This window comes from Rhinoraja longicauda, chromosome 1 (assembly GCF_053455715.1).
Source record: "Rhinoraja longicauda isolate Sanriku21f chromosome 1, sRhiLon1.1, whole genome shotgun sequence".
Classification (NCBI taxonomy): Eukaryota; Metazoa; Chordata; class Chondrichthyes; order Rajiformes; family Arhynchobatidae; genus Rhinoraja; species Rhinoraja longicauda.
The window spans coordinates 40935172-41223529 of NC_135953.1; the positions used below are offsets into that span (position 1 = coordinate 40935172).

At 42.7% G+C, this 288358-nt stretch overlaps 1 protein-coding gene across 1 annotated transcript; it reads right to left on the minus strand.

Moving 5' to 3' along the window:
- Nucleotides 1-26379: 26379 nt before the first annotated feature.
- Nucleotides 26380-239557, minus strand: rit1 (Ras-like without CAAX 1). Its single transcript, XM_078409941.1, is given in 5 exon segments — nucleotides 26380-29173; nucleotides 131391-131582; nucleotides 171032-171105; nucleotides 180931-180987; nucleotides 239346-239557. Coding segments are annotated over 5 exon segments (672 nt in total). The 5' UTR covers nucleotides 239470-239557; the 3' UTR covers nucleotides 26380-28948.
- Between the last annotated feature and the right edge of the window lie 48801 nt (nucleotides 239558-288358).

Below are 288358 nucleotides of genomic sequence, written 5' to 3' on the forward strand. Positions count from 1 at the left end.
GGAAAGAGCTGGGAAGAAGTTAATGGCCTTGAGCTATGCAACAGGAGTGCTTCTCCTTCTGCCCCAGAGGTTACGGCAATTGCACTCTAATCCAAGCATTCCATGCTCACAAGGTGTTGTATGATTAAATGTGCATGAGGATAGTGATTGGTTTCACTAGTGGCATCTAGTGGAGACTGCCAGTCATATTAGAACATCACACAGCAACAGGTCCTTCGGCCCACAATGTCCGTGTCTAACTTTAAACTGATCTTCTCTGTCCACTGTGATTCATATCCCTTCATTCCCTACATATCCATGAGCCTATTTAAAAGCCTCAAATGCCGCCATCTTATCTGCCTCCACCACCATCCCGGGCAGCGTGATCCGGGCATTCACCACTCTCTGTGTAAAGAAACTTGCCCTCCACATCTCCTTTAAACTTGGCCCCTCTCACCTTAAAATATGCTCTCTAGTGGATGTTTCAACACTGGGAAAATAGTTCTGACTATCTACCCCATCTATGCCTCTCATCATTTTCAGTTGCGAAAACCCTCAATGAAGAGACCTCACTGGATCAACAGTGCACTGTAGTGCTATAAAGATATCTGCTGTTAACATTCACTGCAATGAATTGCACAGGAAATAACAAAACTCGACTTTCAGAAAGCCTTCGACAAGGTCCCACATAGGAGATTAGTGGGCAAAATTAGGGCACATGGTATTGGGGGTAGGGTACTGACATGGATAGAAAATTGGTTGACAGACAGAAAGCAAAGAGTGGGGATAAATGGGTCTCTTTCGGAATGGCAGGCAGTGACCAGTGGGGTACCGCAAGGTTCGGTGCTGGGACCCCAGCTATTTACGATATACATTAATGACTTAGACGAAGGGATTAAAAGTACCATTAGCAAATTTGCAGATGATACTAAGTTGGGGGGTAGTGTGAATTGTGAGGAAGATGCAATAAGGCTGCAGGGTGACTTGGACAGGTTGTGTGAGTGGGCGGATACATGGCAGATGCAGTTTAATGTAGATAAGTGTGAGGTTATTCACTTTGGAAGCAAGAATAGAAAGGCAGATTATTATCTGAATGGTGTCAAGTTAGGAGGAGGGGGAGTTCAACGAGATCTGGGTGTCCTAGTGCATCAGTCAATGAAAGGAAGCATGCAGGTACAGCAGGCAGTGAAGAAAGCCAATGGAATGTTGGCCTTCGTAACAAGAGGAGTTGAGTATAGGAGCAAAGAGGTCCTTCTACAGTTGTACCGGGCCCTGGTGAGACCGCACCTGGAGTACTGTGTGCAGTTTTGGTCTCCAAATTTGAGGAAGGATATTCTTGCTATGGAGGGCGTGCAGCGTAGGTTCACTAGGTTAATTCCCGGAATGGCGGGACTGTCGTATGTTGAAAGGCTGGAGCGATTGGGCTTGTATACACTGGAATTTAGAAGGATGAGGGGGGATCTTATTGAAACATATAAGATAATTAGGGGATTGGACACATTAGAGGCAGATAACATGTTCCCAATGTTGGGGGAGTCCAGAACAAGGGGCCACAGTTTAAGAATAAGGGGTAGGCCATTTAGAACGGAGATGAGGAAGAACTTTTTCAGTCAGAGGGTGGTGAAGGTGTGGAATTCTCTGCCTCAGAAGGCAGTGGAGGCCAGTTCGTTGGATGCTTTCAAGAGAGAGCTGGATAGTGCTCTTAAGGATAGCGGAGTTAGGGGGTATGGGGAGAAGGCAGGAACGGGGTACTGATTGAGAGTGATCAGCCATGATCGCATTGAATGGCGGTGCTGGCTCGAAGGGCTGAATGGCCTACTCCTGCACCTATTGTCTATTGTCTATTGTCTATAAAACCTGAATACTGCCTTATTTTGCTTTAATTTTTATCTATATTTTCTTAATCCCGCTGCCCTCTGTCACTGACAGAGCCATTCAATTGTTTGAAGCGTCTATTTAAAGCCATTAAATGGCTTATTCAGTCTTTCAAAGGTTTTCATGTGTTATTTGTTCCCTATAATGACACCTATGATTCATTATTCCCAATCCTTTTAAATTTTGCTCTGATTCAAATTTTCTTTAAATCATTTGATTCCATTTCAGCATTATTCTGAGCCATTTTTTCCATTATTTTTGTGAATCTAATTAACACATCAACATTTTTTTTCCTTAGGGTCTGTCTGACCTCTCTGTGATTTATTTTTTAACAAACTATAATCTTGCTTCAGGAATGTTAATTTCAAATTTTTGTCTTTTTATTTTGAACTCACGGTACACCTCAAATAGCTTCATTTCAACTATGCTATCAGCATTTTCAAGACCTGGATTGTGTCTTCTTACATCATTGTTATTTCACTGAGAAATTCAGCCTTGAGTTTCTTTCACTTAATAAAATAAAAACCACATCTAAAAATTCTTGCAATGTATCAAATTATCAAAGTTGGTTTCTTCCTATAAGTATTTTGGTAAAAGTCTACTGGTAATCCAGATGTGACCTTATCAGTGAGCAAGACTTGTTTTTTTTTGGTCTGAGGCATTTTAAAACTTCACAGTATTCTCTCTTTAAGGGATGACATCAAAATTCCAAACATGTATTCACTGTGTTAGGCATAACATTACATTCAGTCACTACAAGAGGAAAACTACACAGGCTGGGCTCAGGCCTTGCACCAAGAAATCTGCTTGTGGATTATCCCAACCCCAAAACTTTACATGCAAGAATAAATGAACGGGAAAATGTCCTCTATCCCCTCAAGCCAGCCCTGATACTCAATATGATCGTGGCTGATCTGCCTTAGATCTCATTTCTTCTTCTGCATTTGTTCTGAACAGCCCTTAATTTTCTGATTTTTCAATAATCAGTCTGCTTTTCCTGTAAATACCTCCAGTGATCTAACCTCCACTACTCTCCGAGGTAGAGAATATCAGAGATTTACTTATCTTGGCAAGACACAAAGTGTTGGAGTAACTCAGTGGGTCAGGCGGCATCTCTGGAGGAGATGGATAGGTGATGTTTCGGCTCGGGACCCTTCTTCAGACTGATTACAGGGGTGTGGGGAAATAAATCTGGAAAGGAAAAAAAAGTGCTAAGCGCGCAAAAAGAGATTTATTAATCTTTGTGAGAAGATATTCCTACTTGCCTTGGGGTTTAACGACTGCCTCCTTATCTTTTAAAATGTACCTTTGTTTGAAGCTTGAAAATCAAAATACACCACATCTGGAGGTTTCCTTCTGTAGGCTTTGCTTATTATATCCTTGAAGAGCTCTCAATAAATTTGCCAAACTTGATTTTCTTTTCATCAAATCATGTTTTATGACATGAATATATTACATTCATCGAATTAATGTGCAAATTCTTCCTTGATTATGGTCCCCAGCATCTTCCCTGTCATAGATATTTTGTCTTTCTTTCATGTCCATCATTCAAATGTTAAATCACTGTCATCGTCAGTCCTGAAAAGGGCGCAAGCTTCCGGCGACAATCGGTGGGAGCCTCACTTGTACAGTAGACCTTGGTGGTAGCAGAATTTGCTCAGGACACTTCAAGTTTCCAGCCCTGCGGCGTGGACGCCTGCTGTGGGGCCAGATATTTAGTTAACTGGCATATCGTTTCGCACTTTTGTCCCCCTCCCATCTTGATGAGGAGCTGTAAATCTCCTTTAGACTTTCCTTTTATCAGTTGCCTGCAGAGGACTCTTTATTCTGCACTCTACATCTTCCTATTCTGTACTTTGTTTCTTCCCCTTTGCTTTATCCAATGTAGTTGAGTTTAACTCGACTGTATGTGTGTTATATCTAATCTGTTGGGAAGCATGCAAAACAAAGATTTTTCTTGTACCTCATTTAACAGCTTTCATTTAAGTTGAAGACAATGGGTTTAGACATGAAGTATATGCCCTCAATCTCTATCTAGAATTCCACTCCATCTATATACTAAAACTCTTATTTGTTTGTTTGTTCCTGAACTACAGCCAAAATGGTACATGATAGAGCGATCATTTTAGGCCCACCTTGAGGCCCTGTCCCAGTTAGGCGTTTTTTAAGGCGACTGCCGGTGACTGTCATAGTGGTAGCAGGTCGCCGAAAAACCGGCGGCTGGACCCCCCTACGACGATGTCTACGGCAAGCTACAACATCCTACCTAGTCAACGTCAAGCTACGGCAAGCTACCGACAACCGGCGACCCAATCGTCGCAAGTGGAACGTCCACCTACGACCGCACTTACGACAACCTACGACGACACCTACGACAACCTACCATCACAGAGGCGACCACCTACGACAACCGATGTCAACCTACGTCCACCCGCGACAAGCTACGACAAGCTACGACCCTGAAGACTGAAGACAACTGAAGACAATTCACGTTTCACCCAGTTTCCCTATTAAAGGGGGTGTGTGGTCGGGTTTCCAATCATTCTGCATCATGACTATTTGAAAGTGATGCCATGAAAACCTACTCTGAAATACAATAACTTCATACTTCAATCATCCGTCAAAATGTCAAGAATGTCCTTTATTGATATTCAAACATTTTTTTTTAAAGGTTGATAAGAACATACAACAGTGCATACAAAAATATTGTAATAAACTTCAATAAATTTCAATAAACTTCAAACTTCAAACTTTAAAATTCAAACTTTAAACAGAATACAAGTGCAAAAACATACAAAACCTAACCATTTATGGACATATTACACTGATGGATGATCAGATCAAGTCCACACTTGGAATTCGCCAAAGTCAGCATCGGCGACAACCCACGTCACCTGGCGACAACCTACGACAGCCCCTACGTCAGGAGATGTCAAGCTATGCTCATTGGTGTCAAAATAACAGTCACCGATTTTTAAAAAACATTTTCAAAATTCAGCGGCGACCAGAAAAACGCTATGACTCTTTGGAGACTACTCACGACCATACACGCGACACCCTGGCAACTGTGTGGCGACAGCCTAGTCGCCTGTAGGGGAACGGGAGGAGGATGGGGGGGAGGAAGGGAGGGGGAGGGGGAGGGGGGAGTAGAGGGTGCTGTACCAATGCAGGAGAGGTTTGGGGCCAATGGGTCCACTTGGTCTAGTTGTGATTATTACTTCCTCTGTTATTCTTAATTGCAGAATAACCTTTGCTCGCCAAATTAACATGCAAATGAAGATCAACCATTATTTATCTGGCTTAACATGAGGCAATGCTTTTAGGGCTTTCTGTTTCCTTCTATTTTTTATTTCGACCCAAAATGATTCTACTTTACAGTCCCTTGCACCAATATCAGTCATGAACATTCACCCCATTCCTGCACCTTTTTGCCTGATCTTCTGACACTGAATAATCAGAAACATTGAGCTCACAGTTTTGGTCATCATGCAACCTTATCTCCTTGATAGCTATAAAACCAAACACTTATTTCTAATTGCGCCTCTATCTTGGTACAACTGCTGCATAAATTTTGGTAATGAGGCTTAAATTTTTACTTTAATAATTGTTACTTACTCCCGATTCAACCATCAGGTTACTAAACACTACAACCTCCAAATAGGCTCTGAACTACATAGACTTGGGGGCATTATTTTTGACTTTGCACTATTATTGTTTGTTTATTATTGTTTGAGATATATCTATGCTGTACATTGAACATTTGTTTTATTTATTATGGGTTTTACAAAGTAATATGTTTACATATCAGTGGTGCTGCTACAAGTAAGAATTTCATTGTTCCATTTCGAGACAATGAAACCCTCTTGACTCTTGATTTTATCTCATATCATATTTTTTTCCAGATTTTCATTCATTCTTTCACTATGCAGTGGCTCTGCTCACTTGTGTATTATTGAATTATTAAACTTCCTACCACTTGAAATCTGTCCCCTTCCCCAAATTAACTTAATGTCCTATCTACATGTGATTCATCAGGGCACTGGTCAAATGAAGCCTATCTCAACAGAAGTTGTTCCTGAAACAGTGTCCAGAAACTCTGCCCTGCCTTCATGTGTCACATGGAGCTCGGAGCCCAGATCCAACTGTGAGACGGAATGCCTTGAACAGCCAGTGCCTTCTCAGATGTAGTCGCCATGACCTCCAATGGCCTTCAAAGGTCCCCGTGTTCTTCAACTGCAACAAAGAGCCCACCCAGCCATCTCTGTTCCATTTAATTACTAAGTTTGAATTAGATTAAGGCAACATGGTGGCACAGTGATAGAGTTGCTGCCTCAAGAGAGAGCTAGAGCAAGATAAACTGGACCAACTTGCTAAGGCTACTTCAATTAGTTGTCTGAAATGCGCCACCCAAACCACCTCCCTTCCCACCCAAACCACCTCCTCCCCAGATACCTTCTCCTGCTACCGCAGAAGATGCAACACCTGTTCCCATACCTCCTCCCTCGACTGTCCAGGGACCCCGACGGTCCTTTCAGGTAGGCAGAGGTTCACTTGCACCTCCTCCAACTTCATCTTCTGTATCCGTTGTTCAAGATGTGGAGTCTTCTACGTAGGCGAGACCAAAGGTAGACTGGGCGATTGTTCTGCTGAACACCTTCGCTCAGCCCGTCTGAACCAACCTGATCTCCCAGTTGCTGAACACTTTCATTGTCCTTCCCATTCCCACACAGACCTTTCTGTCCTAGGTCTCCTCCACTGTCAGAGTGAGACTAAACACAAATTGGAGGAACAGCATCTCAGATTTCTCTTGGGCAGCTTACAGCCCAGTGGTATGAATATTGAGTTCAGGCCGCCCCAGCATTCCCACTCTCTCTATCCCTCCCCCACCCAAGTCACACTAGCCAACAAACAGCTAACAGTGGCCTGTTTCCTTTATCATCGTTACTTGTTTTGCATATCTTTCATTCATTGTTCTTTATCTTTCTACATCATCGTTTATATCCCTCACTTCCCTTATCCTTAACCAGTCTGAAGAAGGGTCTTGACTCGAAACATCACCCCTTCCTTCTCTCCAGAGATGCTGCCTGTCCCGCTGAGTTACTCCAGCTTTATGTGTCTATCTTCAGTTTAAACCAGCATCTGCAGTTCCTTCCCACACATTCTAACATGATAACATTCTTTCAGTGATGCTGGTCAGATTGCCGAAAGCTCCAACTTAATGTAACTTATTGGGAAGGACAGTAGTGTTTCCAGACGACAGCTCACCTTCTCAAGGGCAACCTGGAATCAGCAACAAATGTTGGGTGAATATATATTAAAAAAACTATGCATTTGCATAATTGGTTCAACTGGTAATAAGTGACTGACTGCATTGTAAACAGAACAAGTCGACCTTGGAATAAGATAAATATCCACAGTCATAACCCATATTCAGTACTTGTAATGGGCCAGATGTGCAGCTGTGTCATATTCTCTTTATGGAATGATCATTCTGGTGTTTATAATTTCTAAAGCAGATTAGAAAAGACGTTGATTCAGCATAAAATGTTCCTCAATTATCTATTTTCAATATCTCATTAATAAATACGCTGTCAAATTGCACTTGGAGCCAACAACTCATGGAAATTGCTTTTGCTAAGGGTTTCTTTTTTCCAGACTGATTTATTAAATGCATCTTTAAGTATCCTGTCATGAAACAGTTTGCTGTCTGACTAATTTACTTGGTTTTCCAATCATTGCATGAACATTTGCTTAACATAAGTTTTGTTTGCTAGCATTTTAACTTTGTATTGAAAACATAGATGGAATAAACATAAAACAAAATAAATACACTATGAAGGATGCAAATTGTTTTTAACCCTTTGTGAATGAAGAATGTTGATCCAGTTGATGGGGCCAAAATGAGATGCCAAGCATAAATATACAGGGTCTGACCCATCTGGATCCAGCACCAAAGAAGTGTGGCCCATAGTTGGAAGAGAGAAGGACTTGGCCAGAGGGCCCTCAATCTTCAATTCTGCAGAGAAAACAATCCAAGTTTGTCCAAATTCCCCTCATAAGAGGGCAGAACAGTGGTGCAGTGATGCAGCTGATGGACCTGACTTTGGGTCCTGTCTGTGTGGAGTTTGCATGTTTTCCCTGTGTCCGTGTGAGTTTCATAAGATCATAAGATCATAATTGACAGGAGCAGAACTAGGCCATTTGGCCTATCAAATATCGCCATTCCATCTTGGCTGATCTATCTCCCTCCTAACCCATTCTCCTGCCTTCTCCCCATAGCCTCTGACACCTTTACTAATCAAGAATCTATCTATCTCTGCCTTAAATATATCCACTAACATGGCCTCCACAGTCTTCTGTGGCAAAGAACACCACAGATTTACCACTTTAGATCTGACTAAAGAAATTCCTCCTCATCTCCTTCCTAAATGAACATCCTTTAATTCTGAGGCTATGACCTTTAGTCCTAGACTCTCCCACTAGTGGAATCATCCGCTCCACATCCACATTGAAGAAGGGTCTCGACCCGAAACGTCACCCATTCCTTCTCTCCCGAGATGCTGCCTGACCTGCTGAGTTACTCCAGCATTTTGTGAATAAATCGCTCCACATCCACTCTACCCACGCCTTTCACTATTCTGTACATTTCAATGAGGTCCCCGCTCATTCTTCTAAACTCCAGAGAGTACAGGCCCAGTGCCGTCAAACACTCATCATATGTTAACCTACTCATTCCTGGGATCATTCTTGTAAACCTTTTCTGGACCCTCTCTAGAGCTAGCATATCCTTCCTCAGATATGATGCCCAAAATTGCTCACAATATTCCAAATGCAGCCTGACCAGTGCCTTATAGAGCCTTAGCATTTTTTCTGTTTTCGCATACAAACCCTCTCAAAATAAATGCTAACCCTGAAACCCTTAACAAGGTTTATTTTGGGTGCTCCGATTTCCTCCCACATCTCAAAGACACAAGAGTTGCCATTCGTGTCTCAGCGAGCACAGCCCCAGTGCTGTCAAAGGCTCATCATAGGTTAACGTACTCATTCCTGAGATCATTCTTGTAAACCTCCTCTGGACCCTCTCCAGAGCCAGCACATTCTTCCTCTGATATGGTGCCCAAAATTGCTCACAATATTCCAAATGCGACCTGACCAGTGCCTTATAGAGCCTCCTCTGAACTCTGATCAACATGCCAGTTCTGAACTCTGATCAACTAGACTTCTAATGACTCCCACATGTCAGATATAAACATATCGAGTAACAGCTGCTTGACCCTCTCAAGTTTCTGCCTGATAATGTTATAATCTGCCTTACCCCAATTTAGTACTTTCCTCGAAGGTCAAAACTTATCCTTATTCATAACTAACTTGAAACCTAAGGAATTGTCATCACTGTTTTCCAAAATGCTCTCCCACTGAAATGATAGTTATCTGGTTAGGCTTAGACACTAGACAATAGACAATAGGTGCAGGAGGAGGCCATTCGGCCCTTCGAGCCAGCACCGCCATTCAATGTGATCATGGCTGATCATTCTCAATCAGAACCCCGTTCCTGCCTTCTCCCCATACCCCCTGACTCCGCCATCCTTAAGAGCTCTATCCAGCTCTCTCTTGAATGCATTCAGAGAATTGGCCTCCACGTCCTTCTGAGGCAGAGAATTCTACAGATTCACAACTCTCTGATGAAAAAGTTTTTCCTCATCTCAGTTCTAAATGGCCTACCCCTTATTCTTAAACTGTGGCCCCTTGTTCTGGACTCCCCCAACATTGGGAACATGTTTCCTGCCTCTAACGTGTCCAACCCCTTAATAATCTTATACATTTCGATAAGATCTCCTCTCATCCTTCTAAATTCCAGTGTATACAAGCCTAGTCGCTCCAATCTTTCAACATATGATAGTCCCGCCATTCCGGGATTTAACCTAGTAAACTTTCGCTGCACGCCCTCAATAGCAAGAATATCTTTCCTCAAATTTGGAGACCAAAACTGCACACAGTACTCCAGGTGCGGTCTCACTAGGGCCCTGTACAACTGCAGAAGGACCTCTTTGCTCCTATACTCAACTCCTCTTGTTATGAAGGCCAACATTCCATTGGCTTTCCTCACTGCCTGCTGTACCTGCATGCTTCCTTTCAGTGACTGATGCACTAGGACACCCAGATCTCGTTGTACGTCCCCTGTTCCTAACTTGACACCATTCAGATAATACTCTGCCTTCCTATTCTTACCACCAAAGTGGATAACCTCACACTTATCCACATTAAACTGCATCTGCCATGCATCCGCCCACTCACACAACCTGTCCAAGTCACCCTGCAACCTCATAGCATCTTCCTCACAGTTCACACTACAACCCAGCTTTGTATCATCTGCAAATTTGCTAATGGTACTTTTAATCCCTTCATCCAAGTCATTAATGTATATTGTAAATAGCTGCGGTCCCAGCACCGAGCCTTGCGGTACCCCACTAGTTACTGCCTGCCATTCTGAAAGGGACCCATTTATCCCCACTCTTTGCTTTCTGTCTGTCAACCAATTTTCTATCCATGTCAGTACCCTACCTCCAATACCATGTGCTCTAATTTTGCCCACTAATCACCTATGTGGAACCTTGTCAAATGTTTTCTGAAAGTCAAGGTACACCACATCCACCTGGCTCTCCCCTGTCAATTTTCCTGGTTACATCCTCAAAGAATTCCAGAAGATTAGTCAAGCATGATTTCCCCTTCGTAAATCCATGCTGACTCGGAACAATCCTGTTACTACTATCCAAATGCTCCGCAATTTCGTCTTTTATAATTGACTCCAGCATCTTCCTCACCACTGATGTCAGACTAACTGGTCTATAATTTCCCGTTTTCTCTCTCCCTCCTTTCTTAAAAAGTGGGACAACATTAGCTACCCTCCAATCCACAGGAACTGATCCTGAATCTATAGAACATTGGAAAATGATCACCAATGCGTCCACAATTTCTAGCGCCACCTCCTTAAGTACTCTGGGATGCAGACCATCAGGCCCTGGGGATTTATCAGCCTTCAGTCCCATCAGTCTACCCAACACCATTTCCTGCCTAATGTGGATTTCCTTCAGTTCCTCCGTCACCCTAGGATCTCTGGCCACTAGAACATCTGGGAGATTGCTTGTATCTTCCTTAGTGAAGACAGATCCAAAGTACCGGTTCAACTCGTCTGCCATTTCCTTGTTTCCCATAATAAATTCCCCCGCTTCTGTCTTCAAGGGACCCAAATTTGCCTTGACTATTTTTTTCCTCTTTACATACCTAAAAAAGCTTTTACTATCCTCCTTTATATTATTGGCTATTTTACCCTCGTACCTCATCTTTTCTCCCCGTATTGCCTTCTTAGTCATCTTCTGTTGCTCTTTAAAAGAGTCCCAGTCCTCTGGCTTCCCACTCTTCTTTGCGTTGTTGTACTTCTGCTCTTTTATTTTTATGCTGTCCTTGACTTCCCTTGTCAGCCACGGGTGTCTCTTACTCCCCTTGGAATCTTTCCTCCTCTTTGGGATAAATTGATCCTGCAACTTCTGCATTATTCCTGGGGTCCATTACCAACCTGATTTTCCCAGTCTACCTGCATGTTGAAATCTCCCATAACCACCGTAGCATCACCGTAGCTTGTTCCCAATTCCAAGTCCAGGATGGTCCCTCTTCTCCTTGGAATCTCTGCGTACTGTTTAACAAAACTCAGATACACCTGTCAAATTCTGCCCCGTCTAAGCTTTCTACACTAAAGACATCCCAATCAATATTGGGAAAGTTGAGATCACCCACTACAACAACCCTGCTTCTTTTATATCTTTCCTTAATCTGTCTACATATCTGTTCCATGGGAAATTGGAAGGCCTATAATATAATCCCTTCAGAGTAATTTCATCTTTCTTAATTTTGACCTCCACCCATATAGTCTCATTGGGTGAACCCTCTATATTGTCTTCTCTGAGAGCAGTTGTGACATTCCCTCTGATTAATAGAGCAACTCGAACTCTTTTATCTCCCTCTCTAACACATCTGAAATATCTAAACCTTGGAATGTTAAGTTGCCACTTCTGTCCTTCTTGCAACCAAGCCTCAGTCATGGCCACAAGTCCATGTACTGATACAGACAGGCTCCACATTCATCTGCTTTATCCAGAATACTCCTTGGATTGACATAAGCACACTTCAGCCCATCAATCTCACCATGTTCATTAACCTGTCCCTATGAATTTCATTGTTCCGTTTTGGTACATATAACAATAAAATACTCCATCAGCCACAGTACAGCACACAATCCTACGACATTTTTGCCACCCCCAACGGGATCCCACCACTAGTGACACATTCCCATTACAACCCCTTTCCGCCTTCTGCAGGGACCTCTCCCTCCGCAACTACTGGTTAACTCATCCCTTCCCAACCAAACTACCCCCTCCCCAGATTTCTTCCCCTGCAACTGCAGGGGATGCAACACCTGTCCCCATACCTCCTCCCTCGACTCTGTCCAGGGACCCCGACAGTCCTTTCAGGTGAGGCAGAGGTTCACTTGCACCTCCTCCAACCTCCTTTACTGTATCTGTTGTTCTAGGTGTGGATTCCTATATATTGGCGAGACCAAGCACAGACTCGACGATCGTTTCGCTGAACACCTTTGCTCAGTCCTTCTCGGCCAACATGATCTCCCAGTTGCCGAACACTTTAACACCCCTTCCCATTCACTCACTGACCTTTCTGTCCTAGGCCTCCATTGTCAGAGTGAGGCCAAATTTAAATAGGAAGAACTGCATCCCATATTTCGCTTGGGCAGCTTACAAACCTGCGTGGGTTTTCACCAGGGGCTTAGCTTTCCTCCCACACTCCAAAGACGCACAGGTTTGTAGGTTGCGTAGGAAAAAAACTGCAGATGCTGGTTTTAAATCGAAGTTAGACGCGGGGTGTTGGAGTGGCTCAGCGGGTCAGGCAGCATCTCAGGAGAGAGGTAATGGTGACTTTTCAGGTCGAGATTTTTCTTCGACCTGAGACGTCACCCATTCCTTCTCTCCCAAGAGCGGCACGGTGGCGCAGCGGTAGAGTTGCTGCTTTACAGCGAATGCAGCGTCGGAGACTCAGGTTCGATCCTGACTACGGGTGCTGCACTGTAAGGAGTTTGTACGTTCTCCCCGTGACCTGCGTGGGTTTTCTCCGAGATCTTCGGTTTCCTCCCACACTCCAAAGACGTACAGGTATTTGGCTGGGTAAATGTAAAAATTGTCCCTAGTGGGTGTAGGATAGTGTTAATGTACGGGGATCGCTGGGCGGCACGGACTTGGTGGGCCGAAAAGGCCTGTTTCCGGCTGTATATATATGATATGATAACCCAGTGGTATGAATATTGATCTCTCCAACTTCAAGTAACCCTCTGCATTCCCTCTCTCTCCGTCCCTCCCCAACTCTAGTCGGCCTACTATTTTTTATTGTCATCCTGTTGAGTTCCTTTGTCTGTGCACCCGTTATCACCTATCCCACAGCCAACTATGGCCTATTGTGTACCCCACATTTCCTTGATTATCATCGTTGCTTTTTGCATATAATCTATTCATTTCTCCTAACTACCATCTATATCTCTCATTCCCCTGACTCCCAGTTTGAAGAAGGGTTGCGACCCCAAACATCACCTACTCCCTTTTTCCTGAGACGCTGCCTGGTCCACTGAGTTACTCCAGGCTTTTGTGTCTGTCTTCGGTTTAAACCAGCATCTATACTTCCTCCCTACACAACAAAATACTCTTGACTTCTTGACTCTTGACTTCTCTCTCAATCTCTGGAGAACATGGATAGCTGACATTTCGAGTCAGGACCATTCCTCTGACTGAATCAGGCTCACGTTTTAGCCCCGTGGCCATCAGCGCTTTCTTGAGGCCGCCATTACTGACAGGACTGTGGGGCTCCCTCCCCTCTCACCAGCTGCCGCTTCTTCCTGTTGGCCTTTGCTTTGACCGCTGCCCCCTCTACCACCAGCTGCCACTTCTTCCTGTTGGCCTTTGCTTTGACCGCTCCCCCCTCCACCACCTCCTCCTCCTCCTTCTTCCGTCGCTTTGTGCTTTCTCCCGTTCCCCTCTCCCGTGCCACCTCCTCCTCCTTCTCCCCTTCGTTGCCGACATCTTCCACCATGTGGCAGCAGCCGGTGAGAGGGCAGGGAGCCCCAGGGTGACCAGGCGCATCCTGTCTGTGGTAGCGGCCTGAAGAAAATAATGTTGGCCAGGGCCTTTAGAGATACAGCACGGAAACAGGCCCTTTGGCCCGCCGGGTCCGCGCCAACCGGCAATCCCCGCACAATAACACTATCCTACACCCACTAGGGACAAATCTACATTTACCAAGCCAATTAACCTACAAACCTGTACGTCTTTGGAATGTGGGAGGAAACCGAAGATCTCGGAGAAAACCCACGCAGGTCACTGGGAGAACATATAAACTCTGTACAGACAGCACTCGTAGTTGGGATCAAACCCGGGTCTCCGTCGCTGCATTCGCTGTAAGGCAGCAACTCTACTGCTGCGCCACCGTGACCTCCCAGGCCTACAACGTGAGCCACAACAACAGCCATGCCAACTGGCTGGTGCGGCAGCTGGTGAAGAAGGGATCATTGCTGCACCTTGTGGAAGATGTCGATGACTCGGCCAGGGATTGCTCTCCATTGTTTCCCTCATCCTCGCTCGCCTTCCCAGCGTTGCACCTAAAGTGATGGATTCTGGAAGAGCACCGAGCCCGGACGACACTTTTATATCTATGAAACGGATGGGAAGCCCTCATCATCCTCCCGCTGCAATAACACGGGTCATTCAGGAAACAGGCCCACCTGTTGTGGGAGCTGGGATTGCCTGCACTCCCAGTGAGCAGCGGGCCGGGGCACTCGAGGTCGGGTTGGGCTGAGAATGGTCGGGCCAAAGTCTCGAGGTCGGGCGGTGGACGGAGCCTTGAGGAAGGGGTTGGGCCGAGGTGGACGTGCTCCGATGCCGAGAACAAAGGGGGATTTGGCATGGTGGGGGCTGCCAAAATCTAAGGGGGACCCAATGTGGGAGCAACACAGAGAAGTATGGGGGACCCAGTGGGGATACGAAGAAGGGTTGAGTACTTATGTAACTTTGTTGGCGTCTTTGTAGTGACTCTTTTCTGTACTTTGTATGCAAAAACAAAAAAAATTGACTGCTCCTAGCTAGGTACGTGACAATAATGTATCAGTATCATCATCATCATCATCATCATCATACTATCAAGTTAAACTCAATTACAATAGATAAAGAGAAAGATACAGAGTGCAGAATATAGTTCTCAGCATTGGATCGCATCAGTTCCATAGACCACGTGCAATATCCGCAATGGGGTAGGGATGAATCGGACAGTACCTAGCTGATCCCAGGAATAAGTGGGTTAACATATGATGAGGGTTCGAGGGCACTGGGCCTGTACTCACTGGAGTTTATTAGTAAAAGGGCGGACCTCATTGAAACTTACTGAATAGTGAAAGGCCTGGATAGAGTGAATGTGGAGAGGATGTTTCCACTGTCCTCAGAATAAAAGGACATACCTTTAGAAAGGAGATGAGAAGGAATCTCTTTAGTCAGAGGGTGGTGAAACTGTGGAATTCATTGCCACAGACGGCTGTGGAGGCCAAGGCTATGGATATTTTTAAGATTGACAGATTCTTGACTCGTAAGGGTGTCAGGGGTTATGGGGCAAAGGCAGGAGAATGGGGTTGAGAGGTAAAGATAGATCAGCCATGATTGAATGGTGGAGTAGACTTGATGGGCTGAATGGCCTTATTCTCCTCTTAAAACTTATCAACTTAAGGAAGGACCATTCAGAAGCCTGATAACAGTTGGGAGGAGCTGTCCATGAGTCTTTGGTGCACACTTTCAACCTTCTATGGCAATGGCGCTGTTAACTCACCATGTGAGTTAAGGTGGTAAATAAGTAGCCTCATTATTCACTTATTTTTTGTTTCCATTCTGAAACAATAATACAACTGATAAAAAGGAGGAAAGATCTAATAAAAATGAGAACAATGGTGCATTGAGTTAAAGTAGAAATAAATTAGATTTTATGCAGAATAAAAATGTCTGCACTTCAGGAAATAATATTTGTTAATCATTCTGTTCTGCAGCTTGAAGGCGGAGAAATGATGTTCCGTAAAATCTTCAGGTCCACCAGCTGACTTCACAGATTCCACTGGCAGCAGGCTGCCACTCTTGGCTCACATAATTTGGATTCACTTACTGTGTAATTTCTCCAATTTTCAGGAGGATGTATTAATTATTCACCAAAACACCCATAATTCTTCAATAAATCGGGAAAGATGGGAGGCAATTTAATGTCCCGTCACCATTTAGGCATAAACCATGTCCCGGTGTTGAATAATTGATTATTCCAAGGCCACATTTAAGACAACTTTTACTATCTGCTGATGATCAAGTGCACCGATGTATGAAGTCTGTGTAATTTTTGCAGCTTTACCTTGTACACTCACAGTTTAAAAAAAATCCCAACAAAATAATCCAAGTCTGTTGAGGTCATTGATAGCGTTGAGCTTGCTGGCTTATGAGGCAGACTGCACATGTCTAACCATGCCAACATGTTACCATGGTAATAGGTCCTTTGTACATTCACAATGTCTTTTATTTTCTTGTCTCCAGCTATCTTTCATTATGAGAGAATGACGAGGTCAAAGGCAAGAGGAAAGGGTGAGCAGTAAACAGATGGGAAGAGAGGAAACAACCATGTACACAGATTAGGCTTCTGTGACTGAGAAAATCTTTATAAACTCTGCCCCTAGCTCTACTCTCACCCCGCAGCCCAAGTGCGTTCTTTGCTACCATTACCATTCTCCCCCCCCCTCCCCCTCCCACAATCCCCCTCATCCCCCCCTCCCCCTCCCACAATCCCCCCCATCCCCCCCTCCCCCTCCCACAATCCCCCCCCATCCTCCCCTCCCCTCAACCCAACCATCTCCAATATGCCCCAGGCAGACCGATTGCTCATCTGGCAGGTCTTCTTAGAACACAGAACAGTACAGCACATGACCAGGCCCTTTGGGCCACAATTTATGTGCCAAACCTGATGCCTCGGCCATACCTTACCTGCCTGTGCATAATCCATTCCCTCCCTATCCATATGCCTATCCAAAAGCATCATAAAAACCACTATCGTATTTGCCTCAACCACCAACCTGGGCAGCACGTTCCAGACACTCACCGCCCTCAGTGTTAAAAATTTGTCATGCACATCTCCTTTAAATATTGCCCCTCTCACCTTAATGCTATGCCTTCTGGTATGTGATTTTTCCATCTTTGAGAAAAGATTCTCATTGTCTAACCTGTCTATGTTTCTTGTAATTTTATGTACTGCTATCTGGTCTCACCACAACCTCTGGCGTTCCACAGAAAATAATCCAAGTCTGTCCCTCTCCCCGGAGTATATACCCCCCTAATCCAGGCACCATTCTGATAAACCTCCTCTGCACTCTTTTAAAAGCCTCCACATCCTTCCTATAATGGGGTAAGCAGAATTGCATGCAATATCCCAAATGTGGCTGAAACAAAGTGCTATAAAGCTACATCATGACATCCTGACTCGTATACTCAATGCCCTGAGGTTATCGAATGCCTCACCACTATTTGTGTTGCCACTTTCAGGGAGCTATGGATTTGGACTCCAACATCCTTCTATTCTTCAATGCAGTTGAGATTATCTGAATAATTGAATAATTTCCCCTTACATTTGTCCTCCCAATAAGCAACACTTTGTACTTGCTCGGATTAAACTCCATCTGCCATTTCTCCACTCATTTCTAGACCTGATTTGTATCTTGCTGTACACCTTGACAGCCTACCTCATAGTCCACGACACCAGCAATCTTGGTGTCATTTGCAAACTTACTAACCAACCCGCCTATGTTTACGACTAAGTATATATAAAAATTTTGTGGAGACATATAGCCTTTTACTTTGCATTGGAGAACCTTGGACTATCTTTAATCGGACTTTACTGGACTTCCCTTTATCCTATTTCTGTACACTGTGGATGGCTCGATTGTAATCAAGCAAAGTCTTTCCACTGACTGGATAGCACACAACTAAATAGCTTTCCACTGAACCTCGATACCCGTGGCAAGAAACTAAACTAAACATTTCCACTTCAGTCCATCCTGTTGCCTCTGTGATCGAGCTGCAACTGATATTGATATTGACTCCACAGTCACAAGCAGACATATGAACTTCTAGATGGGGTGATACCTTACCTGTCAAATCTTATCAGGCGGAAGATGCTGCTAGATTGGTTTGAGCAGTTTGAAAAGTTGAAGTTTTTGGATAGGGAAATATCTTCCTTAGAAGGGGCATTCAGAACAAGAGGACACAGTTTTACAATTCAGGAATGAAAGTAGGAATGAAAAAATAAGGTGAAATCTGATGCTCTCCAAAACGTTGGGTTAATGGGAATGTTTAGGACTAGGACAGTTGGACATTTGTCAGTTCAAGGTACGAAATCATGGATCAAAGATGGAGAAATGGAGCTGAAATACATTTAGCAATGATCGAACTGAATTGTGATGCAGATCAAGACAATGAATGGCTTACTCCAATTATTGTGCATTAGCTTTTATTTATTTGGATGCAATATTTCAGATATCTCTTTAATGAGCTGTTTCTAATCATTGAAAAATATTTTGATTTGTCTTTCTCGCCTGAAGCTGTCTCAAACCTCTGTAGGAAAAAATCTGCAGATGTTGGTTTAAATCGAAGGTAGACACAAAATGCTGGAGTAACTCAGCAGGTCAGGCAGCATCTCGGGAGAGAAGGAATGGGTGACGTTTCGGGTTGAGACCCTTCTTCAGGCTGACTACCTCACTCAACTTGAAACTGAAATGCTTTTGCTACTTTCATTTAGACTTTGAATTTGTGTTACCTTTGACCTTATTCACACAGTTTACTGTGCACACCAACTTACTTTCATCTGTAAAATTGGGTACAACAAATTAGTCTCTGTCTTTATTTAGAACATTTAAAATGTTAAAGGCACTTTATATTCAATCGAGTACATTTGAAGTGTAGTCACAGTTCTAATTTAAGAATCATAGAACTGGTGTACTTGCTCGTTGAAGTGTTTGGAAAGTCACACAGTTTTATAACAGAGAAAGTGATACTGTTAATGAAATTATATATAAAAGTTACTGCAATAAGGCATGAAACCCAGAAATCAATATAGAAATAGCCAAACCCTACAAGTTCAATGCATTTTTAATGATAATAGTTAATCCTCCCAATCCTCCCTTTTAAAGAATAAGTGTTAATCAAGAGAAAATTCTTCATGTTTGTCGATATAATGTCATGAGACCTTTAGCATCCATCGAAGAGCTTTGACCTAGCACTTCTCACAGGGCACCACTTCTTCAGCATTAATCTGCAAAACTGACCAACTCTTGGCACTTTAGTTTTTGAAGAGTGACATCATCAAACAGGGCGAAGGTATTTATTCACAAAATGCTGGTTACTCAGCAGGTCAGGCAGCATCTCAGGAGAGAAGGAATGGGTGACGTTTCGGGTCGAGACCCTTCTTCAGACATCAGTGGCACAGTGGCAGATTTGCTGCCTTCCAGCACCAGAGACTCGGATTTGATCCTGACTACGGGTGCTGTCTGCATGGAGTTTGTACGTTCTACCCGTAACCGCGTGGATTTTCCCAGGATGCTCGGGTTTCCTCCTACACTCCAAAGACGTACAGGTTTGTAGGCTAATTGAGGCTAATGTAGGCTAATCAAAGGTTGTGTGGGTGGGCGGATGCATGGCAGATGCAGTTTAACATGGATAAGTGTGAGGTTATCCACTTTGGTGGTAAGAATAGGAAGGCAGAGTATTATCTGAATGGTGTCAAGTTAGGAACAGGGGACGTACAACGAGATCTGGGTGTCCGTCCTAGTGCATCAGTCACTGAAAGGAAGCATGCAGGTACAGCAGGCAGTGAAGAAAGCCAATGGAATGTTGGCCTTCATAACAAGAGGAGTTGAGTATAGGAGCAAAGAGGTCCTTCTGCAGTTGTACAGAGCCCTAGTGAGACCGCACCTGGAGTACTGTGTGCAGTTTTGGTCTCCAAATTTGAGGAAGGATATTCTTGCTATTGAGGGTATGCAGCGTAGGTTTACTAGGTTAATTCCCGGAATGGCGGGACTATCATATGTTGAAAGACTGGAGCGACTAGGCTTGTATACACTGGAATTTAGAAGGATGAGAGGAGATCTTATCGAAACGTGTAAGATTATTAAGGGGTTGGACACGTTAGAGGCAGGAAACATGTTCCCAATGTTGGGGGAGTCCAGAACAAGGGGCCACAGTTTACGAATAAGGGGTAGGCCATTTAGAACTGAGATGAGGAAAAACATTTTCAGTCAGAGAGTTGTGAATCTGTGGAATTCTCTGCCTCAGAAGGCAGTGGAGGCCAATTCTCTGAATGCATTCAAGAGAGAGCTGGATAGAGCTCTTAAGGAAAGCGGAGTCAGGGGGTATGGGGAGAAGGCAGGAACGGGGTACTGATTGAGAATGATCAGCCATGATCACATTGAATGGCGGTGCTGGCTCAAAGGGGCGAATGGCCTCCTCCTGCACCTATTGTCTATTGTCTATTGTCTATTGACCCAAGTGTATAGGACAGTACTAGTGTACGGGGATTACTGGTCGGCGTGAACTTGGTAGGCAAGACGGCCTTTATCCATGCTGTATCTCTATACTAAACTAAAGAACGAGGCTTCAGATTCCGAAGTGAGTGTATTACCACTGAGCCGCAGTTGGCCTGTTCTGGCAATTCTATTTTTCTCCATCCATGTCTTTGAGATTGTACCTGGAGTATTGTGTGCAATTCTGGTTTCCTAATTTGAGGAAAGACATTCTTCCTATTGAGGGAGTGCAGCGCACATTCACCAGGTTAATTCCCAGGATGGCGGGATTGACATGTGATGAAAGAATGGGTCGACTGGGCTTGTATTCACTCAAATTTAGAAGGATGAGAGGGGATCTTATAGAAACATATACAATTCTTAAAGGATTGGACAGGCTAAATGCAGGAAAAATGTTTCCGATGTTGGGGGAGTCCAGAACCAGGGGTCACAGTTTAAAAATAAGGGACAGGCCATTTAGGACTGAGATGAGGAAAAACGTTTTCGCCCAGAGTGTTGTGAATCTGTGGAATTCTCTGCCACAGAAGGCAGTGGAGGCTAATTTACTGGATGATTTCAAGAGAGAGTTAGATTTAGCTCTTAGGGCTAAAGGATTCAAGGGATATGGGGAAAAAGCAAGAACGGGGTATTGATTTTAGATGATCAGACATGATCATATTGAATGGCGGTGTTGGCTCGAAGGCCCGAATGGCTGACTCCTGCACCTATTTTTCTAGGTTTCTACATGTATCAAGAGAAGCAAGTGTTAATTGTCATATGTACTGACCACGTTACAATGCAATTATTATTTGCTGCAGCATAACTGGCCTGAAAACATAATACACATTGAGAATATGTAATAAAAAATCAATAAATTAATAACCCCGATACTAGTGCAAAAGAACCCAAAGTCCTCAGTGCAACCATAGTTCATAGTGGAGGTTAGTGTTGTGTAGTGTTCAAAAGCCTAATGGTTGCTGGAAAGCTATTTTTGAACCTGGTGAGCATGGCAGAAAGCTCTGGAACTAGAACAGATGATTAAGTCCAACCAAGGGTAAGTTTCTCTTATCGTCACTTTCTGTCTTCTTACTTTGAACCAATTCACAGCACTACGTTCTTTCACAAACATAGTCTCTTGCACAAAATCTATGGAATATAGTTCACATTGAGTAATAAACGTGGAACCATTCACTGGGGAATGCAGAACATTGATGGAAGAGATACATTCTGAAACAGTGTGTTGGACATGGTGAGACGTGCGAGTTGAGGTCCAGCGACATTAATTAAAACTAAGAATTTAAAAAAAAAAATTGAATTAGATTATGAAAGATAAAATTAAGATTTATTTGTCTTGAATATGGATGGATATGACCAGCTGAGCCATGAGGTGCGGTGAGAGAGAAGGGAGGGAGGGTTTCATGGCTCAGAGGTAGGGGTGATGGAGCCATGCTTACATTTCTGAATGATTAGCCATAAATCTTAATGAAACAACCTAGAGTTCAAATCCGACCATAGACTCTATGGAATTAAAATTCAGATTCAAAAAGTCAAATTAGATAGATAAATCTTTTATGAAGGATGACGATGAGTGTTGTTAAATCTCATTTGGTACATTAAGCTTTTTCAGGGCAGTGAATTTGCCAATTTCTTTGGTCATCCAAGACTCCTTTACTTTGCCATCCCCATAGCTCCTCCTCACTGGAACATGCTGGTTCTGAACTTCAATCAATTGACCTTTAAATTACCTTCTTGCCTACCGTATCGGGCACAGTGGTGCAGTGGTAGAGTTGCTGCCTTACAGTGCCAGAGACCCAGGTTCGATCCCGACTACGGGAGCTATCTGCTCTCCCTGTGACCGCTTGGGTTTTCTCCAGGTGCTCTGGTTTCCTCCCACATTCCAAGGACGTGCAGGTTTGTAGGTTAATTGGCTTCTGTAAATTATCATTAGTGTTCAGGATAGAACTAGTGCACGGGTGATCGCTGGACAGCATGGACTCGGTGGGCCGAAGAGCTTGTTTCTTTGCTGTGCCTCTAAACTAAACTAAAAAGATATTCCCTTTTTTATTAACAAACTCTCACCCATCCTCCCTTCAGCTCAGTACCAACTTGTTTTCCCTCCTTCCTGGCCTGCTGAGCATTTCCTGTATTTTACATTTTTATTTCAGGTTTTATCAGGTTTTTAAGAATTTCAAGTGTATGATTTAGATAAAGTAGAACTAAGGAATGCTGATAGTACAACTAGAGGACAGCAATTTAGGATTGTCGCGGAAGGGCTTTGAATTTTTTTTAAAGTGCGGCAGGGTGGTGCATCTTGTAGAGCTGCTGCCTTACGGTGCCAAAGACCCAGATTCGATCCTGACTTCAGGTATAGTTTGTGTGGAGTTGCATGTAATTCCTGTGACCACATGGATTTCTTCCGGGTGCTCTGGTTTCCTCCCATAATTCAAAGATGTGCGGGCTTGTAGTTTATTTGGCCACTGCAAGTTGCCCATAATTTGGAGGGAATGGGATAACATAGAGCTAGTATGACTGGGTGATCAATGGTCAACATTGACTCGGTCGGCTGAAGGGCCTGTTTCCATGCTGTATTTTCCAATTTAAAAAAAAAAAAGAGATATGGGGAGAGAGGGTGTTAAAGAAAAGTGAAAGGTATTGATTTACATAATCAATGATTTCAAAAGAAAATTGGATAGACATTTGAAGAAAATAAACTTGGAGGGCAGTGGAGCATGGGAATAGGAATGACTGCATTGCTCCACGGGTAGTATAAGAAAATAACTGCAGATGCTGGTACAAATCGAAGGTATTTATTCACAAAATGCTGGAGTAACTCAGCAGGTCCGGCAGCATCTCAGGAGAGAAGGAATGGGTGACGTTTCGGGTCGAGACCCTTCTTCAGACTGATGTCAGGGGGGCGGGACAAAGGAAGGATATAGGTGGAGACAGGAAGATAGAGGGAGATCTGGGAAGGAGGAGGGGAAGAGAGGGACAGAGGAACTATCTAAAGTTGGAGAAGTCGATGTTCATACCACTGGGCTGCATTGCTCCACGGGTGGAGCATTGCTCTTGGGTGGACTTGAAAGACAGAATGGTTTGCTCAGCCATATTGACAATATGGTGTTTACCAAACATTTCCAAAAATCCATATATAACTAACATTCAGATGCATTCCCCAATCTCTTGGTACTTTAAAAACAATCGGCTAGAATAATGAGATATTCCTTGCTTTCACAAATCAATACTAGTTCTAACACTTTGCCAAAAGCTCAATTGCTTTATTTAACGGTGAAAATCTCCAGTAACATCCAGAACTCATACTACATTAACAACTGATGCTAAATCTGGATCTCATCCCTTCTTTATAAAAGTAATATTTGATATTTTCCACCCTGATTGCAGTGTTCAGTGTTACGGCAGTTCAGGTAAAGATACAAAATAAAAATTTGCGAATACCAAATTTATGTGTAATGACCCACAAAATGCATTGTATACAGCGCACTGAACTACTTTACCAAGTTTAATGACCACAGGCTGCCAGTTCACAATGGGAGGTAAAATATGAGGTTTGCTTTGGAAACTGACAAGGCAATTTTTTATTTTCATACCTGTACCATAATGCTTTACCAAGCAATATAACATAATTTTTTAGTTAATTAAAGTAACAATTCTTTTTCTTCTACCTGCAATACCATCAGAATTCCCTTGCCTATACACCATGCAGAAATGGGGTTATTACTGCTGAGAGAGAAAAAAAATCCCTTGGAAACACATTTCCACTTGGCATTCAATGGGGAGAAATGTACACACATAATGGAAAATCGCAATGCAGACTGTTTAAAAAAAAAATTAATCCCTCTGTATTGTGGGAATACAATATCTCCATAGAATTTGGGACATAATTCAAATATCTGTAATTTCCTGCCCTATTTCTTTTATGACCAAGGTTTGGAAACCATCCAGTTTTACAGATTTGTCTCATTATTAAGTCTCATCATTTCATCCATTAGCAATTTAAAAATTCATATTAAATCCACTGATGTTCTCGCCTGATAGATTATTAGGTGGATTCTGGTCCTCGTTCCCTACTGTGAAAACTGATGTTGCATGTGTGCCATTTTATTATTGATCGCTATAATTTTGTGATGATCTGGCTTAAATAGGCTCAAAGTTCCCCCTATTACTCTGCCCTTCTTAATATAAATAAATAATATAATTTATTGTGAGTTTTGATATCCCTTATATTTTATATCCTTGTTCCCCTAAAAAGATTTATTAAAACTCTGAATCTAGTGTATCCGCTAGATTCCGAGCCAATTTCAGAGCAATACTGAGACCTATCCAATTTAATTAATGTTAAACTCCCAAAGGCAGCAAAAGAGTCAGAAGAGAAAATATAAAGGCAGTAATTCTTGCAACATATAAAGTGATTCTCTCACTGTAAAACTGATTGCGGAGTTGTTGATTAACAACAATAAATGTTACGCAGTGCAGTAGGATATCCAGATTGCTGAGAGTACAATTTTATTCTGAAAATAAGAGGGCTATTAAAATTGGTATTTTCAATAGTAACAAATAGCTCACTGCATTTGCAAAAAGCAATGCAGAGAAATATTCTAATCATCAGTCCTGTAATTAAATTAGTTTGACGGTACCAATGTATGGACACTTATTTTTGGACAATATAACTAAAATATTCAATTAACTGACTCTGGCCTTGGATAGTCATGGCATGTACGCTCCTGTTGATGTGATAACCATTTATGAAAGGAGAAATGGATCTTTTATATGTTTTCAATGAATATGCAATTATGGTGATAAATGTGGTTTTATAGAAATACCAGAAAATGAGGATATCACTCAAAATATTCAACCGAGTGCAGTACTACATATAATGCCTGACTGCCTTAGAAAGTAATTGAAATTAACAAAGGCAAAAGAGCTTTATTTTACTGATCAATACTGTACTTACTAATACAAACATTATTTCCATGTCTGACGTTTTTAAAGAATCCTCCCGAGGGACATTTGTACAATATACTCTAATGTAGGAAATTAATACATCATCTAAAAGCAGGAAATGATGATAGGTAAAATGTTACAGGAAATAATCAAATAATCCACGTACTGTACTCAGTAGACAAATTGATTCACATGACATCAGTTACTGCAATATTCAGTGTTGATCCTTCACCTGCAGGATCTGAATGGAAATCCAGTAGATTTCAAGATTTGAAAACTAAATCCAGAATCGGATAATTTATTGACCTGGCCAGCTGGTAAAGTTGGTACCCCACAGCGCCAGAGACCCAGGTTTATCCTGACCTCAGCTGGTTTCTGTGTGGAGTTTGCACGTTTACCCTGTGATTGCATGGTGAGGGTGCTCTGATTTCCTCACACATTTCAAAAATGGGTGAGTTTGTAGGTTAATTGGCCTCCCTGGATTGCCCCTGGCATGTGGGGAGTGAAGGCAAAAGTGGGAGAACATAGAACTAATGTGAAGGCACTTTATCGGTGCAGTGGACTTGGTGACTCGAAGGGCCTGTTTCCTTGCCATATCATTCAATCAATCAAAACTAATTTTTCACTAGTTAATGAATATGAAATTTGGGACCTGTATGAAATATAAGCTGTGAAATATAACTAAGATATCGGGAAAAGCGACAAGCACAGGAGCATTGCTTGTGATGACTGGAGAATATTTTAGATACATGGATACATAGATACATAGACAATAGGTGCAGGAGTAGGCCATTTGGCCCTTCGAGCCTGCACCACCATTCAATATGATCACGGCTCATCATCCAAAATCAGTACCCCATTCCTGCCTTCTGCCCATAACCCTTGATTCCACTAGCCCTAAGAGTTCTATCTAACTCTCTTTTGAATGCATCTAGTGAATCAGCCTCCACTGCCTTCTGAGGCAGAGAATTCCATAAATTCACAGCTCGCTGTGTGAAAATGCTTTTCCTCATCTCAGTTCCAAATGGCCGACCCCAGCACTGAGCCTTGCGGCACCCCACTAGTCCCTGCCTGCCATTCTGAAAGGGACCCGTTAAACCCTACTCTTTGTTTCCTGGCTGCCAACCAATTTTCTATCCATGTCAATATCCTATCCCCAATACCATCTGCTCTAATTTTGCCCGCTAATCTCCTGTGTGGGACCTTATCAAAGGCTTTCTGAAAGTTCAGGTACACTACATCCACTGGCTCTCCCTTGTCCATTTTCCTAGTTACATCCTCAAAAAACTCCAGAAGATTTGTCAAGCATGATTTCCCTTTTGTAAATCCATGCTGACTTGGACCGATCCTGTTACTGCTATCCAAATGCGCCGCTATTACATCTTTGATAATCAACTCCAGCATCTTCCCCACCACTGATGTCAGGCTAACTGGTCTATAATTCCCTGCTTTCTCTCTCCCTCCTTTCTTGAAAAGTGGGTTAACATTAGCTACCCTCCAATCCACAGGAACTGATCCAGAATCTATAGAACATTGGAAAATGATCACAAATGCGTCCACGATTTCTAGAGCCACCACCCCGAGTACCCTGGGATGCAGACCATCAGGCCCTGGGAATTTAGCAGCCTTCAGTCCCATCAGTCTACCCAACACTCATTCCTGAAAAAAAAAAGTGAATTTCCTTCAGTTCCTCCGTTACCCTAGGTCCTCTGTCCCCTAGTACATTTGCGAGATTGTTTGTGCCTTCCTCAGTGAAGACAGAACCAAAGAACCTGTTCAACTCTTCTGCCATTTCCTTGTTGCCCATAATAAATTCATCTGTTTCTGTCTTCAAGGGACCCGCACCGGGAGTATTGTGTGCAATTTGGTCTCCTCATTGTTATTTTATTTTTTACCAAAATGAAGCAACAATTAATTTATAAGGAAATTGTGACAGTTAAGATGTAATAAAATATAAATCTGACACCTTCTGAAATGTGCAGTATGTGCAATGCTGCAAAAAAAGAAGATTTTCTGGATGTATTATAATATTTAGACCTTATTTTGCAAAACTCTTAGCTCCCAACTGATATATATTGAGAGTTTGATTTTGTTTCAGTAAAAGTGAGATATTTCCAGAAAGTAAATATAAAACTCAGTATTAAAATTGGTTGACAGATATTAGTATATCATTCAATTGTCATTAACATGAACGTGACAGGAAGAACGCAGAGGAAGAAGAGAGTGGCTAAGCTGGGGTTTCTTTTCTATTGAGCAGTGTGTGAAGTTGTCAGATCTGCAGGTAGGGTGAAATAGAGCTCCCTTATTAGTATGGACAAATGCAAAGGATTATTGATTTAAGATAGAAACAAGGAACTGCAGATGTTGGTTTACAAAAAAAGGTGCTGGGCTACATTTACAGATTTAAGGTAGTTGGCAGAAGGACGGGAGTTATAGAAAACTATCTTTCAGCCAGTGAATAGTAGGGTCTAGAGTTTACTGTCAAAAATAATTCGGAAATGCAGCCCTTCAGAATCAGAATCAGAATCAGAACAGCCTTTATTGTCATCCAAAAAAACATGTCTTTTGGACGAAAGTCCATTACCCACAGTCCAACAATAAGAGCAATAAAAATAAAGCAATAACACACACAATCACAAAACCAACACAAAACAAAAAATAACATCCATCACAGTGAGTCTCCTCCAGTCACCTCCTCACTGTGATGGAAGGCCAGAATGTCTTTCTCTTCCCTGCCGTCTTCATGTGATCATGATTTAAAAAGTACCATGATGAATAAATCAAGATCTGTAATGTACAAGCCAATGGATTGAGAAATGGGAATTGGTATTAATCTAAATATTAATTAGCATTAATCAAAATTGGTATTAATTTAAATGATCTTAATCTTTTTTTGGCTAGTATGGACACAATGAACCAAACGATTGCTTTGTGTGGCAAAGAAAACATTCTGGTTCCCTGACTAACTTATCAGGTTAAACCAATGCAGAAGGTCTGGGTCTCATATCTATAATTCACAAACCACCAGTTTATAATGAGTTTACTAAGCAGAATATTAGACTTGAACTTATCATGCTTACATTGCAGAACAATATTGGTTCCCTAATTACCTGTTCATGGTGATATACGTAAGAAAGAGCATCTTCAAATGAAACAACATTTATAAAACTGTGCTTTACGTTCAAAGCCTATAACAGTCATTTGTATTTTGATAAGAATCACCACAAGATCAACATTCTAGCTGGTCCATTTAATCGAATAAAACCTCATTCTTATCTTAACTTATTTTTGACATAATTTGGATGAGTAAAACACAAAATACTTTCAGAAGCCTGGCAACATCTTCAGGTAACAAAACACCTGTCTTCTAAAAATTTCCTTTTCTATTCCAAATACATCAATTTAGGATTACAACTGGCCTTGCCTACTCCATTTATTGGAAAGTATAAATGTATATTATGTTATATTTGCCTTTTTCTTTTTGAATGAGCCTTTTAAGTTCCTCCAGATGTTGCCCTTCCACTTCATCTTCTTCTCAGTAGATGGCAAAGTTTCTTTCCTTCGGATTTCTCGTACCATGCCATGAAATACATCATCTATGAAGAGGCGCAAAGCTGCTGAAGTCTCGAAAAATGGGCAATTATATTCTCTTGCCAAGGCCATGCCTTCCTCGTGGGAAACCTTGGGAAAAAATCATGGATAACATAAAATTAATTGATTATCAACAAAATCTTCGTGCTCTACTACATCTCGATCTGACTGTATGTTTGTTGTTTGGCATTGAAAGTCCAAACAATAAATTACGAAGAAGTGATACATTGTTCAGATTTAGATTTAGATTTAGAGACACAGCGCAGAAACAGGCCCCTCGGGCCACCGGGTCCGCGCCGCCCAGCGATCCCCGCACACCAACATCATCCCACACACACTAGGGACAATTTTTACATTTGCCCAGCCAATTAACCTACATACCTGTACGTTTTTCGAGTGTGGGAGGAAACCGAAGATCTCAGAGAAAACCCACGCAGGTCACGGGGAGAACGTACAAACTCCGTACAGACGGCGCCCGTAGTCAGGATCGAACCTGAGTCTCCGGCGCTGCATTCGCTGTAAGGCAGCAACACTACCGCTGCGCCACCGTGCCGCTCAGATAATTGCATTTAGAGCAATTCCCAGGCAACATTTGTGATGATCAGTTGGATGGATATCAGGTCAGGCATGAATATCACAGATATTTCACAGATAACGGATAAAATAGCTTCAATTCTTTAATATTTATGGCTAAAGTAATAACTTTAGAGATGTGAAGTCAAAGGCAATATCTTACTCTTAGTTTCTGTGCTAAATTAAAATATTTTTGTTTGATGTTCTTTTGTATTCCTTCTTTTCAAAACCAGATTTTCTCAAACAAGAACATCAGATTTATTTGGGTGATTAGCTTTCAGGTTTCAAGTCAAGACCTTTGTTCTTAATGAATTGAAAAATCTAGAAGGCGATGACTAACATAGGCCACATTTGACAAATGTGGCCTATGTTAGTCATTTAACAAATGTTGAACCAACATAAACGTTCTCCCCGTGACCTGCGTGGGTTTTCTCCGAGATCTTCGGTTTCCTCCCACACTCCAAAGATGTACAGGTATGTAGGTTAATTGGCTGGGTAAATGTAAAAATTGTCCCTAGTGGGTGTAGGATAGTGTTAATGTACGGGGATCACTGGGCGGCACGGACTTGGAGGGCCGAAAAGGCCTGTTTCCGGCTGTAGATATATGATATGATAAAGAGCTTTTGACTTCAAACCCTCCTATCCTTTCCCACCTGGATCTCCAATGGACAAATACCCACTGCAAAGGTATTTCTTTGAGTTTGCTGATGACATCACTGCTGTTGGATGAATTACTAATGATGATGAGTCATCATGAGTATAATGATGAATATAGGAGGGAGATCGATCGCCTGACCGAATAGTGCCAGAACAACAACCTTGCTCTCAATGTCAGTAAAAACATCAATAGAGGAACTGAAGAGGCAGGATGAGGATCCACAAACCTGCCCTCATCAACAGGACCATTGTGAAGAAAGTCAAAAGTTTCAAATTCCTGGGCGTGCATCTCTCTGAAGATCAGTCCTGGACCCACCACGTTGATGCAATCATAAAGAAAGCCCATCAGTGCCCTTAATGATGAGATCTGGTATGTCAAGGAATGGACTTTTGAATGTCAAGGAATGGTCAAGGAATGACGAAGATTCTTGTTGTTTATTATGGGTTTTGCCTTTTATCTTTACATATCTGTTGTGTTGCCACAAGTAAGAATTTCATTATTCTGTGTTGGACATTTGGCAATAAAACACTCTTGACTTTTCTCTTGACTCTTGTGAAGTCAATGGTACAAAGTAATCATCCAATATACATTTGTCTTCTCCGGTATAGAGGTTTTGTACTGTGTACAACATAATAAATTGGCACAAGTACAAGTGAGATGCTGATTTACCTGGAGGGAGTATTTAGCATTTCTTAGGCTGAAAGAGAAGATGTAAAATATAGGTGTTACATCTCATTTGGCTGCTTGTGAAGGGGATAGGAATTGGTGGAGATGGGAAAGTGTACCAGGGGATTGAGTTTGAGTTTCAGATGCAAATTGTTTTTTTGTTGTCATATACACCAGGGAGCAATGGAATTCCTTGTTCATATGAAGCTCACACATTAAAGAGTATACATACAGTAATGAAAAATGCAACAATAAAAATAATGACGTGCGAAATAGTGGAACAATGGTAGATTGTACTGCAGTTCAAAGTAGTGAAAAAAGTACAAGAACAGAATAACTGAATGAGGTAGATTTGAGAGCGAGAGTATGCGGCAGAAACTCCTAGAAGAAACGGTGAAAGAAGTAATTGCTTCAGGACTCTGATGGCAGGGGGGAACAGAACTGTTGTTCAGGATGTCTAAGCTTTCAAACTCCCGCATCTTCTCCCAGAAGGTGTAAGAGAGTAAAGGGAATGGCCAAGGTGGCAGGCATCCTTGACGATATGATCAGACTTCCTGATGCAATGCACCATGAAGATAGACTGGATAGAAGGAATTGACGGGCTTGGGATGAACTGGGCTGTGTTCACCACTCTTTGAGGTTCAGGCGATCAAGATCAGAGCAGCTGTCATACTAGGCTGAGATACATCCTGTCAAAATACTTTCTATGGGACATCTGTGAAAGTTAGAGAGAATTCTCATGGATATGCTGAGTCTTCTCAAATGCCCAAGAAAGTAAATCTGCTGGTGTGCTTTTTTGATCATAGCATCAGTGTGAAGGGACCAGGTTAGATGGCTGGCGATATAGATGCCTGGATATTTTAAGCTGTTGGCTTTATCTACAGCAGCTTGGTTGCTGAAGACAGTGTTATGTTCATTCCCTCACATCCTTAGTAAAAAACAAACCCTTAGAATACTGGGAGGGGAGGGATTAATGTTTGTATGAAGATGTGAAAATTACAGAAGATAATCCATTGAAATACAGGATGAAAGGCAAGGACTCTTGCTCTGTGTAGGAGGAGGTCAGTGGAGGTATGTGCCACAGGAGTAAAAGTGCAGGGGTTGAGGTGTTGAGATCTGGGTGTCCTAGTGCATCAGTCACTGAAAGGAAGCATGCAGGTACAGCAGGCAGTGAAGAAAGCCAATGGAATGTTGGCCTTCATAATAAGAGGAGTTGAGTATAGGAGCAAAGAGGTCCTTCTACAGTTGTACCGGGCCCTGGTGAGACCGCACCTAGAGTACTGTGTGCAGTTTTGGTCTCCAAATTTGAGGAAGGATATTCTTGCTATGGAGGGCGTGCAGCGTAGGTTTACTAGGTTAATTCCTGGAATGGCGGGACTGTCGTATGTTGAAAGGCTGGAGCAATTAGGCTTGTATACACTGGAATTTAGAAGGGTGAGGGGGGATCTTATTGAAACATATAAGATAATTAGGGGATTGGACACATTCGAGGCAGGAAACATGTTCCCAATGTTGGGGGAATCCAGAACAAAGGGCCACAGTTTAAGAATAAGGGGTAGGCCATTTAGAACGGAGATGAGGAAGAACTTTTTCAGTCAGAGAGTGGTGAAGGTGTGGAATTCTCTGCCTCAGAAAGTAGTGGAGGCCAGTTCATTCGATGCTTTCAAGAGAGAGCTGGATAGAGCTCTTAAGGATAGCGGAGTGAGGGGGTATGGGGAGAAGGCAGGAACAGGGTACTGATTGAGAGTGATCAGCCATGATCGCATTGAATGGCGGTGCTGGCTCGAAGGTCTGAATGGCCTACTCCTGCACCTATTGTCTATTGTCTATTGTCTATTGACATGGTGTTGAAAACTTTGTCAACCAGGGCAGAGGGGAAGTTGCTGTTAAGGAAAAAGGAAGACATCTTGGAAGTGGCGGTATAGAAAGTCTCACCATCAGAATAGATGTAATGTAGAAACTGAGATAAGGAAGTAGTAGGGTGGGAGAGATATAAAGTTAACTTTGGGAGTTTGTACGCTTGTAATAGATGTTGAAGACTCACTTATCTTCTGTGCTGGAAATAGCAAAATTGAGACATGGAAGCAAAGAGTCAGAAATGGGCCATGTTAAAGTGAGAGTGGCTGGAAGTCAACAGCAGAACTAATAACCCTTCAAGTTTTGTAAGTGTGCAGAAACAGCCAGTAGATAGGAAAAAATGTGAGAGTGAGGACATGTGTAAGATTGGGACAAGGAATATTCCACATATCCCCCGCTTGAACATAGCTTCCCATACGTACATCTTTCATTGGAAAAAAGTGGAACATGATAAATATTGTTCAAAGCGAGAAAGAGTTCAGACAATAGATGTTGGTTAAGGAGTATTGGTTGGGACTCTATTCAAGAAATAAGCAAAGGGCCCTTGTCTGCAGTAGTGTTGGAAGGACATTTAAAGTGATAAGACACCATTGTGAAAATTATACCAGTTGGAACCGGGACACTGGAAACTATCAAAGTGGTGGATGCCTTAGAGGCCCTATACTGTAAGTAGGAAGATAATAGGATGTGGGAGAAAGAACAGGATCAAGGTAAAAGTGTTAAGTTTTAAGGCAAGAACAAGCTGAAAAAATGGTCCACCATGAAAGTCCTGCTATTGTGTCTAACTCTTTCTCAAGGACCATCTTCTCATGTGGTCTTTTCAGATATTCTTCTCCATCTTGTTATAGGCCAGGGATTCCCACAAATTGGTGAAAAAGTCACATTTTTTCAGGAGATCTTTGAAAACATTAGTGGCACTAAGAGACTTGGGTAGGCAGGAAATGGAAGATAATGGATTATGTGCAGGCAGATAATAGTTGATCTTGTATTATGTATGGCTCAAGGGACATTCCTGTGCTGTACCGTTCTAAGTTCTATGTAGCATTTTCAAAGCATTTTATCTGCTCTCCTGGAAACCATTTTCATTGATGGAGCTTGCATAGGGCGCTTCCATCAAGGTTGCAATGTCAGTCATGGGGAGTAATTTGGCCCACATTCTGGAGCTGTTGACTGTGATCATAACCTTGATGTTGTGCAAGCTGACCTAGCAGAGGACTATGGTGTTAATTCACCTGTCCTGCCAATGGATTTGATTATTTTACCAGACAATGTTGATGGTACACCTCTAATGCTTTAAGGTGACTATTGTAGAATGTTCATATTCCCAGTACATACAGGAGATTGCAGTCACTACTGCTTAGTCGATCAATGGGCTGACATTACAGTTAAAACGTTGGTTTTTGAGGGTTTTTTGCCCAGTTAGTCAGAAGCTGTCTTGGTGCAGTGGAGGTGGTGGTGAATTTTCCAAATAATAACTGCCGTCACTGTGAGTACACTTCAGTGAAGGAGTCAATTATCACCAGGAGTTTAGCCACTAAAGCTGCAGATCGGATCGTTAGCGTAGTTAAGTAGCTAGTAGAGCCACTGTCACACCCCACCAGAGACCCAGGTCCTATCAGTGTGGAGTTTGCATGTTCTTCCCATGACTGCCGAAGTTTCCTTCGGATATTCTGCTTTTCACCCTACAGATGCAAAGGCTGATAGGTTTTACAATTGGCCACTGTAAAATGTTTGTACCAAGGATAGACACAAAGTGCTTGAGCTAACCAACAGGTAGCATCTCTGGAGAAAAGGGATGGGTAGCGTTTCAGGTCAGAACCCTTCTTGAGTTTGTATCTGTAGGTGTGATATAATCTGGGGGAGTTGCAGAGACTAAAAATGGGGTTAATGTATGATTAGTGTGATTAGTGTAATTGGCTGGTTGATGGTCAATGTGGATTAGGTGGTACAAGAATCCTGTTGTTTTTGCTGCATCTCTCTCATTCGTTACCATCGGCATTCACTCGTAGTTGAATATGATTGTTGTCCTTATGGGTTCTTTCAGTGGGTCTTGAGATGACTGAAGCCCAAAACTGATGATGATCCCTCTGCTTGAAAAACTATGCATGGCATCTTGTAACAGGGGCGACTGATGCATGGACAGTCACCATGTGCCCCATGACAGAGACAGACCTGGCAAAGACTCCACGATGGTTGGGAGTCTCTCCCAGCTGCAGCCTTCTTCCATCTTCACAACCGTCGTGTTGTTCCATCCGCTGTCCAGCCACCACTGGCAGGAGGATCCCGGTAAGGCACGTGGCAGGAAGATGCCGGCAAGCCACACCCGACAGTAGGCCTGGTTTGCTCACCACGGACTGGGAACCTGGCCGGAAGACCCGACTCACCTGCCGCCAACCGGGAACACACCTGGTAGACCTAGTTCACCTGCCGCAGACCGGGAATCTGCTTGCAAGATCCAGCTTATCTGCCACGGACGGGGAAGCCACCAGGAAGACCCGGTAGGCCACGCGGCATGACACATAAAGGCAAGGCAGGCCGCGCGCTGTAGAGGGGAAGCCATGGACCCCGGCTCCTGCTTGTCCATCCGAAGCCTGGAGTACAGAATAGGAGGGAGCCCGCGATGATGGCTGCAAGGAGCAAGGCCGGTAGGATAGTGAACGGGGGTCTTACCTCACACGCCCTTAAGGTCAGCTGCGAGAGGTGACCCCGCAGCACAAAGGTGACTGGGCAAGAAGAGGAACAATGGTACGCTGAACGATCCAGGGGCTCGCCTGGATCAGGAGCCATTCCATAAGACCTAACCTGGGGCTCGGACTTTGGAAAATGGCACCAAATCCGGCGACTCAAAAGGAATTTCACAGTGTTTTGCACGTGTGATAATAAAGCACTATTGAAATATTGAACAATTACTTCACCAGGTTTATCAATAAGATCGTTTTGGGCTGAGGTTTGTCAGTAACCTTTCCCTCAACCTGCCAACATCGGTGACCATGCCAGGAGTACAGCTCCAGATGCTTTAGCTTTCAGGATCTCAGGCACATGCAGGCCTCTCTACCACAACAAGGTGCGTTGCTGAAAAAAGGTGATTGTAAACACTCTATAGTCTGCACTCAATGTATAGTTCCAAAAAACAGTCAGATTTTTAAGAGATGCATTACCTTTGCTTAAGCCGCAGGGTAAGAAGTTAGTTCCAGAAGTACTATTGATATTTGATGTATTGAGCTGTAAAATGATCTATATATTTCACTGACAGCATGTGCATTTATATTATAAAAAACAAATTGCAAAGATGTCATCAAATGTGTCATGTGAAACAGTTCTGTTTATTCATAAGCTCCATACAGACTATCTGTGACCAACTGGCATATAAAAAGGGTGCTACAAGATGATAAATGTGCACATATCTTGCAAGGTAGTGTGACAGGTATCATTTTCAGTAAGCTCCCAATGCTGTACTTTGCATATTATAACGATAATCATCATTTACATCGGAAAATAAATTATCGTGGTAAATTTATAGTTTATCAACTAAGTATTAATTGATCATCTTTTACTGCCAAGCTACCGTCTAAGAGGCACAGCTGAGCAAACAGCAGTTGAATGAAAATAAAACACAAAGAGCTGGGGTAACATGACGGGTCAGGCAGAATCTCTGGAGGATATGGATAGGCAAGGTTTTGCAGAAGCGTCTCGACTGAAGCATCACCTGTCCTCCAGAGATACTGAGTTTCTCCAAAACTTAGTGTGTTTTATGTTGTAAACCAGCATCTGCAGCTCCTTGTGTCAACAGTGTAATTTGCCAACTATTTCACTAGAAGTCCACACTAATTGCCCTCACCTGTTTCGAATGGTTGATTTAAAGGGGATGAAAAGAGGAAATTAGAAATTTGTCAGTGAAAATCATCACATTATTCAATGAACAAATAATATAAGCATCATCTATAATTCTAGGGATATCTCAGAGTGACAACTATGCCAGTTGTGATAACAGTATACTGGTCAATAAATTGCTTCTGTCATTTCTACAATAGAATTCTTACCTCAGCATTGCCGTATAAAAATTGGTGGTGATTGCGAGTGGCAGCAAAATGAGTGAGCGTGAGGATTGTTTATCTTGCAAGCTTGGTAATATGAGGAAGCAGAAATTGCCTTTATTCCTTGTATGACCTATTAAACTTGTTTCTGAGAAATATGCATATAAATTCTGGTATGCTCTAATGTGGTATGCTTAATGCAGGAAAAAGAGAGCCCTCAGCACCTATTCTTTTCTCCAGTCTTTCCATCATATTTGGAAACTTTTATTGCTGTTTATCAACATGAGGACCAAAGTTGTGCCAAGGAAAGTCAAAGAAGCCATTATGGACTGAGAAACAAGAATAAAACTGTTAGAGACAACAGCCAAACCTTAGGCTTACTAAAATCAACTGTTTGGGACATCATTAAGAAGAAAGAGAGCACTGGTGAGCTTACTAATCACAAAGTGACTGGCAGGCCAGGGAAGGCCTCCACAGCTGATGACAGAAGAATTCTCTCTATAATAAAGAAAAATCCCCAAACACCTGTCTGACAGATCAAAAATAGGTGTGGATTTGTCAATGACCACTGTCCGCAGAAGACGTTATGAACAGAAATATAGAGGCTACACTGCAAGATGCAAGCCACTGGTTCGCCGCAAAAATAGGATGGCCAGGTTACAGTTTGCCAAGAAGTACTTAAAAGAGCAACCACAGTTCTGGAAAAAGGTCTTGTGGACAGATGAGACAAAGATTAACTTATATCAGAGTGATGGTAAGAGCAAAGTATGGAGGAGAGAAGGAACTGCCCAAAATACAAAGCATACCACCTCATCTGTGACACTGTGGTGGGGGTGTTATGGCCTGGGCATGTATGGCTGCTGAAGGTACTGGCTCACTTATCTTCATTGATGATACAACTGCTGATGGTAGTAGCATAATGAATTCTGAAGTGTATAGACACCTCCTATCTGCTCAAGTTCAAACAAATGCCTCAAAACTCATTGTCTTGCTGTAGCATAACTGCTGGCCAATGATCCCAAACATACTGCTAAAGCAACAAAGGAGTTTTTCAAAGCTAAAAAATGGTAAATTCTTGAGTGGCCAAGTCAATCACCTGATCTGAACCCAATTGAGCATGTCTTTTATATGCTGAAGGGAAAACTGAAGGGGACTTGCCCCCAAAGCAAGCATAAGCTAAAGGTGGCTGCAATACAGGCCTGGCAGAGCATCACCAGAGAAGACACCCAGCAACTGGTGATGTCCATGAATCACAGACTTCAAACAGTCATTGCATGCAAAGGATATGCAAGAAAATACTAAACATGACTATAGACAATAGACAATTGGTGCAGGAGTAGGCCATTCGGCTCTTCGAGCCAGTACCACCATTCACCGTGATCATGGCTGATCATCCACAATCACTACCCCGTTCCTCCCCATATCCATTGACTCTGCTATCATTAAGAGCTCTATCTAACTCTCTCTTGAAGGCATCCAGAGAATTGGCCTCCACTGCCCTCTGAGGCAGAGAATTCCACAGATTCACAACTCTCTGACTGAAAAAGGTTTTCCTCATCTCCTTTCTAAATGGCCTACCTCTCATTCTTAAACTGTGGCCCCTGGTTCGAGACTCCCCCAACATCGGGAACATGTTTCCTGCCTCTAGCGTGTCCAATCCCTTAAAAATCTTATATGTTTCAATAAGATCCCCTCTCATCCTTCTAAATTCAAGAGTATACAAGCCCAGTCATTCCAGTCTTTCAATGTACGACAATCCCGCCATTCCGGAAATTAACCTCTTGAACCCACGCTGCATTCCCTCAATAGCAAGAATGTCTTTCTCAAATTTGGAGAACAAAATTGCACACAATACTCCAGGTGTGGTCTCCCTAGGGCCCTGTACAACTGCAGAAGGACCTCTTTGCTCCTATATTCAACTCCTCTTGCCATGAAGGCCAACATTCCATTGACTTTCTTTTCTGCCTGCTGTACCTGCATGCTCCCTTTCAGTGACTGATGCACTAGGACACCCAGATCTCGTTGTATTTCCCCTTTTTCTAATTTGCCACCATTCAGATAATAATCTGCCTTCCTGTTCTTACCACCAAAGTGGATAACCTCACACTTATCCACATTAAACTGCATCTGCCATGCATCCGCCCACTCACACAACCTTTCCAAGTTACCCTGCAACCTCATACCATCCTCCTCACATTTCACACTGCCACCCAGCTTTGTGTCATCTGCAAATTTGCCAACGTTAGTTTTAATCCCTTTATCCAAGTCATTAATGTATATTGTAAATAGCTGCGGTCCCAGCTCCGAGCCTTGCGGTACCCCACTAGTCACTACCTGCTATTCTGAAAGGGACCCATTTATCCCAACTCTTTGTTTCCTGTCTGCCAACCAATTTTCTATCCATGTCAGTACCCTACCCCCAATACCATGTGCTCTAATTTTGCCCATTAATCTCCTCCGTGGGACCTTGTCGAAGGTCCCACTACTTTCATTTACATGACATTGCTATGTCCCAAACATTATGGTGCCCTGAAATGGGGGTGGGGGGGGGGGTGGGGGGAGGGGCTATGCATAAACACATCTGTAATTTCTACATGGTGAAACCAAAATGTGTAAAAATGGTCTTTATTAAATTCTGACAATGTGCACTTTAACCACGTGTGATTTTTTTTCTATTACAAATCTCAAATTGTGGAGTACAGAGGCAAATAAATAAATGATGGGTTTTGGTCCCAAACATTGTGGAGGGCACTGTATTAGGTATGCCAGTCACACTGGTATGCAGAGACTGCATTGGCACTGTTCAAAGGTGTGATTACTTTACTTGATTGCTGCAATTGATTTTCAATGGAGCTGGCCACTCCCTCCAGGGATAGATTTCCACTCTGCAGTCTGCTTGGAAGACTAGCCTGGACCTCACATTTGTTCCACTGTCTTAAGATAATGATCCATTTTACTGATGGCACCCTCGGTGCAGAATGCATGCCTGGTTCGGTAGTAAAGGTTCTGATTTCTCAGGTAGGCTTTGCACAGCTGCCTCCAACACCTCTGTTTGTTCTTCCACACTAATGTCATGTGGGCGACCAAGGAAACTTTGGTTTAGTTGATCCCAAGTCAGGGCGTGAGTGCAACTAGATAAATCATACTATAACTCACATTTTAAATGAAATCAAGTTTTAAAATGAAACTAGCACATATTTAATGTATAACTGTCACTTAAAGACTTGCTGAGATTTAATTTTGTTTATCTGCACCATACCCACATTTGAGCTGCTTGCCATATCAGTTACAATGAATGTTAGCCATGCCAAATGCACCATCTTTGCAGAATAGTTTTGAAAACTTCTTTAAATCTCACACCTACCATTAATAACCATACTGGGACTCTAAATATTATTACATTTAAGGATCAAGTGATGCTTCACAGTCTATTTCAACCTTCTCAGAACAAATGGATGCCACAAACAGAAATTATGTATCCTTCGGAAGTGTATAAGTGAAATTTAAGAAGGAAAATGTCAGGTTGGTTATTAGCAGCTACTACCCAGGAAGCAATCAGGTAGTCATCCTTATTTTGGTGATCACTAATTGCAAAAGAGAAACAAAATAACTGTCCTTTGTGAAGATATAAAGAGAACGTATCTTGAGAGAATCTTGAGCCATTTTAATACACATGCTTGAAAGCAAAAGGAGGGTTATTGGCTGAAATATTGAACATCTATTTGCAGGTCCGAATACGCCTATTCAATCTCCATGGATAAATCCAATATGTGTAGAACTAAGCATAGTGTACCAAAGGTCAAAAACCACACACAATTCGTGATATTATTCTTTGTAGAGGAAGCTATGGCTAGAAATTCAAATACACTGTAGAGTTATATCAATGTTTTGTCAACAAGGCAACATTATTGCCCAACACACATTTTTCCTCAGTCATTCTCGCTGTAATGCTTCACCTCATCTTCAATAGCTTCCCATGGGAAGGGAGCTAATCTTCAGAATTAATGGGATAGATTTCCACCTAAAGCAATCACACTCCAGAAACGAGGTCACCCAACCTCAGGCAGTTGAGCTTCAGTGTACAGACAGTAATTCTGTTTGTGCATGCTTGGAGACTGAGCTTCAATGCATCATCAATTTGTTCACTGAAGCAGATGAGAATGGACCTTACACTCAAATTCTGCACCTTCTGCAAGGTGCTCTACTAATCTACCTTGTTGTTCATGAATGCTTGCCAACAGTGATGGTTCATCTTCCCATATGGGTCTCTTCCCATATGTCAGGAGCCAGTTTGCGTTGAAGGCCGATATTGGTGACAAAAATCACCATCAACTTCAGCGCGCCAGTGTAGACTTTGGTCAGTTACAAAAATGTGTATTTGAAGATCAAAGCTTTAAACCAGGCTCAAAACTCATGGTCTACTCAACAGCAGTAATCTCTGCCCCTCCGAGGCTTGGATTACCCATAGCAGACAGCGCACTGCACAGGATAGATACTATCTACATTGAATCAGTAAACTTCTCCACATCCACCTGAAGCATTAGCAAGCTAACATCAGCGTCCTCTCCCAGGCCGATTTTTACAGCATTGAGGCCGTAAATATACTTAAATACAAGGAACTGCAAATGCTGGTTTACAAATAAAGACACACAAAATGCCGGAGTAACTCAGCAGATCAGACAGCATCTCTGGAGAACATGGAAAAGTGATGTTTCAGATCACTTATCATGTTCTCCAGAGATCTGCCTGACGCGCTGAGTTACTCCAGCATTTTGTAACCGTAATTGCACTTGTTCGACAGATTAAAGTTTTTCTATGCCTGACAGCAGTCTCCTGATGTGGAGAAGTGTAAAAGGGAACTGCTAGTTTATACCAAAGATAGACACAAAGTGCTCGAGCAACTCAGTTGGTGACCTGCTGAGTTACTCCATCACTTTGCATCCATCCTTAAATGAAGACTCTCATATCAAGATTTCTCAGTGGAAGAAATTACAGGCCAGACAGAGGAAAAAGATGCAACAAAATCCACTGACTCTTCGAAATCCCTAAACCATTGCACTCAGAGTAGAAAAGGCACATTCAGGATGGTCATAGACATAGGGCAAGGAAACCATCGCTTCTACCTACTACTTTAATTATTAAGCCCCATTGACTTTGATCCTACGCTAATTCCAATTTATTTACTGCGTATTCTAATCACCTCCAGAAACATTCTACCACTCACCTACATGATAAGGGCAATTCAGTGACCAATTAACTTACCAACCCCGACATCTTTGTGATGTGGAAGACAGAGCAAAAGAAGCTTACGTGGTTGCAGGGAGAATGTACAAACCGCACACACACTCGCACCCACACACACACAAACGCACACACTCACATACACCCACACGCTCTCACACACTCTCTCTCACACACACGTTGCAAGGAGTTAGGATTGAACCTGCTTTGCTGAGGCCATGAGGCAGCAGTTCTACTGGCTGCAGCACTGTGCCATCGAACCTGGAGGCCATGTATCAGGAAGTCCAATACAAACAGTGATAAAAGCGGAACTCCTCACAAATGCTTACCTTTATCTTGCAGAAGTTCAGGGTAAGGTCCATTCTCATCTGCTTCAGTGAACAATTTGACTATGTATTGAAGCTCAGTCTCTAAGCATGCACAAACATGATTACCATCTGTACACTGAAGCTCAACTATGGAAGTAACCATGGTTCGAGAGTGTGATTGCTCTTAGTGGAAAAGTTACCTATTAATTCTTTTCGATCACCTCGGAACTCAGAAAATTGGTTTGAATGCAACTCAACCTCAATCCACCAACAGATCCTAAGACGGGGACTCTGTCTCTGAGACTCATTCCATTTATATAATACAATGCGCTAACACCATTATAAAGCATATTTAGATCTACTGACTGGGTTCTCGGCAGTGATGTTCCTGATTTAGCTATGGCTGTGAAAAATAATTAGGAAATCAATCAAGTTAACAATACAGAACAACCATGATGCAAAATCTGAACAATGCTTATTATTTATCAGAGACATTTATTGCTTGTGTTTGCACAATAGTTTTGTATGCCTTTTTGCTTCAAATATTTTTCTTAAAGGATGTTACAGTCTCTGTGTGAACCAATCCCTGCCACACAGCAGTCTGTGCTTCAACCACCTACACCAATAACTTCTGACATCTCTCCCATAATAACCATTTCACATCCATGACTTCTCATCACAGACCCCAATCAAATAGCCTTGTTCTGTTAATCCTATCCTATTTTTTGAGCCTCAGATAGCTCTCCTCTTTGCCTTCTCTGCTCTTATGAATGTCATGGTCATACAAGCATAGAGTGATACAGTATGGAAACAGGCTCTTCGGCCCAACTTGCCCACACCGGCCAACATGTCCCAGCTGCACTAGTCCCACCTGCCAGTATTTGGTCTATATCCCTCCAAACCTGTTCTATCCAAGTACCTGTCTGACTGCTTCTTAAATGTTGGGATAGTCCCTGCCTCAACTATTTCCTCTGGAAGCTTGTTCCGTACATCCACCACCCTTTGTGTGAAAAATGTCCTCAACATCTGAAATCTGCTCTAACCTTCTCTGCCCGTAGCTGGGCTAAATTTATGCTGTACATCACTGATCTAATCTCATGTCTAAAACAGAGCTGCATTGCGATACAGCTATTTCCGATTTCCACGTGAAAGGATTTTCTTTTAATTGGAAAGTCAACCAGTGTTACAGTGGGGAAGAACTATGCAAATGAGTTTATTCAGATATTTGATCTTTTTGAGTAGAATTCATGCAGACGAGTTTGTAATAATGTTCACCTTTTATCTCACTGCTTCAAGAGCTCCATTGTTTGCACTGATTTATGGCTCTTTAGCAATTAGGCTATTTTCAAATCATGCCAACATGTAGTAGATAGTTGCGGTCAGGTGGCATCACTTGAGATAAAGAAAAGGTGAAGTTTCAGCTTGGGGCCCTTCTTCAGAGTGAGCGTTAGGTGAGAGGGAAACAAGAACAATGAAAAGGTACAAAGAACAAATGAATGAAAGACATGCAAGAGGACAAATCAAAGCCAGCAACAAGGATCAAGGAAAGCTGGAGCCCACCATGGTCCATTGTTGGCTGTGGGGAAGGTGATAGTGAGTGATACAAACAGTGAAGCTAGTTTGATTTCAAAGGACTGAACTTCATCCTTACACCAATAGCCACTAGTTAATAATGGGAACAAAATATAATATTTATGAGGTCTAGCCGATGCAAACTACAGCTGAGTCAACAAGAGGAGTCACTTTGCTGATGCCTAACCTCCAGCTCTGGCACAAAACGACAATTTGTCAAAGAGACTGGATGGGGAGCCTCTCAGTCTGATTAGTAATATCTTTCCAAAAATATACTTCAAGACAGGACAAATGAGTTTCGGAAAGCAGAGTTAGTCAATGGTCCATTTGAGTAGGACGTAATTTTCTTGTAATGACATTTCAAGGGTAGAGTATAAATTGATTCCAAGGAGAAACACACTTTATTCCCCAACAACTGGTGTCTCTCAGATTTTTATAAGCACAGACTATCAGGATTTCACTGATGTCTCTTTCAAGATTTTAATTAAAAAAAGACAACCCATCAGTTAATGATATATATTTATAGTCCCAGCAGCATTTATTAATAGAGTGCCGTGGTTATGAGTAACTTTCAGGAGCTGATGGGTGTTGTTTTTTTTAACTAATGTCTTAGAAAAAACATTCCATAAAATGCAGATCGTGTAACATAAACACTAAAAGCAAAAGATTAATACTAAATAGTCAGAGTCATCCTTCACAAGAAACAGACTCTTCAGCCCCATCATCCATGCTGACTAAGATGCCCCATCTAAGCTATTCCTATTTGTGTACATTTAGCCCATATCCATGTCCCTGTCGAATTGTCTTTTAAATGTTGTTATTATACTAGCCTCAACTACTTTGTCTTTCAGCTTGTTCTACATACATACCACACTTTGTGAAAAATGTTCTTCCTCAGGTACCTATTAATTTTTTTCCCTCTCCCCTAATGCTTATTCCCTCTCGTTCTTGATTCCCCTATTCTTTGAAAAAGACTGAGTGCATTCACCCAGTCTATTCATCTCATTATTTTACATACCTCTATAAGATTGCCCCTCCATTTACCTGTCTAAACACATTGTCCAAAGACAATCCAATAAAAATGTAAAGACATTTGCCTGTCCAAATGTAATTTAAATGTAGTTATACCAGCTTCTGCCAGCTCATTCCACATAACCCACCATCGTCCATCTGAAAAACCCATCTCTCAGGTCACCTTAAAATCTCTCACCTTAAACATAGGCCGTCTAGTTTTATTCTCCCCTACTCTGGGGAAAAAGACTATAGCTATCTATCTTATCTGTGTTTCTCATAATTGTATCAACCTCGTAGGCTCGGACTCAAATGAAAAGATATGCCTTCACCATCTCTCAGCTGGGAGCTATGGCCAGGCCTGAGGCCTCTGTGTCACTTCTGGCTGCATAAAAAGCAGCACTGGATGATGAATTGAATGCACAATAGTGAACTGGTGCAGTCTGCCTGCTAATTTGGGTATCCACAAGGTGAGTGTATATCATGTGGTGGTCTGGGGTGTGATTTTGACAAGGCTTTCAATTTGACAAGCCGTCTTCAAGCTCAGATTTTGAGATATGTTTATGCATTACATGTACCAACAAAAATCTGTACAATTGGGTGAGGGTGCAATTTGGACAAGCAACAGATATAAAGTCAATAGGCAACAATTTGCGATCTCGTCCTAGGGCATTTATTGAATACATCACATTATAGTCACAGGACTGTTCTCAGTCCTTGATGTCATAGTCCTCCTACTAATACATTTTACGAGCATTGCGAGCAGTGAAAACTTAGTACATTATAGCGCAAGGTTAACAAGGGAAAACCCCAGGCACGGGTAACTGCTAAAGATCAATGGCCCCACAGATATGAGGAAGCAATATTTGAGAAAAACAATTAATACATATCTTCAAGTATTTAGAATGATGGAGTCATACAGCATGAAAACAGCCATTTGGCCTAACTTGTCCAAGCCGACCAAGATGCCCAATCTAATCTAGTCTGTAAATTTCCCCGGTGTGGGACGAATAAAGGAATATATTATTATTATTATTATTATAGACCCATTTGCCAGCGTTTGGCCCATAAATCTTTCTTGTCCATGTTCCAGTCCAAATATCTTTAAAATGTTGTTATTGTACCTGCCTTAATTACTCCCTCTGGCAGCTGGTCCCATACACCCACTATGTGAAAAAAATTGCTCTTCTCGATCCTATTAAATCTTTCCCCTCTCACCTGGGACAAATATCCTCCGGTTCTTGATTCTCCTATTCTGGGTAAAATATTTTGTGTATTCATTATCAATTCCATTCATGATTTTATACACATACTAACCCGAGTGCCTTCAGCACCGCAACAGAGGGGATCTACCTGCGTACTAGATCAGACGACAGGCTCTTCAACCTCACCTGCCTCAGAGCCAAGACAAAAGTATGTGAAGCTCTCATCAGAGACATGTTGTTCGCCAATGACACAGCAGTTGTGTCCCACACCCAGCAGGAACTACAGTCACTGATGGACCGCTTCTATCGGGCTTGCAAGGACCATCAGCCTGAAGAAGACGAGTGTTCTGGGACAGGATTCAGAGACCATCGACGTCTACGAGCTCGATGCCATCCATCGGTTCATGTACTTCGGCTCCACCATCACCAACAGCCTCTCTTTGGACACAGAGATTGACAAGAGGATGGAGAAGGCAACTACAACTCTCGGTCGCCTCACAACTTGAGTGTGGACCAATCCAAAGCTGACAGTGAAGACAAAGATAGCAGTTTACACTGCCTGTATCAACAGCATGCTGCTGTAAGGCAGTGAGACATGGACTACATATACCAGACTGGAGAGAAGACTCAACACCTTCCACCTTAGATGCATGAAGCATCCGCCATATCCTGGGTATATCCTGGCAAGACAGAGTGTCCAACGCCGAGATTCTGTCTCGCGCTGGCCTTCCGAGTATGTACACTCTACTCAGGCAGCGTAGGCTGCGGTGGCAAGGCCATGTTCACCGCATGGAGGATGGCCGTATTCCAAAAGACATCCTCTATGGAGAGCTAACATCTGGGAGGAGAACAATCGGCCGCCCCCAGCTATGTTACAAGGATGTCTGCAAGAGACATTTGAAGGCGCTCGACATGGATGTGGAGTCCTGGGAGAGCCTTGCAGCTGACCGTACGAGGTGGAGAGGTACCCTGAACCAACATCTCAAAATGGGGGAAGAGAAACTGATGAACACAGCGGCAGACAAGCAGGCACGCAGAAAGGAGCGCAGCAACTTCAGACCAGAGACCACACACAAATGTGACCTTTGAGACAGAGACTGCTACTCCCGCATTGGTCTCTTCAGCCCCAAGCGAAGCTGCTCAAGCCGAGGTGGAGCAAGCAGCCAACTTGGATGCATCACCCATGGTCAGCCATGACTGAGGGGGCATAAGAAGACTAGCCCGAGTGGACCCGTTGGGTCCAAACTGTTGTACTTCATGTATCTGTTATACCTTTGTTATGATCCTGGACGTACCACAAGTACACGTGTTTAAAAGGTTATAATGCTGGAGCTTAAATCCAGGCTGTTTATTCCATGGCCAACTGGAACCAGAGTCCCCACCTAATCCACTCATTCTCTTATATACATGTTACTACACAGGCAAACAAAGTAGTCCTTGTGATACAACAAAGTAATCCCTGCAATATCACAACATCCCCCTTGTCTTATATAAAATCTTTGTTTTGTCTACTTTTTTTTGTTTGGTTTTTTTTCTTTACCTTTCTAGGGCTAAAATATATTTAACAAACAAAATTAAAACACAATTGCTTTTTTGCGCCTTCATGGTGGTCACTCATCTCCAGGTGGTCACTCATCTGCTGGTGGTCGCTCAGCGGGTGGTCACTCACTCTCCGGGTGGTCACTCATCTCCTCGGGCGTGAACCGGGATGATCCGCCCTCCCTCCGGCCGGCCGGCCGAGCCTTCTCCTACTGAAGCGGCGGCCGCATCCAGACTGGCGGCGGTTATCGACTGCCTCAGGCCTAGGGCTATCCCGACTCTCCGGTCGCCGCGTCGCACCTTGGTGAGTGCTCAGTCTCTCGTTCGGTCTCTCCGGTCGCCGCGCCTCTGTGTGTGGCCGGTCTCTCCGGTCGCCGCGCCTCTGTGTGTGGCCGGTCTCTCCGGTCGCCGCGCCTCCGTGGGTGCCGGGTCTCTCCGAGAAGCTGTCTCAGGTTTCCGAACTTGGGCCTGCACAGGTGCTGGAGCGCGATGTGGGCCTTCACACACCTCCCTCAGCAGCTTGCAGCGTCCCGTCGGCAACTCGGCGCTGACTTCTCATCAGGTAATTATACATACATATATTGGCCCTGTCGAGTTGCAATCCTAGCATCCCTTACCGAGCTGGAAACTTTTTTTTCTTTTTTTTTTCCTTTGTTAACCTTTTTGCTTGGGTTTTTTCTTTATCTTTCTAGGCTAATCACCAAACCGCTGCCACCATGTTGTGCTTTGTGGTCCGGTATCTGTTATACCTTTGTTATGACCCAGGACGGACCACAAGTACACGTGTTTAAAAGGTTATATTGCTTGAGCTTAAACAGGCTGTTTATTCCATGGCCACCTGGAACCAGAGTGCCCACCTAATCCACTCATTCTCTTATATACATGTTACTACACAGGCAAACAAAGTAGTCCTTGTGATTCAACAGAGTAGTCCCTGCAATATCACAACACAAACCTCTCCTGATTGCCATCCCGCCTCCTTCCGGTCCCGCCTCCTTCCGGCCCAGCCTCCTCCCGGTCCACTCGCCCGCCCCTCATTGGCTGCCGCTCCCGTCACTCATGCGGGTCCGGTCCCCTCCCCCTTCTTCCGGGTCCACCCTCTTCTGTTCTTCTCACCCCCCCCCCCCCCAATTGGCCGTCACTCCCGGTGGTTTCTTGGGCACCCCGTCCCCATCTCATTGGCCACCACTCCCATCACTTGGGCAGGTCCCATTGTGACTTCGAAGGGGCAGGCAGGGCAGGTGGAAAAGTGATTGTTTAAAGTTTAAAAAGGTGATTTTTAAAGTGCAAAAAGTGAAAACTTTTATCCAGCGCGCCGGCTAAAGCCCGCCCACCCTCTCCCTATAGCTCTGGCCCTCGAGTCCATGCAACATACTCACAATTCTTCTCTGCGCTCTTTCCAGCTTAATGAAATCTTTTGTAGAGCTGGATGACCAAAACTGAGCACAGTCCTCCATGTGAGGCCTCAGATCTAGTTTAACTGTAACATAATGACCCAATTTCTTTACTCAATTCCCTGACTGATGATGTGGCAAAAGCTTTCTTCACCAATCTATCAACTTGCGACACCACTTTCAGGGAACTATGTACTTATATTCTAAGATGCCTGTGCTCCACAGCACTCCCATGGCTCCACCATTGACTTCCAAAAATGAAACACCTCATTCTTATATGCTGGCTGTGGAAAGAGTCAACAATTTAAAGTTCCTAGGTGTGCACATCTGTGAAGATCTGTACTGACCCCCCACATTGATGAAATCATAAAGAAAGCCCATCAACGTCTCTACTACCTTTGAAGATTGAGGCGATTCAGTATGTCAGCAGATACTCTCCTTAAGTTCCACAGGTATATCTGTTTCAGTTTCTATTTAGTTTATTGTCACGTGTATCGAGGTATAGTGAAAGCCTTATGTTACATGTCAATCAGCCAATGGAAAGACAATACATGATTACAATCGAGCCAGTCACAGCGTACAGATACATGAGAAGGGAAGAACGTTTAGTGCAAGGCAAAACCAGTAAAGTCCGATCTGGTAGAGAGCATACTGATTGGCTGCATCACGGCAACTCAAACGCCCAGGACTAAAAGAGTGGTAGACACTGCCTGATTCATGACAGGTACTCACCTCCCCATCAGTGAAGGGAACTATAAGAGGCAATAATTTTTAAAACTGCCAATATTATCAAAGAGCCACATCAACCTGGTCACACTCTCGTTTCACTGCTACCATCGGGAAGAAGGAATAGAAATCTGAAAACTGTGACCACCAGGCCCAAGAATAGCTTCTTCCCAACAAACCACAAAGTTCTTGAACACTCCACAACTATGAATTTCAATGGATTGTCTGGTTGCACTGAGGACGATGGGTTGTTTTACACTAACATATAACATATAACATATAACTACAGCATGGAAACAGGCCTGTCTGGCCCTACCAGTCCACGCCGACCATTCTCCCTGACCTAGTCTCATCTACCTGCACTCAGACCATAACCCTCCAATCCCCTCCTATCCATATACCTATCCAATTTACTCTTAAATAATAAAATCGAGCCAGCCTCCACCACTTCCACCGGAAGTCCATTCCATACAGCCACAACCCTCTGAGTAAAGAAGTTCCCCCTCATGTTACCCCTAAACCTTTGTTCCTCAATTCTGAAGCTATGTCCCCTTGTTGGAATCTTCCCCACTCTCAAAGGGAAAAGCCTACCCACGTCAACTCTGTCCGTCCCTCTCAAAATTTTAAAAACCTCTATCAAGTCCCCCCTCAACCTTCTACGCTCCAAAGAATAAAGACCCAACCTGTTCAACCTCTCTCTGTAGCCTAAGTGCTGAAACCCAGGCAACATTCTAGTAAATCTCCTCTGTACCCTCTCCATTTTGTCGACATCCTTCCTATAATTTGGCGACCAGAACTGCACACCATACTCCAGATTCGGCCTCACCAATGCCCTGTACAATTTCAACATTACATCCCAACTTCTATACTCGATGCTCTGATTTATAAAGGCAAGCATACCAAACGCCTTCTTCACCACCCTATCCACATGAGATTCCACCTTCAGGGAACAATGCACAGTTATTCCCAGATCCCTCTGTTCCACTGCATTCCTCAATTCCCTACCATTTACCCTGTACGTCCTATTTTGATTTGTCCTACCAAAATGCAGCACCTCACACTTATCAGCATTAAACTCCATCTGCCATCTTTCAGCCCACCCTTCCAAAAGGCCCAAGTCTCTCTGTAGACTTTGAAAATCTACCTCACTATCAACTACTCCACCTATCTTAGTATCATCTGCATATTTACTAATCCAATTTGCCACACCATCATCCAGATCATTAATGTAAATGACAAACAACAGTGGACCCAACACTAGTATTGTGGTTATTAATTTTTTTTTTGTGCTTATTTTCTATGTGTATTATTGCTTTAATGGGTCTGTTATGCTGCTTCCAGTAAGAATGTCATCATTCCATTGTCAGTACAATACTGCAATTAAGTCCCTACGGTGTTTGACTTTTGACCATCTTCTCCACATTCCATCCTGAACTGGAAATAAATTGCAAAGCCTTGCTCAGTTCTGAATCCAAATCGTGAACAAAGGGGACTATGAAGGCATGAGAGAGGTGCTGGCCAAGGTCGACTGGAAAGGGATCCTAGCAGGAATGACGGTGGAATAGCAATGGCAGGAATTTCTGGGCATAATCCGGAAGACGCAGGATCATTTCATTCCAAAGAGGAAGAAAGATTCTAAGGGGAGTAGGAGGCAACTGTGGCTGACAAGGGAAGTTAGGGATGGAATAAAATGAAAAGAAAAGATGTATAACACAGCAAAGAGTAGCGGGAAGCCAGAGGATTGGGAAACTTTCATAGGACAACAGAAGGTAACAAAACGGGCAATACAGGCTGAAAAGATGAAGTACGAGGGGAAGCTGGCCAAGAATATAAAGAAGGATAGAAAAAGCTTCTTTAGATATGTTGAGAGAAATAGAATAGCAAAGTCAAATGTGGGTCCCTTGAAGGCAGACACGGGTGAAATTATTATGGGTAACAAGGAAATGGCAGAGGAGTTGAACAGGTACTTCGGATCTATCTTTACTAAGGAAGATACAAACAATCTCCCAGAGGTACTAGAGGACAGAGGATCTAGTGGGGTAGAGGAACTGATTTTTTTTTGCATTGGGCGAGAAATAGTATTGGGTAGACTAATGGGACTGAAGGATGATAAATTCCCTGGGCCTGATGGTCTGCATCCCAGGGTCCTCAGGGAGGTGGCTCTAGAAATAGTGGACGCATTGGTAATCATTTTCCAATGTTCAATAGATTCAGGATCAGTTCCTGTGGATTGGAGGATAGCTAATGTTATCCCATTTTTCAAGAAAGGAGCGAGAGAGAAAACAGGGAATTACAGACCAGTTAGCCTGACATCGGTGGTGGGGAAGATGCTGGAGTCAATTATTAAAGAGGTAATAATGGTGCATTTGGATAACAGTAAAAGGATAAGTCCAAGTCAGCATAGATTTATGAAAGGGAATTCATGCTTGACTAACCTTCTGGAGTTTTTTGAGGACGTGACAAGTAAAATGGATGAAGGGGAGCCAATGGATGTAGTGTATCTAGACTTTCAGAAAGCCTTTGATAAGGTCCCACATGGGAGATTGGTGAGCAAAATTAGAACACATGGTATTGGGGGTAGGGTGTTGACATGGATAGAAAATTGGTTGGCAGACAGGAAGCAAAGAGTAGGAGTAAACAGGTCCTTTTCCGAATGGCAGGTGGAGTGCCGCAACTTTCAATGGCGAGTGGAGTGCCGCAAGGCTTGGTGTTGGTGCCGCAACTGTTTACCATATATATTAATGATTTGGAAGAGGGAATTCGAAGCAACACTAGCAAGTTTGCAGATGACACAAAGCTGGGTGGCAGTGTGAACTGTGAAGAGGATGTTAGGAGGTTGCAGGGTCACCTGGACAAGTTGAGTGAGTGGGCAGATGCGTGGCAGATGCAATATAATATAGATAAATGTGAGGTTATCCACTTTGGCGGCAAAAACAAGGAGGTAGATTATTATCTGAATGGTGTCAGGTTAGGTAAGGGGGAGGTGCAGCGAGACCTGGGTGTCCTTGTACACCAGTCACTGAAAATTGGCGTGCAGGTACAGCAGGCAGTGAAGAAAGCTAATGGCATGTTGGCCTTCATAACAAGAGGATTTCAGTATAGGAGTAAAGAGGTTCCTCTGCAGCTGTACAGGGCCCTGGTAAGACCACATCTGGAGTATTGTGTACAGTTTTGGTCACCTAATTTGAGGAAGGACATCCTTGTAATTGAGGCAGTGCAGCGTAGGTTCACGAGATTGATCCCTGGGATGACGGGACTGTCATATGAGGAAAGATTGAAAAGACTAGGTTTGTATTCACCGGAGTTTAGAAGAATGAGAGGGGATCTTATAGAAACATATAAAATTATAAAAGGACTGGACAAGCTAGATTCAGGAAAAATGTTCCCAGTGTTGGGCGAGTCCAGAACCAAGGGCCACAGTCTTAGAATAAAGGGGAGGCCATTTAAAACTGAGGTGAGAAGGAACTTTTTCACCCAGAGAGTTGTGAATTTGTGGAATTCTCTGCCACAGAGGGCAGTGGAGGCCAAATAACTGGATGGGTTTAAGAGAGAGTTAGATAGAGCACTAGGGGCTAGTAGAATCAAGGGATATGGGGAGAAGGCAGGCATGGGTTATTGATTGTGGACGATCAGCCATGATCACAATGAATGGCATTCGAAGGGCCGAAGGGCCTCCTCCTGCACCTATTTTCTATGTTTCTATGTTTCTATGAAACACTCCCCAACCTAAGCCCCAGAGGCATTGCAGTGCTTAATTTGCTGAAGGGCCAGCTAATACACACTAGCTTTGCAAATGACACCCAAATAAGCACAGACTTGGGAGGTTATGTTGCAGTTACATAAGATGTTGGTGAGGCTGCATTTAGAGTATTGTGTTCAGTTCAGGGCACCATGTTATAGGAAAGATGTTGTCAAGTTGGCAAGGCACAGAGAAGATTTATGAGGATGTTGTCAGGACTCGAGGGCCTGAGCTATAGGGAGAGGCTGAGCAGGCTGGGTCTCTATTTCTTGGTGCAGGAGGATGAGGGGTGATCTTATAGAGGTGTATAAAATCATGAGAGGAATAAATCGGGTAGACGCACACTGTCTCTTGCTCAGAGTAGGGGAATCAAAAGTCAGAGGGCATATCTTTAAAGTGAAGTGGAAAATATTTAATAGGAATTTGAGGGGGTAACGTTTTCACATAAAGGGTGGTGGGTGTATGGAACGAACTGCCAAAGGAGGTAGTTAAGGTAGGGATAATTAGACAGGTATATGGATAGGACAGGTTTAGAGGGATACGGGTCAAATGCAGGCAGGTGGGACTAATGTAGATGGCACGTTGGTTAGTGTGGGCAAGTTAGGTCAAAAGGCCTGTTTCCACGCTGTATTACTCTACGACTATAAAAACTGAAAAATTGATTAAAAAAGAAAGGTCTTAAAAACCTTTTCTTGCTGTTTTTTTTAATATACAACAAGCAAAGGAAATTGTATTTAATAACACTTTCCAGGTGGTTGAGGCAACAGGAGGCTTATCTAATAAATGTCAATCTTAAACTTTGAACTTTTCATGAAAGAACTGCAAAGATGAAAAGATTGACATTTATTAGATAAGCCTGCTGTTGCCAGAACTACCTCGTAAGCTTTCAGTTACACTTGAGCACACCACAAACTAAGCCATGGATATTTCTGAAGCATCATTGCTTTGTTACTGGAGTACTGTGAGAACTCTAATTTATACTGTGAAGTTATCTGCACCACCAATTATTTAATTCTGCCTTTTTGTGGATTTAAAAATCACCTCTACTGAATGCACTAATTGACTATATTAAGAATATAAATAAACTTCCAGGCACATTAACTATAAGGGTTTGGTCTCAAGATGGTGTTGTACTACTCTCAACCAGTGCAAACAGCAACAATGTCGCAAGCTGACATCAAAATTCTCCCATTTATTTTTTTATCCAGTATTCCAACATCTGAATTGATGTTCTGAATAAAATAATAATTTTCTTTTTACTTATGCATCTGCATCATTGACAACTGGACAGGTATCACCTGTTTCCTTTAGAAACAAAGAACTGCAGATGCCGGTTCACAAAAAAAGACACCGAGTGCTGGAGTAACTCCGTGGGTCAGGTAGCATGGATGGGCGATGTTTCGAGTTGGGGCCCTCGGGATCCTGTTTCCTTTACTATTTTGGGAAAGTTACGTGTTCAATGTGAACTATTGTCAGTTCTCCATAACAACATTGCTAGGAATGGTAATCTGCCAAGTGGGAGACTGTTAGCGCGATCCTGTTTTATGAATGAATGAATGAATGTTTATTGGGCAAGTATGTGCATATACAAGGAATGTACCTTGGTGCTCCGCTCACAAATGACAACACAAACATACAATTAACAATTAAGAATAAAGCATAACCACATCAAAACAATAAGGATTCAACATTACAGTCTAAACATGTGGGTGAAAATAAACCAGAGCAAAAAAGAAACTACAGACTTTGGTTATTGAGTAGAACTACTACTTGTGGAAAAAAGCTGTTTTTATGTCTGGCTGTGGCTGCTTTGACAATCCGGAGTCGCCTTCCAGAGGGAAGTGCTTCAAAGATTTTGTGGCCAGGGTGAGAGGGGTCAGAGATGATCTTGCCCCCTCGCTTCCTGGCCCTTGCAGTGTACAGTTCGTCAATGGGGGAGAAGGTTGCAGCCAACAACCTTCTCAGCTGATCAAACGGTATTACTTACTTATACAATGAAGCGAATTCTTGATCACGATGCTAATCTTCGATGCAGTCTGCCTTACAACATTAACTACATCGTAATTCATTTAAATGACCACAACAATTTTTAATAGGAGCGGCAAAAGAAGGGTCTCGACCCGAAATGTCACCCATTCCCTCTCTCTTAGATGCTGCCATGACCTGCTGAGTTACTCCAGCATTTTGTGATAACAACAATTTTTAAGACTTTGTCAACACATAAAAGGAAATAATAGATCTTCTTTTAGACAGGAAATAAATGTATTACTGTCACAGTACTTTATGGATAAATAAAGCAATTTTGTGAATTATGGTTCATAAAAAAACAGAAAAATCCTAATACTCCACAACCTTGCAGACCCCTGCAGTTTTTTTAATATATCCCTTGGGGTTTTTCATACCATTGTTCTATCTGGACATTCATTCAGTAGGTTGATAAGTCTTCACCTTGCAGTTTCTCCCCAAGGCAGACTTAAAGTTGTCCATTGTTGTTTGAAACTTACTTTTGCTTCTGGTATTCCTACTAATACATCACGTTTTCTGCAGCTACAATTCTCAGATATCAGGTTCGGGTTAATGCTGAATTCTTGTCTCTGGGACACGAGATCGTGGGTTAAACCAAAGGCCAGGAAAGGTAAATTAAAGCAACTCTTCAATTACTATTGGGGGTGAAAGCACAAAATACTGGAAATATTCAGCAAGTGCGGCAACATCTGTGGAAAGAAAACGAGTTAACATTTCAGATCTGATGATAAATTCATCAGAATTTATATTTCTGTTACTTAGCATCTCAGTCTTTGTGATAGAAACATAGAAACATAGAAAATAGGTGCAGGAGTAGGCCATTCGGCCCTTCGAGCCTGCACCGCCATTCAATATGATCATGGCTGATCATCCAGCTCAGTAACCTGTACCTGCCTTCTCTCCATACCCCCTGATCCCTTTAGCCAAAAGGGCCACATCTAACTCCCTCTTAAATATAGCCAATGAACTGGCCTCAACTACCTTCTGCGGCAGAGAATTCCACAGACTCACCACTCTCTGTGTGAAGAAATGTTTTCTCATCTCGGTCCTAAATGACTTCCCCCTTATCCTTAAGCTGTGACCCCTGCTTCTGGACTTCCCCAACATCCGGAACAATCTTCCCCCATCTAGCCTCTCCAACCCCTTAAGAATTTTATATGTTTCAATAAGATCCCCCCTCAATCTTCTAAATTCCAGCGAGTATAAGCACAGTCTATCCAGTCTTTCTTCATATGAAAGTCCTGCCATCCCAGGGATTAATCTGGTGAACCTTCTCTGTACTCCCTCTAAAGCTAGAATGTCTTTCCTCAGATTAGGAGACCAAAACTGTACACAATACTCCAGGTGCGGTCTCACCAAGGCCCTGTACAACTGCAGCAGAACCTCCCTGCTCCTATACGCAAATCCTCTTGCTATGAATGCTAACATACCATTCGCTTTCTTCACTGCCTGCTGCACCTGCACGCTTGCTTTCAATGACTGGTGCACCATGACACCCAGGTCACGTTGCATCTCCCCTTTTCCTAATTGGCCACCATTCAGGTAATACTCTGCTTTCCTGTTCTTGCCGCCAAAGTGGATAACCTCACATTTATCCACATTATATTGCATCTGCAATGCATTTGCCCACTCTCCTAATCTATCCAAGTCACTCTGCAGCCTCCTAGCATCCTCCTCGCAGCTAACACTGCCACCCAGCTTCGTGTCATCCGCAAACTTAGAGATGTTGCATTCAATTCCCTCGTCCAAATCATTAATATATATTGTAAATAACTGGGGTCCCAGCACTGAGCCTTGCGGTACCCCACTAGTCACTGCCTGCCATTCCGAAAAGGACCCGTTTATTCCTACTCTTTGCTTCCTGTCCGCCAACCAATTCTCTATCCACCTCAACACTGAACCCCCAATACCGTGTGCTTTAAGTTTGTACCCCAATCTCCTATGTGGGACCTTGTCGAAGGCCTTTTGAAAGTCCAGATATAACACATCGACTGGTTCTCCCTTATCCACTCTACTAGTTACATCCTCGAAAAATTCTATAAGATTCGTCAGGCATGATTTGCCTTTCATAAATCCATGCTGACTTTGTCCGATGATTTCACCACTTTCCAAATGTGATGCTATCACATCTTTAATAACTGACTCTAGCATTTTCCCCACTACCGATGTTAGGCTAACTGGTCTATAATTCCCCGTTTTCTCTCTCCCTCCCTTTTTAAAAAGTGGGGTTACATTAGCTACCCTCCAGTCCTCAGGAACTACTCCAGAATCTAAAGAGTTTTGAAAAATTATCACTAATGTATCCACTATTTCTGAGGCTACTTCCTTAAGCACTCTGAGATGCAGCCTATCTGGCTCTGGGGATTTATCGGCCTTTAATCCATTTAATTTACCTAACACCACTTCCCGACTAACCTGGATTACCCTCAGTTCCTCCATCTTGTTAAACCCCTGGTCCCCTGCTATTTCCGGCAGATTGTTTGTGTCTTCCCTAGTGAAGACAGAACCAAAGTAGTTGTTCAATTGGTCTGCCATCTCCTTGTTCCCTATGATCAATTCACCTGTTTCCGACTGCAAGCGACCTACATTTGTCTTAACTAGTCTTTTTCTCTTCACATATCTATAAAAGCTTTTGCAGTCAGTTTTTATGTTCCCTGCCAGTTTTCTCTCATAATCTATTTTCCCTTTCCTAATTAAGCCCTTTGTCCTCCTCTGCTGGACTCTGAATTTCTCCCAGTCCTCTGGTATGATACTTTTTCTGGCTAATTTATATGCTTCATCTTTTGTTTTAATACTATCCTTGATTTCCCTTGTTAGCCACGGATGCACTACCTTTCCTGGTTTGTTCTTTTGCCAAACTGGGATGAACAATTGTGGTAGTTCATCCATGCAATCTTTAAATGCCTTCCATTGCATGTCCACCGTCAACCCTTTAAGTATAAATTGCCAGTCTATCTTGGACCATACACGTCTCATACCCTCAAAGTTACCTTTCTTTAAGTCAGAACACTTGTTTCTGAATTGACTCTGTCTTCCAGCTGTAAGATTATAACACAGTTCCTATCTAACCTCAGATGAATGTAAAATAATCCTGAACAATATTTGAAGTTGAGCTGATGAATCCATGAACAGATCTGATAAGTTCGTAACAGGTTTAGGCAGAGGAAATAGAGAGAATCTGTTCCAGTGAGCAAATGAAGGACAGATTTGGCATGAATAGTAAAGGATAGAGTGGGGATGTGAGGAGAAATTGGTAATGATTTAAAACCTGTAATCTTTGCTGTAAACTTGCTGAAAGCAGAGTCAATCAAAGCTGCGAAAAGTGAGATGTAATTGCTCTTGAGCAAAACATAGTTATTGCTGAGGTGTCAGGAAAGTTCAGTGGTGGAACTGAATCAATTGGCATTGGGGAGCCACCAGCCTGGACTCAGAAGCAAATAACAACTCTTGGACTCCATGCCCTCCTGATATTCTAACAATCTTCCAATGCCAACATGATGAGATCATTTGGCAATTCAATGCTCAAGGCAGGATCTAGAATTGAGAATTGCTCTGATTGGGAAATTCATGCTTTACTGCTTTCCAGGCAGAGCTGGAATGAGTAATTCTTAATTAAAGCAGAATATGAGGAAATAAACATTTCTATTCACTTCACTCCTAAAAATGGCAAAATTATTTTGGGAAATAAAAAAATGAACATGCTACAAAATAATGATATTGTTTAAAAACCGCGGGAGAATGCTCGAAAGCAAAGATGATAGTGTTGCACTGACCTAGTTGATGCTTATACTACTTTTCAGTTGCATGTTCTCTTGGGCTTTGCTGAATTATTGTGTATGTTTTTTAACGTCAGTTCACAGCAGAGAGTATAGCTTGCTGGCTGACATCTGGTTGCTTTGTTTCTTGTCTCTGTAGCTGCAAAGAAGAGCATGCACTCTCATGGGCCCTCTTCAGTTGAGCTGCTGTGCATGCAGCAGGCCTGAATATAATTAAACCAAGTCAACATAGTTTTATGAAACGTAAATCAAATTTGACAAATTTGCGCAAATTCTTTGAGGATATAACTTGGAGAGTTGATAGAGAGGAAACTGAGGAAGTATTTCAATTTCCAAAAATCATTTATCACATCGGAAGCTTGCACATAAATTTAATGCCAGTGGTATCAGAGGAAATGTCATAGTATCACACAATACAGAAACTGGCCCTTGAAATGGGATTAGCTTGGTCCTCCATGCTAACCAAGATGCCCTCAACTACGCATTTGGCCACATTTGGCCAAAATCCCTCTAAACCTTTCATATCCATCTATCTATCCAAGTGTCGTTTAAATGCTGTTATAGTATCTGCCTCAACTACCTGCTCTGGCAGCTCATTCTACATACCTTCCACCCTTTGAGTGAAAAAGTTGCCCCTCAGGCTCTAATTAAATCTTTTTGCTCTCACCCATAGCCTATATCCTCTAGTTCTTGGTTCACCTACACGGGATAAAAAAACTCACCCTATCTATTCCTCTCATGATTTTACACACCTCCATAAGAGCATCTTTCAGCCTCTGTACTTCAAGTCCTAGCCGACTTAACCTTTCCCTATAGCTCAGCCCTATAGCAAGTCCCAGCAACATCCTCGTAAATCCTTTCTGCACTCTTTCCAGCTGAATGGCATCCTTCTTTGTAGCAGGGTGACCAAAACATTCCAAATGTGGCCTCACCAATATCTTGTACAACTGTAATGCAAAATCCTAACTTCTATACTCACAACCCTGACTGATGACGGCCAAAGTACTAAAAACATTTTTTACCACCCCAGCTACCTGTGACATCATTTTCAGGGATCCATGCAATCATGCTTCAAAATCTCTCTGGGTTACAACACCTCCCAGGGCCCTACCATTCACTGAGGAGGTCTTGCCCTGGCTTGACTTCGCAAAGTGCAGCACACATATCTCCATTAAACTCTTTTTTCGCCATTCCTCTTCCCACTTGCCCAGCTGATTAATATCCTGCTGTAATTTTTTAATATCTTTACTGTCTGCAATAGTGTCATCTGCAAATTTACTAATCATGCCCTGTAAATAATAATAATAATAATAATAATAATAATAATAATAATAATAATAATAATAATAATAATAATAATAATAATAATAATAATAATAATAATAATAATAATAATAATAATAATAATAATAATAATAATAATAATATTTGTCATATGTAGGTTGGCACAGGGTCAACAGTACAATGAAATGTATTTGACAAGACAACGGGTCACCTCAGCAGTAATATTCCAAGGATAAATAAGATTTTTTTTAAAAGACATTAGTAAGGTAAAAAGACAATATTAAAAATTGGTTAAAAGACAATATTAAAAATAATCAACATATATGATTTGAAATGTGTTTATGAGTTCAGAAGCCTGTTGGCCTGATGGTAGAAACTGTTCTTAAGTCTGGTGGTACGCGCAGCCATACTCCTGTATCGTCTGCCTGACGGTAACAAGGAGAACAGCCTGTGTGCTGGGTGGCCGTGGTCCTTGATGATGCTGCGTGCCTTCCGCAGGCACTGCCGGTAGAAAATGTCCTGAATGGCCGGGAGACAGTTGCCAGTGATGTGCTGTGCCATCTTCACCACTCTCTGTAGTGATTTGTGGCTGTGGGCCGAACAGTTCCCGTACCAGACTGTAATGTAGCCCGTCAGCAGGCTCTCGATGCTGCATCTGTAGAAGTTTGTGAGGAAGCTGGTGTTCATGCCAAACTTCTTCACTCTTCTCAGGAAAAAGAGCCGCTGGCTCTTTGTTATTGTGTCCATGTGCAGTGTCCAGGAAAGGTCCTCAGTGATGTGCACACCGAGGAACTTAATGCTGCTGACCCTTTCAACCTCATCGTCACCGATGTGGATGGGGAGGTGTCCACTCCCCCACTCTCTCCTGTAGTCCACGATCATCTCTTTAGTTTTGCTGATATTGAGAGAGAGGTTATTTTCCTGGCACCAGCTGTTTAATGCCTTTACCTCCTCTCTGGAGGCCGTCTCATTGTTGTCTGTGATGAGGCCCAAGATGGTCGTGTCGTCAGCAAACTTTAGGATGCTGTTTGAGCTGTGCTTAGCAGTACAGTCGTGCGTGAACAGGGAGTACAGGAGAGGACTGAGCACACAGCCCTGTGGTGTGCCTGTGTTGAGGATCAGTGAGGAAGAGGTGTAGCTGCCAATTCTCACCACCTGGGGCCTGCCCGTCAGGAAATCGAATATCCATCCGCAGATGGAGGTCTTCAGTCCAAGATCAAGAAGCTTGGGGACGAGTTTTGAGGGAATAATAGTGTTGAATGCCGAGCTGTAGTCAATAAAGAGCATTCTCACATATGTATTTCCTTTGTCCAGGTGGGTGAGCGCAGTATGTATTGCCATGGCGATGGCATCGTCCGTGGCCCTGTTTGGTCTATATGCAAACTGAAGAGGGTCCAAGGTGTATGTCTTCTTCTTCCTCTTTGGCAGTCCGACGAGGCCAAGGATAACCTGCCTTGATTCTGCTTTGCATGTTCTGATCCTATGTGGGAACCACAGATTTTCCTGCGGGAGATGGCTGACAGATTGAACAGGTGTTTATTTGTGGGTCAAGGATCAGAGAGTTCTTTCCCAGCAGAAAGTTAAGGGCCTGTCCCACTTTAGGCGATTTTAAGGCGACTGCCGGCGACCAGGCTGTCGCCGACAGTTCACCGGGTGTCGTGGGCATGATCGTGAGGAGTCTTCCAAGAAGCGCCTCGCTGAGAAATCAGCCGGAGTGAAATTTCTCGGCGACAGCTGGCTTGTCGCCAGGTATCGTTGCTTATTGCGGGCGCTGTCGCCTGCTGTCCCCAGGTTTGCTAGGTGCTCTTAGATGCATTTAGAAGCACATAATATTAAAATAAGTAAAGTCATTTCAAAATACCATAAAATGCTTGTGTTTAACCAATTTATTTACCGTCAGGACATTTGACAGGTAGATTGGAGGCGACAGTTTGACGGTCAGGTAAGCGTGGGAATTTTGCGATGTTTATGGCCATCAAGGGAGGGAGGAGGGGGGAAGGAGCGGGGAGGGGGGGGAGAAGGGGGGGGAGGAGGGGGGGGAGGAGGGGGGGTAGGAGGGGGGGGAGGAGGGGGGGGTAGGAGGGGGGAGGATGGGGGAGAGGAGGGGGGAGGAGGGGGGGAGGAAGGGGGAGGAGGGGGGAGGAGAGGGGGAGGAGAGGGGGAGGAGAGTGGGAGGAGAGTGGGAGGAGAGGGGGCTACACCAATGCAGGAGGTTTGGACCCAATGGGTCCACTTGGTCTAGTTCTTATTAAAACAAAGCAGATATAATTATGAACAGAAAGTTTAGAAATCTGCTCTGAATTCGCTGATGTTTTATAATGTATGAATCTCACTTTACATTGCAATCAATTCATTTCAAAGCCATCAGTAGATATACTGTACTGCCTTGAGAGAAGGATTCAGTGGCCAATTGTAATGATCTGCACAAGCATTTCTGAGAACATAAAACACAGTGGTGAAACTTTTGTGTTTTACTTGAATCAGCAGCAATGCTGGAAAAATAAGACAAAACCTAGTTTAATGATGCTTTTAAAATGGTGTGTTAACCTCTTATTTCCCTCATCGTAAGTTGCATCTGTATTAAACTAATAATCATAAATTTCCAAAGTCTGCTTTTAGTTTACAGTGAAGAACTTGTTTATGTTCATTTCTCTTCCCGCCTCAGATTATGCCTAATATTTACGATGAGATTTTTACACTGACTTCAAAAGGAAGAACATTGATGTATCTTTTTGGTCCCCATAGCCCCCAGTGACACCATAACCATAGTCTCCCATCAGATCCGGCATGAGAGAGAATCATTGGAAATCATCAGGCACCTGGCTAGGTTTTAAAACCTGCACAGCCCAGCTATCTGGATCTTGAGTACATTTTCAACCTCACATTACTAGATCCCTACCTACTTTAAAAGTATATCAATAACACCACTGCCCAAGAATAGTACAATGACATGAGTCAATGACGACTAAGCAGTGGCACTGGTGTCCCTAGTGAAGAAGTACCTTGAGGGATTGGTGAAGGCACACATCAACTCCTGGCTTATTGAGGACTACAATTTGCCTACTGCCGTAATAGATCAATGGGTGATCCAAACTCAATGGCTCGCCACTCTGCACTGGACCATAAGAACACATAGGTCAGGCTCTTATTCAACAACTACAGCTCGGCATTCAACACCATCATCCTCTCTGCTCATCCTCGACTTCTTCATTGGCAGACCACAATCTGTACGATTAGCAACAATGCTTCTTCCTTGATAACCATCAGCAATTGAGTATCCCAAGGATGTAGCTCCATCCACTGCTCTATTATCTCTATATTTATAACTGTGTAGCAAGTCGTAGCTCCGATACCATCTTTAAATTTGCCAACAATACCACCATTGCCTGAAGCCCTGGTCATTGTAGCCAGAGACTTCAATCAAGCCAACCTCAGGGGCGTACCACCAAAGTACTACCAGCATGCCTCTTGTCCCTTCAGGGTCCAGAACATCCTCGACCACTGCTACACATCAATAACAAATGTCTACTGCTCTGTCCCTCGGCCACATTTCGGGAAATCTGATCACTTAGCTGTGCTTGTGCTCACTGGCCACAAACAAACATTGAAGCAGGAGGATCCAGTACAGAGTTGTTAAATGCTGGTCAACAAACACGGCAGACATCTTTTGCGACTGCTTTGAGTCAGTGGACTGGTCCTTAGTCAGGGATTCCGCAGCTAACCTGAATGAGTACTGCCGTGACTGGTTTCATCAGCAAATGCATGGAACGCTGTGTGCCGACAAAGCCAATCCGAGTGTTGCCCAACCATGGATGAACCATGAGGTACATTCACAGGTTAAGGCCAGGTCCGCTACACACAAGTCAAATAATCCTGAGTGGTAAAAGAAGGCCCGCTATGATCTCCACAAAGACATCAAGGATGCCAAGAGACAACACTGGGCCACACAGAGAATGTGGCAAGGTCTGAATTAGATAACTGGCTGCAAAGCAAGGTCAGGCAACATCAATGGTGATAATGGTCATGTTCTTTAATTTCTGCAGTGCATTCAACACCATCCAGCTGGGGCTTCTGTGGGGCAAGCTGGAATGCACAGGAGTGGATCACCACCTCACATCCTGGATTCTGGACTACCTCACCAACCGACCACAGTATGTGAGGACAAAGGACCTGGTCTCGGACAGGGTGGTCTGCAGCACGGGGGTTCCGCAGGGAACAGTGCTAGCTCCATTCTTGTTCACCCTGTACATTGCGGACTTCAGGCACAGCTCTGCAGACTCCTATCTACAGAGGTTCTCTGACGACTCTGCCATCATCGGCCTCATCACGGGCGATGAGGACAGGGCATACAGAGAACTGATCAAGGAGTTTGTGGTGCCAGCGGAACTGCCTCCAGATCAACGCGGGGAAAACAAGGGAGATGGTGGTAGATTTCCGCAGGCGCAGCCAGGTCCCCCTGACACCAGTGAACATCCAGGGAATGGACATCGAGAGGGTGGATTCTTATGTACCTGGGTGTCTACCTCAACAATAAACTGGACTGGACAGAAAACACCGATGCGCTATAAAGGGCCAGAGCAGACTTTATCTGCTAAGGAGACTCAAGTCCTTTGGAGTGCAGGGGGCACTCCTAAGGACCTTCTACAACACGGTGGTTGCATCAGCCATTTTCTATGGAGTGGTCTGCTGGAGCAGCAGCATCTCAGTGGCGGAAGGGAAGAGATTCGATAAGCTGGTCAGGAAGGCCAGCTCTGTCCTGGGTTGCCCCCTCGACTCAGTGCAGGTGGTGGGAGAGAGGAGGAGGATGGCAAAGCTAACATCGCTGCTGGATAACGACTCCCCCCCCATGCAGGACACTGTCACTGCACTGAGTAGCTCCTTCAGTGACAGACTCCTTCACCCCAAGTGCGTGAAGGAGAGATATAGGAGGTACTTCCTTCCCGCTGCTGTGAGACTGCACAACCAGCACTGCTCCCAGCAGACGAGTCAACAATAAGAGCTAAGAACACACAGAAAACCGATGACAATTTATTTATCTTTTATTTTGTAATGAATGATCTCTTGCTCTTTTGCTATCCACTTTGCTGCTGTAACACTGTATATTTCCCCGGTGTGGGACGAATAAAGGAATATATTATATTATATTAGTGTGACCCTACCCAATGAACTGAATGCTTTCTGTGCTTTCCAACAGAAGGCCAACAGGGTGGTGACACCTGGCCCTTCAGACTCCAGTGTGCCTCTCCGCAGGGTGACAGTCAGATCGGCCTTCCTGAGAGTAAACCCACGAAAAGTAACTGGCCCAGAAGGAGTTCCTGGCCGTGTCAATAGACAATAGACAATAGACAATAGGTGCAGGAGTAGGCCATTCAGCCCTTCGAGCCAGCACCACCATTCAATGTGATCATGGCTCATTCTCAATCAGTACCCCGTTCCTGCCTTCTCCCCTTACCCCCTGACTCCTCTATCCTTAAGCGCTCTATCTGGCTCTCTCTTGAATGCATTCAGAGACGTGTCCTTAGTAGCTGCGCGGACCAGCTAGCGGGAGTATTCGCGGACATCTTTAACGTCTCCCTACTCCGTTCTAAGGTTCCCACCTGCTTCAAGAAGACCACCATCATCCTGGTGCTGAAGAAAAGCAGGACCTCATGCCTAAATGACTGCAGTCCATGGCCTTGACATTCACCACCATGAAATGTTTTGAGAGGCTAGTTATGGAATGCATTAAATCCCGTCTACCCAGCGGCCTTGACCCACTGCAGTTCGCCTACTGTCACAACAGATCCATGGACGAGCCATCGCCCTAGCCCTGCACTCATCCCTAGAACACATGGAGAAGAGGGACACCTTCGTCAGACTCCTATTCACAGACTACAGCTCTGCCTTCAATACGGCACGGTAGCGCAGCGGTAGAGTTGCTGCTTTACAGCGAATGCAGCGCCGGAGACACAGGTTCGATCCTGACTACGGGTGCTGCACTGTAAGGAGTTTGTACGTTCTCCCCGTGACCTGCGTGGGTTTTCTCCGAGATCTTCGGTTTCCTCCCACACTCCAAAGACGTACAGGTATGTAGGTTAATTGGCTGGGTAAATGTAAAAATAGTCCCTAGTGGGTGTAGGATAGTGTTAATGTACGGGGATCACTGGGCGGCACGGACTTGGAGGGCCGAAAAGGCCTGTTTCCGGCTGTAGATATATGATATGATATGATAATACCATTATAACATCCTAGCTTATCACCAAACTTGTGGGACTTGGAGTCAGCACTCATCTCTGCAACTGGATCCTCGACTTCCTGACCAACAGACCCCAGTGAGGATAGGGGACAAATCATCCACTACGATAATCATCAACACGGGTGCTCCGCAAGGATGTGTTCTCAGTCCCCTTCTTTACTCCTTGTACACCCACGACTGCGCAGCCATGTACAAATCTAATTCAATTTTCAAATTCACAGAGGACACCACCCTGGTGGGCCGAATATCAAATAATGATGAGACGGAAGATAGACACAAAATGCTGGAGTACCTCAACATGACAGGCAGCATCTCTGGATAGAAGGTATGGGTAACGTTTTGGATCAAGACCCTTCTTCTGAAACGTCACCCATTCCTTCTATCCAGAGATGCTGCCTGTCATGCTGAGGTACTCCAGCATTTTGTGTCTATCTTCAGTGGAAACCAGCAAATGCATTTCCTTCCTACACAATGATGAGACGGAGTACAGGAAGGAGATTGAGAACCTTGTGTCCTGGTGTCGAGACAACAACCTTTCTCTCAATGTCAGCAAGCCAAAGGAGATAGTGATCAACTTCAGGAAGCAAAATGGTACACATACCCCAGTCTGCATTGATGGTGCTGAAGTATAGATGGTTGAAAAGTTCACATTCCGAGGAGCCAATATCACTAATGGCTTCTCCTGGACTACCCATATTGAAATAATGACCAAGAAAGCACACCAATGCCTCAACTTCCTTCGACGGCTTAGGAAGTTTGGCATGTTCCCAACAACTCTGACCAACTTCTACAGATGCGCCATAGAAAGCATTTAATCGGGAGGCATTACAGCTTGGTTTGGGAAAAGCCCCATCCAAGGCCGCAAGAAATTGCAACAAATTGTGGATGCAGCCCGGACCATCACACAAACTAACCTTGGTTCTTGGTCCTCCAAAATATTCCAAATGGAATTTAAACTGGAGGTGTTCCTTCCATTGACTCCATTTATACCTCGTGCAGCCTCTGCAAGGCCAGCAGCTTAATCAAGGATGTCGGACCCTGGCCACTCCTTCTGCTCCCCTCTCCCATTGGGCAAAAAGTATAAATAGTATGAAAATGCACACCTCCAGATTCAGGGACAGTGACTTCCCAGCTGTTATCAGGCAACTGAATCATCTGACCACAAGCAGAGAGTTTATTGGTGACCTCATTGGAGACCCTCGTACTATCTTTGATCGGACTTTACTGGCTTTACCTTGCACTAAACGTTATTCCTTTATCATGTTTCAATACACTGAAAATGGATCAATTATAATCATGTATTGTCTTTCCGCTGATTAGTAGCACGTAACAAAAGCTTTTCACTGTACCTCGGTACACGTGACAATAAACTAAACTGGACTGAACAGAACTGAATATTGTTGAACAAATAACGAGTAACAGGAGGGAGAGTGAAAGTAAAATAAATATAATAAATTATTAGTCTAGGTAACCCAGACCATAAGAGGGCAAGCGTTCAACAAAATGACACCTCGTCTATGTTGAATATATTTGGAGTCGTACAGCATGGAAACAGGCCCTCCTGCCCAACTTGCCCGTGCCGACCAAAATTTCTCAGAGACATGATTGGAATGAGCAATTATTGTACACTCTCAACCATCAGGTTTCGTTACAACTGAAGATGTGACTTGCTGTCCCTGTCCTTGAAAACAGCCAGTTGTGCTTGATGTGCAGGAGTGAAAGATAGTGTCATCCCAATGACAGCTTCTAATGAATGACATTTAAACTAGTATATCCGATGGACAACTGATATTAACTTTGCTGCTTTTACTTTTCCACCAGCATTTCATTAAAATGCCTTAAAATAAATCACAGATTTTTTTTCTTTTAACTCAATAGTTTGTCAGTGCATTTGAATTATTGCCTTAGGCACGGTGTCATTTTGTGCACTAATGGTCTCCTGATTGCCCTCCCATTCCACACTCTCCATCAACATGAGTTCATTCAGATCTCTGCTGTCTATATTCTAAACCACAACCAGTGGTTCTCCACCTTGGAAAGCACCCAAGGCCAAATCAGTAAAAGCAATCATATTGAATGGCTGAGCATGCTTGAAGGGCTGACTGGCCCTGCTTCTAATTTCAATACCTACACTTTTTTACCTCTCACACTTATCTTCACTAAACTACAATGGCCCCTGCTCTGCCAATTTTCAGAGCTTGGTGAGGCCTAGCTCCCAGCACACTGACCCCCTTTCAGCTCCTCCACCTTGCCCAATGATACATCTCCAAAATCTCCTCTGGTCCTGCAAGTTTTTGCAATGTCTTAGATCCATGGCATCAATCCCGTTCATGGTTTCACCTTTCTCAGGCCCATCCTGAACTTATTTTCCTAGAATCTTCTTCTATTTGCCTCTTTCTCTCTCAACTCTTCAGAATCTACATAGCATCCATTCATCCGTTTGCTATCAAACATTGATAATGCACACATTGGGTACTTTGTGATGCTTAACAATGTTTCAGTTATTATGTATGCAAGTTATTTTGATCTTGTTCGATAACTTGCTTCTATTCCCAAGCATCTCTACTTCCTGTACATCAATTATTTCCTTTTCAAATAATTCCATGGGATATTTTGGATCCATGTGAATTGACTCTCTGGGCTTGAAAGAAGTCCACCCTGATGTCTGCTTCCACTCACATGGGACTTGTTCAATTCACTATAACTTCCACAACGTGATCTGCTCAAAATGCTATGCTATCAATGTGACTACCATTACCAATGTACACTTTCCACTTTCAATTCCTTTGAACATAACAGGTTATTCAATATCTTTCTCCTCATGTTTAAAATGATCAAACTCTGCCATATATTCATATAGATTTTCACGAAGGCAATCTCATTGCATTCCTCCCTCATCCTTTGCTCAAGTGATTTCACATCATTGATGATTTGAATCTCCACTCCATTCATTACTATCTCTTTCTCTCTTTCTCTCTCTCTCTATCTCCATTGAGATCATTAAGTAACAGATCCTTCTTGATTATGTCTCCCGTATAACCTCTCCATCACACCTTCACAACAGTCTTTCAATCTGCCAGCTCAAGTAATCTTGCTACTTCCACTGTCTTGATACCAAATCAAACCAGCTCTTACCATTTCCTGGGAATAGTCTCAAGCCATTTCCTGACTTATACGTCCGAAGTTCACTTACAGCACATCAAAACAAAAATCTATTTACAGACTTACAACACCCCTTTCAAAATACTGATGGCCCATCAATCACAACACATCCAGAGCTACCAATTGCTCAACTATTGCCTTGCTTCCATATTTAAGCATCAGTGGAGGTGGCCCTTATTTATTCTGCTCAGTTAGGAAGCAATTATAGATGGAATATAAATGCCGGCATTTCTATCTATTCTCACATCCCATGAACAAATTAAAAATAATACTTGTGGTTTGTCCAGAAGTGCACTGCTGGAGGCCTCTTGTTTCGATCTGCATGCCTCCCTTTCATGACAGTATCACAAGCCTCATGTACAACAGTAGGTAGAATGAATTAACATGCTGCCTGAAATGCAATGACAATGTGCGGATAAGGAGAAGCAATTAAGAAAAAAACATAATCTTCCTGGCAAAACTCTTTATGTTGCACCTGTAAGAGGTGAATGAAAGAATCCATTAACCACTGCTAAGGTACAGTGCAATTTAATTACCCGAGCAGACAGAACTAACACATCCATTTTCACCACAATGAAGCTGTACTTGTATCGGAACAAAATTACACAGTTGGTCTCAAATTAGCAGCTAACATTTATTTTGTGCGCTTTCGATTTCCCCAACAAGACTTACCCTAAACACAGTTTGAGACTTTGATTGTAGGAGCTTGTTCTCACATATGTGCTGTCTTGTTACTTGCATTGTAAGCATGACTACATTTTAATAAGCAAACACGTGCTTAAACAATATGAAACAGTTGTGATGAATTGATCATGGTGAATTAATCAAAATACTTTCTCCATTATAGTTGAGTTTGAACAATATATTAAATCAATTTAAATCAAATAGTAATGGACAAAAACAGATGAACTAGTCAACTAGTTAAAATTTTGAATTTGGGCAAGTGGAATTTTGATAGTATTGGACAGGAAAGTCAATTGGAATAGCTTGGTTGCAGGAAAAAGGACATCTTGAAAGGGGAATGCTTTTTAAAGTGGGATGACAAGAGTTCAAGGCATGCATGTTTCTGTTCGAGTGAAGTGCAAAGCTGGTGGGAATAAGGAAGCCTGGATGATGAATGAAATTGGAGAAATTGAGGAACTGGTCAGAAAAAGAAACATGCAAGGGGCAGATATAGTTAGCTGGGATCAACTGTACCCCTGGTGGGGTTTAGGGGACTGAGAAGCATAATTAAGAAGGAAATAAGGAGAGTAAAATCGGGCAGGAGATAGCTCTTGCCGATAAATTAAGGACATTTCAGACATTTTATGTACACTAAGGGAAAGAGAATAACTAGAGAGAGAATGCCCCCCCCCTCAGAAACCAAAACGGTCATCTCTGTGTGGATGCACACATAAACAGTCATTTATGTGTGGAGCTGCAAAAGATGGGCAATGTCAATCCTCAATGAGTATTTTTACTCTGTATTGTCTGCTGAGAAAAACATGAAGACTGGGAGCTTGGGATAATTAAGGGAGACGTCTGGAGGACTATCCATTTTACGGTCGAGAAGTCACTGGACAACCTCAGGTGTATGAAGGTAGATAAATCTACTAGGCCTGATCAGATATACCTGAAGATTTTGTGAGAAGAAATTATAGAAGCTCTGGATGAAGTGCTGGAAGATTTCAGGGTGGCTACAGTTGTGCCTCTCTTCAAGAAGAGTTTTAAGGCAAAGCTTGGGAAATGCACAGAATCTCTTGCCCAGAGTAGGGGAATCGAGGACCAGAGAACAAAGGTTCAAGGTGAATGGGAAAAAATTTAACAGGAATCTGAGGGGTAACTTTTTCATGGAAAGGGTGATGGGTGTATGGAACAAGCTGCCAGATGATGTAGTTGAGGCTGGGACTATCCCAATGTTTAAGAAACAGTTAGACAGGTACATGGATAGAACAAGTTTGGATAGATATGGACCAAATGCAGGCAGGTGGGACAAGCATAGCTGGGACATGTTGAACAATGTGGGCAAGTTGGGCCGAAGGGGCCTGTTTCAACACTGTATCACTCTATGACTATGACTCGATGGACCTGTGAGCCTAACATCTATGATAGCCATGTTACTGGAGAGTATTCTGAAGGCTAAAATATTCACCAAACAGCCAAAATATTATGACCACTGACAGGTGAAGTGAATAACATTGATTATCTTGTTACAATTGCACCTGTCAAGGGGTGGGATAAATTAGGCAGCAAGTGAACCGTCAGTTCTTGAAGTTGATGTGTTGGATGCAGGAGAAATGGGCAGGAGTAAAGACCTGAGCGACTTTGACAAGGGCCAAATTGTTATGGCCAGATGACTGGGTCAGAGCATCTCTGAAACAGCAAGGCTTGTGGGGTGCTCCCGATCAGCAGTGGTGAGTACCTACTGACAGTGGTCCGAGGAGGGACAAACCACAAACTGGCAATAGACAATAGACAATAGGTGCAGGAGTAGGCCATTCGGCCCTTCGAGCCAGCACTGCCATTCAATGTGATCATGGCTGATCATTCTCAAACAGTACCCTGTTCCTGCCTTCTCCCCATACCCCCTGACTCCACTATCCTTGAGCTCTATCTAGCTGTCTTTTGAATGCATTCAGAGAATTGGCCTCCACTGCCTTCTGAGGCAGAGAATTCCACAGATTCACAACTCTCTGACTGAAAACGTTTTTCCTCATCGCCGTTCTAAATGGCCTACCCCTTATTCTTAAAATGTGGCCCCTGGTTCTGGACTCCCCAACATTGGGAACTGGCATTCATTGTTCTTTATCTCTCCACGTCACTGTCTATATCTCTCGTTTCCCTTATCCCTAACCAATCTGAAGAAGGGTTTTGACCCGAAACGTCACCCATTCCTTCCCTCCAGAGAGGCTGCCTGTCCCGCTGAGTTACTCCAGCTTTTTGTATCTATCTTCGGTTTAAACCAGCATCTGCAGTTCCTTCTTACACATAGAAGTTGGAATGTCATGTTACAGTTCTACAACACATTGGTGAAGCCACATTTGGAGTATTGTGTTCAGTTTTGACCACCCTGCTATTGGAGTTATGCCATTAAGCCAGAAAGAGTGCAGGGAAGATTTTCAGGGCTGTTGCTAAAACTAGAGGCCTGAGCCATAGGGAGAGGTTAACAGGCTTGGAGGCTGAGGAGGAAGTGGTGGGTATACGGAACAAGCTGCCAGAGGAGGTAATAGAGAAGGTAATTGGAAAGGTACATGGATAGGAAAAGGTTAGAGGGATATGGGCCAAACATGGGCAGGTGGGACTAACATAGATGGAGCATCTTGGTCAGATAGGACAAGTTGGGCTGAAGGGCCTAATTCCGTGCCGTGTGATTCTATGATTCTATGACTCTAAATAACTAATAACTTACTTGAAAAGGATAATGAAAAATTAAGTTAACAAAAGAGATTTTTAAACAATTTCATCTTTGAACACTCAGTCATATCACATGTCCACATTGGACCTCTGAAGGTCCAGCTCTACTGGAGTCAATTAAATGTAACGTGTTGAAGTAAGTACAATGACCATTTATTGGTAAGAAATGACCTATATGTACATGATGAAGGACTTGAATCTTGCTGAAAGCTCAAAAAAATAGTTAATACCAGCTTTCATTATAGAGGAAAAGGAAGCCAAGTAATAATAGACACGGTCAAAATGACACAACTGCCTCCTTATTTATTAGGAATTTTCAATATTTCAGACCATTCCTTTAATCCTTTGAACCAAGGTGAACTTTTACCCTTCTAGATGATGTATATAATAGGTCAGAGATGTTCTTTATCACTCAATTTCTGTGATCAGTCACATAATTCTTGACTTTGGATTGGAATGGATACTCCATTAGTTAGTTTAAGCTATAAAATGCAAATTGATTTAATAATGTTAAAATAATACTTTTCACAATTAGAGTAGCTACAGACTTGGCTATTCCTCTGATGAAAGTGAGTGAAAGAATGTGGACTGCTGCACTAAAATCAAGCCTGAACTGCTTTGGTAAGAGGATCTTATATAACTGTTCACTGTTGACAGTCCATGGAGACTCTGCAGCCTATCTATAGCTCGAGAGCTTCAGTTGGATGGCTGAAACAAGACAGAATGAATTAAACCTTCAACATGCATTTGAGATAAAGGACATTTTAATTTACAGTTCCCAAGCTTGATTCTTGATCAAATAGATTATTTGCAGGAATGAATTGAATCCAAGAATTTCCCTTTAGGCACTTCAAGACATCCTTTACAAAATACATTATTTGCAAAACACATCCCTACCAATAGGAGGTAAGCGCTCAGCTTGTGGATAATGACTGCAGTTGGCACAACCTGAACAGAAGGTAGCATAATTTTAAGACTCCAACAGTGGTTCTCAAATTAATTATTAGAATCAGCCTGTTTCGTATGGTTGGTTCGGAGGTGAATTTGAGATTAATTAACCAGTCCAAAATGCTTGAGGAGAGGGGATTTATCATAATGATGTTTTTACAAAAAATGTACATAAGACAGAATATTATTATTTTGCAAATAGTTTGATCAGAATTTCTACAATTACTTCCCATGAAATTCCTTGCACATCATTAGTACTCCGTGGCCTCAGAGGCCAACTCCTACTCTGATCCAATTAAGAAAATTTTGTTTCCAGTGGCAGTCAAACCACGTCACATAACTAATGAGTCAGAAATTAATCATTTATTTCATACTGTGGTCTCTTGTCACCTTCAGGCTGCTGTCGTCTCATGTCCTGCAAGGGTGTAAATGGTCACACAAAAAACTTTTAGGAGACCAAGTAGTATGTGAAAAATTCATTGCTGTACCATTCTCCAGGTGGATGGCAATTACTGTAAGATTATATATAAGATTATTAAGGGGTTGGACACGTTAGAGGCAGGAAACATGTTCCCAATGTTGGTGGAGTCCAGAACCAGGGGCCACAGTTTAAGAATAAGGGGTAGGCCATTTAGAACAGAGATGAGGAAAAACTTTTTCAGTCAGAGAGTTGGTATGGGGAGAAGGCAGGAATGGGGTACTGTAGAAGAATGATCAGCCATGATCACATTGAATGGCAGTGCTGGCTCGAAGGGCCGAATGGCCTACTCCTGCACCTATTGTCTATTGTCTAAATGCCATCTTGTAGATTTTTCACTGGATCTCTTGCATACCTATATGTGTTAGATGCAGTCCAGATGCAATAATTAATCATCATATTCATATTGTAGGCCACTGTATTGCCAGTGAAGTTACAAGGTGACATTGGGTTGTCCATCAGGCTTGGTCAAAAGCATGGCTAGCCACCCAAATATCAAGCTAACTGTTGAGAATCAATTTGAAGAGGAGAGTAATGTGAATGTGCATCCTGGATTAAGTCCAGCCAGGAGAGTACGAAGCATCAGAAGTCATTAATGTTTCCATGAGCACTTTAGCAAGGCATTTGAATGAATGAATGAATAGGTTTATAGGCCAAGTATGTGCATATACAATGAATGTGCCTTGGTGCTCCGCTCACAAATGACAACACAAACATACAGTTAACGATTAAGAATAAAGCATAACCACATCAAAACAATAAGGATACAACATTACAGTCTAAGCATGTGGGTGAAAATAAACCAGAGCAAAAAAAGAAACTACAGACTTTGGTTATTGAGTAGAACTACCACTCGTGGAAAAAAGCTGTTTTTATGTCTGGCTGTGGCTGCTTTGAAAGTCCGGAGTCCTCTTCCAGAGGGAAGTGCTTCAAAGAGTTTGTGGCCAGGGTGAGAGGGGTCAGAGATGATCTTGCCCGCTCGCTTCCTGGCCCTTGCAGTGTACAGTTCGTCAATGGGGGTATGGTTGCAGCCAACAACCTTCCCAGCTGATCGAACAATCCGTTGCAGCCTCCGGATGTCGTGCTTGGCGGCTGAGCCAAACCAGACCATGATGGAGAAGGTGAGGATGGACTCAATGATAGCAGTATAGAATTGGACCATCATTGACTGCGGCAGATTGTGTTTCCTCAGCTGCCGCAGGAAGTACATCCTCTGTTGGGCCTTTTTGACTGTGGAGTCGATGGTGGCCCCCTATTTAAGGTCCCTGGAGATGATGGTTCCAAGGAACTTAAATGACTCCACAGATGTGACTATGGTATTGTTGATGGTGAGTGGGGGGAGGGGAGGGGGATCTCTTCAAAAGTCTACATTTAGTTCCACTGTCTTAAGAGCATTGAGCTCCAGGTTGTTGCCATGGCACCAGGAAGCCAGCTGTGTCGCTTCCCGTCTGTAGGCAGATTCCTCCCCATCCTGGATCAGTCCAATCAGGGTAGTGTCATCCACAAACTTGAGGAGCTCGACAGAGGAGTCTGTGGAGGTGCAGTCGTTGGTGTAGAGAGAGTAAAGGAGAGGGGAGAGTACGCAGACTTGCGGAGATCCTATGCTGAGGGTCTGTGGGTCCGAGATGTGCTTTCCCAGCCTCACATGCTGCTTCCTGTCCGTCAGGAAGTTGATGATCCACTGACAGAGGGGATCAGGCACAGTCAACTGGGAGAGTTTGTAGTATAGCAGCTCTGGCACAATGGTGTTAAATGCAGAGCTAAAGTCCACAAACAGAATCCTGGCACAGGTCCCCTTGCGGTCTAGGTGCTGGAGGATGAAGTGCAGGCCTAGGTTGACTGCTCTATTGGCCCTGTATGCAAACTGCAGGGGGGTCCAGCAGGGGGTTTGTGATGTTTTTCAGCTGGGCCAGCACGTCTCTCAAAGGTCTATGACTACAGAGGTCAGTGCGACAGGCCTGTAGTCTTTAAGACCAGTGATCCTTGTCTCTTTGGGTACAGGGACAATAGTGGAGATCTTGAAGCAGGCAGGGACAGTGCAGGTTGAAAATGTCTGTGTAGATCGGTGCAAGTTGTTCGCCACAGAGCTTGAGGGTTGAGGGGGAAACATTGGCCGGTCCTGGAGATTTCCGGCTTTTCTGTTTCCTGAATCGCCTCTCCACCTCTGCAATTTCTATTGTTAAACTGGAGTCAGTCTGTGAGGCTGTGCAAATTGGTGATTGCAGAGGGATGGGAAAGTCTTTGAAAAATTTCAGGTCTCGACCCGAAACATCACCCATTCCTTCTCTCCCGAGATGCTGCCTGACCTGCTGAGTTACTCCAGCATTTTGTGAATAAATCGCTTTGAAAACTTGAGTCAGTCTGTGAGTAGGTGTGAATTGCTGTTTGGGGAGGAATGGGTGGGGAAGGGTCCAGTCTTTGAAAACTTGAGTTAGTCTGTGAGTACGTGTGAAGTGATGATGGGGGGGGGAGGGGTGGGGAGGGGATCCCAGGATTATGTTTCAGTTCCACAGGAGCCACATGGTAGGTTAAATCGCATCGGATCCAGCGAGAGCTAGCCCACTGGATAGGGAATTGCCTTCATGGAATAAAGAAGAGTGTGATGGTGGAAGGTTGCAGAGAAGATTTACAAGGATTACAAGGATTTGCAAGTCCAGGTGCAATAGTGAATCAAAGGTTTTCATATCGTAGGCCACCTTATTGCTAGCCATCCAAATAGTAAGTTAACTGTTGAGAATCGATTTTCGGAGGAGAGTACAAGAGTGGCATCCTGGATTGGGACTTGCTGGGAGAGTTCCAAACATGCAGCTCAAAGGTATAAATGTTGTCTGTATGGACTTTAGCAAGTCCATTAAAAAGGTTCTGCATGGTAGGCTGCTTGGGAAGGTTTGATCACATGGGATCCAGGAAGAGCTAGCTGACTGGATAGAGTATATGTTTCATGGAAGGAAGCAGAGTGTGATGGTGTTGATGTGATGTGATCAGTGCTGGGCCCATTGCTGTTTGTAGTTTATAGCAAGGATTTGAATGATATTGTACAAGGCATGATTAGTAGGTTTGCAGATAACACTAAGGTGTGTAGTATTGTAGATAGTGAAGATAATTATCAAATAATTACAGCAGGATCTTGATCAGCTAGGGAAATGGGCTGAGGAATGACTAAAATGCAGTAGATAAGTGAAGTGTTGTATTTTAGGGTCAAACCAGGGCACCCCTATCAAAGTGAATGCTTGGGCACTGGGGAGTGCTGTAGGGCAGAGGGATCTAGGAGTGCAGGTTCCCTGAAGGTGGCATCACAGGTAGATAGGGCTTTCAAGAAGGCTTTCGGTACATTGTTCTTCATCAGTCAGGGTACTTGAGTTTAGAAGGGAGTATATATCACTCAGATAAAACATTTAATCTCATTCTTGTGCATTTGACTTCTTCCCAGTTAGTCCTGGCTGATCTTAATTTGACCAGAAAAGTGTATCAATGTGCCAGGTTTGTATCATGTTCTAAATTACAGACAGGACTCAGTGATGGACTCAAATCTGGATGTTTAACGACTCACTTCACCATCAGTGTCCAAACACCTGAAAGAGTATTTTGATCAGAGGATTTAATAATATCTTTCCTGCTCACCTACAGTGGAAAGCTGTTCGAGCAGGGTTAAAAACTGAGCTCATAAGATAAAGTAAATAGTGTAAACATGAGAGCAAAATAGAGAGAGGCAAGCTAAGAGCTGCAATGCCCAAGAGGCATTTCTGCTTTCCATTCCATATGGGTACTTAAGGAAAAAGAGCAAAGCTAGCAGAAATTGTGCCAGGTTTTTACTGAAATATATTTATCTCTAAATGGAGAGGCACACAATAAAAAAAAATGTACCCAAGCATGGGCTTGAAAAGAATTGGTGAACAGACAGAATTACTATGCACCTTTCATGACCCTGGGCTGTCCCAATTGAAGTATCTTGTTATTGAAGTCACTGTTATTCCGCAGTGAAACCGGGCAACAAAATAACTTTTCACAAACAGTAAAGCTGTTGCTTATGGGGAAAACCATGGGAAACTGCATGCTAAATTACTCACTTCAACATCAGTGTCCAAACACCCGAAAAAGTGTTCAGACTACCTTGTTGTCACAAGACCACAACATCACTTACAAAACCTTCCCTATGAAACAAAACTGAACATTAAATGGGTGGCTTGGGAGGCTACAGAGAAACTAGAACAAAGTATATCAACATTACTGCCGGCCATCTAATAGATGGCAAACAACTAGCACTGAATCTGTCAGTGCTTCTGAAGAAAGGTCTCAACCCTATACGTCACGCATTCCGTCTCTCCAGAAATGCTGACTGGCCTGCTGAGTTACTCCAGCGTTTTGTGTCCATCTTCAATGCCTCTTGATTTTCAGCACCACTCCCAACAACCCACTATCCCATGCAAAAAGTTTACAAGGACAAGCCACCTATCAGAAGTGTTCAGTTAATAGCCCCAATCCACTAATCTACTTCTCAACAGCTGGGATCAAGAGCATGTTAAGGCAAGTGCCTTGACTTCTGCTGGCATTGCTAATGCAAATTGCTCAGAGCAATCCTCCTGTGACTGTTGAGGTCACAGAAGAGTGTCAGTATGCTATAAAATTGTTTGGCATTACAAGGTTGCTGAATATATTTGATGACCCCCACAAATAACTCAATTCTCTTTTGATGATTTTTGAAAATAATTCACCCTTGGCCATTCATAGCAATGATGAAAATCAAGTTCCAACATCAAGCGTTATAATAGAATAATAATAGAATACCGATATCTACTTTCCTTCAGCTGGCATGATGGTGTAGCAAGGGAGAAGGGCCTCTCAACAATGTTGTGAGGTTGCATGAGAAAATTAGGTGGCACCTTCCAAATGGTTTCCGAGAGCCATTGTCAGCTGTAATCTACACATTCCTGGCAGCATGACAGAATTCTGTCTTTTACGGGTCAAAAGGACAAATTAAATAGCAGTGGATCTGATTCATTGGTGAAATGATGGGCAAAACAATCTTTCCCCTTAGAGGTGAAATTAAGTTGGTATCGAAAAGCATGGTGCACTGATAAGTGGCCAATGCACTCAGTTTCCAATGAGTTAAATCAGTAATGTTAGCAATTTCACTGTATCTGTGGAAAAGTTGTTGCTTTCACCCCTACTCTCCTGCAGCCATTTTACTGTTTTGGCATCAATTATTACTCCATGACTAAAAGAAAGACGAAGTAAATGATCTCTGAATAAAACAAACTCAAAAGATCACACGTTAATAAACAAAATAAATGAAACAACATTACGGCTGACTTAGCATCATTGTTTCCAAGCTTTCTACTGTAATCTTGTCGCTTCCAGAATTTGTTATGAAAAGGTAAGAGAACAGCAATGAAAATCCCAGGACATAAACTGACAGAGCCAAAGCAGAGAGCCAAAGGCTAGGACATTAACTTTTAAGCCAGAAAATAATGAAATAAATTACTGATTTCATCTTTCCCTGCTGAGGGGAAACTGGATCACTTTAGTGCATTACAACCTAAAATGCAATCTCAAGGTTCAGATGAGGTTATAAGCGGTGAGTGTAAGGTTGTGTTTAGTTGTCAGCTGCATCATGCTTTAAGATCATTGCCTGCCTTACTTCAAATTCTGGGAAATTTGTAAATTCACTCAAAGCAGTCTTTCCAGAGTGGCAGGGTTGATGTCATAGTGATGGCTGCAAGCTGATTCAATTTAGTTTATTTCAGAGATACAGCTTGGAAACTGGCCCATCGGCCCACCGAATCCGCCCCAGCCAACGATCATCTGTACAGTAATTTTATCCAACACACTAGGGTCATTTTACAGAAGCCAATTAACCTACAAACCTGCAGGAAAACATAAAGAAAAATATAAAACAACAGTGATGGAAACCAAAGTCTGTTAAATTGATAACTTAATGAAGAATTAAGAAATTTATAAAAGTATAAAGAATTTGTCTGTGCATTCTGATATCATTACGACTCTAAGAGGGCGGCACAGTGGCACAGAAGTAGTTGCTGCCTTACAGAGCCAGAGTCCCGGATTTGATCCTGACTACAGATGTAGTCTGTACGGAGTTGTATGTTCTCCCTGTGGTTGTGCGTGTGGATTTTCTCCGGGTACTCCGGTTTATTCCCACATTCCAAAGACGTACAGGTTTGTAGATTAATTGCCTTCAGTAAAATTGTAAATTGTTCCTAATGAGTAGGATAGTGCAGGTGCACGGGGTGATCACTAGTCGGGGCAAACTCAATGGGCCGAAGGGCCTGTTTCCACAATGTATCTCAAAGTCTAAAGTAAAGATTCTATTGGGCTAAACGCAGGCAGGTGGGGCATCTTGGTCAGCATCTTGGTTAGATTTACTAAAATGTTTGCTCGTTCTTGGGTGCCATCCATCAGTTCATTTAATAACTCGTATTGAGGTCTTCAAGAGCCAGCTAGTCTTTCAACGAAGTGCCTGTGGTCTTGGTGTTCAGTTTCACATTGATGCCCCGCCACTTCCAACAGAATACTGTGTTACACCAACTGGATGTTTCAGACAGGTAAGGCAAACTAAAAGTTAAGGGCCTGTCCCAGTTACGCGATTTTTAAGGCGACTGTCGGCGACTGTCAAAGTCGTAGCAGATCGCCAACATTTTCTTTTACCCTACGACAATGACCACGACAATGCCGAGTCAGGTCTATACAAGTTACTTTTTTTGTGAAACTAGCACCTGGCTAAGATATTACACCGTCTTCGGAAACATCGCAAAATTCCCACGCTTACCTGACCGTCAAACTGTCGCCTCCAATCTACCTGTCAAATGTTCTGACGGTAAATAAATTGGTTAAACAAAACTATCTTCTGGTATCTTCAAATGCCTTTTCTTAATATAATATTACATGCTTCTAAATGCATCTGCGACAACCTAGCAAACCTGGGGACAGCATGCGACAGCGCCCGCAATAAGTTACGATACCTGGCGACAAGCCTGCTGTTGCCAAAAAATTTCTAACAGGTAATTTTTTCAACGACGCGCCGGGATCCGCTAAGATTCATTGAAGACACCCCAGCGAATGTTCGGCGACAGCCTAATCGCCGGCAGTCGCCTTAAAATCGCCTAACTGGGACAGGCCGTTTTCGAAGTGCAAATATGCGTGAGGCTCCCTTTGGTGTTCAATCAAGTACAGGAGATATTATGCCAAATGAAGCCCTTCTTTTATCCATTTCAGGGCAAAAAAAAAGACACTTTTATGTTTAATTTCTCTTCTATTATTTTCAATTAAAATAAAAAATTCACTGAGATCATCCAAGGTAACTATTTTCACAGAAAGTTTTTAAATAAATCTATCAACATTGGCAGCAGATGAAAGAATATAAAGCCCCAATACTCCTATATAAAAGAGGAAGATATCAGCAGTCCAAATGGTCGAGATCCCAGAAATCACAGTGGTCTGCAGCTGGACTATGAGAAACTGGCCACATTCACTGGGGAGTATCAATCACCTAGAAAGATGATCGAGGCAGTCACTGCCATTGTACAGAGTGAGCAGTGATAGCTGATGTAATATCACATTGCACAATGTCAGGTCCAGCAACATAAAGTCTCATTAGAACAAAGTTACACGTACAATAACAAAACACCCAGGGAATAATTACAAGCAACATCCTGTCCAAAGTAAACCACATCACAATAGTGAAAGCTAAAACAGCACATTATCATGGAGAGTATTGACCGGCTGCATTATATTTTCAAAGCGTCTTTCCCAACTCTATTATTGAATTAATTTTTACTGTGTGAAACAGTAGAGATGTTTCCAAAAGCAGACAATAAATATTGTGCACCAAGCACTGATAACCTACAGCACTGGTTTCAGAGGCTGATCCAGAAATGTTTTAGGTTACTGCATATTCAGTAGGTTAGGCAAAAGTGACATGCACTGAGCTAATGAATTCATTCAGTAATTAGTGACAGTTCAGACTGTGCATCAAAATTGATAGCATTTTGAATGAATAGCATGAACAACCAGAGGTCATGGTACATGTAAGTAATAATGACATAGGTAGGGGAAGGGATGGGTTCTCAGCAACATGAGTTTAGGAAACTAGGTAGCTATTTAAAGCGCAGAAATTCAAAAGTTGTGACCTCTGGATTTTTTCTGGTGCCATAAACTTGAGAGTATAGAGTAGAAGGATAGGCCAGATGAATGTGTGTAATAGGGCATAGAACACACAACAGTACAGCACAAGAACAGGCCCTTCGGCTAACAAATACGTGTGTCGAACATGACAGCAAGACCATCACTTGCCTACCTGCTAATAACCCATATCCCTCCAATCCCTGCATATCCATATGCTTTCCAAAAGTCTTATAAATGCCACCAACATATCTACTTCCACCACCACACTCGGCCGTGCATTCCAGACACCTACCATCCACTGTGTAAAAAGAAATTGTCTCTACAATAGAATCCTTTCCAATAGCTTCCCTTCCATTGCCATGAGACTTACTGGTCTATATATCCCTGGATTCTCTCTATTTCCTTTCTTAAATAAAGCAACAACATTAGCTACTCTTCAGTCCTACGGAACTTTGGCTCTCGCTAGAGAAGATGCAAAGATCTTCATCAAGGCCCAGCGCAAATTGGAGGAACAACACCTTATATTTCGCTTGGGTAGTTTACACCCCAGCGATATGAACATTAACTTCAGATAGTCCCTGCTTTCCCTCTCTATCCCCTCCCCCTTCCCAGTTCTCCCACTAGTCTTCCTGTCGCCGACTACATTCTATCTTTGTCCCACCCTCTCCCCTGATGTCAGTCTGAAGAAGGGTCTCCACCCGAAACATCACCCATTCCTTCTCTCCAGAGACGCTGCCTGACCCACTGAGTTACTCCAGCATTTTGTGTCTACCTGCCATCTCCTCTCTTGCAGTAATGCTCTTCAAAACCTCTCTTCCTTGCACTTGGAGGAATATGTTTGCCTTGAGCTCTTGCTATTCTTTGAATCCTACCTAGTGTGCAGATAGTCATAGAGCACAGATCAAGGCTCTTCGGCCCAACTTCTCTATGCTGACAAAGATACCCCATCTACGCTAGTCCCAACTACCTGCATTTGACCCATATCTCTCTTAACCTTTCCTATCCACGTGTGAAAGTCGACTCAACTTATCTCTGAAATAAGTACGCAAAACACAAGACTCAGTTAAATCTTTTTACTGAAACACCAAGGTGGGAGAAGACACAAAGACCCGAGTGTATTGTTGTTCACTCAAGCACCTGCTTCTGTCCTATCAAAGAATACACAGATTACAGCCAGTATTTATACAGTTGAAAGCAGCACAAAGCACACGCAGTAATTTTCCATGGTTACATAGCATAAAGCAGTCTCAACAGATACATAGTAGAGTTCCCATAATAGAGTTGCTTTAATTGTGTTAGGGAGTCAAACAGGAGTAAAGGGAGTCACATAGCTAAGATGATTAGAGAGGTGCCATTGTGGGGTGATGAGAGAACATCAGAATGCTCAGTCCCTGGGAAGCGCAGGGAAAATAACTGCTTATCTGCAGGTGTCTTGGGACCATGAAGGATAACCTTGCAAAAGCCTGTTTTCGTTACGATAACCTAAACAAGCTTTTGTACAGAACTTTCTCACAAGCTGCTAACGTTTCGAACCCCAGCCCAAAATGTCCTCCAAAGTTGCCACAAAATGGTTTCCCCAAAGTTAACTTCCACACACGTACCTGTCCACATTGCTGCTAACTGTTGTTATAGCACCTGCCTCAAATCCCTCCTCTGGCAGCTCATTCCATATAAACATCAATTCTGTATAAAAATGTGGAATTACCAGCAAGTAAATGCTTCTAATCTACCTTTGCTAGTACCAATCTTATGTTAATGAAATTGGCCTACCCTCTCTTTGTCTAGTTTAGTTTAGTTTAGAGATACAGCACGGAAACAAGCCCTTCGGCCCACCGAGTCTGCACAATGTTGGGGGAGTCCAGAATAAGGGGCCACAGTTTAAGAATAAGGGGTAAGCCATTTAGAACGGAGATGAGGAAGAACTTTTTCAGTCAGAGAGTGGTGAAGGTGTGGAATTCTCTGCCTCAGAAGGCAGTGGAGGCCAGTTCGTTGGATGCTTTCAAGAGAGAGCTGGATAGAGCTCTTAAGGATAGCGGAGTGAGGGGGTATGGGGAGAAGGCAGAAACGGGGTACTGATTGAGAGTGATCAGCCATGATCGCATTGAATGGCGGTGCTGGCTCGAAGGGCTGAATGGCCTACTCCTGCACCTATTGTCTATTGTCTATTGACCAGCGATCCTTGCACATTAACACTATCCTACACATACTAGGGACAATTTACACTTTTACCAAGCCAATTAATCTACAAACCAGTACGTCTTTGGAGTGTGGGAGCAAACCAAAGATCTCGGAGAAAACCCATGCAGTCACGGGGAGAACGTACAAACTTGTACAGTCTGCACCCGTAGTCGGGATCAAACCCGGGTCTCTGGCGCTGCAAGTGCTGTAAGGCAGCAACTCCACCGCTGCGCCAACATGCTGCCCAGGCACATTCCTATCCTTTCAATAACCACATTAAAATATACTAAGCAATGGGCACAATCTTCAAATGATCTCCCACTGACATGCCATCCACTAGACCATCTGCTTTCCCAAAGACAGAAATAAGAGTGATTTTCCTTTCTCTGTTGAACTAATGTGAGTTCCATTCCATTAGACAGTCCACAGCTACACTGGGGTTGTTGATTTAGTCCCGTCACAGCATTGCCAAGACTACTGCAATTTATGTGTAACTGCACCTTTGTACAAATTAACTTTGACTTTTTATTCTGAGCTTGCTTGTTCAGTCTGCAGTACCTGATAAATTTGGTGTAACAATTTGCTGAAACTGGATGTCCATTTCTACCTTTACTTTTCACCCTGTGCCATTGAGTGAAATCCTATCCAGCATATCCATTGCAAAAGGTTAAAACTGTTTGATTTCCCCTCTGTTGTGCTCGCAAAAGCTGTCTTTTGTAATTGCCGCGGTTAGCAGCTCCAGAATCTGCTTACGACAACAGCCATCGGAATTGTACAAAATCGTGAGAGGAATAGATCATGTAAACGAACAGTCTCATGCCCAGAGTAGGGGAATTGAGTACCAGGGGACATAGGTTTAAGGTGACGAGGGAAAAGATTTAATAGAGACCTGATGGGTAACTGTGGTGGGTATATGGAACGAGCTGCCAGAGGAGATAGTTGAGGCAGGTTCTATCACAATGTTTAAGAAACATTTAGACAGTTATATGGATAAGACATTTAGAGGGATATGGGCCAAACGCAGGCAGGTGTGGATGGAACATGTTGTTCAGCGTGGGCAAGTTGGGCCAATGGGCCTGTTTCCACCATATATGATTCTAAATAATGCAAGGTGGTATTCCTTGTGCTCCAGCAGAGCCAAACAGACAGGAAAATCAGAAAAACTACAGATGCTGGTTTTTTGAAAAAAAAGTTGAAAATGTTGGAACCATTTCCAAGTAAAACAAAATTCTTAACGTCCAAGACACTATATCAGAATCTTTCCTCAGAACAGTGGCGGAACTACAAAGGGTTGAGGAACTGAAATATGAACTATTTTTCTTTCCACAAATGCTGATTGATCTGCTGTCCTTCCAGTGTTTTTGGCTTTTATATTTAAACCTGAAGGCCTGTCTGTTGTTTAAATGAAAGTTAAAGATTTTGAAATTTGTATGATCATTATGAGAATATTCTTCTGCTTGCTGACCAAGATTACCATCTCAACCACTGCTACCAACATGAGATTAGTTGAAAACGGAAATTTGAGGAAACATTCAGCAGCGTAGGCACAATCCATGCAGAGATAATCAGGACCTTTCAGCAGAGTTAAGAAAAAGCTGAAAATCAGATATGCCTTAAATTGCAGAAAAGGTAGGATTACAGAGAGGTGTGGATTCTAGAAAGAAATTTCTGTGATAGCAGAGTAGCGGAATCGAAGACCAGAGGACATATGTTCAAGTTGAAGGGGAAAAGATTTAATAGGAATCCGAGGGGTAACTTTTTCACACAAAGGGTGGTGGGTGTATGGAACAAGCTGCCAGAGGAGGTAGTTAAGGCTGGGACTATCCCATCGTTTAAGAAACAGTTAAACAGGTACATGGTGAGGGTGCTGCACCAATACAGGAGAGGCAACCCAAGGGGGGAGTGGGGGAAGGGGGGGAGAGGGGGAGGGGGGTAGGGAGGGGAGAGGAGGAGGGGAGGGGGCGAGGGGGGCAGAAGGGGGGGAGGGGAGAGGGGGGAGGGGGAGGAGGGAGAGGGGAGGGGGGAGTGTGGGGAAAGGGGAGGGGGGAGTGGGAGAGGAGAGGGTGCTGCACCAATGTAGGATTGGTTTGGGCCCAACGGGTCCACTTGGTCTTATTACATAAAAGCAGCAGCCATTAATTCAAAACAAGAACCAGCCTCCACAATATCTGTTTTAATGTATATTGCAAACAGACTGATCGCATATGCATCAGCTAGATGTAAGACGACGGGGGATGTTAATTGACTACGAAAAACAAAAATCTTCTTCTTAAGTTATTTCACACCATTGTGATACAGATGAAGGAAGCTCCCAGATCAGACATATTTTGTCATTTAGCACATGCTCATGGCATTTTTATCTACCTGGAAATAATTAGGGTAAACTAGACCAAGTGGACCCGTTGGGCCCAGACCTCTCCTGCATTGGTGCAGCACCGTCCCCTCCCCCCCTCCCTCCCCCTCCACTCCATCCCCCTCAACCCCCCCCCCCTTCTCTTCCCTCCTCCCCCCTCCCTCCCTAGGAGATAGATTTAAACTTTAAAATGTGAATAGCTTTAAAAATATAACACCGATTTCAATGAAACTTCTTCCATTAGCACCAAAGGGACGACGGTGAGTAAGGTGGGCCTAAAATTATCACGGCATCGTGTACCGTTTTGGCTGTAGTTCAGGAACAAACAAACAAACAAACAAACAAGAGTTTTAGTATATAGGTGTATCCAGAAAGTCAGCCCTCAGAACAATAATTTTGGGTGTAGGAAGGAACTGCAGATGCTGGTTTAACTGAAGATAGACACAAAAAGCTGGAGTAACTCAGCAGGTCAGACATTATCTCTGGGGAAAAGGAATAATCATAATCATAAAAGTAAGAATTAAGCGATGTTTCGGTTTGACTCAGTCTCGATCCGAAACATCACCTATTCCTTTTCTTCAGAGATGCTGTCTGACCCATTGAGTTACTCCAGCTTTTTGTGTCTATCTTCGGTGGAAACTCTACCCCTGGATTCACATTTCGCCCCACTCCTCTCCTTATCTCACAGCCTTTTGTCTTCTTTACCCTGGAACCAGAGGTGAAACATTTTTGTCTCTGAAACTGCTGTGCTATAATGTTAAGAACAATAATCTGCACTCTATCTTTCCCTTCCTATCACTCTACCTAATGTGCTTGAGTTTGGCTTGATTGTGTTTATGTACAGTATTATCATATTTGATAAAATAGCATGCAAAACAACATTTTCACTGTACCTCAGTATACGTGGCAATAACAAACCTAAACCTAAACTATTTGGACAGATAAATTGATAGAGATACAGAGAGGTTTAGGAAATAAATTCCAGTCCTTGGGCAGCTGAAAAAAACTCTACCAAGTGTGGAGCAATTAAAATTGAGAAGGTGTAAGAAACGTAAGATGTTGAAGATTTATAGAGGTGGAGGAAATTATAATAAGAGGGAATAACATCCTTTTCAAAACTGCAGGAAAACAAGTTTGAACTTCCTCTTGACTACCAAGAATAACATTTAATTGCCATTTCATCCTTGAACAGTGGCGCCACAGGTAGATGGGGTGCTCAAGAAGGCTTTCGACACATTGGCCTCATCAGTCAGAGTATTGAGTATTGTGGTTGGGAGGTCGCATTACAGTTGTATAAGACATTCGTGAGGCCCCATTTAGAGTATTATGTTAGGTTTTGGGCATCACATTATAGGAAAGATGTTAAACTGGAAAGGGTGCAGATAAGATTTATGAGATGTTACCAGGACTCGAAGGCCTGAGCTATGGGGAGAGGTTGAGCAAGCAGGACTCAGCAAGCGCAGGAGTATGAGGGGTGATATTATGGAGGTGTACAAGAACATGAGAGGACTAGATCAGTTAAATGCACAGAATCTTTTTGCCTGGTTTAGGGGAATCGAAAACAAGAGGACATAGGTTTAAGGTAGGGGGGGGGAAAGATTTTATCGGAACCTGATGTATACCTTTTTTACACAGAAGATGGTGGGTTTATGGAACAAACTGCAGGAGGAGGTAGTTGAGGCAGGTACTATCATAACCTTTAAGAGACATTTGGACAGGTACATGGATAGAATAGGTTTCGAGGGTTATGGGCCAAGCACGGGCAGGTGGGAACTAGTATTGATGGGGCATGTTGTTGAGCATGAGCACGTTGAGCTGAGGGGCCCGTCTCCATGCTCTATGACTCTGTAACAAGGAACAGGTTTCATCCTTCAGTTAAGTACAACTTATTTTGTCTATTTAAATTTGCTCTTGAGTAGAAGTTGGACTTTGAAAGTATGTTAAACTAAAATATCCACTGTTCAGCAGTGAGGTAGAATGGGTGAAGTAGAAACTCATCACCCAGGGAAGGACAATGTGTATTGAGCATGCAGTTTGATTAAAAGTAAGTGTCTGAATTAATGAAGCATGGTAGTTCAAACGGAGCTACCACTTGTTCACTGGGGGATATGCCATCACTTTCTTTTGCTAATTGCTTAACTATTATTCAGTGATCCTGGACAATTTCAATTTATTACTATAAATTGAAGAAAAACATTGCAGAACTCATTGTAAAATATCAAAGTGATTCATCAACACGGATTTCTTGGCCCTGCACCATGACATCACTGTATCTAAATTACTAATGTACAATAAATGCCACACAATCGGAGAAATGACCCTGAAAGAGAAGGGAAATATATTTCTTTCACAAGGCTGAATCCCTGTGACAACGTTTGTGAACATGATTTTCTAGTTTACAATTCTACAATTCTGCCTTGGATATTTAATTTTCCATTACTTGTCAGTGAATAGAATATTGTTAAAGTATAATTTACTTGGTGGTTGTCAGCATACTATCTATTTTAAAGTTAAATAATCTTGGACTATGTAATGGTAAATTACTACCTGAACACTAAAGTCATTGTTTTTTGAATTTTTGACATGTTATCAGTTGCCAGTTGTACAGCAGAAATGTACAGCAGAAAAAGTCACCAAATGTTGGAGTCACTCGGCGGGTCAGGCAGCATCCTTTCTACACTTTTACTTATCCTTAATGCTGACTAAATTTATGGTTGATTTTTCAACAGCAACTGCTCTTTGTTCATTTGAAGGACATGCACTATAATACATCCATAATTAGCATATAATGAAGCACAATCTCCTGCATTTTGGGTAGAGAGTTATAGGTTTTACTTAACTGAGATTTTAAGTTGATTATATAGTATAAGAAAATAACTGCAGATGCTGGTACAAATCAAAGGTATTTATTCACAAAATGCTGGAGTAACTCAGCAGGTTAGGCAGCATCTCGGGAGAGAAGGAATTAAGTTGATTGCTAAATTATATTATTTAACCAAGAATGTTTGTTCTGAGGTAGTTGTTAAAAGCCTGAGTTGTGAATAGACTAAGAGAATATTAATTTATTTGGGAATAAGAGTGATGGCACGTTTTCTATTTCACACGGTATTGACTATTTTTGTAAATTAACTATGAAAATCAGTGATAGTGTGTCATTTGCTCGTATTTTGCTGGAAACATGGCAAAATTAAATGGCACTTGCCTTATTTAAGCTTTCATCCTGCAGCAACATCAGCAAGAACAAACTTGAAGTTAAATGATAAAAGTTTCTCCATCACATTGACATGCATTGAGACATGTGAAGTTGCGGGCAAGTTCCTGCAGACAAAACAAATCTCACCGCAGGAGGCTCTATCATTGCACTGCAGGATTCACTTCCAGAATTATGATTACTGTTCAATATTTTATTTCAACGACTCTGATAATGAAAATTATTAATTCACAACGTAGAATCTCATTTATTTAGGTAATGATTTTGTTTGAGATTTTAGTAATATTTTTGTAATTATATCATATCATATCATATCATATCATATCATATCATATATATACAGCCGGAAACAGGCCTTTTCGGCCCTCCAAGTCCGTGCCGCCCAGTGATCCCCGTACATTAACACTATCCTACACCCACTAGGGACAATTTTTACATTTTACATTTACCCAGCCAATTAACCTACATACCCGTACGTCTTTGGAGTACCTTAACCTTCTGCTTTCTATTTAGCTTAATATGGACTCTGGAAATTTATAATGATAAACTATAAGCAAGACAGGAACCTTATTTCTCCTCTCACTGATGCTCTTGATCTTCAGTGTTTTCCAGAATTTTATTTTTATTTTCCTTCTGTATTTCATTCATTTGTTCCTTCCCTTACTTCTTTTTAAAAAATAATTTAATATTTAATCTATCCATCACAGGTTCTGACCCACCCACTATCGAAGGATCCATAGGAAACGCTGCCTCACAAAGGCAGAAGGTATCATCAAAGACCTACACCACCCTGGCCATTTGGTTCAAGAATAGCTTCTTCCCACATCTTCTTTGCCCGCTTCGAAACTGGCAAAACCACCTTGAGTGGAAGAACCCCAGCCGAGGCGGAGGGACTGGTCTTGCAACTGAGCACACAGGAGGTACAACGCGCCCTGCAAAGGGTCAACCCACGCAAGACTGCAGGCCCGGATGGAGTTCAAGGAAGGGTACTGAAGGACTGTGCTGAACAGCTGGCTGAGTTATTCACCAGGATCTTTAACCTGTCATTATCTCTGGCTACAGTCCCCAAGTGCCTGAAGTCGGCTATCATAGTGCCGGTGCTGAAAAAAGCAAAGATCTCCAACCTGAACGACTACCGCCCGGTTGCCCTAACGCCGATAGTCATGAAGTGCTTTGAAAGGCTGGTCCTCTCACACATCAAATCCAGAATCCCTGACTCACTGGACCCACATCAATTTGCATACAGGGCAAATAGATCCACAGAGGATGCCATCTCTCTGGCTCTTCACACTGTCCTGACTCACCTAGAGAGACAGGGCACGTACGTGAGGATGCTATTCATAGACTATAGCTCCGCCTTCAACACGGTCATCCCCACCAAGCTCATCACCAAACTCCACCAGCTAGGCCTCAGCTCGTCATTATGTGACTGGATCCTGGACTTCCTGCTGGAGCGACCGCAGGCAGTGAGAATGGGCCCGCACCTGTCCTCCACTATCACCCTGAGTACCGGCACACCACAGGGCTGTGTTCTGAGCCCCATGCTCTACTCCCTCCACACACGACTGTGTTCCTGCATTCGAGACCAACACCATTGTCAAGTTTGCAGATGACACAACGGTGATCGGGCTGATCACCAACGGGGATGAAACAAAATACAGAGCGGAGGTGCAGAATCTGGCGGACTGGTGCTCGGATAACAACCTGTCCCTAAACACCTCCAAGACCAAGGAGCTGATCATCAACTTCCGTAGGTCACATAACGGGGAATATGCCTCGATCTCTATCAACGGGGACAGTGTGGAGAGAGTGTCCAGCTTCAAGTTTCTGGGCACTCACATTTCGGAGGACCTAACATAGTCCAATAACACTGCTGCGCTGGTCAAGAAGGCACAGCAAAGACTGTTCTACCTAAGAACACTGAAAAAGTCTGGTCTACCCCAACAGCTGCTGACGACCTTCTACCGCTGCACCATAGAGAGCATCCTAACGCATGGCATCCCTGTGTGGTACCTCAGCTGCACGGAGGCAGAAAGGAAAGCTCTACAGCGGGTAGTCCATAAGAGCTCAGAGGGCCATCGGAACACAGCTACCAGACTTGGAGGGCATCTACAACACACGATGCCTCAGAAAAGCCACCAGCATCCACAAAGACTCTTCACACCCCTGCAACAGTCTGTTCGAACTCCTTCCATCGGGCAGACGATACAAGGCCTTCTACGCCCGCACCTCCAGACTCAGGAACAGCTTCATCCCCAGGGCCATAGCTGCTATGAACCGGTCCTGCTGAGCCAGATGGTCACAACGCATAGATCAACTTGCACTTTGTCCTGTCTAAAACTGTTACAATTGTTTCATTGGGTTGCTGTTGTCTAAATTAATTAAATTATTGCATCGTATGGGAGGTGCATTCCCAATCTCGTTGTACCCCTGGGTACAATGACAATAAAGATATATTGTATTGTATTGTATTGTATTAGCCTCTTGAACTCGACACGCCACTAACCTCAACTAGAAACTATGGACTGTCTTTGGTTGCACTAAGGACTTTGGAGTTATTTTTGAATGAGTATTGGGGTTATTAATTTATTTGATTTGTGTTGATTATATTTTATCTATGTGTATTGTGTTTGCAGGCCTGTTATGCTGTTGCAAATAAGCATTTCATTGTTCCAACATCAGAACACATGACAAATAAACACTCTTGACTCTTCTAGAATCTCATACAATATATTTCCTCTTTTATTTACTTCTTGGAAGAAATGTGACTGCTTGCCTGGTTAATCCCAGCTCTCATTTCCTTGTTCAACATTTTGCACTTTTGGCAACGTATGTCATAAAACATTGAAACAACTGAACGTCTGTGACAAGTTGAACCATTACTCTTAATACTCTCTCATAGAAAGATTGTCACCTGATTTTCCTTGCAATTTCTGCCTGAGTAAGAATTCTTGTATGGCATGAAACGTTAAAGTAATTATACAGTAGCAATTGACAAGGAACACCACATGGCTCAAATGGCACACCTGCAGTGCAGAATAATGTGAAGGGATGTTCTATGTCTAATCTGAATACAAATGTTTAATGCTCTGGTCACCTCCTGATGTGCTCTTTGGTCTCTAGCAAGGTTCCATGAAGAAACCATACCACCTGAATAGAAGAACAACTTGAGTTGAACAGAAATGCTGCCTTACAGTGCCAGAGGCCTGGGTTCCATCCTGTCTGCGGGTAGTGGTCTGTACAGAGTTTGCACATTTTCCCCTGTGACCGCGTGGGTTTCCTCCGGGTGCTCCGGTTTCTTCCCACATGCTAAAGATGAGCAGGTTTGTAGGTTATTTGTCTTCTTTAAATTGTCCCTAGTGTGTAGGATTGAACTAGTATATGGATGATCGCTGGTCATCACGGACTCAGTGGGCTGAAGGGCCTGTTTCCATGCTCCATCCCTAAAATAACAAGCTAAAAAATAAAGTGACATTTTGGGATGGGACACTTTCTTCAGATTGATTGTGGGGGAGTGGGTGAGAAAGCTGGAGAAAAAGGGCAGGACGAAGCCTGGCAGGTAATAGGTGAATGCAGGTGAGAGAGGTTTTTGACAGGCAGATGGTTGGACAAAGAGATGATTGGACAAAGGCCGGAGATGAAAAAGGAGAAGATGTGAGACAAAAGGAATGAAGAGCTCCAAATTGTGAAGCAATTGATTACGTTGAGAGCAAGATTGTTTTTCCCATACTGACCATTCTGTTGTGGGCCTCCTCTAGATTGCCAGAATGAGGTCACAGACAATCTAGAGGAACAGCAGCTCAAATTCCGGTTGGGTAGCTTACAAGTCAATGGTATGAACCACAACTCCCTCCTCCCCTTCTTCCCCCACCCCCTTCTCTCTTTCTAGCCCCTCCCCCCCTATTTATGCTGTGCCCCACCTGGATCAACAATTTCTCCCCTCCACTCTTCTACCTACATTCCTTCTTCTCAGTTTAGTTCAGTTTAGTTTATTGCCGCGTGTACCGGGGTCTTTTGTTATGTGCTAACCAGTTAGCAGAAAGACAATACATGATTAAGTCACAACTCTTCAATCCTTTTGCCTCACACCTTCTGTATTTTCATCTCTGGCTGTTCTCCAATCATCTGCCTATCAAAAAACCCTCTCACTGGTATCGAGCTGTTACCTGACAGGATTCATCCTGCCCCTACTCTCTTGCTTATCTCTTCCCCTCCTCCCCCCCACCCCACTCATAATCAGTCCGAAGAAACGTCCTGACCCGAAGCATCACCTATCCATACTATCCAGAGATGCTGACTGGCCCACTGAGTTACTTCAGCACATAAATGTATTTTTTTGTAAACCAGCATCTGCAGTTCCGTATTTCCGCCATGGATACAATTTTTCTTTTTTTTTGCCTTTCTGCCTGAAGGCAAAAACACAGACTGGAACATATGTAATTGGATAATGTACAACCTAGAGTACCTTGCCTACACAGCTCAATAATTTGTGAACCTGGACCGTGAATGTCAATGATGGAACTAATCGAAATGGAAATTTGCAGGCCCCTTGCTAACGTCTGTGTAAGTGAACATTGCAAAAAGAGTTCACTGTGTTAGAGTAATGAATGTGAACAAAAGGCTGCTGAGAACGAGTACTGTGCCTGACCACCTTTTCAGTTCATGCACCGAACTATTTGTACTGAATTATAGCAATGGCCAAAATGATCAGCCTGAGAAATTTAATTAGTTTAATTTCAACGGTGACCTGCGTTAATTACTTCTTAGTCTTTGCTGTTTGCATGAGGAGTGGGGGGGGGAGGGGGTCACTTTAGTTTTCATTGCCCTTGCAAAGAGTTGTGACCATGGACGTGATCAGCTGAGCCACATCTTTCTGTCACTGGAGGCTTTGACAGTTAAATGTTTAAGCACACGGTGTCTCTGAGTCGCAGTGGTAGAGTTGCTGCCTTACAGCACCAGAGACCCGGGTTCGATCCTGACTAAGGGTGTTGTCTGCATGGAGTTTGTACGTTCTCCTCGTGACCACGTGGGTTTTCTCCGGGAGCTCCGGTTTCCTCCCACACTCCAAAGATGTACAGGTTTGTACGTTAATTGGCTTTGGTAAAATTGTAAATTGTCCCTAGTATGTAGGATAGTGTCAGTGTATGGGGATCACTGGTCGGCGCGGATTAGGTGGGCCAAAAGCCTGTTTCCACGCTGTATCTCTAAACTAAACTAAACAAGTGCAGTCGAAATCAGCCAATTTTTATCATTGACAACCTTGCAAAGAGCTAAAATGTGTGTTACATTTTATTATTGTATCAATGACCTTACTTAGCGCATAATATGAGGGACAGAATTGAAACTATAAAACTTCAAGTATTCTTCTTCCTGCCATTTTAAGTGGGCTGCTTTTAATGAGACAAGTAAGCATTGGTCGATCATTGGGTTTCATCACTTTTGAAAAGTGTTTTATTGAAGCCATGCACAAAATAATTGACTCACACTAAATACTTTCACACCGACTGATCACAAAATTGTAGAAATCAATATTAAATTGTGTGGTATGACACTCACACCATGCACGTCATGGGGACAATGCCATTTCCCCTTGTTTGCACCTCGTTTGGAGCTGAAATAGTCTGTGAAAAATCAATCGAGACACACTTGAGTTGACTGCATCTAAACAACTCAAAGCATCTTTAATATGGTGGAACCACTGCAGAAACTATGTAGGAAGGCTGGTTTGCTGGTTTACACCGATGATAGCAAATAGTCTGCAAATGCTGGTTTACACCGAAGATAGACACAAAATGCTCGAGTAACTGAGTGGGACAGGCAGCATCTCTGGAGAGAAGGAATGGGTGACGTTTCAGGTTGAGAGCCTTCTTCAGACCTGGCAATATCTCCGGAGAAGGAATGGGTGACGTTTTGGGTCGAGACCCTTCTTCATACTGGCAGCATCTCTGGAGAGGAGGAATGGGTGATGTTTTGAGTTGAGACCCTTCTTCAGTCCTGGCAGCATCTCTGGAGAGAAGGAATGGGTGTTGTTTCGGGTCGAGACTAAAGAAGGGTCTTGACCTGAAATGTCACCCATTCCTTCTCTCCAGAGATGCTTCCTGTCCCGCTGAGTTACTCCAGCATTTTGCGTCTGTCTTCACTGAAGAAACTACATAGAGCCAAGGGAAGGCCAAATCATTGTGGGTTTTCACAGCGTTGTAAATAGATGAATGCCTGTTTCAACAGGATGTTGGCGGAGCTGTATTTGCAGCATGTTATTGAGCTGGAAAGAATGCAGAGAAGATTTTGAAGGATCATACCAGGACTCGAGGGCCTGAGCTATAGGGGGAGGTTGGGCAAGCTAGGACTTTATTTCTTGGAGTGCAGGAGGCTAAGGTGTGATCTTTGAAAAGTGAATAAAATCATGAGGGGAATTGAATTCCCCGAGCCTTTTACCCAGGGTAGGGGAATCAAGAACCAGAGGACATAGTTTTAAGGTGAGAGGAGAAAGATTTAATAGGAACCTGGGGTCAACGTTTCCATTCAGAGGGTGGCGGGTAAATGGAACAACCTGCCAGGAGGGGTAGTTGAGGTAGGTAAACTAACAACATTTAAAATACATTTGAATAGGTATAAAGGTTTAGAGGGGTATCGTCCAAATGTGGGCAAATGGTACTAGGTTAGATGGGGCACATGGGTTGGCATGGACTTTGGGTCAAAGGGACTGACTCCGTGCTGTTTTACTCTGTGACTCTAAGTGTTGCAAGGAGGTGTACAGGTTTCAAGAGGGAATTTTTAAGCTCAAGAACTGTACAACCTCAGGGACAGCTGAAGCAGTTCAAATAAAGAGAAACAGCATTGAATTGGTGGATTTTAGCCAGGGTGAGGATGCCACAATTACTCTTAGTGGATCTGGTGCAAAGAAAGCAGAATGTTTGGCATGCCATCAGCAGCACCCAAACTCTAGGCCGACGGTTTATGTTCCATTGATTTTATGAACTCTCAGGTGGCATGAGTCCAACGTTGGGCGATTGAATCAAGTATTCACCGCTTCCATATTGTGTTTGCTTTCTTTACTACTGATTCGGTAATTTTTTTCTCCCACTACTGTGTATTCAAATAATTTTGACGCTTCAACATAAATGTTTCCAATGCAGAAGGAAGCAACTCACAATACCAAATAACTTTCTTCCTAGATTTATACTCAGTGAAATTGCATTTGCTAAAGCCAAATGTGATTACAATAATCACAAATAAAGGAGAACTTCTAAACATCATTATACTGTAAGTCCTTCCACACAGTAATTTTCAAATTCAATACATTATGATGGGAAAGCATTATCCCCTGGTTTGTGCTCTCAATGGGGAAAGAGGAATGAAAACAAACTAATCTTGCCTAGGAAGGGGGGAAAGATTGGCTGCACACTTCATTTAAATTGGGATAATATTTTTTTAAATGTAGTCCTAGAAATATATAACAGGACCGCCAACATTTGGAATAGTAAAACAGATTAACGTCTCCGATATTATCATAACTTTATAATTTCATGACAAATATTGGTCCTTCATTTGGGAAGTTTGATTGGTAGACGTGATGAGACGAATGGCCTATTTCTGCCCCTATCACATGACATGATCTTATGAATGGGTCATAGACTCCACACATTTAAACAGAACTCCCAGCCTGGAGATTTAAAGGAATCAAGTTGTCTGTGTTTTTTTGATTTATTCTGTTTTTTAAGTTTTCAATTACTTCACATCTCAATATGTTCTAAATTTATTAATTTATTAAATTTGTAAGTAACTATTTTTCATTATTTCCAGCAAGCTTAAGGTGTTTAAATGTCTGTGGAAGCTCTCCCTACAGAACTGTTTCTTGTCAGAAGTGGTAAGGCATCAAAGGTACATCATCTCAGGGCTTCCTCATCACCGAGACTGCACGGTGGCATAGCGGTAGAGTTGCTGCCTTACAGCACCAGGGTCCGGGGTTTGATCCAGACTACGAGTGATGTCTGTACGGAGTTTGTACGTTCACCCCATGACCTGTCTGGGTTTTCTCCGAGATCTTCAGTTTCCTCCCACAGTTTCTGTGCTGTATCTCTAAACTAAACTAAATTAAACTAAATTAAACTAGACATACTCCACCTCACTGGATCCTTCTCATTTGAGTCTCAGTTCATTAGGCCGACTGCAGATAAATGCAGGCTGGACGGGTCATAAAGGTGAGTGTGGAGGGTGCTCTGAAACTAGCCAGCTTCATAATAGTGTCTAGATCTCACAACACTTAAGTGAACACAAGGCTTAAAAATGTTTCTCCAACTCTGAGAGCATTGTTCCCAATGCCAACCAAAAAAATAATGGATCAATACATGCAAAAGAAAAGGAAGTCCAGCATAAAAATATGTAGCTTCAGTTCAAAACATAGAAAAAAGTGTCATGAATTCATAATCTAAATCGTGTAGCTGATAATCTTGGTCATAAGGTCATAAGTAATAGGAGCAGAATTAGGCCATTTGGCCCATCAAGTTTACTCCGCTATTCAATCATGGCTGATCTATCTCTCCCTCCTAACCCCATTCTCCTGCCTTATCCCCATAACCCCTGACATCCGGACTAATTAAGTCCTATTGGTGAGGCAAATGGAAGAGAGTGTCCATATTCTGTAAGACTAATCAAGGCTGCCATTTGCCAGGTTTTCTCCTTGCTACTACTTCATACTTCATAACAAGAGGATTTCAGTATCAGGATTTGAGTAAAGAGGTCCTTCTGCAGTTGTCTTGGGCCCTGGTGAGACCACATCTGGAGTATTGTGTGCAGTTTTGGTCTCCTAATTTGAGGAAGGACATCCTTGCTATTGAGGCAGTGCAGCGTAGGTTCACGAGGTTAATCCCCGGGATGGCGGGACTGTCATATGAGGAAAGATTGGAAAGACTGGAGTTTAGAAGGATGAGAGGGGATCTTATAGAGACATATAAAATTATAAAAGGACTGGACAAGTTAGATGCAGGAAAAATATTCCCAATGTTGGGGGAGTCCAGAACCAGGGGGCACAGTCTAAGAATAATGGGGAGGCCATTTAAAACTGAGATGGGAAGTAACTTTTTCACCCAGAGAGTTGTGAATTTGTGGAATTCTCTGCCACAGAAGGCAGTGGAGGCCAATTCACTGGATGAATTTATAAGAGAGTTAGATAGAGCTCTAGGGGCCAGTGGAATCAAGGGATATGGGGAGAAGGCAGGCACAGGTTACTGATTGTGAATGATCAGCCATGATCACGATGAATTGCGGTGCTGGCTCGAAGGGCCAAATGGCCTCCTCCTGCACCTATTTTCTATCTTTCTATGTTTCTATGTTTACTGCGATCCAGCTTTCCTCATCCCCTATCCCACACCCTTACCCACCCTTATTACCAAGGAACTATCTTGCTGCTAGACTATATGGCTTCACAGACATCTGATGCTGCACGTGACTGAACCTGATGGCTTCCACTGTGATTCTGTTTGGGCTGAGGAGCTCACAAGTTCAATTTAAATGAAAACACAGGTAAAACCTTCTCTTTGGTCTGTACTTCTCGTTTACATTTTTCGCTGTAATATGACCCCACCTCGATTACAATTTCGGAATGTCCACTCAAAATGCCCGCTTTCCCCGAGGGAGAAATAAGGTTTTCTTATGTCTAACCTGGTTTAAGGGTTGGAAATTTTATATATGTGCCCCTAGCTTAATGCTACTTAATCTAGTTTGCAGGCTTCATTACTTTCACCAAATTTATGCCTTTTATGATTTGAAAACTGAATCATATCACCTGAAACTTATATTCCTGTGACAAATTAGTCACTTGAGAATTTCTTTATAACTTTGCCTCAATGTCCTAAATCAATCTGGCCAGTCACCTGTGAACATTTCTAATGGGTCTGGGATTAAAAATCTTCAAACATTACCATGCACTCAGCTGAAATGTTGAAATAGAGAATGGACATGCTGCACTAGGTCTTGGAAGAGAGGCAAATAGGACTGCGGAGAAGATCAAATGGCTTATGAAGAGTCCTAGTGCTTTATCTGCAGGTAAAGTCCGATGGAGATATGTCAGTGGTGTAGTTTATTGAGGTGTTGCCCCGACACATTCTGTCTGGACCCTGATTCTTCTGTGGTAGGTAGATATCCTAAATCCTCTTTCAGGAGACTTAAATTAGTCCGAGATAGGTAACTGACTGACCTTTACATGTAAATATGCAGCTCAGATGTGACCACAGTTGTAGGTAATACTTCACTGATGAACAGTAAGGCTGCTTTAAAGTATATGGTCATTAATAATCCTTACTTGAACGTTGGCCTTTCACACAGTAACTCAGTAGTCATATTGATTGATGCGTGATATGAATTGACACACTAAGCTATATAAGCTATAAATATTGACATGAATGCCTTATGTAATAGGTAACAGTTCTCGGTAAATGCTCAGGCATTGAAAATCAAGCTCTAAATAGATGGCAGAAAATAACTGCAAAGAATGAATTCCAATGTTACAGTAAAAAAAACACAAAATGTTAGAATTAATGATTTGACAATGTTTATATTAAAGCAAATGAAACTTCATTCTGTCCTTACTTTAGGCTTTAGTTAGCTCCTTGTCTCCATGCAGTTATTGGACAATCTAGTACAGGTTAGACAATAGACAATAGGTGCAGGAGGAGGCCATTCAGCCCTTCGAGCCAGCACCGCCATTCAATGTGATCATGGCTGATCATTCTCAATCAGTACCCCGTTCCTGCCTTCTCCCCATATCCCCTGACACACAGAGAGTGGTGAGTCTGCGGAATTCTCTGCCACAGAAGGTAGTTGAGGCCAGTTCATTGGCTATATTTAAGAGGGAGTTAGATGTGGCCCTTGTGGCTAAAGGGATCAGGGGGTATGGAGAGAAGGCAGGTACAGGTTACTGAGCTGGATGATCAGCCATGATCATATTGAATGGCGGTGCAGGCTCGAAGGGTTGAATGGCCTACTCCTGCACCTATTTTCTATGTTTCTATGTTTCTATGACTCCGCTATCCTTAAGAGCTCTATCCAGCTCTCTCTTGAATGCATTCAGAAAATTGGCCTTCACTGCCTTCTGAGGCAGAGAATTCCACAGATTTACAACTCTCTGACTGAAAAAGTTTTTCCTCATCTCAGTTCTAAATGGCCTACCCCTTATTCTTAAACTGTAGCCCCTTGTTCTGGACTCCCCCAACATTGGGAACATGTTTCCTGCCTCTAACGTGTCCAATCCCTTAATAATCTTATACGTTTCGATAAGATCTCCTCTCATCCTTCTAAATTCCAGTGTATACAAGCCTAGTCGCTCCAGTCTTTCAACATATGATAGTCCCGCCATTCCGGGAATTAACCTAGTAAACTTACACTGCACGCCCTCAATAGCAAGACTATCCTTCCTCAAATTTGGAGACCAAAACTGCACACAGTACTCCAGGTGCGGTCTCACTAGGGCCCTGTACAACTGCAGAAGGACCTCTTTGCTCCTATACTCAACTCCTCTTGTTATGAAGGCCAACATTCCATTGGCTTTCTTCACTGCCTGCTGTACCTGCATGCACATTACGAACTCTGCACATTACGAACGGCTGAGCTTTAGATATTCAGCACGTGGGAATGAGCATTATGGAATGCAATGGAATGGAATACTTAATACTTTACTGTCACATGTGACCAGGCACAGTGAAATTATTTGCTTGCATACCCAATCTATACAAATAGCTGCCACCTACGGCGCTGACAATGTTATAAAGCACGCTGGCTCCTCCTTTTGTTCTCCCCCTCCCACCATAGCGGTTCTCCCCACGCCGGGTCCCCATTGTGCTTTGTTCCCCCCCCCCCACCTATTGTCCATTGTTCTCCCCCCCCCCCCCCCCCCACCTCCCTCGTGGCAGTCCACCCATGCTGGGTGAGCAGGATGGCATCTTCTACCGGCTGGTAACTCATAGAAACATAGAAACATAGAAAATAGGTGCAGGAGTAGGCCATTCGACCCTTCGAGCCTGCACCGCCATTCAATATGATCATGGCTGATCATCCAGCTCAGTAGCCTGTACCTGCCTTCTCTCCATACCCCCTGATCCCTTTAGCAAAAAGGGCCACATCTAACTCCCTCTTAAATATAGCCAATGAACTGGCCTCAACTACCTTCTGTGGCAGAGAATTCCACAGACTCGCCACTCTCTGTGTGAAGAAATTTTTTCTCATCTCGGTCCTAAAAGACTTCCCCCTTATCCTTAAGCTGTGACCTCCGGTTCTGGACTCCCCCAACATCGGGAACAATCTTCCCGCATCTAGCCTCTCCAACCCCTTAAGAATTTTATATGTTTCTATAAGATCCCCCCTCAGTCTTCTAAATTCCAGCGAGTACAAGCCCAGTCTATCCAGTCTTTCCTCATATGCAAGTCCCGCCATCCCAGGGATTAATCTGGTGAACCTTCTCTGTACTCCCTCTAAGGCAAGAACGTCTTTCCTCAGGTTAGGAGACCAAAACTGCACACAATACTCCAGGTGCGGTCTCACCAAGGCCCTGTACAACTGCAGCAGAACCTCCCTGCTCCTAAACTCAAATCCTCTTGCTATGAATGCCAACATACCATTCGCTTTCTTCACTGCCTGCTGCACCTGCATGCTTGCTTTCAATGACTGGTGCACCATGACACCCAGGTCACATTGCATTTCCCCTTCTCCCAATCGGTCACCATTCAGGTAATACTCTGCTTTCCTGTTCTTGCCGCCAAAGTGGATAACCTCACATTTATCCACATTATATTGCATCTGCCATGCATTTGCCCACTCGCCTAATCTATCCAAGTCACTCTGCAGCCTCCTAGCATGCTCCTCGCAGCTAACACTGCCACCCAGCTTCGTGTCATCCGCAAACTTAGAGATGTTGCATTCAATTCCCTCGTCCAAATCATTAATACATATTGTAAATAACTGGGGTCCCAGCACTGAGCCTTGCGGTACCCCACTAGTCACTGCCTGCCATTCCGAAAAGGACCCGTTTATTCCTACTCTTTGCTTCCTGTCCGCCAACCAATTTTCTATCCACCTCAAAACTGAACCCTCAATACCGTGTGCTTTAAGTTTGTACACCAATCTCCTATGTGGGACCTTGTCGAAGGCCTTCTGAAAGTCCAGATATAACACATCGACTGGTTCTCCCTTATCCACTCTACTAGTTACATCCTCGAAAAATTCTATAAGATTCGTCAGACATGATTTGCCTTTGGTAAATCCATGCTGACTTTGTCCGATGATTTCACCACTGTCCAAATGTGATGCTATCACATCTTTAATAACTGACTCTAGCATTTTCCCCACTACCGATGTTAGGCTAACTGGTCTATAATTCCCCGTTTTCTCTCTCCCTCCCTTTTTAAAAAGTGGGGTTACATTAGCTACCCTCCAGTCCTCAGGAACTACTCCAGAATCTAAAGAGTTTTGAAAAATTATCACTAATGCATCCACTATTTCTGAGGCTACTTCCTTAAGCACTCTGGGATGCAACCTATCTGGCCCTGGGGATTTATCTGCCTTTAATCCATTTAATTTACCTAACACCACTTCCCGACTAACCTGGATTTCCCTCAGTTCCTCCATCTCATTAGACCACCGGTCCCCCGCTATTTCCGGCAGACGGTTTATGTCTTCCTTAGTGAAGACAGAACCAAAGTATTTGTTCAATTGGTCTGCCATCTCCTTGTTCCCTATGATCAATTCACCTGTTTCCGACTGCAAGGGACCTACATTTGCCTTAACTAATCTTTTTCTCTTGACATATCTATAAAAGCTTTTGCAGTCTGTTTTTATGTTTCTTGCCAGTTTCCCCTCATAATCTATTTTCCCTTTCCTAATTAAGCCCTTTGTTCTCCTCTGCTGGACTCTGAATTTCTCCCAGTCCTCCGGTATGATACTTTTTCTGGCTAATCTGTATGTTTCATCTTTTGTTTTAATACTATCCTTGATTTCCCTTGTTAGCCACGGATGCACTACCTTTCCTGGTTTGTTCTTTTGCCAAACTGTGATGAACACTTGTTGTAGTTCATCCATGCGACCTTTAAATGCCTTCCATTGCATGTCCACCGTCAACCCTTTCAGCATCAATCGCCAGTCTATCTTGGACAATTCACGCCTCATACCCTCAAAGTTACCTTTCTTTAAGTTCAGAACACTTGTTTCTGTATCGACTTTGTCACTCTCCATCCTAATGAAGAACTCTACCATATTATGATCACTCTTGCCCAAGGGGCCTCGCACAACAAGACTGCTAACTAACCCTTCCTCATTACTCAATACCCAGTCTAGAATGGCCTGTTCTCTCGTTGGTTCCTCGACATGTTGGTTTAGAAAACCATCTCTCAAACATTCCAAGAAATCCTCTTCCTCAGCACCCCTGCCAGTTTGGTTCACCCAATCTATATGTAGATTGAAGTCACCCATTATAACTGCTGCACCTTTAGTGCATGCATTTCTAATTTCCTGCTTGATGCCATCCCCAACCTCACTACTGCTGTTAGGTGGCCTGTACACAACTCCCACTAGCGTTTTCTGCCCCTTAGTGTTTCGTAGCTCTACCCATATCGATTCCACTTCCTCCAAGCTAATGTCCTTCCTTTCCACTGCTTTAATCTCCTCTCTAACCAGTAACGCTACCCCACCTCCTTTTCCTTTCTGTCTATCCCGCCTGAATATAGAATATCCCTGGATGTTGAGCTCCCAGCCTTGGTCACCCTGGAGCCATGTCTCCGTAATCCCAACTATATCATAATCATTAATAACTATCTCCACATTTAATTCATCCACCTTATTACGTATACTCCTTGCATTGAGACACAAAGCCTTCAGGCTTGTTTTTACAACTCTCTTACCCCTTGTACGATTATGTTGAAAAGTGGCTCAGTTCACAGCAATATCATTGCACCTTGTCGGGAAATCTGAATGGTTGAGTTAACATCCTGGCTTAACTACATGTTGACCTTGGTTGGCATATAATTTTATTTCAGTGCATTGTCATGTGGCTACATTTCTAACTTGTGAACAGTTTGGATTACAAATAATTCCCATAAATTCACAGACGGCCCTGTGGCGCAGGGGTGAAGTTGATGCCTTACAACGCCAGAGACCCGGATTTAACCCTTAATATGGGTGCTGTCCGTACAGAGATTGTACATTCTCCCTGTGACCTCATGGCTTTTCTCCAGATGCTCCGTTTTCCTCCCACTTTTCAAAGACGCGCAGGTTTGTAGATTAAATAGGTCCGGTAATTGCCCCTCGTGTGTAGAACTAGTGTACAGACGATCGTTGGTTGGCACAGACTCGGTGGACTGAAGGACCTGTTTCCACGCTGTATCTCTAAACTAAACTAAAATAAACTAAAACTAAAATGGAAAACTGTCATTACCGTGGGAGAAACTGTGAGACTTTTTGTTTTACCATTTTCCAAGAAATCTGAACAGCATTACATGCTAGTTATTGTAACATCTGTGACGTGAACATTCATGTTTTCATGTCCTTCAGATTTGACACCTTTGTATTCTTACAACCTTGCTACAAATCATCCTTCTCATCTTGCAGATGAAATTTGCATTTCAAAGAAACCGATGAAAATGTCAGGAAGAAATGTTACGGTTGTACAAAGAACAAAGACTGTTTAAAGTCCTCCACATTCCCCCATATCCTCTAATTTTGAAACTTACATGACAGGAAAAGTATTTTTTAAATCTCTAAGGCAAAAACTTTGGCATTAAGATAGAATCCCTAATTAGAGAGATTATGGATGAAAACCATCCAATGCACATGATCAAATTAAATTAAAAATCTCCCATTATAACAAGAATCTCAGGAAAGAATCAAGGTAATCAGGCAATCATCTACCTTCGATTTAAACCAGCATCTGCAGTTACTTCCTACATACAATATTTTGAGTATTGTGGTAGATGATAATTTAAAATGCAGACAAGCTGAAATGAATTGAGTGTTGAGTTTGCTCCACTCCAAAATCAGCAACAAATCAGTTGGTGGGTAGATTTCAGATTTCAGCTGGAAATTACCTTGGTCTTCGTAAAGGAAACATCATTTGAAAAGAGGCAAAACAAGACAGATATGCTTTGTCGGTCATGTGTGGCTAAAACATTGCAGCCACAGAAACTGGCCCATGGTAAATGATGGAAGGTTTGTCGAAAGTTTTCGACAGAAATGTTAACTCTATTTTCTCCTTCCACAACTGTTGCCCAACCTATTGACTATTTCTAGCACTTGCAATATTTATTATTAGTTTAGTTTAGTTTAGTTTAGTATAGTTTAGAAATACAGTGTGGAAACAGGCCTTTCGACCCTCTGAGTCTGTGCTGACCAACGATCACCCGTACACTAGTCCTATACTACACACTTGGGACAATTTACAGAAGCCAATTAACTTACAAACCTGCACGTCTTTGGAATGTGGGAGGAAACTAGATCACCCAGAGAAAACCCATGCAGTTGCAGGGAGAAAGTGCAGACTCCACACAAAGATCACCCATAGTCAGGATTGAACCTGGGTCTTTGGGACTATAAAGCAGCAACTCTACCACTGTGCCACTGCGCCGTCTATAATCTGTGGTAAATAAGACTAACTCGCCAGAAAAATAAAAGATAAGTATACCTGGAATGCAAAGAGGAAAAGGAAAAACACAGGTCAAATGAGGCAGTAGATTTGTGGATTTAGGCGTAGATGATTTGTGGCATTGTGTTTTGTGGATTCAGGGATAGATTCCCCAATGGACTGCACCGAAGCCCACAAATGTTGCAGTGGGTTTTCCTAACACCGCAGAAGCGGTCATAGAAATTGGAAATATTGGAAACACTCTGTAGTTCAGGTAGCATCTATGGTAAGAGAAACAGAGTTAACATTTCAGGTTAATTTCCACCCTGATTCTTTGCTCACATTTCTTCCTTCCATTCTTCCATCCTATATGTTTAGAGTTAAGAGTTTAGAGATATATGTATATGAAGATGGATATGTATTTATGTATTTATTTATTTATTGTTATATTTCTCAATGCAGAGCCCATTGGAAACATAAATTAACTTTTGAGCAGGCCCCTTGTGCCTTTAAATAGTGATCCTCACTTTCAGCATTGAGTTTTATTCGTAGTTACCTTGCAAACGTCACAAGTTGTTTAAAATCATGTGAATGTATTCAGCAAACTCTAGTTGCAGATGACACAAAGCTGGGTGGCAGTGTGAGCTGCGAGGAGGATGCTATGTGGCTGCAGGGTGACTTGGATAGGTTGGGTGGGTGGGCAGATGCATGGAAGATGCAGTAGAATGGAAATAAATGTGAGGTTATCCACTTTAGTGGCAAGAACAAGAAGACAGATTATTATCTAAATGGTGTCAGAAAAGGGGAGGTGCAACGAGACCTGGATGGCCTTGTACTTCAGTCACTGAAAATAAGCATGCAGCCACAGCAGGCAGTGAAGAAAATGGCAGGTTGGTCTTCATTGAGACAGGATTTGAGTTTAGGAGCAAGGAAATCCTACTGCAGTTGTACAGGGCCCTGGTGAGACCACATCTGCAGTATTGTGTGCTGTTTTGGACTCGTAATTTGAGGAAGGACATTCTTGCTATTGAGGGAATGAAGCGTAGGTTCACCAGGTTCATTCTCAGGATGGCAGGACTGACATATGATGAAAGAACGGGTCAACCGGGGTTATATTCACTGGAAGGATGGAGGGGATCTTATAGAAACATAAAATTCTTAAGGGATTGGACTGGCTTGATGCAAGAAAAATGTTCCTCGATGTTGGGGAAGTCCAGAACCAGGGGTCACAGTTTAAGATAAGGGGTAGGCCATTTAGGACTGAGATGAGGAACAACTTTTTCACCCAGAGAGTTGTGAATCTATGGAATACTCTGTCACAGGAGGCCAATTCACCGGAAGTATTCAAGAGTGAGTTAGATAGAGCTCTTTGGGCTAACGGAATCAAGGGATATGGGGATAAAGCAGGAACGGGGTACTGATTTTGGATGGTCAGCCATGATCATATTGAATGGCAATTCTGGATCGAACAGCCGAATTGCCTACTATTTTCTATGTTTCTATGCCTCTATTATGTACATTTTACAGCAATATGTGAACATTTACATATTTTTGTCCTTAACACAATCAGCTGGATTTTTTTCTGCAAATAAATAACAGTATGTGCCTTTAAAGTGCTTAATTTTTACATGTAATTCCAGTCCCTTGAGCTTTGGACTAAAATCCACGATGGCTATAAAATGAATAGATTAGGATGAAATTAGACCTTTTAAAATATAGACCTGATTTTTATTCATGGTGTCTAAATGAAAGCTGTAAACAGTACAACATATGCTCTAGAGTATATTTTAAAACCGTCCAGCAATGTATGTTTCAAGAAACAGTTATATCATTTATTAATAAAAAGCCAAGAGATATATAGCCAGAAAACATAGCCTTATTGACACCAAAAATTGACAGAAATGCTCTTCCAAAGTTTGAAACATTTATTCAAAGGTTTCAAAGGTTTCAAAGGTTTCAAAGGTTCTTTTATTGTCACGTGTACCAATTAAGGTACAGTGATATGCGAATTAGCCATACAGCCATACCAAAAAAGCAACAAGACACACAACTACATAAAAGTTAACATAAACATCCACCACAGCGGATTCCCCACATTCCTCACTGTGAGGTTGGTGTGATCGAAGCTCCCGCAGCCGGTGACCGAAGCTCCTGCCGCCGGTGGTCAAAGCCACCGCGTCGAGGGGACCGAAGCTCCCACGTCGGGGCAACTGAAGCTCCCGCTTCGGGGGAATCAAAGCTCCCGCGATCAGGGCAGTCGAAGCTCCTGCGGCTTGGAGTTCCCAATGTTGGTCTCTAACCAGAGACCGCGAGCTCTACGATGTTAAAAGCCACAGGCACCCGTGGTAGAGCTCAGAGGTCGATCCCTGGCAAAGGTATCGTGAGCTCCACGATAGTAAGTCCGCAGGCACCCACGGTGGAGGTCTCGAAGTCGGTCTCCAGCAAAGGCTGCCAACTCCACGATGTTAGACCGCAGTGCGGACGGAGATATGATATGGTAAAAAAATTGCATCTCCGTCGAGGTAAGAGATTAGAAAAAGTTTACTCCAACCCCCCTCCCCAACCCCCCACGTAAAACAAGCTAAAGAACTCTAAAAGCATACATTTAACACATACTAAAAGAGCAACAAAAGAAGAAAGGGACAGAGAGACTGTTGGCGAGGCAGCCATTGCTGGCGCCACCCGGTGTTATTAGAAAATATGACTGTTTACCTCTGCCACACAACTTGCAGAGATCATTCATAGCTTGGAAAATCTCAGAAGTTCTTCCACTTTTAATTGCATGCACCAATCAATTCTATTCATAACCAGTATGATTGGAGATATGTATTAAGTACAAAGTAAGCAGAAACCAATGAAACAGAAGACCAAGGAATGCTGTAAAGGTTTATCAGCAACAAAACATCAACAAAGTGGAAGATATAATTCCATGGCAATCGGTGAGAGGTAATAAAAAACAAATAAAAATAAATAAATTAAAAGCAATAATTAAACTCTGAATGGAAATTAGCTTAATCTTCTTGAAGGGCAGACAAATTTAACGTGACATTAAGACTGCCTCAGATGTATAAGGGTAAAATGAACAGGCTGGAATTCGAACAATTTTTCAGGAGATGTTAAAAATAAATTAAAATGTACCAATGATCTATAAATCCTGGATAGATCCAAGTTACACTGCTGCCTGGACAAAATAAGAAAACATAATTGGGAAGATAATTAAAATTATTATTTTCTGGTTTGCCACCTGTGAGAATTCTTCAATTAGATTGAGCACAGTGTACTGCACTGCTGCTGGGGGATGCATTACTGTGATAAATTACCTCACGCCAGAAATCACAAAAGAACCAGGGAGACTTAATATTTGTAATCAGGTTCTTTGAAGTCAGCAGCAAACAGGAAAATCTGAACTAGTGTTTTTTTTTCCACACAGGTGTGTTTATCAATGGACATGGAAGGCTGCTTCTGTTGTTAAACCCAGAAAAAATCTATTGTTTAACATGTGACTTTAGTTTAGTTTGGAGATATAGCATGACCTACCGAGTCCACGCTGATAACCGATCACCTGTTCACACTAGTTCTATGTTATTCCACTTTTGCATCTATTTCCCTACACAATAGGGTCAATTTACTGTTCAATTAACTTACAAACGCACACATCTTTGGGATGTGGGAGGAAACCGGAACACCTGAAGGAAGCCCACACGGTCACAGAGAGAACGTGCAAACTCTACATAGAAAGCACCTGAACTTAGGATCAAAACTGGGCCTCTGGTGCTGTGAGGCAGCGGCTCTACCAGCTGTGCCACTGTGCCGCCACTTTCTAATTTGAGTGTGAGCTGTGTAAAATGTTGATTTATTTCTGTGACTAAAAATCTTGTGATGACAGTTGACATCCCTCTGCTTTTCTGTTGGGTGTAATATTGTATTAAGTTGTCGGAGCAAAATTTGTTAAATTATACACTCTTTAATTTTACTATGGATTGAATAGATTAATAATTTAGTAGGAATTCACCTTTTCTCTTTTCTCCATGTTTTATTTATGTCTCTGTGATGATTTTCCTTAACCATAAAAGATTTAGTTTATGCATGCTTAACTCTTCTTACACTCCTAAATTTAATAGATTAACATTTTACTTTTTCTTGAAGATCATTTAGTAAACCATTATAAAAAAAATTGAAATGAAATACTATAAGCCTTTTGCATGGAAAGGAAGCAAATGCATTTACCCCTTTAATTCTCCAAACCCAAATCATATTCAAGAATACCATTTTTAACCACAATATTGCAATTAGGATGTTTAAAGTAAATCTGGTCCAACGTTCCACAATATAAAGATTTAAACATTTAGAAAATGGAGCCATAGAGTCATAGAGTGATACATCGTGATACACCTGAGGAAAGACGTTCTTGCCTTAGAGGGAGTACAGAGAAGGTTCACCAGATTGATCCCTGGGATGGCGGGACTTTCATATGAGGAAAGACTGGATAGACTGGGCTTGTACTCGCTGGAATTTAGAAGACTGAGGGGGGATCTTATAGAAACATATAAAATTCTTAAGGGGTTGGAGAGGCTAGATGCGGGAAGATTGTTCCCGATGTTGGGGGAGTCCAGAACCAGGGGTCACAGCTTAAGGATAAGGGGGGTCTTTTAGGACCGAGATGAGAAAAAAATTCTTCACACAGAGAGTGGTGAGTCTGTGGAATTCTCTGCCACAGAAGGTAGTTGAGGCCAGTTCATTGGCTATATTTAAGAGGGAGTTAGATGTGGCCCTTTTTGCTAAAGGGATCAGGGGGTATGGAGAGAAGGCAGGTACAGGCTACTGAGCTGGATGATCAGCCATGATCATATTGAATGGCGGTGCAGGCTCGAAGGGCCGAATGGCCTACTCCTGCACCTATTTTCTATGTTTCTATGTTTCTATGTTTCTATCGTGGAAACAAGCCCTTTAGCCCAACTTGCCCACACCGTCCAATATGTCCCAACTATACCAGTCCCACATGCCCGCGTTTGACCTGTATCCCTCTAAACCTGAACTATCCATGTCCCTATCTAACTGTTTCTTAACTATTGGGATAGTCCCTGCCTCAACTACCTCCTCTAGCAGCTTGTTCCATACCCTCACCACCCTTTGCATAAAAAAGGTACCCCTCAGATTCCTATTAAATCTTTTCCCCTTCACCTTAAACCAATGTCCTCATCCTCTGGGCAAGAGACTGTGCATCTACCCGATCTATTCCTCTCATGATTTTATACAAATATGATCTGTTCGCCAATCCAATCACAAGTGAGTGAAGATATAGAGATACTATAGATAGTATAAGAAAATAACTGCAGATGCTGGTACAAATCGATTTATTCACAAAATGCTGGAGTAACTCAGCAGGTCAGGCAGCATCTCGGGAGAGAAGGAATGGGTGATGTTTCGGGTCGAGACCCTTCTTCAGAGAGATGGGCATCATTATATGTGAGCCTCAAGCCACAGAAATGCTTGTCTTACATCTTAACCATTCTTTAGGCTTCATGTCTGTGTCACTACCGCATCTTAATCACTTTGATGCTCAGAAAACCAAGCGTATTCTATTTTCTCAAAATGTTTTGTTGCCCTTTATTGTCAAGACAATCAACATGATAGAGGTAGTTGGTAGTTGAGGCTGGTACTATCGCAAAGTTGAAGAAACCTTTAAATGGGTACATGGATAGAACAGGTTTAGTGGGATACTAGACCAAGTGGACCCATTGGGCCTAAACCTCTCCTGCATTGGTGTAGCACCCTCCCCTCCCCACCATCCCCTCTCCCCCTCCCTCCCCCTCCCGTCCCCCTTCCCCTCCCCCTCCCTCCACCCTCCCTCCCCCTTCCCCTCCCTCTCAACCCCCCTTATCCTACCTCCTCCCCACCATCCCTCCACCCCCTCCCTCCCTAAGAGATAGATTTAAACTTTAAAATGTGAATAACTTAAAAAATACAACACAGATTTCAATGAAGCTTCTTCCATTAGCACCAAAGGGACAATGGTGAGTAAGGTGGGCTGAAAATTATCACGTTATCGTGCACCGTTTTGGCTGTAGTTAAGCAACAAACAAACAAACAAACAAACGAGAGTTTTAGTATATAGATGGGCCAAATGCAGGCAGGTGGGACGAGTGTAGATGGGTCATGTTGGTCGGTGTGGGTAATTTGGGCTGAAGGGCCTGTTTCCACGCAGTTTGACTGCATGACTCTATGATATACTGAAAAAATAAATCCTCACCTCTTATGCACAAAAATATGCAAGTGGTCAGAATGAGTAGAGGAATAGCAGCAATTCTAATTTCCTGCAGAAATGCCAGTAAGTTCAGAATTCCCAAGCATTTGCTTGTGAATGTGGAAGTGTCAAACATCTTAGCTGCCCTTCAGCAGGGAATATAACGATCAATATTCTGTGGAATCCAGTAGCACCTTGCACAGCAGCAACAATTCCAAACTGCATATTATCTTTAAGTAGATTAAACATTTTTTAAAATGAATTGATTCTTATGAATTTTTTATGGTTGCTAGAAATGTTCAGGTTTGAGAAACGCCACCACATGCTCATGGGTATGCTGGAAAGGCTCTGCAGCAGTGCACAAATATATTTTTCAGTTGTTGAAGTCTGCTGCAAATTTCTATTGCTCTCAATATCGAAAACAACTGAGTACTCGTGTGGGCAGCATAGTGGCGCAGCAGCAGAGGTGCTGCCTTATGGTGCCTGAGACCTGGTCGATCCTGACTACGGGTGTTGTCTGTATGGAGTTTGTACATTCTCCCTCTGACCTTCTGGGTTTTCTCCTGGAGCTCTGGTTTTCTTCTACATTCCAAAGACACAAAGGTTTGTGGGTTAATTAGCTTCAGTAAATTGTCCCACGAGCATTGGATTGAAGTGGTGTATTGGGCGATTGTTGTTCAGCGCGGACCCTGTAAGATTTGAGAAGTTTTCCCTCATCCTGCAATTTTTGGACATTTTACACGGGAGACTGGGGCTGATAGCGGAGTAAAGGCTGCGGTCAGTTTAACAAGGGATGTCACAATCCGTGGGTCCTAAAATGGACGCGGGACCTCGTGACCAGCCACAAAAGAAAAACCCCACAGCCCAGTCTCTAGGTTTCTGCAAAGCCACGGCCAGAACAATGGATGGATATTGGCCGTGCAGAAACCTGCGAAACCAGGTCGAAGTCCAGACACTGGGGCGCTGACATCAGCATACTCACAATGCCCCAAGCCGACCTACACAGTTAATCTCGTTAAGGGGGCACAATAGCCCATAGAAAACTACCAGTTAAACCCATCACCTCTCAACGAGAAACAGATTAACAGACCGTCTGGCCATCACCGGTACCCCCAGACATAACGCAGATCAAAGAGAAATCTCAAATACCCATCTTTGAAACAAAGAGATCCCGAGATCTGGCGGGAGATAGGACGAGTCAGAATAGTATAACTGGCCACGATTTTTGGGTTTTAAACACGCAACGCACGCAAGTCAGAAGCAAGAAAAACTCACGGCACGGAGAACGGAGACTCACCAAGAAGAACGGAAGGAAGAAACTCACGGAACAAGCACGACCCTCACGGAAAACAGCGGAGAAGCAGCACGAACAGCCAGTAACCCTAGTAATAGCCCATGGTGAGCATGTACCCCGATCCTGCACATCCTGGACATAGTTTTAGTGTAGAGGGGAGGGTGGCTTAATTAACGTGGGTGTATAAGTAAATATGTGTTGGCCAATTTTGCGATGTGTCGTACGTTCCCCATCTTACAGTTGTGTATATGTCTTGTAGAACTGTACAGGCCGCGGGTGGGCACCAGTTGATTGAGGCTCTGGACTCTTTAAACAAGGAGCGCCGGGTCGTGACCAACCGCCACGAGGCCAGGGTAGAGCTGATGGAGTGCCAGATCACTGAGGCCATGCGCAGTAAGGGCAAGCTCAGGGAGCAGTGCGCTTTCCTGAGCCGCCAGCTGGAGACCCAGGAAGAGAACCTCAAGGGGGTTAGGGCAGCCTATAAAATGGTTTTGGAGGACAGGTCGGAAGGGGCCGACCACGGGGCCTGCCTGCAGGAGATAGAGGGTCTGCGGAGTGCTTTAAATAAAGCACGCGGGCTGGTCTATCTAATGAACCCCCCAGCGGGCCAGTCACTGGCGGTTGCGAAGGTCCCAGTTCCGGTCCCCAGAAAGACCGTGGTGGCTTCGGCCCCCAGACTCCACAATTCCCCTAGCTACGAGGCATCCTGGGAAAGGGGTAGTGTAGGGGAGAGAGAGAGAGAGGAGCTCCCGGTCGAGGACTCGGCACCGGCGCCCATGTGCCCGGTCCTGGAAACCAGACGGGGACCCACCGCGCTGAATGGGGACGCCGGACCCATTCAAAGCGAGATCGTGGTGCCCCACAGCTCCCAGCAGTTAAGAGCCATGATCGGGCATGTAATGAAATTGTCCGAATCAGGGGACCCTTCGCTGCATTTTAGGGAGGTCGAGCAAACCGCCGCAATCAACGGTTGCGACGAGGGAGAACGGGCAAAAATGTTGCTGTTCTCCCTGGACAGCACGATCCTCCAATGCCTCTCAGATGAGAGTAAAAGAGGGACCAGGACCTACGATCTCCTACGGGACGAGGTCCTGGAAGTTTTGGGGATGGGCGATGAGGGTCCATTTGCCCGATTGGGGAAGACCCTCCAGATGGAGGGAGAACCCCCAAAGGTTTTTGCGGCGCGACTGTGGTCAGTATACCAGAGCAGCTGCCCGCACGTCCCCGCGCGGGATGTCCTGGTCGGGAATGGGAGAGCCCAGTGGCTCCGATGTCTGGTATCAAACAGCCTGGCGGCCGTCAGGGAGCAGGCGAAAGCCTGGTTTGATCCCACAAATAGTACAGAGGAGGCGGTTTTGGACCGTCTCATGGTAGGGTATAGGAACACCCGGAGCACGTCTACCCGACTCGTAAAAGGGACGGTGCACGTAGCGGAGGCTCCTGCACCGGCCCAAAAGGAGTGGCGACAGGAGGGTAACCCTACCGCACAGTCCAAGTGTTTCAGGTGCGGTAAGGTGGGGCACTGGCGGAAGGATTGCAGGGCCCACACCAAGGAAGATAGGGTTGGCACCACCCTGCGCGCCAAGGTCCCAGTTAAGCCCGAAATTATTGAAACAATGATCGAGGTGATGCGGTCCCTCATGGCCGCACAGGGGAAGGTGGCAGTCGCTACCGGCTCCCCGGGTGCGGAGGGGGCACTGGACATTCCCCAATGACATCAGCCCGCTCAGCCCGCGCAGCCCGCCTATCTGTGTTCTCTCCGCTACGATGCATGGAAGAGGCCGCTTGTGGAGATGGTAGTGGAGAGGCAAAGGGGCAATTATCTGTTGGACACGGGGGCTTCATGCACCGTGGTCCACACAGAGGAACCCTTTGACTCTCCCTGTCCACAGGGGTCCCTTTCGCACTGGCGGGGTTCACAGGGAAGGAACAGGCTGGCGCGCGTTCCATCCCGCTGTCCATTCATTTGGGAGCACTCTGCACCACATGGGAGTGTATCCGGATGAAATGGACAGCAGGGGGTGGGAAGGGGATTAGGGGAAAAGAGGGGAAAGGGACTCTGTGCACCATGAAGCCGCCCAAGGGTTACGACCTCGAGCGCATGGTGGCGGAGGTCCCGGCCGAACTGCAAGAGTGTGTGGGGAACAACCTGAACGCGTTTGCGACCCACAAACACGATTGTGGTAGGTTAGGTAATTATAAGCCTGGAGCACAGGGGTCAACCACAGGGGCCGGCCCTGTGAGTGGGGACTCACAGCCAAGGATGTGGCTGTGTGTCCTGTGTCTGTGTGCCCTGTGCTTTTTGTTGTCTACTGCCGGACCCTGACGTGAGAGGACGCTGGCGCTGTTTATTCGCCGGAAAACAGCGGAGAAGCAGCACGAACAGCCAGTAACCCTAGTAATAGCCCATGGTGAGCATGTACCCCGATCCTGCACATCCTGGACATAGTTTTAGTGTAGAGGGGAGGGTGGCTTAATTAACGTGGGTGTATAAGTAAATATGTGTTGGCCAATTTTGCGATGTGTCGTACGTTCCCCATCTCACAGTCGTGTATATGTCTTGTAGAACTGTACGTTTTAGAATTCATAGTCAAAAGTATTCATGTATATGTCTTGTAGAACTGTACGTTTTATGATTCATAGTCAAAAGTATTCATGTAATTCGGTATGTGTCTTATAGATATGTCTTATAGAACTGTGAAGAGCATTCATGTACAATAGTCCCAAGTGCTCAATAAAAGCCTTTTCCAATTAAACCCTGGTCTTCAAATCTGGTCTGGTTGAGTTTTTCTGCACTATCAACGCTCCTGCATCTAAGTCCAGTGTCTAGAACCGTAGGGGGTGAGTGGGTCGAACCACTCACGGGGAACCAGTGTGCGCGGCCTGGTCAAGGGATCAGAGCAAGGCACGGGGACCTTTGGTCGGGCGAAAGCTCGGCGCAGAAAACCCCTTACAACCCGGTGGACTGAAGGGCCTGTTTTCACACTGTATTTCTAAACTACTCCATTCAGAGTTATAGAGTAGTGCAGTACAGATACAGACTCTTTGGCCCAACGTGACTATGCCGACTAAGATGTCCCATCAATGCTAATCCTATTTGCTCGCATTTTGATGATATACTTCAAAATATTTCCTATCCATCGACCTGTCCAAATGTCTTTTGAAGTTTGATATTGTACTTGCCCAAACTATGCCTCTGGCACTCATTCCATATACCCAACACCCTCTGTGTGATAAAGTTGCCACAGGTTTCCATTACATTTTTCCCTCTCACCTTAAACCTTTGCCCTCCAGACCTTGATTCTCCTACCCTGGGAAAAAGACTGTGTATTCATCTATCCCCCTCATGATTTTATACACCTCTTTCAGATCATCTCTCAGCCTTCTGTGCTCCAAGGTATAAATTCAAAGCCTGCTCATCCTCTCCCTTGAATCCTGGCAACATCCTCATGAAACGTCTTTCCATCCTTTCTAGTTAAATGGGATTTTTCCTATAGCAGTGCGACAAAAACTGAAGACAATACTCCAAGTACAACCTCACAAAATATCTTGTATAACTGTAACATAATGTTCCAACTTCTATACTCAATTCCCTGATTGATGAAGGCCAAAAACCTTCTTCATCATCCTATTTACCTGTGACTCCACTTTCAGGAAGCTATGTACTTGTACTCCTTTATCCCTTTGCTATACAATGTTCCCCAGTCTCTTACCATTCACTGCGATGGTCCTACCCTGGTTTAACTTATCAAAATTCAACACCTCACCTTTATAGGATATAAATTCCAGCAGCCTTTCCTCAGCCCACTTGTCCAGCTGATCAAGATCCTGCTGCAATTCTTGATAACCATCAACACTATTTTAGGATCATGATCCTTCTTCAGACTGAGAGTCAGGGGGGAAGGATACGAGAGATATGAAAATGTACATAGAACAAATGACTGAAAGTTACAAACAGTGAAACTGTTTTACTCTTTGTATCATTCGTCACCACCTTCGCCACAGCAACAATGTGGGCTCCACCTTTCCCTGATCATGGTTGCTGGCTTTGATTTGTTCATTTGCTTACCTTTCATTCATTTGTTTTCAGTAGCTTTTCATTTCTCTCGTTTCCCTCTTCCCTCTCAGTCTGAAGGTGAGTCTCAACCCGAAATGCTCCCTATTCCTTTGCTCAAGAGATGCTGCCTGACCCGCCTAATTATTCCAGCTTTTTGTGTCTATCTTCAATGTAAACCAGCATCTGCAGTTCCATCCAACACTATTTTAGTGTCACCTGCAAACTTACTAATCATGCTCTGTACATTCCCAACCAAATCATTAACAAGGGTGACATACAGTAAAGAGCCCTGTACTGATGCCTGAGGCACACCACCTGTCAAAGGCCTCCAGTTCAAAAAACAACCTTCCACCACCGCCCTCTACTTCATACCATAAAGGCAATTCTGTATCCAATTAAGTAGCTCTCTCTGGATCCAATACACTCTACCACCAGAGCAGCTTAACATGAGGTACCTTTACAAAGAATGAAATTGGGAGAGCATGGATGACCATGTGCCCCATGGACTCGGCAGTAGCGTTTAACACCAATGGATGCTTGTGAAGACTGTCATGTTGGGTGGGCAGGGTACAGAGTGCAGGAAGGGAATGATATCAGGCAACACTAGTACAGGGGTGATCGCTTGCAAAGATAATGGCAGAGGGATCAATGACTGGAGTTTGGGAAGTGAATGGTGTGGATACTGTCGACATTGAGATGAATAGTCATAGTGGGAAACGGAAGCTACAGAACTAATAACATGATGATGAATGGTTGAGGGGTAAGATGGTTATCCGTACATTGATTACTGGATGGTTGTAGAAAGTTGCTGGCACACAAAAGCATGTTTGGGAACAGGGATTGGGATGTTGACATAGTGATGGATTCTTGGGGGGGAGAAATGGATTAGAGAGTTGAGCTCAGGAATCTCAATGAGTTGCAAAGTTACAGTATAGAAGTTGGCAGAACAGGGAAGATTACGAAATGTTAGTGGTTTGGGGAGGGTATTAGCTGGGTAACAGTCGTAAGGTAAGTAAAAGATTCACCTGGTGGACATCCCAATCTGGGAACGGTGTTGTCCCAAAATGATCCAAGGACAACGTAGATCATGTTCTTCTGCATTTCCCCAGACAGAACATTACATAAGGAATGGTGCAATTCCATCCACGCTGATGTGGAGGTCACAAAAGGACACAAAAATGCTCCAATTCTGAGAGTGACAACAAACAATCTGAAACTGTTCATCATCCTGTATTTTAATTATAAAGGTAATCAATTTTCAATTTCATGATGTTGAAAAAAAATTGCAGTATGCAACTGAATATCCTGGCATCAGCATTCTGGCAGTTTTGGCAGTTGGATATGCTGACACGTGTCTCAGTTCTCAATTTTTCTCACTTTTTCTTTGGGTGAGATTTTATTCTTGTCCTCCCATATGTTTGGATTTACAATTGGAAGGTACTGCAATTCAGGACCCCACACAAAGGATGGACGCACACTCTGGTCCAGCAAGCAAGCTGCCCTCGATAAATCTACACAAGGTGAATACTGTCTTCTGTAGGTATGTAGATTGGCCATAAATGTGGTACCAATCAGATTATCTCCAAATGATTTATTCTAGCCAGTAGGAGGTTTACTGATAAGAACTACATCTCTTTGCAAAGTCATAGAATCATACAGTGAGGAAATAGGCCCTTCGGCCCAACTTGCCCACACTCTACCAACATGCTTCCATCTACACTAGTTACTGATTGCATTTGGCCCATATCCATCTAAATCTAACGCTACCCATGTACCTGTCCAAATGTCTTTTAAACGTTGTGATAATACCTGCCTCAACTACCTTCTCTGGCAGCTCTTTCAACATACCCACCACCCTTTGTGTAAAAAAAAAAATCCCTTCAGGTTCCTATTAAATCTTTCCTCCCTCACCTTAAACATATATCCGCTGGTACTTTTTATGAAATGCTTTTGTAAATAAAGTCAAAAAACAGCAGAGGTCAGAGGATTGTAATAAAAACCTCAAGGCAAATCAATTAATCTTGAGTAATACATGCATCACATTATAAATGGGAATATAGTTGATGTGGCTCTCAGTTACACAATTTTAAAAAAACACTAAATCATTCTCCACCAAGCAGTATCTTGGCCAATACTCACAGATTTTATTAAGAATTACACAAATTATTTGGATGGAAAGATAGAAAAAGCATTTAAGTGTTATGATTATGTATTCAATGAAAAGGGAACGGAGTTATACAAATACAGTAAGATGTTTTTTGCCAAGATTCAGATGGAAGAATTGATCCCAGAAAACTCTGGGCTCCACCCAAGATTTTATTCTCCAAACTCTTCTTCCCTCTTAAACCCATTAAAAAAGGAGAATGTGCTGTTAAGCCACATAATCATAGTGTAATATTATAATCGTAAGACACGTAATCAAGAGTGCAAAGGTCCCTGAAGGGACGCATTGAGGTAGAGTTCATGTGGATATGTAGTTCATGTAGAGTTCATGAAGGTCCGGAAAGCGCTCGCATGGAAAGCTCACAATAACATGGGGAAAATCTGGACGTCTCGGATGTCTAAGGGTCTCAAACTGAGATTTGTCCATGCAACTGTAGAGACAATATTATTGTACGTGTGTGTGGCATGGACTCTCACTCGAGCACTGTCCAAGTCTCTCGATGGTATCTACACCCGAATGCTCAGAAAAGTTCAAAAGGTCAGTTGGAGGGACCATATCACCAACACCCAGCTCTGTGGGGAGATTCCACCTCTGACCGAGAAGATCAGGTCGAGAAGGATGAGGCTCATTGGTCATTGCCACCGCCATCCAGAAATACTAGCAAACAAGGTTGTGCTGTGGGAACCCACCCATGGAAGACGGAACCCGGGACGACCAAACAAGACGCATATAAAGAGACAAAAGAAGGGCTTGCGAGCTGTATGGAGGACAGCGATGTGTGGTGCGTCCGTCACCGTGCCCGTCGGAAACCAGTGGAGACAATACATCTGTTTTCCCTGGAGTGGAGGAGAATAAGAGACATAACTGAGACACATAAAATTATGAGGGGTACAGATAGGGTAGACTCCAGGAACCTTTTTTCCTTTACGGAGCCAAATAAAAGTCGAGGTTGTAGATTTAGTGTGAGAGAGAAGAGATTTAGAGGAGATCTGAAGGAAATACAGTATTTTCACCCAGAGAGTGGTGAGTACCTGGTATGCACTGCCAGAGAGAGTGGTGAAAGCAGAGACACTGACAGCATTTGACAAGTGTTTGAACAAGCACTAGATCTTGAAGATAGGATTAATACAGATGTGTACTCACTGGTGGACTTGAATGTGGTGCATCAATTGTTCTGTTCCTTGATGTATGACTTTAATTTTTAGATTATTTTTCAGTACTCCAACTTATTTATTTTATACTTCCAGAATATTGAACAGCACAGCACAGTAACAGGCCCTTTTGCCCTCGATGTCCCAGCTGAACATGATGCCAAGTTAAATAAATCTTGTCTGCCTGCATGTGATCCATATCCGTCCATTCGCTGTGTATCCATGTTTACTTTAGTTTGCTTTAGACATACAACGCAGAAACAGGCCCTTCACCCCACCAGGTCCTCGCCGACCAGCGGTCACCCCATAACCTAACACGATCCTACACATGAGGAACAATTTACAATTTTACCAAAGCCAATTAACCCACCAATCTGGACGTCTCTGGAATGGGAGGAAACTGGAGCACCTGGAGAAAACCCACGCAATCACAGGGTGAACGTACAAACTCCGTACAGACAGAACCCGTAGTCAGGACGAACCCGCGCACCACTGTGCCACCCTACTGTTGGTAACTATGTACATTGTTTGCTAGAAATCCAAGCCATGAGTCCAGCATTTGCAGTTTCTCGCCTCTCTCCATGAATCCAATTTGTTTATGATCAGCTGGCTCAAAAGACTTAAAATTCTGCAACCACCCTCACAGATCCAGTCCAGTGTGGAAATCCTAATTCATTAGATCATTTGTAACCTCCCTGAACATGGTCTTTTCCTGCTGCTTTGTATTGTAGAAAGGGTATTCCTAATTATCCCTTCTACAATACAAAGGAGCAGGACAAGACCATGTTCAGGGAGGATACAAATGAATTAGGATTTCCACACTGGATTGGTTCAGTGAGGGTGGTTGCACAGTTTTGTGCTGCAAAATTCACTCGGGTGACTTCAGCTCTGGGCTTTAAAGTACAGCGTTTGCATAAGTGCAAGTCTGGGGGGTGGGGGATTAATGTAGATCCTCTCTGTCCCTTAAGGCTGGATGTGAAATCAATATGTAGGGAAAGTTGAAAATAAAGTGGTTTCAACTGTCGAGTGTGAGGAACGCATTTCTAATCTCCCATTTAACAAGTCATTGCACTTCATCATGAAGCGAGTTTTATGGTATCTGAATGGAGTAATCTATTACCTTTCGTTACCTGTTTTTTATCTGTTTTCTTCCTTTTATTTGCAAATTTATCCGGCTATGTCTGTTCTGCCAAACAATTGCATCCAAAACATTATATCTATCTTTCCTTATTAAATACTGAATAATCTTGCTATATAAGATTAATGTATGCAGATTTATTCCTAAATGGTACTTTAATTTATTGAATTTTACCCGTATTCCATTGAGTACATTTTCCTTGAATGTCCACTTTAATCACTATTTCCCAGCTGGTTTAAAAGGAAATTCAAAGAAAAAGCAGACATGTGGGAGCATAAAATCTTATTTTTGGCTGGACTATTTGGGGCAATTAATGGTAGTCAGACTTTAATGAGAATTAAGTACCATGGACAAGGGAGTTCAGCTTCAAAACAAGCACCAAAAAAGCACAAAGAAGTTAGGAATATTCTTTTACCCATTAGGCCGTGATCTTGAATTCATTGACTTAAAAAGACGACAATTGGATATATTGTACAGTTAATTGAGTTCAAACTGTGAAGCCACAAAATGTGCTGTATGATTCTTCTCAGATAATATTGATACCCAAAGCAGAGAAGTGTTAGGTGAACTGCATGCCATCTTTTAACAGACGAAGCGTGGAATGGACAGCCAATCCAATGGAAGATCTGTAAAGCTGCAAAGCTGCCTTCATTGTCATTTTTTTTCAACTAATGTTAATCTATTTTCCTTGGTCTGAAAAAATCAGGAGTCAGAAGATAAGAACAGTCTAAAAGGTTAGTGCCTGTCTAGCATTTCCTGAGTTAGAGGAAGCAGGAATGTTGTACAGGGCCTTGGTGAGACCGCACCTGGAGTATTGTGTACAGTTTTGGTCTCCTAACCTGAGGAAGACGTTCTTGCCTTAGAGGGAGTACAGAGAAGGTTCACCAGATTGATCCCTGGGATGGCGGGACTTTCATATGAGGAAAGACTGGATAGACTGGGCTTGTACTCGCTGGAATTTAGAAGACTGAGGGGGGATCTTATAGAAACATATAAAATTCTTAAGGGGTTGGAGAGGCTAGATGCGGGAAGATTGTTCCCGATGTTGGGGGAGTCCAGAACCAGGGGTCACAGCTTAAGGATAAGGGGGAAGTCTTTTAGGACCGAGATGAGAAAACATTTCTTCACACAGAGAGTGGTGAGTCTGTGGAATTCTCTGCCACAGAAGGTAGTTGAGGCCAGTTCATTGGCTATATTTAAGAGGGATTTAGATGTACCTGTCCAAATGCCTTTTAAATGTTCCAATTGTACCCTACAGCTTCCTCTGACTGTTAATTCCATATACATACATCCTCTAGGTGTGAAAAGGTTGCCCTCAGGTCCCTTTCAATGTTTTCCCCTCTCACCTTCAATACATGTCCTCTATTTTAAGACTATTCTGGGAAAAAGATTGTGAAAATACACTTTATCTGCCTTCCTCATGATATTATTTACCTCTGCAAAGTCACCCCTCAGCCTCCTATGCTCCTGGTAAACAAGTCCCAGCATTGCCAGTCTTGTAAGAAACTCACTCAGACTCACTTCCCAATAGGAGCACGAATGTTGCTCCCTCGCTATCAATGCCATCTGCACACTCTTTCAGAAAACTTTGCTGGAGACAATTCACAAATTCCGAGCCCTTTGCACCATGGCAGTCCCTGCCAATATGCGAGAAGCTGAAATCATCTGCTGTTACAACCTCATTATCTTTATAGCTCTTCAAAGCCAGTTCATCTGCCACTCCTTGAATGAACCAGGCTTTGTGAAAGTGAACTCATTGCTCCGATGAGCCTCCTGTGTTGGCATGACCAGCATTGCCAGCTCGATTTGATTGCATCAAGAATGAATTTCTATCCATCATCCGACCTTTTGCTTTGAGCATGCACTGTCTGAGCAATGTGGAGTCTAAAAAAGTTGAGACTAATTTCTACCTCTCACAATTTGCATTTGTAAAGTTTGAACAGTTCTTTATCAAACAGCTAATTTACAAGAGACAATCAAACCAGAAGACAATATTGAAAAATGAAGGGCCACATTGAAATGTTTTTTGTTGTTGTTTAGGAGTGTTCCCTAAATTAAAATTGAAACTTTAAATATTTTCTCTCCTGACTCTGTAACGCTGAGCAGTGGACAGAGACAACTCACAACTAAAAAGGACATAAAACACTCACAGAGCCAGTTAACAGTTCAGCCCTGGGGAAATCGAATCATGTTTCCTCCTGGCCCCATCAAATGAGAAATAAAATAGTTCCAGACCAAATTTTGAAAGTATGGGCAGCATAAACTCTAGACATTGCACATCAATAATGTAATAGGAGGGAACGAGGGATGTTGTTGAGCTGATTTGAATATCACAAGTTGCCTCCTGTCTGCAGCAGGCAGATGCTCCAGAACCAGGGGTCACAGCTTAAGGATAAGGATAAGATGAGAAAACATTTCTTCACACAGAGAGTGGTGAGTCTGTGGAATTCTCTACCACAGAAGGTAGTTGAGGCCAGTTCATTGGCTATATTTAAGAGGGAGTTAGATGTGGCCCTTTTTGCTAAAGGGATCAGGGGGTATGGAGGGAAGGCAGGTACAGGTTACTGAGCTGGATGATCAGCCATGATCATATTGAATGGCGGTGCAGGCTCGAAGGGCCGAATGGCCTAATCCTGCACCTATTTTCTATGTTTCTATGTTTCTATGTTTTCTCATCTGGCTAAAACATGTTCTTGCCTCCAGCTCACTAGAGGGCAGCACAGTGGCGTAGCTGGGAAAGCTGTGAAGGTAGAGCTGGTCGATCCCAGGTTTGATCCTAACCCCTGGCACTGTCTGTAAGGAGTTTGCACATTGTCCCTGTGACCATATGGGTTTCCACCAAGTGCTCCAGTCTCCTTCTACATCCAAAAGGCACAAGATGGACAACTTCAAATGAACCTGAGTGGCAACTTTTTCACTCAGAGAGTGGTGGTATATGGAGCAAGTTGCCTGGGAGGTAGTCGAGATAGATACTATAACAGCATTTAAAAGACACTTGGACTGGGTCTTGGATAGGAAAGATTCAGTGGGATTATGTGCCAAACACAGGCAAATTGTACTAGCTTAGATAGGACATCTTGGTCGGCATGGATGAGATGAGCTGAAGTTTCAGTGCTCTATGACTCTATGTGCAGGTTTATAGGCTAATTGGCCTCTGTAAATTGCCCCCAATGTTTATGGAATGAATGAGAAAGTGTGAACGAGTGACAGTTGGTGGGTGTGGCCTTCGTGGGCCAAAGGGCTTGGCTCCATGCCTTATTGGAATAATTTGTTTTCATTTAAAGATAAAGTCCTGCACTCTGCAAGTGCATGCACTTGGACCACCTTACCCCAGCCACCATTTTGCCATTCTATCTTCTTCCACCACCTCTCCCAACCAACCAACATATTTTCTCTTGACCATCATTTCACTCTCCAATCATCAAGTTTCTGAGCAACCCATCATCCGTTCCACACCACCATCACGACTTTTTATTTCATCACCATCACACCTCTCCCCACTGACCACCCCCCTATCCTTCCTGCAATTGCTATCTAATCACACTATTATTTCTTCTTTGGGATTTTCAAAAATAAAGTTTTTTTTTAATAGCTGCGTGGTTATTTTTGTTACAGAAAGCTAAAATTACTGAAGGCCGTATTTTCACATTGTCCAAAAGAGTATAATTGCACAAATGGTAATAGAAGTGATTCTCGTCAACTTCAATTGGCGAACTGTGGTGAAATTCTGTTCTAATGAGACAACGGCATCTGACTACTGCATGGTAGTGCGAGGGTATTAGTTGGAAACAGTTTTTTTTCCCCTCAAGGCTGTTTTATTTCCAAGACAGCTTTCTTTTTTGCCTGTCAATTTCCAAATTAACTTTTAAGTGGCTCTCCAAACCCTGAAAGAAGTCATGTTATAATCAATTCAACTTGTGTAAGACAAGAGGTTAAGACTGCAAATCAAAAAAGGCAGCTGGTAATGTAGTTCTCTAGAAAATCACATTTACATTCCAAAGGGCAATGCCAGCATTTTATGCACTATCACAATAAGAGGTAGATTCCAAGGTACTGCATGATGAAAGATACAGTTAGTGTCATGAAAGGTTCACCCGCTGATACCAAAGAATTACACAAGGTGACTTTTTCAAGTAAATAACCTCGGAGCAGCACATTGAACAACAAGACTGCAGGGAATTGAGGGGCAGTTCACCAATTTGAACAGACCACCAGTTTGTGGTCATTGTCTTCATATTCATTGATTTTAATTGATAGAAAACCATCTGGCTGCAATGCAGATGTATGTATCGTCGCGTCTGAATTGCATTATATGTTGCTGCTGCATGAGGCTTTAAATTGGAAATAATACAATGGCACAACTGACTTTTCTTTGTGATTAAGTATAAGCAGAGAAATACAAACAACTTTAAATCAAAATGTTCAAACAAACATTATGACAGAAATGCTACAAAAGGATGCTGAGTGCACGATTTTTCCAGATGGAAAGGAAAAGAGATCTCTAGTTGCAGATTTAATTATTTGAATTTATCTTATTTTGAAAAGGCAATTTAAAATCATATCCACTTCTGCTTAATTAAATAACTTTAAAGAGCGCAGCACATTTGCAGAATGATACATAATTATTTTATGTTCCATAAAATACAAAATTAATATTAACATAATAAAATATGGTAAATTAATACTGATTATTTCCTAATTACAACTTAATTACTCATTCAATCTCAAATATTGACCTTTATTACATTCAGAAGTCTTGAATTTTAGTAAGGAGAGGTGGGGTTGGGGTTAGCAGATGGGGGGATTTGTACATGCTTCTCCTCCCTTATCAGAAAGCTAGCATATGGATAAAAGTGTAGTTTCTGCCAAAGCTGTGGCAGCCAAGTGGAAAAAAGACCAAAGTAAATTTACCCAAGGGATTCAGACCTGCCCTCAGGCACAAACCAAGAAAGAAGACAATGCGCATCACTACCACTGTAGGAGACAGACAGCAAATTAACTGGGGAAATCACATAAAAAAACAATCAATAAAATATGAAAGTGATTCAATGGCATTGGTAATAAAATTTATAAGCAATTAATGTTCTCCAGGACATGCATGAATGTTCAATACAAAGGACAATTTGAGTGTGAATCAATATGAAGAGCAGATAATGTTTCTTTGAAACAAGGATAACAGGCAAAACTATCAGTTACTAGAAACAGTGTAGGAAAATAACTGCAGATGCTGGTACAAATCGAAGGTATTTATTCACAAAATGCTGGAGTAACTCAGCAGGTCAGGCAGCATCTCGGGAGAGAAGGAATGGGTGACGTTTCGGGTTGAAACCCTTCCGACGTCTCGACCCGAAACGTCACCCATTCCTTCTCTCCTGAGATGCTGTCTGACCTGCTGAGTTACTCCAGCATTTTGTGAATAAGTTACTAGAAACATGTAACTGCAGATGCTGGTTTACTAAAAAGAGACACAATGTGCTGGAGTAACTCAACAGGTCCAGCAGCACCTCTGGAGAACATGGATTGGAAACGTTTTGGGTCATGACACTTCTTCAGACATCTATCAGGAACAACATTTTCATTATTTCTCAAATGACCTTTTAAAATAGATCTAAATTCTCAAGAAATCCTGGTGCCCAATCCTGCGTCGATGACTGCCTCGGTGTTGGCTCTTGCATCCACCGTAATAAAGCACATTGAGAGGTCAGTTATGTCACAAATCAACTCCTGCCTCAGAAATTACCTGGATCTGCTTCAATTTGCCTATTACCACAACAGGTGTAATAGCAGACAGCAAGGTGCAATCTCACTGCTCTAATCTGCTCCAGACCATCTGATAACAGAAACACATATGTCAGACAACAGTTTATTGACCACGGATCTACCCTCAATACTAGCAAACTTTCCAAATTCATCACGTAACTGGGCCTCGACCCAAAACGTCACACATTCCTTCTCCCCAGAGATGCAGCATGCCCCGCTGAATTACTCCAGCATTTTGTGTCTATCTGCAAGTCCTTGGTCTCTGTACATCCCTTTGCAAATGGATCCTTGACTTCCTCAGCGGCAGACTGCAATCAGTATAGATTGGTAACACCATGCCATCTATAAATTCGCCAACGACACCACTGTTTCTCATCGAATCATGGGTGGTGGTAGGTCAATGTACAAGAGACACTGAACATCTGGTGGAGATGTGGCGTAACAACAACCTCTTGCCATGATGTGAACAAAAACAAGCAACTAATCATTGACTTCAGAAAGGGGAAGTCAGAACTCTATGTGCCAGTTTTCATTGCTGGGTCAGCTGTAGAGAGAGCTTCAAATTCCTGAATGTTAACATATCAGATGACCTAATCTATGCCCACCACACAGATGTAATTATGAAGAAGGCCTGCAGTGTCTTTACTTTCGTAACAGTTTAAAAAGGTTTGTCATGTCACCGAATACTCTAATGAACTTCTAAAGATGCACTGTAGAAAGTATCTTGACGGGTTGCAGCATGGCCTGATACAGCAATTCCAAAAGACATGAATGCAAGAGGCTGAAAACAGTGGTGGACAACCCAGTCCATCGTCGACACAGCCCTCCCACAACCATTGAAAACATCTACGTGAGTCACCGCCTCAAGAAGGCGTTACGATGGAGGAGGCCCAGGACAGAAAGGTCAGTATGGGAATGGAAAGCAGAGTTAAAAGTGGTTAGGAACCGGGAGATCCAGTAGGCCTTTGAGTACCGAGCGTAAGTGTTCAACAAAATGGTCGCCGATTCAACGTTTTGACTTGCCAATATGCAGGAGTCTACATCAGGAACACTGGATGCAGCAGATGAAGTTAGAGGAGGTGCATGTGAACCTCTGCTCACCTGGAAGAACTGTCAAGGTCCCTGGATGGAGCCGGAGAGGAGGTATAAGCTATATTCAGCAACTGTTTCATTGAACACTTACGTTTGGTTCAACAAGACCTACTGGATCTCTCAGTTGCTAACCTTTTTCACTCCCCTTCCCTTCACATACTGACCTTTCTGTCTGGGCCTCCTCCATTGTCAGAGTGATACCACACGCAAATTGGAGGAGCATCTCATATTTTGTTTGGTTAGCTTACAACCCAGCAGTGTGAATGTTGAATTCTCTAATTTTATGTAACTTCTATAAACACTCCCCCTCTCCCCTCCCCTCGCTCTTACCACCCCCCACCCCCTTGCAATTGTAGCTACATCAATAGGTCACAGACATATTAACCTGTGTGGGTTTATCACCCATGTAATAACCCAAAGTCAACCCACCACCAACAAGGAGTGTGATGGAATTATTTCCATTTGCCTAGGTGAATGTGGATGCAGTAACTCACAAGAAGCTTATCATCATTCAGAACAAACCAGCCCATTGATTGAGATATCATCTACCATCCTAAACATTCATTCCCACCGTTACCATGCACCATAGATACGGTATGCACCATCTATTAAAATGCACTTTAGTTCATTGTTTAGTCTTTCCAATATCACTTTCTATCATCAAGGACATCACCACTTGCAGAGACGTCCAAAAACACCCATTTTCATGCTTGTTAATATATTTATATATTAAATATAGGTATCAAACTATTTTCTACTTAAAAGTATTCAGTTGTTCTTTAATTCATCACTGCATCTAAATCCCAATAGGACTGTAGGAGTACTTTCATCGGCAGCATTGCAGCAGCTAAAGATTACCTCTCATCATCATCTTCTAAAGGACAATTAACCTGCCAGGTTTTTTTTCAACATTGGCCATGACCCGAGTATACTCAGGGGTGGCACTGAACAGATTAAAGATGGGTCTTGCTCACAACGCCCACAGTTCATAATTAAATTAGAAAGAAATGAAACAGGCTAAAACTCTCATATCCATAGTCAACTTCAATTAGTCATTAAGAATCATTGCAAAGAGTATGATTATTAAGCAGAGTTTCCTTACCTGCCTATATTCTTCCAAGTCAGTTTTGTTTCCAACCAAAACCATTGGAATATCATATGTGTGTCGAACATGATAGATGAGCTCCTTGAACTCAGTAGCTTCTTGGAATGATCGGCGATCAGCGATAGAGTAACAAATTATAAAACCCTCTCCACCTCTCATATATTGGTCCCTCATTGCTGTAAATTCTGCCTGGAGATAAGCATGAAAAGCAGAAGTGAAAATTATTGCTATCAATTCAACCCTATAATGTGAGTGTATCACAAGTGCAGGGGGATGAGGGGTGGTCTTATAGAGGTGTATGAGATCATGAGAGGAATAGATCGAGTAGATGCACGGAGTCCCTTGCCCAGAGTAGGTGAAGCTAGGACCAGAGGACATAGGTTTAAGGTGAAGGGGAAATGATTTAATAGGAATCTGAGGGGTAACATTTTCGCACAAAGGGTGGTGGGTGTATGGACCAAGCTGCCAGAGGAGGTAGTTGAGGCAGGGACTATCCCAGCATTTAAGAAACAGTTAGGCAGGTACATGGATAGGACAGGTTTGGAGGGACATGGACCAAATACTAGTGTAGCTGGGACATGTTGGCTGGTGTGGGCAAGTTGGGCTGAAGGGCCTGTTTCCACACTCTATCACTCTATGACTTTTAAAAACAAGCTTTTGATAATCTTGTACAAGGTGAGATAAGTTCTCCTACATTTTTAGAAGTGAAATGATTAGCATGCTTTTCATATCAAAATATTGGAAGAGATTTGATTAATTTAATTAGTTATTATGGAAAAAAGCTAAAAACAGAGGCAAATTTTCAATTTGATCCTGTGGTCTATTCTGGTATACCATACAAATGTGTTCTGATTGTGGGTTAAGTATAAAACTAGTTTCATTTCGCTTCAGTTTCAGCTTCAGTTTTAGTTTATTGTCACGTGTACCGAGGTACAGTGAAAAGCTTTTGTTGCGCGCTAACCAGCCAGCGGAAAGACAATACGTGATTACAATTGAGCCACACACAGTGTGCAGATACATGAGAAGGGAATAATGCTTAGTGCAAATCTTAGGTTAATTAAAGAAAATGAAACAACCATTTGGTCTTGTACACAATTTTGATGAGTGCACCCTCTTTCCTCCCACCCTCTCCCTCCTGTCCCTGCAAATTCCTGAATAGAAATATAGCGATAGACTTAGTTATTCCTGACACTCAAAGCTCAAAATTACGCATTCCATTTCTTGTGCAGAGGTTTGTTTGGTGGGATTACTTATTTATGAAACGTAAATGGATATTGGTGGATTGGATGTAAAATGTTCCTGAATTGCTACCACTAAAATCTAAAGCAGAATACCAGGGTATGTCATCAACATGACAAGCTGATTCTACAACCGTTGTCTAATCTTCATTCATGTTGAACAAGACTGCAGCTGAAATAAAGTTTAAAGATTTTGGTCCTTTTGTGTCCAGATTTGCTAAGCTAAGTAGGAAAGCACCTAGATGCTTTTTCCTAACTAGCCAAACTTAATAATAAACTGAATTTACGTGAATGACCTGAAAAGGCTTCCCTTCCCATGTCGAACCATTGCCTCTGGTCCACTGCAAGAATCTATCACTTGGTTCTGCTCTAACTCAGCTCACTTGCTGCTGAAATTAAAACAAGCTTGTTACATCTGGGCTTGAGTATGTGAACATGCTTCTAGCTGGCCTCCCTAAACCTCCTTTATCCTCCATAATCCTGAGGTTATTTCTGGTTCTGGTCTCTCTGTTCAACTCACCAGACCATGTTCACATAGTGTGCTTTCTGACCCAAATTGTTTAAGTATTACCTTGATTTTTTAAAAATCTGTTACTTCTCAATTCCTCCCTGGGTTTGTTTCTTTCCATCTCTTTAATCTCAATCAACCAAAAATTTGTTAGAGAAATTTGAAGTCTTCGTTGTTTCAAATTTAATTGATCCTTCAACTACTGAGATCTTAAACCTTTGAAGTTGGTCCCAAAACCTTTTTAGCCTCTATTTCTCTTTCCACCATCACGAAATAAAACCTCACTTTAACCAGACCCTCATATCTTCTGATGCTGTTTGGTGTCATTTTAGTTTTGAACAATATTTTGATGATAGGCCTTAGGACATTTTGATATATTAAAGGTGTTTTATAAGTTAAATTCTGGTTGTTTAAACAAATTAAAGAATTGCTTTAAACTGAGGAACCTATGTCTAGGACACACCACTGAGACTTTACTGAATATTTCATTGACTATCTAGTCCATCTGTTACTTCTCAAATCCTCCCTGGGTTTGTTTCTTTCTATCTCTTTAATCTCAATCAACCAAAAATTGGAATGGAAGTTGCATAGTTATTGAAAGTATTTAGCCAAATTGCCCAGGCTGTTGTCCAAGTGACCAAAAGATTGCCCGAGCGAGCTACCTTACTTCTCTCCCTGAAACATCCTTGTTTTCAATAATCCAGTACCTCCTAAAAAATATTCTATATTATTTCTTTATTCCAAATTAACTGTTAGATTACATCTTAATTATTGAAAAGAGCCCCCTTTCTTGCTGTTAATGATGATAACTCTGAATATGATTTGTCATCTCTTCACTCAGATTCATGCACTATTTTCTACAGCTTTCAGAGATTGTGACCAAATCTGTAATAACTTCTTTTCATTCTAATTTGCCAGCGACAGATTACTTGGAATTGTTCTGCAGGCACTAAATCATAGATCAGGCAAGTCCTGAAGTCGTGAAGGGCAGTTTCTATATCCAAGTACATCTATAAATCCAATTTCACTCAGCTGAATGCACGGGCTTTAAAACTACAACTACAATCAATTGAAAAGACTGTAACATTGCCCATGTCAGTGCTTACTTCACTCCCAGTGTCACTGAAGCACAAAGCTATCTTTTATCTCTTCCTGGTTCAATGTTCCATCATCATTTACCAACTCCAGCTCATACAAAATTTTATGTCGCACAAACTGGAATGAGTGTGCTACACCATCCGATTCTAATGAAGAATGAAGCATATTTTACGATTGTGCGAGAACAGAAATATTGAGCAGCAGGGGTAGCATCCCCAGAGCTTGACTGGGATCTTTAAAGGCTTATTTGGGGGTTCACAAACATTTTAGTTTTGTGCCAAATGTTGCTATTGATTTATTATTGCCATGAATGCTGAGATACAAAGAAAAACTATATATTTTTCTGCTATTCAGTCAAATCACACCATACATGAGTACAAACAAACCACGCACAAGTACAACAGAAAGGACAAAAAGAGAAATGGAAAAGAGGGCAGAATATCATGTTACAACTACAGAGAAAATGCGAAGCTGGTTTGTGTAATGATCTCAGCTGCATCCACAATGCTCTGCAATGTCTTTCAGTCTTGTGCAGAGCAGTTGCCAAATCAAGTTGTTTTCATCCCAAAAGGTTGGTTTCTATGGTATTTGTAAGAGTCATTGGAGACATACTGAGGGGGGAAAGGAACAGGGTGGAAGATTATGGTGAACCTTTCCCCTCCTCTGTACGCTCATCTCCAATCCCACCCATCTCCCATCAATAGAGTTCCCCATTTCCCATTTAATCCCACTCTTTCCCCTCTCCCCAGTCCCACATCCCTTCCTCAGGCTTTACATTTCACACCTCCTCTTCTTTCTTTGTCTCTTTTTCACCTAGCCTGGGTCATGATCTCCACTTAATTGCCAATCACCCTCCCACACGTATCCACCTATTTGCCAGGCTTTACCACATGCCCACCTCTATTTTCCAGTTTCCTCTCTCATTCCGTCAGTCTGAAGAAGGGTCCTGACCCAAAACATCATCTGCCCATTCCCTGCACAGATGCTGTCTGACCCACTGAATTCATCAAGCAGTTTGATTTTTAGCTCTAGATACCAGCATGTGCAATCTCTCATGTTTCCATTGTATCTCCAATCTCGTTTCCATTGTAAACGTGAACACACATAAAAATAATAATGGAACATTTTTATTAGAGCTGCACAGAACCATGAGTTTAAGTAGTGCAGAAGCAATGGCAGTGAAACTAACCATACCTTGATGTATTTATTTTCCAAAAATGCTTACAACAGTTTCATGATTTCCACATATGAAAACATATGTGGAAATCATGAAACTGCTGTAAGCATAAAAGTTAGTCAGTGATGCTGTGCTAGCCATTGATTTGAACTCAACATGACCTTCAATGGAATGAGAACCTGAATTAATTGGCTACTGCTTATGGAAAAACTCACAGGAAGACCAATGTGACAGGTTTGAAATGCATAAAGAGTATTTATATCTAATTAAGGAAGGGAATGGCAATAAGACACTTAGGTTGTTAAGTTTAATTCATTCTCCATTTTAAAGGTGTAAAACCTTTCCTATATTTATAGTTTATAATAATTGCCTTTCCAAGCAATCACTTGCTGCAAACTTAACTAAATATGAACTTGCCTTCTCACCATTCAATCAGGTAACAATGACATGATTCAATGATTCAATTCAATGATACTTTATTGTCACATGTACCGAGGAACAGTGAAGTACTTTGTTTTGCATACAACCTGATAAAATCATAGCAGACCTCACCTAGGCAGTACCCAAGTGTCGCCATGTTTCTGGTGCCGTAAATACAATGAGCAAGTAAGTTTGCTTACATTTGAAACAATGGATGTGACTAGACGGCACAAAATCAAAGCAGAATACTTACAGTTAAAATGAATGCCAAAAATCACACTATTAAAATACCTCAATAAAATAATAAGTATTAACAATATCTTACGGAATGCACAAATCAATAGAAAACTATTATGTTGAGCACAAAATAACAGTGAGTGTGTGTGAAACAGATTATCAGGAACTATAGTGAAAGAAGGAACGTTTCAAGAAAGAATTAGTCATACAGTTGTCAACAAAAGTGATTCAGGGTCATTAGAATTGCACAAAAGGGGATATTGCAGACAGGTGGGCTACATGGATCAAAGGTCTTCTGCTGATTGAAATTGTAAATCTTCTCCTATAAAAAAGGATCAGTTTAACAGTGCACAACTCACGTTCATAAGTTCACGTTATAGGAGTAGAATTAGGCCATTCGGCCCATCGAGTCTACTCCGCCATTCAATCATGGCTGATCTATGCCTCCTAATCCCAATTTCCTGCCTTCTCCACATAACCCTTGACATGTTCTAATCAAGAATTTGTCTACCACTGCCTTAAAAATATCCACTGACTAACTACCCTCTGATTAAAGAGGTTCCTCCTCAACTCCTTTCTGAAAGAGCACCCTTTAATTCAGAAGCTATGACCTCCGGTCATAGACTCTCCCACCAGTGGAAACATCCTTTGCTATATGCATTGCATTTATGAATGTTGAAAGTGCTTATCACAGCATCTTCTGTAGATGTAACAAGAATTGCAGGTTGCATTTCTATAATAGAAGAGTGCCCACGAGAAGGTTAATATTTATGGCATTCTCCATGTATTTTCAAAAGCAATTTTAATATCCATTTCTCCTGTGGCACTGTGCATGAGTAGACAATATTAGCAGATTATTCAGCTGAAAGAGTGTTTAAAGACAGCACAAACATTAAAAATTCCAAGGATGTGGGAAAAAGAGTTACTGTAGGTAAAGAGAAAAAAAGGAGAGTGCAAAACCATCTTTAAAGGGCATACCCACAGATTTTGGAGAAAATGAGAGACTTGATTTCTCTAACTTCAAATCGTCAACAGTTTAAAAATGATAAACTTCAATCATATGAAATTGAACATGATTTTTTTTTAAACATAACATAGTAGGTTTTGATTTACATCCATAAAGAAATTCTATTAATTCGTATAAAAACACAAAGTGCTGCAAAAGACCAGCAGGTACAGAGAAGGTTCACCTGATTGATCCCTGGGATGGCAGGACTTTCATATGAAGAAAGACTGGATAGACTAGGCTTATACTCGCTGGAATTTAAAAGACTGAGGGGGGATCTTATTGAAACATATAAAATTCTTAAGGGGTTGGAGAGGCTAGATGCGGGAAGATTGTTCCCGATGTTGGGGAAGTCCAGAACCAGGGGTCACAGCTTAAGGATAAGGATCTTTTAGGACCGAGATGAGAAAACATTTCTTCACACAGAGAGTGGTGAGTCTGTGGAATTCTCTGCCACAGAAGGTAGTTGAGGACAGTTCATTGGCTATATTTAAGAGGGAGTTAGATGTGGCCCTTGTGGCTAAAGGGATCAGGGGGTATGGAGAGAAGGCAGGTACAGGTTACTGAGCTGGATGATCAGCCATTATCATATTGAATGGTGCAGGCTCAAAGGGCCGAATGGCCTACTCCTGCACCTATTTTCTATGTTTCTATGTTTCTATGTCACCTGGGGTGAAAATAACAAGAGTCGACGTTTCTGATTGAAGATCTGTAATAAGAAATGGGAAAGAAAGAAAACACATCAGTTTTAGGTTGCAGAGAAGTTGGGGTGGGATGGATGGAGCAAAGGGAAAATTGGATAGAACGAGGCCTGGTTTTCCAATTTACTGAGGCATCAGGTGATTGTGTTAGTGAGGCCTGTTATAGAAAAGGAAAATGGACAAAGGGACATGTAAAGCTGTGAAATGGCAGTCAGAGTTATTGCTGAACCCTGCAATCAAAACAATATTTCTGATATTTTATGTTTGTAGAAATAGATACATTTCCTAAAAGAACACAGAAACGCTGACATCTTCTAGTGAGACACTTTGAATATGGTGCAGCCCCACCTTCATCAGGTTTCTTAGTGAGAAAGAATTACACTCGAAGGTGTAATGGAGCTTCAATGTTAATGATGTTTTCCCTTTAGACCTGACTGCAATACAGCATTTCTGATGCGGATGTGGAGTGGATGTTTCCACTAGAGGGAGTGTCTAGGACTAGAGGTCATAGGCTCAGAATTAAAGGACATTCCTTTAGGAAGGAGATGAGAAGAAATTTCTTAAGTCAGAGGGTGTTGAATATGTGGTATTCGTTGTCACAGAAGGCTGTGGAGGCAAATTCAATGGATATTTTTAAAGCATAGATAGATAGATTTTTGATTAGTGGGGGGGAGGGGGGAGCAGTTATGGGGAGAAGGCAGGAGAATAGGGTTCAGAGGTCGAGATAGAATAGCCATGATTGAATGGCGGAGTAGACTTGATGGGCCGGATGGCCTAATTCTGCTCCTATCGCATGACCTTATGACCTAACCAGCCTCCCTCACACTATCCTTTGTAAATTAGAGGTCATCCCATTCTTTTTTTGGTTCAGATTTCCACCACCTGCAGTTTTTTGTTTAATTTGATCCCCAAACTTAATTACATTATCATATGTGCTGTATCTTCATCTGATGAGGATCTGGCTTCTGAAATTCTTTCTTTTCTTCTTCAAACTGTCCTCTAAAACATTGGTCGGGATCAGATTTTGTTTGGCGATTATGCATCATTGAAGTATACTGACTGGTTGTATTGTTGCCTGGTACAGCAAATCCAAAGCACAGGAACACAAGAAGCACCAGAGAGTGGTGTACGCAGCCCAGTCCATCATTGGCTCCAACCTCTCCATCATCAAAAGCATCGGCATGGGGTATTGCCTCAAGAAGTCATCATCTATCATCAAGGATCCCCACAATCTGAATCATTGACCTCTTCTCACAGCTACTATTGGGCAGGAGCTACATAACTTTCAGAACAACTACTTTCCTGCAACCATCAGGTGCATGAACTGACCTGGCCAATCCTAAATCTACCTCAGCAATGGAATGCCACTCGCCACCTCTTGCACTATCATGGACCTGTTTTGCAATAATGTCTTGTTTTGCAGTCTTTTTCATTTCACTGAATGTAGAATTGATGTATAATTTATGTTTTTATGCATCGTCCGGCTCTATGTGCCTGTGATGCTGCTGCAAGCAAGAATTTCTTTGTACTTGAACTTCATCATGCTTGTGCACACGATAATCAACTTGACTTCTGTAAATACAAGTTGTTCTTGTTTTTGAAGCTAAACATGAGAAATTCATTCACAGCGACATCTACAGGCAGAACAGGTACTTCAGATAGAATTAAACGTAGCATGCTTAACACATCGTATCATTTCTCAGCATTGACTGTTGACTGTGAAAGTGAAAATTGCGAAGATGTTGCATATCTGCAATAGAAACAAAAGTACTGTGAATACCCAACTAGTCAGTCAGCAACTGTAGAGAGAGAAACAGAGTTGATTTTTCAGGTCCATGACCTTCCATTACGAAAGGAACATTTAGAAAACAGTATAGTCAGTACAGCTGTGGTTACCACTGAATGCAAAATCATGGCTAGTTTGGCTGGCCTGACCCAGATTCAACCCTAGTAAATTGGATCTCCAGATGAGGAAAATGATAAGAGGAATAGGGCATCCCACACAGGGCATGCATGGGAGAGTCAATGTCCCCTTCAAGAATGGGGAAGTCCCATGCAATATGAAATTCAATGGAATGCTCATTAAAAAGTTCTCACCAACAATATAGGCTGCATTTGGAGCTGTTGTGTGCAATCCTGGTCACTGCATTACAGGAAGGGTATGGAGGCTTTGGAGGGGAAGCAGAAGAGGTTCATCAGGATGTTGCTTTGGTTAGAGGGTATCAGCGATAAGGAAAGGTTGGGCCAACTTGCATTGGTTTACCCGGAGCATCTGAGGCTGGGAGGTGACCGGGTAAAAATATATAGAATTATGGGAGGCACAGATAGAATAAAGAGTCAGAGTCTTTTTTCCAAGAGTGGAAATGTGAAAAATTAGGGAACTTCCTTTTTAGGTGAGAGGGAGAAAGTTTAATGGAGATTCTTGAGGCACTTATTTTACACAGAGTTAAGGGTATCTGGAACATATTGCCAGCGGATGTATTGGAAGCAGGTATAATAGCAATGTTTAAAGGCATTCAGACAAGCAGATGAACAGATAGACAATGGAAGAACATAGACTGTGTGCATCAATGGAAGAACACAGATAGTCTGAAGAAGGATCTCGACCCGAAACGTCACCCATTCCTTCTCTCCAGAGATGCTGCCTGGCCTGCTGAGTTACTCCAGCTTTTTGAGTTTATCTTCAGTTTAAACCAGCATCTGCAGTTCGTTCTTACACATAGAGATTAATTTAATTCGACATCAGTGTTGGCACAGACATCGTAGGCTAAAGGGCCTGTTTTTGTGTTCTCTAATTCTCAAGCCCTAACGGCAGTTATTTCTGATACATGCCATGCTGTTTAAATTTCTCCTTAGCATTTACGTTATGCGATCCAATCTTAATATTAATGCAGGCCTAAATGGTAAAATCATCATGCCTCTCCATAAATGATGAGCGGGGTCATCCCCGGAAGATCAAAATTACCCACAATGAATGCCCCTTGGAACTCCTTAGAGGTAACTGTGCAGCACAAAGTTCACAAAGAATTAGTATCTTTAGATTTCTAACACTCTTTCTTCAGTTTTGTCTCCAGGAATTAATTTCCTCTTGGCATGATATATTGGAAATTTGGCCAAAGAAAGCCCTCTGTTTTTCAGCAAGTTACATCTCAATAGCTTCTTTTAATGAAGTTGATTACAATTTTCATGAGTGAACTGCCAACACATCAAAGTCCTCTCAAATTGCACCAAAACAGCATTCTCTTCACATGCATTTAAACTCATCGTTATTGCACCAAGTACATCAGTAAGGTTAGCCTACATTGGAAAATAGCTAATCATTATAAATTTTATAAATTTTAAAGTTTCAAAATTGGCATTGCACCAAGTACAGCTGTAGGCAAAGAAAGCTACAGAGCCAAGGCAGCAGAAGGTTTCTTCCTGCTGGTCTCACCGTCAGTGCCAAATGCAAAATGCATATCTCTTCCGTTGTAGCTAAACTGAATCTTAAATGTGAACTTATCCGCACAATAAATGTACCTCATTAGTTTGCTTCTCACAGTCTGAGCTTGAAAATTGATGTAGTCCTTGCAATACCATGGCAGCTGGGAAGGGGGATGGTAGGTGGTGGGGGGGGGAGGGAAGGAACAGGTCGTGTTCTGAATCCCAGTGACCTGGTTTAAACTGGATGCTCTCCATGCTGCAAGCTTCTAATACTGATCCACGCCCTCCCATCCAGTCAAGACACAGCTTGATAACACATAAACACACAGCTTCCCTGGACATCACATCCATATTAAATAAAGACATTAAATATTTCTATGAATGTAGCAGAACCATCACCATACTGGTAAACAAACATTTCATTGGAAACATCATTAAAGGAGGTAGCCTTTTTGGATATGAACTACAGCTGTCTCGTAAATATTTTTGGTCTGGCAGTTATGCAGTTACTAAGGTGGAAAATGTGTCATTTGAAAGCTGTTAAGAAAATTTAGCATTCAAAAGCCTCTGCTTTGTTCTGCATAAGATGCAGTTTTAATTATTTTATTGCAAACTCAGCTTTGCAGGCATTTCACGTCTAAATTTAGTAGACCATTTGCACTTTAAAAAGAGCATTCTGGTATAAACCTGCTCCCTCATGCTAAGTTGCTATTATAACAATTTGCAAGCATAATTAAGCAGTGTGACTGTGTGTTACTGTGCTAGCTCTTGCATTGGGACCAAATGCATGACAAACCCTGATGATCCATAGTTGCTGCCCATAAGGTTGTTAGAGCAAATGTGATAGTGTCGAGATGACAGCTGGCATGAAGACCAAATGAGGAGATTAAGCTCGTACAGTGGTAACAGGCAACTACATTAAAGGCATCATAATTTTACAATCTGGAAGAAACAAATTTATTATATTTTTAATGACAGGAATGTTGTCAGGGCCAAAAGGGTTAAAATAATAAAAAAGTGCTTCTAAGCAGTCAATTTGTTCCCATTTGGTTTTCAAAGATTAAATAGTTATCTAATCGAGGTAGTTGAGGGGAAACAAAGGATTTTGTGATATCAGCCGTGATTAAATGGCAAAGTGGACTCGATGGGCCGAATGGCCCAATACTGCTCCTATGACTTATGATTTGATAGATATAAAGTTGAAAATGTGCATTATCTTCTGCATGGATAATTCAGAACACTTGGCATTAGAACCAGCAAACTAAAGTTACAGAAGTTCAACTGAAAGCCTAAATGCAGATATTGAGAGAGTTTTGTTGAGCAAAGGATCCTGGGGGTATTGAGCCAAACTGAATTGGACTCCCCCTTGCCTCACGGTGCACTCCTGCACCACCCACTGAGTCACATAGCTCCTGAGGTGCTCCTCGTGCCATTACTACAGTCATTCCATGAAGCAGTAGAAGCTGTAATCGATGAACACATCACACATAGAGGAAACTAAAGCACTGTACATGCATTACCCTGATGGGTATCATAAAACATCCGTTATCATAAAACAGTACAGCACAAGAATAGGTCTTTCAGCCCACAATGTTTAGGCCAAATATGGTGTGAAGACCAACTTTATCTTCCCATCACATAATCCATATCCCTTGATTCCCTGCATATCCATGTGCCCATCAAAAATTCTCTTAAATGCCACAATCAGATCTGCCTCCACCATCCCCAGCAGCACATTCCAGCCACTCACCATCTTTGTGTAATAAACTTGCCCTGCACGTCACCTATAAACTTTGAGCTTCTCACCTTAAAACTAGGCTCACTAGTATTTGATATTTCTATGCTGGGAAAAAGGTTTTGATTGTCTACCCTATTTATTGGTCTCATATTTTTATATACTTATATCTGGTCTCCTGTCAATCTCTGGCATTCCAGAGGAAACACTCCAAATCGGTCCAACTTCCCTTCATTGCTAATGCCTATAATCAATGATTCAATGGTTCTTTATTATCACGTATACACTTCACAGTGAAATGCTCACACCCATATTCCAGTAATCCAGGCACCATTCTGGTAAGCCGCTATTGTATCCTTTCCAAAGCCTCCATATCCTTCGTGTAATGGGCTAACCAAAACTGCTTGCCATACTTCCAATGCGGCCTAAGCAAAGTCCTTTAAAGTTGCGTCATGATTTCCTGACTCTTATACTCAATGCTTCAACCAATGATGGCAGGCATACCGTTTGGTTTTGTTACCACTCGATCTACTTGTGTTGTGCTCAGATAATTATGGACTTGGACCCCAAGATCCCTCAGTACATCCATGCAGTAACAGCAGTTAACAGGAGGTGTAACAGCAGGTATTATTAGTAAACTGTTCTCATTGCTCCTCAATGATTCAGATGTGAGAGAATTTTAAAATAGTTGACATTTTGAAAGTTAAAAACAAAACTATCGACAAAAATTAAAACCAAATAAATTTACTTAAGAATAGAGAACTGACATAAATTAATTAGAACATTAATTCTGACAAAAGATAAGAGAATAGAGAAAACCACTTATTGAAGATCAGCAATCCTATCAGATATGCCTTTGGACTCAACAGGTTACAGAGCAGCCCTTGTCAAGAGTCAAGTGTTTTATTGTTGTATGTACCGAAACTTAACAATGAACTTCTTACTTGCAGCAACACAATAGGTTGACCAGGGTGGAGTGGGTCCTTGATGATGCCTTTTTGAGACAGTGCCTCCTGTATTTACTGGGTAGGTCAGTACCCATAATGGCAGTGTTCACCAATTTTTGTAATCTCCTTGGCCTTGATGTTGCCGAACCAGGCCACAATGCAAATTGTCAATATGTTCTCTACTGTACACAGTATTTGTCCTCATACCGAATCTCCACAATCTTCAACGGAACGAGAGGCATTGATAGGACTTTCAGAGATATGCAGGAACTTCAACTTCTTGACTCACTCACTGTAAGCTAATTTGGAGCAAATGCAAAATGGTGTCAGTGTAAAACAACTCAACTACGAAGGATAGGCTAACTACGGTTCGGGTGTAAAGGCAATGTTGATTAAACAATTTTGATCGCATAAACAGTTTTCCCATTTGCCCTATAGAATAGTTTAACAGGTTGCTTGTTGGAGATTCGGTACAACTGTGCATGAGTAATGTTGGTATCTGGTTAATGATGTAGCACTGCTTGATATCGTCTGCATGGAGATTGGCTCTGGTGTTTGCCTCTTTGGTTAGGCCTGCCTGGTCAAAGCTTTAGCAAAGTGGAAGAAGCCATGTTTTGTGGTTCATTCTCCTCCCTATATTTCTTTCCTTGTGCAGTGAAGATCATGCCCCTTCAGAATGATGGAATTCATATCATATTTCAGAGAGCAGTTCATCATCCATGAGAGGCAGTTGTGAATGACCCTGAGATCATTTACCCTGTAACACATAGCAATACCAGCTCATTGTAGTTACTACAATTAGATTTATTTATATTATTTAAGATGTTCACCATTAGGCATGAGAAACATGATAATTTTTATTTTTATTTCAGATTTCCAGCAGCTAGGCTACTTTTTAAATTTTCCTATCTATACAGTAAGCTATCCAGTAAATTATAACGGACCACAGGGGAGGGGGTTGTGTCCGTTATTGTCAATTGTCTACCATAACCAAGTAAGGTGTTATCATTGTTTAAGTAGTAGAAATAAACAACTGCAGTTGCTGGTTAATACACCAAAGGACACAAATTGCTGATGTAACTCAGCAGGTCAGGTGGCATCTTTGGAGAAAATGGATAGGTGATGTTTCGGGTCGAGACCCTTCTTCAAACTCTTGGTTCAGAACTGGGAATCCAGGTGAGTTGATGGCCTGGGTCAGCTGGTGGCCAGGGGGGAGGCGGGGATCGGTGGAGCCAATAGCCATGGCCCGCAAGTGGTCAGAGTGCTGGTAAGGGTTGGTGGTACCGGTGAAGGCGGCAGCCAGGGCTGTAAGCGGCAGGGGAGGGGGTGCGAGCCAGGGGTGACGTGGGCGGCTGGGGCTGTAAACGACCGGGGAAGTGGTGCGAACCAGGGGTGGCATGGGCAGCTGCGGCTGTAAGTAGAGGGGTGGCAGTGCTAGCGTTGGCAGCCGTCCGTAAGTCCATCCACTAAAACCGACATCTGTTATAGAGAGATCTGTTAAAATGAGGATTTACTGTATTGTGGTTCAATTCTAGAACAGGGAAAGTCTTATAACTTCCTGTGATCCATCACCTATTACAGCTAATTTCTAAGATGTTGTCTGCCAATTTATACCAATGTTGTGGCTTTTTAATGAACAGGCCACTGTAAACTCCTGTCCACTTATCAGCAGAATGTAAATCACATTACATGGCATGTTATTGCCACAATTACACTAGATATTAATTGAATGACCAAGAGCAATATTGTGAATGATTCAGTGATTCACCAGTAGAGACATGTTGAAACAGTTATACTGTGCGTAGTAGCTGCTGACTCAGAACACTCAAGAGTCTGCCAAGTAAAGGGACTGCAAAATATCCTTAAATTTTTAAGCCTGGATTAAGCAGTCAATCGTAAAGCTGATAATTCAAGTTCTTTACCTTCAGTCTGAATAACACACGTATACTGGAATACTGGATGTGCACATCAGATTTATTCCACAGTGGGGTTCTTCCCGTGAGGATCTCCAGACACAATACTAGTGTCTGAAAAGATCTCAACTGAGGAGAGGGGAAGAACAACTTTTCCACGATTGTTTACTTTTTTATACAGAAAGGAAAAAGGGGTGTAACAGATAAAATCAAGGGCCAATTACAATTCTAATACAATTCCCATGGTGACAAAGAAAACAAAACCGTTAATGCAGGGCACATGCTCAGAAACCAAACCATTAATATAGGTCACATGCTTTTGGGGAAACGCATCAATTTACCTAGAGTAGATTCAAAACTTTTCCTACTTTCACACGCACCCTTATAAGGAGTTGTTATTGAGAAATAAACTTTTAATCTACTACATACGCGCAATCTCGCAGCTGCACGACCTTGATCTAACTCTTTTAATACACAAGCTAACACAATCAGACATTTAAGAACAAAGAACCCCTATACTCCTCCGTCTACTCCCTATCACTCCTAGAGGGACATCACATTCCATTCCCAATGATAACATTTCTCCCACAAGCATCCATCTTACTGCTGTCTACTGAAAATAAGCATTCATTTTATATTAACTAAAGCAACAACAAAAGAAACCATCTTCAACCATCCACAACAAAATATCAATATCTCTAATTAATTATATCAACTAATAGCATAGATTCTCAAAGCCACCCTGACTTAAATATGGTGCACACAAGTACATTTATACATTGCTTTCTTTATTCTCTCTTCAGGTTCTGGATAGCGTTGGCATGGTCCGCATTCGTTTTCCATCTCCAGATGTTCTTGGGAAGATGATGGTGAACTGCCGTTCTGAGCTGCGACAATCCTCCTGGTGAAGATACTCCCACAGTGTTGCTGATTAGGAAGTTCTAGGATACAGACTGAGTGATGATGAATGAGTAATGATATATTTCTATGTTAGCATAGCGTGCAACTGGGAGGGGAACCTGCAGGCTGTTGTGTTTCCCAATTCCTGATGCCCTTCCCCTTGTTGACGGGAGAAGTTGGAGATGTTATCGGAGTAGCTTAGTCTGGTAACTACTGTGAATTTTATGGGTGATACTCTGCAGCCACTGTGCACCAGTGCTATAAGGAATGAATATATAGGAAGGCAGATGGGATACCAATTAAACAGGTTGCTTTTTCTGATAGTATTTCTGATAGTACTTCCTGAGAATTGGTGGAGCTGCACTTCCTTCAGCACATTCAGAGTGTTTCATCACACTCATCACACAATTAGGCAGCACGGTCGTGCAGTGGTAGAGTTGCTGCCTTACAGTATCAGAGACCCGAGTTCGATCCTAACTACGGGTGCTGTCTGTATGGAGTTTGTATGTTCTCCCTGTGACCACTGGGGTATTCTACGGGTGCTCCAGTTTCCTCCCACACTCCAAAGACGTACAGGTTTGTAGGTTAATTGGCTTTGGTAAAAATTGTAAATTGTCTCTTGAGTGTAGGATAGTGTTAGTGTACGGGGCGATCGCTGGTTGGTGCAGACCTGGTGGGCCGAAGGGCCTGTTTCCATGCTGTATCTCTAAAGTGTAAAGTCTAAAATCCTCACTTGTGCCTTGCCGCTGGTGTAAAGACTTTGGGGTGTCCGAGGGTGTGTCCATTGCCACAGAGTGCAGAGCCTGCAATCTTTTCTTGTAGCCACACTATAAACCTGACTGGTCTAGTTGAGCTTCCGATCAATGATGGTTCCATGGATGTTGATAGTGGAAGGATCGGAGATGGCAATGCCATTGTAGGTCATCGTTAGATGCACAGCAATCCCACTCCCGCAAATTTCTTGTGCTGATTGTTGTTGGACATTAGTTTGAGAGGATTCCCGATGCCCACCCAAACTGATGTCATCAAGAATTTGGATAGGCAGTAAAGCACGAGATAAAAAGCATACATCTTAACTAACAATTTGAACATTTTATTGAGCGTGAAATAAAGATCGTAGTCGCACATGAGATCTTTCATCACACTAAAGATCGCACATGAGATTAAGAAAAATGTCCAGAACAAACATTTAACAATTAAAAACATTTTTATTGTAGTAACTCAGGTAGGGGATCTGTGCAAAATAAAACATAGGCACCATGGAATAAACACCGTTCAGATCTCAGTGGGAACTTGGGAACCTGAAGAGAATCAATTTAGTTCCTGCTTCAGTAAGTAGAATACTGAGATTTGTTTTCTGGCATTTTGGAAATAACTGATCTAGACTCACACAATTATGTATGCTTCTTCATGTGTGTTCTGAAATTATTGCACACCAGTTGAAGGAGCCATTTATGTTTAGACTAGCTACTGTCAGCATGGAGAGAAGGCAGGTACAGGTTACTGAGCTGGATGATCAGCCATGATCATAATGAATGGCGGTGCAGGCTCGAAGGGCCGAATGGCCTACTCCTGCACCTATTTTCTATGTTTCTATGTTTCTATATTAGGTTATTTTGTTTAGATATATCTTGCCGTTATTTTGGACACTTGGGGGTGGTGGTTTGATGTATAAGGTGGTATATATATGGATACAGGGACTGGGAGGAGTTAGATGCAGGGAGGGGGAGGAGTATACAGTTCTGACCAGACCTGCGACCAGAGCTGTGAGCAGACGGGGGAACAGAGCAGCCCGCTATGACTTGTATGCAAAATAAGTACAGCCTGGTATGTTCATCGCTTTGTTTGTACAACTACTTCAATAAACAACTAATTGAACTGGAAAAATGACTCGAAGATCTGGTCTGTTGGGGTTTGCGTAAAGATCACTCTGGCTCCCTGTAGAGTAATGGCAATTAGAAAAGAGTTTACTGGAAAAGACTGAAAGTTGCCATTACACCAGTTTTAAACTAAGATTGCACAACAAAACGTGCCAGCTGATCTTCAATATCTGAGCTCCAAAAATCCCCATGCCACAATCTAAAACTGTAACTGTATCGAGAAGTATTTCCATCTGATGGCTCCCAAAACTCTATTTGTGTTTCACAAATATCAACCTTGTGGGCAGGCCAGATATCTGTGCTGTTTGAGGTGCAGCTCAGAAGAGGGCATACAGAGCACACACAAGCTGTAGGACAGGAGTTATAGAAAATTAAAGATAATATTTCCCTCCCCCAAATGTGGTTCTTTTCCAGAAAGCTTTGCACAAACAAACTGGGTTTGAAGAACAAGATAGACTACGTCAGCCAAGATACAGTCCTGACAAATATCAAATGCCTCTATGAAGCAATGTTGCACTGAAGACATATATTTCATAACATCAGTAACAAATAGCTCAGCAGTAAGTTCATAAGTTCATAAGGAACAGGAGTAGAATTAGGCCATTCGGTCCATCACGTCTACTCCGCTATTCAATCATGGCTGATCTATCTCTCCCTCCTAACCCCATTCTACTGCCTTCTCCCCATAACCTCTGACACCTGTACTAATCAAAAATTTATCTATCTCTGCTTTAAAAACATCCGCTGACTTGGCCTCCACAGCCTTCTGTGACAAATAATTCCACAGATTCACCACCCTCTGACTAAAGACATTTCTCCTCATCTCCTTCCTAAAAGAACATCCTTTAATTCTGAGGCTATGAACTCTAGTCCTAGACTCTCCCACTATTGGAAACAACCTCTCCACATTCAATCTATCCAAGCCTTTCACTATTCTGTATCTTTCAATGAGGTCCCCCCTCATTCTTCTAAACTCCAGCGAGTAGAGGCTCAATGCCGACAAACGCTCATCATATGTTAACCTACTCATTCCTGGGATCATTCTTGTAAACCTCCTCTGGACTCTTTCCAGAGCCAGCACATCCTTCCTCAGATATGGTGCCCAAAATTGCTCACAATATTCCAAATATGGCCTTACCAGCGCCTTAACCACAACCACGGCCTGCAACCACAACAACCTGACCGCGGGATAGGACAGCAGGAGAAGGGAAAAGACATTGTGGCCTTCCATCACAGTGAGGAGAGGACTGGAGGAGACTCACTGTGATGGATGTTTTCTTGATGGATGTTCCTTTTGTGTGTTTTGGGGGTTGTGTAATTTTAATGCCTATTTTGATACTTTTGTTGTTGGACTGTGGGTGACTGAATTTCGTCCAATTTGGATGACAATAAAGCTATCTTGAATCTTGAATCTTGAATCTTATAGAGCCCCTCAACATTACATCCCTGTTTTTGTATACAAGCCCATTTGAAATAAATGCTTGCATTGAGTTTGCTTTCTTTACTACTGATTCGAACAGTACTGCAGCATGTCTTGACACAATCCAATTGAAGCATGTTCCTGCCATTAACAGACCCTAGATCTGCTCCGAACCTGCTTGTTGTTAGTGTAAACCAGTTATGCTTTAAACATACTATGTTATCAATAGACAATAGAAAATAGGTGCGGGAGGAGGCCATTCGGCCCTTCGAGCCTGCACCGCCATTCAATGTGATCATGGCTGATCATTCTCAATCAGTACCCCGTTCCTGCTTTCTCCCCATACCCCCTGACTCCGCTATCCTTAAGAGCTCTATCTAGCTCTCTCTTGAATGCATTCAGAGAACTGGCCTCCACTGCCTTCTGAGGCAGAGAATTCCACAGATTCACAACTCTCTGACTGAAAAAGTTTTTCCTCATCTCAGTTCTAAATGGCCTACCCCTTATTCTTAAACTGTGGCCCCTTGTTCTGGACTCCCCCAACATTGGGAACATGTTTCCTGCCTCTAACGTGTCCAACCCCTTAATAATTTTATACGTTTCGATAAGATCTCCTCTCATCCTTCTAAATCCCATCTCTTATCCCATCCAGAACTTCCCTTCCCATTTATTCAAGAGTCCTTTGCAATTTCTCCGTATTCACTTCCCCGTTAACTCCGTCTTCATATTCCCAATTTGTCAACCCCTCCCCCCCCACTACTTAGTTTAAATCAATTTACTTCATAATACATTTCAGAGTGGATTGGATTTAGTTGGAAAGGTAAGTATAATTCAAGTGTATGCTAATGATAAACGTTCTTTAGATCCAAAATTGATTAGGTATTGTTCATGTGGCTACTTTACACATTGAACAAAGAACATAGAAAGTACAGCACAGGAACAGGCCCTTCTGCCCACAATATCTGTGGGATCATGATGCTAAATTAAGTGAACCCCATCTGCGTACACATGACCTATAACCCTTTATTCCCAAGATAGACACAAAATGCTGGAGTAACTCAGCAGGTCAGGCAGCTCCTCTGGAATAGGTGACATTTCGGTCGAGAGCCTTCTTCAGACTCATTAGTCCGAAGGGTCTCGACTTGGAACGTCACCTATTCCTTTTCTCCAGAGAAGCTGCTTGACCCGCTGAGGTACTCCAGCATTTTGTGTCTACCTACGGTGTAAACCAGCACCTGCAGTTTCTGCCTACACTATTCCGTTTATTCTTTACATGTGCATGATCTCTGAACAGGAGAGACAATACTGGAACGAAAAAATAGCAGATGGCATAAACAAATATTTTCTGCCTGTCTTCATGGAACAAAACACAAAAAAACCTAGTCTAATGGGAATGAGCAGTTCGGAGAAATAATCATTGGTGAAATCTTGGTACTGGAGAAATTGGTCAGATGATGTGCAGATTCAGCAAATAATTAGTAAAGCAAATGGAATGTTGGCCAAGAGCATTTGAGTAGCAGGGTGGAGATGACTTTCTGCAATGAGACGACATCAGGAATATTGTCTACAGGTCTAATCTCCCCGTCTCAAGAAGAATACACTTGGAATGTATCCTTCCTTTGATGTGAATGTTATTAGATTATTATTAGATGGTTATCAAGAATTATTTACCACCACATTCATGAACAGCTTCATTCTTGCTATTACCAGACTCTTGAACAGAAGTCTTAGATATATGCCAATCTTCCGATCTCTAATCTACTTTTTGCAGTTCTTGCATTTTTTTTGTTATCTGCATTTTCTCTGCAGCTGTCATGATACATTTTGCACTCTGTTAATTTTATCTTTTTGGTCTACCTGATGTACTCATGGATGTATGAATAGAATTATGATCTGTCTGGGTAGCATGCAATGCAAATTTTTCACTGTATCTTGGTATATGCGAGAATAATAAATCAATAGCAATACCAGCACAGTTTTGATAAGTAGACTGACAGTCTACTGGGGACTGACAGTAACAGGACAAGATGACGCAGTGAAAATGTGAGGAATAATTTTTATTATACATTAAAAGGTAATGACAGAGCTTGGTGGTTAAAATGCAGATGATCAGTGAGGGAAATAACTTTGCAGTGCTGTCAGGGTGGAGTAAGGTAATGGGAACCAACAAAAAATGCTTCACATAGAGCCAGCGCAGATCCAATAAGCTAAGTTGTCACCTTTTGTGCTGCAATGGCTATGAAATGACCTAGTTAACTGAGGGGTTATCACCAAATACTGAACATGTTAGCCCATAAACTGATAAATAAATTATTTTACCTCTTTTAATCAACTTTGCAATCAAAGATTGTGAAAGAATACCCTTGTGGTCCATTCCTCCCTCCTGATTGTTTAAGGAATTTCACTTCAGAGATGCTTGAAGAGCTGGATGAGATTAAACTAGACAGGTTGTAGAAAAGATATATAAGGATTTTGTCAGGGCAGGAGGGCTTGATGTATAAGAAGTATTGGATAGGCATGGATAATGTGGATGGCCATGGTCTAAAACTAGAGGACCTACGTTTAAGATGAGAAGGGAAAAATTAAATAGGGATCTATGGGTCGAGTTTTCACACAGAGGATGGTGGGTATATGGAACAAACTGCCAGAAGAAACAGATGAGGCAGATGCAATTACAATGTTTGAAAGGCATTTGGACAGGTTAATGGATTGGAAAGGTTGTGAGGGATATGAGCCAAATGCCATATGAGATGAGCATAGGTAGGCAGACTGGTCGACATAGCTGTTTATATGCTGTATAACTATGACTATGGCTACAGTATTACATTACTTCTGTAATAATAATGTTGAGATAGATATTTCAGGCGTGGAAAATGGGAATAGACTGATGATTATCTTTCTCCTATCTAAATAACAGTGTAAGAAAAATAACTTGTTGGATGTTCCATTGTGTAAACGACGTAGTTAGAAATACCCCATCCACAAAACCTACCTTTTTTTTGGCATACAGAATGGAAACAGGCTTTTCGGCCCATTATGACCATGCTGACCAAGCTAGTCCCGTTTGCCTGCATTTGGTCCCTATCCCTCTAATTTTACTATCCATGTACCTGTCCAAATGCCTTTTAAATGTTCCAATTGTACCCTACAGCTTCCTCTGACTGTTAATTCCATATACATACATCCTCTAGGTGTGAAAAGGTTGCCCTCAGGTCCCTTTCAATGTTTTCCCCTCTCACCTTCAATACATGTCCTCTATTTTAAGACTATTCTGGGAAAAAGATTGTGAAAATACACTTTATCTGCCTTCCTCATGATATTATTTACCTCTGCAAAGTCACCCCTCAGCCTCCTATGCTCCTGGTAAACAAGTCCCAGCATAGCCAGTCTTGTAAGAAACTCACTCAGACTCACTTCCCAATAGGAGCACGAATGTTGCTCCCTCGCTATCAATGCCATCTGCACACTCTTTCAGAAAACTTTGCTGGAGACATTTCACAAATTCCGAGCCCTTTGCACCATGGCAGTCCCTGCCAATATGCGAGAAGCTGAAATCATCTGCTGTTACAACCCCATTATCTTTATAGCTCTTCAAAGCCAGTTCATCTGCCACTCCTTGAATGAACCAGGCTTTGTGAAAGTGAACTCATTGCACAGATGAGCCTCCTGTGTTGGCATGACCAGCATTGCCAGCTCGATTTGATTGCATCAAGAATGAATTTCTATCCATCATCCGACCTTTTGCTTTGAGCATGCACTGTCTGAGCAATGTGGAGTCTAAAAAAGTTGAGACTAATTTCTACCTCTCACAATTTGCATTTGTATAGTTTGAACAGTTCTTTATCAAACAGCTAATTTACAAGAGACAATCAAACCAGAAGACAATATTGAAAAATGAAGGGCCACATTGAAATGTTTTTTGTTGTTGTTTAGGAGTGTTCCCTAAATTAAAATTGAAACTTTAAATATTTTCTCTCCTGACTCTGTAACGCTGAGCAGTGGACAGAGACAACTCACAACTAAGAAGGACATAAAACACTCACAGAGCCAGTTAACAGTTCAGCCCTGGGGAAATCGAATCATGTTTCCTCCTGGCCCCATCAAATGAGAAATAAAATAGTTCCAGACCAAATTTTGGCAGCATAAACTCTAGACATTGCACATCAATAATGTAATAGGAGGGAACGAGGGATGTTGTTGAGCTGATTTGAATATCGCAAGTTGCCTCCTGTCTGCAGCAGGCAGATGCTCCAGAACCAGGGGTCACAGCTTAAGGATAAGGGGGAAGTCTTTTAGGACCGAGATGAGAAACATTTCTTCACACAGAGAGTGGTGAGTCTGTGGAATTCTCTGCCACAGAAGGTAGTTGAGGCCAGTTCATTGGCTATATTTAAGAGGGAGTTAGATGTGGCCCTTGTGGCTAAAGGGATCAGGGGGTATGGAGAGAAGGCAGGTACAGGTTACTGAGCTGGATGATCAGCCATGATCATATTGAATGGCGGTGCAGGCTCAAAGGGCCGAATGGCCTACTCCTGCACCTATTTTCTATGTTTCTATGTATTAGACAGTAGACTGGTGACTGGTGACAGCTGTAGGACTGCCACTTAAATGGGGTGGTAAATGACCCAATGTAATTTTCAGACTGCTACCAACAGTTTCTGCTGGGCACCCCCATGTGAAGTCAGTAGCAGTGTACTGCATGAGATTTCCCTACATGCAGCCCCTACATGCAGCCTCTAATAGCTTCTGCTATTTCCTTTGTATGGTGAGAGACATAAGAGAGCATCAGATGCTCTGTGCATTTTCTCATTTGTACAGAGATTGATTATTTCCCTGTGGTGATATTATTAAGTAAATAGATTAATCTGAATCACTTTTCAAATATGGGCAGAGCTGTTTGTTTTCAATGCTGCAAAACCACAGTTCATTGTGCTGAATCTGTTGAATATCTTTTCAGAATTAATCCTGTATTTTTTTAAATTTCTTGGAGGTTTTCCTCAATATGCATTTTACCACCGTTTAACAGCTGTGTTATTATGTACTATCACAGGCTTGACATACAGAATGAATTATAAGGCCACTTTTGTCTACATAACAAATAGTTTTGAGGTAGTCATCTACAATAATGTATTGCTAAGGATGATGTGTGACCATATTACAAAGGGGTGACATAATTAATTAATCCCAAGAAAAAAAACCTGTAATCAAGTAACATTCGAGCATATGGTTTGCCATCACGTACTGATAGTGATGACATTCATCTTCCCAGCAATGATCCAGTAATTACATTTGAACATTGCTTTAATCTGCAAATAGTCAAACAATGCTATCTCTTTCATTGGGGAAATCCAAGGCTCCATGTTGAATACTTTTCTGAAAGTAAGTCGACCTCTGTAATTCAGATGCAATGAGGTTGTGAGCAGGCTATGCTCATAAGGAGGTAATCATCCTATTAACTTATGGCCATATTTATCTTACACAATTGGTTAATTTTAAATGGGGTTATAAATATATAAACATACTAGACCATTTCAAATGCCATTACTCAGGAATAGGTGAAGGCTTATGTGCATGCACGATTAGTCAAATATCAGTGATGGGGGAATTGATATTGGAAAGGTGAAGGGCATGGTGTAACTTCAAAAGGAGCATTGGTAATCAAAAATATTGATGAATAATTGCTTACGTATGGGGAATGCATTATACAGCATGGAGAATTCGATGCACAGAATGCAGAAATTCTGTAAAGGAATGAGTACAGGTGACCCATGGCAGCTGCAGTCATAAATCCCAAAAGGTTTCAATTTCCCAATATTTAATGCAATAATTGTCACCTTCACTTCCTGGGTAGTTCTCCAGTGGAATGGATCAACAACGTATTGTAAAAATGTCCCATTACAAAATCAGACCGATAACATAAACATTTAGCCCAATAAAAATTCAATGGGATCGGCAACATCCATGGAGGGAGTGAACAGATGACGTTTCAGATGAATAGTGAGAAGCCTGGATAGAGTGGATGTGGAGAGGATGTTTCCATTAGTGGGAGACTCTAGGACTAGAGGTCATAACCTCAGAAGAAAAGGGCGTACATTTAGAAAATAAATTAGGAGGAATTAGTCAGAGGGTGATGAATCTGTGGAATTCATTGCCACAGAAGGTGGTGGAGGCCAAGTTAATTGACATTTTTAAGGCGGAGGTTGATAGATTCTTGATTAGTACTGGTGACAGGGGTAATGGAGAGAAGGCAGGAGAATGAGCTTGAGAAGGAAAGAGAGATCAGCCATGATTGAATGGAGTAGACGATAGGACGAATGGCCTAATTCTGTTCCTATAACTTATGAATATATGAACATGATTGGAGTAAGGGGGAGAAAGCTAGAAAAGAAAGGAGGGGTGGTAAAAGGCCTGGCATTTGATAGGTGGGTACTGGTAATCGCTGTGTGTTTGGAAGATGGATGGAGAGTTGGGTGGACAGAGAAGAGTGAACCAAGGAGTAAACCACCTAGTGCACTTATTTAATCTTGTCTATCACTTTCGATAATAATAATAATAATAAACATTTATTTTATATACCGCTTTTCCAAGTGCTCAAAGACGCTTTACAAAAACAGTCATGACATAAAAACAAACAGATGAACTGTCCTGACGGAGAAGCGGCGAACAAATAGCGCCAGCGTCCTCTCACGTCAGGGTCCGGCAGTAGACAATAAAGAACACAAGACACACAATTACAATTTTTAACACAAACAGCCATCACAGTGATTGCTCCAGGCACACCCTCACTGTGATGGAAGGCAAAGAAAAGTCTTATCTCCTCCTCATTCTTCTCCCATGCTGCCACGAGGCGATCGAGGCTCCCGACTTTTGAAGCCCCCACTGGGTGATGGAAAGTCCCAGGGCCGAGCCGAGCAGGCCGATGAAGGTCCTGAGCCCCCACCGGGCGATGGAAGGTGCCGCGGCCTGGCCACGCAGGGCGATGAAGGGCCTGCGAGCGGGTCAATCAAACCTCGCGCTCCGGGGCGGTCGAAGCTGCTACGGCTGGAGCTCCCGAAAGCCGGTCGCCAGCCAGGGACCTGCGAACTCCAGATGTTGCGGTCTGCAGGGTCCACGGCCGAAGCCTCCAAGATGGTAAGTCCAGGCCCTGCGACCGGAGCCTTCAAGGTCGATCCCAGCTGGAGGCCGCCGACTCCACGGTGTTAGGCCGTAGCGCGAACGGAGATACGACACGGTAAAGGTCGCATCTCCGTTGAGGAGGAGATTGGAAAAAAGGTTTCCCCCACCCCCTCACCACCCCCTACATATACAGAGTTAAAAATAAATCAAAACGTAGATTTAAACGATGACAATAGACAAACACAAAAAAAAAGACAGAGAGACTGCCGGTGAGCCGCAGCTGCAGAATGCAGCCACGCCCGATACTCCCGATGTGGTTCCTTTTACATCGGCAAGACCAAGCGTAGATTAGGCAATATTTTCGCAGAACACTTGCACTCTGTCTGCCAAGGTTACTGGATCTCCCGGGTGCTATTCCCATTCCAATACTTACATTTCTGTCTTTTGTCTCCCCCTCTACTCCAATGAACATGCAAACTGGAGGAACGGCAACTGATAGACACTGCTTGAAATGCCATTTGCATGATTAAAACTGTAATTCTTAAAATAAGAACATAAGAAACAGGAGCAGGAGGGGTTTAATTGGCCCCTCATGCCTGATAAAATGTTGCGCTCAACACCCTGTTTGTGTTCTTTTTTTATATTCTTTCCCTCTCCTGTGGTTCAAATGTCCGTCTTGAATGCAATTCAGTGACCCTGCCTCTACAGCTTGCTGGGCCAGAGAATTTCAATGATTCATGACTGCCCGAGAGAAGAAATTCTTCCTCCTCATTTCCATCATAACTGGGTTACTCTTTATTCTAAGACTGTAACCCCCTCTCCAGTTCTAGATACCCCTATCAGCAACTACTGTGTTAATCCCACTTAGAATCTAATGGAACTCATATTACTCTCATTCTTTTAAATTCCACTGAGTATAGGCACAGGTTGTTCAACATTTTCTCATGAGTCAAGCCAAAAATGATTCACGTTTACCTACTGTGCACTGCGTCCATTGCATTATATCTTAAATATGGAGAAAAAAACTGCACATACAGTACTAGAGATTAAAACGTGAAGCAAAATACTATGGAAGCTGGAAAGCTGATGTGAGTAATAATATTGCAGCAAACAATATACACAAGAAAGTGTAATAAAATAAACATATAAGTATAAATATAAAGCCTTTATTTTTATAAAAGAGATTTGAACTGAAACTACATTTCTGCCTTCACACAACATTCCTAGTCTGCTGAATATGACCAGCATATCCTGTTTTTACCTCAAAAATTGAGACTTTGTAAATTCATGCATTTTTTTAAAGCCTGTTCCCTTATAAAATTGGCTAAAAGTCTAGATAATAGCTCACTACAGAGTACAACTTAAAAAATGTTTGCAAGCTCTTTATTTTCCCGGATGTACTTGGTAACACACGCATTAAACCATCGTATCTACTGTAAATAATTGATTTCATCTGACCCTGCTCCTGTTTAAGCTGGATCTTCAAAGACATAATAAGTTACCTGCAGTAACATTTGTGAAATATTATCAAAAGATTGTGTAGTGCGGTCTTCATGCAGGTTAAATAAAAACTGTATTGTCATTGATGGGTCATCAATGGCAATATCCCACCATTTACATTGGCAAGGCCTGGAGGTATGCCAGTTTAATATGTTCATTAATTCATTTTGACATGTGAAGTTTATTTGAAAATGCATGAGAAATATGTTGTAAAGTGAGTTATATTTCAACAAGGGCGTTGGTGCAAACTGAGGGGATACTGCAGTCTTTTACTTTTATGTCGTCCGCACCATATAATTTTTTCCATACGTTTGGTAAATGTTACTGCGGGTAACTTATTATAAACCATGTCAAGAATTTACTCAATTAATTCTGGAGCATCCCTCAAAACAATTACAGCATCCAGTACGTGCTGTCATCATTTCTTTGCACATAAGCCCCAAAAAGATTTAAAATGGAAGGTCAGGTCTTGAAGTGGAAGTGGCGGCGCCTAACGGCTGCGGCTCGCTAGCAGTCTGTTCGTCTTTTTCCTTTTTTTTTGTTGTGTGTCGGTGTTGGGATGGGTTTTTTTTTTTTTTGGTTGTGTATGTGTGGGGGGTGGTGGTGTGGGTGGGGGGGTGGTGGTGTGGGTGGGGGGGTGGTGGTGTGGGTGGGGGGGTGGGGGAAACCTTTCTCTTTTAGGTCTCTTCCTCACGGCGCGGGGTGGGGCTCGGCCGCGGGGCCTTCCATTGCCCGGCGCGGCGCGGCCGCTGGACTTAACATCGCCCGGCACGGCTTGGCCGCTGGACTTAACAGTGCCCAGTGCGGCTTGGCCGCGGGGCCTTCCATCGCCCGGTGCTGCTCGGCCGCTGGACTTAACAGTGCCCGGTGCGGCTTGGCCGCGGGGCCTTCCATCGCCTGGTGCGGCTCGGCCGCGGGGCCTAACATCGCTGGTGCGGCTCGGCCGCTGGACTTAACAGTGCCCGGTGCGGCTCGGCCGCGGGGCCTAACATCGCCCGGCGCGGCTCGGCTGCGGGACTTTGCTGCGCACGGCTCGGCCGCGGGGCCTAACACCGCTGGTGCAGCTCGGCCGCTGGACTTAACAGTGCCCGGTGCGGCTCGGCCGCGGGGCCTAACATCGCCCGGCTCGGCCGCGAGACGTTTCAGCGCCCGGTGCGACTCGGCCGCGGAGACTTCCATCCCCTTGCGGGGACTGTGCGGGTCGGTCGGGGACGAGTTGTCTGTCCGTGGGCGTGGGGAAGAGAGTGGAAGTTTTGTTGCCTCCATCACAGTGAGGGGGTGTTTGGAGTCACTGTGATGGATGTTTGTGTTGGGGTCATGGTGTCTTGTGTTCTTTTTTGTGTGTGACTGCTATGTAGTTTCGTTCGGTACCTTGGTACCGAATGACAAATAAAGCTCTGTTGCTGTTGCTAAGTCAATATTCTGATGAAAGGTCATTGACATGAAACCTTAAATAATTTTCTCCCTTCACAGTTCCCGCCTGACCTGTTGACCTGTTGAGCATATCTAACATTAGTAGAATTAGGCCATTCGGCCCGTCAAGTCTACTCCGCCATTCAATCGTGCCCGATCTATCTCGCCTTCCTAACCCCATCCTCCTGCCTTCTCCCCATAACCTCTGATACCTGTGCTAATCAAATATCTATCTATCTCTACCTTAAAAATATCCACTGACTTGGCCTCTGAAGCCTTCTGTGGCAAAGAATTACACGGATTCACCACCTTCTGACTAAAGAAATTTCTCCTCATCTCCTTCCTAAAAGAACATCCTTTAATTCTGAGGCTATGACCTCAAGTCCTAGACTCTCCCTCTAGTGGAAACATCCTCTCCACATCCACTCTATCCAAGCCTTTCACTATTCTGTATGTTTCAATGAAGTGCTTCCTCATTCTTCTAAACTCCAGCGACTACAGGCTCAGTGCCGACAAACACTCATCATAGGTTAGCCCACTCATTCCTGGGATCATTCTTGTAAACCTCCTCTGGAGCCTTCCCAGAGCCAGCACATCATTCCTCAGATATGGTGCCCAAAATTGCTCACAATATTCCAAATGCGGTCTCACCAGCGCCTTATAGAGCCTCAGCATTACATCCCTGTTCTTTTCTGTTTATATTCCTAGTAATTTTTTGTGAGAACTGTATTTCAGGCAATGTGGCAAATGAGAGGCCTATGAACACTTCACAAGTGTCAATGGGCTTCTTACTGGGGAAACAGCAGAGAAGATCATGTTTCGCCATAATCAGAGGGAATCCCTTGATGTGTTTTTAAATAGCAGGGGGACATGGTAAAGTAAAATGAGGAGAGGAAGAGGTGAGAGGAAATGGGGTCTTACTTTCCATGCCCTCATGGGTTTGAGTCGATTCATCTTGAAGTTGGCAAACAAAAGAACAAATTGGCTGGGGAATGGGGGTAGGGGGGTGGAAACAATCAGACTGGAGAGAGCAACAGTAATGGCAACTGGCTGATCTGTTTACAAGCATAAACTGAAGATCCGGTACTGCAAGTCGTGCAGTACTGGTCCAGTAAAAGAGATGACACCCTTCGTGACTGGTTTGAGTCAGTGGACTGGTCCATATTCAAGGACTCTGCCGCTGATCTAGACGGATGAACTAATGCTGTCACAGACTTCATCAACAAGTGGGTAGAAGACTGTGAACCGAAGAATTCTCGATTCATGCATGCATGAATACATGCATTCACGAACCGGAAACCATGGATGAATCGTAACGTCCAATCCCAGATGATTCCCGAGCAGTACAAGAAAACTATACACAATTCGCAGAGCTATTAAGGATGCCAGGGGGGAATGCCATGGATACGCATAGATTATAACATGCAACACTTGCCACAATGGGCTACAAAGCAAAGGCAGCAGTACTGCTGGGAACAGCAGGTCTCTTCCTGATGAACTCGATACATTCTACGCACTCTTATAACAGAACGCTGGTGGAGGGATAACACCCGCCCCACCAGTCTCAGGTGGGCCTGTACCAATGGGTTCATTTCCTCCCGCCTAGACTACTGCAACTCCCTATAGGGCGGCACGGTAGCGCAGCGGTAGAGTTGCTGCTTTACAGCGAATGTAGCGCCGGAGACTCACGTTCGATCCTGACTACGGGTGCTGCACTGTAAGGAGTTTGTACGTTCTCCCCGTGACCTGCGTGGGTTTTCTCCGAGATCTTCGGTTTCCTCCCACACTCCAAAGACGTACAGGTATGTAGGTTAATTGGCTGGGTAAATGTAAAAATTGTCCCTAGTGGGTGTAGGATAGTGTTGATGTACGGGGGTCGCTGAGCGGCACGGACTTGGAGGGCCGAAAAGGCCTGTTTCCGGCTGTATATATATGATATGATACACTGGGATCAGCCAATCTTCCCTGTCCCGCCTGCAACTGGTCCAAAACGCCGCAGCGAGACTCCTGACGGGTACCCGTAAAAGGGACCACATCACCCCAATTCTGGCCTCTCTCCACTGGCTCCCTGTACGGTACAGAATCAACTTCAAGCTCCTCCTATTCACGTATAAAGCCCTAAATGGACATTCCCCCCCCTACATCAAAAATCTTCTAACCCACCTCTCTAACTCCAGGTCCCTCAGGTCGGCCGACGTGGGGCTACTCACTATCCCGCGGTCTAGGCTTAAGCTCAGGGGTGACCGTGCTTTTGCGGTTGCAGCTCCTAGACTGTAGAACAGCATCCCTCTCACCATCAGAACTGCCCCCTCCATCGACTCCTTTAAGTCCAGGCTCAAAACCTATTTCTACTCCCTAGCGTTTGAGGCTCATTGAGGAGGCGCTGTGAACTGTTTGCGTGCTACTGTATGTTTCATTTTTTTCCTTAGTACCTAATCAGATGTACAGCACTTTGGTCAACGTGGGTTGTTTTTAAATGTGCTATACAAATAAAATTGACTTGACTTGAATGGTTACGGTGGCAAACGTAAGACTAGGCATTGTGAGAGTGAATCGACGGAAAGCAACTAGTCTAGATGGAGTCCCTGGCCGTGTCCTCAGGACCTGTGTGGATCAATGGTTCCTTATTATCACATGTGCCGGGGTACAGTGAAATTTCTTATTTGCATACAGTTCAGTAAATGATACTAGACATAAACACAATCCCAGATTAAGTACAAAGTGTATATAAATAGTCCACTGAGACAGGAAGCCAGTCGCCAGGTTTGGGCTCCATTGTCAAAGTCCAATTTGCTTTAGTGCAGCTGGCCATAAAGGACCATTGTCTGGCCAAGCGAAGCTGTAGGCGTCCTCCACCGTTTCTCCACAGCTCTCTGTGGTGCTGCAGGCTGCATCTGGTCCATGCCCTTGGTCTGAAACGGCTCCTGATCCAGGCATGCCCCAGACTACTGCAGAGTTTCCTGCCATCACCACGGTCTGGATAACCCAGCGAACCATCATCTCTGTCCTCGCCCAGCCACTGTGGGCTCCTCTTGGAGCCGACCTTGAGGGCATGGAAAGTAAGACCCCATTTCCTCTCACCGGCCCTTTGTTCTTGTGCCTGCTGTCATCTTGACTCTTTCCACCCTTCTCTCCTGTCCTGGAGGACAAGCAGTGGCCGGGCTCAGCAGCTTCCCTCTTCAAGGTGGATTTCCCAGTTCCTTGGCCTGCTGCCAGGGGATAGCTGTGGCACAATGGTCTTCTGCAGCGTGGCACAATGGCCTTCTGGATCAGCTGGCAGAGGTAGTCACAGACATCTTTAACCTCTCTCTATTCCATTCTGGGGTCCTGACCTGCTTCAAAATGACCACCATCATCTCTGTGTCAAAGAAAAGTAAGGGAGCGTGCCTCATTGACTCCAACCTGCCTTGATTCAATGCCATTTGCTTACCGTCCCAACAGGTCCATAGCAGTCACCGTCTCTCTGGCCCTAAACTCATCTCTGGAACACCTAATCAACAAGGACTCCCACGTTAACCTCCTATTTATCAACAAAAGCACCATCTTCTATACCATAATCCCATCCAATTCATCTGCAAACTCCACAAACCTCCATCTCTATGAGCATTGAATTATACAACTTCAGTTCGCTAACCAACAAATATCAACACCCCCCCCACTTTATTTCCCTCTGTACCCTGTGCCCTATCTGGCTTCACACACATCTCTCGCCTTCCCTCGTCCCTGTACCCTTCCACCAATAATCCTTTGTCTGGTTTCATAATTGAAGGTGCCGCAGTGGCTACCTCGCCCACAGTCTGTCTCATCCTTTTCTTCTTTGTTGTTTTTATTATGTGTTAAATGTACTGTATGTTTTAGCGTTCTTTAGCTTTGTTTTATCTGGGTGGTGGGGGGATGGTGGGGGTGTTGGACGTTGGGGGAAACTTTTTTAAATCTCTTACCTCGACGGAGATGCGATTTTTTTCCGTATTGTATTTCCATCCGCAATGCGGCCAAACACCGAGGAGCTGGTGGCCTCTTGCTGAGGATTGACCTTGGGAGCTCCAACCACGGGAGCCTGCAGGACTTAACATCATGGAGCTGGCGGTCCCTGTAGGGGTTTCACCTTGGGAGCTCCAACCACGGGAGCCTGCAGGACTTAACATCATGGAGCTGGCGGTCCCTGTTTGGGTTTGACCTTGGAGCTCCAACCACAGGAGCCTGCAGACTTTAACATCGTGGAACTCACAGTCCCTTGGTTCGGGATCAACTTCGAGAGCTCCAGGCTGCAGGGGCTTCGACTACCCCGATCGTGGGAGTTTCGACCGCCCTGACGCGGGGGCTTCGATCGCCGGCTGCGGGAGCTTCGACCGCTCCGACTGCGGATGGTTCGACTGCCCCGTCCGCGGGAGAATAAAGAGTGAAAGGGATTAGACTTTATTGCCTTCCATCCCAGTGAGGAATGTTGGGATCCACTGTGGTGAATGTTTATGTTAACTTTTATGTAGTTGTGTGTTTTGCTGCTTTTTTTAGTATGACTGTATGGTAATTCGAGTTTCACTGTACCTTAATTGGTACATTTGACAATAAAATACCCTTTGAACCCTTTGATAATTTGCACCTCTTCTATACTTATCTCATGCTTTTTGTCTTTTCATTTCTGGCCTTTGTCCCACTATCTGCCTGTCACCACCCCCCCCCCCCCCCCCTCCCCCCACCACCACCCCTTCCTCATCTGTATCCAATTATAACTTGCCATGTCTTGTCCTGCCCCCACTCTTCCATCTTACTGCCTCCCCCTCCCCACCCACCACTGCAATCAGTCTGAAGAAGGGTTCCGACCTGAAACATTATCTTTCCATGTTCTCCAGCGATCCTGCCTGACCCACTGAATTACTCCAGCACTTTGCGTCTTTTCTTCACAACTCTTAACTCATGGACCTAAGAATCAGCTGCCCCCCCCTCTGCCACTAGATCCTTGACTTTATGACTCACAGGCTTCAATTAGAGGGGATATGTAATAAAACCTCCTCCACAATAATTCTCCACACTGGAGCCCTGCAAGAATGTTTCCTGAGTCTCCTACTAAACTCCCTGTACACACAATTCTAAGGCCTGTTATACGAGAATTTTGCCCGAACAGTCTGTGACCCATAGCCCTATATTTAAAGCCCATAGCCCTATATTTAAAGCCCATAGCGCTATGTTTAAAGCCCATAGCGCTATGTTTAAAGCCCATAGCGCTATATTTAAAGCCCATAGCGCTATGTTTAAAGCCAATAGCACTGTTTAAAGCCCATAGCGCTATGTTTAACGCCCATAGCGCTATATTTAAAGCCCATAGCGCTATATTTAAAGCCCATAGCGCTATGTTTAAAGCCCATAGCACTATGTTTAAAGCCCATAGCACTATGTTTAAAGCCCATAGCACTGTGGCAGGTAGCGCTATATTTAGAACCCATAGCGCTGCAGCCGACAGCTCTTTGTTTGAATCCCCACGCGTTAAGCTGACAGCGCTCTGTTTAAAACTATGCGCGCCAAACCGGCCGCACCGTGTGTATTACCCTTACCGTACGGGCCAAGTCTGTAACGCTGTGTATTGATTTGCACACCAATTCTGTAACACCATGTGTATTGCTTTACGTGCCAGACTGCAGCTGATAACGTTTTGTTTCCAAAGGGGAGGGGGGTGCCTTGCTCAGATGCAGTCCCCTGCCAATGGTTGCAGTTGTAACTTAGCAGACGAGTGTGCCTCTTTTCTGTTCTACTGGTCAGATCCTTGAACCTGTTCCCTTGTAACATTTGGCGTAGTAGGCAGGATCTGACGAATACAATAGAAAAATGTCTCGTAAACAGAAATCAAACAGTCCAGAGGAGTACCACATTCTGGGGTGGACCGACAATACCGAGGGGTTTGGGGCTCTGGCTAATCTCCTGGCGGCTCAGGAGACGACAGTCGACTAGACCGATCCCCATCATGTTACATTGGGTTACCATCTTGTTTCGGTGCTGCGGGATAGTGGATTTCCCCAAAAAAGGGGGAGTCAACAGGGGGCATTCTGGTTTCCAGCCACCAGAATTAGGAAGCAACATGAGGCCATGGCGAAGAAAGAGCAGAGAATAATTGAATTAGAGCAACATTTAGAGCAATTGAATCAACGTTGCTTAACCATGGCCAACTCTGTTTGCTGGGCACAAACCCGAGCCCAGGAAATGGAGGACAAAAACGTTGATATGGCATGTAAATTAATAAAGGTGAAACAAGAAGATGCGGCCCGGAGGTTCAATTGGATTCTGGACCCAGTCAAGGTCCTTGCCTTAGTAAAAAGGGGAGTGGGCCCGGACACATGGGAGGGGGACAGGAATTGTTGGTCAAAGGACAGTTGTTAGGAGCAAAGAGGTCCTTCTACAGTTGTTAGGAGCAAAGAGGTCCTTCTACAGTTGTACCGGGCCCTGGTAAGACCGCACCTGGAGTACTGTGTGCAGTTTTGGTCTCCAAATTTGAGGAAGGATATTCTTGCTATTGAGGGCGTGCAGCGTTGGTTCACTAGGTTAATTCCCGGAATGGCGGGACTGTCGTATATTGAAAGGCTGGAGCAATTAGGCTTGTATACACTGGAATTTAGAAGGATGAGGGGGGATCTTATTGAAACATATCAGATAATTAGGGGATTGGACACATTAGAGGCAGGAAACATGTTCCCAATGTTGGGGGAGTCCAGAACAAGGGGCCACAGTTTAAGAATAAGGGGTAGGCCATTTAGAACGGAGATGAGGAAGAACTTTTTCAGTCAGAGAGTGGTGAAGGTGTGGAATTCTCTGCCTCAGAAGGCAGTGGAGGCCAGTTCGTTGGATGCTTTCAAGAGAGAGCTGGATAGAGCTCTTAAGGATAGCGGAGTGAGGGGGTATGGGGAGAAGGGAGGAACGGGGTACTGATTGAGAGAGATCAGCCATGATCGCATTGAATGGTGGTGCTGGCTCGAAGGGCTAAATGGCCTACTCCTGCACCTATTGTCTATTGTCTATTGTCTATTGTCCTGTAATTCCCCCGCCCCTATATGTGCCGCTCGTCCCATTAGCCCCCTATTCAGATAAAGGAGGGGAAGTGAAGCAGGCCAGGCATACCAGCATGACAACCCTGGTTGAAAACATGAGGAATGGGGAGGAAGAGGGGGGTCCTTCGGCAACCACTGTCACTACCCGGGATTTCCTAGTGGAATAGTGGACCGGTTCCGCCAAAGGGCGGACACATCCTTAGCGGTCTGGCTATTAAGGATATGGGGTGCAGGGGGAGAAGGAATAGTGTTATGATAATAATAATGATAATAATCCTTTAAGGGCATGTCCCACTAAGGCGATTTTTTAGGCGACTGCCGGCGACTGTCAAAGTCGTAGCAGATCGCCAAAATTTTCTTTTACCCTACGACAATGACCACGACAATGCCAAGTCAGGTCGATACAAGTTACTTTTTTTGTGAAACTAGCACCTGGCTAAGAGATTACACCGCCTTCGAAAACATTGCGAAATCCCCGCGCTTACCTGACCGTCAAACTATCGCCTCCAATCTACCTGTCAAATGTCCTGACGGTAAATGAATTGGTTAAACAAAACTACCTTCTGGTATCTTCAAATGCCTTTTCTTAATTTAATATTGCGTGCTTCTAAATGCATCTGCGACAACCTAGCAAACCTGGGGACAGCATGCGACAGCGCCCGCAATAAGCTACGATACCTGGCGACAAGCCAGCTGTCGCCGAGAAATTTTCTATCTGGAATATTTTTCTGCGACGCGCCGAGATTTGCTACGATTCATTGAAAACTCCACACGATCATGCCCGCGACACCCCGGCGAAAGTTCGGCGACAGCCTAGTCACCGGCAGTCGCCTTAAAATCGCCTAAGTGGGACAGGCCCTTTATTCGTCCCACAACAGGGAAATTTGCAGGGTTACAGCAGCAAAGTGGATAGCAAAAATAAATAAACTTTCAGTAAAATATAAAATAACGGTAATTGTCTTTATTTACTGAGCAGTGCTGATTGTGCAGTCTGAAGGCAGCAGGAAGGAAGGACCTTATCAGATGGGGAACTGTCAGCACTCGGGGGCCTCTCATGCAACTATGGGGTAAATAATATGATGCGGTCGGATAGAGGAGCAGAGCATAGTCTATGGCAGCACACCACTGCATCGATCGCGAGAAAGTTCCCCTCTTTGCTGGATTGGGACGTGAAGTGAGAGAGGTGTGGCCCACGGTGGAGGAGGGGAGCAGTGTTCTCAGACAGTGGGCCCTCATCAGTGGCATTTACAATGGGCAGCTGGGATTCCCTGGGGAGCGAGTGCTAACCTCCACCATGGTGAGATTCCCGGTGAAAATGGCGGCTCCCCACTTGAAGGGTGGTTGTTTTCTTGGGTATACAGTGACATTCGGGCCACCGCAAAATTCCAGAAAAGGCCAGGAAAAAGATCCCGAATGCCTCGGCGTGCACCTCAAAGGTGAAGACACAGCGATTTGTGGGTCTTGGTTACTGGCGACAGCATATTCCCCACCTCACTATGATCTTAAGGCCTCTATACCAGTTATCCCGGAAAAAGACTCCCTTTGTGTGGGGACCTGACCAGCAGGTGGCGTTCGAGGCTGTGTCACCAGGACTGAACGGGCCGGCACCAGCTATCATTGGAACACCCAGACCCATGTACCTTGTGACGGACATCGGGTCCTTCACTATTCAATCGGGCGCTGTGATTGTCAGGAAGGACACGGGTGAATTATTAAGTTGGTATACTGTTGCTTGCCTGCTTGCGGTGTTCAGACGAAATGTGGACACCTCGTCCTACACTAATGTATCTCCTGTTTGAATCTGGTTTCGCACCCTCAGCCATAAATTCGCCCAACGGCTAAATGTCTCAGCGTGTTGAGTGTGTACACACATCCAGTACTACAGTGGGGGCATCCCACTGTGGGCAGTCCCCTTAAATCATAGCGGACAATTGTCCGCTTGGTCTTTTTGTAACGAGACCAGGAATAGTGTGGCTAAGAACTGCCGCTGAACCACCTTTGATTGCCAATGGCACTGCTTTGACTGGTGGTATATTCCGCCATTCAACCACTCTCGAGTGGGAAGGAAGCCCCACTTCCGCCTAAGTGGGGCCGATGAGTCAACATCCTTGAACCTTTGTAACAGGCCAAGTTCAGCTTTACCTCCATCTAAAAGTTTGCAGATGCCACCACTGTAGTGTGCCGGATCATGATGGATAAGATGGAGTACAGAAAGGAGATAGAAATCTGAAGTAACTTGATATCAGGACAATAAGTTCTTACTCAATGTCCGCAATATGAAGAAGCTCGATGGAGGCTGGGTAGAGAAAATGAATGAATGAATAAATTATACTTTATCGTCACACGTGACAGGTCACAGTAATATTCTTTGTTTTGTATACCCAAGGTATGCAAAGAGTCACCACATAAAGGGCACCGTCAAAGTTACAAAGTATTCAATATTACACAAACCATTTTTAACACATTTCATTTGTAGTCCCCCTTAGTTCTTGGCGGTTCCCCCACACCAGGACTTCCTTTGTTCTTCTTTCCCCTACTCCTCCTCGCCACGGCGTCCCCCCACACCAGGTCCTCCTTTGTTTCGGCGGCGTGTCTGCCCTCCGACATCCACGTGGCCCGTCCTCGACCGCCGACCCAATCTCCTCGCTGACCGCCAGCCCGACCTCCTCGCTGGCTCGACCTCCTCAGTAGCCCGATCTTGACCTTGACCATTGACACCCTCAACGACCGCAGGCCCCACCTCGGCCATCAACCGTTGGCCTCACCTCATCCGCCGGTGTCCTCATCAACCGCCAGCCTCACCCCCTCGACGACCGCCACCAGGTCACTCCTGACGCAGAGTCCGGCCGGGGGAATCAGCCGCCCGACTTCAATCAGCCTCAATGGTGCAGAAGTGGAAGTGGCTGAGAACTTCAAGTTCCTTGGCAATAATATTACCAATGATCTGTCATGGACCAACCACATTAATGAGACAGCCAAGAAGGCATACCTATGCATGTACTTCCTGAGTAGACTGAGGAACAAACCTCAGCATAAAACGCATATTGTAGTGTTGCATCACAGCATGGTTTGGGAACAACTCAGCCCAAGACCATAAGAAATTGCAGAGAGTTGTAGATGTTACCAGGTCAATCACACAGGATAGACTTCCCACCATTGACTCCATCTACACTTCACGCTGCCTCAGGAAAGTAGCCAACATAATCAAAGACATGTTCCACCCCGCTCATTTGTATTTCTCCCTGCTCCTGTCTGGCTGAAGGTACAGAAACTTGAAAGCATGCATCACTAGACACAGGAACGGCTTCTTCCTCTGTTATCAGGCCTCTGAATAGTCCTTTCATATGCTCGGGTACTGTCTCTGATTCACCTCTACCCCATTATAGACATTGGACTTTGTCTATGGAACTGATGCGTTACAATACACTACAATGCTTAGAACCATATTCTACACTCTGTATCTTCCCCTTTTCTCTACAGTACACGTTTGACTTCGATAGATGGTGCTTTCTGTAAAGTTGCTGTTCAGAATTTGATCGATTCATTAGTTCATTATAATTATTTTTTTGCCTCTTGTCTTTGGCATGGCCCCTTACTCCAGCGGAACATAGAAATTATCCTTCAAACAAAATCTTTCCAATTAATTTTAAGCAGAACTAACTTACTACATCAGCTAATAATAAATTTGAAATCATTTCAAAATTACTTTACAGGTAGATAAATATTTTTGCTTACTAGTTGGTCTTATAATGTTTAATTAATCAAAGTGCTGGAATCTTTCGATCATTGTGGATATAATGAGAACATTTTAATTTTAACACCTTTATAATGCAAGCGTAAAGTGTTTAATTTTTTTCACAATCTGTTATTTCCGTTCCCTCCAGCCCTATGTACTGTGACCTAATTAATGGTTTGAAAATGTTACATATTTTTAGTCGCTCCAGCATAAAGAAACATATAAACAGAATGAACCTGGCCAGCTGTATCCAATATGTCCAACTATGCAGGGTTGTCATCAATTCGTACTTGGGCCTTGTATGCATCTTCTGAAAAGAGAGAAAAATATGCTGATACATTTGATCCTTTATGACTTACAAGTACGAGGCATTAGACAAACAGCATCAATAAGTTCACTCGGATTGAAATTCTTCTATCATATTTCACATGATGTGAGCTTCATGTCAACAAATAATTTCATTGCACTGCAGTGTACATTACAATCAAATAAATTCTGTAATCTGAAATTTGAAATCTCTCGAGTTCCCCTTGTTTAGTCAATCCATGGGTTCTCCTTTGGCATTGCTACTGATTTTAAACAATAAACTCATCTCAAGGTTGTCATTATAAAACCTCTGCCCTACCCTCATATCCAAGAATCATTTGTCATTGTTCAACTGTTCAAGGTATTGTACTGCTGTGTTTCTTGGAGCATTTCATTCAGATGAAAATGACATATGGGTCTATTGTCTCTTCTCCCCAAGCAAAGAAAACACTTTCACAGGCACTCTTTCAAGATGATAATACCCCTTTCATCTCAGGTCTCTGTGGAATTGTTTAAAGTGCTATTTTCTCTGAGTGGAAATATTTTTTTGTTGCTTCTCTATAACATGACAAGTAATCATACAACTATTACAACTTCTGCAACTTCAGGGACAGGGAAAGATTGCTCTTGCATTGACCAGCACCACTGGCAGACTAACCCTCACAAATTATTATTAAATAGAATGAAACTGCTTCACTCCAGTCTTGTAGATCTTTATTGGACTGTCCACTGTGGCTATCAAATTGTACAACTTCTCCCCCTTCTGTCGTGGGGTAGAAGGAGACTGAATCCCTCCCCCCCCCCCCCCCCCCCCCAATCATTGCGCATCCCCAATCCTTTCCACTTCTCACTTTAATTTCATATTTCATGTATTTTGGATTTTTATGACTGTTGGCAGATCAATTTCCATCCTGGGATAAATAAGTTCTATCGTATCGCATCGTGTCGTACTCCTGTGTAATTTGTCTGATCAAAGAATGCAGTGGGTAAATTAGCATCGACTTGGTATTCATATCAGTTAGTAACAACATTTATTTTAAGGATTACTCTGTATTGTGTTACTTTTTATCTTCCAGAAACCAATATCAATAAACAATCTTACATGTAAAATAGTTTGCCAAAGTATTGGGAAACTATGTTGTGTTTTTCCTTAGATCTAAAGTTCTTCAGTTTTGAAAGCAAGTATCTTCTTTGAGCCAAAATTCTCCATTAGCCTTTTGCCATCCATAACAAAGGTCATGCTACATTTTGATCAGGTGGTCAGAAGTGAGGATCGAAACACACCTGATGATGGTCCTGACAGAGGAACTGCAACAAAAGCAATGATCTTACAGTGCAATTTTTGCACTTATAATCCTTTCCTCCAAGTACACAGATAAATTAATACCAGTTCCTTTAGTTAATAATATAAATACCTCTCTGAAGTTACGGAAATTTGGTAGAAGGTACTTGGATTTAACACGAATGCAAAATTGAAAACTGTAATGAGAATTATAACCTGTCAATGCAGCATCCCTGAAGAACATGGATACATGACATTTCAGGCCAGGATCCTTCTTCAGACTTGCCCTTCGATTCTCACTTTTGACCACCTGATCAAAAGGTAGCATGATCTTTGAGATGTATGACTAAAGGTTACTAGAAAGTTTTAGTTCAAAGTAGATACTTGCTTTCAAAATGGATCAAATTTAAAAGATCCGAGGGAAAATACAACATAGTTTCCCAATCCGTTGGCAAACTATTTTCCAATATTATACATGTAACTTTGTTTATTGATATTGGTCTCTGGAAGATAAGTAGTAATACAATGCAGAATTATTCCAAATAAATGTTGTTGATATGAATACAAAATCAATGCTTATTCACCCACGCCAATATTTGATCACACAAATTACACTGGAGTAGGCAGTCTGATGAAGATCTACAAGACCAGAGTGAATCAGTTTAATTCTATTTAATATGAATTTATTTCAAGGGTCAGTCAAAAGAAGGGTTTCAACCTGAAATGTCACCTATCCATGTTCTCCAGAGATGCTGCCTGACTCGCTGAGTTAGTCCAACACTGTGTCTTTGTCTTGTACTTCAACATCTTCAATTCCATTTCTAATGTCTATATGTAATTTAGTAAAGCATCTGACATGGTATAACATTTTTACTGGTGCAGAAGGTTAAGGCTAATTAAATCCAAAATTGGCTTGGTGATAGGAGGCCTAGGATAGCGATGGAAGCATATTTTCCTGACTGTAAGTTTATGACTAGCGGTGAGCCATGGGGATCCATGCTGGAATCCATGTTGTTTCTGATATATATTAGCAACATGAATGTGAATGCAAAATGAATGATTAGAAGTTTGCAAAGATTGTTGTGTGGACAGTGAGGAAAGGCTACAGCAGAAAATAGATCAGCTAAATAATTGGACTGAGCATTGGCAGATTAATTCAATTCTGACAAGTGTAAGGTATTGAATTTTGGGAAATCAAATAGGGTTGGGACATATACAGTAAATGGTACAGAACTGAAGATTGTTGATGGACAGAGAGATCCAGCGGTCCAAGTCCATTGTGCTCTGAAAAGTGGATACGGTTTGAAGAAAGCACTTGATATGCTTGAGTTTATAAAGAATGTAACTTTAAAAAACACTGTAAGGCTGCCTATGGAGGATGTGGCTTTCTGTTTGCCAATCCACAGGAAGGATGTGGTTTAATGAAGAGAGTGCAGAGTGGATTCACCAGGTTGTTGCCAGGATTGGAAGACTTTAGCTCTGGGGAGAGTGTTTCAGGGCAGCAAAGAATGTGTGGATACTGGGCCATTGGGGAACACCTGGTTCCTGAGCAGTGGAGAATGTGCAATTTTTACGGTGCAGGGAATCTAAGTACACTCATAATCCTGGAAGGGGACTGGATCAAGTCACTTGCATTAATTTAGAAAAAATGATTACCTTGGACAGTAAGGGCATCCAGAATACCTGCACTCCCAGATGAACTAGCCTTTTGTGAACTGACAATGGTCACACTCTGAAGAAGAGTCTCGACCCGAAACGTCACCTATTCCTTTTCTCCAGAGATGTTGACTGACCCGCTGAGTTACTCCAGCTTTTTGTGTCTATGGTTACAGGCTGTTGTGTGAACAAACTAGCGATGGGAAATAGTGCGTAGATGGCTGCAATGGAACTGATAAAGGAAAAGACATTGAAAACTTTCAAAATAACATCTCAATGTGAGGAAGGTGCCTTTCAGGGACTACTGGGAATATAAGTGATAAATTAATGTCTTTGGAAGAAGAAAACCCTTCGCTCAGTGATGACTGTACAGCTATATCAATGTAAACTCAAGGAACAGCACCTTATCTTCCATCTGGGCAAGTTGTAACCCTTGGGACTCAATATAGAATTCAACAGTTTCTGTTAACTAGTCTTTCACGTTTGTGTCAGAACTATCAGTTCTGATGGAAGACCATCCATCTGCAATATTAACTCTGTGTTTTTGCTCCACTGATTTGCCGACTATATCCAGCATTCCTTTGTGTTATACATCTCACAGTTCCAGTATTATTTATTTTATCTCCACCTCACTTATTATCTCTCTCTATTTACAATCCCCCAGACAGATTGCCTGCAATTAACAAACATTCATCACCCTCTCAATCATTGGTGTCATCTGGACCAGTGGATATTTTCAAGGCAGAGATAGATAGATTCTGGATTAGTACAGGTGTCAGAGGTTATGGAGAGAAGGCAGGAGAATGGGGTTAGAAGAGAGAGCCATGATTGAATGGCGGAATAGACTTGATAGGCCGAATGGCCTAATTCTACTCCTATTCCTTATGACTCTCTTGGTTTCTTGGAGTCAATATCACCAACAACCTCTCCTGGGCCACCCATATAGAAGCAATGACCAAGAAATCACATCAATGCCTCTACTTCCTAACTTTTAAATTTAATTCACTTGCACCTCCTCCAACCTCACCTACTGTATCCGTTGTTCCAGGTGTCAACTCCTGTACATCGACGAGACCAAGCAGGCTCGGCGATTGTTTTGCCGAACACCTCTGCTCAGTTCACCTTAACCTTCCTGATCACCCGGTTGTTCAGCACTTCAACTCTCCCTCCCATTCCCAATCTGAACTTTCTGTTCTGGGCCTCCTCCATTGTCAGAGTGAGGCCCACCGAAAATTGGAGGAACTGCACCACATATTTCGCTTGGGTAGCTTACACCCCAGCTGCACGAATATTGAATTCTCTAACTTCAAATAGCCCTTGCTTTCCCTCTTTCTCCATCTGCTCCCCCTTCCCAGTTCTCCCACCAGTCTTACTGTCTCCGACTTCATTCCATCTCTGTCCCGCCCACTCCCCTGATATCATCTGAAGAAGGGTCTTGACCCATAACGTCACCCATTCCTTCTCTCCAGAGATGCTGCCTGTCCTGCTGAGTTACTCCAGCATTTTGTGTCTACCCTCTACTTCCTGAGAAGGCGTCACCACCTTCTACAGACGCACCACAGAAAGCATTTCATATGGATACATAGAAACATAAAAAATAGGTGCAGGAGTAGGCCATTCGGCCCTTCAGGCCAGCACCACCATTCAATAAGATCATGGCTGATACATCACAGCTTGGTTTGGGAACAGGTCTTTTCAAGACCGCAAGAAATTGCCGCAGATTGTGGACGCAGCCCAGACCATTACACAAACCAACTTCCCTTCTATTGACTCCATTTATACCTCACGTTGCCTCAGCAAGGCCGAAAGCATAATCAAGGAGGAGTCGCGCCCTGGCCACTCCGTCTTCTTCCCTCTCTCTGAAGAAGGGTCTCGACCCGAAACGTCACCCATTCCTTCTCTCCCGAGATGCTGCCTGACCTGCTGAGTTACTCCAGCATTTTGTGAATAAATCGATTTGTACCAGCATCTGCAGTTATTTTCTTATTCTTCCCTCTCTCATCAGGCAAAAGTTATAGATGTGTGAAACGCACACCTCCAGTTTCTTCCCAGCTGTTATCAGGCAACTGAATCATCCCACCACAACCAGAAAGCAGTGCTGAACTATATCCACCTCATTGGTGATCCTCGGACTATCCTTGATTGGACTTTGCTGGCTTTACCTTGCACTAAAACGTTATTCCCTTATCATGTATCTATACACCGTAAATGGCTCGATTGTAATCATGTATTAACAAATTACAATCTTTCCGCTGGTTGGTTAGCACGCAACTAAAGCTTTTCACTGTACCTCGGTATGCTTGACAATCAACTAAAAAGATGTGAACTGGTTTCCATTTTATCACGGGCATTCTGTTTTATTTCCCCTCCACCCATGCAACTTAATACACATCAGTTATCTCACTTTTCCAGTACTGAGGAAAGGTAACCTAATTATTAACTCTATTTCTCCTGCCATAGATGCTGCCCAACTTGCTGAGCACATTTGGTTTTCATTTCAGATTTTCAGCAACTGCAGTTACTTCTTTTATTTCCCATTGTATAAGTTATTATAAGTTATTAGATATTTGTGTTAAAACCTATGTTAACCATTTTATGCACAGATATTAAAAGTTATGGAGATAATTATGTTCAAGAATCAGGAGTGTTTAATTGTCATATGTACTGCCAAGAGGAACAATGAAATTGTTATTCTCATAACAGGCCTACAAAAACAGTAATATGAATAAATGTAATATTATAATTATAGGAAAAAGATGCCACAGCAACTGTGTAAGAGAGTTAGACAGAAAAGTGATTTACTGGAACAACAAATATCTAAAACAGAGTTGTCAAATAAATTGTCATATTGTAGTAACAGGTTTTGTTGATGAAAAGACTAAGAAATTTACGTAGTTAACTTTCTGTAATTAGTTAATTATGCATTTTGACAAAGGAAGTAGATAGCTGTTGGTATAATTTGAATAATAAACTTGCTTTGCTGAGTTTATTACTTGGGAGAGGAAATCAGATTTTTGTTTAAATTTGCTTATTCTCACATGTACCGAGGTACAGTGAAAAGGTTTATTGTTATGTGCCAACCAGTCAGTGGAAAGACTATACATGGTTATAATCAAGCAGTCCACAGTGTACAGATACAGGATAAAAGGAATAATATTTAGTGTAAGATAAGGTCCAGGAAAATCCAATCAAAGATTGTCCAAGGGTCTCAAATGAGGCAGATGGTAGATCAGGATCGTTCTCTAGCTGGTGATAGGATGGTTCAGTTGCCTGATAGCAGCTGGGAAGAAGCTGTCCCTGAATCCGGAGGTGTGCATTTTCATATTTCTGTACCTCTTGCTTGATGGAAGAGGAAAGAAGAGGGGGTAACCGGGGTGAGACGCCTCCTTGATTATGCTGGTGGCCTTGCCAAGGCAGCGTGAAGTGTAGATGGAGTCAAGGGAAGGGAGGATGGTTTGTGCAATGGTCTGGGCTGTGTCCATAATTCTCTGCAAATTTCTTGTGGCCTTGGCTGGAGCTGTTTCCAAACCATCTTGTGATGCATCCTGATAAAATGTTTTTAACAGTGCATCCGTAGGCATTGGTGAGAGTTCATAAGGTCATAAGGAATAGGAGTAGAATTAGGCCATTCAGCCCATCAAGTCTACTCCTCCATTCAATCATAGCTGACCTATCTCTCCCTCCTAACCCCATTCTCCTGCCTTCTCCCCATAACCTCTGACTCCCATACTAATCAAGAATTTATCTCTGCCTTAAAAATACCCACTGACTTGGCCTCCACAGCCTTCTGTGGCGAAGAATTCCACAGATTCACCATCCTCTGATGAAATAAATTTCTCCTCATCTCCTTCCTAGAAGAACTTCTAATTCTGAGGTTATGGCCTCTAGTCCTAGACTCTCCCACTAGTGGAAATATCCTCTCCACATCCACTCTATCCAAGCCTTTCACTATTCTGTATGTTTCAATGAGGTCACCCCTCATTCTTCTAAACTCCAGCGAGTACAGGCCCAGTGCCGACAAATGCTCATCATAGGTTCACCTACTCATTCCTGGGATCATTCTTGTAAACCTCCTCTGGGCCCTCTCTAGAGCCTGCACATCCTCCCTCAGATATGGTGCCCAAAATTGCTCACAATATTCCAAATGTGGCTTTACCAGCGCCTTATAGAGCCTCAACATTACACCCCTATTTTTGTATACAAACCCTCTTGAAATATATGCTAGCATTGAGTTTGGTTTCTTTACTACCGATTCGACTTGCAGATTAACTTTTGGGGAATCCTGCACCACCAGTCCCAAGTCCCTTTGCACCTCTCACCCCATTTAGAAAATAGTCTACGCCTTTATTCCCACCTCCAAAATGTATGACTTCACACTTTGCTACACTCTCTTCCATCTGCCACTTCTTTTCCCACTCTCCCAACCTGTCCACTCCTTCTGCAGAGTCCCTGCATTCTCTACACCACCTGCCCCTCCACCTATTTTTGTATCATCCCCAAACTTTGCTACAAAGCCTTCGATCCCCTCGTCCAAATCATTAATATACAACGTGAAGACTAGTGGCCCCAGCACTGACCCTTGCGGAACTCCAATAGTCACTGGCAGCCAACCAGAACCCCCCCCCCCTTTAGTGCTCTCTTTGTCTTCTCTCATCCAGTCAGCCTGCTATCCACGCTAGTATCTGCCCTTTGACACTGTGAGCTCTCATCTTCCTAAGCAGCCTAACGTGTGGCAGCTTATTAAAGGCTTTTTGAAAAGTAAACAACATCTGCTGACTCTCCTTTGCTTGTCCTGCTATTTATTTCTTCAAAAAATTCCAACAAAGGAAGTTGTTGGGGACATGACAAACTTCTCAAGCCTTCTAAGGAAGTAAAGACATTGGAGTGCTTTCTTGGCCTTTGCTTCAATATGGTGGCTCCAGGACAAGTTGCTGGTGATATTTACTCCTGGGCACTTGATGTTTTCAATCACCCCTACTTAGACAAACAAAAAAGCATAGAAAATAGGTGCAGGGGGAGGCCATTTGACCCTTTGAGCCAGCACCACCATTCATTGTGATCATGGCTGTTCATCCACAATCAGTAACCTGTGCCTGCCTTCTCCCCATATCCCCTGATTCCGCTAGCCCCTCGAGCTCTATCTAACTCTTAGGCGCTTTAATTGTGTTCAGGGGTATATGTACCCCTTTACTTCCTGAAGTCGATCACAATCTGTCTTGCTGGCATTGAGGGAAAGGTTGTTGTCTTGGCATCAGGTTATAGGGTTCTCAATCTCCTTAATGTACTCCACCTCGTTGTTATTTGATATCCATCCCACTACGGTGGTGTCATCTGCGAATTTATAAATTGAGTTGAATTTGTATTTGGCAACACAAACGAGAGCGTATAATGCTTCCTTATGGGGCACCAGTGTTGAGGATTATTGTAGAGGATAAAGATAAACATATGCATGATTTGCGCTATCATAGAGGATGAAGATAAACATATACATATTTTGAAGATAAACGTGTTTAGCTTTAAGAAAAGTGTGCACAATGGTCTACGGTTATCCTATGTTCTAATTTGAGAATAGCAGCATTTAGGAAAGATTGGTCTGTTATTAACTCTGTCTAGTCTGACTGATAATACTTGTTGCAATGCTAATGGAACCCACAAACACTACAATATTAATTTCAAGAAATGTAAATCTTCCCCTTTACCTCCTCCCTGCCAATGGTCCAATAACCCAAGCGAGGTGAAGCAACAATTTACTTGTGTTTCTTCAAATTCAGCAGAACACATTTGTTTCTCTCAATAATTTGGGGAAATGTAATGCAGATGGAGGATGGCTTTGCAGAATATCTCTACTCAGCATTTTGGGTGATCCTAATGTTCGAGTCAAGTGTGACCTCAATTCTCTATTCAAGTTCCACTCTCACATATTTAACTTGGTTCTCTAAGCTACTCTGAAAAACAATGTAAGCTCAAGCAGCAGCACCTCATCCTCTAAATTGACAGAATAGAACTTTCAAAACTTAAAATTTAATCCAATAATTTCGGTAAGTCAGCCACTCCATCATTTGAATTAAATCATACTGGGCTGATACTTAAAATGGGCAAATTGTCAATTCAAGAATCTTTGAACAGGTCAGGCTTGTAGTATCATTTGAAGATTAGTTCAGTCAGAATCAAGTTAGAGTTAGACAGTCCACGAAAATAAGACCATTCATTCTTGCCAACCAACATGTCCCATCTAAGAAAATCCCATTTGCCCGCATTTGGCCCATTTCCCTCAAAACCTTTCTTATTCTTGTACCTGTCCAAGTACCTTTGAAATGCTGTTATAATACCTGCCAAACTAACTCTTCTGGCAGTTTGTGCATAGACACAGCACCCACTGATTGAAAAAGCTGGCCCTCAGCTTCATATGAAATCTTGTTCCTCTCATCTTGATTGGTGATTCTCCTACTCTGTGCACTCTGTGCATTCACCCTATATATTCCCCTTTTGATGAGGTTGATTGAAACATTTAAGATCTTAAGGGGATTTCACAACTTTTTTCCTATGGGAGAGCCCAGGATTAGGAGCCCCTGGTTTAAAATGTTCTGACACAAATTTAAGATAGTATTTATGGTTATTTTTCTGTTCTCAATATGGTTTTGGGTGTTTCAAGCACTCTTCTTCGAAGGGCATTGGAAGCAAAGCCTTTGAATATTTTTAAGATATAGGTAAATATTTTCTGGTTAAATGAGGTAACAGCAGACATACTTGAGGGGCCACGTGCTCCACTCCTGCTCCTAACTCTTATTTTCATAGGTAAATACCTGGGTTATTTGCTGCACAGAATCAAGAAATGAATCATAACCTTTACTATTCAGGGAGAAGAAATAATAAAGCACCTTCATGGCTTACCTATTGTTGGATCGTGGTAGTCAGGGAAACAGTGGCTGATCAATTGCATTGTCATTGCTGCAACAGGGCAAAAGCAACAATTTTAGTACTTAATGGATTTTAATAAAATTGTGTCTATTGAAGAGAAAAATATGACATTTGGCTCCATTGGTAGTGATAAGTTTAATAAACAAAATGCGAACAATAGTCAATAGAAATCTTCCTGATGATTTATGAAATAAACCTTCAGCACACAGGAAGGGGCAGAAGCAAGGGGTTTCTTTAGCTGAGAAAAATCGGGAGTTCGTCAGGGTTTACAAGTCATACACAAGGTAGTTGAAGGTTAAATTTTAAACCATACAAGAATATTGGAGCACCTTGTCCTATGCACTCTGAATAATTGTACATTCCCCATCAAATTACATTCAGGATGAAACATATTTGGAAGGATTTTCATGGAGTTTTAAATTTAAATGGTTAATGTTGCATACACAATTCATGCATCTAGTCCACCTGCTTCATCTCCATTAAAAACAATAGTGATTGACCCATTTTGAAAGTAGTCAAATATTTCTGTTTTTTTTATCAACAATGTTCTGCACAAAATGATTATATTATTATTTAAGATCATTTAAAATTCGGTAATATGTAACAAGCTTGTTTCTCAACCTTGGAGCTGTGAAACTGAATCCCAGCAGGGAATAAATGCTCAACATTGCCAAGAAGATATTCAAAAATATTTAAGGAAATGCTGGAATACTCTGCATCTTCGAAACTTGAGGACCAAGACCAAACAAAAGAAAAGATGGTTCCCATCTCTGCCCAAAAATGTGTTCATGACAGATTAATTATGCTGCAATCCATGATCCTTCCTTGATTTTCTTAGCTATTTATGAATATTGGTCAGGTCACTCTATTAGAAATATTTTGAGTATTTTGTATATACAGATCAGCTCCATTCCAGCGACCCAAACAATCTGCAAGTTGGAAATGCACTGCAAACCAAGTTTCCACATAACGGAAGTCTGCAGCCCCGTAGCAACTGGCAAATCCATCAATAGTCAATAGTCAATAGTCGTTTATTTGTCACATACACATAAATGTGTAGTGAAATGAAACATTACCCGCAGTTCAACAAAAAGACCAATAAGAATAATCAATAAAAATGCAATAACACATACAATCATAAACTAACACCAAACAAAAAGAAACGTCCATCACAGTGAGTCTCCTCCAGTCACCTCCTCACTGTGATGGAAGGCCAGAATGTCTTTTTCTCTTCCCCTGCCGTCTTCTCCCGCGGTCAGGCTGTTGGAGTTGCCACGTCGGGGCGGTCGGGGCTCCCGACATTGAAGCGCCGCGCCGGGTGGAGAATATCCCGCGGCCTATTCCAGGCCGCGCCGGACGGTGAAAGGTCGGGCCGACCCAAGCCCCACGATTCGGGGCGGGCGAAGACGCTGCTGCTGCTGCTGCCGGAGCTCTCGATATCGGCCCCCATCCAGGGGCCTGTGGGCTTCCGACGTTCAGGCGGCCCGCGCCGGACCCTCCGGAGATGAGTCGCAGCCGCTCCCGCAGCATCCGAAGGCAGCCAGCGCCGCAGGTGGTGAGTCCGGTCCGAGGGCTCTGCGAACCACAGCCCCAGGTGGTCCCAGGTGCATGGCCGGTGGTAAGCCGCAGTGGGAACGGAGACATGACACAGAAACAAAGGTCGCATCTCCGTTCGGGAGAGACAATGTTACAGTTCCCATTCCCTCCCACCCCCCCCCCACATAACATACAAACATTACACCATATTAAAACTACAATTCAGACAAAAACAACAAAAAACACAAAAGACAAACGGACTACAGGCAAGCCACAGCTGCGAGGGCAGCACTGGCTCCTGCATACTGCCAGTCTCTCAAATGCTCATTCATATGGGTACTACATAAATTAGATATTGGTGAGATGGACACGATCTGTACAGTAAAATTCAGTAATTATCTATCTGACATTCAGAAATCACCGAAGATTAATGGCTCACCTCTAACCATCTCCCACCCCTTTTTCCCAATCCTTCTGTACTTCCCGCTACCTCAGGACAGTAGCCAACATAATCAAGGACTGGTCATTCTTTTTTCTCTGGCCAGAAGACACCAAGGTGCTTGAAAGCACATACCACAATTGAAAATATAATCACGTTGAATTCATCAGATTACAGATTAATCCCCTTGTATTCTTAATCATCAAGCCATTTACTGTAGGAGGCCATGTCGGGATGAATCCAGATTACCTCCTGGATTTGTCACCTTCAGTCACTAAATGCCTGTGTTTATCCAGCCCAGGTGTGAAGGGATGAGCAAACTGATCACTCTGCACCCAGGAGGCAGCCAACAAGACACAGCCAGGGCCCAGCTGCAGGTAGACATTTGGCAATATAAGGCTAAACCCCATCACACCACTGATTACTCTGACATTCTTTGACATTAAATAAAGTTAAGACCGAGCCTTGTGCAAGAGACATTTAAAATCCGGTTAATGCTGCCTATAATTAAACTAATAACAAAAATTTTTTAAAGATGTAAAAAATTATTAAATATTCAAATCTCAAAGGAATTATAAACTTTGCAATACATAAATGGTTCAATTTTACTTCGCTTTTCCCATCCAATTTGCAGTCAGAAATTTAATTTATCCTTAGTTCAATTCAGGAGCACTAGGCACAACCATCCCTTGGTATTTGTGTTTCGGACATGCAGCATCAAAGCTGTTACAATGTGATGTATATTTTCATTATCTGATATTCCAAAGTCCTCAAATGTAGTATAGTTTAATAAATGGCATACATCCTATTTTTAGTTATTCATTTACAACAACCTGAACATCAGACGTTAAGAAACTTATGAAACCTTGCCATATTTATGTAGTTTTAAATCAGTTTAGAAAGTATTAGGTAACAGGGAATTTATATTTTTACTAATCCATTTAGATAATAAATTATTTGAATCATTTTACTATTTGCTTAACTGTATGCAACAAATTAACTTATTCTATAAAATTCACATAGATTCACCGGAAATTTTATTGCCTTTGAAAAGAAATGAGTACAAAAACACTCATAAAATGGTTTTATTGTTTGGAACTGCAGATTTTAATAATCCTTGTCAAATGGAGAGTTAAATGCAGTTCCTCTAGACTGCATTCAGACATTTGTGTAATAGAGGTATAAAAAAGACATTCCAAGATACACTAAATAAATCTGAAATGTGACTTTAAAGTTAGTGACCAAATATCCAAACTGACATCAGAACACACTCCAACACACACTTGAGTAACGACTTATCTTCAGACGTGGCACATTGCAGTCCTCAGCGTTCAACAGTAAATTCAACTATTTCTGACTAAAAAAAGCTATATGAAGATAAAGCTGCTCTTCCCTATCCCTTTTGGAATATATTCGTCACTATCTATTTCACCAAAACAAACAATAGAGTAATAGAATCATACAGCATAGAAACAGGCAATTCAACCCACTACACCTGTACTGACCTTTGGCCTGAAGCCTTCAATGTCTTGGCAATGCCAAGCCGAGGGACTGCACAGTGGTGCAACGATAGAGCTGCTGCCTCTCTGCGCCCGAGAGCCGGCTTTGACCATGGGCACATGGAATGTGCTGGGTGCACTCTCTGGGTGAGAATAGTCACTCTCCTAACCTCTGTAAATCTGTTATTAATCTCCCTAAATTTATGTTCTCAGCTTTCATGCTGAAAATACTTGACAGATCAGGCAGCATCTTAGGAAAGAGGAACAAGGTTTAACATTTCAGGTTGGAATGGAATGGACTGGGATATTTTATTGTCAAATGTGACAAGGCACTGTGAAATTCTTTGCTTGCATACCCAAGGTATGCAAATAGTCACACATACAGCACTGACAGAGTTACACAGTACCCCCGCCGGCTCCTTCTTTGTCCTCCTCCCTCCCCTCCCCTCCCCGTTCCCTGCTTCGGGTCCTCCATTGTTCTACCCCCCCCCCCCTTCTCCATCCTCCCTGTGGTCCCTAAACAATGTTCATTGTTCTTCTCCCTCCCTCACGGCGTCTCCTTATGCCGGCTCCTCCGTTGAAGACCCTTCTTCAGAACTGGGAAAGAGAGAGGATACCTAGCCGAGAGGGTGGGGAGGGGTTGGATAGGACACAAGGAACGGCGATGTTGGTTTTTTTTTCAATGACGTAAATCAGTGGATCAGGCAGCCTCCCTGGAGGACATAGATAGGTCTCGTTTTGAATCTGGACTTCTTCAGACTTGAAGGGTCTGAAGAAGTAGTCCAATACAAAATTATGCCTATCAATGTCCTCCAGAGAAGCTACCGGACCAGCTGAGTTACTCCAACACTCAGTATTTTTTTGGGATAGAGCACCTCTAATAAGTTGAGGCCAGCATTGCCTTTAGATAAGATATACAGGAACCAATGACCTATTCGGGGCAGCTGGAGAGAATCTGAGCAAAGTAATGAAAAATCCATAACAAGAGAGCAGTTAGAGTTAGAAAACAAACAAAAGAAAGTAAAAGTTGTGAAATGCAGAGCCTCAGGACACGCTTGGCAGGTCCTGCCTTGTGGTGAAAGAAAATGTGAGGCAATATTTCATAGAGTGATAGAATGATAGTGATAGAGTGACAGAGTAATAGTGTGATACAGTCATAGTCACAGAGTCATAGAGTCATGGAGTCATGGAGTCATAGTCATAGAGTGGTGGAGTGATAGCGATAGTCATAGTCATAGAGTGATAGAGTGATAGTGATGGAGTGATAGTGATAGTGATAGTCATAGTCATAGAGTGATAGAGTGATAGAGTGATAGAGTGATAGTGATAGAGTGATAGTGATAGTGATCTAGTCATAGTCATAGTCATAGTGTCATAGTGATAGAGTGATAGATTAATCGAGTGATAGTGATAGTCATAGTCAAGAGTCATAGTGATAGAGTGATAGAGTGATAGAGTAATAGTGATAGTGATAGAATTATTGAATCAGGGTGATAGAGTGAGAGTCAGTGATGGAGTGAGAGAGCAATAGTCATAGTGATAGAGTGATAGAGTCAGTAATAATCATAGTGATAGAGTGATAGTGTCATAGAGTGATAGAGCCATAGAGTCATAGTGATAGAGTGATAGTCAAAGGGTCAGAGAGTCATGGATTCATAGAGTGATATTCATAGGGTCAGAGAGTGAGAGAGTCATAGAGTCATACAGTGATAGAGTGATAGAGTCAAAGGGTCATAGGGTCATAGGGTCATGGAGTCATAGAGTCATAGAGTCATACACTCCATAGAGTGTGGATACAGGCCTTTCGCCCCAACTTGCCCACATCGGCCAACAATGTCCCAGCTACACTAGCCCCACCTGCCTGTGTTTGGTCCATATTGCTCTAAACTTGTCCTCTCCATGTACATGTCTAACTGTTTCTTAAACGTTGGGATAGGTTGCATGTGAACGTAAGAAAAAGGTTTGGATTTTCATTTCAATCATTGGTTTTAAATTCCCCCAATAAAGCCAGCATAGCACATTCCATGTAATTGTAGTTTACTATTTATCAATTACATTGAGAAAAAGGCAAACATTTAATGTTGAATATTTTGTTTTGCAAAATTCTATAAGTGAAAAGTGAATTTAAATATATATCAAATTAATATAACATCATCCTTAATCTGTACTAATAATGTCTTATAAGAAAATAACTACAGATGCTGGTACAAATTGATTCATTCACAAAATGCTGGAGTAACTCAGCAGGTCAGGCAGCATCTCGGGAGAGAAGGAAGAAAGGTCTCGACCCGAAACGTCACCCATTCCTTCTCTCCCGAGATGCTGCCTGACCTGCTGAGTTACTCCAGCATTTTGTGAATAAACTAATAATGTCTTGATGTTCTTTGTAACATTGCTCAGGAATGTGAATCTTCAAGGTGAGGAAGACAAGAACAACGTTATATTGCATCACTCAGCCAAAAGTTAAAATAAAGCGAAGAAACCAAAGGTTTAAGTGTAAGAGTTAATGGTCCATCGTTATATTACATTCTTTCCATACAATACTCAATAATTTTCACTCAATTGAATTTTAAAAGCCCAATAAAAGAAGAGAATGCAAAATTACTCTGTAATGTATGTACTTGGCCAATATGCACACAAGCGCATTTGTGGATGAATCATTTGTATGCAATATTATCCGAAACATTAGTTCGACAAGAACTCTGGAAAAAACTTGTAAAAATCAATCAGCCACAAATTTGTAAGTACCAGATGATTCTTTGGTTGAAAAAAAATCTCACTCTCTGATTGTGCTGAGTCTTCTTATCGTGTCCACAAACACTAGATATTGTGTTTCAGCCAAAACTGAACACAACTCTTAGCAATATCATTGTTCTCTGCAAGGTGCTCAGCTATGCATTTGTGCTCCAATAGAGGACATCTCAAATAGGTGCTCGATAATTTGTGGTTCAGTGCCACATATGCAGATGACGTCTTCAGTGTCTATATAACCCCATTTCTTGAGAGTCCAGTACCAGCTCTCAGTCTGTTGAAGCATTTCCATTCAGCCCAGCTTGATTTGGCCCCAGGAGGAAGCTCTTCTTTGGCTCTTATGGACATGGATGTCGTCGATGGGAGATTGGCTAGTCTCTCTTCCCATAATGCAACTCTAGTACCTTCAGATTCAGCATTTGGTTCAACTTCGTTGAGGAAGCTTTTCCTAGACATTAGCCAACTCTTTGCAGGTTCATGGCCGAATAGGGGATGTCGTATATCTGAGGTCTGGCGATGGCATTCTCTACTGCTTGCTGCACTGCGACGAATCTCTGGTGGCGCTACACCAGATAGTATGTATAGGCTGTCAGTTGATGTTGTCAGTTGAAGACATCCAGTGATAAGGCGACAGGTTGTATTGATGGCTGGATTGTGCTGAGTGAATTAGATCCTTCTCACCCATTTCCTCCTCTTCTCATATACTTTCCTATTCTGCATATCCCCATCAAATGAAATCCCTAAAAATGCATCCTTGTCAGGAAGGTACTAGTTAGAGATAACGTCTCAAAATCAAAACAAATTCCTTCAACTTTAAAGAAGTCTAGAATTGTGGAACAACTTTGAAGATTCATTAGCCATAAATTTGGACGCAGCTGAGGTTTGCATGAAATAATACTGAAGGGGACTCCATAACATGAGACAGGAGGGGACTGGTTTAAATGGTATAATTTTCAGCATGAAAATTGTGGGCTGAAAGGCCTACTTTTTGTCATATGAGACTCCTTTCTGCTGTGAAACACATGTTTGGCTGTGCAAAATTAAGAGAGGGTACTATCTGGAGAGTTGAAATCCAGAATTTCAGCATGAACATTAAGGCAAGTTGTGATATCATTTATTGCTGGTCTTTCTATAATTTTAGAGATCTTTAAAGTTGAAGGAAATTCCAGCTCTTTACAGCTAAACGGTAATATTTCCTATATGTGGGGTGAGCAAAACTGAACACACTCCTTCATTTATGACCTCACCAACATCTTGCAAAACTATAACATAACATCCAAGCATCTCGGGATACACAAGGAACTGCAAAAGCTTACAAAAAAACAACACTAAGTTCTGGAATAACTGAGCGGGTCAGACAGTATCTCTAGGGGACATGAATCGCTGATGCTTTGGGTCATGATCTTTTCAAACTGATTGCAGTAGGTGGAAATAAAGGTGGGAAAAGGGTGGTCCTGCAGACCCCGGCGGACAAGGCACATGTTCGGGCACCAAGTCTACCCTTGGTCATCGATGTAAGGAGCCACATCGGGTGCAGCAGATGAGGTTAGAGGAGGTGCAAATGGACCTCGGTCTTTCCTGGATGGGTTGCTGAGGCACCTGGATGGGTGTGAGGGAGGAGGTGTAGGGACATGATTTACATCTCCTGCGGTTGCAAGGGAAGATTCCTTGTGAGGTGGAGATTTGGGTGGGAGGGGTTGAGTGAACCAAGGAGATGCTAAAGGAATGGTCTCTATGGAAAACAGAAAGATCTCCCTAACCTGCGAGAGCAGCCTACCCTGTGGAACATTGTGAAGTCCATATAGACTATGCCTTTGGCCCTGCCCTCATCAACATTCTTGTACTGCCTGTTCCTGCTCTATTATGTTCTTATGAGGAAACTACATTGGAGATGGGTTTGCGGAGGTCTGTACCAAAAGGCCTGCCTTTAGTCTGTACCTTCCCACCAACAGCCTGGGATGACAGACAATGAACACCTTCATCCTGAACAGCAACAAATCTATGCTCCGCAGAACCAATGCCACTCACTCCCTTTTAACATTCCCTCTACAATCAGAGAATTTTGTTGGGAGGATGGATTCCTGAACTGCGGTGACCTTACCAGCCCTTTTGAGCACTCAACCTCTATCTCCTGACCTAATTAGCGTTTCCATTGAAAAACAGTTGTAACATTTAACTTCAGAGAGAAGAAGATGATGTGGTTTTCAAATGCACATTTTAAATAGGAAACAGCTTGCAAAAGATTAAGAGTTGAATTAGGTTTCTGGTAAAGCAAAGATTAATTCTCACTCTAGATCAATGGCTATTCTTACAACATGTGTAATAGCTTTGGAAGCACTGTCTGAAATATTAATGGTGCAAGCTTAACATGTGCATATGACATTTGTCGGCTGACCATTTTAATAGGGGTTAAAACCCAGTTAAAGTGAAAGATTAATACCTGCATTAAAAGATGGAACAAGGAAATGTCACGTGCATTTCCTAGGTGGCTAAATCATCATTGGAAATATTTAGTCATGACAAGGTTCAATTTCCATTTAATCAATTCAGTTAAGCAATCGCAGTGATGATATGGGAGTGGGACTAAGAGAATCTGGAAGTACAGACAAGAATGCATGGCCTGCTACTTTTAATGAAGCTTCAGAAAATAATTAGTATTCTGTCTTTGTGTTGAGTTTTCAGGAATGAAATTGAAATGTGTTAGAATTCTGGAAATATTCCCTTCTCTTTTATGACATTTGTGTCCATATGACATTTGACAGTTGTTGGCTCATAGAGTATTGACCATAAAGCAATGGCGGTGTGATGATATTCTATAATCTAACACCATGCAAATACATAGAGAATTTTTTAATTCTGTTCTCATTTTTTAATGATAGGAAATAATTCTCTTGGCTTCAACTGTATTGCTGTAAGAGGGGTTAAGAAGCTTCTCTTCATGTCTCAGCTTGGACAATAGATACAGGCAGACTGCAGAGCTGTCATTGTCATTGTACATTATGTAGCTTCCACTTGTATTTATACGCATATGCCTAAGTGCAGAAACGAGGAACTGCAGATGCTGGTTTACCAAGGAAAGACAAAAAGCAGTAACTCAGCAGGTCAGGCAGAATCCCTGGAGAACATGGATGCTGCCTGACCCGCTAAGTACTGCTTTTTGCCTATCCTTGGGAAACCAGCATCTGCAGTTCAGTTCCTTGTTGTCTTAGCTTTCTGCAGAATTCAGTAAGAAAATGAAAGAGCAGAGGTTAATTTATAGGACCAATAATCTAGCAGCCTGGGTGAGCAAGCCAGTTCAAGTCAATTTAAATTCAGTTAATTAAATGATTTTCAATTGAATACAAGGCTCGGCTTGTGGATTAGCATACTGAGTTGTCTGGTCTACCAATGTTCTGACACCATTTTCAGACAAACTACTCATTTTAATTAGCACTGTCTGCACCATTTACACATCTATAAAACCTATCATAATTCCTCATTTATTCTATTCACTGCCCTAATGGCCAACGTCTACAAACAAGAAGGACTGATGCATGGAAACACCTCCACCTGCGGATCCCTCTCTAAGTCATACACCTTCCAGATATTGGCATATATACCTGTACTTTCTTTGTCATAAAGTTTAAATCTTAGAGCTTGCTGTTCAACATCACATTGGGAGTACCTTCACCAGAAGGATCATAAGGTCATTAGGTCATAAGTGATAGGACCAGAATTCGGCCATCTGGCCCATCAAATCTACTTCGCTATTCAAACATGGCTGACCTATCACTCCCTCCTAAACCCATTCTCCTGCCTTCTCCCAATAACCTCTGACATCTGTACTAATGAAGAATCTATCTATCTCTGCCTTAGATATATCCACTGACTTGGCCTCCACAGCCTTCTGTGGAAAATAGTTACACAGATTCTCCACACTCTGACTAAAGAAGTTCCTCCTCATCTCCTTTAATTCCTTTAAGAACGTCCTTTAAAGAATTAAAGAACGTCCTTTAATTCTGAGGCTATGACCTCTAGTCCTAGACTCTCCCAATAGTGGAAACATCCTCTCCACATCCACTCTATCCAAGCCATTCACTATTCTGTTTGTTTCAATGAGGTCCCCCTCATTCTTCTAAACTCCAGCGAGTACAGGCCCAGTGCCATCAAACACTCTGATAGTAGCAGTTCAAGGAGATAGTTCATCACCACCTTCTTGAGCAATTGGGGATGCCAGTAATCCCTATATCCCTTAATTTGCTTCTCTTGCTCACAAACAAGTAAATTCCAGTTCCTCCGCTGGCATCCTTATTTAAATCCTGAATTTGCCTTGAAACCAAGAATTGCAATAATGACAAAGTTTACCCAAAAAATCAATGGGCAAATTATAGACAATAGACAATAGGTGCAGGAGGAGGCCATTCGGCCCTTCGAGCCAGCACCGCCATTCAATGTGATCATGGCTGATCATTCTCAATCAGTACCCCGTTCCTGCATTCTCCCCATACCCCCTAACTCCGCTATCCTTAAGAGCTCTATCCAGCTCTCTCTTGAATGCATTCAGAGAATTGACCCACTGCCTTCTGAGGCAAAGAATTCCACAGATTCACAACTCTCTGACTGAAAAAGGTTTTCCTCATCTCAGTTCTAAATGGCCTACCCCTTATTGTTAAACTGTGGCCCCTTGTTCTGGACTCCCCCAACATTGGGAACATGTTTCCTGCCTCTAACGTGTCCAACCCCTTAATAATCTTATACGTTTCGATAAGATCTCCTCTCATCCTTCTAAATTCCAGTGTATACAATTCTTGAGTGACAGCTAATTGTCTCGCTATGATCTTTGATCTTTATCAAAAGATTGCTGACAAAGTTACTCATCTTCATTATGAATCTGAAGCTCACAGACAATTAAAGTAAATTCATCTGCGAAAATGTCACTTGCTGATAAATTACATTGCAATCACATGTTCAACTGGAGATCACACCTGCTTCATTAAATGCTGCTGCCTGAAAGCATAACACTTAACATAAATGGATAATGCATTGTGTCTGAAAAGCTTATTATATCAGTTTGATATCCCTTTCCCTTGAGTTTAAATAATTAAAAATATAACACCTTTTAAAAAGCCTGTGATTGTGCAACTGTGGGAAATATTAATGCGCACGATCATTAATAATAATATATTCCTTTATTTGTCCCACACCGGGGAAATTTACATTGCTTCGTGGTCATAGAGTTATACAGCACAGAAACAGGATCTTGGGGCCCAACCTGTTCACACCGACCAAGATAGCCCATCTACACTATCCCACCTGCTCGTATTTGGCCCATATCCCTCTAAACCGTTCCTATCCATGTACCCCTCCAATGTTAGTTATGATGTTGTCTTCATTCAAGAGCCCAGAATCGATAAACAAATTTTATTACTTTGGCATGTTTTTTCCAATTAATAAAAAAACAATTTAAAAAAAGAACGTCCTTTAATTCTAAGGCTATGATCTTTAGTTCTAGACTCTCCCACTAGTGGAAACATCTTCTCCACATCCACTCTATCCAAGCCTTTCACTATTCTGAAGGTTTCAATGAGGTCCGCCCTTATTCTTCTAAACTCCAGCAAGTACAGGCCCAGTGCCATCAAGCGTTCTGATCGTAGCAGTTCAAGGAGATAGTTCATCAGCGATAATTCACGATAAATGAATCCTGTGCAGTTTCTGCCTCTGAGTCAAACCCACACAGACTGCTCATAGGTTTTCTATTAATTAGAAAAAGCATGCCAAAGTAGTAAAATTACAGGGAACATTTACAACTGAATATATGCTGAATTTTACCAAAGAATATTAAAAGGATGTCTAGGAAGGAACTACAGATGCTGGTTTATACCGAAGATCGACACAAAATGCAGGAGTAACTCAGTGGGTCAGGCATCTCTGGAGAAAAGGAATAGGTGACATTTCGGGTCGAGAACTTTCGGACGATCTGTCTGAAGAAGAGTCTCGACTCGAAACATCACCTATTCCTTCTCTTCAGTGATGCTGCCTGACTCGCTGAACTACTCCAGCATTTCGTGTCTATCTTCAGGATTAAAAGGATCACATTTTTTAAAATATAAATTAATGACTCTGATTTGGGTGTCTTGGACACCAAGTAAACTTACTGACAACTAACTTCTGTATCTTGCAAATGATAGGAAATAAAAACTGAAAATACTGGAAGCACCAAATAGGTTGGCATCATCTGTAGAGAGAGACGCTGCCTTATCTATATTTAATGTTCGGGTTAAAGACCCTTCTCCAGTCCTGGAAAAATGAGTAAACATGCGAATTTCAACTACAGGCAGGGTAAGAGAAAGGAGAGGGCACAAAATATCTCTGATAGTGATAACACAATTTTTTATCCATTAAGTGTTTATAGCCTAGTGTAGACAGCAATGGATAATAGTGAAGGAAAGTTAAATTGTGGTACTCAAAACGAAGACAGATAAATGTATGGAAGGAAAGAATTGGCAGAACTATGTAGAATGAATGGATGAATGTGACTAATAGGATTGTTCTTACATCAAGCGTGGACATTGTGGGCTAAATGGCCTCCTTCCTTTCTGAACCGTTCTGTGGTTCTTCAATTCTGAATAAATATCTGCTTATAAAGATTACAATAATCTTTCAATAATTTTATAAAAACCTTTGTTTATCCTTTGCAGTTTTTTAAAAAGCTGAAATGTAATCTTTAATCATTTTTAATCAAATGGCAGTGGATTTCTCTTCATGTTCCACGTTTCTCTGGCATCCGTCCATCTGCAGGAGATGATGGTGCAGCTTGGCGTTGTCCTGCTTGGAGAGGGTTTTTTTTCATCTGTGGTTACAGTTCTCATTGATGCCAGGACACATTGTCCTGATGTTCCAGCTGCCAAGCTGGAGAAGTTTCATCTTTTCTTTTTGTTTCTTGGGTACCTGGTTGACGTCTGCTTGTCAGGAAGTGAACTTCCCTAATCCCCACGCACCCATAGAGGAAGGCAAACATTGACGGGTCAGTAGCTTATTGGCTGGGGGCTGCCCAGCTTAAGGAAAGCATTGGAGATCATTTTTCAATGTTCTATAGATTCAGGATCAGTTCCTGTGGATTGGAGGATAGCAAATGTTATCCCACTTTTTAAGAAAGGAGGGAGAGAGAAAACGGGGAATTATAGACCAGTTAGTCTGACATCAGTGGTGGGGAAGATGCTGGAGTCAATTATAAAAGACGAAATTGCTGAGCATTTGGATAGCAGTAACGGGATCATTCCGAGTCAGCATGGATTTACGAAGGGGAAATCATGCTTGACAAATCTACTGGAATTTTTTGAGGATGTAACTAGGAAAATTGACAAGGGAGAGTCAGTGGATGTGGTGTACCTCGACTTTCAGAAAGCCTTCGACAAGGTCCCACATAGGAGATTAGTGGGCAAAATTAGGGCACATGGTATTGGGGGTAGGGTACTGACATGGATAGAAAATTGGTTGACAGACAGAAAGCAAAGAGTGGGGATAAATGGGTCCCTTTCGGAATGGCAGGCAGTGACCAGTGGGGTACCGCAAGGTTCGGTGCTGGGACCCCAGCTATTTACGATATACATTAATGACTTAGACGAAGGGATTAAAAGTACCATTAGCAAATTTGCAGATGATACTAAGTTGGGGGGTAGTGTGAATTGTGAGGAAGATGCAATAAGGCTGCAGGGTGACTTGGACAGGTTGTGTGAGTGGGCGGATACATGGCAGATGCAGTTTAATGTAGATAAGTGTGAGGTTATTCACTTTGGAAGTAAGAATAGAAAGGCAGATTATTATCTGAATGGTGTCAAGTTAGGAGGAGGGGGAGTTCAACGAGATCTGGGTGTCCTAGTGCATCAGTCAATGAAAGGAAGCATGCAGGTACAGCAGGCAGTGAAGAAAGCCAATGGAATGTTGGCCTTCGTAACAAGAGGAGTTGAGTATAGGAGCAAAGAGGTCCTTCTACAGTTGTACCGGGCCCTGGTGAGACCGCACCTGGAGTACTGTGTGCAGTTTTGTTCTCCAAATTTGAGGAAGGATATTCTTGCTATGGAGGGCGTGCAGCGTAGGTTCACTAGGTTAATTCCCGGAATGGCGGGACTGTCGTATGTTGAAAGGCTGGAGCGATTGGGCTTGTATACACTGGAATTTAGAAGGATGAGGGGGGATCTTATTGAAACATATAAGATAATTAGGGGATTGGACACATTAGAGGCAGATAACATGTTCCCAATGTTAGGGGAGTCCAGAACAAGGGGCCACAGTTTGAGAATAAGGGGTAGGCCATTTAGAACGGAGATGAGGAAGAACTTTTTCAGTCAGAGGGTGGTGAAGGTGTGGAATTCTCTGCCTCAGAAGGCAGTGGAGGCCAGTTCGTTGGATGCTTTCAAGAGAGAGCTGGATAGAGCTCTTGAGGATAGCGGAGTGAGGGGGTATGGGGAGAAGGCAGGAACGGGGTACTGATTGAGTGATCAGCCATGATCGCATTGAATGGCGGTGCTGGCTCGAAGGGCTGAATGGCCTACTCCTGCACCTATTGTCTATTGTCTATTGTCTATTGTCTATAACTGACCAGTAGGACGCGATGATCCTTCCCTCCGTCCAAGGTAACCCATGGTGCCCATGGTCTACGTCAATCGAGCTAGACTTATAACCTGTAACTGCTACCTCCCGTGATTTTTCTCCTCACTGTGCCCAGCAAGGATGAGGTGTCCTCTCCATTTGATTGGCCCGCTGAGCCCGGGCAGGTAAATGGGAATACAAACTTTCCCAGCATCTGGATTTATACCAGGGCACTAGACACATGCAACATCCTGTGGCTTGTGCCACCAACAAATGTAGCCCTTGCTATTGAAATATTAGGTAGAATCACTGAGGACAAAGTCTGGACTTCTGTGGTCACATTCTACAATAACTGTTCCTCATTAGTATATTCTTTAGGTGAGTATCCTTTAACGTGCCCCAACGGTACAAATACAACCTATATTTTGTTCCACAGACATTTCATGAATCTTCTTTCATCCAAAGAAGACAGTGTTTCCTGTCTATTTATTTTTAGTTTTCAACATATGGATATTTTGTGAAAGCTCTTTTCTGAGATATCAACTGGTCATCTTTCAGAAAATCAATAAAAAAAGATTAACAAATAAAGATAAAAAGCTGCTCCGGAAATGGAAATCTGTTAAATAATTGGTCCTTTTACCAATGAAATCTGGAAATAAACCAAATTGAAACTCTGGAAGACAACTCTGTTGTTAGCACACCTGGGGTTGGGACACTATCAATCCAACCCTATTCAGCATTTGTCCATACCAGAATTTTGTCCTTGATTAATGTTAGTTGCACAACATCAGGAGAATAATGTGAAAGGGAAGAGAAGGGAAAAAACCTCTGAAGCTACACACTGTTAAATTACAGAGATAGAGGAAAATAGCTCCGACCTAAATTTAATTCATTGCATGCCTGACCGACTAATATTAATGTTACTACTAAAGGTCAAAAATAGAATGATATTGTGTACTACAACACCAACATCTCTTGTTAAAGTTTATAGCCGCTAATTTCTGTGAGGACTAATTTCTGTGAGCATTGTAGCAAACAATGAAAAATCGACATAAACCAAGAAAAACCATGGCAATACAAATAAACAATTTATATCGACATGACACAAATCAGTTGACGTTTCAAGGATAAACCTTTTCGTAGAACTGAAAAATATTACAGATGCTTCACTATTCCACTTACATATCAATTTTTAGTTCTTCTCGTGAACTCAACATCACATCATCTTTCATTTCTCTTATCATGTCTCACTTTGTCGCCTATGCATATCATTTAAGCTTTGAACTCTATTCTGATTTTTTTAAAGCATATTCTAAGCCCCACTTTGCCTTTTCCTGTATATATTGTCAAGATGTAGTTTATGTTTTTTCCTCCCAGACTACCATATCCATTCCTTCGTCAATGTTCAGCATCTGTAATATTTTTCAGTTCTAAGAAAAGGTTTTTCCTTGAAACGTCAACTGATTTGTGTCATGTCGATATATGGTGGCAGAACCATTGAGCTTCTTGAAAAGTACAATATCTGCAGTTTCTATTTCAAATTTTCAGCATGTTCTTTTTTTCAGGTTTTCTCTTGGCTTTTATGCTTGTTATTTAGTTTGAGGAAAATAATAATTCAGCCTAATTGAATTTTGGAGGCACATGCCCTTTGAAAGAAATGCATTTGGAATGCTTCATTTAATATATATTCTTTTGCGACCTCTGTTAATCTTATAGATAAATGACATATTGCTTCTTGATGTCTATCATGATAAAGCCTTGAATGGAGGCACAGTTTGTCCTGGACCATTCAATATAAATTGTCTGGATCAAGGGAAATGGGGATAAAATGGGAAAGTGTTGCAGAAATTCAGCCTTGATATGTGTAGGAAGGAACTGCAGATGCTAGTTTAAACTGAAGATAGACACAAAATGCTGGAATAACTCAGCGGGACAGGCAGCATCTCTGGAGAGAAGGAATGGCTGACGTTTCGGGCCGAGATCCTTCAAGAAGGGCTCTCAATGCCCTGTAAATACTCACTTCCTGAAATAAGGCATCAGATGTTAGAGCTTTCTGAGAACGGCTCGAGTTAAAAGGACAGGATGGACACTTGGAACATTTTTTCCTTGGAGGCTGAGGGGTGACCTTACCAAGCTATACAAACTCATGAGAAGCATAGATAAGGTGAGTAGTCTTTTTCCAATGCGAGAGTTCAGAAGGCACAGATTTAAGGTGATCGGGGAAAGATTTAACAACGACCAGAGGAGCAATTTCTTTGCAGAGGATGATGTATATCTGCATTGACTTGCGAGAAGATGCTACAGAAGTGGGTACAATGGTGGCATTGAAGGACATTTATTTATACGTGTGCACAGACAACAATGGTCATGGACCAAACAGATGCTAATGGGACCAGCTCATTTATAAAACATGTTTGACATAAACATTTTGTTTCTATGCTGTACAATACTTTGAATGTAAACAATTCTAACTGCCATAGGATCAAACTATGCCGTAATCAGTGGCTCAGTTATGCAGGGCACATCGCTGTGCTCATCACCCTCTCTTTTTTGAGTAAAATGACTTTCACGTTCAAAGACAGTTGGAGCTTAGCCTTCTCATGCTTTGAGCCACAGCAAGCAAACACATTGCAGATCATCACATGTCCCTGATGTATGATCATTAACCAACCCTTGTTAGCCTAAATTGCCAAAGTTACCATGTAAGTACCACTGCAGAGTTAATATTCAATCTCACCCTCAGGCAAATTGACACCTATGAAGTCCTGCCCATGAGCCTGGCTCCTGAACAAATGGAGCCATTAATTCACCACTTGAATATTTCTGTACAATATACATGTGCCTAGTGTTAAGAAACTCAGGAGTCAGGAGTGTTTAATTGTCGTGTACACCGCCAACAATGAAATCTTTATTGCTGCAGCTTGACAGGCCCATTAATAGAGCACCACTCAAAGAACTATACAATAATCAATAATATAATACATTAGTAATCAGCGGCATAGCTACACAGAGGAAGAGTTTCTGCCTTACAGTTCCAGAGACCCAGGTTCAATCCTGAACACGGGTGCTGTCTATAAGGAATTTGTACGTTCTCCCAGCGAATGCGTGAGGTTTCTCCGGGTGTTCCGCTTTCCTCCCATGTTCCAATGACACGCAGGTCTGTAGGTTAATTGGTTTCTATAAATTGTTCCTAGTATGTAGAATAGGTTTAGAGTATGGGTAATCATTGGTCGGCGCAGACCCAGTGGGACTATGGGCCTGTTTCCATGCAGTATCTCTAAACTAAACTAAAGTAAACTAAAAGGTAACCAGACTGTAATAATGCAAAATCGTGGTATGTTGTGCAACTAAAACAAAGTCTATAGTAGGTAATTTTTTGGTGAGATAGGATTGTGGGTGGTGTTGTGCAGTATTCAACATCCTACGGTTGATGGGAACAGGCTGTTCTTGAACCTGGAGATCACGGTTTTCAAGCTCCTGTACCTTCTTCCCAGTGTGGCCAGGGTGTGTAGGTAGAAGTGAAATGAGAGCATGGTCAGGACGGTGAGGGCTCAAGCAATGCAGCTTCAGCTTGCCTCTACTCTCCAAAATTACAGAGTAACATTGCATTTTCCTATTTGCTACCTCAGCTCGCATTGCCATAATCATCATTGGACCCAATCCATATGTCCCATATTTTTCTTCCATTGGACCCAAAATGTACAAGTAATTTCAGTCGCTGCTTGTTCTTGGCTTCTCTTTGTATGTTTTTACGTGAGATCATTGCATGCAAGGTAGATGGATACATAATACATATCGATGGTAAACCTATAGATGTATAAGACATGCATCTTAGACGTAGAAAACATAGAAAATAGGTGCAGGAGTAGGCCATTCGGCCCTTCGAGCCTGCACCGCCATTCAATATGATCATGGCTGATCATCCAGCTCAGTATCCCGTACCTGCCTTCTCTCCATACACCCTGATACCTTTAGCCACAAGGGCCACATCTAACTCCCTCTTAAATATAGCCAATGAACTGGCCTCAACTACCTTCTGTGGCAGAGAATTCCACAGATTCACCACTCTCTGTGTGAAAAAAAACTTTCTCATCTCGGTCCTAAAAGCCTTCCCCCTTATCCTTAAACTGTGACCCCTTGTTCTGGACTTCCCCAACATCGGGAACAATCTTCCTGCATCTAGCCTGTCCAACCCCTTAAGAAGTTTGTAAGTTTCTATAAGATCCCCCCTCAATCTTCTAAATTCCAGCGAATACAAGCCGAATCTATCCAGTCTTTCTTCATATGAAAGTCGTGCCATCCCAGGAATCAATCTGGTGAACCTTCTCTGTACTCCCTCTATGGCAAGAATGTCTTTCCTCAGATTAGGAGACCAAAACTGTACGCAATACTCTAGGTGTGGTCTCACCAATGCCCTGTACAACTGCAGCAGAACCTCCCTGCTCCTATACTCAAATCCCCTCGCTATGAATGCCAATGGTGGTGATGATTAAGTTTAGGTTTATTATTGTCACATATACCCAGGCACGGTGAAAAGCTTTGTTTCGCATGCTTTCCAATCAGGTAATATCATACATAAAAGCAATCATGTCAATCCCATGTACAATAAGCAGAGCAAAGGGGAAGATACAGAGTGCAGAATACAATTCTAGATTTGCAGGTAGAAAAGAGATTTAAGAATAGAGCGATTGTATCAGATGGTAATAGATCATCTTCTAACGGCATGGGAGGAGACACCATTCTCCGGCATCTGCTGGTTTAAGGGCGGCACGGTAGCGCAGCGGTAGAGTTGCTGCTTTACAGCGAATGCAGCGCCGGAGACTCAGGTTCGATCCTGACTACGGGTGCTGTACTGTAAGGAGTTTGTACGTTCTCCCCGTGACCTGCGTGGGTTTTCTCCGAGATCTTCAGTTTCCTCCCACACTCCAAAGACGTACAGGTATGTAGGTTAATTGGCTGGGTAAATGTAAAAATTGTCCCTAGTGGGTATAGGATAGTGTTAATGTACGGGGATCGCTGGGCGGCACGGACTTGGAGGGCCGAAAAGGCCTGTTTCCGGCTGTATATATATGATATGATGATGATGATAAATGTAAAGTCTGAAGTAGTACAGTTGCAACCCTGATGAGAATAAAAAATGCAGTATGGGTGAGTAGGAGGTGGAGTGAAATATGTTGGAGGGTTTGTAAGCAAGTGAAGGGATGCAAGGAGTAGAAACTGTGGGTGCTAAGGTGGTTACCTTAATAACTCTTGAACCGTGTTGCCACCATGGCCTCATTACTAGCCTGTGTGTGTAGATGCTGGTTTACACCGAAAATAGACACAAAATGCTGGAGTAACTCAGCAGGACAGGCAGCATCTCTGGATAGAAGGAATGGGTGATGTTTCGGGTTGAGACCCTTCTTACGAGCCCCCTTGGCATTGACTTCCTTTGTAGGCTCTTACCTAATTAAGGGTCATCTGAAGGATAGTTGCAGAAAATATAGTTTTTGGACTCAAAAATTGGGCATCTCATTTGTTTTATTTGTCCATTTATTGTTTATTAAATGCCATTGAAAGTCTCCCATGTGACTGTCAGGAAACACACATCTTTATAAGCTGGATGTGATCCAACCACCACATTGGTAATAGTCAAAAAGTGGAAAGAAGAGCCAATTCTAAAGCAGATGCAAACCCTCATACAAATAATTCGTTTGCCATAAATTAGTTGGCATCAATTTTTCATTCAAGAGCATTTTATATAGAAAACACTGCAGTTCATTAATAAGGTAATTTTGTAAAACATAATCACCGGAATGTTGTGCAAGGGGGAATGTTCCTTGCAAACTCATATCCATAATAACAGGCTGATCAGGCATATTAATCCCCTGCCCCCCCTTTTTTATTACACTAGCCAATCAATACCACCTGTTTCCTTCAGCCACTACCTAATTTCAAACCCATTTACCTCCCCTTCCCAATTACCCTTATTTACAACACCTCATAATTATTCACGTAATCAAAAACACATATGCTGCAAAAGCCCAAACTTTGTCCTACCTCCATTACAAACAGGCTAAAGAAGGATCTTGACCCGAAACATTGCCAATCCATTTCCTCCGCAGAAGCTGTTTGACCCACTGAGTTAGTTTAGTTAATTTTATTTTTGTCATGCATCGAGATAAAGTGAAAAGCATTTTGTTTCGTGCTATCCCGTCAATGAAAAGACTCTACTTGATTGTAATCATGTTCTTGATTACAATCAAGCCATCCACAGTGTACAGATAATGGGTACAACATTTAGTGCAGCATAAAGTCTGTTTAAAGATAGTTCAACATCTCCAGTGAAGTAGACGGGAGGCCAGGACCGCCCTCTAGCATGTGAGAGGGCAGTTCAGTTGTGTGAAAACAGCTGTAAAGCAATTGTCCCTGAATCTGGAGATATGCGTTTTCAAGCTTCTGTATCATTGGAGAGGAGAGCACAGTGTGACTGGGTTGAGAGCCATCCATGATTATGCTGGTGGCTTTCCTGAGGCAACATGAAGTGTGAATGACCCGAAACGTCACCCACTCAGCAGGTCAGGCAGCATCTAGGAGGGAATGGGTGACGTTTCGGGTCGAGTCCCTTCTTCAGACTGAAGAAGGGTCTAGACCCGAAATGTCACCCATTCCCTCTCTCCTAGATGCTGCCTGACCTGCTGAGTTACTCCAGCATTTTGTGATACCTTCGCTTTGCTTCATGTAGTCAATCACAATCTTCTTTGTGTTGTTGACATTGAGGTAGAAGTTGTTGTCTTAGCACCAGGTTATGAGGTTCTCAATCTCCTTCCTGGGCTTTGTTTCATTGTTATTTCATATTCGATCCGCTCTGGTGGTGTCGTCTGTAATCTTGTAAATTGAGTTGGATTGGAGATTGGAGATGATATTAGTCATGGACTTTTTGTGGTGCTAGGCGAACTGTAGTGGATGAAATTAGTCCAACACTTGTGCTTTGCTCAAGAGTCCAGCATCTTTAATCTTGGTTTGCCAAAGATTTATTTGTAATCATCTCTTTAGTCAAAGGATAATACGAACAATGGTTCAATATTTTGTGCGATTTAACTCCCAGAAAAGGAGTGCAGCAATCAAAAATCAGCATGAACAAACCCGTATGTTCCATTTAGTTTATACTTGAGATATTTCTGGTAAATTCATTCAAGCATCAAACTGATATCGTATGATGAATCCAACCCTTTACTAAGTCTATACATTGTTTATAGTTTTGTAATCTCTGATCTCATTAAATTATTGAGCATTTCATCTTAAGGGCAGCTGCCATTTATGAGGGCTTTATAAGAGCTTACTACAACAAGCTCTTAGTGCCATAGAGTGATATAGTGCGGAAACCGGTCCTTCGCCCCAACAAGTCCCAGCTACACTAGTCCCACCTGCCTGCATTTGATCCATATCCCTCCAAAACGGTCCTATCCATGTACCTGTCTAACTTTTTTAAACGTTGGGATAGTCCAGCCTCAACTACCTCCTCTGGCAGCTTGTTCCATACACTCCACCACCCTTTGTGTGAAAACATTACCCCTGAGATTCCTATTAAATCTTTTTCCCTTCACCTTAAACCTATGTCCTCTGGTCCTCGATTCGCCTAATTTGGGCAAGAGACTCTGTGCATCTACCTGGTCTATTCCTCTCATGATTTTGTATACCTCTTTTAGATCACCCCTCATCCTCCTGCACTCCAAGAAATAGTCCCAGCCTACTCAACCTATGCCTGCAGCTCAGACCCTCTAATTCTGGCAACATCCTCGTAAATCGTTTCTGTACCCTTTCCAGCTTGACAACATCTTTCCTATAACACGGTGCACAGAACTGAACACAATACTCTAAATGTGGCCTCACCAATATCTTCCACAACTGCAACATAGCCTCCCAACCTCTATACTCAATAGTCTGGCTGATGAAGGCCAATGTGCCAAAAGCCTTTTTGACCACCCGATTTACCTGCGACCACCTTCAGGGAACTATGCCTCTACTATACAACACCACCATTCACTGTGAAGGTCCTGCTCAACTTAGACTTCCCAAAATGCAACATCTCACATTTTTCTGCATTAAATTCCATCAACCATTCCTCAGCCCACTTGGCCAATCGATCAAGATCCTGCTGCAATTTTTCACAACCATCTTCACTATCACTCGACTACACTTTTCTGGCAGAAGCCAAGCCAAACATTTCCAGTCATACACAACTGTACCATTTCCCAACAAATATTAATTTTCTAAATTAAATTATTTCTTGTTTTATTTCTTGATTCATTTAGACCTTTTACCCTAAGTATTCACTGGCATCGCATCGCATCAACTGTGGCCAAGACCCTACTCAGAAGCATGAGCATATATTACAGGTCTGTACTGCAGTGCTGATGAGTGCAGCACTCCAGGATGAGTTGTCTTTCCGATCACCTTCCAAACCAAGCACCAAATAAAATTCACTACCAAATGAAGAGAAAAAGATTTCCACTTAAAATGTTATCTCTTATTTCTATCTCCAGAGATACTCTATGACCCGATGAGCAATTGAGCAATTTCTGTTTTTATTCCTGGTATCAAATTTCCAGCAACTGCAATCAATAAGCATAAAACACTTCAGATGCTGGAAATCTGAAATGAATTCACCCCTTGGTGTTGTATGTGCCAAGATGAAAATGCTGAGACAGGCTTAGTGCTGAATTTAATAATTTCAAATCACCATCCTTTCAGGTTTGTGGCAGGACTGACTAGTTATGATGCCAGAACAGGTAATGCTGAGAATGCTTGTCAGGTTGGCTTGTATCTGCGGCAATGATGACTGGGTCAATATTTGGATCAATTACCGATTGTAGTGCCGAGTCGTCATTCTGGGCAATAGTTCTGTTTCTCTCTCCAAGGATACTGCCTGGCCCTCTCAATGCCTCAAGCATTTTCTGGTTTACTTTGGTTTTCTATCATGTGCAGAACTTGTGGGTTTTTTCAACCCCTGAACTTGTGTTTTTTTTTCAAACAGTCACTCCATTTCTCTCTTTTCACAAATGTTGCCTGACCTGATGCGGTTTCCCAGGATATTTTAGATTTTTAGCAATTGCTGTGCTTTGTATATTACATTTCTATCTTAAGTCTTTCCTCCTTTCTCTCTCCACCGTTCTCCCTCTACCTATACCTGCTTCAGACAGATTGGGTGTAATTAAGAGGCCTTCGCCACTATCTCTGTCAACCCCAATCTTGATAAACCCATTTTTCTTGCCCCCCACTATGATAGAACATAGAAAAGTACAGCGCAGGAACAGGACCTTTGACACTTAATGTTTGTGCTGAACATGTGGCCAAGACAAACTAATCTCATCTGCCTGCATATGATCCATACCTATCCATTCCCTGCATATCTCTGTGCTTATCCAAAAGCCTCTTGATCACCACTATTGTATGCTCCACCAGCATTCCTGGCAGCTTGTTCCAGGACCCCACCATCTTTTGTGTACAAAATTGCCCCACACATCTCCTTTAAACTTTGCCCCTTTAACTTTACATCTCTGCCTTCTAGTCTTTAATAATTCCACACAGGGAAAAAGGTTCTGACTGTCTACCTTATCTGTGTCGCTCATAATTTTACATACTTCTATCATAACTTTTCTAGGCTCCAACGCTCCAGAGAAAACACTCCAAATTTGTCCAACCACTCCTTATAGCTAATGCCCTCTAATCTACGCAGCATCTGGTAAATTTCTTCTGCACCCTCTCCAAAGCCTATAATGGGGCGAACAATATTGTACACAATACTCAAAATGTGGCCTAATAAGTCAGTTTAAACAAGCATCTGCAGTACCTCCTACACAGTCCTATAAATTTGCATCATGTTATGCAAGCAAATAAAGGTAAGCATAACATACATCTTCTTTACCACTCTATCTACATGTGCTGCCACTTTTAGCAAGCTATGGACTTGGATCCCAAGATCCCTCTGTACATTAATGCTGTAAAGGGTCTTGCCATTAACTGTATACATTCCCCCTATATTCACCCACCCAAAGTGCAATACCTCACACTTGCTCAGGTTAAACTCCATTGGCCATTCCACCCTCCATTTCTGCAGCGGGACATCTATTACATACTTTCCCTTTGTTCTTCCCATTTCTCCCCTTCTTTGCAAGTTAAAGCATGTCAGTTTTTGAAATGGTCCCAAGAAATATCATGGACCTGAATGTCAATTCCCTTTCTCCATTCACAGACCCACCTGAATCTGTAGTATTTTGCTTTTTATAACTGGAATCTTGATAATTACTTGTCTTCCATCATTAAAACAGGTAATCAGATCTTTGGCACAGAGATATTTGTGAGACCGAGCTGATTGTTGCTTTCACTGTGTTGTCATGGGGAATATTCTTCCAATGTACTTCATTATCTATGAAAGTTTTCGGATGACCTGATGCCATGATGCCAGATAAATTGCTGCATAAACTCAAGTATTCCAATATTTGCTTAATTCTTTCTTCCGCTTGCAACACTTTTTCTTTCCTTGTATCCATCCAACGAAGACCTATTTCCCTCCAGAAACAAACCCATTGCAATACTTCTGAGATCTTGCATTATGCGTTGTCCTTGAATAGTGAGGGAAGGAAAAGGGTTCGCTTGCTCTGAACTGAAATGCGCTCAAACTGAAGTTTGCAATTGGTAAATGCATGTCTTACCTCAGAAATCTTAGCACTGTACATACTTTATGTCATTTGAAATTTACATAAAGCACCGAGGTGAAAAATAAAATGATTCTAAACAAAGTTATTTGTCTGCAGAATGGCAGCATATAATCTTGACCGATAAATTCAAGTAAGAGTGCAACGTACTCCAAGGGCACAAATAACTTTACAATAAACAACAATTCACCAATGACACAAGCTTGGGTAATATTTCAGTACATTTCTTGGAAATGGTGGATAATAGCAGCTAAACTGCAAACATTTCATGGACATCCACAAAATTTACTGTTCCAATCAACTAGGAGCTCGTATGGTTTTCAGTAAATCACCCACTCCGGGAGCCTCAGGCAATGGCAGTTTGAAACTCTATACAGTATATGAGATGAGTTACTGCAAATAAGACATGACCAAATGCCATAAACTTGTTTCGTATATCTGCAGTCCCAGCCTTTTTTACCGTACAGTACTTACAGAGGTTTACCCTGTGAATACTGATTGTACTGCAAAAACTTTGGAAAGAAACTTGATATATAAATGGGCTGCAAAATCTTTTATCAACCAATGAATTTACAGCCCCATCAGTCCCAAGTGTTAATTTGGATTCCATTAGGTGTCCAAAATGCGACCCATTCTTGCACTTTAAGTGGTATGAATGATACTTACAACATACTCTGAAGTTATTGGACTAAATGATGCAGTATGACTGAAATAAATTCAAAACAAACTTCCACAAAACCCCCTTCATTAATTATTTTTAATAAAACAAGATTAACATTTAAGTCATTTTCACGAATGTAAATTATGCTTCTCTCTCCACAGATATGGTTTGATCTGGGGTATTGCCAACATTTTCTGTTTTATTGTAAGTATGTAATATTGGTACAATGGTGAACACATCACTTAAATTACCAGACCAATAAACTGGTAATCCAGACAAACAATGATAGCTCTAATGCCTCTACTATACCAGAGGACAGCTATTATAATCTAAGCCTGATATTCAATGAGAGCATTTCAAACTGAGTATGGTGTACAAAACAAACATGTCTTTGCATGAACGCTGCTGGAGCTACAGTATGTTCTGCGGCACCTTTTGAATAGGGTGTTACTTGAAGTCTCACCTTTGAACAAAAGGATGTGTTTGTTCCACAACATTTCTCTCACAGCAGGTACATCAACATAAGCTTCCAAAAAGGAGATGGCAGATTGAAGATTCTGAGATCCCTTAAGAAGCGTAACTAAACATCCTTTTAAAATAGCCTTGTTTCTATTGAGCACAGAGGTTTTCTTCCCATTCCCACAGGATGAAATAAAGAGAACCATTCTTGTCAATGTTCACAAGCCTATCCTTGATCTCTTCGGGTTCCTTAGAAGGCAGAGGTGGCAATGTCTTCCACCTGCCAGTACGTTCTCTTGGTGCTTTGATTCATGGGTACATGGATCAAGAAGCACACTATTGGAGGTCAAACTGCATCTGCGGAGGGAAAGGCGTAATTGCTGTTTCGATTGACAACATTGATAATATCTGAGAGTGTAGAAGGAAGGTAGCCAGTGTGAAGAGGGAGGGAAGGGCTGGTTGGGATGATGAGCAGATTGAGCCAGTTGATGCAGGGGAAGAAGAGATTGAGATTGGAAGGTGATAGGTGAAAACAAGTAAGGAAAAAAAATAATAACAACATGCAGAAGCAGTCAGGAGGTGAGGGGAAGGAGGAGAGGTGAAAGGCTGGATGGTGATGTTGAACAAGGTGAGAGAGGGGTGATGGGTAAGGGGACAGTGGTTAACCCAGGGAAGATACCCAGGTGAATAGGTACTTTGGTAATGAGCAGATTTAAGCGTTAAAAATGAACAAAGGGAGAGAACCTAGCTGAGCTGATAGGAGTAGGAAAGGAACACAGGGGGAGTGGGCTCCTGAAAAATAAAATTCAAACTTCATGCCATTGGGTTGTAACCTATCCAAATAGAATATGAGGTGCTGCACAGGGTGGCGCCACCAGCACTGGCTGACTCACCAACAGTCTGTCTGTCCTTTCTACTGTTTTTGTTATTTTAAGTATGTGTTAAAAGTATGTGTTAGTGTTTCTTGGTTTGTTTTATGTGGGGGGTGGGAGGGGGGGAATTGGGGGAAACTTTTTTTCAAACTCCTACCTCGACAGAAATGCGATTTTTCTCTGTATCGTATCTCCGTCCCCACTGCGGCCTAACATCAAGGAGTTGGCGGCCATCCCTGGAGACCAGCCTGGCACTTCATGCCACGGGTGCGGTGCGGACTTTAACATCGTGGAGCTTGCGATCCTTTGCCGGGGATCGACTGTGGAGAGCTCCAAACGCGGGGCCTGTGGACTTTAACATTGTGAAGCCCACGGTCTCTGGTAAGAAGAGGCCGACTCGAGCTCCATGATGCGGGGAGTTTTTTCAACAGTCCCGACGCGGGGAGTTTCGATCATCCCGACACGAGGGCTTCGGACAGTTGGCAGCGGCGACTGTGGATGGTTCAACAGCCTCGACTGCAGGTGAACAAAGAGGAAGGTGATTGAACTTTATTACCTTCCATCACAGTGAGGAATGTGGATTCCGCTGTGGTGGATGTTTATGTTAAATTTTATTTTATGTGGTTGTATGTCTTGTTGCTTTTCACTTAGTATGGCTGTATGGTAACCCAAATTTCACCGTACCTCATTTGGTACATGTGACAATAAATTGATCTTGAAATCTTGAAATCTTGCATCTTCCAGTTTGTGCTTGGCCACACTATGGGTGGAGAAGTTTTATGACAGACAAATGAGTGTGGGAATGAAAAGCAAAATGCTCTGGTACAGACAGCACCTGTAATCAGGATCGAACCCGGGCCTCCGGCGCAACAAACACTGTAAGGCAGCAACTCTACCATTGCACCACTGTGCTGCCCTTGTGTCCCTAGTGTGTAGGATAATGCTAGTGTATGGGTGTGATCGCTGGTCGGAACGGACTCAGTGGGCCGAAGGGCCTGTCTTCATGCTGTATCTCTATAAATAAAAAAAAGATGTTTCAGGTCAGGCTCCTTCTTCAGACTGATGCCTTTTTAGAATGTTTGACTTTTCATCTTTCCACAATGGCATCAGAGTCATTGTCGACCATGAATTACCCTTAAGCAAACCAACTTCTGTGTATTCTGCCTGGCCAATATTCTGAGCATTATGGTTAATTATACTGTTGATTCTGATGGGCAAGCCTGTTGCCCAGCATCAAACTCCAGAAACAGACACTCTAATCAAAATCTCCATCATGGAAAGAGGAAAACAGGTGACTAAACAAAATGACTCAAGGATGTTCAAAGAGCCTGCTTGAAGATGTTTAACATTCCAAATAACTTTTGGGAATTACTCATCTATGACAACACAAAATAGAGAAGGAACATTTATAATGACAATGAGATCACCAAGGCCACTCATCAGAAGCATGCAGAAGTACGATCCAAACAGTAGAAGGAGAATATCACACTCCACACTACCCACAATCAATCAGCTTCTGCGACATCCAGTGGCAGAGTCCACTGGCCCCTCATTAGCTACCTCAGAATTCACAGAACTTGTGTTAGCATAGCGTCATACCTAAGAAGACTTGAGGCTGTAATCGCTGCCAAAGGTGCCTCAACAAAGTACTGATTAAAAGGTCTGAATACTTATGTAAATGTGATATTTCAGTTATTTCTTTTTAATTCCTTTGCAAAAATTTCTAAACACCTGTTTTTGCTTTTATATTATGGGGTATTGTGTGTAGATTGATGATTTAAAAAAAAGAATTGAATCCATTTTAAAGTAAGGCTGTAACGTAACAAAATGTGGAAAAAGTGAAGGGGTCTGAATACTTTCTGAATTTGATCTGTGCGGATTGCATGCAAAACAAAGCTTTTCATTGTACCTTGCTACACGTGGGAATAATAAACCTGGACCTTAACCAAGGTCTGAGGAGGGCAATGAAGGGTGTGAGGGTGATGCATGGGAGGTGCAGTGAAGGGAGGCGGGTTGTTCAGAGGAGAGAGGGATGTGCTGGGTGGTGTAGGAGTGGAGGGTAATAGGTAGGGTAATAGAAACATAGAAACATAGAAAATAGGTGCAGGAGTAGGCCATTCGGCCCTTTGAGCCAGCACCGCCATTCAACATGATCATGCCTGATCATCCAGAATCAGTACCCTGTTCCTGCTTTCCCCCCATATCCCTTGATTCCATTAGCCGTAAGAGCTCTATCCAACTCTCTTTTGAATACATCCAGTGAATTGGCCTCCACTGCCTTCTGTGGCAGAGAATTCCACAGATTCACAACTCTCTGGCTGAAAAAGTTTTTCCTCAACTCAGTCCTAGATGACCTACCCCTTATTCTGAAACTGTGACCCCTGGTTCTGGACTCCCCCAACATTTTTCCTGCATCTAGCCTGTCCAGCCCCTTAAGAATTATATATGTTTCTGTAAGATCCCTTCTCATCCTTCTAAATTCCAGTGAATACAAGCCCAGTCGATCCATTCTTTATGGATGTGCGGCATGTTAAGAATAAAGTAATGTGGGAAGTAGCTTGACTAAATAACTGTGCACATGCCACTTCCCATAATCGTCCTGGTATACCTCAAATTAATTTAGCTAATTACTGTTGCCAAATGTTATTTTTGCAGCAGGTTTTTGGAATTATCAATGCTGGTGATGAAAATGCAATGCAATATTTACAGTAATAATTCCAAAAGTGTAAGCTTTGTATTTATTGCAATATTCCAATTAAAATATGCTTGGGTCTTTGATCAACATTAATTAGCTTCATGTGCAGCTGACACCAGGTTCACCTGAATTCGCCAGATAATTATATATCTTCAGAGGTGCAATCTTCTCATGAACTAAATTACTCCAAGTGTTTTGAATGTTAGACTTGGAAGCAGAGCCAGTTTCAGTTCCAGCAGGGAGTCATTGTTAATATTCTTTATGTGTATTAAGTTGATAGAACTTTCTGTTAAGCCTTTGTAGTTCTTCACATAAATATTTTAGTAGAGTTTCAGGTTGAAAATGGGCTTGGGTACAAAGAGATAAATTATTGGTGGCAAGTGCCATAGTTATGAGTACACGACAAAATCAACAAAGGAAGATTTCATTGCTGTATTAATATTGCACTTCATGAGGTAATATCGTGAATTTAAAAACGTTGCAAATTAACAGGCAACTCCAATGCAAAAGACAGAGGGGGAGTTATGTTTTGAAATGCAATGATCATCATTTAGTTTTGATGCTTTCAAAAGACTGGTTTTTGTCCCTGCAGCAAATATGGTAAAAAGCAGGCCAAGAGGTAAGCCAACGTTTGCAGTCTGCTAATTTATCACCTATTGGAACTTACATAGACAGCAAGCTGAACAAACAGTTTGGGTGAACAGATTTTTGCCACTCAGTAATTCCATTAGTTTGCTGTCACACAATCTGGAAAATCTATCCTGACAGGTCACTAATGCAAATTCATTTGAAGCTCTGCTACAGTGGTTGTTCATTCAAAATGTAGTCGTTTTTTTAATGGTAAATTGGAAAATCTCAGCAAAGTTAGGTTTACTGCCTTGGCATTTACTATTCTCTCTGTGTATTAAGTCGACTGTATTTTACTGGTCTTCAAATAATTATTGCAGTAGCGCTTCAAGTTGTAATATGCCTGGAACGAAAGACATCCTGCTGGAAATGAAATCTGCTCCACTTCCAAGCCTTGACTTCAGTAAATCTGCTGTAATTTGTTCCATGAGAACTTTGAGCCTCTGAAGATATGACATCATTTGTCAGATTCAGATGAATTGGCAGCTGCGATACCAATGCTTATTGAGATTGATCAAAGAACCAAGCATGTTTAAACTGTTGGGGATATTGCAAAAAGCACAAAGGTTGCACTTTTGAAATTACTGCAGTTATTGCTTTGCATTTTCATCACCAATTTTGATAAGGTCAATTACTCAAAATAAAGAGAACAATTCCTTGATAGACAAAATCTTAGTGAACAGGTACTTTATTGTGGAGGAAATATCTAGCAGGCATTTTGCAGATGATATATGTTATAAATTACAACATTGATGAAAACAACATGGAACATTGTGCTCCTGCTGGTACGAACATGCAACAGCAGCTGTTAACCTCAACTGTACCTCCCCTGCTCTAATTCCCCAACTTTTCCACTCAAAAAAACCGTGGGCACTTGAGGAACTGAAAAACATAGCACCATTATAATCACCATTTTCACACTAGTCTGAAGAAGAGTCTTGGCCCGAAACGTCACCCATTCCCTCTCTCCGAGATGCTGCCTGACCCGCTGAATTACTCCAGCATTTTGTGATACCTTCGATTTTTACACCAAGCTGCCACTACCTACCCTGCAGTTTATGGGTTTAACCAATGGTGCCACATAGCCAGCTGCCATCTGATGGTGATTTGTACCCCAGCGCCACTTTAATTTCAGCTTAAATAAGACTTTTTGTCAATTAAAGGTGCTGCTTAATTTTTTTTTGCTTTCATTGTAAGCTAAATGTAACTATTGTACATTCGCCTTGAAGTCCCACAATAAATAGACAATAGGTACATGAGTAGGCCATTCGGCCCTTCGAGCCAGCACTGCCATTCAATGTGATCATGGCTGATCATTCTCAATCAGTACCCCGTTCCAGCCTTCTCCCCATACCCCCTGACTCCGCTATCCTTAAGAGCTCTATCTAGTTCTCTCTTGAAAGCATTCAGAGAATTGCCCACCACTGCCTTCTGAGGCAGAGAATTCCACAGATTTACAACTCTCTGACTGAAAAAGTTTTTCCTCATCAGGTCTTGCGGGATCTGGCCTCCTCTCCTTCTTCTTTCCATGTTAGAATCACCCTGTTGGGTCCCTTACCACACTTTTGCTAAGTTCCCCTTACTTCCTGCTTTTATTCACCATCCACCACAACATTTTCTTTGGGCTGAGTGAAAGTACATTGAAGTGAAACCATACAATTATGCCCAGCGGTTAAATTGACCCAGCCCATTTGATTAAAAAGTCAGAGTCATAGATACATAGAAAATAGGTGCCGGAGGAGGCCATTCGGCCCATCGAGCCAGCACCGCCATTCAATGCGATCATCCTCAATCAGAACCCCGTTCCTGCCTTCTCCCCATATCCCTTGATTTCGCTAGCCCTAAGAGCTCTATCTAACTCTCATTTGAATGCATCCAGTGAATTGGCCTCCACTGTGGGGAGAAGGCAGGAACGGGGTACTGATTGATAGTGATCAGCCATGATCGCATTGAATGGCGGTGCTGGCTCGAAGGGCTGAATGGCCTACTCCTGCACCTATTGTCTATTGTCTATTGTCTATTGCCTTCTGAGGCAGAAAATTCCACAAATTCACAACTCTGGGTGAAAAAGTTTTTACTCATCTCAGTTCTAAATGGCCCACTCCTTATTCTTGAACTATGGCCCCTGGTTCTGGACCCCCCCAACATCGGTAACATGTTTCCTGCATCTAGCACGTCCATTCCCTTAATAATTCTATGTTTCTATAAGATCTCCTCTCATCCTTCTAAATTCCAGTGAATACAAGCACAGTCGTTCCATTCTTTCATCAAATCACAGTCCCGCCATCCCGGGAATTAACCTCGTGAACCTCCGCTGCACTCCCTCAATAGCAAGAATGTCCTTCCTCAAATTAGGAGACCAAAATAGCACACAATACTCTAGGTGTGGTCTCACCAGGGCACTGTACCACTGCAGAAGGCCCTCTTTGCTCCGATACACAAATCCTCTCATTGTGAAGGCCAAAGGCCAACATGCCATTGGCTTTCTTCACTGCCTGATGTACCTGCATGCTTACTTTCAATGACTGATGTACAGGGACACCCAGGTCTCGTTGCACCTCCCCTTTTCCTAATCTGACACCATTCAGATAATAATCTGCCTTCTTGCTCTTGCCACCAAAGTGGATAACCTCACATTTATCCACATTATACTGCATCTGCCATGCATCTGCCCACTCATCCAACCTATCCAAGTCACCCTGAATCCTCATAGCATCCTTTTCACGGTTCACACTGCCACCCAGCTTCGTGTCATCTGCAAATTTGCTAATGTTACTTTTAATTCCTTCATCTAAATTATTTATATTGTAAATAGCTGCGGTCCCAGCACCAAGCCTGCGGCACCCCACTAGTCACTACCTGCCATTCTGAAAGGGACCCATTAATTCCTATTCTTTGTTTCCTGTCTGCCAACCAGTTCTCTATTCATGTCAATACCCTACTCCCAATATCATGTGCTCTAATTTTGCCCACTAATCTCTTGAATGGGACCTTATCAAAGGCTTTCTGAAAGTCCAGATACACTACATCCACTGGCTCTCCCTTATCCATTTTACTTGTTACATCCTCAAAAAGTCCAGAAGATTAGTCAAGCAAGATTTCCCCATCGTAAATCCATGATGACTTGGACTGATCCTATACCTGCTATCCAAATCCGCCGCTATTACATCTTTAATAATTGACTCCAGCATCTTCCCCACCACTGATGTCAGGCTAACTGGTCTGTAATTCCCTGCTTTCTCTCTCCCTCCTTTCTAAAAAAAAGTGGGATAACATTAGCTACCCTCCAATCCACAGGAACTGATCCAGAATCTTTAGAACATTGGAAAATGATCACCAATGCGTCCACGATTTCTAGAGTCACCTCCTTGAGTACCCTGGGATGCAGATCATCAGGCCCTGGGGATAATCAGCCTTCAGTCCCATCAGTCTACCAACACCATTTCCTGACTAATGTGAATTTCCTTCAGTTCCTTCGTCACCTTAGATCCTCTGTCCCCTAGTACATCTGGGAGATTGTTTGTGTCTTCTGTAGATCAGTCAGAAGTATTCACAGTCTATGTCGGGTTGTAACAGATGCCGTTCCTGCATGCGTGTTTCCCGGGGAGTCATCTTGTTCGGGAGCTGCGGCTGTGCCTGTAACCTTACATCCTCGTGCTCATTAAACTTAGCTTGAAGTTGATAACTTCTTGTTATTCTTGCAACTTCATACATGGTGTCAGAAGTTTTATTCCGGAACTTTCACGAACTGTGTTTTTCTTCGACCGGGGTTTGTTTTTTCAAACGAGGACAACTAACTAAACCTGCCAGACAGTGCAGCTCGCAGCTTTTCACTTAGCATGGCGGATGCATTCTGGTGGCCGGACCCACTTGTCTTCAGCGGCAACATCGGCGAAAGATGGCGAATTTTTGAACAAGAGTATGACATTTTCATCTTGGCGGCACACTCTGACAAGCATACATTCTCCTCAATCTGGCAGGACTGGAGGCCATTGAACGTGAGCAGTCTTTTGTGCATGCGGGGGAGGTGAGAGACCCCGCCGACGGAGGAAACATTTCTCACTCCAGCGGAATCCAGAGGATCCTGAATGCCTCAAGAGGAAATTTCGGGAGATATGCAGCCCTCAGACCAATGTTACTATGGAGAAACACAAGTTCAACACGCGGAATCAAAAGGCTGGTGAGACAATTGAATCATATGTCAGTGGTTTAAGGATCAATGCAAAAAGCTGCAATTGTGGAGATCTCTGTGATGAGCTTATTAGAAACAGGCTAGTCTGTGGTAATTGCAATGACGATTTGAGAAAAGTGCTACTGCGTGATAGTAATTTGACACTAATTAAGGCGGTCTCCATCTGTCAAATTCATGAGATGACTGAAGAGCACAACAAAACGCTGGCTTCACCACAGCACTCTGTCACAAACGTTGATGCAGTCCAGGCTGAGTTCCTGAGAAAACAGAGGCCTGAGATAAGAATGATAAACCAGTCAAAACAAACTGGGACACGGCCTATTGCCAACTGCAACAACTGTGGAGGTGGTCATGCAGCTGCGAGAGGGAAATGTCCAGCTTTTGGTTAACAGTGCCACGCCTGGAAAACATGGAATCATTTTAAAAGGTGCTGCAAGTCCACACGACTAACCTACAACAGGCAGAGAGAGACCTAGGAGGGCCATCCACCAGCTAGAATCTGACCAAGCCGACAGCAGTGCTAATGAAACTGTCTCAAGGAAGCTGCATGAACCACATATGTGTAAAACTCAGGAGGTACAAGCCGAGCTTCTAAATAAAAGGCTATCACAGAAAAGGTGCTATGAACAGTCAAGCCGGCCACTTCAGCCTTTGATGGAAGGACAGGTTGTCAGGTTACCGACCCCACAAGGTTACAACTGGACGGGCATGGTAAAGGAAAATGTCAGGACCCCAGGTCTTACCTTATCCACTCAGAAGGAAAGTTGTACAGGAGGAATCGCAGACACATTTTGCCTGCCCCAGCACAGCCAGATCAACCAGCACTGCTGGATCCATATGACACTGATCTTGGGTCAAGGGACGATAACGCTCTCACAAGAGACGGACAAGCAATAATGGACACTGCGCAGTTTCAGGTTCAGGTGCTGGTGCCTGTGGCTAAGCTGCCTTTGAACACCACCAAGAGTCTGTACCAAACACGCTCAGGTCGTGTCAGCAAGCCAAATCCCAAATACCGAGACTGAATTCACTTCTTTACTATGTTGGTAACTTGTTTACTATGCTGTGATCTTTAGTTTGTGTCTTAGTGTTTAGTATTTAGTGTGTACAACTTCCTACCTTGTATGCTTATTTTAGCAGTAACTGCATTTTGTATATCTTTAAAAAAAAATTTTTTTTAGAGATACAGCGCGGAAACAGGCCCTTCGGCCCACCGAGTCCGCGCCGCCCAGCGATCCACGCACATTAACACTATCCTACACACACTAGGGACAATTTTTACATTTACCCAGTCAATTAACCTACATATCTGTACGTCTTTGGAGTGTGGGAGGAAACCGAAGATCTCAGAGAAAACCCACGCAGGTCACGGGGAGAACTTTGGTTCTGACTTCACTGAGGAAGATGTATGAAGTTGCAAGAATAACAACATGTTATCAACCTCAAGTTAAGTTTAATGTGCACGAGGATGCAAGGTACAGGCACAGCTGCAGCTCCCGAACAAGGTGACTCCCCTGGGTAACACGCATGTGCAAGATAACTTCTTGCAGTGAATGCAGTGACTGATCTACAACCCCTTTCCTTAGCTCATGCTCCATATCAAAACTAAATATTGTGCGAAGTGGTAGATATATCAGGACACAAGAGCGGCACGGTGGCGCAGCGGTAGAGTTGCTGCTTTACAGCGAATGCAGCGCCGGAGACTCAGGTTCGATCCTGACTACGGGTGCCGTCTGTATGGAGTATGGAGTATGTACCTGTTCAACTCATCTGCCATTTCCTTGTTCCCCATAATAAATTCACCTGTTTCTGTCTTCAAGGGATCCACATTTGCCTTAACTAATCTTTTTCCTTTACCCATACCCCTTTATATTCTTGGCTTGCTTACCTTCGTACTTCATCTTTTCTCCCCGAATTGCCTTTTTAGTTACCTTCTGTCATTCTTTAAAAGTTACCCAATGCTCTGGCTTCCCACTCATCTTTGCTATGTTATACCTTTTCCCTTTTAGTTTAAACACTGTTCTTGACTTCCCTTGTCAGCCACGGTTGTCTCTTACTCCCCTTAGAATCTCCTCTTTGGAATGAAATGATCCTGCATCTTCTGGATTATTCACAGAAATTCCTGCCATTGCTGTTCCATCGTCATCCTTGCTAGGGAGTCAACATTTCCAGTCAACTTTGGCCAGCTCCTCCCTCATGCCTCCATAATCCCCTTTGCTCAACTGCAATACTGACACTTCTGATTTTGCCTTTTTCCTCTCAAATTGCAGATTTAAACTTATCATATTATGGTCACGACCACCGAATGGTTCCTTTACCTTGAGTTCCCTTATGGAATCTGGTTTATAACCCAACACTAGATCCAGAATTGCCTTCTCCCTGGTAGGCTCCAGTACAAACTGCTCTAAGAATCCATCTCAGGGGCACTCTACAAACTCCCTTTCTTGGGGTTCAGTACCAACCTGATTTTCCCAGTCTACCTGCATATTGAAATCTCCCATAACCACTGTAGCCTAACTTTTATTACAATCCAATTTTAACTCCTGATGCAGGTTGCACCCTATATCCAGGATACTGTTTGGGGGCCTGTAGATAACTCCTATTAGGATCTTTTTGCCCGTACAATTTCTCAGTTCTATCCACAATGACTCTACATCTTCTGATTCTGTGTAATCCCTCACAAAGGCACTAATTTCATTCCTTACCAACAGAGCCACCCCACCCCCTCTGCCCACCTGTCTGTCTATTCAGTTCCCAGCTCCGATCCTCTTGCAGCCATGTCTCTGTAATTCCCACAACATCATACCTACCAATCATTAACTGAGCCCCAAGCTCATCCACTTTATTTCTTATAATTCACGCATTCATAGATAATTCGTTATTCACCTCCCCTCTCAAACCGATTCCGATTTCACCTGACCTTACTCTCTTATCCCTTCTTCAACTTTCCCTCCCATTAATTCGGGTGTCTTTTGCAACTTTTCCTGTACTCTCTTTCCCTTTAACTCCATCCTTATACTTCAAACTTGTCGACCCCTCCCCACCACTATTTAGTTTAAACCCACCCGTGCAGCACTAGCAAACCTGCCTGCCAGAATGTTGGTCACCCTCCAGTTAAGGTGCAACTCGTTTCTTTTGTACAGGTCACCCCTACCCCAGAAGAGATCCCAGTTGTGGAAAAATCTAAATCCCTCCCACCTGCACCAGTTCCTCAGCCACACATTCAGATCCCCTATCACCCTGTTCCTGCCCTCACCAGCACGAGGTACTGACAGCAAACCAGAGATAACCACCCTAGAGGTCCTGCTTTTCAGCCTTTTGCTTAAACCTCTAAACTCACGTTGCAGAACCTCCTTCCTCTTCTTCCCGACTTCGTTTGTGCCGACATGCACAACCACTACTCCCCTTCCCCCTTGAGGATGCCCAGCAATCGGTCCGAGACGTCTTGGACCCTGGCACCAGGGAGTCATCACATCATCCTCGAGTCTCGCCTGTTGCCACAGAATCTCCTGTCCGTACCTCTCACTATTGAGTCAACTACCACTACGGCGTTACCTGACGTAGGTCTCACCGGTTGAGCCTCAGTACCAGGATCTGATTGAAAGACATGTCCGTCGCTCGGACTGGAAGTGTCGTCCGTCCCGACAGCTTCCAAGAGGGTGTACCTGTTTTCAATAGGTACAGCCCCCGGGGTCTCCTGCACTCCATGCTTACTTCCCTTCCTCATCGTCACCCGCCTTCGCTCTTCCTGTATCCTTGGTATAACATTGTCATTGTAGGTCCTGTCCAGGAAGCTCTCCTTTACCCGGGTGGTCCTGAGATCATCCAGCTGCTGCTCCAGTTCCCTAACACGGTCCTTCAGGAGCTGCACCTAGACACAATTTACACACATGTAGTTGTCAGAGACACCAGGAGTGTCCCTGACTTCCCACATCCTGCAAGAGTCACACTGCAACAACTTGCCTGCCATTATTTCAGTAGACAAATCCTAATTGGTTGTGCCTCTCGCCTTCTCCACCTTTGAGCGTAGTCTCCTTGCCTCAGCCTTCTCGCCGAAGACTCTCGTGCCAAAAACTCGCACTTTACTCACCAAGGCACTTCTCCTCAAAAAGGCCGTTCTGCTACAGCTGCACTTATTTTTATCTGCTACCTAATCAACTACTTTAGGGCTAATTTGTAAATGACTCGCACCTGGGCCTTTGGTGCTCTTTTATAATCTTTGTTCACTCTGACTCACCTTCCAGCTAATACTCGCTCTGGCTGCTTCTGGCTGCTGCTGGCTGCTGCTTCTCTCCGACCTTCATGGTAAAAGTTTGGTGTTTGTCCTAATGGCTTTAATCTTGCTTCTTGCCACAGGTTGAAATCAGCAGATGTGAATTTACATATTTTTGTAATCAACTTTATAAATGCTTAGCCACCTCTGTTTTTAAATGATGATACAGACTCCATGTTCCATGATTAAGCACTCTATGTTCTGGAAAACCTTGGAAAACAATATTGAAATCTTTTTTGTGTCGGAAAGAATTGCAGATGCTGGTTTAAACTGAAAATTGACACAAAAAACTGGAGTAAACCGGAGCACCCGGAGAAAACCCACATAGGTCACGGGGAGAATGTACAAACTCCGTATAGGCCACACCCATAGTCAGGATCGAACCCGGGTCTCTGGCATTGTAAGGCCCTGTCCCACTTAGGCAATTTTTAATGCGACTGCGGGCGACTGTCATAGTCATAGCAGGCCGCCGAAAAGCCAGTGACTGGATCCCCCCTACGACAATGTCTACGGCAAGCTACAACACCCTACCACCTAGTTGAAGTCACGCTACGACAAGCTACCGACCACCGGCGACCCAATCATCATGAGTAGGACGTCCGCCTACGACCGCACCTACGACAACCTATGACCAAACAGGCGACAACCTACCTCAACCAAAGTCAACCTACGTCTACCCGCGACAACCTACTACAAGCTACGCCCTGTCGGCGACATGAAGACAACTGAAGACAATTCACGTCATTTTGGCCTCCGGTTTTGACGCCGGTACCTGTCGCCGGGTGACGTAGGTTGACGTAGGTAGTCGCCAATGGAATTCACCGAAGTCAGCACCGGCGACAACCTCCGTCTCCAGGCGACAACCTACGACAGCACCTACGTCCGGAGACGTCAAGCTGCGCTCATTGGCGTCAAACCCACTGTCGCTGAAAAGGTTTCAACATTCTGAAAATCCAACGGTGACCAAAAAGATGCTACGACTCTTTGGAGACGACTCACGACCATACAGGCGACCATGTGGCGACAACCTAGTCGCCTGTAGTAGCCTAAAAAATCGCTTGAGTGGGACAGGTGTTTAAGGCAAGGTATCAATACTGGGTTTAAAATGCTGATGATACCAGATCATTGTAAAAGTGGTAGGTACGATTTCAGGGAAAGAGTGTACAAAATAACCAAATCAAACAGTGATTAATGACATGGTGAATTAGTGCCTGGACAGTTGTCAGAGTGTAAGTGGCTTGGATGCTGACTTTGTAACTGACTTTGTAACTGATTTTTTTTCTGAATACTGAGAAAACCTGTAAGTGAGATTTACTATCCCTATCACATTAAATAAGGCAAGGTAGATTCTGTAACTCAGAATCTATCTGATTTCTCTTTTTCTGACTTTACCATTGGCAGTCTAATGATCACTATTAGTCCCACTCATTATTACAGTATAGTCAACACAGCAGAGCAGTCTCACTGGCTGTGGGAGATTTTCTGGCTTTGAGTTAATTAAGTATATTCTTGAGGTTAATTTTCATTAGTTATATGGTGGATTCCTGCTGAGATGCTCTGTGGTGCCATTAATAAGACCCTAGGATATTAACTTGCAATCCAGAAGCAATTTGTATAAATCATACACTCAATAATGTAGCCCTAAATTATACTTTGTCCTCTTTTTTCATAAAAACTGCAAAATCCTGGTGAATCCTTGTCAAAGTTCCTCTTCGGATGTTTCTGAGAGTTTCAAACAGAACTTATCTGAAAATATGGCACAAGGAAAACCCTCACTTTCATGTGCACAGCCATGGTGGGACCTAGGGACTATGAAACTGCCTATGAATTATATTAAGGTCTTTTCTTTGATGTAAATATGCATTGATGAACAAATGTCCCCAATGCATGAACAGACCTTCAAAATGGCAACCATTTGTAATGCTTAAGTGTGCTAATGGTGTGAATGGAAATACTCTACTTCCCTTCAGATATGTTTGTTTTTGACACTTAATAGTAATTGAAACTGTAATTCTGTCTAGATGGTTGAACTGAAATCAACATTCAGAGAAACTAGAATTGACTGACTATCTGTTAACTGCATATATTAACATTTCAAACAGGCTATTGCAGTCCCTAAAGCAACATGGAGTTAATTAGTTTTTGAACAGAAGCATAGGCTGTTTTCCCCATAGATACGGACAAACCTCTGTCAATGACCATTCTCACATCACAAATATTAAGGGCAACCTTGACAGTCCTGGTACAAAGATCAAGACCCAGTTCTGCTCTCCCAAAAAGTAATAGAGTCATAGTCATAGAGGGATACAGTGTGGAAACAAGCCCTTCGGCCCAACTTGCTCACACCGGCCAACATGTCCCAGCTACACCTGCCAGCATTTGGTCCATATCCCTCCAAACCTGTCCTATCCATGTTCCTGTCTAACTGCTTCTTAAATGTTGGGATAGTCCCTGTCACAACTACCTCCTCCAGAAGCTTGTTCCATACATCCACTACCCTTTGTGTGAAAACGTTACTCCTCAGATTCTTATTAAATCTTTTCCCCTTCACCTTAAACCTATGTCCTCTGGTCCTCAATTCACCTACTCTGGGCAAGAGACTCTGTGCATCTACCCAATCTATTCCGCTCATGATCTAATACACCTCTATAAGATTACCCCTCATCCTACAAGGAACAGAGTCCCAGCCTACTCAACTTCTCCCTATAACTCAGACCCTCTAGTTTTGGCAACATCCTTGTAAATCTTCCCCATACCCTTTCCAGCTTGACAACATGTTTCCTACAACACGGTGCCAATGATCTAAATGTGGCCTCACCAATGTCGTATACAACTGCAACATGATCTCCCAACTTCTATACACAATACTCTGGCTGATGAAGGCCAATGTGCCAAAAGCCTTTTTGACCACCCGATCTACCTGTGACTCTACCTTCAGGGAACTATGCACCTGCACCCCTAGATCCCTCTGCTCTACAACACTAACCAGAGCCCTACCATTCACTGTTTTGATCCTGCCCATGTGAGAATTTCCAAAATGCAATACCTCACATTTTTCTGCATTAAATTCCATGAACCATTCCTCAGCCCACTTGGCCAATTGATCAAGATCCTGCTGCAATTTTTCACAACCATCTTCACTATCTGCAAAACCACCCACATTTGTATCTGCAAACTTGCCAATCTTGTATGTTCTCATCCAAATCATTGATAAAGATGACAAACAGTAATGGGCCCAACACCAAACCCTGAGGCACACCACTAGTCACAGGCCTCATGTCCGATAAGCAACCTTCTACCATCACCCTCTGCTTCCTTCCATGAAGTCAATTTTCTATCCATTCAGCCATCTCTCTTTCCCACCCATGCAATCTAACCTGCCAGAGCAGCCTACCATGAGGAATCTTGTTGAATGCTTTACTGAAGTCTATATAGACAACATCTACAGCTCTGCCCTCATCGACCTTTTTGCTCACGACTTCAAAAAACTCAATCGGATTTGTGAGACATAACCTCCCATATACAAAACTATGCTGACTATCCCTAATCAGCCCTTGTCAATCTAAATTCCTGTATATCCTATCCCTCAGAATACCTCTGGTAACCTTCCAACTATAGTTCCCAGCATTTTCCCTACAGCCCTTCTTGAATAAAGGCACAACATTTGCCACCCTCCAGTCTTCCGCACCTCTCCTGTATTTAAAGACGACTCGTAAATTTCTCCCGCATTCTCCTCTCTAGTTTCCCACAATGTCCTCGGATATATCTGATCAGGCCCTGGAGATTTGTCTACTGTCATACACAATAGTACCTTCAGCACCTCTTTGACCGTAATAGTGACTTCTCTTAAAGCACTTTCATTGACTGCCCCAAGTTCATCTATCCTCCTGTCTTTCTATTTGGTAAATACAGAGGAGAAATACTCATTGAGAACCTTGCCCATCTCCTGTGGCTCCACACAGAATTGACCTCTTTGATTCCTGGGATAAGGAGACATTTTTCACAGAGAGATTGCACATGATTTTTTTTTTCTGAGAAAATTGTATTTCTTGATTTAATTCAAAACATTACGCAGTGATGCTGAAGTGTTTGTGATGGCATTGGGCCTTCAGTGCGTTTTTGGATTGCGTCCTGCAAGGTATGTTTGCATGTAGATTAACTGATGAGCAAAACCAATATAAGTTATTAAATACCAATTCAACATTCAAATGGGCACACAAGATAACTGCATCCATAGAAATAGCTGTTAAACATGCAAAGGAATATCAGCCTAATATGAGCATAAAGTTAGTATACAGACCAATGGCAAAAGCAATGATGGAAGCTCCAGCATCAATCCCAGGTTACGTGAGCATGATTACTGCAAAATAGCTGGGCCTACGAGACACTCTGCAACCTCCACAGTGGGAATTATTCAGCACAAGGGTATCAGTACAAAACTGTAAGATGATTCAGTTGGGGGAAAGGTAAGTCCATCACCCACTGTAAGATTAATCAAAGACAGCAAGTATAGCAAGCCAAAGTAGTGGCAGACAGGCTGTGCCCAATGGAAGACCAATTACAGTAGAAAGGAAAAATATTTCATTTAACATTATGAAAGTGCTTTTTATGCATAAGAAGCTATTTATTTGGGTCTATAAGTAGGTGAAACTAGCTTCAGCCATTTCAAGAACAAGTTGAGACAATCATCAGAGCTTGAAAACCTGTCCATCTTACTGACTACATTTCTAGGTGTGATCCAATTCTATGCTTGTCTGTACCACAGTTTTGGCTCCATTTCATTAACAATTATAGAAAGACAAACCATAGTGATGGGGAGAAAGTCAGCTAAAAATCTGTGTAAGAGGAAACTCAGCAGGAAATCCAGCTGCTGCATTACAAATCCACCATGTGTTAAGCGTGCAATACTAACGAAAGGAATGGGGCAGTGATTATCTGTGGCATGAATGATGCTCATGAGAAGTTAATTGTTTACAATGGTGTATACTAAAACCACAGAAAATATGAAAATCAAGTATCTTATTAAGTATGGAAAATGTGTATCAGTTTACTATTTTAAAAAAATCTTTGGTTTAAAGCAGCATCTGCAGTCCTTTCCTACACAATGTATATATTGGTTGTGAACAAAAATTGATACATTAAAGCAGTCACCACTCTTATCTCTGGATAGAAGGAATGGGTCTGTTTCGGGTCAAGACCCTTCTTCAGACAGAAAAGGTTCTATGTAGATGAAGAAGATGAAAAATAAGTCTATAAAGGAGAAGCCAGTTAAAAGCTTGGGTAGGTGGTGCAACTGGAAGTGGGATGACACTGAACAGGTTCAGTAAATGAGAAAATATGTTATTGATGGGTGGGAAAGGATAGGGAAGTCAGGGCTTCCAGGCAAGTTGCAGTTGTGGTGTTTTACGTTTGGGCTATTCCCTAGGTTGATGTGGCCATTAACAGTACATGAGGTGCCAATTTCTCAGGTGCAAAGGGTAGAGAGATTGGTTAGTCCCTCTGTTCGTTGCAGATACGTCGTCAGGAGGAAGCAGTGAGAGTATAAGGGCAGTAGCTCAGGTTAAGCAGGGACAGTGGATGAACTGGGAAAGTGTAGAAAAGAGGAGGTTTAGCTGGAGGGAGCTGTCGTGCATGCAGGTGGGTCATGTAGGTTTCCTAATAAGGGCTATTTATGATGTGCTGCCATCACCGCAGAACCTCAATCAATGGGTAGGTGGGGACCCGGCGTGTTGAGGGATCTTGAGGTCCAAACTCATGGTTTTTTGAAAGTTGTAAAGGTGGTAGATGGAATGATAAAGAAGGTGTATGGTATGCTTGCTTCACTGGTTGCAGCTTTATAAAACTTTGGTTAGGCCAGATTTGGAGCTGGAGGCTCCAACCACAGACAACCACAGTATCTTGGTAAATGGGACAAGCATAACCAATACCAATACCTTCCGAAGTTTGGTAGTCATTGAAAACAGTCCCCTGAGAAAGTAGAGGCATGGTGTGCCTTCTTGGCTGTCATTTCAATGTAATCGTTGGTAAAATTTACACCAAGGAAGTTGAAGCTTTCAACCATTTCCACTTCAGCACCAATGATGCTGATTGGGACATGTACTACACATGCTTCATGAAGTAAATAACTAGTTCCTTCCTCTCGTGGACATTGAGAGAGAGAGACTGTTGGCCTGACACGATGTTCCTCTGGACTAAGAGCAGAATATGCCCACACAGTCGTGAATGTATAAGGATTATAGTAGGAGATTGCAAATACATCCTTGTGGTTCACCAGTGTTGGGGATTATAGTAGGGGATGTGTTGTCCCCTATCCTAATTGATTGTGGTCTATGGGACAGAAAGTCGAGGATGAAGTGGCAGAGAGAGGTGCTGGCTCCTTGGTCCAGGAGTTTGGAAATGAGCTGGTACATGTAGTGAGAGTCTATTTCCCAGGGTGGAAACAGCAAATACTGCAGAACAGAGCTTTAAGATGAGAGGGAGAGAGTTTGAAGGAGATGCACAATACAAGTATTTTACGCAGTATTAGATGTCTGGAACCCACTGCCAAGGTGGAATGATGGCAACGTTTAAAAGGTATTTAGACAGGCACATGATCAGGCAGAAAATGGAAGAATATAAACTACGTGCAGGTAGGTGCATGTGCAGATTAAATTAGCATCAGTGTCGGCACAGATTCATCGACCAAAAGCCAGTTGCTGTGCTACACTTCTCGATATTCTATACGGATCAACTCAAAGAATATAAACTTAAATGGAAATGGATGAGTATGTTGCATATCTGAACAATATATAACTTTAATAATGGCAAGGCACAATAAGTAGCACGATGAAACACAAAAACGTTAACAGTTATTATGGGTTGGGCAAACACAACCCGTTACCAAGGATGAATATTGCGTTGCTATGAAGTAAGCCATACAAAGTGCTATCGTCTTGAGATAAGGCCCCATTAAACTACAACAAACAAAATACAAAATAAGTAGCCTCACTAAACATTGAGCAACCTTTGACAGGAGCATGCCTGATGGAACTAATCATTCAAATGCGCATGCAAAAAAAAAAGGAAGGCAATGTGGACACAATTGATATAAAAACAAATCAATAACTTGCTTTTTCACTGCAATCTGGTTGGAAAAATAGGTCCGAGAACAATAAAAATGAGACATTAATCAGACTTCGACTGATTGTGGATTTGATTGATTAGACACTAAGATTCCAGAAATGTGTGTTTATTGTTCAATTCCTATATTTGTGGTTAAATAAAGATTACCTCCAATGAGGTGCAGGATATTTGTGTTTCTTCAAAGGCAGTATTCAAAAACAGCTGAGACTGTCTTTAAAGAAAGTTGTTAAAAGGACCACACTTTTCCTTGTTATCCAGGTAATTGCATCGAGTCATAGAGTGATACAGCATGGAAACAGGACCTTTGGCACAACTTGCCCACACCGTTCAACATGTCCCAGCTACACTAATCCCACCTGGCCACGTTTGGTCCATATCCCTCCGAACCTGTCCTATCCATGTACCTACAATGCTCTCCATAATATTTGGGACAAAGACCCATTATTTATTTATTTACCTCTGTACTCCACAATTTAAGAGTTAGAATAGAAAAATCACATGTGGTTAAAGTGCACATTGTCAGATTTTAATAAAGGCCATTTTTATAAATTTTGGTTTCACCATGTCAAAATTACAGCTGTACAAGCTCCTCGAATGGCTACTCCTGGCCCGGTTCAATCCAATCGTTGACCCTCAACTACCCGCTGAACAAGCCGGATTTCGGCGTGAACGCTGCACCACCCTCCAAATAGTCAAGCTGACCAATGACATCGAAGACAGTTTCGAAAAGGGTCACAAGGCATCACACTGGTGGACCTCACTGCCGCCTATGATACTGTGTGGCACCAGGGCCTGATCTTGAAGCTCCTCCGAACCATCCCTGACCATCATTTAATGCGGTTCCTTGCCAACATCCTTGCCAACCACAGTTTTGTACTCAAGACCAGCGACGGTCACTCTAGCCGATTGCGACGCCTAACAAACGGAGTCCCCCAAGGCTCGGTACTGGCCCCCATGCTCTTCAACCTCTATATCAGCAATCTGCCACGCACGACCTCACGCCAGAATGGATACGCAGATGACTTGGCCCTACTGCACTCGGACAAGAGTTGGTCAAATGTTGAGGATGTGCTCTCGGCGGATATGGAACTTGTCGCAGGCTACCTTAAGACCTAGAGACCAAAACTGAGTGTGCCAAAAACCACCACAATGGCCTTTGACCTGAACAACAAGGAAGCTCCACGCCAGCTAACCGTCACCCTCAATGGGTCACCCTTACCCCACAACCCATTTCCTACATACCTCAGGGTGAAACTAGATCGGCAGCTGACCTACAAGCAACACCTTGAAGCTCTCTGTGCTAAAGTCTCGGCACGGAACAACCTCCTGCGTTGCTTGGCCGGATCGTCATGGGGCGCCAGGACATCTACTCTTCGAACCAGTGCTCTTGCACTCGTGTACAGCGCCGCTGAGTACGCCGTCCCAGCATGGTGCCGCAGCGCTAGACGCCACCCTCAATGACACCATGCGGATCATCACTGGCTGCCTACGCCCTACTCCGATGGATCTCCTGCCGGTGCTCGCAGGTATCGCACCCGCCAAGCTTCGCAGAGAGTTCTTCACTCAATGCCTGTCATCTCGTCACCCTTTCTCCCATCATGCAGCGACCCTCTGTGGCTCCGGTTTCAACATACTCGGAGCATGGAGAACAGATATTGCGACCTCCTTAATTCACTGTCGCACCGAACACCACAGCCCCACCCGGCTCGGACATGCCCCGCAAAGAGTGTGTCACCCTGAGCCGGCTCCGCACAGGGGTCGGCCGGTTCAACGCCAACATGCATCGTTGAGAGTTGCGTTCATCAGCAGCCTGCGTGTGTGGAGCAGACCAGCAAACAGCGCAGCATGTCATTTTCAACTGCACTGTCTTCTGCCCCCCTGGTGGAGGGGTAGACCTCACGGCCCTCGACAACAGCACATTGCACTGGCTACAGCGCCTGGAGGGCGTTACATAATTTCTGCTGCCTCAAACGCAAGAAGAAGAAGAAGCTATGTTTAGACATAGTCCATTTCAAAGCACCATAATGTTTGGGACACATGGCTTCACGGGTGTCTGTAATTGCTCAGGTGTGTTTAATTGCCTCCTTAATGCAGGTATAAGAGAGCTCTCAGCACCTCGTCTTTCCTCCAGTCTTTCCATCACATTTGGAAGCTTTTATTGCTGTTTATCAACATGAGATGCCAATGAAAGTCAAAGAAGCCATTATGAGACTGAGCAACAAGGATAAAACTGTTAGAGACATCAGCCAAACCTTAGACTTACCAAAATCAACTGTTTGGAAAATCATTAAGAAGAAAGAGAGCACTGGTGAGCTTACTAATCACAAAAGGACTGGCAGGCCAAGGAAGACCTCCACAGCTGATGACAGAAGAATTCTCTCTATAATAAAGAAAAATCCCCAAACACCTGTCCAACAGATCAAAAACACTCCTCAGGAGTCAGGTGTGGATTTGTCAATGACCACTGTCCGCAAAAGATTTAATGACAGAAATACAGAGGCTACACTGCAAGATGCAAACCACAGGTTCGCCACAAAAATAGGATGGCCAGGTTACAGTTTGCCAAGAAGTACTTAAAAGAGCAACCACAGTTCTGGAAAAAGGTCTTGTGGACAGATGAGACGAAGATTAACATATCAGAATGATGGCAAGAACAAAATATGGAGGAGAGAAGGAACTGCCCAAGATCCAAAGCATACCACCTCATCTGTGAAACACAGTGGTGGGGGTGTAATGGCCTGGGCATGTATGGCTGCTGAAGGAACTGGCTCACTTATCTTCATTGATGATACAACAAACCAGGAAAGGTAGTGCATCCGTGGCTAACAAGGGAAATCAAGGATAGTATTAAAACAAAAGATGAAGCATATAAATTAGCCAGAAAAAGTAGCATACCAAAGGACTGGGAGAAATTCAGAGTCCAGCAGAGGAGGACTAAGGGCTTAATTAGGAAAGGGGAAATAGATTATGAGAGAAAACTGGCAGGGAACATAAAAACTGACTGCAAAAGCTTTTATAGATATGTGAAGAGAAAAAGACTAGTTATGACAAATGTATGTCCCTTGCAGTCGGAAACAGGTGAATCGATCATAGGGAACAAGGAGATGGCAGACCAATTGAACAACTACTTTGGTTCTGTCTTCACTAAGGAAGACATAAACAATCTGCCGGAAATAGCTGGGGACCGGGTGTCTAATGAGATGGAGGAACTGAGGGAAATCCAGGTTAGTCGAGAAGTGGTGTTAGGTAAATTAAATGGATTAAAGGCAGATAAATCCCCAGGGCCAGATAGGCTGCATCCCAGAGTGCTTAAGGAAGTAGCCCCAGAAATAGTGGATGCATTAGTGATAATTTTTCAAAATTCTTTAGATTCTGGAGTAGTTCCTGAGGATTGGAGGATAGCTAATGTAACCCCACATTCTAAAAAGGGAGGGAGAGCGAAAACGGGGAATTAAAGACCAGTTAGCCTAACATTGGTAGTGGGGAAAATGCCAGAGTCAGTTATTAAAGATGTGATAGCATCACATTTGGAAAGTGATGAAATATTCGGACAAAGTCAGCATGGATTTATGAAAGGCAAATCATGTCTGACGAATCTTATAGAATTTTTCGAGGATGTAACTAGTAGAGTGGATAAGGGAGAACCAGTCGATGTGTTATATCTGGACTTTCAGAAGGCCTTCGACAAGGTCCCACATAGGAGATTGGTGTACAAACTTAAAGCACACGGTATTGGGGGTTCAGTGTTGAGGTGGATAGAGAATTGGTTGGCGGACAGGAAGCAAAGAGTAGGAATAAACGGGTCCTTTTCGGAATGGCAGGCAGTGACTAGTGGGGTACCGCAAGGCTCAGTGCTGGGACCCCAGTTATTTACAATATATATTAATGATTTGGACGAGGGAATTGAATGCAACATCTCTAAGTTTGCGGATGACACGAAGCTCATAGGAGGCTGCAGAGTGATTTGGATAGATTAGGCGAGTGGGCAATTGCATGGCAGATGCAATATAATGTGGATAAATGTGAGGTTATCCACTTTGGCGGCAAGAACAGGAAAGCAGAGTATTACCTGAATGGTGGCCAATTAGGAAAAGGGGAGATGCAACGTGACCTGGGTGTCATGGTGCACCAGTCATTGAAAGCAAGCGTGCAGGTGCAGCAGGCAGTGAAGAAAGCGAATGGTATGTTAGCATTCATAGCAAGAGGATTTGAGTATAGGAGCAGGGAGGTTCTGCTGCAGTTGTACAGGGCCTTGGTGAGACCGCACCTGGAGTATTGTGTGCAGTTTTGGTCTCCTAATCTGAGGAAAGACATTCTAGCCTTAGAGTCAGTACAGAAAAGGTTCACCAGATTGATCCCTGGGATGGCAGGACTTTCATATGAAGAAAGACTGGATGGACTAGGCTTATACTCGCTGGAATTCAGAAGACTGAGGGGGGATCTTATAGAAACATATAAAATTCTTAAGGGGTTGGAGAGGCTAGATGCGGGAAGATTGTTCCCGATGTTGGGGAAGTCCAGAACCAGGGGTCACAGCTTAAGGATAAGGGGGAAGTCTTTTAGGACCGAGATGAGAAAACATTTCTTTACACAGAGAGTGGTGAGTCTGTGAAATTCTTTGCCACAGAAGGTAGTTGAGGCCAGTTCATTGGCTATATTTAAGAGGGAGTTAGATGTGGCCCCTGTGGCTAAAGGGATCAGGGGGTATGGAGAGAAGGCAGGTACAGGTTATTGAGCTGGATGATCAGCCATGATCATATTGAATGGCGGTGCAGGCTCAAAGGGCCGAATGGCCTACCGCTGCACCTATTTTCTATGTTTCTATTTTCTATGTAACTGCTGATGGTAGTAGCATAATTAATTCTGAAGTGTATAGACACACCCTATCTGCTTAAGTTCAAACACATGCCTCAAAACTCATTGGCCGGCGGTTCATTCTATGGCAAGACAATGATCCCAAACATACTGCAAAAGCAACAAAGGAGTTTTTCAAACCTTAAAAAATGGTTAATTCTTGAGTGTCCAAGTCAATCACCCGATCTGAACTCAATTGAGCATGCCTTTTATATGCTGAAGAGAAAGCTGAAGGGGACTAGCCCCCAAAACAAGCAACAACTAAAGATGGCTGCAATACAGGCCTGGCAGAGCATCACCATGGAAGACACTCAGCAACTGGTGATGTCCATGAATCGCAGACTTCAAGCAGTCATGGCATGCATAGGATATGCAACAAAATACTAAACATGTCTACTTACATTTACATGACATTGCTGTGTCCCAAACATTATGGTGCCCTGAAATGGGGGAACTAGGTATAAACACTGCCGTAATTTCTACATGGTGAAAACAAATTGAAAAAAATGGCCTTTATTAAAATCTGATAATGTGCACTTTAACCACATGTGATTTTTTTTCTATCACAAATCTCAAATTGTGGAGTACAGAGCCATATAAATAAATGATGGGTCTTTATCGCAAACATTATGGAGGGCACTGTATCTAACTGTTTCTTAAATGTTGGGATAATCCCATCCTCAACTAACTCCTGTGGGAGCTTGTTCAACACACCTGCCACACTTTGTGTGAAAAAGTTACCCCTTAGATTCCTAATCTTTTCCCCTTCACCTTAAACCTATGTCCTCTGGTCTTTGATTCTCCTACTCTGGACAAGAGACTGTACATCTACCCGATCTATTCCTCTCATGGTTTTATACACCTCTATAAGATCACCCCTCATCCTCCTGTGTTCCAAGGAATAGAGTCCCAGCCTACTCAACCTCTCCATGTAGCTCAGAGTCAACCTCTCCCTGTACTTAACCTCTCCTTATACACTCTAGTCCTGGCAACATCCTCGTAAATCTTCTCTGCACACTTTCCAGCTGGTCTCAGATTGGGAAAGGAGTCTATTTGTAATGACGTTGGATGAGGGGGAAGAATTGGACAAGTCTATTTCCATATAAAAAAAGAAACAAAGTGCTGAAGTAACTCAGCGGGTCAGGCAGCATCTCTGGAGATCATGGATAGGTGACGTTTTGTGTCGGGATCCTTCTTCATTCTGAAAAGGATGCTGATTTGAAACATCACCTATCCATGTTCTCCAGAGAAACTGCTTGACCCGCTGAGTTACTCCAACACTTTGTGGGGGGTTTTTGTATACCATTATCTCCAGTCCTTTGTTTCTACATTAGTCTGCCTCTATTGATCCATTTTTTGGGTAATTGTATGGTTCTGATTTTACTAAAAATATCCAAAATCTAACACCTGCAAATATACAAAGAAGAAACATTTTATTTCAGCTTTGTGCATGGATCGCAGTAAAGAACAAAAATGCAGGAAATGAGTGGAGAGAGCCTGTAGGTTGTCCACAGTCTTAGCAATAAACCTGAAAAACTCTCCAAACCAAATGCTGGGCAGAGTTCTGTGACCATCACTATTACTCTTCATTAAAAATGCAAGCCGGAACAGGTTGCAACACTCCAGCTTTAACAAGCCTTTTATAACCTTAGTATTCATCATTTACCGTACACAACAATCAGAACTGGCCTTTGACCTGTTTAATATTTTCCTGTTAATATATTGGCAATCACACCACATATGCCTGAAATGGGTCAGCAATTGCAAGTGGTGTGTGGTTGTATGGTTAAATTCTAAAAAAGCAAATGTTTCTGTCTAAATTGTGTCCCTGCCTTGCAAAGAGGCTGTCTTGTTCCCACACATCTGACATGCATTGGCAGGCATGAACATGCCCTATTGGTATGATCAGCATAAATTTAATTCACTGCAAAATGCAAAATCCATTCAATTTCATTCAGTATTCTTATGAGCCGTGATAACTAGTATAGGAAAATAACTGCAGATGCTGGTACAAATCGAAGGTATCACAAAATGCTGGAGTAACTCAGCAGGTCAGGCAGCATCTCCGGAGAGAAGGAATGGGTGATGTTTCGGGTCGAGACCCTTCTTCAGTCTGAAGAAAGGTCTCGACCCGAAACGTCACCTATTCCTTCTCTCCTGAGATGCTGTCTGACCTGCTGAGTTACTCCAGCATTTTGTGATACCCATGATAACTAAGTCTATCAACCTTGTGGTCATGAACTGCTGCAACTGTGGTGTTTCATATCTATCCAGATTTACCTGTTGTTCAATCAAATGAAGAGTTATGAGTGTTTAATTGTCATATTTACCAAAAACAGAATAATGGGATTCTTACTTATAGCAGCATAACTGGCCTGTAAACACAATATACATAGATAACATATAATAAAGAGAAAGAACATTCAATAAATTAATAACCTCAATTTAATGTGCAAGAAAACACCCAAAGTTATTTGTGTAACCGAGACTGTCCATAGTTCATAGTTTAGTTAGTGTTTTGTTGTGATCAGGAGCCTGATGATCATTGGAGAAAAGCTATTCTTATATCTGCTGTTCACGGTTTTCAGACACCTGGTCCTTCATCCCCCATGGTGGGAGTGAAATGTGAGTGTGACCAATGTGGCTTGGATCCTTGATGATACTGTTTGCCTTTTTGGGACATTGATCCCTATTGATCCCTTGGATAGATCCCTTCAAGCTCAGTACCGAGGGTGGACCAGTCAGTGTGCACCACATTTTCCAATCTCCTTCATTCCTGAACGTTTGAGTTACAGAACAAGGCTACGATACAACTATTCAATCTGTTTTCTACCATACGCCTACAGAAGTTTAAGAGAGTATTTGTCGACATACCAAATTTCTTGAAACCGAAGGAAGTAAAGGCATCGCTGGGCTTCGTTATGGTTGCATCAACATGCTGGGCTCAGGAAAGATCTTCAGGATGCCTCGAAACGATATTGTTTACCCTCTCCACCGCCAACCTGTCGAAGTAGACAGGTTTGTGGATCCTCGGCTTCCCTCTTCTAAAATCAATAATCATCTCCTTGATCCAAAGACGTACAGGTATGTAGGTTAATTGGCTGGGTAAATGTAAAAATTGTCCCTAGTGGGTGTAGGATAGTGTTGATGTACGGGGATCACTGGGCGGCACGGACTTGGAGGGCCGAAAAGGCCTGTTTCCGGCTGTAGATATATGATATGATGATATGATATGATCCTGCTGAACAAGATATGTTGGGAGGTTTTGGACATGGGAGGAGACCCTAGTGAGAACCTCATCTATAATGGAAGAGGGGAACCCCTGTTTCCTAAAGAATGAGGATATCTAGTATGGAAAACCTCATCCTGGGCGCAGATGCGGTGTAGACGAAGGAATTGGGAGTACGGGATAGAGTCTTTACAGGAAGCAGGGTGGGAAGAAGTGTATCTAGATAGCTATGGGAGTCAACAGGTTTGGAGTAGATGTTGGTCAATAGTCTGTCTCCTGTGATGAATACAGTGAGATCCAGTATTACATTCAGCTTTGGACTACCTTGACGATAGGAATACCTATGCAAGGATGCTATTCATTGACTACTGCTCAGCCTTTAAACCATAGTACAGCATAAGCTCATCTGTAAACCTCTGGACCTTGGTCTTGGATCCTTCATCTACGATTGGTTTCTGGAATTCCTGCCTTGCACATCTCAATCAATTCGAATTGGTCACAGCATTTCCTCACCCTGACCCACAACACTGGTGCTCTTCAGAGGATTGTGCTCAGTCCTGTATTCTACACCCTGTACACTGATGACAGTGCAGCCGAATACAGCTCCAACTCAATCTTTAAGTTCACTGGTAATCCTATTGCTGTCAGCTGGATCAACAGCAATGTTGAGACAGAATGCAGAAAAGAGATAGGGAGCCTTGTCTTGTGATAACAGCCTTGTCCTGAACAGCAATAAGATGAATTAATTGACTGTTTCCCTGAGGAAGTAGTGGACTGCTGTATGTGAACACAATCCTATCTTAATCTGGAGCTGCTCTAGAAATGGTCGACAGCTTTAAGTTCCCTAGCAACCATATCATCAGCAATTTTTCCCTATTCTTTTCAGTCGTCCCTGATGCAGTGATCAAGAAAGCGCATCAGTGTGTTTATTTTTTATAGACACCTGTAAAGATTTGGACTGCCCATGAGGATTTTCTTGAACTTCTACAAATGCATTATAGAAAGTATTTTGGAGGTGCATGTCAGCCTGGCAAAGGGAATGGCAACTGCTCTGCTCTTGACCACCTGAACCTGCAGTGAGTAGCAAATATTGCCCAGTCTGTCATGAGCACATCATTTCCTTCTATCCAGTCCATCTTCATGGTTCGGCCTTCATCAGGAAGGCAGGATTTATCGTTATGGAAGCCTATCATCCTGGTCATTATTTTTTTTCTCTTCTACCCTCTGTGAAAAGATACAGACATAAGAATAGCTTCTTCCCCACGACTATTCAACTCCTCAACCAATCATCTCTTTCACAGCCCCTTCCCAAAAGTGCCGCCATGTATTCTTATTCTTAAATCTACCTCATAATTGCACTTGAGTATTTTCTTTGCACCATTCTGTCACTTAGCATTCACTGTTGTATTTATCATTACAGTATACTATTTACTCTAACACCTTCATGCAAGCAAGGCACTTCATTTGTACCCTGGTGTATATGGCAACAAACTAATCAGACAGTGCATCACCTCTATTAAGATCAATCTGCTCCAATATTGGCCTCCTCAATGAGTCCAGCAATAAAGTGCAAACATCTGCATTTTCACAGTGATTACACTGAGAAATATGTCTGCTGAACCTGTGCCAGGTTAAATGTGGCATAAATTCAGCAACACTTATTTCAATGGAGGGGAATGGCTTCAAGGAGAATGGCAACGTTCGGATAATTTAACTACTTTTTCTGAACTGCTTCAGTAAATTGAAACATTTTAAAGTAGTTTTAATCTTGCATTTTAAAAGTTTTGTGACAGTTTCTATATTTGATTTGTTATAGCTTTTAAAGGTTATGAATGTTGGGCATATCTATCAATATTTATGCTGCTTGCAGACTTGGAAGCTGGATCAACTTCACTTATCGTCAGAGCATTTCTGTGGGACGTGATCAGAAATACTCACAATTCGTGGGACTGTACCAATGGGTTCAGTCTCATATTTCCATACTTTTCCCACAAAGGGCTCGAAGGGCCGAAGGGCCGAATGGCCTCCCCCTGCACCTATTGTCTATTGTCTAATATAAAAGGGGACTATTGCGGCTCATCAAGTTTATGCCACCAATTTTATTCTCCCCAAATTCCCGTTAAGACTTGGGATACAAGGGGTACTAGGAGAAACCCAGAGGCCACAGGAAGAGCAAACAGATCCATAGCACCAACAATGAAGATCAGGATTGAACCCAGTTCTGTGGAGCTGGGAGATGGCAGCTGCACAACGGTCCCAGCTTCTTCAGGATGTTCCCAGAGAGAGCTACTTAAGAGTAGATGCAAGGAACTGCAGGTATAGATTCACAAATAAAAATCACAAAGTGCTGGAGTAACTCAGCAGATCATGCAGCATCTCTGGAGAAAATAGATAAGTGATGTTTCGGGTCAGGACCCTTCTTCAAACTGATTGAAGTGGGGAAAATAACTGGATGAGAGGTAGGGACAGGACAAATCCTGGGGGGTGATAGCGCGGGGGGGGGGGGTTAAAAAGACACAAGGTGTGAGATAAGGATAGTGATGTGAATTGTGATACCAGAGGAAGAAATATAGGTGGAAGGGGATGGGGAGAGGGGGAATGGGGGAAATGGTGCAAATCCAGGTGAGGCACAGGGAAGAGAGGGGAAATATATAAAATAGATAGGGGTGGGGGGAAGGTTGTTTGTAGGCTAGTTACCTAACCCTAGCTCAAGCAGCCTCTGCAGCCAATACATCATTCTCCGACATTTACGCTCCCTTCAACGCAATCCCACCACCAGTAATACAGGTGCTCCTAACATCTGTTGTCAAGGGTAAAAAGACAACACGCATCAAACGCACTACACACCACGGTCTTTAATCCGTCATTTGAATACACTCACCCACGAACATTTGGGTGGCTGTTTCCAGCAGCAACTATCAGTGATGTCAGAAAGTAGCTTTGGCACAAACATGAACAGAAATGCAGCATAATGAGTGCCCGTGCATTTTCCTGTTTTTACTGTCCCCAATGTTTTCCAAAAAAAACTCTAGTAAAGTTACAAACACTGCCTGTTCAGATTTTTCACTCTACACAGGGCGCTCCAAATCCAATTTACCACGAATCCTTCTGAATCAAGCCGACTGTCAACATGTTGTATCGGGATGTCATCGAACTGTCTAATATTAACACATAAGATTCTAATTAACTTTGTACTTTTAATGTACTAATGGTCATAATATCGTCACTGTCATGACATTTTCTGAATCAGTTTTGGCTAAAGTCCCTTACTAATCTGTTTTACGAGAGCTAAAGCAGTTAGTCGGGACTGAATCCTGTTGTAGTTTCTCTTTAAGTGTAAACAGAGTATCGACTTTTCTGTGAACGTTATCTGAAGCATGAACTGAGTAGATATTCGCATTCTTAACATCAGAGATCCCGTGTTACTTCGTTATTGTTCAATGCAAATTAGTTTTCCAATGCAAATTAGTTTTCCAATGCAAATTAGTTTTCCAATGCAAATTAGTTTTCCAATGCAATGGCAACAACTCATCAAATGACAATGTTGCACCCCAGAATGAAGACCCCCCCCATCGCCCCCACCCCTCCCTCCCTCGAGCCTCACTGCAAGTCTGCTCGTTGTCCGGACACTGCCCTGGCCGCCTGCAAACTTCATTATTAAACTTCAGCTGCCTGAACTCAGCGCTGTCAGCAAACGGCGACGATCTCCCTACCCCCCCCCCCCTTCCCCTACTACTTTTGGAGAGCATTGGGACGAGTAGAATTGGGGAAACTGCATGGGTGCTCATTACGTTGAATTTCTGTTCATTTTTGTGCCCAAGCTATTTTCTGGCATCACTGTTATTGATGCTGGGAACATCCACCCAAACGTGAATGGTGAAACTCCGCTGACACACAGATTGCAACAAACCTACCGCTTTTCCCAACCCCACCAGCGCCAAGCATCACAACTTTATATTCTCTCGATGCGCCTGGAGGACTGTTGCCGCCGCCGCCACTGCTGCTGCTGATGTTGATCGGGTCGTTGTCCGACTCCATCGGAACCAGCCACAAAAACAAAAGAAGTTGGGTTGAAAAAATATAATGAAACGCCAGACAAAAGAAATGCAAAGTGGTGGTGCGAGGGATCTAGTGCTGGTGACTGCCTGCATGGCGCTGGGTCCACGGGCACTGTGGCTGCCAACGCGGGTCTCCCGGCAACCAGCCGCTCATCGACCGCTCACACCCGCGGACAGCGAGTCAACCGCATAGCCCCTGGATCACCAGTGCGAGTAGAGCCCACAAGCATCAACAGCACAACAACCCACGCCCCCGACACCTGAGAATGTTTGTGAATAAGTTAAAAAAATAGAGGATGCTGCAAATACTCGCCAGAAATGAATTCTGATCAGAGACCATAGAAACATAGAAAATAGGTGCAGGAGGAGACAATTGGCCCTTGGAGCCAGCATCGCCATTCATTGTGATCATGGTTGATCATCTACAATCAGTAACCTGTGCCTGCCTTCTCCCCCATATCCCTTGATTCCAGTAGCCCCTAGAGCTCTATCTAACTCTCTTCTAAATTCATCCAGTGAATTGGCCTCCACTGCCTTCTGTGGCAGAGAATTCCACAAATTCACAACTCTGGGTGAAAAAGTTTATTCTCACCTCAGTTTTGAATGGCCTCCCCTTTATTCTTAGACTGTGTCCCCTGGTTCTGGACTCCCCCAACATTGGGAACATTTTTCCTGCATCTAGGTCTAGTCCTTTTATAATTTTATACGTCTCTATAAGATCCCCTCTCGTCCTTCTAACTCCAGTGAACACAAGCCTAGTTTTTCCAACCTTTCCTCATTTGACAGTCAATAGACAATAGACAAAGGAGCAGGAGTAGGCCATTCGGCCCTTGAAGCCAGCACTGCCATTCAATGTGATCATGGCTGATCATTCACAATCAGTACCCCGTTCCTGCCTTCTCCCCATACCCCCTGACTCCGCTATCTTTAAGAACTCTATCTAACTCTCTCTTGAAAGCATCCAGAGAATTGGCCTCCACTGCCTTCTGAGGCAGAGAATTCCACAGATTCACAACTCTCTGACTGAAAAAGTTTTTCCTCATCTCTGTTCTAAATGGTCTACCCCTTATTCTTAAACTGTGGCCCCTGGTTCTGGACTCCCTCAATATTGGGAACATGTTTCCTGCCTCTAATGTGTCCAATCCCATAATAATCTTATATGTTTCAATAAGATCCCCTTTCATCCTTCTGAATTCCAGCGTATACAAGCCTAGTCGCTCCAGTCTTTCAACATACGACAGTCCCGCCATTCCGGGAATTAACCTAGTGAACCTACGCTGCATGCCCTCAATAGCAAGAATATCCTCCCTCAAATTTGGAGACCAAAACTGCACACAGTACTCCAGGTGCCCTCACTAGGACCCTGTACAACTGCAGAAGGACCTCTTTGCTCCTATACTCAACTCCTCTTGTCATAAAGGCCAACATGCCATTAGCTTTCTTCACTGCCTGCTGTACCTGCATGCTAACTTTAAGTGACTGATGAACAAGGACACCCAGATCTCTTTGTACTTCCCCATTTCCTAACTTGACACCATTCAGATAATAATCTGCCTTCCTGTTCTTTCCACCAAATTGGTTAATCTCACATTTATCCACATTAAACTGCATCTGCCATGCATCTGCCCACTCACACAACCTGTCCAAGCCACCCTGCATCCTCATAGCATCCTCCTTACAGTTCACACTGCCACCCAGCTTTGTTTCATCCGCAAATTTGCTAATGTCCCTCCATCCCAGGGATTAATCTCGTGAACCTACGCTGCACTGCCTCAATAGCAAGGACATCCTTCCTCAAAGGACGACCATGACCTGTGATGCTAATTGTTTTCCCCTGCAAAGATGCTACCTGACTTGCTAAGCATTTTCTGTTTTCTTTTCCTTCATTAATTGTGATAAGTTTGTTTATCTGCCAGGGCCTTTCTAAAATCTGGGACAATTTGGGAGATGACAACCAAAATTACACTCACCAATCTTTGCAAGTGTGACATTTAGAACTCTTACAGTCTTTATTTTTCTTTAGTGTTTCTAACCATCGTTTAATATCTTTTGCTGGTTTTTTAGATCTACCACTGTTCACATTTATTCTTTTTCAATCTCATAATTTCCTTAACTCTTTTAATCAGCCACAGAAGGGTCACCTTTCCCGTGAAGTCTGTTTCTATATTGAATGGATAAGCATTGAGAATTGTGATTTCTAAACAAATTAAATCAAGGTCCAGTAGATGCGGCACAGTGGTGAAACTGATAGAGCTGTTGCCTCACAGCGCCAGAGACTCGGGTTCGATCCTGGCCTTGAGTACTGTCTGTGTCGAGTTTGCATATTCTCCCTGTGACTGCATGGGTTTCCTCCGGGAGCTCCAGTTTCCTCCCACATCCCGAAGATGTAGGCACATTGACCTCCGTTCAGTGCCTCTAGTGTGCAAGAATAGATGAGAAAGTGGGATAACATAAAAACTATTGTGAACGAGTGATCGATGGTTGATGCGGACTCAGTGGGCCAAAGGGCCTGTTTCCATGCTGTATCTCTAAACTAAACTACATTAAACTAAATCTTATTCTGAACAATCCTCTCCAATAGCTTCCCGACCAGTGATGAAAGGCCCACCACCCATACAATTCCCTGGATTATCCCTATTTCTCTTTTTAAACAGTGGAGAAACATTGGCCATGTCCAATCATCCAGAACCTCAGTTGTGATGAAAAAGGATATAAAGGTCTTCACCAAGGCCCCAGCAATTTCCTCTCCTGTCTCACTCAATAATCTGGAATATGTCCCATCATGCCCTGGGGGCATATCTACCTTTATTCTCTTCAAAAGATTCTCTTTGATCTCAAAATGCCCCTGCGTATTACTGCACCTTGCACTGATCTCGCCATCCTCTATATCCTTTCCTTGCATGAATACCAAAACAAAGTACTTGTTTTGTACATTGCCTACATCCGCTGATTTTATTTCTTTATCCTTCAGTAGTCCTTCCTTCTCCCTTGTTAACATTTTGATTTTAATGTATGTATAAAAAAAACCATGGGGTTCTCTTTGATCTAACTTGCCAATGACATTTATTGGCCCCTTCTGGACATCCCAATTCACTGTTTGGTTTCTTTCCTTCTTTAAAAAAAATCCTCAAAGGCCCTGTCTCCTTTCATCTTCCTTAAGCATATATATGCTTCCTTTTTCTTTTTGATCAAATGTAAAAGTTCTCCTGTCATCCCATATTTCCTGACCTTGCCATTCTTTTTCTTCCCCTTTACTGGAGCATGCCAGTCCTACAATCTGATCAGCTGGTGTTTAAATGACTTCCAAATGTCAGATGGAGATTTACCTAATAACAGCTGCTCCCCCAATTTACTCTCCGTAGTTCCTGCCTGCTAATATAATTTGCCTTACCCCAATTTAGAATTTTACTCCAAGATCCAAACTTACCCTTCTTCAGAACCATCTTAAAACAGAAGGAGTTGCAATCACTGTCCCCAAAATGCTCTCCCATTGAAACACAAGTCATCTGGCCAGGCTTGTTTCCAAATACGAGGTTCAGTATGGTCACTGTTTGGACTTTAGACATACAGCACAGAAACAGGCCCTTCAACCCACTGAGTCCGCACCAACCAACGATCATCCCATATACTAACACTATCCTACATGCAAGAGACAAGTTATAGTTTTTTACTGAAGCCAATTAACCTATAAGCCTGTACATTTTTGGAGAGTATGGGAGGAAACCGGAGCACCCGGAGAAAACCCACACGGTCATGGGAGAATGTACAAACTCCGTACAGACAGCACCCGTAGTCAGGATCGAGCCCAGATCTCTGGCAACATGAGGCAGCAATTCTTCCACTGTGCCGCTGTGCCACCCCTCTAGTTGGACTATCCAATTACTGGTTCAAGAAACCTTCTTGGATAAACCTAATAAATTCTGCCCTGCCTACGTGTCTTGCACTGAGGAAGTACCTGTCAATATTGAGTAAGTTAAACCCTGTGGCCTTTGCATCTTTCTGTAATCTGTCTCCATATTTGTTCCTCTATCTTTTGCTGGTCATTAGGAGGCCTGTAGTATAATCCTTTAAGAGTGATTTTTTAATTTTTAATTCAACCCATATTGTACCAGTGGACAAACTCTCCAACATGTCCTCTCTGTTCCACTGTGGCATTCTGCCTGATTAGTAAATTAACTCCTTCACTTATTTACCTCCCTCTCTATCTTGTCTGAAATATCAAAATCCTGTATCATTGTGCTGCCAGTCCTGTTCCTGTCATAATTAAGTCTCTATAATGGCCTAAACATCATAGTTCCAAGCACTATTGCAGGCTCTAAGTTCATCTGCTTTGCTCGTGATATTCCTTGTGTTGAAATAATCACACTTCAGCCTATCATTTTCGCCATATTCCTTGACCATATTCCTGCATGCCCTTCCTTTGAGACACGCTGGTCATAAACTCTACTTTCCCATCAGTCGTTCCAATCGCTGACTTATGACTTTGCTTCCCACCCTCCTGCCTCTCCAGTTTAAACCCTCTCGAACAGCACCATCAAACCTGCCTGGAAAGATATTGGTTCTGGCTCCTGCTGCTATTTGCTCCTGTTATCTTCCATAATAATATCCAAAATGGCATACTTGTTAGAGTGGAGACAGCCACAGGAGACTCCTGCACTAATCTTGATGTAGCATTCTTACCTAAACAATATATGACTGTTCCCTTGTCACTGCTAGGCAACATTTCTAACCTAACTGCACAGAGACCATTGTCAGTTGAATTGGAATATTTCACATATAAAACCTACTACAACCACTGGATGGGCAATTAATACGGCATCACTCTCAGCCTTCACTTCCTGTGATGTAAATTATTTAAATGTAAATGATCAAAATTTTTTAACATGTTTTATATTAGTGAATGTAAATACAAAACATAAAAGTATTTCATGGATGTAAATCTGAAGCACAAAAGATCTGTTGAAATTTCAGAAAAACCCCTTATGGATTCCATGAAAGTTGGGCGATATCCTACATTGACGGCTGGGTGGTATCCAATATTTATGATTTTGTTCATCTTCGCTAAAGAAATCATGAGCTGGCTTCTCATTGCAAAGTATACACCTTAATGGGAATCCCATAAAATATTAATAATGATAGAACTTATGAATAAAGAGATGACGTGCAGACCGATACCAGTAACCATGGACAAAGCACACGATCTTATTAGCAGGAGGAAGTAACTAATGAAAGTAATCGGATTTTGCTGGAATCATGCACGATTCACTGCAAACAATTGTGATCAGGTCTTGTAACAGGGCAGGTGCAATACAAAGCATACATTTGATGCACAAGGATAACCTTCAACTAATGTGGGTTATTTTCAATATGAATGAAGCCAACATATTATTTATCTTGCTGGTTTTATATACACAAGAATCATGAGCATTCTGATTATAATTTCCTGATATTCATCGGAAGAGAACGAGGATCCCATCACAGATCTCTTCCCATAAAGTCGATCCTTACAGGTCATTATAGAGGAAGCAATAATGAAATATCCTGGGAATGATAATGAATCGGCATGGCTCTGGAACATGTTTACAGTTTTGCTGGAAATTGCTCACATAGGAAATCTTACAGTTATGATGACATAGCAACTGGAGGAAATGTTGCAGTTTCCATTCATTATAAACAGTAAAGAAAATCAGCAGCTTTGTAGATCACAGGTATTGTTTCTCGAGGAACGATTTTAAATGATTTGTTTATATATAATTACATAATGTTCAAAAACATGGACCTCAGGCTTATCTAATACTCAAGGTACTAACATCTTATCAATGTGAATTTTCCATTATTGACATTAAGCCAGTGGAACAGCAGAGCAGAAGATATCATCTGTGGTATGATCTCAAAGGACTTTATAAAATCAACTACTTTAACTATTAATGACATACCACTCGACTTGACTGCTGGATTTAACGGCCAATTTGGGCAGTGAGAATATAAGGTGAGTATGGAGTGATAATGCAGTTCGTAAACATGGAAGCTGTTATTTTTAAAGAGAATTATTTTTCTGCTGCAGAACAGGTAAGATAATTAGAATATATATATATATACGTCTATTTTTTGGGCCATGTTAGGACATTCCTGAGGAGCTAATGCAGCAGGTGAAGCTCGTCTCACATTCTGTCCCCGTCAACCTTCCTAATTGAACAAAAATTCAAGTTACTTGATGCATGATGACCACAGAAATTAATGCATTTTAGATATAAAGAGCACATGGAGAAAATCAGAAAAATAAGGTTTATGGGCTCTGGATAATATTAATATGTGGAACATTGCATTATAATGGTCTTATGGACAGTAATAATAATAATAATAATAATGCATTACATTTATATAGCGCTTTTCAAACACTCAAAGACGCTTTACAGGGATTACTAGAACATAGAGAAGAAAATAAATAGATAAATAAGTAAACGAACAGAAAAAGGAGACAGAAGGTGAGGTGACGGTCAGTGGTTGAAGGCAGTGCTGAACAGGTGAGACTTCAGTGTTGTTTTGAATGTGGTGAGTGAGGAGGAGTCTCTGACGGTTTGGGGTAGTGAGTTCCAGAGGGTGGGAGCAGCGATGGAGAAAGCCCTGTCCCCCCAGGATCTGAGTTTGGTCCGGATGGGGGGGGGGGACAGGAGGTTGGCAGAAGCAGAGCGGAGGGTGGAGGTGGGAGTGTATCTGTGGAGGAGGTCAGTCAGGTAGGATGGGGCCAGGTTATGGAGGGCTTTGTAGGTCATGAGGAGGATTTTGTACTGGATTCTCTGGGGGATGGGGAGCCAGTGGAGCTTGTAAAGGACAGGGACAGTAAGGCATTCCTTGTAGCTGCACTGAAACCTGGTCAATATGGAAACATGGAAAAATGACAAGACAAATTTCAGTTCTATTTTTCATCTACCTAGCACAGTTCCATTTCAACACTTGCAGTAACCAAACTACGAAAAAGTAAAATATAGTGGATGCTATAAAAATGGAATGAAAGCAGAAAGTGTTACATGAGAGGAATAGACCGGGTAGACGCATAGAGTCTCCTGCCCAGAGTAGAGGAATCAAGAACCAAATAGCATCGGTTTCAGGTGAAGGGGGAAAGATTTAATAGAAATCTGAAGGGTAATATTTTCACACTAAGGGTGGTAAGAGTATGGAACATGTTGCCAGAGGAGGTAGTTGAGGCAGGTACTATCGCAACGTTTACAAAACATTTAGACAAGTATGTGGATAGGACAGATTTAGAGGGATACGGGCAAAGTGCAGGCAGGTGGGTCCAGTGTAGATGGGACATGTTGTCTGGTGTGGGCAGGTTGGGCTGAAGCGCCTGTTTCCACGCTGTAAGACTATGTCTCTATGAGAAACTCAACAAGACTAGCAGCATCCATGGTGGGAAACAGAGTTAACGCATAATTTCATTTCATGTGAACTGGAAAAGGTTAAAGACACAGAAGATTTTAAGATGCAGAGGAAGGAAGAGTATGAGGAAAGCCCAAAATGAAGATCTGGGATAGAATAAAATGTAGTGGAGATTCAATGTTAAAAGATTGCAAGGCAAAGGGAATGGTAACGAAACGTACAAAGAAACAAAAGACAGGTCTAAAACAAATGTAAATGTGTAAATCAAAAGTATTTATTAGAAATTGACTACTCGTAATGTGCATAATTTAAATCTCAGTGTATCAGTGTAGAAGACCACGAACCTGGCAGTGAGACAGAGTTTAGGCAACTGGGACATTTTGAACACAGAAATGGGATGGAAATGTTCCAGAAAGCAGAAAGCATAATTTGTATTTGATCACTCTATGATAGATAAGAGAACATTGTGAGTAGTGAATTTTGTCTGCAAAGCTGAAAGTAATCATACTTCACCTGATAAAAAAGCCAAGCAATATCACAGTCAAGCTCAATGCAACAAATAACATTACTTTCTTGATATCTTTCAATATGCAGCAAAACTTTTACACCTTATTTTCCACTCCCAATGTTCCATTGTTGCATGCTTATATCATCGTAGTCATCAAGTTATACTGTGTGGAAACAGGCTCTTCGGCCCAGCTTGCCCACGACGCCCAACATGCCCATCTACATCTCGCACCTATCTGCATTTAGCCCATATCCCTCTCAACCTATCCTATCCATGTGCCTGTCCAATTGATTTTTAAACATTATAACAGCATCTACCTCCATCGGCAGCTCGTTCCATATACTTACCACCCTTTGTGTGAAATAATTGCCCCTCGAGTTCCTATTAAATTTTTCCCCCCTCACCTTAAACCTATGTCCTCTGGTTCTTCATTCCCCTACTCTGGGTAAAAGACTGTGCATTTACTGTACTTTATAAATTCCTCTCATGATCTTATACACATCTATAAGATCACCCCTCATCCACCTGCACTCCAAGGAATAAAGTCCTAAACTGCTCAACCTTTCCCTATAGTTAGGCCTTCGAGTCCTGGCAATATCCTCGTAAATGATCTCTGCACCCTTTCCAGCGTAATAACATCTTTCCTACAACAGGGGGACCAAAACTGAAAACAATACACTAAATGTGGCCTCACTAATATCTTGTACAACTGCACTTGACCTCCCAATTTCTACACTCAATACTCTGACCGATGAAGGCCAATGTTCCAAAAGCCTTCTTGCTTCTCAGTTAGCAGTTGGCAGTTAGTCCATCGTTCTCTCTGATTGGCTTCATCATTGACCAAAAAGCTGAATTGTAGAGGTGAATTGTGACAAACCATTTTTGACAACAACCCACTATTTAGCTGAGTGTGACATCAAAAAAGCCCCAGTGAAAATGCAGTCACTGGCATCAATTTACATTCTGCCTGTTCCTGTCCTACTGAATTCATTTACACATACCTTGACTCCATCCGATCACTCCTGGTCCAATCCCTCCTGACCTATGTCCAAGACCTCACACACCCTTCGTCTCTTCAATGGCTTCCATTTTCCAGGCCCCCACTCCCTCATCTTTACTACAGTTCCTTCCTAAACAATCCAGTGGCTGGAGTCATCCATCAAACAAGGCAGATGTTGGAAATCAGCCATCTTGGTCCCATTTCTTCATTACAGTGTCCTTCACCTGATGTCCTTCACAGTGTACATCACCTTCATCAATAATGTTCCTTCCATCAGAAGGTCAGAAAAGGGGATGCTCACTGATAATTGCACAGTGTTGTCAACTTAGTCCACAACTCCTCAGAAAATGGCGGTGGAGCAGCGGTAGAGTTGCTGCCATACAGCGAATGCATCGCCGGAGACCCGGGTTCGATCCCAACTACGGGTGCTGTCTGTACGGAGTTTATACGTTCTCCCCGTGACCTGCGTGGGATTTCTCCGAGATCTTCGGTTTCCTCCCACACTCCAAAGACGTACAGGTTTGTATGTTAATTGGCTTGGTAAATGTAAAAATAAAATTGTCCCTAGTGGGTGTAGGATGTGTTAATGTGCGGGGATCGCTGGTCGGCGTGGACCCGGTGGGCCGAAGGGCCTGTTTCCGCGCTGTATCTCTAAATTAAATCTAAACTAACCTCAAATAAAAGCTACCTCTACCCATGTAGCAAGACGTTGACACAATTTAGGTAAGGGCTGATAAGTGACATGTAACATCCAGACCACAAAACATAGAACATAGAAATACACCACAAGAACAGGGCCTTTGGCAGACAATGTCCGTGCTGAAAATGATGCCAAGACCAACTCTTATCTGCTTGCCCACAATCCATATCCCTGCATTCCCTGCATATCCATATGGCTATTCAAAAGTCTCAAATGCCACTATCGTATTTGCCTCAATCAACACTACTGATGGCACATTCCAGGCACTCACCACCCTCTGCATAAAAAAATGGCCCCACATACCTCCTTTAAACTTTGTCCCTCTCAACTGGAGAAGTAAAAAAAACATGGCTCTTACAATGCTTCCCGGCTTATCCAGGTGAGCATAGGAACGATGGAGCAGGTGGATGATGGCATCCTCAATCCCCATCTTTGCTTGGTAAGCGAACTGCAGGGAGTCCAGGTAGGGTTTGACCAGGGATCGCAGCTGAGTGTGCACCAGCCTCTCCAGGGACTTCATGATGCGTGAAGTCAGCACCACTGGTCTGTAGTCATTGGAGGTGCTGGGGCATGTCCTCTTTGGTACAGGAACCAGGCAGGATATCTTCAACATCACAGGAACCCTCTCCAGGCTCAAGCTCGGGTTGACGATATACTGGAGTACTCTGCACAACTGGCTGGCACATGCCCTGAGTACCCTAGGGCTGACACCATCGGGACCCGTAGCTTTGCCTGGGCAGAGTCTGCTCAGTTCCTTCCTCACCTGCTCAGCCTTGATGGTCAGGCACGGCAAAGATAAGGCAGAGGAAGTGGACCAGGAGGATTGAGGGGGAGAGACTGTCAGGGAGCAGGAGGGAGGGTGGGCAGAGGCCTCACCATCAAATCTATTAAAAAAACAGGTTTAGCTCATTGGCCCAGTCCTGATTGCTTTCCCACCCCAGGCCACTGGTCTTCTTGTAGCGTGTGATGCTCTTCATCTCGCTCCACACATGCCTCATGTTGGTCTGCTGAAGTTTCCCCTCCAGCTTCCTCCTGTAGTTGTCCTTGCCTTGACTCAGTCTCGCCTTCAGGTCTTCTGCACACGTTTCACCTCCTCCCTGTCACCATTCCTGAAGGCCCCTTTCTTCTGGTTGAGAAAGGCCTTTATGTCACTGGTGACCCAGGCTTGTTGTTGGGGAAACAGTGTACAGTCTCCTCAGGGACAACGTTATTCACACAGAACTTTATGTAGCTGGTTACACAGTTCGTGAGTCCATCAATGAGCTCTCCATGGGGACTACAGAGTGCATCCCAGTCTGTGTCCTCAAAACAGCCCTGTAGAGCTTCATAGACCTCCTGTGACCATCTCCTCACTGATCTTGTGATCACAGGCAGCCTCTGGACCATTGAGTTATACCTGGGTAGGAGGTGAACCAGGTTGTGGTCGGATCTTCCCAGTGGCGGAAGGGCTATGGATCTGTACGCCTTTTTAACATTGGCATACAGCAGGTCCAATGTTTTCATATCCCTGGTGGGACAGTCAACAATCTGTGAAAGTGGGTAGGGTAGCATCCAAAGTCACGTGGTTGAAGTCCCTCGAGATAGCGATGAAAGCACTTGGGTGCTGAATATCTGAATATCTGAATATCTGAATATCTGAAATCTCGTGGTGACTGTGTGGATGACATCATACGCGCGCAGAGGGTTGGTGGATGGAGGAATGTAAACAGCCATCACAATGGTGTGTGAGAATTCCCTGGGCATGTAGTATGGACGTAGACCCACAGCAACCTGTTCAATGTCCGGGCTACATACACGCTCCTCAACCGTGATGTGACCAGGGTTACACCGTTTATTGTTAACGAGAATAGCAAGTCCCTCACCTTTACACTTGCCACTCTCACTGCAGTCCCTGTCCGCCCGAACAGTCTGAAAGCCATCCACACTCGTGTTGAACTCAGGGATGTCCTCGTGGAGCCATATCTCAGTGAAACACAGCACACTGCTCTCACGGTAGTCACTCTGGGTCTTCACTAGTGCAGCTAGCTCGTCCATCTTGTTAGCCAGCGATCTCACATTCCCCATTATGCCTCCTTTTCACCGCACGTCGCTTTACTCATGCCCGGCATCTCCTGTATCTCCTCCTCAGTTCCTTGGGGATTTCTGATGTAACCCTGGTGAAGCCAGCTGGTCAGGGTGGTCGGAGCTCCAGCAGTTGATCCCTGGGGTCGTCAACAAAGAGACCAGCTCCTGATTGTTGCAATGCAGAGATAGAGACACGCTGAAAAAGTATCTCCCCAACGAGGAAAGAGATAAGCTAACTAACTAACCAAAAAAATGAAAAATAAATATGAATTAAATAAGAAAGAATAAAGGAAAAGACGATCGACTGGAGGCTGGCTGCCTTGTGCACAGCGTGGAGGCAAAGGGATAGATAGGGTAGTTGCCCACTCACTTGACCATGTATCAACCACCATTTACATTCAGTATGTGTATTTCCAGTAGAGACAGTCAGCTGTGTGTGCCTTCATCACTACTTTCAGCAATATCAACATCAGCATCAATTTTCATTTCAACCCTCAATCATCACATGTGCCTTCTATTAACTTACTGATCATGCCTCCTTCGTTCATATATAGATTGTTAATGCAGATAAGAACCAGTCATTTAAAAAAACCCTCAATCATCACATGTGCCTTCTATTTCTAAGCTAAATGTTTCCAATAATTTTACCTATCACCAACACTGATCAGCTGCAAAGAAAAAGAGGAAGTGGGGAGGGGGGAAAAGAGGTGAGAGCAAAGGAACCCATTCTAGCCAGGTTATTCTCATTTACATGGCTGCCAATAATCACAAGCACAATTCCCCTGGAAAATACATTTTACATTTTTGCTCTTTTCTGCCCATCACAACATCTTTGAACACAATGCTAAAATAAAGGCGAACACGAAATCAATAATATGAGCAAGTAGGCTTAACGGATCTCAACAACATCAATTTAGCAAGGATAGTGGCATTCTGAGTTGGCAAGACAACTTATAGATATTTGTGAATTAGTATTTGTGGGAACAGGATTACTGTTACTCCAATTTGTGCAACTATATGCTTTGTTCCTCTATTCCTCCATCTCAATTTCATAATAACAACCCAGGGGATATTTTATCTCCTAATCCCATTTGTTAAAAGGCACTACCTCATCTATGTTTGCCAATTATACCCCTTATTTTGCTTTAGACTTTACTTTTGAGATACAGCATGGAAGCAGACCCTTCGGCGCACCAAGTCCTCACGGACCAGTGATCACCCATATATTAACACTATCCTACACACAAGGAACAATTTTACCAAAGCAAATTAACCTACAAACCTGTACATCTTTGGAGTGTGGGAGGAAACCGGAGAACTCGGAGAAAGCCCATGCTGTCACAGGGAGAACATATAAACTCTGTACAAACAGCGCCCGTAGTTAGGATTGAACCCAGGCCTTTGGTGTTGTAAGGCAGCAACACTGCCACTGCAACTTTGTGCTGCCCCGTATTTGTTAATGTGTTGCTGAATTTCATCAAAATCTTATCTATCTGACAGCACCGTGAAATTGTTATTGAACAGCAGTCTTTCCTATAGGCCACTCTGGGGCTTGGCATTGTAACAATCCTCTTGTCCAATCTACTCTGTTTCCTGACTGTGCAGGTTCCTGAATTTAATAATTCATCTGATAATTTATTAAAGCCTTTTTTAGAAATGTATCTTTATTAGATCTGTTGTATTATCCTCGGCTTCACCTTTCAATTACGATTTTCACGGCATTCACGAGGTTGAATAAACATGATCTCCCCTTTTGGAATCTGTCTACACTGCATTGTATTTTCAGTATGTAGATGCTTACCTAAATATCAAATCAATCTGAAAGAGGGAGGAGAGGGTCGCTTGTACTAATATTTGCAGGCAAAATCAATATTGTGTCAACACAGGGTAGCATGTTTCACTAGTTACCAGACAATATGTAATTGATTACAAATCACCAAAAGCACGATGAGCAAAATTCTAATCCCCATAAACACTTGGGATTATGTCCATGCAAAGAAATCTGGAGGACTCACTGCAACTGCCTTGAGCCCATGGTATCTAGATGTCACATTGTTGGAGTGGGGAGGAGGAGAAGCCCCACAGGAAGCAGGTTGGTAACTTTGATGACATTTCGCAGCTATGATGTCGTCTAAAAACAAAAATGTTAACCATTTATCTTTCCGCATACGTGGCTCAAACTGCTGAGCGCTTTCAACGTTTTCAGTTATTTTAAGAACGATTCCACTCGTAAGTATAAGCAGCAGTTTTCACAGATCGCAGGAAACCAGGCAGTTGAATTTAAACAATTGAAGTTGAGTGCAAGATATAAGAAGCTTTGGAAAGTGCTCCTCCAAAAGCAATTAGATTCCTTCCTGATCGTCATCAGGTCTGATGCCAATATTGATTCTGGTCAGATCGCCATTACAGACCGCCATTACATCCTGCAGATTGTTAAAGGATCCCACTGACCACAATTCTTTTCTGCTGATTGCCATCAGACCTTACTGGTTCCATCAGACTGACTGACCTCCACGTATCCACTGACCACCAGTCTCTATGACCATGTTAAAACATAGTGACTGCCAACGGAGCCCAATGACCACTATCATGCTGCACCGATCACCACCAGACCACATTGATCTCCGTCACTACCTGCTGAGCACAACCAGTCTCTGCTGACCACCACCAGGCACGATAGTTGTCATCAATCCCCCTGATCACAAAGAGACACCACACTGCACGACCAAAATCACATCTGTGACTCGAGCACCATCTCAACCTGAATTTAGTTTGGCCATTTGAACAGCATTGGGACTCTGATGATCGTCAGAAATGTCTCCCTGCATCCCCACCTTCCCCCTACAACTATCATCGTGTCAACATTGATCACCTTACCATCTGCTCCCTCCACATTTGGAGCCCTGAGCATCATCTCCACTCTCGGACCATGGACGGACCTTTGATGACAACTCAACCAACTCTACAATTTAAATTACCTGGTAATCATGACTGCTCTGTGATTTGGGCAGTCCTTCACAATTTAGACTCAGCACACTGAAATTAGGCCTTTCACCACCCTTCGCTGAATCACCCCCGAGCCCCAACTCCCTCCCCCACCCCTCCCCCACCCACCGTTTCTCCCCCCCTGCCAACCCCAATGTTTATGAACAAGCCTGTCGCATGAACTGGACTAGATGCCATGATCCACTTTCTACATCCTCTGCAATTTAAATGTGTATCCCTCCTACAATCTCACTCACCCCTTGTCCAACCAACTGGACCTGCCACCTTTAGATTGCTTTGGTCTTATGCTTCCCAGCAATCAGGCTGTGCAGGGCCAAAAAGCTTACTGGAAACAGTGTTGTATTGCTAATTTGCATGAAGTGCAATAAACCAGTTATTCACGATTTCCAAATGCAATAGAGAATAATCATCCTGGGTAAAATTCAAGGTTGTATTTCCGAACTATTGGTAAATAGGGGAAGAAAGGCAGAGTAGCAAAGAATGGAAGTTAATGTGAGCCAATTTATATGAATGCAAATTGAGGCTCATACAAATAAGATTAAGGGACATTTAATACCCAAACAGCTACATGTAGTAGAGCTTTTTTTAAAATTTAGCTTAATGTTGTGGTGAATTAGAGAAATTGTTGGGAAAGTATAACTTGGCTATATTATGTGACTGATCAGTGCTTCTGGAAAGAGATGTTAAGCAGAATCAGGAAATTAACAACCATTGAATTAGATCCAAATCCCCATTAGATGATCACAGAAATCATGCCAGCAGAATTCCGGCTTAATAAGGTTAATTTTGTAGATGCCACCATTGCCAAAAGCTAATGCTTCACAAAATTATAATGTCCTGACAGCCTGGATTGCAGTTGTTTGTGCGTTGGTGAACAGGGATTGGTTCTGCTGAAGTGCACAGAGAAGTTTTAAGGATGAAATGGACAAATATAATAGAAACATAGAAACATAGAAAATAGGTGCAGGAGGAGGCCATTTGGCCCTTTGAGCCAGCACCGCCATTCATTGTGATCATGGCCGATCATCCACAATCAGTAACCTGTGCCCAACTTCTCCCCATATCTCTTGATTCCACTAGCCCTTGGAGCTCTATCTGACTCTTTCTTAAATTCATCCAGTGATTTGGCCTCCACTACCATCTGTGGCAGAGAATTCCACAAATTCACAACTCTCTGAGTGAAAAAGTTCCTTCTCACCTCAGTTTTAAATGGCCTCCCCTTTATTCTAAGACTGTGGCCCCTAGTTCTGGACTCCCCCAACATTGGGCACATTCCTGCATCTAGCTTGTCCAGTCCTTTTTATAATTTTATATGTCTCTACAAGATCCCCTCTCATCCTTCTAAACTCCAGTGAATACAAGCCTAGTCTTTTCAATCTTTCCTCATATGACAGTCCCACCAACCCAGGGATCAATCTCGTGAACCTACACTGCACTGCCTCAATTACAAGGATGTCCTTCCTCAAATTAGGAGACCAAAACTGTACACAATACTCCAGATGTGGTCTTACCGGGGCCCTATACAACTGCAGAAGAACCTCTTTACTCCTATACTGAAATCCTCTCGTTATGAAGGCCAACATGCCATTAGCTTTCTTCACTGCCTGCTGTACCTGCACGCCAACTTTCAGTGACTGGTGTGCAAGGACACCCAGGTCTCGCTGCATTTCTCCCTTACTTAACCTAACACCATTTAGATAATAATCTGCCTCCTTGTTTTTGCTGCCGAAGTGGATAACCTCACATTTAATGCTTTAATTATTTTACATGTAGCACCTTGCACCAAATATATCCTATAGAGACTGCAATAGGTGGTTTGCAAAAGGAAAGAGATTGGAAAAAAAAGAGATCTTAGTTGTCACATGGAGTTTGGAAACAATTGAGTAAAAACAATATTTTTAGGAAGGTATTTATTTGGTTTGCAAGTTGGTAAGTAGGTAAAAAAATGAGAACTGGTGTTTGTGAAGGAGAATTACACAACTGGTGCAATGTAATAAGTTAATATGACAAGAAGAGATCAGTAAGAATGCATGCTGTGTAAGAATGCATGCTGTGTAAAGTCAATAAGCATCAATTACTGATGTCCGAAGCAGGCATTACAATTTTGCTTCTATGATTCATCAGAAAATTGGCTTGAATGAGGGAAATCGAACCAAGAGAAAATAAACAGGATACATTTCAAGATCTCCATAAAGAGCATAGTCACTGTCTTGAACATGCCAACAACTGGCCAAAAGACCAGCAACCTTGAGGTCTTGGCCCCAACCATATCACCCCCCATCATCGTGACCTTCACATCCTCTAAACTATGTTACCCATTAATCTCCTCTCCAACCTTCAGTTCTCATCTATTCCTTGCTGACCATCCTAAACTCCAACCATTCACACTCCAGCCACAAGCTGCACCATGGTCTGCCTTAGATAGACACAATGTGCTGGAGTAACTCAGCGGGTCAGGCAGCACAAGATAGATGATGTTTAGGGCCGGTACCCTTCCTCAGACTGAAGAAGGGTCCTGACCAGAAACATCACCTATCCTTTTCCTCCAGGGATGCTGCCTGACCCATTGAGTTACTCCAGCACTTTGTGTCTATCTTTGGTATAAACCAGTGTCTGCAGTTCTTTGTCTCTACATCATGGTCTGCCTTTCCAACTTCTGCATTCAAATTCTGATTCTGTCCTGAAACGTAAGATGCCAATTAAAATCAATAACATTTCAATATTTTCTTAAGGTTAATTTGCTTCACAGCAGCTGTTCCTATTTCCAAAGAAACAAAGAATATGACCTATAAGGAGGGATACTTTGAAGTGCTGCACAATGGAATTTTATTGAATGTCCAGTCACTGGACACGGATTAGTGTTTCATATAATCACTTTCATAAATTGCAGCAGTATCTACTGCTAGAGACACTTCAAAAGTCACTACGTACAGTATATACAGCAAGATTGATCAAGTACAATACATGGCATTCTTCTCTATTTACAATGAAAAGAGCAATTATCTGAAGATACAGGCCTAACTCTGGGTTACATTAATCAGCCTGTCTGCACCGAGACCACTGCCATGGAATCAATCAGCGAATATTCCCAGAATGGTTTCCTCTTCTTCGAGATTTACTTCTGCTGCTCCCTAATGTCATCATGGTTTCCACCGAGCAAAACCCTTCTAGTTTAGGTGTCCATGCTCTTTCAATATCCTTTATCATTCCTTGTAGTGTATAGGCGTGTAGCATAGGTTCACTAGGTTAATTCCCGGAATGACGGGACTGTCGTATGTTGAAAGAATGGAGCGACTAGGCTTGTATACGCTGGGATTTAGAAGGATGAGAGGGGATCTTATTGAAACATATAAGATTATTAAGGGATTGGACATGTTAAAGGCAGGAAACATGTTCCCAATGTTGGGGGAGTCCAGAACAGGCCACAGTTTAAGAATAAGGGGTAGGCCATTTAGAATGGAGATGAGGAAAGACTTTTTCAGTCAGAGAGTTGTAAATCTGTGGAATTCTCTGCCTCAGAAGAGCTCTTAAAGATAGCGGAGTCAGGGAGTATGGGGGGGAAGGCAGGAACGGGGTCCTGATTGTGAATGATCAGCCATGATTACATTGAATGGCGGTGTTGGCTCGAAGGGCCGAATGGTCTACACCTGCACCTATTGTCGATTGTCGCTTTTACCAGCACCCCACTAGTCATTCACCTATATCCATTCCCTGTTCCCTCCCCAATCTTCATTCTGACCCATTGATCGCTTTCCCAATAATCTTTCGCTGAATTTCTTTAATGCTTTCCTCTAACATTCTCCTCACTTCGCAATCATTTCCCCTTTACTATCCCCATTATATTCACATCCCATTCTAGACTTTCAACACACTGCAATCTTGTTTCATCCCCACTCTTCTTGTTGTTGCCCTGAATCTTTATCCTACTTCATCTCCTCTTCAAGATTCTCTTCTCAAAGCTAATGGCTTCCTCCCCAATCCCCCCTAGTGATTTTCTACTCACCCTTCCGATCTACTTACTGAACCTATTAACATCCTATCCTAGAAATGACTCTCATATTGTTTTCTTTCCTCTCACATTGTGCTGGGAGATGGCACAAGTGAAACCTTGTTAAATGTTAATGTACATGCAGGGGTCAAGATGGTTACAGCAATTCATTTATATATTTCCTTACAACATAGAAGGAGGCCATTCATCTGATAATGTGTTTACTTGCTTTCAGAACAATCCCATCAGTCCCATTAATTTCTCTATAACCCCTCTCCGCTCATTTGTCCGTAATCTTTACCCAAATTTCAAACTACCCACTGAGATGGGATGCAATTTCCAGCAACTTTTTAACCCACAAACCATCACATCACATCATTAGAATATGGGAGAAGGGCAGAGCACCAGAAAGAAACAAGAATGGTCATAAGGGGAATGTACAGTGCCCTCCATAATGTTTGGGACAAAGACCCATCATTTAATTATTTGCCTCTGTACTCCACAATTTGAGATTTGTAAGAGAAAAAAAATCACATGTGTTTAAAGTGCACATTGTCAGATTTTATTAAAGGCCATTTTTATACATTTTGTTTTCACCATGCAGAAATTACAGCTGTGTTTATACATAGTCCCCCCATTTCAGGGCACCATAATGTTTGGGACACATTGCTTCACAAGGCATTTGTAATTGCTCAGGTGCGTTTAATAGCCTCCTTAATGCAGGTATAAAAGAGCTCTCAGCACCTACATTCCTCTAGTCTTTCCATCAGCTTTGGAAACTTTTATTGCTGTTTATCAACATGAGGACCAAATTGTACAAATGAAAGTCAAAGAACCCATTATGAGACTCAGAAACAAGAATAGAACTGTTAGAGACATCAGGCAAACCTTGGGATTACCAAAATCAACAGTTTGGAACATCATTAAGTAGAAAGAGGGTACAGGTGAGCTTACTAATCGCAAAGGGACTGGCAGGCCAAGGAAGACTTCCACAGCAGATGACAGAATAATTCTCTCTATAATAAAGAAAAATCCCCAAACACCTGCCCGACAGATCAGAAACACTCTTCAGGAGTCAGGTGTGGAATTTTCAATGACTACTGTCCGCAGAAGACTTCATGAACAGAAATACAGAGGCTACACTGCAAGATGCAAACCACGGTTAGCTGCAAAAATAGGTTGGCCAGGTTATAGTTTGCCAAGAAGTAAAAAGAACAACCACAGTTCTGGAAAAAGGTCTTGTGGACAGATGAGACTAAGATGAACTTATATCAGAGTGATGGCAACAGCAAAGTATGGAGGAGAGAAGGAACTGCCCACAGTGGTGGGGGTGTTATGGCCTGGGCATGTATGGCTGCTGAAGGTACTGGCTCACTTATCTTCATTGTTGATACAACTGCTGACGGTAGCAGCATAATGAATTCTGAAGTGGATAGACACATCCTGCAGTTATTTTCTTATGACACATCCTATCTGTTCAAGTTCATACAAATGCCTCAAAACTCATTGGCTGGCGGTTCATTCTACAGCAAGACAATGATACCAAACATACTGTTAAAGCAACAAAGGAGTTTTTCAAAGCTAAAAAAATGCTCAATTCTTGAGTGGCTATATCAATCAGCTGATCTGAACCCAATTGAGCATGCCTTTAAAATGCTGAAGAGAAAACTGAAGGGGAATAGCCAACAAAACAAGCATAAGCTAAAGATGGCTGCAATACAGGCCTGGCAGAGCATCACCAGAGAAGACACCCAGCAACTGGTGATGTCCATGAATCGCAGACTTCAAGCAGTCAATGCATGCAAAGGATATGCAACAAAATACTAAACATGACTACTTTCATTTACATGACATTGCTGTGTCCCAAACATTATGGTGCCCTGAAATGGGGGGGCTATGTATAAACACTGCTGTAATTTCTACATGGTGAAACCAAAATGTTTTAAAATGGCCTTTATTAAAATCTGACAATGTGCACTTTAACCACACATGATTTTTTTCTATTACAAATCTCAAATTGTGGATTACAGAGGCAAATAAATAAATGATAGGTCTTTGTCCCAAACATTATGGAGGGCACTGTTGGAGTCTACAAAGACAACACTGGCTGTCAGGATCAACATTGTTGATTGGAGATGTGAAGCAGCAGAGCTACCTGCTGTGCTTCTGTGCCAATTTCTGTAGGCAGTAAAATATTTTAAAATCCTTGCATCTTCAAAGCAGATGCGCGTCTCCCACTTAGCGTCACTTAAATGCTTGAAATTTTGGTTGAAGTCTTTCGAGCCCAAGTAAACAAAAGATTTTGAAAACTATTCAAATACTGCAAATGTCTTTTTATTTGGTTTAAAGAATGGCAAATCTCAGTGACTCAGAAGTGAAATTGGTTTATAGTTGCTGTTAGAGTATTGTATGAATTAGAATCTCATTTACATTAATATCCGCTTCAAAGGGTGCAAAATCCCCCAAAGCAGAAATTTCTGACAACGTAGACAAAATGTGCAAATAACGTGTACAAGCAGCAGAATGCTTTATAATTACCAAGAAAGAAACAAATCCCTTGCAAGGGGTGATGTAGAATCAGGAGATGTAGAATCAGTATGGAATAGGGGCGGCACGGTGGCGCAACGGTAGAGTTGCTGCTTTACAGCGAATGCAGCGCAGGAGACTCAGGTTCGATCCTGACTACGGGTGCTGTACTGTAAGGAGTTTGTACGTTCTCCCCGTGACCCGCGTGGGTTTTCTCCGAGATCTTCGGTTTCCTCCCACACTCCAAAGACGTACAGGTATGTAGGTTAATTGACTGGGTAAATGTAAAAATTGTCGCTAGTGTGTGTAGGATAGTGTTAATGTGCGGGGATCGCTGGGCGGCGCGGACTTGGTGGGCCGAAAAGGCCTGTTTCCGCGCTGTATCTGAAATATGAAATAAAATGAAATATGAAATAGAACTGAGGAATTATAAGGGTAAAAAGACCCTAATGGGAGTTATCTACCGGCCCCCAAACAGTAGCATAGGGTGCAAGTTGAATCAAAAGTTAAAATTGGCATGTCGCAAATGTAATGCTACGGTGGTTATGGGAGTTTTCAACATGCAGGTAAACTGGGAAAATCAGGTTGGTACTGAACCCCAGGAAAAGGAGTTTGTGGAGTGCCTCCGCGATAGATTCTTAGAACAGATTGTACTGGAGCCTACCAGGGAGAAGGCAATTCTGGATTTAGAGTTGTGTAATGGACCAGATTTGATAAGGGAACTCAAGGTAAAAGAGTCATTAATAGGCAGTGATATGTTTTAATCTACAATTTGAGAGGGAGAAGATTTTTAGATTTTTTTTAGATTTTTAGATTTAGAGATACAGAAGGGAAAATCGGAAGCGTCAGTATTACAGTTGAGCCAAGGGGACTATGGAGGCATGAGGGAGGAGCTGGCCAGAGTTGACTGGAAGGAGACCCTAGCAGGGAAGGCGGTGGAACAGCAATGGCAGGCATTTCTGGGAATAATACAGAAGATGCAGGATCAGTTCATCCCAAAGAGGAGGAAAGATTCTAAGGGGAGTAAGAGGTGACCATGGTTGACAAGGGAAGTCAAGGACAGTATAAAAATAAAAGAGAAGCAGTATAACATAGCAAAGAAGAGTGGGAAGCAGGAGGATTGGGATTCTTTTAAAGAGCAACCGAAGATAACTAAAAAGGCAATACGGGGAGAAAAGATGAGGTATGAAGGTAAGCTAGCCAATAATATAAAGGAGGATAGTAAAAGCTTCTTTAGGCACGTGAAGAGGAAAAAAATAGTTAAGGCAAATGTGGGTCCCTTGAAGACAGAAGCAGGTGAATTTATTATGGGGAATAAGAAAATGGCAGACGAGTTGAACCGATACTTTGGATCTGTCCTCACGAAGGAAGACACAAACAATCTCCCAGATATTCTAGTAGCCAGAGATCCTAGGGTGACGGAGGATGAAGGAAATTCACAATAGACAATATACAATAGACAATAGGTGCTGGTGTAGGCCATTCGGCACTTCAAGCCAGCACCGACATTCAATGTAATCATGGCTGATCATTCTCAATCAGTACCGCGTTCCTGCCTTCTCCCCATACCCCCTGACACCGCTATCCTTAAGAGCTCTATCTAGCTCTCTCTTGAATGCATTCAGAGAATTGGCAGATTCTTCTGAGGCAGAGAATTCCACAGATTCACAACTCACTGACTGAAAAGGTTTTTCCTCATCTCCGTTCTAAATGGCCTACCCATTATTCTTAAACTGTGGCACCTTGTTCTGGTCTCCCCCAACATTGGGAACATGTTTCCTGCCTCTTATTCACAAAATGCTGGAGTAACTCAGCAGGTCAGGCAGCATCTCGGGAGAGAAGGAATGGGTGACGTTTCGGGTCGAGACCCTTCTTCAGACTGATGTCAGGGGGGCGGGACAAAGGAAGGATATAGGTGGAGACAGGAAGATAGAGGGAGGTCTGGGAAGGAGGAGGGGAAGGGAGGGACAGAGGAGCTATCTAAAGTTGGAGAAGTCGATGTTCATACCACCGGGCTGCAAACTGCCCAGGCGAAATATGAGGTGCTGCTCCTCCAACTTCCGGCGGGCCTCACTATGGCACTGGAGGAGGCCCATGACAGAAAGGTCAGACTGGGAATGGGAGGGGGAGTTAAAGTGCTCGGCCACCGGGAGATCAGTTTTGTTAATGCGGACCGAGCGCAGGTGTTCAGCGAAGCGATCGCCGAGCCATCGCTTGGTTTAGCCGATGTAAATAAGTTGACATCTAGAGCAGCGGATGCAATAGATGAGGTTGGAGGAGGTGCAGGTGAACCTTTGTCTCACATGGAAAGACTGTTTGGGTCCTTGGATGGAGTTGAGGGGGGAGGTAAAGGGACAGGTGTTACATCTCGTGCGGTTGCAGGGGAAAGTGCCCGGGGTTGGGGTGGTTTGGGTAGGAAGGGACGAGTGGACCAGGGAGTTACGGAGGGAATGGTCTCTGCGGAACGCAGAGAGGGGAGGGGATGGGAAGATATGGCCAGTGGTGGGGTCCCGTTGTAGGTGACGGAAATGTTGGTGGATGATATGTTGGATCCGCTGGCTGGTGGGGTGGAAGGTGAGAACGAGGGGGATTCTGTCCTTGTTGCGAGTGGGGGGAGGGGGAGCAAGAGCGGAGCTGCGGGATATAGAAGAGACCCTAGTGAGAGCCTCATCTATAATGGCGGAGGGGAAGCCCCGTTTTCTGAAGAACGAGGACATCTCGGAAGCCCTAGTGTGAAACACCTCATCCCGGGCGCAGATGCGGCATAGACGGAGGAATTGGGAGTAGGGGATAGACTTTTTGCAGGGGACCGGGTGGGAAGAAGTGTAGTCCAGATAGCTGTGCGAGTCGGTGGGTTTATAGTAAATGTCCGTCACTAGTCTGTCTCCTGTGATGGAGATGGTGAGGTCCAGAAACGGGAGGGAGATGTCAGAGATAGTCCAGGTATATTTAAGGGCAGGATGGAAATTGGAGGTGAAGTGTATGAAGTCAGTGAGTTCTGCATGGGTGCAAGAGGTAGCACCAATGCAGTCGTCGATGTAGCGGAGGTAGAGTTCGGGGATGGGGCCAGTGTACGTCTGGTACAGGGATTGTTCGACGTACCCGACAAAGAGGCAGGCGTAGCTAGGGCCCATGCGAGTGCCCATAGCTACGCCTCTGGTTTGGAGGAAGTGGCAGGAGTCAAAGGAGAAGTTGTTGAGGGTAAGAACCAGCTCTGCTAGGCGGAGGAGAGTGTTGGTCGATGGGGATTGGCTGGTTCTATGGTCGAGGAAGAAACGGAGGGCTTCGAGACCATCCTTGTGCGGGATGGAAGTGTAGATTGACTGGACATCCATGGTGAAGATGAGGGAGTGGGGGCCTGGGAACCGGAAGTTACCAAGGAGATGGAGAGTGTGTGAGGTGTCTTGGACGTAGGTGGGGAGGGATTTAACCAGGGGGGATAGGATGGAGTCGAGGTAGGTAGAGATAAGTTCAGTAAGTTTGATAAGTTTGTTCTCCTCCTCTCTTCGACTCGAGGTATGTCCACTTTGAAGAAGTTCTCCTCCTCTCTTCGACTCGAGGTATGTTTCCTGCCTCTAATGTGTCCAACCCCTTAATAATCTGTATAAGAAGATAACTGCAGATGCTGGTAGAAATCGAAGGTATTTACTCACAAAATGCTGGAGTAACTCAGCAGGTCAGGCAGCATCACGGGAGAGAAGGAATGGGTGACGTTTCGGGTCGAGTCTATACGTTTCGCTAAGATCCCCTCTCATCCTTCTAAATTCCAGTGTATACAAGCCTAGTCGCTCCAGTCTTTCAACATATGACAGTCCCGCCATTCTGGGAATTAACCTAGTAAACCTAGTAAACACTGCACGCCCTCAATAGCAAGAATGTCCTTCCTCAAATTTGGAGACCAAAACTGCACACAGTACTCCAGGTGCGGTCTCACTAGGGCCCTTTACAACTTCAGAAGGACCTCTTTGCTCCTATATTCAACTCCTTATGAAGGCCAACATTCCATTGGCTTTCTTCACTGCCTGCTGTACCTGCATGCTTCCTTTCAGTGACTGATGCACTAGGACACTCAGATCTCTTTGTACGTCCCCTTTTCCTAACGACACCATTCAGATAATACTCTGTCTTCCTATTCTTACCACCAATATGGATAACCTCACATTTATCCACATTAAACTGCATCTGCCATGCATCCGCCCACTCACACAACCTGTCCAAGTCACCCTGCAACCTCATAGCATCTTCCTCACAGTTCATACTACCACCCAGCTTTGTATCATCTGCAAATTTGCTAATGGTACTTTTAATCCCTTCATCCAAGTCATTAATGTATATTGTAAATAGCTGCGGTCCCAGCACCGAGCCTTGCGGTACCCCACTAGTCACTGCCTGCCATTCTGAAAGGGACCCATTTATCCCAACTCTTTGCTTTCTGTCTGTCAACCAATTTTCTATCCATGTCAGTACCCTACCTCCAATATCATGTGCTCTAATTTTGCCCACTATTCTCCTATGTGGAACCTTGTCGAAGGCTTTCTGAAAGTCGAGGTACACCACATCCACCGGCTCTCTCCTGTTAATTTTCCTAGTTACATCCTCAAAGAATTCCAGAAGATTAGTCAAGCATGATTTCCCCTTCGTAAATCCATGCTGACTCGGAACGATCCTGTTACTACTATCCAAATGCCTCACAATTTTGTCTTTTATAATTTACTCCAGCATCTTCCCCACCACTGATGTCAGACTAACTGGTCTATAATTTCCCGTTTTCTCTCTCCCTCCTTTCTTAAAAAGTGGGACAACATTAGCTATCCTCCAATCCACAGGAACTGATCCTGAATCTATAGAAGATTAGAAAATGATCACCAATGCGTCCACAATTTCTAGCGCCACCTCCTTAAGTACCCTGGGATGCAGACCATCAGGCCCTGGGGATTTATCGGGGATTTATCACATTATGCAGGAAATGGTGTTGGGTAGACTGATGGGACTGAAGGCTGCTCAATCCCCAGGGCCTGATGGTCTGCATCCCAGGGTACTTAAGGAGGTGGCTCTCTTCACCTTCCAGTTCCCAGTCCTGGTCTTCGGGGGCGAGCAGGAGTAACCCTCTCACCTCTTTCTGGTCCATCTGGCAGCTCCTAAAAAAGTGTCCACAGTTCACACATTGGCATCATCAGTCACATCTAATGGCACAAAGCCAGGTAGGCAGCAACTAGTAAAATTAAAAGACACAAGGTGCTGCAGTAACTCAACGGGTCAGGCAGCATACCTGGAGAATATCTCTCAGGACCATTCTTCAGACTGATGCCCCAAATACACTAGTCCCACCTGCCCACATTTGGTCCATATCCCTGTAAATCTTTCCTATTCATGTCCTTGTCCAAATGTCGTTTAAAAGTTGTCACAGTTCCTGCCTCAATTATCTTCACTGGCAGCTTCTTCCATATACCCACTACCCTCTGTGTGAGAAATGTTGCTCCTCTAATTTCCAATTAAATCTTTCCCATCTCACCTTAAAACTATGTTCTCTGGTTCTTGATTCCCCTATTCTCGATAAAAGACTCTCTATAATTATCCTATCTTTTCCCCTCATCATCGTACACATCTCTATAGAATCACCCCTTAGCCTCCTGTGCTCCAAGGAATAAAGTCCTACCTGGCCCAACCTCTCCCTATAGCTCAGTTCCAGGAATGAGTGGGTTAACAGATGATGAACGTTTAAAGGCACTTAGCCTGTACTTGCTGGAGTTCAGAAGGATGAGAGGAGACCTCCTTGAAACTTACTAAATAGCAAAAGGCCTGGATAGAGTGAATGTGGAGAGGATGTTTCCACTAGTGAGAGAGTCTAGGGCCAGAAGCCACAGCCTTAGAATAAAAGGACTTACTTTAGAAATGAGATGAGGAGGAATTTCTTTAGCAGATGGTGGTGAATCTGTGGAATTCATTGCCACAGACGGCTGTGGAAGCCGTCAATGGATATTTTTAAGGCGGAGATTGACAGATTTGTGATTAGAAGGGTGTCAGGGGTTATGGGGAAGACAGGAGACGGAGGGAAAGATAGATCAGCCATAATTGAATGATGGAGTACACCTGATGGGCCAAATGGCCTAATTCTGCTCCTAGAACTTATGACCATCCTTGTAAATCTTCTGTACACTCTTTCCTGCTTAATGTTATCCTTCCAATATATAGGGCGATAAAAAAAACTGAACACAAAACTCCAAATGCGGTCTCAGCAGCATCTAGTACAACTGTAACATAACATCCCAACATAGCATTCTATTCAGCTCTTGGCTAAACTGTACTTTGATATTTAATGCAGTATGAAAAAAATAACTGCGAAGAGGCATAGTATTTCAGGTGAAATATTTATTAGATATTTAAGTAAATATATCATTGTCAGTGATGCCATTATGAGGGAAACCCGCTACTGGGAGATGTTACATTGTTGTTATTCTTGTCAAGTGTGTTCAATCTTAATGGTTTGTCCTTTTTAAGAACATGCCTATTAGAAATTAAACATCAAAAATATAATTAATTCACCAGTCACAAAAATTACTTTACATACTTGCATGTTCAGAGTAATATAGGTTTGTCATAAAATGAACATCAAATTGTATTTTCTGGTGTGATTGCCATCTAAAAAATTGTACACACAGCTAAAATATTGCAGGAATAAATGCCTGGCACTGCCATAGTATAAATGCTCTATGCTTTGCTGGAATACACATGAAATTCTATTCTCTATGGGGTTCTATTTTCTATGGATACATTGCACGAAACATATTTTCCAGTTGAGTCTGTATCATCCATATCTTAAAACCACGAAGCACAGGATTTCCTGTTCCTCATGCCAATTTTAACTGTTAACTGTATGTTTGTGTTGTCATTTGTGTGCAGAGCACCAAGGTACATTCCTTGTATATGCACATACTTGGCTAATAAACATTCATTCATTCATTCGTTCATTTTAAAACCTGTCAGATGAGTTAGAGTAGGAAGGAATTGCAGATGCTGGTGTAAAGCAAAGATAGACACAAAAAGCTGGAGTTAACTCAGCGAGTCAGACGGCATCTCTGGAGAAAAGGAATAGGTGACGTTTCAGGTCGGGTCTGAAGAAGGGTCTCGACCTGAAACGTCACCTATTCCTTTTCTCCACAGATGTTGTCTGACCCGCTGAGTTATTCTGGCTTTTTATGTCTATCTTAGATGAGTTAGAGTCTTGGGCCATCTTAAATGCATTTAAATATCTCATCGCTTGGTTCAAAATGAAGCAGTTATGCTTCAATTAAGCATTAAATGTACAATTTCCTACAAAGGAACGCAGATTTATAAATAATTTCTATTTAGACTATGAATAAAATTAATTTTTTCTCTGAGAAATCCTTGGGACATCTGCAAAGTATACACCTTGCAGCTAAACAAGGAAGAATCCATATACATCTGGCCACCAATATCTCAGTCCACTCCTGTCCAAACATATGTATTTGGATTGCACAGCAAGCTATGTAATTATTTAAAAGTTTTACAATCTGTCAGTAGAAAGCAGCTGAACAAGATAATTAGCACCCCATAATCTGCTAGGTCAGAGTCACTTGATTACAATCTTTGTCTGTACTATAGCACAGGAGGAGCCCACAGCACATAATCTATTTGAAATTGGTAAACTGCCAGGATCGGACATAAGACTGACACCATTTACTCTCTACCAGGTGCAGATGTAGCCAGCATGCTGCAGCTGTATTGGCACAGAGATGCTCAATAACCTTTTTCTTATTTACATCAGTTTGACAGTTTCAGTCAAAAGGAAATATTCTGTTCTATTTCGCGGGATCTTCTTTCCATTGCTCCTCAAAAGTAACAGCACAAGAAGATATGGTGATAAAATATGCCTGTCTTCAGCAATCGAGATTTTGATTATATAAGTTGGAAAGTCATGTTGCAGCTGTATAAAACTTTGGTGGTGCCACATTTGGAGTATTATGTGCATTTCTCGTTGTTGCATTACAAGATATACAGGCTTTGGAAAGGGTGCAGAAGAGTTTCACCAGAAAGTCAGAAAAAGGGTCCTGATGCAAAATGTTGTCCATCCCTGTTCTCCAGAGATTCTGCCTGACCCATTGAGTTACTCCAGCACTTTGTGTCTTTTTTGTAAACCAGTATCTGAAGTTCTGTTTACATTTCACCAGGATGTTGTACGGATTTGAGTTTATTAGCGAAAAGAGAGGTTGGACAAACGTAGACTGTTTTATCTGGAGCATCATAGGCTGAGGGCCACCTGAAAGGAAATATATAAAATTGTGAGAGGCACAGATAGGGTGATTAGTCAGTCATTTTCCCAGAGTGGAAATAATACCAGAAAGCTTAGCTAAAAGATGAGAGGGGGAAAGATTATACTGAGAATCTATGCTATTAGCTGATATAGTCAATTAGAGATATTGTATTTTGTTGTAGTTGAGATGGTTTATTTTGTTGTTTTAGCTAATATAAAATGAATGCTTATTTTCAGTGGAAAGCAGTAAGATGGATGCTTGTGGAAGAAATGTTATCCTTGGGAACAGAATGTGTTTGTCCCTTTAAGAATGATAAGGAGTATACAGAAGAGTAGGGGCTCTTGTCCTCTCCCACTACTCTGTCTGACTGTGTGAGTGCTGTGTATTGAAACAGTAAAGCAAGGTCATGCAGCTGCGAGATTGCTCGTCTATAGAGATAAAGAAAGTTTCTTTCATAATAACAACTCCTTATATGGGTGCGTGTGAAAGTAGGAAAAGTTTTGAATCCACTCTAGGTAAATTGATGCGTTTCTCCAAAAGCATGTGACCTATATTAATGGTTTGGTTTCTGAGCATGTGACCTGTATTATTGATTTTGTTTTCTCTGTAACCATGGGAATTGTATTAGATTTGTAATTGGTCCTTAATTTTATCTGTTACGCCCCTTTTTCCTTTCTGTATAAAAAAGTAAACAATCGTGGAAAAGTTGTTCTTCCCCTCCCCTGAGTTGAGATCTTTTCAGACACTAGTATTGTGTCTGGAGATTCTCACGGGAAGAACCCCATGGTGGAATAAATCTGATGTGCACATCCAGTATTCCAGTATACGTGTGTTATTCAGACTGAAGGTAAAGAACTTGATTTATCATTTTGGTGGCGTAGTAGGTGCCTGAATCTCACTTACAAGGAAGGTGGTGGAAGCAGATACAATAGCAATATTTAAGGGGCATTTAGACAGGCACATGAACAGGCAGGAATGGAGAGATATAGGCCATGTGCAGGCAGATGAAACTAGTTTAAATTGGCATCATGAGCCAATAGCACTGTTACTGTGCTGTACTGTTTTGTTCTAACTTTTAAAGATTTACATTGGAAACCAAATCTTCACTGAAACTTGTCGCCTCTGACAAAGCAACTTCCCAACCATTTGAAGGGGGACAGATAAAAATATTGGCCCAACCTCAAATATGCCTTCGAACTGATTAATTCAATGTTCTATTTGGAATAATAAAACAGTTAAATGCATCCCATTGAAAGTTTAATTTGTAGATGCTCTTCATGACTGATCTCCATTTCCTTTTCTTGATAATTAAGCCTTTGCAATAAAGTCCATCAGAATGTGTCCCTGATCATCATACTGGTAATCTCTTCAATGTCACCATTGTAACTATGTTGGGATATAAACAACTCAAATGAAGCATAGCGGCCTTCTATTTGCATTCCAGCATACTTACTAATTACCTCTAAATAATCTGCATGAAATTGACTTTTCCATTCCCTAAGCAAACTATCTGACGTTGATGTAAGATTTATGACCTGAAAAATTAATGTTGTAACCTGTTGCAGTTGTGTTTACTTAAGTTTGTTTAACCTCTCAGTCGCCAGTACTGTAGCCTCTTAATGCAAGTTATCAAATCATTAAAAATTGGGCAGTCAATGACTGTTGTAGTATTATAAGAACCACCTACAAGATCACACCGGGCAATTGCAGAATTCTATGATACCTTGCTATATTTTCTGATTAACTTCTCTATTCTGTTGCCAGGCAAGCTCTATCACTAAGAAGGGCAAAGGTAGCAAGTGCATAAAATATTACTCCTTCCGGTTTCTCTCCAAGTCATACACCATAGTGATTTGTAAATCTTTCGCCAGTCCTTTGTTGTCACTGGGCCTAAATCCTGGAACCTTCTTCACTACCACAGCTAGAGGTTCAAAGAGATGGCTCTCAGTCTCTTCTGAGTGACTATAGAGATGGTCAATTAATGCTGGGCTTGCCAGCGACATCCATTTCCCAAAAGCCAAATAAATAAATAAATATTAATTATGCCTTATTGTCAAGAGATGGCCACATGCACTGCTTAGTCCTTTGTTATGGAAGAACAGAGACATACTGTAGAACATAGAAGAAATCTATACACTATTTGGTCTAACATCTCTTTGTATCAGCCACCAAAATGTTTAATCAGTGTTTTGCTTTCTTCCCACATTCTGTATTTTCCTCTATTTCAAAGCTTTATTTATTTTCTCTTTTTACTAGAATGGTCACTTTAATTCCTATGATAAAATAATTCCTTTAAGTACCAGCATTAAACATTTTTCCTCTTACTCATGGTATGAATATTAAATTTCTAACCTCAACATCAACTTGCCAGCTGGAGGTTACACAGGAATTTAGATTTGCAGGTATTTATTCACAAAATGCTGGAGTAACTCAGTCTGAAGAAGGGTCTCGACCCAAAACATCACCCATTCCTTCTCTCCCGAGATGCTGTCTGACCTGCTGAGTTACTCCAGCATTTTGTGAATAAATACCTTCGATTTGTACCAGCATCTGCAGTTATTTTCTTATACAATTTAGATTTGCATGTTCTGGCTAGGCATGTGCATGTGTTTTGGAGTGAACCTTTGTGGGCACATGCTCCCATTTCACCCTAGTTTAGATTGCAAGCACACCCTTGCTTTCCTATTCAAGAATATTTTGCACAATATCTAGAAAGCAAACTCAATGTTAGCATTTATTTCAAGAGGGCTTGTATTAAAAAAACAGGGATGTAATGTTGAAGCTCTATAAGATGCTGGTCAGGTCGCATCTGGAATATTGTGAGCAATTTTAGGCACCATATCTGTGGAAGGATGTGGTGGCTCTGGAGAGGGTCCAGAGGAGGTTTACAAGAATGATCCCGGAAATGAGTAGGTTAACATATGATGAGCGTTTGACGGCACTGGGCCTGTACTCGCTGGAGTTTATAAGAATGAGGGGGGACCTGTACTTGCTGGAGTAAGAATGATGGGGGACATCATTGAAACAGACAGTATAGTCAAAGACTTGGATAGAGTGGACATGGAATGGGAGAGTCTAAGACCAGAGGTCATAGCCTCAGGATTAAAGGACGTTCTTTTAGGAAGGAGATGAGGAGAAATTTCTTTAGTCAGAGGGTGGTGAATCTGTGAAATTCTTTGCCACAGAAGGCTGTGGAGGCCAAGTCAGTGGATATTTTTAAGGCAGAGATAGATAGATTCTTGATTAGTACAGGTGTCAGGAGTTATGGGGAGAAGGCAAGAGAAGGGGGTTAGGAGGGAGAGATAGATCAGCCATGATAGAATGGTGTAGACTTGATGGGCTGAATGGCCTAATTCTATCCTATTCCCTGTGACCTTATGACCTTCAGTAAATCTCTTAATTAGTCAAATGGAAATAATTCTGGCATTGCAAATATAATTAAACTCTGAATATCTGCTATGTTATTTGGAAATCCCAATTGTTCGACATCCGGTTCACCAGTTTATTTTAGTATGTTTTAGTTCATTATTGTCACGTGTACCAAAGTACAGTGAAAAGCTTTTTGCTGCTTGCTATCCAGTCAGTGAAAGGTAATGTTTGCTGCACTTCTTTTTCACTCATCCATTTCCCTTTCAATTCATTGCAGCCCCAGTTACGGTGCTCCCATTCAATGTACCTGGCTCATGGGAAAACATTAACTGACTATGTATCATCCAAAAAAATGGGACTTCAAAGAATGTTAAGATATTAATAGAAATATTATCCAGTAGCCCAGATAATCGGTCAATCGGTCATCACCAAACTCCTGTGTGTACTGGATTATCAGAGTTTTACTCTACCATTGCAATATAGGTTATTAATTTTGGTCATAAAATGTAATCGCGTAAGAACAGGACTATAACACCCAGAACTTCAAACTTGTACGATCATTCAGTCAGATTGTGGCTGATCTGCAACTCAATTCCATTTATCTATCTCAGATCAATATCCTTTGATGCCTTAATCTAACAAAAATCTATCGATCTCAACCTCAAACATTTAATTCACTCAGAACCATGGCTTATTGGGAAGGCAGTTTCAGACTTCCACAGTCCATTCAGTGAACAAGATCTTTTTCGTTTCACAGCAAATTTGTCTTGCTTTAGCACTCCTTTCTAGATTCCACATCATTTACCCCTTATCCTTCTGTACACTTTAGTTAATCACCATTCAGCCTTCCTTTTGCTGACCTAATGAGATCATTATGCTTTTTTCAAACTATCAAAGGATGCAAACCAAGGTTCAAAACTTGTAGTAATTTAACCCTTTATGGACCAACGTTTATCTGCACACTAACCTATCCAAGATCAATCTGCCTTTCCTGGGGTGCATTCTCCATATCTAAATGCAGTGATCTAGTTGGGGTCGATACTCTTCAATTTAAGCATAACTTCATACCATTTTTACACCCTCAATCTAAAGCCAACTATTTATATTTTTTAATAAGTTTGCACCTATCCTTTAGTGTTTCATAGCTATGCATAAGGGAATAGAAATCCACACGTTAACCTTTTTATTAAGAAATTATATAGATTTACCTTCTGAGCATACTAAAAACATAATTTTATATTTGACCATCTTAAACTCTACCTGTTTGTAGATCAGTGCATGTTCCTTTCGATCCACGTATTTTATCTTTATCCTGATTCTCCATCTTCCATTTCGCAACAATTTATCAAAGAACGATGCAAAGTTCCTGCAGTTTCCTTTTCCCAACAACCTGCTATTTATTAATAGTAATATATTCTTTCTCAAGTAGCCATACATTGTTTTAACTTCAAACTTATAGACATTAATTACAACCTCTTGTCTTTGAATCCGGGTGTTATTAAAACCCAAAATGCCACTGACCGTGCAGTAGCTTTATTTGCCTACATATACACATTCCAGAGACAATGACCAGTAGCATCCTGCTTGGCTAGTGACTTACGTGAAATGTAAAGTGATTCATGGTCACCAACCCATGCTCAATAACTCGACCGGAGTCTGGAAACAATTGACTTAAATATTATTGATGGGAGAGAGACCCTTCTCACCAGCCGGTAATCACATCTCCATGAAGGGGGGCTGGACATTTGGGAAACAACAGAAAAATCATGCAACCTCTGTATTCAACTGATTTCAGAAGTGGGAGAATTAGGCCATTTGGCCTATCAAGTCTACTCTGCCATTCAATCTTAGCTTATCTATCTTCCTCTCTCAACCCCATTCTCCTGCCCTCGCCCCATGACGCCTGTACTAAATAATTATTTATCGATTTCTGCCTTCAAATTATCCATTGACTTGGCATCCGCAGCCTTGTGTGGCAATGAATTCCACAGATTCACCAGATTCACATAGTTAAAAAGAAATGCAGATTTGGGGAAGAAGCTAATCGAAGGAAAGGGTGATAGCAATATTGCTGGACCAGATCAGAAAGGTGAGAATTGACAAGCTGGAGCATTAGGAAAGAGGCAATGACTTGGAGTCATCTGTCGTCTCACACAGGGCTGCATTTGTCAACCTGGTAATGGCCTATGTTACAGTTTGAAAGTAGTTTCAGCCTCATCCTCTCTAGCCGTTGCCTTATGCCAAGTTGATTGGCCTACCCTGAACTGAGAAATTAACCTTCTCTCATGGGGCATGTTCAGCAAGCTACAAACAATAGACAATAGACAATAGACAATAGGTGCAGGAGTAGGCCATTCGGCCCTTCGAGCCAGCACCGCCATTCAATGTGATCATGGCTGATCATTCTCAATCAGTACCCCGTTCCTGCTTTCTCCCCATACCCCCTGACTCCGCTATCCTTAAGAGCTCTATCTAGCTCTCTCTTGAATGTACTCAGAGAATTGGCCTCCACTGCCCTCTGAGGCAGAGAATTCCACAGATTCACAACTCTCTGACTAAAAAAGTTTTTCCTCATCTCTGTTCTAAATGGCCTACCCCTTATTCTTAAACTGTGGCCCCTGGTTCTGGACTCCCCCAACATTGGGAACATGTTTCCTGCCTCTAACATGTCCAACCCCTTAATAATCTTGTACGTTTCGATAAGATCCCCTCTCATCCTTCTAAATTCCAGTGTATACAAACCTAGTCGCTCCAGTCTTTCAACATATGACAGTCCCGCCATTCCGGGAATTAACCTAGTAAACCTACGCTGTACGCCCTCAATAGCAAGAATATCCTTCCTCAAATTTGGAGACCAAAACTGCACACAGTACTCCACACACACAGCAAAGTGCAACCCCTGGGCTTGTCCCTACTCTGACGCTCTTCAAATCGGCATGGTGGCGCAGCGGTAGAGTTGATGCCTTACAGCGAATGCAGCGCCGGAGCCTCAGGTTCGATCCTGACTACAGGCGCCGTCTGTATGGAGTTTGGACGTTCTCCCCGTGACCTGCGTGGGTTTTCTCCGATATCTTCGGTTTCCTCCCACACTCCAAAGACGTACAGGTATGTAGGTTAATTGGCTGGGCAAAATGTTAAAAAAAAATTAAAACAAAATTGTCCCTAGGGTTTGTAGGATAGTGTTAATATGCGGGGATCGCTGGGCGGCGCGGACCTGGTGGGCCGAAGGGCCTGTTTCCGTGCTGTATCTCTAAAAAAAATTAATCTAAAATCTGTGCCAGCTAATTGCCTGCCACAGCATTGAGGTGATGTGCCTATGCTGACAATGAGGCACCCAAGATACAGGGAAAATCCTGCTGTAACATGGAGCGGACTATGCAAGAGGATACATATGCAATATCTAAAATTGGAGTTAGTAAACATACCTAGCAAATTACCTGGCAGCTTCTACTCTCAACGTTACCTACTCTGGGGAGAAAATGTGCCATGACCTAAGAGCAAAATACTTTTGACAGAGGAACTGCAACAGTTGCAGTGAGAATTGTGACTAATGTCACAATGCAGATGCTGATGCACAGGTGCTATAGATGGCTTTCACAATGAGGTATTTTTCCACCAAATATTGCAAAAAAAAGGTCTACATCTGCAAGACCAAGGTCCCTGAATAACCCTGAATGCAATCTCTGCTCCCGACAATAAGATTGATAGCAAGACCCTGAACCACTTTCCTCTTCTTGAGAGCCACCTCTCAATGATGCAGTTCACCATTACCATCATAAGTTTTGGTTGATTGCTGAAAAGATTGATGATTAAGACAGTATTCTCTCTCAGGCCAACATACTAAGCACTCGAGTTACGTTTAGTTGGGCAGATCATGTCGTTTGCTTGTCCAACACTGGACTGACAAATCCAAAGTCTCTCATGGCAAGAGATTATTTGGATCTTGGGAAAGATCCAAGGTTATGCTCAATACCTCCTTGACGATGACCAACAACTTCACTTATTTCTGAGAATCCCAGGTCGATAACTGCTCACAGTGGAGAAGGAACATTCAGGTCAGTGTAGAGAACCTCAACGTCATGCATTGGGAACACAAAGAAGCCATGCAGAGGTAGCAGCAGGAATGCACTAGCTGTCAAGGTAGACCAAAAGAGATTAATTTGGCTGATTCCTGAAATGGGAATGTTGTCTTATTACAAGCAGCTAAAAAGAAATAGATCTGTATTCTTTGAAGTTTTGAAGAATAATGCATAATCTTATTGAAACATATAAAATCCTTAGGGGGCAGGAGAAGGCTAATGTTAAGATGCATCCACTCATGGGAGAATCTCAAAGGGAAACATTACAGGATTAAAAGGTGGTCATTTAAAATTGAGATGTAAGGGAACTTCTTGGAAAAGGCTGTAACCTTGCTCCAAAAGTTTGTGGAGGCTAGATCATTAGTTATATTTATAGAGGAGAGATATCAGGGAATTAGGAGCTGTGAGAAACAGGCACAGAAGAGGAGATGAGAATGTCCATTCTCCACTGTGAGCAGATCAACCATGATCACATTAAATAGATAATTAACCTTCTCTCATGGGGCATGTTCAGCAAGCTACAAACACACAGCAGAGTGCAACCCCAGGGCTTGTCCCCACTCTGACGCTCTTTAAAATCTATGCCAGCTAATTGCCTGCCACAGTATTGAGGTAATGTGCCTATGCACATACTACAGGAGCAAACTACAGGAGCCAAATTATGGTCAAGAGCTTCAAGTTCCTCAACGTAAATATCATTAACAAAAACACATAGACTCTAGGAAGCACACAAAAACCTCTACTTCCTCATCTTGTCGCAAATGACTCACTGATTTCTGCAGATGCACCATAAAATGCATCCTATCAGGATGTATCGCAGCTTGTATTGGCAATTGCTCTGCCAAGACTGCAGGAAATTGCAGAGAATTGTGGACACAGCCCTGTACCCTTGTACCTTGTACCCACACAACCCAGCCTAACACCCATAGAGAACTGCAGGTAGACACAAAATGCTGGAGTAACTCAGCGGGACAGGCAGCATCTCTGGAGAGAAGGAATGGGTGATGTTTCAGGTTGAGACCCTTCTTCAGACTGACTGAGGAGAGGGAGGTTCAGTTTAGCTTATTATCACGTGTACTGAGGTACAGTGAAAAGCTTTTGTTGTGTGCTAACCAGTCAGTAGAAAGACAATATAAGATTACAATTGAGTCATTTACAATGTATTGATACATGATAAGAGAAGAACGTTTGATGCTGTAGGAATAGAGATTTAAGAATGTGGAGCGATTTTAATATGAGTTTGTAGATCTGCTTCTGTGGCTAGCACGCAAATAGTCGCCTGGGTTGGGCGCCATCCTGAAAGAAGAATCTTGAAATCTAGAGATAATGGAAGGGTAAGGTGTGAAAAGGACAGATCAAAGCAGATGTTGGCGAAATGTAGAATGGTTCATTGTTAGCTGAGGGAAGGTGACAATGAGGCATACAAACAGTAATGTTTAATCAGGAGGACAGTAGAACTAGTCAGAGAAATAGGATGGGAGAGGGATGGAGAGAGAAGCAAAGCAAGGATTACGTGAAGTTATAGAAATCAAAATTCATACCGCTGGGTTGTAAGCTGCCCAAACGAAATATGAGGTGCCGTTCCTCCAATTTGCATTGGACCTCACTCTGACAGAGAAGGAGGCGCAGGACAGAAAGATTAGTATAAGAATGCGAGTGGGAGTTAAAGTGTTTAGCAACTGGGAGATCACGTAGGCCTAGGCGGACTCAGCCGAGGTGTTCAGCGAAATGATCGCCAAGCCTGTGCTTGGTCTCACCGATATATTGGTGAATAAAGCAGGAAGAGCAGAGAGGCAGGGCAAAGCCTGGCAGGTAGTTTTTTGGGGTAGTTTCGGCCCACCGAGTCCGCGCCGCCCAGCGATCCCCGCATATTAACACTATCCTACACACACTAGGGACAATTTTTACATTTACCCAGTCAATTAACCTACATACCTGTACGTCTTTAGAGTGTGGGAGGAAACCGAAGATCTCGGAGAAAACCCACGCAAGTCACGGGGAGAACGTACAAACTCCCTACAGACGGCGCCCGTAATCAGGATCGAACCTGAGTCTCCGGCGCTGCATTCGCTGCAAGGCAGCAACTTTATCTCTGCGCCACCGTGTCGCCCAAGTTTCCAAGGCATAATAGAGGTATAATAAAGAAATCATATTAGGAGCACTGCGACACATGCTTATGCGACCTAATGCTTTTGGAAGATGTCAACTGTTAGAGCAAGGAGAATACAACAAGAGCATTGCTTGCATTAAATTTTAATTCAACCCTTGCTGTATCTGAAACAAAGCCAAATCTATCCTAATTGAGAGGTGAGTACTCCTCTCTTTACATGAAGCTTTTGCCTAATGTTCCACCGTCTGTTCCTGTGTTTAACCAGTAGTTGGATACAGGTGACCAACACACCATATTGTCCACTTGCCTGCATTTGGCCCATATCCCTCCAAACCTATCCTATCCATGTACCTGTTCAAATGTTTTTTTAAATGTCCTTCTTTCCTTAAATTTATGCCCCCTCGCGTTTTAGGCTTCCTACCCTACAAAACAAAATATGGCTATCAAATTTATCCATGCCCCTCATGATTTTACAAATCTCTATAACATTAGCCCTCAGCCTCCTTTGTTCCAAAGTAAAATGCTTGAGCCTCTGCAGTCTCTTGTTCGTCCTCCAGTATTGCCTTCCAGTTCCAGCAACTTGTGTGAATTTTCTTTGCATCGTCTCGAGCTTAATCAACTTGCCTTGAATTCCATGACCTTTATGTTTTTTTGACCGGTCTTCCATGTGAGACCTTGTCCAATGCCTAACTGAAGTCCATGTGGATTATCCTAATTATCCTCAAGTTTTGAGCTTTTCTCTCAATTTACAGTCTTACTAACTGCTAAATTTCTTGTCTGCTTTCTAATAAATGCATCTGAATGTGTGTAGTTCCATCTAAAATCCACACTAGGTTTGTTTTTATTTATATTTTACTAATGAAAAATTAGTCCCACTTTCTGCAAAATCTGAGCATTTTCAGCATTTTCTGTTTTTCTTCTTGTTTGATTCTCTTCCATTAACCTAGAATAAATCATTCATCCAGTGGAACAGTTTGAGTCCTCACAATGCAGTCAAGGTTATGTTGAATTGCAATGAATTAATTCAGTTCAAAATGTTTGTGGATTAGAGCCAATCTTACCTTTTGATCTGATCTGATCTGATCTTTACCAGCCCATCTGGCTAAGGGTACCCAATCGCAGTATGAAGTTTCCAAGGCATAATAGAGGTATAATAAAGAAATCATTTTAGGAGCACTGCGACACATGCTTATGCGACCTAATGCTTTTGGAAGATGTCAACTGTTAGAGCAAGGAGAATACAACAAGAGCATTGCTTGCATTAAATTTTAATTCAACCCTTGCTGTATCTGAAACAAAGCCAAATCTATCCTTCTAATTGAGAGGTGAGTACTCCTCTCTTTACATGAAGCTTTTGCCTAATGTTCCACCGTCTGTTCATGTGTTTAACCAATCTGAGAGACAATGCTATCATCCTTTCATTAAAGTATTTATTTCTCATTCTTTAAATTTTCATGACAGAAGCATAATATTCTGAGGGATAAATAAATACTAATCTTTATTTCTGTAACGCTAACATAAAAAAATATTTTCAGCATTCACCAAAACATAATTGATGATAAATTGATAGGAGTAAAGTACTGCTTGACAGAGGCAGAAATAAGACTTTTTTTCATTAAACCCCCCATTTTTTTTCATTAAACCAATTAAACCTTGATTGAGCCTTGGAAACATCAACCCGTTGTTTGTTTGCAATGATTTGGTCAGATAGACTTTTGAGGATCAGATTACATAAGAAGGTAAACTTGGCTACAGGCAACTGGATCAATTACATAGTTCCTTGTAAATAATGAAGAAATAGCTAATAGTACATGGGTTTAAGGATGTTGCAGTCAAAGAAAGCAAGATTAGCAGACAGAACAGGGAGGAGCATGGTAAAGAGAGAGGAAAGACCAACGGTTTAAACTGTATTTCAAAGCTAGAAGCTTAACAGGTAAGGCGGATCAACTCAAGGCATCGATTGGCTCAGGGAATTGGGATACCATTGCCACAAAAGAAACATAGATGAGAGGACTGGCAGGGCTGGCAACTCAATATTCCAGCGTACGGATGGTACAGGTATGATAGAGAAAGGGGAGGGGGTTTCCTTTTGTGATCAGGGAGGACATAACAACAGTGCTCAGCGCAGATATTCTTGGGGGATTATCCAATGAGGCTATATCAGTAAAACACAGAAATATGAAGGGAATGATCGCTTCAATCAAAGTTTGTTCAGACTCTTCTTGAAGTTAACACTCCCTATATTGAGATCAGCTACAGAAAGAGTGGCACAGTGGCGCAGCAGTAGAGTTATTGTCTTACAGCGACAGAGACCCGGGTTCAATCCTGACCATGGATGCTGCCTGTATGGAGTTTGCATGTTCTCCCTGTGACCAAATGGGTTTTCCCCGGGTGCTCCGTTTTCCTCCCACATTCCAAAGACGTGCAGGTTTGCAGGTTAAGTGGCTTTGGTAAAGATTGTAAATTGTCCCTAGTGTGTAGGATAGTGCCAGTGTACGGGGATCGCTGGTCAACAAGGACTCGGTGGGCCACAGGACCTGTTTCCACGTAGTATCTCTAAACTAAAAAACTAAATGGGTCGGAAATGGGAGATGTAGATTAATCCAAGCAAGTGTAAGGTCAAATATAAGGGGAAGTTTACAGTTAATGGCAAGACCATCAACAACATTTATACACAGAGAGATTATGTAAACCAAGACTGTAGCTACCTGAACGTGGTAATAAAAGTAGATAGAATGGTAAAATAAATACGTGGCGTGCATGCCTTCATCTGACGAGGCAGTGAATATAAGAGTGTATAAACCAATTGCTTCAGATAATGGTGCAATAGTAATGATTCTCACGGTGCAATATGCCTGGGATAAAAGGCAGTGTGAAGCGGGACATAGTAACATCAAAACATAGAAACAAAGAAAAATAATTGTAGGAATAGGCCATTCGGCCCTTCAAGCCAGCACCACCATTCAATATGATCATGACTGATCATCTAAAATCAGTACCCCATTCCTGCTTTTTCCCCATATCCCTTGATTCTTTTGGCCTAAGAGCCAAATCTACTGTAACTCCCTCTTGAAAACATCCTGTTAATTGGTCACCACTGACTTCTGTGGCAGAGAATTCCACATATTCACAACTCTCTGGGTGAATTTTTTTTTCCTCATCTCAGTCCTAAATGGCCTACCTCTTATTCTTCAACTGTGACTCCTGGTTCTGGTCTCCCCCAACATGGGGAACATTTTTCCTGCACCTAGCCTGTCCAATCCTTTAACAATTTCATATGTTTCTATGAGATCTCCTCTTATCCTTCTAAATTCCAGTGAATACAAGCCCAGTCGACCCATTCTTACATCATATGTCAGTCCCGCCATCCTGGGAATTAACCAGGTGAACCTACGCTGCACTCCCTCAATAGTAATAGGGGCAGAGAAAACGCTTACAAAGGGAGAGGGAGAAGTGCTTTCTGTACAAGTCCGTATCCATCTAGAGTTTAAACTAAAGTTCAGCAAGAAGTATGGGCATCCATTGTGAGGTTTGTCACTACAGTAGCTTGACAGCAACCTCAGGGCAGGGCAAAGATCTCACCCCCCACTGGCTGCAAACGTTTCGAAGTACAATTCCATTACAGATGCTATTCTGGAGAAATGCTATAATAGTTAGCAGAGTGAATCTAAAGATTTGTGGTGATTATCAGACCTATGCACCTCTGTTCATAGGTATGTATGTACATTGCCAGCAATTAAAAGACAAAATAACTGTGGTACAAAGGGAAAAGAAAGAGACGGAAGATGAGGAGGGGGAAACCAAGGCGCCACTCATTGATACCCAGCGCTACCCACAAACACATTCTTTACAACAAAGGTTACTGCTTTTGTATCCATCTGTCACAGGTCACTGTATCATTTTAGATTAGCATCTATACCTTCCCAAAAAATAACCACAAAACTTATATTTCAGGCTTAAATATATATATATATATGAATAAAAATACACCACGCATCATTCATATGCCCATGTTTTCCCAGATGCAGCGAGCCACCCACATTCAACCCTTAAGTTCCTTACTGCCCTGACCTTCCTCGGTCCATACAGTGAAGGTTTATTGGCTACGATTATCCTGGAACTGAAGTGGCAGTGGGATTTTGAATGATGTATAAGGGTCAGAAAAAGCCACTCCCATGAAGATCATCCACTAACCACTGACAGACAGAAACCTCACCTAAAGATTTACTGTATTAACCTCAGAGGCCATTCGGCCATTCAGGTACCAGCTAGCACCTGCATTTCATCCATCCCATTCCTCCTCTTTTCAAGTCCTTGTAGCTAGGGAACCTATGCTTACTCACATGCTGATCAATCCTCTTTATTATTCTGTTACTTACCTATGCCAATGGGAAATTCACGGGAGTCAACTAATCTTGCAGATAGACGCAAAATACTGCAGTAACTCAGCGGAACAGGCAGCAGCTCTGGATAGTAGGAATGGGAGTCGTTTTGGGTCGAGAGAGTGAAGAAGGGTCTCAGGGTTTGAAGAAGGGTCTTGACCCGAAACGTCACCCATTCCTTCTATCCAGAGATGCGGCCTGTTCTGCTGAGTTACCTCAGCATTTTGCAACCATCTTCGGTGTAAACCAGCATTTGCAGTTCCTTCCTACACGACTAATCTTAGAGTCATAGAGTCATAGAGTGATACCGTGTGGAAACAGGTCCTTTGGCCCAACTTGCCCACACCGGCCAACAATATCCCAGCTACACTAGTCCCACTTGCCTGCGCTTGGTCCATATCCCTCCAAACCTATCCTAACCATGTATCTGTCTAACTGTTTCTTAAACAATGGGATAGTTCCAGCCTCAGCTACCTCCTCTGGCAGCTTGTTCCATACACCTACCACCATTTGTGTGAAAAAGTTACCCCTCGGATTCCTATTAAATCTTTTCCCCTTCTCCTTGAACCCATGTCCTCTGGACCTCGATTCCACAACTCTGGGTAAAAAACTCTGTGCATCTACCCAATCTATTCCTCTCATGACTTTGGATACCTCTATAAGATCTCCCCTCATCCTCCTGCACTCCATGGAATAGAGACCCAGCCTACTCAACCTCTCCCTATAGCTCACACCTCTAGTCCTGGCAGCATCCTTGTAAATCTTTTCTGAATCTATTTCAAGCTTGACAATATCTTTCCTATAACATGGAACTGAACACAATTTTCCAAATGCGGTCTCACCAACGTCTTATAAAACTGCAACATGACCTCCCAACTTCCATACTCAATACTCTGACTGATGAGGGTCAAAGTGCCAAAAGCCTTTTTGACCACATTATCTACCTAAGACTCGAACTGCAAGGAACTATGCACCTGCACTCCTAGATCCCTCTGCTCTACAACACTACCCAGAGGCCTACCATTTACTGTATAGGTCCTGCCCTTGTTCGACATCCCAAAATGCAACTCCTCACACTTTTCTGTATTAAACTCTATCAACCATTCCTCCGCCCACCTGGCCAATCGATCCAGATCCCGCTGCAATCTTTCACAACAATCTTCACCATCTGCAAAACCACTAACTTTTGTATCATCAGCAAACTTGCTAACCTTGCCCTGTATGTTCTCATCCAAATCATTGATATAGAAAGCAAACAGTAATGGGCCCAACACCGAACCCTGAGGCACATCACCAGTCACAGACCTCCAGTCCGAGAAGCAACCTTCCACCATCACCCTCTGCTTCCTTCCATGGAGCCAATTTGCTATCCATTCAGCTATCTCTCCTTAGGACCCATGAAATCTAACCTTCCGGAGCAGCCTACCATGTGGAACCTTGTCGAACGCCTTACTGAAGTCCATGTACACAATATCTACAGCTCTGCCCTCATCAACCATTTTGGTCACGTCTTCAAAAAAATCAATCAGATTTATGAGACACGACCTCTCACGTACAAAACCACGCTGACTACCCCTAATCAGCCCTTGCCCATCCAAATGCTTGTATAACCTACCCCTCAGAATAATCTCCAGTAACTTACCGGCTCACCGGCTCATCGGCCTATAGTTCCCAACATTTTCCCTACAGCCCTTCTTGAAAAGAGGCACAACATTTGTCACCCTCCAGTCTTCCGGCACCTCTCTTGTATTTAAGGACGACTCGTAAATTTCAACCAGGGCTCCCGCAATTTCCTCTCTGGTTTCCCCACAATGTCCTTGCAGTGTTTACTTGGGATGTAGGAGGAAACCAGAGCACCAGGAGGCACCCATTGTGACCAGGAAAATATGCCAACACCACACAGACACTGCACAAGGCCAGGATTGGACAGTCTCCGAATCTGTGAGACAATACTGCTAACTACTGTGCCATTTATCATCTCAGACAATCAAAATGCCCTGGGAACCAGTTTCATAATGAAAGCCTGCATCCAGGACTGTTCTGGGTCATGGATTTAATGACCAATCAGCAAGCTATAGAAGCTTTGTTGCTGAGCAGTTAATCTGAGCCAGTGGCAAGAGGAAGTAAAAGCTTGATATTCTTCCTGCATCAGGTCAAGTATAATCATGTTTATAATTAAATATAACCCCCATTCCTGTTTTGGCCATTCTTATAATATATTTTAATTCTCTCTATCAAGATGCAATGTTAATAATTTAAAGAGCTCACATTTCAGACTGATAAAATGGTAAAAAGACAATGATAACAATGATTGAACAATAAAACTAAATTTAGCACTATGATTACTCACATCAATCTGTGGTATTTGCTAGAAAACTGAGAGAAAATTAAATTTGGCTCTAATTTAGGTTAAAGTTAGGCTCTCATATTTCACAAACAGCCTTAGATAAATCAATGTTTTATGTGGTTTAATGTTTGAAATGGGCATATTGATGTATTTGTCTGAAAATTTCTATCTATTATTCAAAGAAAAATATAAACCTACAGTTAATATAATTAAAAGGCGAATGAGGAATTTCACAAAGGCATGTTCAAATATTTGTTATCGTTATGGCTTAAATGATCTCATCTTTTTTTGCCAGTAATTACCTTTGTCCATGTGCACTAGTAACTGATCTAAGGTCTGGGTTGGCTTTTACATATGTAGGAACAAGTTAGGCAACACCAGGAGAATCATCAATAGCATTAGCTGCTTTAGAGGAAACAGTAAGGTGATAAAATAGTGTGGAATGATGAAAAATTGCATCTTCAATGAAGCATGTTCCCTCTAAAGACCACATTCAATCTGCTGTGCCTCCCACTGTATCCAATTGAATGGGCCTCCTTAGGGAGGCATCTAACTATAGTTAAGAACTGCTGACCTAAAAGCTGATTGCACAAATTCCCACTGCTTTAACTGTTTGACTGCGGGCAGTTCTGTCTCTTGCCAAAATGTCAGAAGTAATAAAACAAACACAAGAGGAACATGATGGGTTGTGGAAGAGGTAACACATCAATTTGGAGGTAAAGGGAAATTACAAAATGAATGAATGCAAAACAAAACTTCATCAAATCTTCTGTAGGCATGTTTAGGAAGTTTCTGCAGATGCTGGTTTAAACCGAAGATAGACACAAGACACAAGACACAAGACACAAGACACAAGAAGATAGACGAAGGGCTGAATGGCCTACTCCTGCACCTACTTTCTGCAGTCTGACGAAGGGTCTCGACCTGAAATGGCACCCATTCCTTCTACCCAGAGATGCTGCCTGTCCTGCTGAGTTACTCCAGCATTTGTTGTCTATCTTCTGTAGGTATATTATTAATGGAAGGAAAATTAAGTTAAGCACTGAGAAACAAAAGAATGAGCAAGATTAAGTCCAAACAAATAATGCAGCAATTGCATTGAAAATCAATTGCGTGGAAAATTGCAAAAAAAATCTTTGCCTCAGTCTTCACTGCAAATATTATGAAAGTAGAAATGGCAGCAGTAGAAAATGTCATGATGGATAGTGGGATAGTATAAAATTATTAAAGGCAGAAAGGTGTATAAATAAAGCACCCATCTTAAAGAGTTCAAATGTCCAAGATGTTTGGAAATTGGGAATATTCCAATTTTATTAAGCTTTCCGATGAAATAAAAGCATTAGATGCAGGGTTTGAAGCTGACTCATTGGAGGGTATGTTAGATTTGGTGAAGTGGAAGGAAATATTATTTACTGGTGCCCTGTGAACCATTGTTCATCGTTGTCTTGCAATCACTTTTACTGACCTCTGACATGATTGTTAAAGCCTTCCCTCCAGAATTCCAAAGGCGATGTAGATGGCAGAGTCTTGAAGTGGCATAATCTCAATCAAAGTTTCATGAGCTGATGGCACAGACCTCTGGTGTGCTCACAGAGCAGGGCTGAGCTTTTTATTGAGCTCACTAAACTTTCCAGGTGGAGACTACAGATGCTGGTTCCAGGATAGACAGTAGAGTGATGTTTCGTTGCAACAGAGCACCACATATGATGGAATCAGATATCTCCATATTATTGGATATGATTCAACAAGTCCCAGAAGCTTAACTTAGAGATACAGAGCGGAAACAGCCGACGGAGTACATGCCGACAGCGATCCCCACACACTAGCACTATCCTACACACTAAGGGCGATTTACAATGTTAGTGCAAAGTAAAACCGGTGAAGTCCAATCAAGGATAGTCTGAGGCTTACCAAAGAGGTAGATGGTAGTTCAGCGCTGCTCTCTGGTTGTGGTAGGATGATTCAGTTGCCTGATAACAGCTTGGAAGAACCTGTCCCCGAGTCTTGGAGCTGTGCATTTTCACACTTCTATACCTTTCGGCTGATGTGAGAGGGGAGAAGAGGGAGTGGCCAGGTTGTGACTTGTCCTTGATTGTGCTGCTGGCCTTGCTGTGAGGTATAAGTGGAGTCAATGGAAGGGTGGTTGGTGTTTGTAATGGTCTTGGCTGCGTCCACAATTTCAGACAGTATAGAGATATTTCTGGCTGGCAACATTGATACAGATGGGAACTGCAGGTTTAGTGCTAGAAAAAGACAATAAGAGTCAAGTTAATAGTCAAGAGTGTTTCATTGTCATTTGCACTGGGAATAGAACAATGAAATTCTTACCTGTTCCAGCTTAACAGGTACATTAATGCACCAACAGAGCAAATAAATATACAATAAATAATAACAGTTACAATAGGCAATCAGTTTCTAGGTACCATTTTTCCTTGAGTTTTCTCTGAAATTATAGTATAAGATCATAGAATCCCTGGGGACATTCTACGCTAAGACGGAAGTTGCCAATAGTACAAGTGATTAAAAAAAGCTTTCTCAAACAATTGAGAAATTTTCAAAACAAGCATAATACCAATCTCTTTTTTTAACTTGAAAATACATACTCAAAAATACATACAGTAACTCAATTTGTAGAGAGAACTAGGACTATTGGATAGCCAGACTACATGTAGGTCCTGAACCAGATGGTGAAGGAGGCATTGGAGATTTCCGGGCCAGGTAGCTCCACTTGCCTCTGTGCAGGTAAAGATGGCAGCTATGTTAGTCCCAACACTTCTCTTTCTTCTGGCACTCTCACAACACAGCCTGGTGCTATATTAGAGTGCCAGTGAATCTGCTATTGCCCCACATACTTCCTTTTTAAAAATTGGACTAATTTTAGGATCTGGATAGGGTTAATCCTTATGCAAAAAAAATCAGTGGTGCTCACTCCATCTTTCCCAGAGTAAACAGCAGAACTTTACAATAGTTACAATGTTGGAAAGATCTGCACATCATAAATGCAATTGCAGCCACTAGTGCAATACATTCCCAAATAGAAGGCTCAGCAGAGGAATGCTCAGCCATGAGGTTTTTTGAAGACAATAAAAATAACACCTTTGGGAGCTGGCCATGCAACAAAAGATTCTTTCCTTCCA